Source organism: Phalangium opilio, unplaced genomic scaffold (assembly GCF_054372755.1).
Source record: "Phalangium opilio isolate 3A_F unplaced genomic scaffold, DU_Popi_V2 ptg000087l_1, whole genome shotgun sequence".
In the NCBI taxonomy this organism is placed as follows: Eukaryota; Metazoa; Arthropoda; class Arachnida; order Opiliones; family Phalangiidae; genus Phalangium; species Phalangium opilio.
In genome coordinates this window covers 3,789,535-4,077,892 of record NW_028324192.1, presented here as the reverse complement: position 1 = coordinate 4,077,892, position 288,358 = coordinate 3,789,535, and the positions used below count along the sequence as shown (strand labels likewise).

The window sequence follows — 288,358 nt, the reverse complement described above, 5'->3', positions numbered from 1 at the left end:
TCGATTTTTAATAACATTTTCAAAATCGACGTAACTCGGCCTAAGATATGGCCGTTGCCGAGAGTGCTAGTTAAAAATTCGAATTTAAATTAAGTGAGACAAATTAACCTTCATCTTTATAACCTTGACTTTTTACGTCACATCTGAGACCTCACAACACCGCTCCGGGATGGGGTCAAACCACCAACCTATTGGTTAACAGCCGAACGCGCTAACCATTGAGCCACGGAAGCTCAGAAATTAAATGGTTGTCAGGTATTGTGGAAAACCTTGACTTTTTACGTCACATCTGAGACCTCACAACACCGCTCCCGGATGGGCTCGAACCACCAACCTATTGGTTAACAGCCGAACGCGCTAACCATTGCGCCACGGAAGCCCAAAAGTTAAATGCTCGTCAGGTATTATGTAAAAACCTTGACTTTTTACGTCACATCTGAGACCTCACAACACCGCTCCCGGATGGGGTCGAACGACCAACCTATTGGTTAACAGCCGAACGCGCTAACCATTGCGCCACGGAAGCCCAAAAGTTAAATGCTCGTCAGGTATTGTGTAAAAACCTTGACTTTTTACGTCACATCTGAGACCTCACAACACCGCTCCCGGATGGGCTCGAACCACCAACCTATTGGTTAACAGCCGAACGCTCTAACCAATGCGCCACGGAAGCCCAAAAGTTAAATGCTCGTTAGGTATTGTGTAAAAACCTTGACATTTTACGTCACATCTGAGACCTCACAACACCGCTCCCGGATGGGGTCGAACCACCAACCTATTGGTTTACAGCCGAACGCGCTAACCATTGCGCCACGGAAGCCCAAAAATTAAATGGTCGTCATTTATTGTGCAAAAACTTTGGCTTTCTACGTTACATTTCAGATCCCACAACACCGCTCCCGGGTGGGCTCGAACCACCAACCTATTGGTTAACAGCCGAACGCGCTAACCATTGAGCCACGGAAGCTCCGAAATTAAATGGTTGTCAGGTATTGTAGAAAACCTTGACTTTTTACGTCACATCTGAGACCTCACAACACGGCTCCCGGATGGGCTCGAACCACCAACCTATTGGTTAACAGCCGAACGTGCTAACCATTGCGCCACGGAAGCCCAAAAATTAAATGGTCGTCAGGTATTGTGGAAAAACTTTGGCTTTCTACGTTACATTTGAGGCCCCACAACACCTTTCCCGGGTGGGCTCGAACCACCAACCTTTCGATTAACAGCTGAACGCGCTAACCATTGCGCCACGGGAGCCCAAAAATTAAATGCTCGTCAGGTATTGTGTAAAAGCCTTGACTTTTTACGTCACATCTGAGACCTCACAACACCGCTCCCGGATGGGCTCGAACCACCAACCTATTGGTTAACAGCCGAACGCGCTAAACATAGCGCCACGGAAGCCCAAAAGTTAAATGCTAGTCAGGTATTGTGTAAAAACCTTGACTTTTTACGTCACATCTGAGACCTCACAACACCGCTCCCGGATGGGCTCGAACCACCAACCTATTGGTTAACAGCCGAACGCGCTAACCATTGCGCCACGGAAGCCCAAAAGTTAAATGCTCGTCAGGTATTGTGTAAAAACCTTGACTTTTTACGTCAAATCTGAGACCTCAAAACACCGCTCCCGGATGGGGTCGAACCATAACCTATTGGTTAACAGCCGAACGCGCTAACCATTGCGCCACGGAAGCCCAAAAATTAAATGGTCGTCATTTATTGTGCAAAAACTTTGGCTTTCTACGTTACATTTGAGATCCCACAAAACCTCTCTCGTTTGGGCTCGAACCACCAACCTTTCGGTTAACAGCTGAACGCGCTGACCATTGCGCCACTGAAGCCCAAAAATTAAATGTTCGTCAGGTATTGTGGAAAAACTCTGACATTTTACGTTACATCTGAGACGTCACAACACTTCTCCCGGATGGGCACGAACCACCAACCTTTGGTTAATAGCCGAACGCGCTAACCATTGCGCCACTGAAGCCCAAAAATTAAATTTTCGTCAGGTATTGAGGTAAAACTTTGACTTTTTACTTCACATCTGAGGCCTCACAACACCGCTCCCAGATGGGCTCGAACCACCAACCTTTCGGTTAACAGCCGAACGTGCTAACCATTGCGCCACGGAAGCCCAAAAATTAAATGGTCGTCAGGTATTGTGGAAAAACTTTGGCTTTCTACGTTACATTTGAGATCACACAACACCGCTCCCGGGTGGGCTCGAACCACCAACCTGTTGGTTAACAGCTGAACGCGCTAACCATTGAGCCACGGAAGCTCAGAAATTAAACGGTTGTCAGGTATTGTGGAAAAACTTTGGCTTTCTACGTTACATTTGAGACCCCACAACACCTCTCCCGGGTGGGCTCGAACCACCAACCTTTCGATTAACAGCTGAACGCGCTAACCATTGTGCCACGGAAGCCCAAAAATTAGATGCTCGTCAGATATTGTGTAAAAACCTTGACTTTTTACGTCACATCTAAGACCTCACAACACCGCTCCTGGATGGGCTCGAACCACCAACCTATTGGTTAACAGCCGAACGCGCTAACCATTGCGCCACGGACGCCCAATAATTAATTGGTTGTCAAGTATTGTTGAAAAGTTACGACTTTTCACGCTACTTCTGAGGCCCCACAAATCCTCTCTCGTTTGGGCTCGAACCACCAACCTATTGCTTAACAGCTGAACGCGCTAACCATTGAGCCACGGAAGCTCAGAAATTAAACGGTTGTCAGGTATTGTGGAAAGACTTTGGCTTTCTACGTTACATTTGAGACCCCACAACACCTCTCCCGGGTGGACTCGAACCACCAACCTTTCGGTTAACAGCTGAACGCGCTAACCATTGCGCCACTGAGGCCCAAAAATTAAATGGTCGTCAGGTATTGTGGAAAAACTTTGGCTATTTACGTCACATCTGAGACCTCACAACACCGCTCCCGGATGGGCTCGAACCACCAACCTATTGGTTAACAGCCGAACGCGCTAACCATTGCGCCACGGAAGCCCAAAAGTTAAATGCTCGTCAGGTATTATGTAAAAACCTTGACTTTTTACGTCACATCTGAGACCTCACAACACCGCTCCCGGATGGGGTCGAACGACCAACCTATTGGTTAACAGCCGAACGCGCTAACCATTGCGCCACGGAAGCCCAAAAGTTAAATGCTCGTCAGGTATTGTGTAAAAACCTTGACTTTTTACGTCACATCTGAGACCTCACAACACCGCTCCCGGATGGGCTCGAACCACCAACCTATTGGTTAACAGCCGAACGCGCTAACCATTGAGCCACGGAAGCTCCGAAATTAAATGGTTGTCAGGTATTGTAGAAAACCTTGACTTTTTACGTCACATCTGAGACCTCACAACACGGCTCCCGGATGGGCTCGAACCACCAACCTATTGGTTAACAGCCGAACGTGCTAACCATTGCGCCACGGAAGCCCAAAAATTAAATGGTCGTCAGGTATTGTGGAAAAACTTTGGCTTTCTACGTTACATTTGAGGCCCCACAACACCTTTCCCGGGTGGGCTCGAACCACCAACCTTTCGATTAACAGCTGAACGCGCTAACCATTGCGCCACGGGAGCCCAAAAATTAAATGCTCGTCAGGTATTGTTTAAAAACCTTGACTTTTTACGTCACATCTGAGACCTCACAACACCGCTCCCGGATGGGCTCGAACCACCAACCTATTGGTTAACAGCCGAACGCGCTAAACATAGCGCCACGGAAGCCCAAAAGTTAAATGCTAGTCAGGTATTGTGTAAAAACCTTGACTTTTTACGTCACATCTGAGACCTCACAACACCGCTCCCGGATGGGCTCGAACCACCAACCTATTGGTTAACAGCCGAACGCGCTAACCATTGCGCCACGGAAGCCCAAAAGTTAAATGCTCGTCAGGTATTGTGTAAAAACCTTGACTTTTTACGTCAAATCTGAGACCTCAAAACACCGCTCCCGGATGGGGTCGAACCACCAACCTATTGGTTAACAGCCGAACGCGCTAACCATTGCGCCACGGAAGCCCAAAAATTAAATGGTCGTCATTTATTGTGCAAAAACTTTGGCTTTCTACGTTACATTTGAGATCCCACAAAACCTCTCTCGTTTGGGCTCGAACCACCAACCTTTCGGTTAACAGCTGAACGCGCTGACCATTGCGCCACTGAAGCCCAAAAATTAAATGTTCGTCAGGTATTGTGGAAAAACTCTGACATTTTACGTTACATCTGAGACGTCAGAACACTTCTCCCGGATGGGCACGAACCACCAACCTTTGGTTAATAGCCGAACGCGCTAACCATTGCGCCACTGAAGCCCAAAAATTAAATTTTCGTCAGGTATTGAGGTAAAACTTTGACTTTTTACTTCACATCTGAGGCCTCACAACACCGCTCCCAGATGGGCTCGAACCACCAACCTTTCGGTTAACAGCCGAACGTGCTAACCATTGCGCCACGGAAGCCCAAAAATTAAATGGTCGTCAGGTATTGTGGAAAAACTTTGGCTTTCTACGTTACATTTGAGATCACACAACACCGCTCCCGGGTGGGCTCGAACCACCAACCTGTTGGTTAACAGCTGAACGCGCTAACCATTGAGCCACGGAAGCTCAGAAATTAAACGGTTGTCAGGTATTGTGGAAAAACTTTGGCTTTCTACGTTACATTTGAGACCCCACAACACCTCTCCCGGGTGGGCTCGAACCACCAACCTTTCGATTAACAGCTGAACGCGCTAACCATTGTGCCACGGAAGCCCAAAAATTAGATGCTCGTCAGATATTGTGTAAAAACCTTGACTTTTTACGTCACATCTAAGACCTCACAACACCGCTCCTGGATGGGCTCGAACCACCAACCTATTGGTTAACAGCCGAACGCGCTAACCATTGCGCCACGGACGCCCAATAATTAATTGGTTGTCAAGTATTGTTGAAAAGTTACGACTTTTCACGCTACTTCTGAGGCCCCACAAATCCTCTCTCGTTTGGGCTCGAACCACCAACCTATTGCTTAACAGCTGAACGCGCTAACCATTGAGCCACGGAAGCTCAGAAATTAAACGGTTGTCAGGTATTGTGGAAAGACTTTGGCTTTCTACGTTACATTTGAGACCCCACAACACCTCTCCCGGGTGGACTCGAACCACCAACCTTTCGGTTAACAGCTGAACGCGCTAACCATTGCGCCACTGAGGCCCAAAAATTAAATGGTCGTCAGGTATTGTGGAAAAACTTTGGCTATTTACGTTACATTTGAGATCCCAAAACACCGCTCCCGGGTGGGCTCGAACCACCAACCTATTGGTTAACAGCCGAACGCGCTAACCATTGAGCCACGGAAGCTGAGAAATTAAATGGTTGTCACGTATTGTGGAAAAGTTTTGACTTTTTACGCTACATCTGAGACCACACAATACCTCTTCCGGGCGGGCTCGAACCAACAACCTTTCGATTAACAGCTGAACACGCTAACCATTGCGCCACGGAAGCCCAAAAGTTAAATGTTCGTCAGGTGTTTTGGAAAAACTCTGACATTTTACGTTACATCTGAGACGTCACAACACCGCTCCCGGGAGGGCTCGAACCACCAACCTTTCGGTTAACAGCTGAACGCGCTGACCATTGCGCCACTGTAGCCCAAAAATTAAATTTTCGTCAGGTATTGAGGTAAAACCTTGACTTTTTACTTCACATCTGAGACCTCACAACACCGCTCCCGGATGGGCTCGAACCACCAACCTATTGGTTAACAGCCGAACGCGCTAACCATTGCGCCACGGAAGCCCAAAAGTTAAATGCTCGTCAGGTATTATGTAAAAACCTTGACTTTTTACGTCACATCTGAGACCTCACAACAACGCTCCCGGATGGGGTCGAACGACCAACCTATTGGTTAACAGCCGAACGCGCTAACCATTGCGCCACGGAAGCCCCAAAATTAAATGGTCGTCATTTATTGTGCAAAAACTTTGGCTTTCTACGTTACATTTCAGATCCCACAACACCGCTCTCGGGTGGGCTCGAACCACCAACCTATTGGTTAACAGCCGAACGCGCTAACCATTGCGCCACGGAAGCCCAAAAGTTTAATGCTCGTCAGGTATTGTGTAAAAACCTTGACTTTTTACGTCACATCTGAGACCTCACAACACCGCTCCCGGATGGGCTCGAACCACCAACCTATTGGTTAACAGCCGAACGCTCTAACCATTGCGCCACGGAAGCCCAAAAGTTAAATGCTCGTTAGGTATTGTGTAAAAACCTTGACTTTTTACGTCACATCTGAGACCTCACAACACCGCTCCCGGATGGGGTCGAACCACCAACCTATTGGTTTACAGCCGAACGCGCTAACCATTGCGCCACGGAAGCCCAAAAATTAAATGGTCGTCATTTATTGTGCAAAAACTTTGGCTTTCTACGTTACATTTCAGATCCCACAACACCGCTCCCGGGTGGGCTCGAACCACCAACCTATTGGTTAACAGCCGAACGCGCTAACCATTGAGCCACGGAAGCTCCGAAATTAAATGGTTGTCAGGTATTGTGGAAAACCTTGACTTTTTACGTCACATCTGAGACCTCACAACACGGCTCCCGGATGGGCTCGAACCACCAACCTATTGGTTAACAGCCGAACGTGCTAACCATTGCGCCACGGAAGCCCAAAAATTAAATGATCGTCAGGTATTGTGGAAAAACTTTGGCTTTCTACGTTACATTTGAGACCCCACAACACCTTTCCCGGGTGGGCTCGAACCACCAACCTTTTGATTAACAGCTGAACGCGCTAACCATTGCGCCACGGGAGCCCAAAAATTAAATGCTCGTCAGGTATTGTGTAAAAACCTTGACTTTTTACGTCACATCTGAGACCTCACAACACCGCTCCCGGATGGGCTCGAACCACCAACCTATTGGTTAACAGCCGAACGCGCTAAACATAGCGCCACGGAAGCCCAAAAGTTAAATGCTCGTCAGGTATTGTGTAAAAACCTTGACTTTTTACGTCACATCTGAGACCTCACAACACCGCTCCCGGATGGGCGTGAACCACCAACCTATTGGTTAACAGCCGAACGCGCTAACCATTGCGCCACGGAAGCCCATAAGTTAAATGCTCGTCAGGTATTGTGGAAAAACTTTGTCTATCTACGTTACATTTGAGATCCCACAACACCGCTCCCGGGTGGGCTCGAACCACCACCCTATTGGTTAAAAGCTGAACGCGCTAACCATTCAGCCACGGAAGCTCAGAAATTAAATGGTTGTAGCTGAATTTAATGGTTATAGGGAATTAAGCTGAATTCGGTCAAACATTTCTCCAAAAAAAAATGCATTCAAAAGTGTACCGAAAAAATCGCATGTTTTTTTTCTTCAAGATACAATATCCGTGACAACGATTTCTTATTTAAAATTGAATTTTAACAGTTTGTTGAATGAATATCGTTACATTTGCTTGAATTAACGCAAAAATTACAAAAATAATGGTTTCAGTGGTTATATTAGAAAATAGTGAACAAATACTCAAAATGTTTTTCTTAGGCCGAGTTACGTCGATTTTGAAAATGTTATTAAAAATCGAGGTACATTTTTATATATTGTTCAATCGAGATGAAATCACTTTTAATGAGTGTTTTATAGGGAATTAAGCTGAATTCGGTCAAAAATTTCTCCAGAAAAAAATGCATTCAAAAGTGTACCGAAAAAATCGCATGTTTTTTTTCTTCAAGATACAAAATCCGTGACAACGATTTCTTATTTAAAATTGAATTTTAACAGTTTGTTGAATGAATATCGTTACATTTGCTTGAATTAAAGCAAAAAGTATAAAAATAATGGTTTCAGTGGTTATTTTTGAAAATAGTGAAGAAATACTCAAAATATGCTTCTTTGGCCGTGAAACGTCGATTTTGAAAATGTTATTAAAAATCGAGGTACATTTTTATTTATTGTTCAATCGAGATGAAATCACTTTTAATGAGTGTTTTATAGGGAATTAAGCTGAATTCGGTCAAAAATTTCTCCAGAAAAAAATGCATTCAAAAAAGTACCGAAAAAATCGCATGTTTTTCTTCTTCAAGATACAAAATCCGTGACAACGATTTCTTATTGAAAAATTTAATTTTAACAGTTTTTTGATTGAATATCGTTACATTTGCTTGAATTAAAGCAAAAATTATAAAAATAATGGTTTCAGTGAATATATTAGTAAATAGTGAAGAAATACTCAAAATATGCTTCGTTGGCGGTGAAACGTCGATTTTTAAAATGTTATTAAAAATCGAGGTACATTTTTAATTATTGTTCAATCGAGATGAAATCACTTTTAATGAGTGTTTTATAGAGAATAAAGCTGAATTCGGTCAAACATTTCTCCAGAAAAAAATGCATTTAAAAGTGTACCGAAAAAATCGCATGTTTTTTTTTTTCAGGATACAAAATCCGTGACAACGATTTCTTATTTAAAATTGAATTTTAACAGTTTGTTGAATGAATATCGTTACATTTGCTTGAATTAACGCAAAAATTACAAAAATAATGTTTTCAGTGGTTATATTAGAAAATGGTGAAGAAATACTCAAAAAATGCTTCTTTGGCCGTGAAACGTCGATTTTGAAAATGTTATTAAAAATCGAGGTACATTTTTATTTATTGTTCAATCGAGATGAAATCACTTTTAATGAGTGTTTTATGGGGAATTAAGCTGAATTCGGTCAAAAATTTCTCCAGAAAAAAATTCACTCAAAAAAGTACCGAAAAAAATCGCATGTTTTTCTTCTTCAAGATACAAAATCCGTGACAACGATTTCTTATTGAAAAATTGAATTTTAACAGTTTTTTGAATGAATATCGTTACATTTGCTTGAATTAAAGCAAAAAGTATAAAAATAATGGTTTCAGTGGTTATATTTGAAAATAGTGAAGAAATACTCAAAATATGCTTCTTTGGCCGTGAAACGTCGATTTTGAAAATGTTATTAAAAATCGAGGTACATTTTTATTTATTGTTCAATCGAGATGAAATCACTTTTAATGAGTGTTTTATAGGGAATTAAGCTGAATTCGGTCAAAAATTTCTCCTGAAAAAAATGCATTGAAAAAAGTACCGAAAAAATCGCATGTTTTTCTTCTTCAAGATACAAAATCCGTGACAACGATTTCTTATTGAAAAATTTAATTTTAACAGTTTTTTGATTGAATATCGTTACATTTGCTTGAATTAAAGCAAAAAGTATAAAAATAATGCTTTCAGTGAACATATTTGAAAATAGTGAAGAAATACTCAAAGTATGTTTCTTTGGCCGTGAAACGTCGATTTTGAAAATGTTATTAAAAATCGAGGTAAATTTTTAATTATTGTTCAATCGAGATGAAATCACTTTCAATGAGTGTTTTATAGGGAATTAAGCTGAATTCGGTCAAAAATTTCTCCCAAAAAAATGCATTTAAACGTGTACCGAAAAAATCGCATGTTTTTTTTTTCAAGATACAAAATCCGTGACAACGATTTCTTATTTAAAATTGAATTTTAACAGTTTGTTGAATGAATATCGTTACATTTGCTTGAATTAACGCAAAAATTACAAAAATAATGGTTTCAGTGGTTATATTTGAAAACAGTGAACAAATACTCAAAATGTTTTTCTTAGGCCGAGTTACGTCGATTTTGAAAATGTTATTAAAAATCGAGGTACATTTTCATTTATTGTTCAATCGAGATGAAATCACTTTTAATGAGTGTTTTATAGGGAATTAAGCTGAATTCAGTCAAAAATTTCTCCTGAAAAAAATGCATTCAAAAAAGTACCGAAAAAAATCGCATGTTTTTCTTCTTCAAGATAAAAAATCCGTGACAACGATTTCTTATTGAAAAATTGAATTTTAACAGTTTTTTGAATGAATATCGTTACATTTGCTTGAATTAAAGCAAAAAGTATAAAAATAATGGTTTCAGTGAACATATTTGAAAATAGTGAAGAAATACTCAAAGTAAGCTTCTTTGGCCGTGAAACGTCGATTTTGAAAATGTTATTAAAAATCGAGGTAAATTTTTAATTATTGTTCAATCAAGATGAAATCACTTTCAAAGAGTGTTTTATAGGGAACGTAGAAAGCCAAAGTTTTTCCACAATACGTGACAACCATTTAATTTCTGAGCCTCCGTGGCTCAATGGTTAGCGCGTTCGGCTGTTAATCAATAGGTTAGTGGTTCGAGCCCACCCGGGAGCGGCGTTGTGGGATCTCAAATGTAACGTAGAAAGCCAAAGTTTTTCCACAATACCTGACGATTTAATTTTTGGGCTTCCGTGGCGCAATGGTTAGGGCGTTCGGCTGTTAACCAATAGGTTGGTGGTTCGAGCCCTCCCGGGCGCGGTGTTGTGGGATCTCAAACGTAACGTAGAAAGCCAAAGTTTTTCCACAATACCTGACGACCATTTAATTTTTGGGCTTCCGTGGCGCAATGATTAGCGCGTTCAGCTGTTAATCGAAAGGTTGAAGGTTCGAGCCCACCCGGGAGAGGTGTTGTGAGGTCTCAGATGTGACGTAAAAAGTCAAGGTTTTTACACAATACCTGACGAGCATTTAAATTTTGGGCTTCCTTTGCGCAATGGTTAGCGCGTTCGGCTGTTAACCAATAGGTTGGTGGTTCGAGCCCACCCGGGAGCGGTGTTGTGTGATCTCAAATGTAACGTAGAAAGCCAAAATTTTTCCACAATACCTGACGACCATTTAATTTTTGGGCTTCCGTGGCGCAATGGTTAGCACGTTCGGCTGTTAACCAATAGGTTGGTGGTTCGAGCCCATCCGGGAGCGGTGTTGTGAGGTCTCAGATGTGACGTTAAAAGTCAAGGTTTTCCACAATACCTGACAACCATTTAATTTCTGAGCTTCCGTGGCTCAATGGTTAGCGCGTTCGGCTGTTAACCAATAGGTTGGTGGTTCGAGCCCACCCGGGAGCGGTGTTGTGGGATATGAAATGTAACGTAGAAAGCCAAAGTTTTTGCACAATAAATGACGACCATTTAATTTTTGGGCTTCCGTGGCGCAATGGTTAGCGCGTTCGGCTGTTAACCAATAGGTTGGTGGTTCGACCCCATCCGGGAGCGGTGTTGTGAGGTCTCAGATGTGACGTAAAAAGTCAAGGTTTTTACATAATACCTGACGAGCATTTAACTTTTGGGCTTCCGTTGCGCAATGGTTAGCGCGCTCGGCTGTTAACCAATAGGTTGGTGGTTCGAGCCCACCCGGGAGCGGTGTTGTGTGATCTCAAATGTAACGTAGAAAGCCAAAGTTTTTCCACAATACCTGACGACCATTTAATTTTTGGGCTTCCGTGGCGCAATGGTTAGCGCGTTCAGCTGCTATTCAAAAGACTGGTGGTTTGAGCTCTCCCGGGAGCGGTGTTGTGACGTCTCAAATGTAACATAAAATGTCAGAGTTTTTCCACAATACCTGTCGAACATTGAATTTTTGGGCTTCCGTTGCGCAATGGTTAGCGCGTTCAGCTGTTAATCGAAAGGTTGGTGGTACGAGCCCACCCGGGAGAGGTGTTGTGGGGTCTCAGATGTAGTGTAAAAAGTCAAAACTTTTCCACAATACGTGAAAACCATTTAATTTCTGGGCTTCCGTGGCTCAATGATTAGCGCGTTCGGCTGTTAACCAATAGGTTGGTGGTTCGAGCCCACCCGGGAGCGGTGTTGTGGGATCTCACATGTAACGTAGAAAGCCAAAGTTTTTCCACAATACCTGACGACCATTTAATTTTTGGGCTTCCGTGGCGCAATGGTTAGCGCGTTCGGCTGGTAACCGAAAGGTTGGTGGTTCAAGCCCACGCGGGAGCGGTGTTGTGGGATCACGAATGTAACGTAGAAAGCCAAAGTTTTTCCAGAATACCTGACGACCATTTAATTTTTGGGCTTCCGTGGCGCAATAGTTAGCGCGTTCAGCTGTTAATCGAAAGGTTGGTGGTTCGAGCCCACCCGAGAGAGGTGTTGTGGGGTCTCAGATGTAGCGTAAAAAGTCAAAACTTTTCCACAATACGTGACAAGCATTTTATTTCTGAGCTTTCGTGGCTCAATGGTTAGCGCGTTCGGCTGTTAGCCAATAGGTTGGTGGTTCGAGCCCACCTCGGAGCGGTGTTGTGGGATCTCAAATGTAACGTAGAAAGCCAAAGTTTTTGCACAATAAATGACGACCATTTAATTTTTGGGCTTCCGTGGCGCAATGGTTAGCGCGTTCGGCTGTTAACCAATAGGTTGGTGGTTCGACCCCATCCGGGAGCGGTGTTGTGAGGTCTCAGATGTGACGTAAAAAGTCAAGGTTTTTACATAATACCTGACGAGCATTTAACTTTTGGGCTTCCGTTGCGCAATGGTTAGCGCGCTCGGCTGTTAACCAATAGGTTGGTGGTTCGAGCCCACCCGGGAGCGGTGTTGTGTGATCTCAAATGTAACGTAGAAAGCCAAAGTTTTTCCACAATACCTGACGACCATTTAATTTTTGGGCTTCCGTGGCGCAATGGTTAGCGCGTTCAGCTGCTATTCAAAAGACTGGTGGTTTGAGCTCTCCCGGGAGCGGTGTTGTGACGTCTCAAATGTAACATAAAATGTCAGAGTTTTTCCACAATACCTGTCGAACATTGAATTTTTGGGCTTCCGTTGCGCAATGGTTAGCGCGTTCAGCTGTTAATCGAAAGGTTGGTGGTACGAGCCCACCCGGGAGAGGTGTTGTGGGGTCTCAGATGTAGTGTAAAAAGTCAAAACTTTTCCACAATACGTGAAAACCATTTAATTTCTGGGCTTCCGTGGCTCAATGATTAGCGCGTTCGGCTGTTAACCAATAGGTTGGTGGTTCGAGCCCACCCGGGAGCGGTGTTGTGGGATCTCACATGTAACGTAGAAAGCCAAAGTTTTTCCACAATACCTGACGACCATTTAATTTTTGGGCTTCCGTGGCGCAATGGTTAGCGCGTTCGGCTGGTAACCGAAAGGTTGGTGGTTCAAGCCCACGCGGGAGCGGTGTTGTGGGATCACGAATGTAACGTAGAAAGCCAAAGTTTTTCCAGAATACCTGACGACCATTTAATTTTTGGGCTTCCGTGGCGCAATAGTTAGCGCGTTCAGCTGTTAATCGAAAGGTTGGTGGTTCGAGCCCACCCGAGAGAGGTGTTGTGGGGTCTCAGATGTAGCGTAAAAAGTCAAAACTTTTCCACAATACGTGACAAGCATTTTATTTCTGAGCTTTCGTGGCTCAATGGTTAGCGCGTTCGGCTGTTAGCCAATAGGTTGGTGGTTCGAGCCCACCTGGGAGCGGTGTTGTGGGATCTCAAATGTAACGTAGAAAGCCAAAGTTTTTCCACAATACCTGACGACCATTTAATTTTTGGGCTTCCGGGGCGCAATGGTTAGCGCGTTCAGCTGTTATTCAAAAGACTGGTGGTTTGAGCCCTTTCGGGAGCGGTGTTGTGAGGTCTCAGATGTGACGTAAAAAGTCAAGGTTTTTCCACAATACCTGACGACCATTTAATTTTTGAGCTTCCGTGGCGCAATGGTTAGCGCGTTCTTCTGTTAATCGAAAGGTTGGTGGTTCGAGCCCACCCGGGACAGGTGTTGTGGGGTCTCAGATGTAGCGTAAAAAGTCAAAACTTTTCCACAATACGTGACAACGATTTAATTTCTGAGCTTCCGTGGCTCAATGTTTAGCGCGTTCGGCTGTTAGCCAATAGGTTGGTGGTTCGAGCCCACCCGGGACAGGTGTTGTGGGGTCTCCGATGTAGCGTAAAAAGTCAAAACTTTTCCACAATACGTGACAACGATTTAATTTCTGAGCTTCCGTGGCTCAATGTTTAGCGTGTTCGGCTGTTAACCAATAGGTTGGTGGTTCGGGCCCACCCGGGAGCGGTGTTGTGAGTTCTCAGATGTGACGTAAAATGTCAGAATTTTTCCACAATACCTGACGAATATTTAATATTTGGGCTTCCTTGGCGCAATGGTTAGCGCGTTTGGCTGTTAACAGAAAGTTTGGTGGTTCGAGCACACCCGGGAGCGGTGCTATGAGGTCTCAGATGTTACGTAAAAAGTTAAAGTTTTTCCACAATACCGGACGACCATTTAATTTCAGAGCTTCCGTGGCTCAATGGCTAGCGCTTTCGGCTTTTAACCGAAATTTTGGTTTTTCGAGCCCATCCGGGAGCGTTTTGTGAGGTCTCAGATGTAACGTAAAAAGTCAGAGTTTTTCCACAATACATGACGACCATTTAATATTTAGGCTTCCGTGGCGCAATGGTTAGCGCGTTCAGCTGCTATTCAAAAGACTGGTGGTTTGAGCCCTCCCGGGAGCGGTGTTGTGACGTCTCGAATGTAACGTAAAATGTCAGAGTTTTTCCACAATACCTGACGAACATTTAATTTTTGGGCTTCCGTGGCGCAATAATTAGCGCGTTCAGCTGTTAATCGAAAGGTTGGTGGTTCGAGCCCACCCGGGAGAGGTTTTGTGGGGTCTCAGATGTAGCGTAAAATGTCAAAACTTTTCCACAATACGTAACAACCTTTTAATTTCTGAGCTTCCGTGGCTCAATGCTTAGCGCGTTCGGCTGTTAGCCAATAGGTTGGTGGTTCGAGCCCACCCGGGAGCGGTGTTGTGGGATCTCAAATGTAACGTAGAAAGCCAAAGTTTTTCCACAATACCTGACGACCATTTATATTTTGGGCTTCCTTGGCGCAATGGTTAGCGCGTTCGGCTGTTAACCGAAAGGTTGGTGGTTCGAGCCCAACCGAGAGAGGTGTTGTAGGGTCTCAGATGTAACGTAATAAGTCATAACTTATCCACAATACGTGACAACCATTTAATTTCTGAGCTTCCGTGGCTCAATGGTTAGCGCGTTCGGCTGTTAACCAATAGGTTGGTGGTTCGAGCCCACCCTGGAGCGGTGGTGTGGGATCTCAAATGTAACGTAGAAAGCCAAAGTTTTGCCACAATACCTGACGACCATTAAATTTTTGGGCTTCCTTGGCGCAATGGTTAGCGCGTTCGGCTGTTAACCGAAAGGTTGGTGGTTCGAGCCCAACCGGAATAGGTGTTGTGACGTCTCAGGTGTGACGTAAAAAGCCAAGGTTTTTTCCACAACACCTGACGACCATTTAATTTTTGGGCTTCCGTGGCGCAATGGTTAGCGTGTTCGGCTTTTAACCAATAGGTTGGTGGTTCGAGCCCATCCGGGAGCGGTGTAGTGAGGTCTCAGATGTAACGTAAAATGTCAAGGTTTTTCCACAATACCGGACGACCATTTAAATTTTGGGCTTCCGTGGCGCAATCGTTAGCGCGTTCGGCTGTTAACAGAAAGGTTGGTGGTTCGAGCACACCCGGGAGCGGTGCTATGAGGTCTCAGATGTTACGTAAAAAGTCAAAGTTTTTCCACAATACCGGACGACCATTTAATTTTTGGGCTTCCGTGGCGCAATGGTTAGCGCGTTCAGCTGCTATTCAAAAGACTGGTGGTTTGAGCCCTCCCGGGAGCGGTGTTGTGACGTCTCAGATGTAACATAAAATGTCAGAGTTTTTCCACAATACCTGACGAACATTGAAATTTTGGGCTTCCGTGGCGCAATGGTTAGCGCGTTCAGCTGTTAATCGAAAGGTTGGTGGTTCGAGCCCACCCGGGAGAGGTGTTGTGGGGTCTCAGATGTGGCGTAAAAAGTCAAAACTTTTCCACAATACGTGACAACCATTTAATTTCTGAGCTTCCGTGGCTCAATGGTTAGCGCGTTCGGCTGTTAACTAATAGGTTAGTGGTTCGAGCCCACCCGGGAGCGGCGTTGTGGGATCTCAAATGTAACGTAGAAAGCCAAAGTTTTTCCACAATACCTGACGACCATTTAATTTTTGGGCTTCCGTGGCGCAATGATTAGCGCGTTCAGCTGTTAATCGAACGGTTGAAGGTTCGAGCCCACCCGGGAGAGGTGTTGTGGGGTCTCAGATGTAGCGTAAAAATTCGAAACTTTTCCACAATACGTGACAACCATTTAATTTCTGAGCTTCCGTGGCTCAATGGTTAGCGCTTTCGGCTGATAACCAATTGGTTGGTGGTTCGAGCCCATCCGGGAGCGGTGTTGTGAAGTCTCAGATGTGACGTAAAAAGTCAAGGTTTTTACACAATACCTGACGAGCATTTAATTTTTGGGCTTCCGTGGCGCAATGGTTAGCGCGTTCAGCAGTTAACAAATAGGTTAGTGGTTCGAGCCCACCCGGGAGCGGCGTTGTGGGATCTCAAACGTAACGTAGAAAGCCAAAGTTTTTCCACAATACCTGACGACCATTTAATTTTTGGGCTTCCGTGGCGCAATGGTTAGCGCGTTCGGCTGTTAACCAATAGGTTGGTGGTTCGAGCCCATCCGGGAGCGGTGTTGTGAGGTCTCAGAAGTGACGTAAAAAGTCAAGGTTTTTCCACAATACCTGACGAACATTTAATTCTTGGGCTTCCTTGGCGCAACGGTTAGCGCGTTCGGCTGTTAACCGAAAGGTTGGTGGTTCGAGCCCAACCGGGAGAGGTGTTGTAGGGTCTCAGATGTAACGTAAAAAGTCTTAACTTATCTACAATACCTGACAACCATTTAGTTTCTGAGCTTCCGTGGCTCAAAGGTTAGCGCTTTCGGCTGTTAACCAATAGGTGTGTGGTTCGAGCCCATCCGGGAGCGGTGTTGTGACGTCTCAGATGTTACGTAAAATGTCAGAGTTTTTCCACAATACCTGACGAACATTTATTTTTCGGGCTTCCTTGGCGCAATGGTTAGCGCGTTCGGCTGTTAACCGAAAGGTTGGTGGTTCGAGCCCAACCGGGAGAGGTGTTGTAGGGTCTCAGATGTAACGTAATAAGTCATAACTTATCCACAATACCTGACAACCATTCAATTTCTGAGCTTCCGTGGCTCAATGGTTAGCGCTTTCGGCTGTTAACCAATAGGTTGGTGGTTCGAGCCCACCCGGGAGCGGTGTTGTGAGGTCTCAGATGTGACGTAAAAAGTCAAGGTTTTTACACAATACCTGACGAGCATTTAATTTTTTAACTTCCGTGGCGCAATGGTTAGCGCGTTCAGCTTTTAACCAATAGGGTGGTGGTTCGAGCCCACCCGGGAGCGGTGTTGTGGGATCTCAAATGTAACGTAGAAAGACAAAGTTTTTCCACAATACCTGACGACCATTTATTTTTTGGGCTTCCTTGGCGCAATGGTTAGCGCGTTCGGCTGTTAACCGAAAGGTTGGTGGTTCGAGCCCAACCGAGAGAGGTGTTGTAGGGTCTCAGATGTAACGTAATAAGTCATAACTTATCCACAATACCTGACAACCATTTAATTTCTGAGCTTCCGTGGCTCAATGGTTAGCGCGTTCGGCTGTTAACCAATAGGTTGGTGGTTCGAACCCATCCGGGAGTGGTGTTGTGAGGTGTCAGATGTAACGTAAAATGTCAGAGTTTTTCCACAATACCTGACGAACATTTAATTTTTGGGCTTCCGTGGCGCAATGGTTAGCGCGTTCGGCTGTTAACCAATAGGTGGGTTGTTCGAGCCCATCCGGGAGCAGTGTTGTCAGGTCTCAGATGTGACGCAAAAAGTCAAGGTTTTTACACAATACCTGACGAGCATTTAATTTTTGGGCTTCCGTGGCTCAATGGTTAGCGCGTTCGGCTGTTAACCAATAGGTTGGTGGTTCGAGCCCACCCGGGAGCGGTGGTGTGGGATCTCATATGTAACGTAGAAAGCCAAAGTTTTGCCACAATACCTGACGACCATTAAATTTTTGGGCCTTCTTGGCGCAATTGTTAGTGCGTTCGGCTGTTAACCGAAAGGTTGGTGGTTCGAGCCCAATCGGAAGAGGTGTTGTAGGGTCTCAGATGTAACGTAAAAAGTCATAACTTATCTACAATACCTGACAACCATTTAATTTCTGAGCTTCCGTGGCTCAAAGGTTAGCGCGTTCGGCTGTTAACCAATAGGTGTGTGGTTCGAGCCCATCTGGGAGCGGTGTTGTGACGTCTCAGATGTGACGTAAAAAGTCAAGGTTTTTTCCACAACACCTGACGACCATTTAAATTTTGGGCTTCCGTGGCGCAATGGTTAGCGCGTTCGGCTGTTAACCAATAGGTTGGTGGTTCGAGCCCATCCGGTAGCGGTGTTGTGAGGTCTCAGATGTAACGTAAAATGTCAGAGTTTTTCCACAATACCTGACGAACATTTAATTTTTGGGCTTCCGTGGCGCAATGATTAGCGCGTTCAGCTGTTAATCGAAAGGTTGAAGGTTCGAGCCCACCCGGGAGAGGTGTTGTAGGGTCTCAGATGTAACGTAAAAAGTCTTAACTTATCTACAATACCTGACAACCATTTAGTTTCTGAGCTTCCGTGGCTCAAAGGTTAGCGCGTTCGGCTGTTAACCAATAGGTGTGTGGTTCGAGCCCATCCGGGAGCGGTGTTGTGACGTCTCAGATGTTACGTAAAATGTCAGAGTTTTTCCACAATACCTGACGAACATTTATTTTTCGGGCTTCCTTGGCGCAATGGTTAGCGCGTTCGGCTGTTAACCGAAAGGTTGGTGGTTCGAGCCCAACCGGGAGAGGTGTTGTAGGGTCTCAGATGTAACGTAATAAGTCATAACTTATCCACAATACCTGACAACCATTTAATTTCTGAGCTTCCGTGGCTCAATGGTTAGCGCTTTCGGCTGTTAACCAATAGGTTGGTGGTTCGAGCCCACCCGGGAGCGGTGTTGTGAGGTCTCAGATGTGACGTAAAAAGTCAAGGTTTTTACACAATACCTGACGAGCATTTAATTTTTTAACTTCCGTGGCGCAATGGTTAGCGCGTTCAGCTTTTAACCAATAGGGTGGTGGTTCGAGCCCACCCGGGAGCGGTGTGTTGGGATCTCAAATGTAACGTAGAAAGACAAAGTTTTTCCACAATACCTGACGACCATTTATTTTTTGGGCTTCCTTGGCGCAATGGTTAGCGCGTTCAGCTGTTAACCGAAAGGTTGGTGGTTCGAGCCCAACCGAGAGAGGTGTTGTAGGGTCTCAGATGTAACGTAATAAGTCATAACTTATCCACAATACCTGACAACCATTTAATTTCTGAGCTTCCGTGGCTCAATGGTTAGCGCGTTCGGCTCTTAACCAATAGGTTGGTGGTTCGAGCCCATCCGGGAGTGGTGTTGTGAGGTCTCAGATGTAACGTAAAATGTCAGAGTTTTTCCACAATACCTGACGAACATTTAATTTTTGGGTTTTCCGTGGCGCAATGGTTAGCGCGTTCGGCTGTTAACCAATAGGTTGGTGGTTCGAGCCCATCCGGTAGCGGTGTTGTGAGGTCTCAGATGTAATGTAAAATGTCAGAGTTTTTCCACAATACCTGACGAGCATTTAATTTTTGGGCTTCCGTGGCTCAATGGTTAGCGCGTTCGGCTGTTAACCAATAGGTTGGTGGTTCGAGCCCACCCGGGAGCGGTGGTGTGGGATCTCATATGTAACGTAGAAAGCCAAAGTTTTGCCACAATACCTGACGACCATTAAATTTTTGGGCCTTCTTGGCGCAATTGTTAGTGCGTCCGGCTGTTAACCGAAAGGTTGGTGGTTCGAGCCCAACCGGAAGAGGTGTTGTAGGGTCTCAGATGTAACGTGAAAAGTCATAACTTATCTACAATACCTGACAACCATTTAACTTCTGAGCTTCCGTGGCTCAAAGGTTAGCGCGTTCGGCTGTTAACCAATAGGTGTGTGGTTCGAGCCCATCCGGGAGCGGTGTTGTGACGTCTCAGATGTGACGTAAAAAGTCAAAGTTTTTTCCACAACACCTGACGACCATTTAAATTTTGGGCTTCCGTGGCGCAATGGTTAGCGCGTTCGGCTGTTAACCAATAGGTTGGTGGTTCGAGCCCATCCGGTAGCGGTGTTGTGAGGTCTCAGATGTAACGTAAAATGTCAGAGTTTTTCCACAATACCTGACGAACATTTAATTTTTGGGCTTCCGTGGCGCAATGATTAGCGCGTTCAGCTGTTAATCGAAAGGTTGAAGGTTCGAGCCCATCCGGGAGCGGTGTTGTGACGTCTCAGATGTGACGTAAAAGTCAAGGTTTTTTCCACAACACCTGACGACCATTTAAATTCTGAGCTTCCGTGGCTCAATGGTTAGCGAATTCGGCTGTTAACAAATAGGTTGGTGGTTCGAGCCCACCCGGGAGCGGTGTTTTGGGATCTCAAATGTAACGTTGAAAGCCAAAATTTTTCCACAATACCTGACGACCATTTAATTTTTGGGCTTCCGTGGCGCAATGGTCAGCGCGTTCGGCTGTTAACCAATAGGTGTGTGGTTCGAGCCCATCCGGGAGCGGTGTTGTGACGTCTCAGATGTGACGTAAAAAGTCAAGGTTTTTTCCACAACACCTGACGACCATTTAAATTTTGGGCTTCCGTGGCGCAATGGTTAGCGCGTTCGGCTGTTAACCAATAGGTTGGTGGTTCGAGCCCATCCGGTAGCGGTGTTGTGAGGTCTCAGATGTAACGTAAAATGTCAGAGTTTTTCCACAATACCTGACGAACATTTAATTTTTGGGCCTCCGTGGCGCAATGATTAGCGCGTTCAGCTGTTAATCGAAAGGTTGAAGGTTCGAGCCCACCCGGGAGAGGTGTTGTAGGGTCTCAGATGTAACGTAAAAAGTCTTAACTTATCTACAATACCTGACAACCATTTAATTTCTGAGCTTCCGTGGCTCAAAGGTTAGCGCGTTCGGCTTTTAACCAATAGGTGTGTGGTTCGAGCCCATCCGGGAGCGGTGTTGTGACGTCTCAGATGTGACGTAAAAGTCAAGGTTTTTTCCACAACACCTGACGACCATTTAAATTCTGAGCTTCCGTGGCTCAATGGTTAGCGAATTCGGCTGTTAACAAATAGGTTGGTGGTTCGAGCCCACCCGGGAGCGGTGTTTTGGGATCTCAAATGTAACGTTGAAAGCCAAAATTTTTCCACAATACCTGACGACCATTTAATTTTTGGGCTTCCGTGGCGCAATGGTCAGCGCGTTCAGCTGTTAACCGAAAGGTTGGTGGTTCGAGCCCATCCGGGAGCGGTGTTGTGATGTCTCAGATGTAACGTAAAATGTCAGAGTTTTTCCACAATACCTGACGAACATTTAATTTTTGGGCTTCCGTGGCGCAATTATTAGCGCGTTCAACTGTTAATCGAAAGGCTGGTGGTTCAAGCGCACCCGGAAGAGGTGTTGTGGGGTCTCAGATGTAGCGTAAAAAGTCAAAACTTATCCACAATACGTGACAACCATTTAATTTCTGAGCTTCCGTGGCTCAATGGTTAGCGCGTTCGGCTGTTAACCAATAGGTTGGTGGTTCGAGCCCACCCGGGAGCGGTGGTGTGGGATCTCAAATGTAACGTAGAAAGCCAAAGTTTTGCCACAATACCTGACGACCATTAAATTTTTGGGCTTCCTTGGCGCAATGGTTAGCGCGTTCGGCTGTTAACCGAAAGGTTGGTGGTTCGAGCCCACCCGGGAGAGGTGTTGTGGGGTCTCAGATGTAGCGTAAAAAGTCAAAACTTTTCCACAATACGTGACAACCATTTAATTTCTGAGCTTCCGTGGCTCAATGGTTAGCGCGTTCGGCTGTTAACCAATAGGTTGGTGGTTCGAGCCCATCCGGGAGCGGTGTTGTGAGGTCTCAGATGTGAAGTAAAAAGTCAAAGTTTTACCTCAATACCTGACGACCATTTAATATTTGGCCTCCGTTGCGCAATGGTTAGCGCGTTCGGCTGTTAACCGAAAGGTTGGTGGTTCGAGCCCACCCGGGAGCGGTGTTGTGGGATCTCTAATGTAACGTAAAAAGCCAAAGTTTTTCCACAATACCTGACGACCATTTTTTTTTTGGGCGTCCGTGGCGCAATGGTTAGCGCGTTCGGCTGTTAACCGAAAGGTTGGTGGTTCGAGCCCATCCGGGAGCGGTGTTGTGACGTCTCAGATGTGACGTAAAAAGTCAAGGTTTTTACATAATACCTGACGAGCATTTAACTTTTGGGCTTCCGTGGCGCAATGGTTAGCGCGCTCGGCTGTTAATCGAAAGGTTGGTGGTTCGAGCCCACCCGGGAGCGGTGTTGTGGGATCTCAAATGTAACGTAGAAAACCAAAGTTTTTCCACAATACCTGACTACCATTTAATTTTTGGGCTTCCTTGGCGCAATGGTTAGCGCGTTCGGCTGTTAACCGAAAGGATGGTGGTTCGAGCCCACCTGGGAGAAGTGTTGTAGGGTCTCAGATGTAACGTAAAAAGTCATAACTTATCCACAAAACCTAACAACCATTTAATTTTTGAGCTTCTGTGGCTCAATGGTTAGCGCGTTCGGCTGTTAACCAATTGGTTGGTGGTTCGAGCCTATCCGGGAGAAGTTTTGTGACGTCTCAGATGTAACGTAAAATGTCAGAGTTTTTCCACAATACCTGACGAACATTTAATTTTTGGGCTTGCGTGGCGCAATGGTTAGCGCGGTCAGCTGTTAATCGAAAGGTTGGTGGTTCGAGCCCACCCGGGAGAGGTGTTGTTGGGTCTCATATGTAGCGTAAAAAGACAAAACTTTTCCACAATACGTGACAACCATTTATTTTCTGAGCTTTCGTGGCTCAATGGTTAGCGCGTTCGGCTGTTAACCAATAGGTTGGTGGTTCGAGCCCACCCGGGAGCGGTGTTTTTGGATCTCAAATGTAACATAAATAGCCAAAGTTTTTCCACAATACCTGACGACCATTTAATTTTTGGGCGTCCGTGGCGAATGGTTAGCGGGTTCGGCTGTTAACCGAAAGGTTGGTGGTTCGAGCCCTCCCGGGAGCGGTGTTGTGACGTCTCAGATGTAACGTAAAATGTCAGAGTTTTTCCACAATACCTGACGAGCATTTAATATTTGGGCTTCCGTGGCGCAATGGTTAGCGCGTTCAGCTGTTAATCGAAAGGTTGGTGGTTCGACCCCACCCGGAAGAGGTGTTGTGGGGTCTCAGATGTAGCGTAAAAAGTCAAAACTTTTCCACAATACGTGACAACCATTTAATTTCTGAGCTTCCGTGGCTCAATGGTTAGCGCGTTCGGCGTTTAATCGAAAGGTTGGTGGTTCGAGCCCATCCGGGAGCGGTGTTGTGAGGTCTCGGATGTGAAGTAACAAGTTGGGAAAACCAAAATATTACCTCTCCGTGTCAAGAAGATTATATAAACTTAAGTATCCAATGAAAACGTTATTATGTTTCTGAGTTGGGGTTTCCCATTTTTGTTGTTGTTTTGAAAAATATATCGCAATGCACGGGCCTTGATAGATATAGGAGGCAATGAATGAAATATATCACAATGCACGGGCCTTGATAGATATAGGAGGCAATGAAGGAAATATATCGCATGCACGGGCCTTGGTAGATATAGGAGGCAATGATAATCTCTCTCTTTACACGAGAGGTTTATCTTTAATATTTAAATAAATATAATTATTTTTAATTATTTTAATCTTCAATAATTAACATTAATAATAGTTAAATCGTTTAAAATAAAGTTATACCTATTATCTTCTCAAACTTTGCTAATATTGACGTTTAAAGTGAAGGGTACCCCTCTTGCCCGCTTTTTTCAAATTTGGGGTATATATACGATTCGTTTCCATTATAATAGTAAGGAAAAAGCGCAATTGCGAAAACCTTTGGTGGCGATCCCACCTTAGGGAGGCTAGACGTTTCTCGTAACCCTAGCTGATCGCCGCGTATATCCTAAAACCAAACGATGATAATGGAGTAGAAGCCAATGATACAGATTGGTGTCTATGTGGAATAGACGGAAGACCAGTGGATGGTGGTGTTAGAAGCCAGTGTAAGTGCAGACTGGTGTCAATGTGGGATTGACAAAAAACAGAAGATGGTGGTGATTAGAAGCCAGTAAGAACAGACTGGTGTCCGTGTGGGATGGACAAAGACCAGAAGATGGTGGTGTGAGAACTCAAGTAGAGGAGCCATTTCCGTGACTGAGAAAGCAGTTCGGAAATGGCGATCACGTTTGCTCCGATACGCAAACTGCGAACGCGGTCACGTGGGTGTAACAACGGACAGACAGACAGACAGACAGACACACAGACAGACACACAGACACACACACAGACAGACACACACACAGACACGGCCGTTACAGAACCTCTCCGGACTACGTCACACGGAGAGGTAAAAAGTCAAAGTTTTACCTCAATACCTGACGAAAATTTAATTTTTGGGCTTCAGTGGCGCAATGGTCAGCGCATTCAGCTGTTAACCGAAAGGTTGGTGGTTCGAGCCCTCCCAGGAGCGGTGTTGTGTCGTCTCAGATATAACGTAAAATGTCAGAGTTTTTCCACAATACCTGACGATTATTTAATTTTTGGGCGTCCGTGGCGAATGGTTAGCGCGTTCGGCTGTTAACCGAAAGGTTGGTGGTTCGAGCCCTCCCGGGAGCGGTGTTGTGACGTCTCAGATGTAACGTAAAATGTCAGAGTTTTTCCACAATACCTGACGAGCATTTAATATTTGGGCTTCCGTGGCGCAATGGTTAGCGCGTTCAGCTGTTAATCGAAAGGTTGGTGGTTCGAGCCCACCCGGGAGAGGTGTTGTGAGGTCTCAGATGTAGCGTGAAAAGTCAAACTTTTTCCATAATACGTGATAACCATTTATTTTCTGATCTTTCGTGGCTCAATGGTTAGTGCGTTCGGCTGTTAACCAATAGCTTGGTGTTTCGAGCCCACCCGGGAGCGGTGTTTTTGGATCTCAAATGTAACGTAAATAGCCAAAGTTTTTCCGCAATACCTGACGACCATTTTTTTTGGGCGTCCGTGGCGCAATGGTTAGCGCGTTCGGCTGTTAACCGAAAGGTTGGTGGTTCGAGCCCATCCGGGAGCGGTGTTGTGAGGCCTCAGGTGTGAAGTAAAAAGTCAAAGTTTTACCTCAATACCTGACGAGCATTTAATTTTTGGGCTTCCGTGGCGCAATGGTTAGCGCGTTCAGCTTTTAATCGAAAGGTTGGTGGTTCGAGCCCACCCGGAAGAGGTGTTGTGGGGTCTCAGATGTAGCGTAAAAAGTCAAAACTTTTCCACCATACTAAAAACATTGAGCTACGACAAACAGTAGTCGAGTAATTAAGCTAATCGTAAACAAACAAACCCCTCCATAGGAAATGCATTAGACTATACTTTGCAGGCCCATAACTCTGTGTCTACTAGAGATACGGGGATGTCCTTAGGATATGTTATAGTCCAAACTGTCCCCCATCTAACCATACTAAAAACTTTGGGCTACGACAAACAGGGGCCGAGTACTTAAGCAAAACGTAACGAAACAAACCCCCTCCATAGGAAATGCATTAGACTATACTTTGGAGGCTCTTAACTCTGTTTCTACTGGATATACGGGGAAGTCCTTTGAGTATGTTATAGTCCAATTTGTCCCCCATCTAACCATACTAAAAATTTTGAGCTACGACAAACAGGGGCCGAGTAATTAAGCTAAACGTAAACAAACAACCCGTCCATAGGAAATGCATTAGACTATATTTTGCAGGCCCATAACTCTGTGTCTACTAAAGATACGGGGATGTCCTTAGGATATGCTATAGTCCAAATTGTCCCCCATCTAACCATACTAAAAACATTGAGCTACGACAAACAAGGGCCGAGATATTAAGCAAAATGTTCGTCAACTTTGGTATCGTCTCACTTATTTTTATTATGTTACTTATGATTTTTGCACTAAACTTTGGAGGCTCATAACTCTTGTTCTACAAGAGATACTGGGATCTCCTTTGGATATGTTATAGTACTCATTGCTCCCCATACAAGGATACTTTAAACTTGAGGCTACCTCAATATCGTCGTCAACTTATTTTTTGTCTCACTTATTGTTAGAAGGTTACTTTTGATTTTTGAAAATAAACTTCGCAGGCTCGTAACTCTGGTTCTACCAGAGATACGGGGATGTAAATAATGTGACCTTGACACAAATGTTCGGATACTTATAAAGGTCTTTGCATGTTCCAAGCAAAAAAAAACTTCGCGGTTTCGAACCTGTGGCCTTCCGGGAGTGAGGCGGATGCGATAACCGCTACACTAAAGATATGTTATTATTTTTAATCGAAAGAACAGGGTCAAGTAATTAAGCAATACGTGAACAAACAAACGCCTCCATAGGAAATGCATTAGACTATGCTTTGCAGGCCCATAACTCTGTGTCTACTAGAGATACCGGAATGTCCTTAGGATATGTTATAGTCCAATTTGTCCTTCATCTAACCATACTGAAAACATTGAGCTACGACAAACAGGGGCCGAGATATTAAGCAAAATGTTCGTCAACTTTGGTATCGTCTCACTTATTTTTATTATGTTACTTATGATTTTTGCACTAAACTTTGGAGGCTCATAACTCTTGTTCTACAAGAGATACTGGGATCTCCTTTGCATATGTTATAGTACTCTTTGCTCCCCATACAAGGATACTTTAAACTTGAGGCTACCTCAATATCGTCGTCTACGTTACATTTGAGACCCCACAACACCTCTCCCGGGTGGGCTCGAACCACCAACCTTTCGATTAACAGCCGAACGCGCTAACCATTGAGCCACGGAAGCTGAGAAATTAAATGGTTGTCACGTATTTTGGAAAAGTTTTGACTTTTTACGCTACATCTGAGACCACACAATACCTCTTCCGGGCGGGCTCGAACCACCAACCTTTCGATTAACAGCTGAACGCGCTAACCATTGCGCCACGGAAGCCCCAAAGTTAAATGTTCTTCAGGTGTTTTGGAAAAACTCTGACATTTTACGTTACATCTGAGACGTCACAACACCGCTCCCGGGAGGGCTCGAACCACCAACCTTTCGGTTAACAGCTGAACGCGCTGACCATTGCGCCACTGAAGCTCAGAAATTAAATGGTTGTCACGTATTGTGGAAAAGTTTTGACTTTTTACGCTACATCTGAGACCCCACAAAACCTCTCTCGTTTGGGCTCGAACCACCAACCTTTCGGTTAACAGCTGAACGCGCTGACCATTGCGCCACTGAAGCCCAAAAATTAAATGTTCGTCAGGTATTGTGGAAAAACTCTGACATTTTACGTTACATCTGAGACGTCACAACACTTCTCCCGGATGGGCTCGAACCACCAACCTATTGGTTAATAGCCGAACGCGCTAACCATTGCGCCACTGAAGCCCAAAAATTAAATTTTTGTCAGGTATTGAGGTAAAACTTTGACTTTTTACTTCACATCTGAGGCCTCACAACACCGCTCCCGGATGGGCTCGAACCACCAACCTTTCGGTTAACAGCCGAACGCGCTAACCATTGCGCCACGGAAGCCCAAAAATTAAACGGTCGTCAGGTATTGTGGAAAAACTTTGGCTTTCTACGTTACATTTGAGATCACACAACACCGCTCCCGGGTGGGCTCGAACCACCAACCTATTGGTTAACAGCTGAACGCGCTAGCCATTGAGCCACGGAAGCTCAGAAATTAAACGGTTGTCAGGTATTGTGGAAAAACTTTGGCTTTCTACGTTACATTTGAGACCCCACAACACCTCTCCCGGGTGGGCTCGAACCACCAACCTTTCGATTAACAGCTGAACGCGCTAACCATTGCGCCACGGAAGCCCAAAAATTAGATGCTCGTCAGATATTGTGTAAAAACCTTGACTTTTTACGTCACATCTAAGACCTCACAACACCGCTCCCGGATGGGCTCGAACCACCAACCTATTGGTTAACAGCCGAACGCGCTAACCATTGCGCCACGGACGCCCAATAATTAAATGGTTGTCAGGTATTGTTGAAAAGTTACGACTTTTCACGCTACTTCTGAGACCCCATAAATCCTCTCTCGTTTGGGCTCGAACCACCAACCTTTTGGTTAACAGCCGAACGCGCTAACCATTGCGCCACGGAAGCTCAGAAATTAAACGGTTGTCAGGTATTGTGGAAAAACCTTGACTTTTTACGTCACATCTAAGACCTCACAACACCGCTCCCGGATGGGCTCGAACCACCAACCTATTGGTTAACAGCCGAACGCGCTAACCATTGCGCCACGGACGCCCAATAATTAAATGGTTGTCAGGTATTGTTGAAAAGTTACTTTTCACGCTACTTCTGAGACCCCACAAATCCTCTCTCGTTTGTGCTCGAACCACCAACCTTTCGGTTAACAGCTAAACGCGCTAACCATTGCGCCACTGAGGCCCAAAAATTAAATGGTCGTCAGGTATTGTGGAAAAACTTTGGCTATTTACGTTACATTTGAGATCCCAAAACACCGCTCCCGGGTGGGCTCGAACCACCAACCTATTGGTTAACAGCCGAACGCGCTAACCATTGAGCCACGGAAGCTCAGAAAATAAATGGTTATCACGTATTATGGAAAAAGTTTGACTTTTCACGCTACATCTGAGACCTCACAATACCGCTCCCGGATGGGCTCGAACCATTCGATTGACAGCCGAACGCGCTAACCATTGAGCCACGGAAGCTCAGAAATTAAATGGTTGTCACGTATTGTGGAAAAGTTTTGACTTTTTACGATACATCTGAGACCACACAATACCTCTTCCGGGCGGGCTCGAACCACCAACCTTTCGATTAACAGCTGAACGCGCTAACCATTGCGCCACGGAAGCCCAAAAGTTAAATGTTCGTCAGGTGTTTTGGAAAAACTCTGACATTTTACGTTACATCTGAGACGTCACAACACCGCTCCCGGGAGGGCTCGAACCACCAACCTTTCGGTTAACAGCTGAACGCGCTGACCATTGCGCCACTGTAGCCCAAAAATTAAATTTTCGTCAGGTATTGAGGTAAAACCTTGACTTTTTACTTACCTTCTGAGACCTCACAACACCGCTCCCGGATGGGCTCGAACCACCAACCTTTCGGTTAACAGCCGAACGCGCTAACCATTCGCCACTGAGGCCCAAAAATTAAATGGTCGTCAGGTATTGTGGAAAAACTTTGGCTTTCTACGTTACATTTGAGATCACACAACACCGCTCCCGGATGGGCTCGAACCACCAACCTATTGGTTAACAGCCGAACGCGCTAACCATTGCGCCACGGAAGCTCAGAAATTAAACGGTTGTCAGGTATTGTGGAAAAACCTTGTCTTTTTACGTCACATCTAAGACCTCACAACACCGCTCCCGGATGGGCTCGAACCACCAACCTATTGGTTAACAGCCGAACGCGCTAACCATTGCGCCACGGACGCCCAATAATTAAATGGTTGTCAGGTATTGTTGAAAAGTTACTTTTCACGCTACTTCTGAGACCCCACAAATCCTCTCTCGTTTGTGCTCGAACCACCAACCTTTCGGTTAACAGCTAAACGCGCTAACCATTGCGCCACTGAGGCCCAAAAATTAAATGGTCGTCAGGTATTGTGGAAAAACTTTGGCTATTTACGTTACATTTGAGATCCCAAAACACCGCTCCCGGGTGGGCTCGAACCACCAACCTATTGGTTAACAGCCGAACGCGCTAACCATTGAGCCACGGAAGCTCAGAAAATAAATGGTTATCACGTATTATGGAAAAAGTTTGACTTTTCACGCTACATCTGAGACCTCACAATACCGCTCCCGGATGGGCTCGAACCACCAACCTTTCGATTAACAGCCGAACGCGCTAACCATTGAGCCACGGAAGCTCAGAAATTAAATGGTTGTCACGTATTGTGGAAAAGTTTTGACTTTTTACGCTACATCTGAGACCACACAATACCTCTTCCGGGCGGGCTCGAACCACCAACCTTTCGATTAACAGCTGAACGCGCTAACCATTGCGCCACGGAAGCCCAAAAGTTAAATGTTCGTCAGGTGTTTTGGAAAAACTCTGACATTTTACGTTACATCTGAGACGTCACAACACCGCTCCCGGGAGGGCTCGAACCACCAACCTTTCGGTTAACAGCTGAACGCGCTGACCATTGCGCCACTGTAGCCCAAAAATTAAATTTTCGTCAGGTATTGAGGTAAAACCTTGACTTTTTACTTACCATCTGAGACCTCACAACACCGCTCCCGGATGGGCTCGAACCACCAACCTTTCGGTTAACAGCTAAACGCGCTAACCATTGCGCCAAGGAAGCCCAAAAATGAAATGGTCGTCAGGTATTGTGGAAAAACTTTGGCTATTTACGTTACATTTGAGATCCCAAAACACCGCTCCCGGGTGGGCTCGAACCACCAACCTATTGCTTAACAGCCGAACGCGCTAACCATTGAGCCACGGAAGCTCAGAAAATAAATGGTTATCACGTATTATGGAAAAAGTTTGACTTTTCACGCTACATCTGAGACCTCACAACACCGCTCCCGGATGGGCTCGAACCACCAACCTTTCGATTAACAGCCGAACGCGCTAACATTGAGCCACGGAAGCCCAAATATTAAATGTTCGTCAGGACAATAAATAAAAATGTACCTCGATTTTTAATAACATTTTCAAAATCGACGTTTCACGGCCAAAGAAGCATATTTTGAGTATTTCTTCACTATTTTCAAATATAACCACTGAAACCATTATTTTTAAACTTTTTGCTTTAATTCAAGCAATGTAACGATATTCATTCAAAAAACTGTTAAAATTCAATTTTCAATAAGAAATCGTATTCACGGATTTTGTGTCTTGAAGAAGAAAAACCTGCGATTTTTTCGGTACTTTTTTGAATGCATTTTTTTCTGGAGAAATTTTTGACCGAATTCAGCTTAATTCCCTATAAAACACGAATTAAAAGTGAGTTCATCTCCAGAAAAAAAAAATTTCTCCAGAAAAAAAAGCATTCAAAAAAGTACCGAAAAAATCGCAGGTTTTTCTTCTTCAAGACACAAAATCCGTGAATACGATTTCTTATGAAAATTGAATTTTAACAGTTTTTTGAATGAATATCGTTACATTGCTTGAATTAAAGCAAAAAGTATAAAAATAATGGTTTCAGTGGTTATATTTGAAAATAGTGAAGAAATACTCAAAATATGCTTCTTTGGCCGTGAAACGTCGATTTTGAAAATGTTATTAAAAATCGAGGTACATTTTTATTTATTGTTCAATCGAGATGAAATCACTTTTATTGAGTGTTTTATAGGGAATTAAGCTGAATTCGGTCAAAACTTTTTTCTCCAGAAAAAAATGCATTCAAAAAAGTACCGAAAAAATCGCATGTTTTTCTTCTTCAAGACACAAAATCCGTGACAACGATTTCTTATTGAAAAATTTAATTTTAACAGTTTTTTGATTGAATATCGTTACATTTGCTTGAATTAAAGCAAAAAGTATAAAAATAATGGTTTCAGTGAACATATTTGAAAATAGTGAAGAAATACTCAAAGTATGCTTCTTTGGCCGTGAAACGTCGATTTTGAAAATGTTATTAAAAATCGAGGTAAATTTTTAATTATTGTTAAATCGAGATGAAATCACTTTCAATGAGTGTTTTATAGAGAATTAAGCTGAATTCGGTCAAAAATTTCTCCAGAAAAAAATGCATTCAAAAGTGTAAGCAAAAAATCGCATGTTTTTCTTCTTCAAGATACAAAATCCGTGACAACGATTTCTTATTGAAAAATTGAATTTTAACAGTTTTTTGAATGAATATCGTTACATTTGCTTGAATTAAAGCAAAAAGTATAAAAATAATGGTTTCAGTGGTTATATTTGAAAATAGTGAAGAAATACTCAAAATATGCTTCTTTGGCCGTGAAACGTCGATTTTGAAAATGTTATTAAAAATCGAGGTACATTTTTATTTATTGTTCAATCGAGATGAAATCACTTTTAATGAGTGTTTTATAGGGAATTAAGCTCAATTCGGTCAAAAATTTCTCCTGAAAAAAATGCATTCAAAAAAGTACCGAAAAAATCGCATGTTTTTTTTCTTCAAGATACAAAATCCGTGACAACGATTTCTTATTTAAAATTGAATTTTAACAGTTTGTTGAATGAATATCGTTACATTTGCTTGAATTAAAGCAAAAAGTATAAAAATAATGGTTTCAGTGGTTATTTTTGAAAATAGTGAAGAAATACTCAAAATATGCTTCTTTGGCCGTGAAACGTCGATTTTGAAAATGTTATTAAAAATCGAGGTACATTTTTATTTATTGTTCAATCGAGATGAAATCACTTTTAATGAGTGTTTTATAGGGAATTAAGCTGAATTCGGTCAAAAATTTCTCCAGAAAAAAATTCATTCAAAAAAGTACCGAAAAAATCGCAGGTTTTTCTTCTTCAAGACACAAAATCCTTGAATACGATTTCTTACTGAAAATTGAATTTTAACAGTTTTTTGAATGAATATCGTTACATTGCTTGAATTAAAGCAAAAAGTATAAAAATAATGGTTTCAGTGAACATATTTGAAAATTGTGAAAAAATACTCAAAGTATGCTTCTTTGGCCGTGAAACGTCGATTTTGAAAATGTTATTAAAAATCGAGGTAAATTTTTAATTATTGTTCAATCGAGATGAAATCACTTTCAAAGAGTGTTTTATAGGGAATTAAGCTGAATTCGGTCAAACATTTCTCCAAAAAAAAATGCATTCAAAAGTGTACCGAAAAAATCGCATGTTTTTTTTCTTCAAGATACAATATCCGTGACAACGATTTCTTATTTAAAATTGAATTTTAACAGTTTGTTGAATGAATATCGTTACATTTGCTTGAATTAACGCAAAAATTACAAAAATAATGGTTTCAGTGGTTATATTTGAAAACAGTGAACAAATACTCAAAATGTTTTTCTTAGGCCGAGTTACGTCGATTTTGAAAATGTTATTAAAAATCGAGGTACATTTTTATTTATTGTTCAATCGAGATGAAATCACTTTTAATGACTGTTTTATAGGGAATTAAGCTGAATTCGGTCAAAAATTTCTCCTGAAAAAAATGTTAATTATGAGCCTCCAAAGTTTAGTGCAAAAATCATAAGTAACATAATAAAAATAAGTGAGACGATACCAAAAATGACGAACATTTTGCTTAATATCTTGGCCCTTGTTTGTCGTAGCTCAATATTTTTAGTATGGTTAGATGGGGGACAATTTGGACTATAGCATATCCTAAGGACATCCCCTTATCTTTAGTAGACACAGAGTTATGGGCCTGCAAAGTATAGTCTAATGCATTTCCTATGTAGGGGTTTGTTTGTTTACGATTAGCTTAATTACTCGACTACTGTTTGTCGTAGCTCAATGTTTTTAGTATGGTTAGATGGGGGACAAATTGGACTATAACATACTCAAAGGACATCCCCGTATCTCCAGTCGAAACAGAGTTACGAGCCTGCAAAGTATAGTCTAATGCATTTTCTATGGAGGGGTTTGTTTGTTCACGTATTGCTTAATTACTTGACCCTGTTCTTTCGATTAAAAATAATAACATATCTTTAGTGTAGCGGTTATCGCATCCGCCTCACTCCCGGAAGGCCACAAGTTCGAAACCGCGAAGTTTTTTTTATTGGAACATGCAAATTTCTTTATAATTATCCGAACATTTGTGTCAAGGTCACATTATTTACATCCCCGTATCTCTAGTAGAACCAGAGTTACGAGCCTCCAAAATTTAGTCTAATGTATTTCCTATGAAGGGGTTTGTTTGTTTACGATTAGCTTAATTACTCGACTACTGTTTGTCGTAGCTCAATGTTTTTAGTATGGTTAGATGGGGGACAAATTGGACTATAACATACTCAAAGGACATCCCCGTATCTCCAGTCGAAACAGAGTTACGAGCCTGCAAAGTATAGTCTAATGCATTTTCTATGGAGGGGTTTGTTTGTTCACGTATTGCTTAATTACTTGACCCTGTTCTTTCGATTAAAAATAATAACATATCTTTAGTGTAGCGGTTATCGCATCCGCCTCACTCCCGGAAGGCCACAAGTTCGAAACCGCGAAGTTTTTTTTATTGGAACATGCAAATTTCTTTATAATTATCCGAACATTTGTGTCAAGGTCACATTATTTACATCCCCGTATCTCTAGTAGAACCAGAGTTACGAGCCTCCAAAATTTAGTCTAATGTATTTCCTATGAAGGGGTTTGTTTGTTTACGATTAGCTTAATTACTCGACTACTGTTTGTCGTAGCCCTAATTCTTAGTATGGCTAGATGGGGGACAAATTGGTCTATAACATATCCTAAGGACATCCCGGTATCTCTAGTAGACACAGAGTTATGGGCCTGCAAAGCATAGTCTAATGCATTTCCTATGGAGGGGTTTGTTTGTTCACGTATTGCTTAATTACTTGACCCTGTTCTTTCGATTAAAAATAATAACATATCTTTAGTGTAGCGGTTATCGCATCCGCGTCACTCCCGGAAGGCCACAGGTTCGAAACCGCGAAGTTTTTTTTTAAAATTATCCGAACATTTGTGTCAAGGTCACATTATTTACATCCCCGTATCTCTGGTAGAACCAGAGTTACCAGCCTCCAGAATTTAGTCTTATGTATTTCCTATTGAGGGGTTTGTTTGTTTACGATTAGCTTAATTACTCGACTACTGTTTGTCGAAGCCCTAATTCTTAGTATGGCTAGATGGGGGACAAATTGGTCTATAACATACTCAAAGGACATCCCCGTATCTCCAGTAGAAACAGAGTTACGAGCCTGCAAAGTTTATTTTCAAAAATCAAAAGTAACCTTCTAACAATAAGTGAGACAAAAAGTAAGTTGACGACGATATTGAGGTAGCTTCAAGTTTAAAGTATCCTTGTATGGGGAGCAAAGAGTACTATAACATATGCAAAGGAGATCCCAGTATCTCTTGTAGAACAAGAGTTATGAGCCTCCAAAGTTTAGTGCAAAAATCATAAGTAACATAATAAAAATAAGTGAGACGATACCAAAGTTGACGAACATTTTGCTTAATATCTCGGCCCCTGTTTGTCGTAGCTCAATGTTTTCAGTATGGTTAGATGAAGGACAAATTGGACTATAACATATCCTAAGGACATCCCGGTATCTCTAGTAGACACAGAGTTATGGGCCTGCAAAGCATAGTCTAATGCATTTCCTATGGAGGCGTTTGTTTGTTCACGTATTGCTTAATTACTTGACCCTGTTCTTTCGATTAAAAATAATAACATATCTTTAGTGTAGCGGTTATCGCATCCGCCTCACTCCCGGAAGGCCACAGGTTCGAAACCGCGAAGTTTTTTTTTTGCTTGGAACATGCAAAGACCTTTATAATTATCCGAACATTTGTGTCAAGGTCACATTATTTACATCCCCGTATCTCTGGTAGAACCATAGTTACGAGCCTCCAGAATTTAGTCTAATGTATTTCCTATGGAGGGGTTTGTTTGTATACGATTAGCTTAATTACTCGACTACTGTTTGTCGTAGCCCTAATTCTTAGTATGGCTAGATGGGGGACAAATTGGTCTATAACATACTCAAAGGACATCTCCTTATCTCCAGTAGAAACAGAGTTACGAGCCTGCAAAGTTTATTTTCAAAAATCAAAAGTAACCTTCTAACAATAAGTGAGACAAAAAGTAAGTTGACGACGATATTGAGGTAGCTTCAAGTTTAAAGTATCCTTGTATGGGGAGCAAAGAGTACTATAACATATGCAAAGGAGATCCCAGTATCTCTTGTAGAACAAGAGTTATGAGCCTCCAAAGTTTAGTGCAAAAATCATAAGTAACATAATAAAAATAAGTGAGACGATACCAAAGTTGACGAACATTTTGCTTAATATCTCGGCCCTTGTTTGTTGTAGCTCAATGTTTTTAGTATGGTTAGATGGGGGACAATTTGGACTATAGCATATCCTAAGGACATCCCCGTATCTTTAGTAGACACAGAATTATGGGCCTGCAAAATATAGTCTCATGCATTTCCTATGGACGGGTTGTTTGTTTACGTTTAGCTTAATTACTCGGCCCCTGTTTGTCGTAGCTCAAAATTTTTAGTATGGTTAGATGGGGGACAAATTAGACTATAACATACTCAAAGGACTTCCCCGTATCTCCAGTAGAAACAGAGTTAAGAGCCTCCAAAATATGGTCTAATGCATTTCCTATGGAGGGGGTTTGTTTCGTTACGTTTTGCTTAAGTACTCGGCCCCTGTTTGTCGTAGCCCAAAGTTTTTAGTATGGTTAGATGAAGGACAAATTGGACTATAACATATCCTAAGGACATCCCGGTATCTCTAGTAGACACAGAGTTATGGGCCTGCAAAGCATAGTCTAATGCATTTCCTATGGAGGCGTTTGTTTGTTCACGTATTGCTTAATTACTTGACCCTGTTCTTTCGATTAAAAATAATAACATATCTTTAGTGTAGCGGTTATCGCATCCGCCTCACTCCCGGAAGGCCACAGGTTCGAAACCGCGAAGTTTTTTTTTGCTTGGAACATGCAAAGACCTTTATAATTATCCGAACATTTGTGTCAAGGTCACATTATTTACAACCCCGTATCTCTGGTAGAACCAGAGTTACGAGCCTGCAAAGTTTATTTTCAAAAATCAAAAGTAACCTTCTAACAATAAGTGAGACAAAAAATAAGTTGACGACGATATTGAGGTAGCCTCAGGTTTAAAGTATCCTTGTATGGGGAGCAAAGAGTACTATAACATATCCAAAGGAGATCCCAGTATCTCTTGTAGAACAAGAGTTATGAGCCTCCAAAGTTTAGTGCAAAAATCATAAGTAACATAATAAAAATAAGTGAGACGATACCAAAGTTGACGAACATTTAGCTTAATATCTCGGCCCTTGTTTGTCGTAGCTCAATGTTTTTAGTATGGTTAGATGGGGGACAATTTGGACTATAGCATATCCTAAGGACATCCCGGTATCTCTAGTAGACACAGAGTTATGGGCCTGCAAAGCATAGTCTAATGCATTTCCTATGGAGGCGTTTGTTTGTTCACGTATTGCTTAATTACTTGACCCTGTTCTTTCGATTAAAAATAATAACATATCTTTAGTGTAGCGGTTATCGCATCCGCCTCACTCCCGGAAGGCCACAGGTTCGAAACCGCGAAGTTTTTTTTTGCTTGGAACATGCAAAGACCTTTATAAGTATCCGAACATTTGTGTCAAGGTCACATTATTTACATCCCCGTATCTCTGGTAGAACCAGAGTTACGAGCCTGCGAAGTTTATTTTCAAAAATCAAAAGTAACCTTCTAACAATAAGTGAGACAAAAAATAAGTTGACGACGATATTGAGGTAGCCTCAAGTTTAAAGTATCCTTGTATGGGGAGCAATGAGTACTATAACATATCCAAAGGAGATCCCAGTATCTCTTGTAGAACAAGAGTTATAAGCCTCCAAAGTTTAGTGCAAAAATCATAAGTAACATAATAAAAATAAGTGAGACGATACCAAAGTTGACGAACATTTTGCTTAATATCTCGGCCCTTGTTTGTCGTAGCTCAATGTTTTTAGTATGATTAGATGAGGGACAATTTGGACTATAGCATATCCTAAGGACATCCCCGTATCTTTAGTAGACACAGAGTTATGGGCCTGCAAAATATAGTCTAATGCATTTCCTATGGACGGGTTGTTTGTTTACGTTTAGCTTAATTACTCGGCCCCTGTTTGTCGTAGCTCAAAATTTTTAGTATGGTTAGATGGGGGACAAATTGGACTATAACATTCTCAAAGGACTTCCCCGTATATCCAGTAGAAACAGAGTTAAGAGCCTCCAAAGTATAGTCTAATGCATTTCCTATGGAGGGGGGTTTGTTTCGTTACGTTTTGCTTAAGTACTCGGCCCCTGTTTGTCGTAGCCCAAAGTTTTTAGTATGGTTAGATGGGGGACAATTTGGACTATAACAGCTGAACGCGCTAACCATTGCGCCCCGGAAGCCCAAAAATTAAATGGTCGTCAGGTATTGTGGAAAAACTTTCGCTTTCTAAGTTACATTTGAGATCCCACAACACCGCTCCCGGGTGGGCTCGAACCACCAACCTATTGGCAAACAGCCGAACGCGCTAACCATTGAGCCACGAAAGCTCAGAAATTAAATGGTTGTCACGTATTGTGGAAAAGTTTTGACTTTTTACGCTACATCTGAGACCCCACAACACCTCTCTCGGGTGGGCTCGAACCACCAACCTTTCGATTAACAGCTGAACGCGCTAATTATTGCGCCACGGAAGCCCAAAAATTAAATGGTCGTCGGGTATTCTGGAAAAACTTTGGCTTTCTACGTTACATTCGTGATCCCACAACACCGCTCCCGGGTGGGCTTGAACCACCAACCTTTCGGTTACCAGCCGAACGCGCTAACCATTGCGCCACGGAAGCCCAAAAATTAAATGGTCGTCAGGTATTGTGGAAAAACTTTGGCTTTCTACGTTACATGTGAGATCCCACAACACCGCTCCCGGGTGGCCTCGAACCACCAACCCATTGGTTAACAGCCGAACGCGCTAACTATTGAGCCGCGGAAGCCCAAAAATTAAATGGTCGTCAGGTATTGTGGAAAAACCTTGACTTTTTACGTAACATCTGAGACGTCACAACACCGCTCCCGGATGGGCTTGAACCACCAACCTTTCGGTTAACAGCCGAACGCGCTAACCATTGCGCCACGGAAGCCCAAAAGTTAAATGGTCGTCAGGTATTGTGGAAAAACTTTGGCTTTCTACGTTACATTCGAGATCCCACAACACCGCTCCCGGGTATGCTTGAAGCACCAACCTATTGGCCAACAGCCGAACGCGCTAACCATTGAGCCACGGAAGCTCAGAAATTAAATGGTTGTCAGGTATTGTGGAAAAACTTTGGCTTTCTACGTTACATTTGAGACCCCACAACCACCAACCTTTCGATTAACAGCTGAACGCGCTAACCATTGAGCCACGGAAGCTCAGAAATTAAATGGTCGTCAGGTATTGTGGAAAAACTTTGGCTTTCTACGTTACATTTGAGATCCCACAACACCGCTCCTGGGTGGGCTCGAACCACCAACCTATTGGTTAACAGCCGAACGCGCTAACCATTGAGCCACGGAAGCTCAGAAATTAAATGATTGTCACGTATTGTGGATAAGTTTTGACTTTTTACGCTACATATGAGACCCCACAACACCTCTCCCGGGTGGGCTCGAACCTTCAACCTTTCGATTAACAGCTGAACGCGCTAACCATTGCGCCACGGAAGCCCAAAAATTAAATGTTCGTCAGGTATTGTGAAAAACTCTGACATTTTACGTTACATCTGAGACTTCACAACACCGCATCCCGGATGGGCTCGAACCACAAACCTATTGGTTAACAGCCGAACGCGATAACCATTGAGCCAAGGAAGCTCGGAAATTAAATGGTTGTCAGGTATTGTGGATAAGTTATGACTTATTACGTTACATCTGATACCCTACAACACCTCTCCCGGTTGGGATCGAACCACCAACCTTTCGGTTAACAGCCGAACGCGCTAACCATTGCCCCAAGGAAGCCCAAAAATTAAATGTTCGTCAGGTATTGTGGAAAAACCTTGAAATTTTACGTTACATTTGAGATCCCACAACACCGCTCCCGGGTGGGCTCGAACCACCAACCTATTGGTTAACAGCCGAACGCGCTAATCATTGAGCCACGGAAGCCCAGAAATTAAATGGTTTTCACGTATTGTGGAAGAGTTTTGACTTTTTACGCTACATCTGAGACCCCACAACACCTCTCCCGGGTGGGCTCGTACCACCAACCTTTCGATTAACAGCTGAACGCGCTAACCATTGCGCCACGGAAGCCCAAAAATTCAATGTTCGACAGGTATTGTGGAAAAACTCTGACATTTTATGTTACATTTGAGACGTCACAACACCGCTCCCGGGAGAGCTCAAACCACCAGTCTTTTGAATAGCAGCTGAACGCGCTAACCATTGCGCCACGGAAGCCCAAAAATTAAATGGTCGTCAGGTATTTTGGAAAAACCTTGACTTTTAACGTCACATCTGAGACGTCACAATACCGCTCCCGGATGGGCTCGAACCACCAACCTATTGGTTAACAGCCGAACGCGCTAACCATTGAGCCACGGAAGCCCAAAGTTAAATGCTCGTCAGGTATTGTGTAAAAACCTTGACTTTTTACGTCACATCTGAGACCTCACAACACCGCTCCCGGATGGGCTCGAACCACCAACCTATTGGTTAACAGCCGAATGCGCTAACCATTGAGCCACGGAAGCCCAAAGTTAAATGCTCGTCAGGTGTTGTGGAAAAAACCTTGACTTTTTACATCACATCTGAGACGTCACAACACCGCTCCCGGATGGGCTCGAACCACACACCTATCAGTTAACAGCCGAACGCGCTAACCTTTGAGCCACGGAAGCTCACAAATTAAATGGTTGTCAGGTATTGTAGATAAGTTATGACTTTTTACGTTACATCTGAGACCCTACAACACCTCTTCCGGTTGGGCACGAACCACCAACCTTTCGGTTAACAGCCGAACGCACTAACAATTGCGCCAAGGAAGCCCAAAAATTTAATGGTCGTCAGGTATTGTGGCAAAACTTTGGCTTTCTACGTTACATTTGAGATCCCACACCACCGCTCCCGGGTGGGCTCGAACCACCAACCTATTGGTTAACAGCCGAACGCGCTAACCATTGAGCCACGGAATCTCAGAAATTAAATGGTTGTCACGTATTGTGGATAAGTTTTGACTTTTTACGCTACATCTGAGACCCCACAACACCTCTTCCGGGTGGGCTTGAACCACCAGCCTTTCGATTAACAGTTGAACGCGCTAATAATTGCGCCAAGGAAGCCCAAAAATTAAATGTTCGTCAGGTATTGTGGAAAAACTCTGACATTTTACGTTACATCTGAGACCTCACAACACCGCTCCCGGATGGGCTCGAACAACCAACCTATTGGTTAACAGCCGAACGCGCTAACCATTGCGCCACGGAAGCTAAAAATTAAATGCTCGTCAGGTATTGTGTAAAAACCTTGACTTTTTACGTCACATCTGAGACCTCACAACACCGCTCCCGGATGGGCTCGAACCACCAACCTATTGGTTAACAGCCGAACGCGCTAACCATTGCGCCACGGAAGCCCAAAAATTAAATGTTCGTCAGGTATTGTGGAAAAACTCTGACATTTTACGTTACATCTGAGACCTCACAACACCGCTCCCGGATGGGCTCGAACCACCAACCTATTGGTTAACAGCCGAACGCGCTAACCATTCAGCCACGGAAGCTCAGAGATTAAATGGTTGTCAGGTGTTGTGGATAAGTTATGACTTATTACGTTACATCTGAGACCCTACAACACCTCTCTCGGTTGGTCTCGAACCAGCAACCTTTCGGTTAACAGCCGAACGCGCTAACCATTGCGCCAAGGAAGCCCAAAAAATAAATGGTCGTCAGGTATTGTGGAAAAACTTAGTCTTTCTACGTTACATTTGAGATCCCACAACACCGCTCCCGGGTGGGCTCGAACCACCACCCTATTGGTTAAAAGCTGAACGCGCTAACCATTCAGCCACGGAAGCTCAGAAATTAAATGGTCGTCACGTATTGTGGAAAAGTTTTGACTTTTTACGCTACATCTGAGACCCACAACACCTCTCCCGGTTGGGCTCGAACCACCAACCTTTCGGTTAACAGCCGAACGCGCTAACCATTGCGCCATGGAAGCCCAAAAATTAAATGTTCGTCAGGTATTGTGGAAAAACCTTGACTTTTTACGTCACTTCTGAGACCTCACAACACCGCTCCCGGATGGGCTCGAACCACCAACCTATTGGTTAACAGCCGAACGCGCTAACCATTGAGCCACGGAAGCTCAGAAATTAAATGGTCGTCACGTATTGTTTAAAAACTTTGGCTTTCTACGTTACATTTGAGATCCCACAACACCGCTCCCGGGTGGGCTCGAACCACCAACCTATTGGTTAACAGCCGAACGCGTTAACCATTGCGCCACGGAAGCCCAAAAATTATATGGTCGTCAGGTATTGTGGAAAAACTTTGGCTTTCTACGTTACGTTTGAGATCCCACAACGCCGCTCCCGGGTGGGCTCGAACCACTAACCTATTTGTTAACTGCTGAACGCGCTAACCATTGCGCCACGGAAGCTAAAAATTAAATGCTCGTCAGGTATTGTGTAAAAACCTTGACTTTTTACGTCACATCTGAGACCTCACAACACCGCTCCCGGATGGGCTCGAACCACCAACCTATTGGTTAACAGCCGAACGCGCTAACCATTGCGCCACGGAAGCCCAAAAATTAAATGTTCGTCAGGTATTGTGGAAAAACTCTGACATTTTACGTTACATCTGAGACCTCACAACACCGCTCCCGGATGGGCTCGAACCACCAACCTATTGGTTAACAGCCGAACGCGCTAACCATTGAGCCACGGAAGCTCAGAGATTAAATGGTTGTCAGGTGTTGTGGATAAGTTATGACTTATTACGTTACATCTGAGACCCTACAACACCTCTCTCGGTTGGTCTCGAACCACCAACCTTTCGGTTAACAGCCGAACGCGCTAACCATTGCGCCAAGGAAGCCCAAAAAATAAATGGTCGTCAGGTATTGTGGAAAAACTTTGTCTTTCTACGTTACATTTGAGATCCCACAACACCGCTCCCGGGTGGGCTCGATCCACCACCCTATTGGTTAAAAGCTGAACGCGCTAACCATTCAGCCACGGAAGCTCAGAAATTAAATGGTCGTCACGTATTGTGGAAAAGTTTTGACTTTTTACGCTACATCTGAGACCCCACAACACCTCTCCCGGTTGGGCTCGAACCACCAACCTTTCGGTTAACAGCCGAACGCGCTAACCATTGCGCCATGGAAGCCCAAAAATTAAATGTTCGTCAGGTATTGTGGAAAAACCTTGACTTTTTACGTCACTTCTGAGACCTCACAACACCGCTCCCGGATGGGCTCGAACCACCAACCTATTGGTTAACAGCCGAACGCGCTAACCATTGAGCCACGGAAGCTCAGAAATTAAATGGTCGTCACGTATTGTGGAAAAACTTTGGCTTTCTACGTTACATCTGAGACCCTACAACACCTCTCTCGGTTGGTCTCGAACCACAAAAGTTCGGTTAACAGCCGAAGGCGCTAACCATTGCGCCAAGGAAGTAAAAAAATAAATGGTCGTCAGGTATTGTGGAAAAACTTTGTCTTTCTACGTTACATTTGAGATCCCACAACACCGCTCCCGGGTGGGCTCGAACCACCAACCTATTTGTTAACAGCCGAACGCGTTAACCATTGCGCCACGGAAGCCCAAAAATTAAATGGTCGTCAGGTATTGTGGAAAAACTTTGGCTTTCTACGTTACGTTTGAGATACCACAACGCCGCTCCCGGGTGGGCTCGAACCACTAACCTCTCGATTAACAGCTGAAAGCGCTAACCATTGCGCCACGGAAGCCCAAAAATTCAATGGTCGTCCGGTATTGTGGAAAAACCTGGACTTTTTGCGTAACATCTGAGACCTCATAGCACCGCTCCCGGGTGTGCTCGAACCACCAACCTATTGGTTAACAGCCGAACGCGCTAACCATTGAGCCACGGAAGCTCAGAAATTAAATGGTCGTCACGTATTGTGGAAAAACTTTGGCTTTCTACGTTACATTTGAGATCCCACAACACCGCTCCCGGGTGGGCTCGAACCACCAACCTATTGGTTAACAGCCGAACGCGTTAACCATTGCGCCACGGAAGCCCAAAAATTAAATGGTCGTCAGGTATTGTGGAAAAACTTTGGCTTTCTACGTTACGTTTGAGATCCCACAACGCCGCTCCCGGGTGGGCTCGAACCACTAACCTATTTGTTAACTGCTGAACGCGCTAACCATTGCGCCACGGAAGCTAAAAATTAAATGCTCGTCAGGTATTGTGTAAAAACCTTGACTTTTTACGTCACATCTGAGACCTCACAACACCGCTCCCGGATGGGCTCGAACCACCAACCTATTGGTTAACAGCCGAACGCGCTAACCATTGCGCCACGGAAGCCCAAAAATTAAATGTTCGTCAGGTATTGTGGAAAAACTCTGACATTTTACGTTACATCTGAGACCTCACAACACCGCTCCCGGATGGGCTCGAACCACCAACCTATTGGTTAACAGCCGAACGCGCTAACCATTGAGCCACGGAAGCTCAGAGATTAAATGGTTGTCAGGTGTTGTGGATAAGTTATGACTTATTACGTTACATCTGAGACCCTACAACACCTCTCTCGGTTGGTCTCGAACCACCAACCTTTCGGTTAACAGCCGAACGCGCTAACCATTGCGCCAAGGAAGCCCAAAAAATAAATGGTCGTCAGGTATTGTGGAAAAACTTTGTCTTTCTACGTTACATTTGAGATCCCACAACACCGCTCCCGGGTGGGCTCGAACCACCACCCTATTGGTTAAAAGCTGAACGCGCTAACCATTCAGCCACGGAAGCTCAGAAATTAAATGGTCGTCACGTATTGTGGAAAAGTTTTGACTTTTTACGCTACATCTGAGACCCCACAACACCTCTCCCGGTTGGGCTCGAACCACCAACCTTTCGGTTAACAGCCGAACGCGCTAACCATTGCGCCATGGAAGCCCAAAAATTAAATGTTCGTCAGGTATTGTGGAAAAACCTTGACTTTTTACGTCACTTCTGAGACCTCACAACACCGCTCCCGGATGGGCTCGAACCACCAACCTATTGGTTAACAGCCGAACGCGCTAACCATTGAGCCACGGAAGCTCAGAAATTAAATGGTCGTCACGTATTGTGGAAAAACTTTGGCTTTCTACGTTACATCTGAGACCCTACAACACCTCTCTCGGTTGGTCTCGAACCACAAAAGTTCGGTTAACAGCCGAAGGCGCTAACCATTGCGCCAAGGAAGTAAAAAAATAAATGGTCGTCAGGTATTGTGGAAAAACTTTGTCTTTCTACGTTACATTTGAGATCCCACAACACCGCTCCCGGGTGGGCTCGAACCACCAACCTATTTGTTAACAGCCGAACGCGTTAACCATTGCGCCACGGAAGCCCAAAAATTAAATGGTCGTCAGGTATTGTGGAAAAACTTTGGCTTTCTACGTTACGTTTGAGATACCACAACGCCGCTCCCGGGTGGGCTCGAACCACTAACCTCTCGATTAACAGCTGAAAGCGCTAACCATTGCGCCACGGAAGCCCAAAAATTCAATGGTCGTCCGGTATTGTGGAAAAACCTGGACTTTTTGCGTAACATCTGAGACCTCATAGCACCGCTCCCGGGTGTGCTCGAACCACCAACCTATTGGTTAACAGCCGAACGCGCTAACCATTGAGCCACGGAAGCTCAGAAATTAAATGGTCGTCACGTATTGTGGAAAAACTTTGGCTTTCTACGTTACATTTGAGATCCCACAACACCGCTCCCGGGTGGGCTCGAACCACCAACCTATTGGTTAACAGCCGAACGCGTTAACCATTGCGCCACGGAAGCCCAAAAATTAAATGGTCGTCAGGTATTGTGGAAAAACTTTGGCTTTCTACGTTACGTTTGAGATCCCACAACGCCGCTCCCGGGTGGGCTCGAACCACTAACCTATTTGTTAACTGCTGAACGCGCTAACCATTGCGCCACGGAAGCTAAAAATTAAATGCTCGTCAGGTATTGTGTAAAAACCTTGACTTTTTACGTCACATCTGAGACCTCACAACACCGCTCCCGGATGGGCTCGAACCACCAACCTATTGGTTAACAGCCGAACGCGCTAACCATTGCGCCACGGAAGCCCAAAAATTAAATGTTCGTCAGGTATTGTGGAAAAACTCTGACATTTTACGTTACATCTGAGACCTCACAACACCGCTCCCGGATGGGCTCGAACCACCAACCTATTGGTTAACAGCCGAACGCGCTAACCATTGAGCCACGGAAGCTCAGAGATTAAATGGTTGTCAGGTGTTGTGGATAAGTTATGACTTATTACGTTACATCTGAGACCCTACAACACCTCTCTCGGTTGGTCTCGAACCACCAACCTTTCGGTTAACAGCCGAACGCGCTAACCATTGCGCCAAGGAAGCCCAAAAAATAAATGGTCGTCAGGTATTGTGGAAAAACTTTGTCTTTCTACGTTACATTTGAGATCCCACAACACCGCTCCCGGGTGGGCTCGAACCACCACCCTATTGGTTAAAAGCTGAACGCGCTAACCATTCAGCCACGGAAGCTCAGAAATTAAATGGTCGTCACGTATTGTGGAAAAGTTTTGACTTTTTACGCTACATCTGAGACCCCACAACACCTCTCCCGGTTGGGCTCGAACCACCAACCTTTCGGTTAACAGCCGAACGCGCTAACCATTGCGCCATGGAAGCCCAAAAATTAAATGTTCGTCAGGTATTGTGGAAAAACCTTGACTTTTTACGTCACTTCTGAGACCTCACAACACCGCTCCCGGATGGGCTCGAACCACCAACCTATTGGTTAACAGCCGAACGCGCTAACCATTGAGCCACGGAAGCTCAGAAATTAAATGGTTGTCACGTATTGTGGAAAAACTTTGGCTTTCTACGTTACATTTGAGATCCCACAACACCGCTCCCGGGTGGGCTCGAACCACCAACCTATTTGTTAACAGCCGAACGCGTTAACCATTGCGCCACGGAAGCCCAAAAATTAAATGGTCGTCAGGTATTGTGGAAAAACTTTGGCTTTCTACGGTACGTTTGAGATACCACAACGCCGCTCCCGGGTGGGCTCGAACCACTAACCTCTCGATTAACAGCTGAAAGCGCTAACCATTGCGCCACGGAAGCCCAAAAATTCAATGGTCGTCCGGTATTGTGGAAAAACCTGGACTTTTTGCGTAACATCTGAGACCTCATAGCACCGCTCCCGGGTGTGCTCGAACCACCAACCTATTGGTTAACAGCCGAACGCGCTAACCATTGAGCCACGGAAGCTCAGAAATTAAATGGTCGTCACGTATTGTGGAAAAACTTTGGCTTTCTACGTTACATTTGAGATCCCACAACACCGCTCCCGGGTGGGCTCGAACCACCAACCTATTGGTTAACAGCCGAACGCGTTAACCATTGCGCCACGGAAGCCCAAAAATTAAATGGTCGTCAGGTACTGTGGAAAAACTTTGGCTTTCTACGTTACGTTTGAGATCCCACAACGCCGCTCCCGGGTGGGCTCGAACCACTAACCTATTTGTTAACTGCTGAACGCGCTAACCATTGCGCCACGGAAGCTAAAAATTAAATGCTCGTCAGGTATTGTGTAAAAACCTTGACTTTTTACGTCACATCTGAGACCTCACAACACCGCTCCCGGATGGGCTCGAACCACCAACCTATTGGTTAACAGCCGAACGCGCTAACCATTGCGCCACGGAAGCCCAAAAATTAAATGTTCGTCAGGTATTGTGGAAAAACTCTGACATTTTACGTTACATCTGAGACCTCACAACACCGCTCCCGGATGGGCTCGAACCACCATACTATTGGTTAACAGCCGAACGCGCTAACCATTGAGCCACGGAAGCTCAGAGATTAAATGGTTGTCAGGTGTTGTGGATAAGTTATGACTTATTACGTTACATCTGAGACCCTACAACACCTCTCTCGGTTGGTCTCGAACCACCAACCTTTCGGTTAACAGCCGAACGCGCTAACCATTGCGCCAAGGAAGCCCAAAAAATAAATGGTCGTCAGGTATTGTGGAAAAACTTTGTCTTTCTACGTTACATTTGAGATCCCACAACACCGCTCCCGGGTGGGCTCGAACCACCACCCTATTGGTTAAAAGCTGAACGCGCTAACCATTCAGCCACGGAAGCTCAGAAATTAAATGGTCGTCACGTATTGTGGAAAAGTTTTGACTTTTTACGCTACATCTGAGACCCCACAACACCTCTCCCGGTTGGGCTCGAACCACCAACCTTTCGGTTAACAGCCGAACGCGCTAACCATTGCGCCATGGAAGCCCAAAAATTAAATGTTCGTCAGGTATTGTGGAAAAACCTTGACTTTTTACGTCACTTCTGAGACCTCACAACACCGCTCCCGGATGGGCTCGAACCACCAACCTATTGGTTAACAGCCGAACGCGCTAACCATTGAGCCACGGAAGCTCAGAAATTAAATGGTCGTCACGTATTGTGGAAAAACTTTGGCTTTCTACGTTACATCTGAGACCCTACAACACCTCTCTCGGTTGGTCTCGAACCACAAAAGTTCGGTTAACAGCCGAAGGCGCTAACCATTGCGCCAAGGAAGTAAAAAAATAAATGGTCGTCAGGTATTGTGGAAAAACTTTGTCTTTCTACGTTACATTTGAGATCCCACAACACCGCTGCCGGGTGGGCTCGAACCACCACCCTATTGGTTAAAAGCTGAACGCGCTAACCATTCAGCCACGGAAGCTCAGAAATTAAATGGTTGTCACGTATTGTGGAAAAACTTTGGCTTTCTACGTTACATTTGAGATCCCACAACACCGCTCCCGGGTGGGCTCGAACCACCAACCTATTTGTTAACAGCCGAACGCGTTAACCATTGCGCCACGGAAGCCCAAAAATTAAATGGTCGTCAGGTATTGTGGAAAAACTTTGGCTTTCTACGTTACGTTTGAGATACCACAACGCCGCTCCCGGGTGGGCTCGAACCACTAACCTCTCGATTAACAGCTGAAAGCGCTAACCATTGCGCCACGGAAGCCCAAAAATTCAATGGTCGTCCGGTATTGTGGAAAAACCTGGACTTTTTGCGTAACATCTGAGACCTCATAGCACCGCTCCCGGGTGTGCTCGAACCACCAACCTTTCTGTTAAGAGCCGAACGCGCTAACGATTGCGCCACGGAAGCCCCAAAATTAAATGGTCGTCCGGTATTGTGGAAAAACCTGGACTTTTTACGTCACATCTGAGACGTCACAACACCGCTCCCGGATGGGCTCGAACCACCAACCTATTGGTTAACAGCCGAACGCGCTAATCATTGAGCCACGGAAGCTCAGAAATTAAATGGTTTTCACGTATTGCGGAAAATTTTTGACTTTTTACGCTACATCTGAGACCCCACAACAACTCTCTCGGGTGGGCACGAACCTTCAACCTTTCGATTAACAGCTGAACGCGCTAATCATTGCGCCACGGAAGCCCAAAAATTAAATGGTCGTCAGGTATTGTGGAAAAACATTGGCTTTCTACGTTACGTTTGAGAACCCACAACACCGCGCCCGGGTGGGCTCGAACCACCAACCTAATGGTTAACAGCCGAACGCCCTAACCATTGCGCCACGGAAGCCCAAAAATTAAACGATCGTCAGGTATTGTGGAAAAACTTTGGCTTTCTACGTTACATTTGAGATCCCACAACACCGCTCCCGGGTGGGCTCGAACCACCAACCTATTGGTCAACAGCCGAACGCGCTAATCATTGAGCCACGGAAGCCCAGAAATTAAATGGTTTTCACGTATTGTGGAAGAGTTTTGACTTTTTACGCTACATCTGAGACCCCACAACACCTCTCCCGGGTGGGCTCGTACCACCAACCTTTCGATTAACAGCTGAACGCGCTAACCATTGCGCCACGGAAGCCCAAAAATTCAATGTTCGACAGGTATTGTGGAAAAACTCTGACATTTTATGTTACATTTGAGACGTCACAACACCGCTCCCGGGAGAGCTCAAACCACCAGTCTTTTGAATAGCAGCTGAACGCGCTAACCATTGCGCCACGGAAGCCCAAAAATTAAATGGTCGTCAGTTATTTTGGAAAAACCTTGACTTTTAACGTCACATCTGAGACGTCACAATACCGCTCCCGGATGGGCTCGAACCACCAACCTATTGGTTAACAGCCGAACGCGCTAACCATTGAGCCACGGAAGCCCAAAGTTAAATGCTCGTCAGGTATTGTGTAAAAAACTTGACTTTTTACGTCACATCTGAGACCTCACAACACCGCTCCCGGATGGGCTCGAACCACCAACCTATTGGTTAACAACCGAACGCGCTAACCATTGAGACACGGAAGCCCAAAGTTAAATGCTCGTCAGGTATTGTGTAAAAACCTTGACATTTTACGTTACATCTGAGACCTCACAACACCGCTCCCGGATGGGCTCGAACCACCAACCTATTGGTTAACAGCCGAACGCGCTAACCATTGCGCCACGGAAGCCCAAAATTTAAATGGTCGTCAGGTGTTGTGGAAAAAACCTTGACTTTTTACATCACATCTGAGACGTCACAACACCGCTCCCGGATGGGCTCGAACCACACACCTATTAGTTAACAGCCGAACGCGCTAACCTTTGAGCCACGGAAGCTCACAAATTAAATGGTTGTCAGGTATTGTAGATAAGTTATGACTTTTTACGTTACATCTGAGACCCTACAACACCTCTTCCGGTTGGGCACGAACCACCAACCTTTCGGTTAACAGCCGAACGCACTAACAATTGCGCCAAGGAAGCCCAAAAATTTAATGGTCGTCAGGTATTGTGGCAAAACTTTGGCTTTCTACGTTACATTTGAGATCCCACACCACCGCTCCCGGGTGGGCTCGAACCACCAACCTATTGGTTAACAGCCGAACGCGCTAACCATTGAGCCACGGAATCTCAGAAATTAAATGGTTGTCACGTATTGTGGATAAGTTTTGACTTTTTACGCTACATCTGAGACCCCACAACACCTCTTCCGGGTGGGCTTGAACCACCAGCCTTTCGATTAACAGTTGAACGCGCTAATAATTGCGCCAAGGAAGCCCAAAAATTAAATGTTCGTCAGGTATTGTGGAAAAACTCTGACAATTTACGTTACATCTGAGACCTCACAACACCGCTCCCGGATGGGCTCGAACAACCAACCTATTGGTTAACAGCCGAACGCGCTAACCATTGCGCCACGGAAGCCCAAAAATTAAATGTTCGTCAGGTATTGTGGAAAAACTCTGACATTTTACGTTACATCTAAGACCTCACAACACCGCTCCCGGATGGGCTCGAACCACCAACCTATTGGTTAACAGCCGAACGCGCTAACCATTGAGCCACGGAAGCTCAGAGACTAAATGGTTGTCAGGTATTGTGGATAAGTTATGACTTATTACGTTACATCTGAGACCCTACAACACCTCTCACGGTTGGGCTCGAACCACCAACCTTTCGGTTGACAGCCGAACGCGGTAACCATTGCGCCAAGGAAGCCCAAAAAATAAATGGTCGTCAGGTATTGTGGAAAAACTTTGTCTTTCTACGTTACATTTGAGATCCCACAACACCGCTCCCGAGTGGGCTCGAACCACCACCCTATTGGTTAAAAGCTGAACGCGCTAACCATTCAGCCACGGAAGCTCAGAAATTAAATGGTCGTCACGTATTGTGGAAAAGTTTTGACTTTTTACGCTACATCTGAGACCCCACAACACCTCTCCCGGTTGGGCTCGAACCACCAACCTTTCGGTTAACAGCCGAACGCGCTAACCATTGCGCCATGGAAGCCCAAAAATTAAATGTTCGTCAGGTATTGTGGAAAAACCTTGACTTTTTACGTCACTTCTGAGACCTCACAACACCGCTCCCGGATGGGCTCGAACCACCAACCTATTGGTTAACAGCCGAACGCGCTAACCATTGAGCCACGGAAGCTCAGAAATTAAATGGTCGTCACGTATTGTGGAAAAACTTTGGCTTTCTACGTTACATTTGAGATCCCACAACACCGCTCCCGGGTGGGCTCGAACCACCAACCTATTGGTTAACAGCCGAACGCGTTATCCATTGCGCCACGGAAGCCCAAAAATTAAATGGTCGTCAGGTATTGTGGAAAAACTTTGGCTTTCTACGTTACGTTTGAGATCCCACAACGCCGCTCCCGGGTGGGCTCGAACCACTAACCTCTCGATTAACAGCTGAAAGCGCTAACCATTGCGCCACGGAAGCCCAAAAATTCAATGGTCGTCCGGTATTGTGGAAAAACCTGGACTTTTTGCGTAACATCTGAGACCTCATAGCACCGCTCCCGGGTGTGCTCGAACCACCAACCTTTCTGTTAACAGCCGAACGCGCTAACGATTGCGCCACGGAAGCCCCAAAATTAAATGGTCGTCCGGTATTGTGGAAAAACCTGGACTTTTTACGTCACATCTGAGACGTCACAACACCGCTCCCGGATGGGCTCGAACCACCAACCTATTGGTTAACAGCCGAACGCGCTAATCATTGAGTCACGGAAGCTCAGAAATTAAATGGTTTTCACGTATTGCGGAAAATTTTTGACTTTTTACGCTACATCTGAGACCCCACAACACCTCTCTCGGGTGGGCACGAACCTTCAACCTTTCGATTAACAGCTGAACGCGCTAATCATTGCGCCACGGAAGCCCAAAAATTAAATGGTCGTCAGGTATTGTGGAAAAACATTGGCTTTCTACGTTACGTTTGAGATCCCACAACACCGCGCCCGGGTGGGCTCGAACCACCAACCTAATGGTTAACAGCCGAACGCCCTAACCATTGCGCCACGGAAGCCCAAAAATTAAATGATCGTCAGGTATTGTGGAAAAACTTTGGCTTTCTACGTTACATTTGAGATCCCACAACGCCGCTCCCGGGTGGGCTCGAACCACTAACCTATTGGTTAACAGCCGAACGCGCCACGGAAGCCCAAAAATTAAATGCTCGTCAGGTATTGTGGAAAAACCTTGACTTTTTACGTCACATCTGAGACCTCACAACACCGCTCCCGGATGGGCTCGAACCACCAACCTATTGGTTAACAGCCGAAAGCGCTAACCATTGAGCCACGGAAGCTCAGAAATTAAATGGTTGTCACGTATTGTGGAAAAGTTTTGACTTTTTACGCTACATCTGAGACCCCACAACACCTCTCCCGGGTGGGCTCGAACCTTCAACCTTTCGATTAACAGCTGAACGCGCTAATCATTGCGCCACGGAAGCCCAAAAATTAAATGGTCGTCAGGTATTGTGGAAAAACTTTGGCTTTCTACGTTACATTTGAGATCACACAACACCGCTCCCGGATGGGCTCGAACCACCAACCTATTGGTTAACAGCCGAACGCGCTAACCATTGAGCCACGGAAGCCCAAAAATTAAATGGTCGTCAGGTATTGTGGAAAAACTTTGGCTTTCTACGTCACATCTGAGACCTCACAACACCGCTCCCGGATGAGCTCGAACCACCAACCTATTGGTTAACAGCCGAACGCGCTAACCATTGAGCCACGGAAGCTCAGAAATTAAATGATTGTCACGTATTGTGGATAAGTTTTGACTTTTGACGCTACATATGAGACCCCACAACACCTCTCCCGGGTGGGCTCGAACCTTCAACCTTTCGATTAACAGCTGAACGCGCTAATCATTGCGCCACGGAAGCCCAAAAATTAAATGTTCGTCAGGTATTGTGAAAAACTCTGACATTTTACGTTACATCTGAGACCTCACAACACCGCATCCCGGATGGGCTCGAACCACAAACCTATTGGTTAACAGCCGAACGCGCTAATCATTGAGCCACGGAAGCCCAGAAATTAAATGGTTGTCACGTATTGTGGAAAGGTTTTGACTTTTTACGCTACATCTGAGACCCCACAACACCTCTCCCGGGTGGGCTCGTACCACCAACCTCTCGATTAACAGCTGAACGCGCTAACCATTGCGCCACGGAAGCCCAAAAATTCAATGTTCGACAGGTATTGTGGAAAAACTCTGACATTTTATGTTACATTTGAGACGTCACAACACCGCTCCCGGGAGAGCTCAAACCACCAGTCTTTTGAATAGCAGCTGAACGCGCTAACCATTGCGCCACGGAAGCCCAAAAGTTAAATGCTCGTCAGGTATTATGTAAAAACCTTGACTTTTTACGTCACATCTGAGACCTCACAACACCGCTTCCGGATGGGGTCGAACCACCAACCTATTGGTTAACAGCCGAACGCGCTAACCATTGCGCCACGGAAGCCCAAAAATTAAATGGTCGTCATTTATTGTGCAAAAACTTTGGCTTTCTACGTTACATTTCAGATCCCACAACACCGCTCCCGGGAGGGCTCGAACCACCAACCTATTGGTTAACAGCCGAACGCGCTAACCATTGAGCCAGGGAAGATCAGAAATTAAATGGTTGTCACGTATTGTGGAAAAGTTTTGACTTTAACGCTACATCTGAGACCCCACAACACCTCTTCCGGGTGGGCTCGAACCACCAACCTTTCGATTAAGTGCTCGACGCGCTAATTATTGCGCCACGGAAGGCCAAAAATTAAATAGTCTTCAGGTATTGTGGAAAAACTTTGGCTATTTACGTTACATTTGAGATCCAAAAACACCGCTCCCGTGTGGGCTCGAACCACCAAGCTATTGGTTAACAGCCGAACGCGCTAACCATTGAGCCACGAAAGATCAGAAAATAAATGGTTATCACGTATTATGGAAAAAGTTTGACTTTTCACGCTACATCTGAGACCTCACAACACCTCTCCCGGGTGGGCTCGAACCACCAACCTTTCGATTAACAGCTGAACGCGCTAACCATTGCGCCACGGAAGCCCAAAAAATAAATGCTCGTCAGGTATTGAGGTTAAACTTTGACTTTTTAATTCACATCCGAGACCTCACAACACCGCTCCCGGATGGGCTCGAACCACCAACCTTTCGATTAACAGCCGAACGCGCTAACCATTGAGCCACGGAAGCTCAGAAATTAAATGGTTGTCACGTATTGTGGAAAAGTTTTGACTTTTTACGCTACATCAGAGACCCCACATCACCTCTTCCGGGTGGGCTCGAACCACCAACCTTTCGATTAACAGCTGAACGCGCTAACCATTGCGCCACGGAAGCCCAAAAAATAAATGTTCGTCAGGTATTGTGGAAAAACTCTGACATTTTACGTTACATCTGAGACATCACAACACCGCTCCCGGATGGGCTAGAACCACCAACCTATTGGTTAACAGCCGAACGCGCTAACCATTTAGCCACGGAAGCTCAGAAATTAAATGGTTGTCAGGTATTGTTGAAAAGTTACGACTTTTCACGCTACATCTGAGACCCCACAAAACCTCTCTCGTTTGGGCTCGAACCACCAACCTTTCGGTTAACAGCTAAACGCGCTAACCATTGCGCCACTGAGGCCCAAAAATTAAATGGTCGTCAGGTATTGTGGAAAAACTTTGGCTATTTACGTTACATTTGAGATCTTAAAACACCGCTCCCGGGTGGGCTCGAACCACCAACCTATTGGTTAACAGCCGAACGCGCTAACCATTGAGCCACGGAAGCTCAGAAAATAAATGGTTATCACGTATTATGGAAAAAGTTTGACTTTTCACGCTACATATGAGACCTCACAATACCTCTTCCGGGTGGGCTCGAACCACCAACCTTTCGATTAACAGCTGAACGCGCTAACCATTGCGCCACGGAAGCCCAAAAGTTAAATGTTCGTCAGGTGTTTTGGAAAAACTCTGACATTTTACGTTACATCTGAGACGTCACAACACCGCTCCCGGGAGGGCTCAACCACCAACCTTTCGGTTAACAGCTGAACGCGCTGACCATTGCGCCACTGTAGCCCAAAAATTAAATTTTCGTCAGGTATTGAGGTAAAACCTTGACTTTTTACTTACCATCTGAGACCTCACAACACCGCTCCCGGATGGGCTCGAACCACCAACCTTTCGGTTAAAAGCCGAACGCGCTAACCATTCGCCACTGAGGCCCAAAAATTAAATGGTCGTCAGGTATTGTGGAAAAACTTTGGCTATTTACGTTACATTTGAGATCCAAAAACACCGCTCCCGGGTGGGCTCGAACCACCAACCTATTGGCTAACAGCCGAACGCGCTAACCATTGAGCCACGGAAGATCAGAAATTAAATGGTTGTCACGTATTGTGGGAAAGTTTTGACTTTTAACGCTACATATGAGACCCAACAACACCTCTCCCGGGTGGGCTCGAACCACCAACCTTTCGATTAACAGCTGAACGCGCTAACCATTGCGCCACGCAAGCCCAAAAATTAAATGTTCGTCAGATATTGTGGAAAAACTCTGACATTTTACGTTACATCTGAGACATCACAACACTTCTCCCGGATAGGCTCGAACCACCATCCTTTCGGTTAACAGCCGAACGCGCTAACCATTGCGCCAAGGAAGCCCAAAAATGAAATGGTCGTCAGGTATTGTGGAAAAACTTTGGCTATTTACGTTACATTTGAGATCCCAAAACACCGCTCCCGGGTGGGCTCGAACCACCAACCTATTGCTTAACAGCCGAACGCGCTAACCATTGAGCCACGGAAGCTCAGAAAATAAATGGTTATCACGTATTATGGAAAAAGTTTGACTTTTCACGCTACATCTGAGCCCTCACAACACCGCTCCCGGATGGGCTCGAACCACCAACCTTTTGATTAACAGCCGAACGCGCTAACATTGAGCCACGGAAGCCCAAAAATTAAATGTTCGTCAAGACAATAAATAAAAATGTACCTCGATTTTTAATAACATTTTCAAAATCGACGTTTCACGGCCAAAGAAGCATATTTTGAGTATTTCTTCACTATTTTCAAATATAACCACTGACACCATTATTTTATACTTTTTGCTTTAATTCAAGCAATGTAACGATATTCATTCAAAAAACTTTTAAAATTCAATTTTCAATAAGAAATCGTTGTCACGGATTTTGTGTCTTGAAGAAGAAAAACATGCGATTTTTTCGGTACTTTTTTGAATGCATTTTTTTCAGGAGAAATTTTTGACCGAATTCAGCTTAATTCCCTATAAAACACTCATTAAAAGTGATTTCATCTCGATTGAACAATAAATGAAAATGTACCTCGATTTTTAATAACATTTTTAAAATCGACGTAACTCGGCCTAAGAAAAACATTTTGAGTATTTGTTCACTGTTTTCAAATATAACCACTGAAACCATTATTTTTGTAATTTTTGCGTTAATTCAAGCAAATGTAACGATATTCATTCAACAAACTGTTAAAATTCAATTTTAAATAAGAAATCGTATTCACGGATTTTGTGTCTTGAAGAAGAAAAACCTGCGATTTTTTCGGTACTTTTTTGAATGAATTTTTTTCTGGAGAAATTTTTGACCGAATTCAGCTTAATTCCCTATAAAACACTCATTTAAAGTGATTTCATCTCGATTGAACAATAAATAAAAATGTACCTCGATTTTTAATAACATTTTCAAAATCGACGTAACTCGGCCTAAGAAAAACATTTTGAGTATTTGTTCACTGTTTTCAAATATAACCACTGAAACCATTATTTTTGTAATTTTTGCGTTAATTCAAGCAAATGTAACGATATTCATTCAACAAACTGTTAAAATTCAATTTTCAATAAGAAATCGTTGTCACGGATTTTGTGTCTTGAAGAAGAAAAACATGCGATTTTTTCGGTACTTTTTTGAATGCATTTTTTTCAGGAGAAATTTTTGACCGAATTCAGCTTAATTCCCTATAAAACACTCATTAAAAGTGATTTCATCTCGATTGAACAATAAATGAAAATGTACCTCGATTTTTAATAACATTTTTAAAATCGACGTAACTCGGCCTAAGAAAAACATTTTGAGTATTTGTTCACTGTTTTCAAATATAACCACTGAAACCATTATTTTTGTAATTTTTGCGTTAATTCAAGCAAATGTAACGATATTCATTCAACAAACTGTTAAAATTCAATTTTAAATAAGAAATCGTATTCACGGATTTTGTGTCTTGAAGAAGAAAAACCTGCGATTTTTTCGGTACTTTTTTGAATGAATTTTTTTCTGGAGAAATGTTTGACCGAATTCAGCTTAATTCCCTATAAAACACTCATTAAAAGTGATTTCATCTCGATTGAACAATAAATAAAAATGTACCTCGATTTTTAATAACATTTTCAAAATCGACGTTTCACGGCCAAAGAAGCATATTTTGAGTATTTCTTCACTATTTTCAAATATAACCACTGAAACCATTATTTTTATACTTTTTGCTTTAATTCAAGCAAATGTAACGATATTCATTCAAAAAACTGTTAAAATTCAATTTTTCAATAAGAAATCGTTGTCACGGATTTTGTATCTTGAAGAAGAAAAACATGCGATTTTTTCGGTACACTTTTAAATGCATTTTTTTCTGGAGAAATTTTTGACCGAATTCAGCTTAATTCCCTATAAAACACTCATTGAAAGTGATTTCATCTCGATTTAACAATAATTAAAAATTTACCTCGATTTTTAATAACATTTTCAAAATCGACGTTTCACGGCCAAAGAAGCATACTTTGAGTATTTCTTCACTATTTTCAAATATGTTCACTGAAACCATTATTTTTATACTTTTTGCTTTAATTCAAGCAAATGTAACGATATTCAATCAAAAAACTGTTAAAATTAAATTTTTCAATAAGAAATCGTTGTCACGGATTTTGTATCTTGAAGAAGAAAAACATGCGATTTTTTCGGTACTTTTTTGAATGCATTTTTTTCAGGAGAAATTTTTGACCGAATTCAGCTTAATTCCCTATAAAACACTCATTAAAAGTGATTTCATCTCGATTGAACAATAAATAAAAATGTACCTCGATTTTTAATAACATTTTCAAAATCGACGTTTCACGGCCAAAGAAGCATACTTTGAGTATTTCTTCACTATTTTCAAATATGTTCACTGAAACCATTATTTTTATACTTTTTGCTTTAATTCAAGCAAATGTAACGATATTCAATCAAAAAACTGTTAAAATTAAATTTTTCAATAAGAAATCGTTGTCACGGATTTTGTATCTTGAAGAAGAAAAACATGCGATTTTTTCGGTACTTTTTTGAATGCATTTTTTTCAGGAGAAATTTTTGACCGAATTCAGCTTAATTCCCTATAAAACACTCATTAAAAGTGATTTCATCTCGATTGAACAATAAATAAAAATGTACCTCGATTTTTAATAACATTTTCAAAATCGACGTTTCACGGCCAAAGAAGCATACTTTGAGTATTTCTTCACTATTTTCAAATATGTTCACTGAAACCATTATTTTTATACTTTTTGCTTTAATTCAAGCAAATGTAACGATATTCAATCAAAAAACTGTTAAAATTAAATTTTTCAATAAGAAATCGTTGTCACGGATTTTGTATCTTGAAGAAGAAAAACATGCGATTTTTTCGGTACTTTTTTGAATGCATTTTTTTCAGGAGAAATTTTTGACCGAATTCAGCTTAATTCCCTATAAAACACTCATTAAAAGTGATTTCATCTCGATTGAACAATAAATAAAAATGTACCTCGATTTTTAATAACATTTTCAAAATCGACGTTTCACGGCCAAAGAAGCATATTTTGAGTATTTCTTCACTATTTTCAAATATAACCACTGAAACCATTATTTTTATACTTTTTGCTTTAATTCAAGCGAATGTAACGATATTCATTCAACAAACTGTTAAAATTCAATTTTAAATAAGAAATCGTTGTCACGGATTTTGTATCTTGAAGAAAAAAAACATGCGATTTTTTCGGTACACTTTTGAATGCATTTTTTTCTGGAGAAATTTTTGACCGAATTCAGCTTAATTCCCTATAAAACACTCATTAAAAGTGATTTCATCTCGATTGAACAATATATATAAAAATGTACCTCGATTTTTAATAACATTTTCAAAATCGACGTAACTCGGCCTAAGAAAAACATTTTGAGTATTTGTTCACTATTTTCAAATATAACCACTGAAACCATTATTTTTGTAATTTTTGCGTTAATTCAAGCAAATGTAACGATATTCATTCAACAAACTGTTAAAATTCAATTTTAAATAAGATATCGTTGTCACGGATTTTGTATCTTGAAAAAAAACATGCGATTTTTTCGGTACACTTTTAAATGCATTTTTTTCTGGAGAAATGTTTGACCGAATTCAGCTTAATTCCCTATAAAACACTCATTAAAAGTGATTTCATCTCGATTGAACAATAAATAAAAATGTACCTCGATTTTTAATAACATTTTCAAAATCGACGTTTCACGGCCAAAGAAGCATATTTTGAGTATTTCTTCACTATTTTCAAATATAACCACTGAAACCATTATTTTTATACTTTTTGCTTTAATTCAAGCAAATGTAACGATATTCATTCAAAAAACTGTTAAAATTCAATTTTTCAATAAGAAATCGTTGTCACGGATTTTGTATCTTGAAGAAGAAAAACATGCGATTTTTTCGGTACACTTTTAAATGCATTTTTTTCTGGAGAAATTTTTGACCGAATTCAGCTTAATTCCCTATAAAACACTCATTGAAAGTGATTTCATCTCGATTTAACAATAATTAAAAATTTACCTCGATTTTTAATAACATTTTCAAAATCGACGTTTCACGGCCAAAGAAGCATACTTTGAGTATTTCTTCACTATTTTCAAATATGTTCACTGAAACCATTATTTTTATACTTTTTGCTTTAATTCAAGCAAATGTAACGATATTCAATCAAAAAACTGTTAAAATTAAATTTTTCAATAAGAAATCGTTGTCACGGATTTTGTATCTTGAAGAAGAAAAACATGCGATTTTTTCGGTACTTTTTTGAATGCATTTTTTTCAGGAGAAATTTTTGACCGAATTCAGCTTAATTCCCTATAAAACACTCATTAAAAGTGATTTCATCTCGATTGAACAATAAATAAAAATGTACCTCGATTTTTAATAACATTTTCAAAATCGACGTTTCACGGCCAAAGAAGCATACTTTGAGTATTTCTTCACTATTTTCAAATATGTTCACTGAAACCATTATTTTTATACTTTTTGCTTTAATTCAAGCAAATGTAACGATATTCAATCAAAAAACTGTTAAAATTAAATTTTTCAATAAGAAATCGTTGTCACGGATTTTGTATCTTGAAGAAGAAAAACATGCGATTTTTTCGGTACTTTTTTGAATGCATTTTTTTCAGGAGAAATTTTTGACCGAATTCAGCTTAATTCCCTATAAAACACACAATAAAAGTGATTGTGTGAAAACCTTGACTTTTTACGTCACATCTGAGACCTCACAACACCGCTCCCGGATGGGCTCGAACCACCAACCTATTGGTTAACAGCCGAACGCGCTAACCATTGCGCCACGGAAGCCCAAAAGTTAAATGTTCGTCTCGTGTTGTGGAAAAACTCTGACATTTTACGTTACATCTGAGACGTCACAACACCGCTCCCGGGAGGGCTCGAACCACCAACCTTTCGGTTAACAGCTGAACGCGCTGACCATTGCGCCACGGAAGCCCAAAAATTAAATGGTCGTCAGGTATTGCGGAAAAACTTTGGCTATTTACGTTACATTTGAGATCCAAAAACACCGCTCCCGGGTGGGCTCGAACCACCAAGCTATTGGTTAACAGCCGAACGCGCTAACCATTGAGCCACGAAAGATCAGAATATAAATGGTTATCACGTATTATGGAAAAAGTTTGACTTTTCACGCTTCATCTGAGACCTCACAACACCTCTCCCGGGTGGGCTCGAATACCAACCTTTCGATTAACAGCTGAACGCGCTAACCATTGCGCCACGGAAGCCCAAAAATTAAATGGTCGTCAGGTATTGCGGAAAAACTTTGGCTATTTACGTTACATTTGAGATCCAAAAACACCGCTCCCGGGTGGGCTCGAACCACCAACCTATTGGTTAACAGCCGAACGCGCTAACCATTGAGCCACGGAAGATCAGAAATTAAATGGTTGTCACGTATTGTGGAAAAGTTTTGACTTTTAACGCTACATCTGAGACCCCACAACACCTCTTCCGGTGGGCTCGAACCACCAACCTTTCGATTAAGTGCTCGACGCGCTAATTATTGCGCCACGGAAGGCCAAAAATTAAATGTTCGTCAGGTATTGTGGAAAAACTCTGACATTTTACGTAACATCTGAGACGTCACAACACCGCTCCCGGATGGGCTCGAACCACCAACCTTTCGGTTAACAGCCGAACGCGCTAGCCATTGCGCCACGGAAGCCCAAAAATTAAATGGTCGTCAGGTATTGCGGAAAAACTTTGGCTATTTACGTTACATTTGAGATCCAAAAACACCGCTCCCGGGTGGGCTCGAACCACCAAGCGTTCGGCTGTTAACCAATAGCTTGGTGGTTCGAGCCCACCCGGGAGCGGTGTTTTTGGATCTCAAATGTAACGTAAATAGCCAAAGTTTTTCCGCAATACCTGACGACCATTTAATTTTTGGGCTTCCGTGGCGCAATGGTCAGCGCGTTCAGCTGTTAACCGAAAGGTTGGTGGTTCGAGCCCTCCCGGGAGCGGTGTTGTGACGTCTCAGATGTAACGTAAAATGTCAGAGTTTTTCCACAACACGAGACGAACATTTAACTTTTGGGCTTCCGTGGCGCAATGGTTAGCGCGTTCGGCTGTTAACCAATAGGTTGGTGGTTCGAGCCCATCCGGGAGCGGTGTTGTGAGGTCTCAGATGTGACGTAAAAAGTCAAGGTTTTCACACAATCACTTTTATTGTGTGTTTTATAGGGAATTAAGCTGAATTCGGTCAAAAATGTCTCCAGAAAAAAATGCATTCAAAAAAGTACCGAAAAAATCGCATGTTTTTCTTCTTCAAGATACAAAATCCGTGACAACGATTTCTTATTGAAAAATTTAATTTTAACAGTTTTTTGATTGAATATCGTTACATTTGCTTGAATTAAAGCAAAAAGTATAAAAATAATGGTTTCAGTGAACATATTTGAAAATAGTGAAGAAATACTCAAAGTATGCTTCTTTGGCCGTGAAACGTCGATTTTGAAAATGTTATTAAAAATCGAGGTACATTTTTATTTATTGTTCAATCGAGATGAAATCACTTTTAATGAGTGTTTTATAGGGAATTAAGCTGAATTCGGTCAAAAATTTCTCCTGAAAAAAATGCATTCAAAAAAGTACCGAAAAAATCGCATGTTTTTCTTCTTCAAGATACAAAATCCGTGACAACGATTTCTTATTGAAAAATTTAATTTTAACAGTTTTTTGATTGAATATCGTTACATTTGCTTGAATTAAAGCAAAAAGTATAAAAATAATGGTTTCAGTGAACATATTTGAAAATAGTGAAGAAATACTCAAAGTATGCTTCTTTGGCCGTGAAACGTCGATTTTGAAAATGTTATTAAAAATCGAGGTAAATTTTTAATTATTGTTAAATCGAGATGAAATCACTTTCAATGAGTGTTTTATAGGGAATTAAGCTGAATTCGGTCAAAAATTTCTCCAGAAAAAAATGCATTTAAAAGTGTACCGAAAAAATCGCATGTTTTTCTTCTTCAAGATACAAAATCCGTGACAACGATTTCTTATTGAAAAATTGAATTTTAACAGTTTTTTGAATGAATATCGTTACATTTGCTTGAATTAAAGCAAAAAGTATAAAAATAATGGTTTCAGTGGTTATATTTGAAAATAGTGAAGAAATACTCAAAATATGCTTCTTTGGCCGTGAAACGTCGATTTTGAAAATGTTATTAAAAATCGAGGTACATTTTTATTTATTGTTCAATCGAGATGAAATCACTTTTAATGAGTGTTTTATAGGGAATTAAGCTGAATTCGGTCAAAAATTTCTCCAGAAAAAAATGCATTCAAAAGTGTACCGAAAAAATCGCATGTTTTTTTTCTTCAAGATACAAAATCCGTGACAACGATTTCTTATTTAAAATTGAATTTTAACAGTTTGTTGAATGAATATCGTTACATTCGCTTGAATTAAAGCAAAAAGTATAAAAATAATGGTTTCAGTGGTTATATTTGAAAATAGTGAAGAAATACTCAAAATATGCTTCTTTGGCCGTGAAACGTCGATTTTGAAAATGTTATTAAAAATCGAGGTACATTTTTATTTATTGTTCAATCGAGATGAAATCACTTTTAATGAGTGTTTTATAGGGAATTAAGCTGAATTCGGTCAAACATTTCTCCAGAAAAAAATGCATTTAAAAGTGTACCGAAAAAATCGCATGTTTTTTTTCAAGATACAAAATCCGTGACAACGATATCTTATTTAAAATTGAATTTTAACAGTTTGTTGAATGAATATCGTTACATTTGCTTGAATTAACGCAAAAATTACAAAAATAATGGTTTCAGTGGTTATATTTGAAAATAGTGAACAAATACTCAAAATGTTTTTCTTAGGCCGAGTTACGTCGATTTTGAAAATGTTATTAAAAATCGAGGTACATTTTTATATATATTGTTCAATCGAGATGAAATCACTTTTAATGAGTGTTTTATAGGGAATTAAGCTGAATTCGGTCAAAAATTTCTCCAGAAAAAAATGCATTCAAAAGTGTACCGAAAAAATCGCATGTTTTTTTTCTTCAAGATACAAAATCCGTGACAACGATTTCTTATTTAAAATTGAATTTTAACAGTTTGTTGAATGAATATCGTTACATTCGCTTGAATTAAAGCAAAAAGTATAAAAATAATGGTTTCAGTGGTTATATTTGAAAATAGTGAAGAAATACTCAAAATATGCTTCTTTGGCCGTGAAACGTCGATTTTGAAAATGTTATTAAAAATCGAGGTACATTTTTATTTATTGTTCAATCGAGATGAAATCACTTTTAATGAGTGTTTTATAGGGAATTAAGCTGAATTCGGTCAAAAATTTCTCCTGAAAAAAATGCATTCAAAAAAGTACCGAAAAAATCGCATGTTTTTCTTCTTCAAGATACAAAATCCGTGACAACGATTTCTTATTGAAAAATTTAATTTTAACAGTTTTTTGATTGAATATCGTTACATTTGCTTGAATTAAAGCAAAAAGTATAAAAATAATGGTTTCAGTGAACATATTTGAAAATAGTGAAGAAATACTCAAAGTATGCTTCTTTGGCCGTGAAACGTCGATTTTGAAAATGTTATTAAAATTCGAGGTAAATTTTTAATTATTGTTCAATCGAGATGAAATCACTTTCAATGAGTGTTTTATAGGGAATTAAGCTGAATTCGCTCAAAAATTTCTCCAGAAAAAAATTCATTCAAAAAAGTACCGAAAAAATCGCAGGTTTTTCTTCTTCAAGACACAAAATCCGTGAATACGATTTCGTATTGAAAATTGAATTTTAACAGTTTTTTGAATGAATATCGTTACATTTGCTTGAATTAAAGCAAAAAGTATAAAAATAATGGTTTCAATGGTTATTTTTGAAAATAGTGAAGAAATACTCAAAATATGCTTCTTTGGCCGTGAAACGTCGATTTTGAAAATGTTATTAAAAATCGAGGTACATTTTTATTTATTGTTCAATCGAGATGAAATCACTTTTAATGAGTGTTTTATAGGGAATTAAGCTGAATTCGGTCAAAAATTTCTCCAGAAAAAAATTCATTCAAAAAAGTACCGAAAAAATCGCAGGTTTTTCTTCTTCAAGACACAAAATCCGTGAATACGATTTCTTATTTAAAATTGAATTTTAACAGTTTGTTGAATGAATATCGTTACATTTGCTTGAATTAACGCAAAAATTACAAAAATAATGGTTTCAGTGGTTATATTTGAAAACAGTGAACAAATACTCAAAATGTTTTTCTTAGGCCGAGTTACGTCGATTTTAAAAATGTTATTAAAAATCGAGGTACATTTTCATTTATTGTTCAATCGAGATGAAATCACTTTTAATGAGTGTTTTATAGGGAATTAAGCTGAATTCGGTCAAAAATTTCTCCTGAAAAAAATGCATTCAAAAAAGTACCGAAAAAATCTCATGTTTTTCTTCTTCAAGATACAAAATCCGTGACAACGATTTCTTATTGAAAAATTTAATTTTAACAGTTTTTTGATTGAATATCGTTACATTTGCTTGAATTAAAGCAAAAAGTATAAAAATAATGCTTTCAGTGAACATATTTGAAAAGAGTGAAGAAATACTCAAAGTATGCTTCTTTGGCCGTGAAACGTCGATTTTGAAAATGTTATTAAAAATCGAGGTACATTTTTATTTATTGTTCAATCGAGATGAAATCACTTTTAATGAGTGTTTTATAGGGAATTAAGCTGAATTCGGTCAAAAATTTCTCCTGAAAAAAATGCATTCAAAAAAGTACCGAAAAAATCGCATGTTTTTCTTCTTCAAGATACATAATCCGTGACAACGATTTCTTATTGAAAAATTTAATTTTAACAGTTTTTTGATTGAATATCGTTACATTTGCTTGAATTAACGCAAAAATTACAAAAATAATGGTTTCAGTGGTTATATTTGAAAACAGTGAACAAATACTCAAAATGTTTTTCTTAGGCCGAGTTACGTCGATTTTGAAAATGTTATTAAAAATCGAGGTACATTTTTATTTATTGTTCAATCGAGATGAAATCACTTTAAATGAGTGTTTTATAGGGAATTAAGCTGAATTCGGTCAAAAATTTCTCCAGAAAAAAATTCATTCAAAAAAGTACCGAAAAAATCGCAGGTTTTTCTTCTTCAAGACACAAAATCCGTGAATACGATTTCTTATTTAAAATTGAATTTTAACAGTTTGTTGAATGAATATCGTTACATAAGCTTGAATTAACGCAAAAATTACAAAAATAATGGTTTCAGTGGTTATATTTGAAAACAGTGAACAAATACTCAAAATGTTTTTCTTAGGCCGAGTTACGTCGATTTTAAAAATGTTATTAAAAATCGAGGTACATTTTCATTTATTGTTCAATCGAGATGAAATCACTTTTAATGAGTGTTTTATAGGGAATTAAGCTGAATTCGGTCAAAAATTTCTCCTGAAAAAAATGCATTCAAAAAAGTACCGAAAAAATCGCATGTTTTTCTTCTTCAAGATACAAAATCCGTGACAACGATTTCTTATTGAAAAATTTAATTTTAACAGTTTTTTGATTGAATATCGTTACATTTGCTTGAATTAAAGCAAAAAGTATAAAAATAATGGTTTCAGTGGTTATATTTGAAAACAGTGAAGAAATACTCAAAGTATGCTTCTTTGGCCGTGAAACGTCGATTTTGAAAATGTTATTAAAAATCGAGGTACATTTTTATTTATTGTTCAATCGAGATGAAATCACTTTTAATGAGTGTTTTATAGGGAATTAAGCTGAATTCGGTCAAAAATTTCTCCTGAAAAAAATGCATTCAAAAAAGTACCGAAAAAATCGCATGTTTTTCTTCTTCAAGATACAAAATCCGTGACAACGATTTCTTATTGAAAAATTTAATTTTAACAGTTTTTTGATTGAATATCGTTACATTTGCTTGAATTAAAGCAAAAAGTATAAAAATAATGGTTTCAGTGAACATATTTGAAAATAGTGAAGAAATACTCAAAGTATGCTTCTTTGGCCGTGAAACGTCGATTTTGAAAATGTTATTAAAAATCGAGGTAAATTTTTAATTATTGTTAAATCGAGATGAAATCACTTTCAATGAGTGTTTTATAGGGAATTAAGCTGAATTCGGTCAAAAATTTCTCCTGAAAAAAATGCATTCAAAAAAGTACCGAAAAAATCTCATGTTTTTCTTCTTCAAGATACAAAATCCGTGACAACGATTTCTTATTGAAAAATTTAATTTTAACAGTTTTTTGATTGAATATCGTTACATTTGCTTGAATTAAAGCAAAAAGTATAAAAATAATGCTTTCAGTGAACATATTTGAAAAGAGTGAAGAAATACTCAAAGTATGCTTCTTTGGCCGTGAAACGTCGATTTTGAAAATGTTATTAAAAATCGAGGTACATTTTTATTTATTGTTCAATCGAGATGAAATCACTTTTAATGAGTGTTTTATAGGGAATTAAGCTGAATTCGGTCAAAAATTTCTCCTGAAAAAAATGCATTCAAAAAAGTACCGAAAAAATCGCATGTTTTTCTTCTTCAAGATACATAATCCGTGACAACGATTTCTTATTGAAAAATTTAATTTTAACAGTTTTTTGATTGAATATCGTTACATTTGCTTGAATTAACGCAAAAATTACAAAAATAATGGTTTCAGTGGTTATATTTGAAAACAGTGAACAAATACTCAAAATGTTTTTCTTAGGCCGAGTTACGTCGATTTTGAAAATGTTATTAAAAATCGAGGTACATTTTTATTTATTGTTCAATCGAGATGAAATCACTTTAAATGAGTGTTTTATAGGGAATTAAGCTGAATTCGGTCAAAAATTTCTCCAGAAAAAAATTCATTCAAAAAAGTACCGAAAAAATCGCAGGTTTTTCTTCTTCAAGACACAAAATCCGTGAATACGATTTCTTATTTAAAATTGAATTTTAACAGTTTGTTGAATGAATATCGTTACATAAGCTTGAATTAACGCAAAAATTACAAAAATAATGGTTTCAGTGGTTATATTTGAAAACAGTGAACAAATACTCAAAATGTTTTTCTTAGGCCGAGTTACGTCGATTTTAAAAATGTTATTAAAAATCGAGGTACATTTTCATTTATTGTTCAATCGAGATGAAATCACTTTTAATGAGTGTTTTATAGGGAATTAAGCTGAATTCGGTCAAAAATTTCTCCTGAAAAAAATGCATTCAAAAAAGTACCGAAAAAATCGCATGTTTTTCTTCTTCAAGATACAAAATCCGTGACAACGATTTCTTATTGAAAAATTTAATTTTAACAGTTTTTTGATTGAATATCGTTACATTTGCTTGAATTAAAGCAAAAAGTATAAAAATAATGGTTTCAGTGGTTATATTTGAAAACAGTGAAGAAATACTCAAAGTATGCTTCTTTGGCCGTGAAACGTCGATTTTGAAAATGTTATTAAAAATCGAGGTACATTTTTATTTATTGTTCAATCGAGATGAAATCACTTTTAATGAGTGTTTTATAGGGAATTAAGCTGAATTCGGTCAAAAATTTCTCCTGAAAAAAATGCATTCAAAAAAGTACCGAAAAAATCGCATGTTTTTCTTCTTCAAGATACAAAATCCGTGACAACGATTTCTTATTGAAAAATTTAATTTTAACAGTTTTTTGATTGAATATCGTTACATTTGCTTGAATTAAAGCAAAAAGTATAAAAATAATGGTTTCAGTGAACATATTTGAAAATGGTGAAGAAATACTCAAAGTATGCTTCTTTGGCCGTGAAACGTCGATTTTGAAAATGTTATTAAAAATCGAGGTAAATTTTTAATTATTGTTAAATCGAGATGAAATCACTTTCAATGAGTGTTTTATAGGGAATTAAGCTGAATTCGGTCAAAAATTTCTCCAGAAAAAAATGCATTTAAAAGTGTACCGAAAAAATCGCATGTTTTTCTTCTTCAAGATACAAAATCCGTGACAACGATTTCTTATTGAAAAATTGAATTTTAACAGTTTTTTGAATGAATATCGTTACATTTGCTTGAATTAAAGCAAAAAGTATAAAAATAATGGTTTCAGTGGTTATATTTGAAAATAGTGAAGAAATACTCAAAATATGCTTCTTTGGCCGTGAAACGTCGATTTTGAAAATGTTATTAAAAATCGAGGTACATTTTTATTTATTGTTCAATCGAGATGAAATCACTTTTAATGAGTGTTTTATAGGGAATTAAGCTGAATTCGGTCAAAAATTTCTCCAGAAAAAAATGCATTCAAAAGTGTACCGAAAAAATCGCATGTTTTTTTTCTTCAAGATACAAAATCCGTGACAACGATTTCTTATTTAAAATTGAATTTTAACAGTTTGTTGAATGAATATCGTTACATTCGCTTGAATTAAAGCAAAAAGTATAAAAATAATGGTTTCAGTGGTTATATTTGAAAATAGTGAAGAAATACTCAAAATATGCTTCTTTGGCCGTGAAACGTCGATTTTGAAAATGTTATTAAAAATCGAGGTACATTTTTATTTATTGTTCAATCGAGATGAAATCACTTTTAATGAGTGTTTTATAGGGAATTAAGCTGAATTCGGTCAAAAATTTCTCCTGAAAAAAATGCATTCAAAAAAGTACCGAAAAAATCGCATGTTTTTCTTCTTCAAGATACAAAATCCGTGACAACGATTTCTTATTGAAAAATTTAATTTTAACAGTTTTTTGATTGAATATCGTTACATTTGCTTGAATTAAAGCAAAAAGTATAAAAATAATGGTTTCAGTGAACATATTTGAAAATAGTGAAGAAATACTCAAAGTATGCTTCTTTGGCCGTGAAACGTCGATTTTGAAAATGTTATTAAAAATCGAGGTACATTTTTATTTATTGTTCAATCGAGATGAAATCACTTTTAATGAGTGTTTTATAGGGAATTAAGCTGAATTCGGTCAAAAATTTCTCCTGAAAAAAATGCATTCAAAAAAGTACCGAAAAAATCGCATGTTTTTCTTCTTCAAGATACAAAATCCGTGACAACGATTTCTTATTGAAAAATTTAATTTTAACAGTTTTTTGATTGAATATCGTTACATTTGCTTGAATTAAAGCAAAAAGTATAAAAATAATGGTTTCAGTGAACATATTTGAAAATAGTGAAGAAATACTCAAAGTATGCTTCTTTGGCCGTGAAACGTCGATTTTGAAAATGTTATTAAAAATTGAGGTAAATTTTTAATTATTGTTAAATCGAGATGAAATCACTTTCAATGAGTGTTTTATAGGGAATTAAGCTGAATTCGGTCAAAAATTTCTCCAGAAAAAATGCATTTAAAAGTGTACCGAAAAAATCGCATGTTTTTCTTCTTCAAGATACAAAATCCGTGACAACGATTTCTTATTGAAAAATTGAATTTTAACAGTTTTTTGAATTTGAATTTGAATTTGCTTGAATTAAAGCAAAAAGTATAAAAATAATGGTTTCAGTGGTTATATTTGAAAATAGTGAAGAAATACTCAAAATATGCTTCTTTGGCCGTGAAACGTCGATTTTGAAAATGTTATTAAAAATCGAGGTACATTTTTATTTATTGTTCAATCGAGATGAAATCACTTTTAATGAGTGTTTTATAGGGAATTAAGCTGAATTCGGTCAAAAATTTCTCCAGAAAAAAATGCATTCAAAAGTGTACCGAAAAAATCGCATGTTTTTTTTCTTCAAGATACAAAATCCGTGACAACGATTTCTTATTTAAAATTGAATTTTAACAGTTTGTTGAATGAATATCGTTACATTCGCTTGAATTAAAGCAAAAAGTATAAAAATAATGGTTTCAGTGGTTATATTTGAAAATAGTGAAGAAATACTCAAAATATGCTTCTTTGGCCGTGAAACGTCGATTTTGAAAATGTTATTAAAAATCGAGGTACATTTTTATTTATTGTTCAATCGAGATGAAATCACTTTTAATGAGTGTTTTATAGGGAATTAAGCTGAATTCGGTCAAACATTTCTCCAGAAAAAAATGCATTTAAAAGTGTACCGAAAAAATCGCATGTTTTTTTTCAAGATACAAAATCCGTGACAACGATATCTTATTTAAAATTGAATTTTAACAGTTTGTTGAATGAATATCGTTACATTTGCTTGAATTAACGCAAAAATTACAAAAATAATGGTTTCAGTGGTTATATTTGAAAATAGTGAACAAATACTCAAAATGTTTTTCTTAGGCCGAGTTACGTCGATTTTGAAAATGTTATTAAAAATCGAGGTACATTTTTATATATATTGTTCAATCGAGATGAAATCACTTTTAATGAGTGTTTTATAGGGAATTAAGCTGAATTCGGTCAAAAATTTCTCCAGAAAAAAATGCATTCAAAAGTGTACCGAAAAAATCGCATGTTTTTTTTCTTCAAGATACAAAATCCGTGACAACGATTTCTTATTTAAAATTGAATTTTAACAGTTTGTTGAATGAATATCGTTACATTCGCTTGAATTAAAGCAAAAAGTATAAAAATAATGGTTTCAGTGGTTATATTTGAAAATAGTGAAGAAATACTCAAAATATGCTTCTTTGGCCGTGAAACGTCGATTTTGAAAATGTTATTAAAAATCGAGGTACATTTTTATTTATTGTTCAATCGAGATGAAATCACTTTTAATGAGTGTTTTATAGGGAATTAAGCTGAATTCGGTCAAAAATTTCTCCTGAAAAAAATGCATTCAAAAAAGTACCGAAAAAATCGCATGTTTTTCTTCTTCAAGATACAAAATCCGTGACAACGATTTCTTATTGAAAAATTTAATTTTAACAGTTTTTTGATTGAATATCGTTACATTTGCTTGAATTAAAGCAAAAAGCATAAAAATAATGGTTTCAGTGAACATATTTGAAAATAGTGAAGAAATACTCAAAGTATGCTTCTTTGGCCGTGAAACGTCGATTTTGAAAATGTTATTAAAATTCGAGGTAAATTTTTAATTATTGTTCAATCGAGATGAAATCACTTTCAATGAGTGTTTTATAGGGAATTAAGCTGAATTCGCTCAAAAATTTCTCCAGAAAAAAATTCATTCAAAAAAGTACCGAAAAAATCGCAGGTTTTTCTTCTTCAAGACACAAAATCCGTGAATACGATTTCGTATTGAAAATTGAATTTTAACAGTTTTTTGAATGAATATCGTTACATTTGCTTGAATTAAAGCAAAAAGTATAAAAATAATGGTTTCAATGGTTATTTTTGAAAATAGTGAAGAAATACTCAAAATATGCTTCTTTGGCCGTGAAACGTCGATTTTGAAAATGTTATTAAAAATCGAGGTACATTTTTATTTATTGTTCAATCGAGATGAAATCACTTTTAATGAGTGTTTTATAGGGAATTAAGCTGAATTCGGTCAAAAATTTCTCCAGAAAAAAATTCATTCAAAAAAGTACCGAAAAAATCGCAGGTTTTTCTTCTTCAAGACACAAAATCCGTGAATACGATTTCTTATTTAAAATTGAATTTTAACAGTTTGTTGAATGAATATCGTTACATTTGCTTGAATTAACGCAAAAATTACAAAAATAATGGTTTCAGTGGTTATATTTGAAAACAGTGAACAAATACTCAAAATGTTTTTCTTAGGCCGAGTTACGTCGATTTTAAAAATGTTATTAAAAATCGAGGTACATTTTCATTTATTGTTCAATCGAGATGAAATCACTTTTAATGAGTGTTTTATAGGGAATTAAGCTGAATTCGGTCAAAAATTTCTCCTGAAAAAAATGCATTCAAAAAAGTACCGAAAAAATCTCATGTTTTTCTTCTTCAAGATACAAAATCCGTGACAACGATTTCTTATTGAAAAATTTAATTTTAACAGTTTTTTGATTGAATATCGTTACATTTGCTTGAATTAAAGCAAAAAGTATAAAAATAATGCTTTCAGTGAACATATTTGAAAAGAGTGAAGAAATACTCAAAGTATGCTTCTTTGGCCGTGAAACGTCGATTTTGAAAATGTTATTAAAAATCGAGGTACATTTTTATTTATTGTTCAATCGAGATGAAATCACTTTTAATGAGTGTTTTATAGGGAATTAAGCTGAATTCGGTCAAAAATTTCTCCTGAAAAAAATGCATTCAAAAAAGTACCGAAAAAATCGCATGTTTTTCTTCTTCAAGATACATAATCCGTGACAACGATTTCTTATTGAAAAATTTAATTTTAACAGTTTTTTGATTGAATATCGTTACATTTGCTTGAATTAACGCAAAAATTACAAAAATAATGGTTTCAGTGGTTATATTTGAAAACAGTGAACAAATACTCAAAATGTTTTTCTTAGGCCGAGTTACGTCGATTTTGAAAATGTTATTAAAAATCGAGGTACATTTTTATTTATTGTTCAATCGAGATGAAATCACTTTAAATGAGTGTTTTATAGGGAATTAAGCTGAATTCGGTCAAAAATTTCTCCAGAAAAAAATTCATTCAAAAAAGTACCGAAAAAATCGCAGGTTTTTCTTCTTCAAGACACAAAATCCGTGAATACGATTTCTTATTTAAAATTGAATTTTAACAGTTTGTTGAATGAATATCGTTACATAAGCTTGAATTAACGCAAAAATTACAAAAATAATGGTTTCAGTGGTTATATTTGAAAACAGTGAACAAATACTCAAAATGTTTTTCTTAGGCCGAGTTACGTCGATTTTAAAAATGTTATTAAAAATCGAGGTACATTTTCATTTATTGTTCAATCGAGATGAAATCACTTTTAATGAGTGTTTTATAGGGAATTAAGCTGAATTCGGTCAAAAATTTCTCCTGAAAAAAATGCATTCAAAAAAGTACCGAAAAAATCGCATGTTTTTCTTCTTCAAGATACAAAATCCGTGACAACGATTTCTTATTGAAAAATTTAATTTTAACAGTTTTTTGATTGAATATCGTTACATTTGCTTGAATTAAAGCAAAAAGTATAAAAATAATGGTTTCAGTGGTTATATTTGAAAACAGTGAAGAAATACTCAAAGTATGCTTCTTTGGCCGTGAAACGTCGATTTTGAAAATGTTATTAAAAATCGAGGTACATTTTTATTTATTGTTCAATCGAGATGAAATCACTTTTAATGAGTGTTTTATAGGGAATTAAGCTGAATTCGGTCAAAAATTTCTCCTGAAAAAAATGCATTCAAAAAAGTACCGAAAAAATCGCATGTTTTTCTTCTTCAAGATACAAAATCCGTGACAACGATTTCTTATTGAAAAATTTAATTTTAACAGTTTTTTGATTGAATATCGTTACATTTGCTTGAATTAAAGCAAAAAGTATAAAAATAATGGTTTCAGTGAACATATTTGAAAATAGTGAAGAAATACTCAAAGTATGCTTCTTTGGCCGTGAAACGTCGATTTTGAAAATGTTATTAAAAATCGAGGTAAATTTTTAATTATTGTTAAATCGAGATGAAATCACTTTCAATGAGTGTTTTATAGGGAATTAAGCTGAATTCGGTCAAAAATTTCTCCAGAAAAAAATGCATTTAAAAGTGTACCGAAAAAATCGCATGTTTTTCTTCTTCAAGATACAAAATCCGTGACAACGATTTCTTATTGAAAAATTGAATTTTAACAGTTTTTTGAATGAATATCGTTACATTTGCTTGAATTAAAGCAAAAAGTATAAAAATAATGGTTTCAGTGGTTATATTTGAAAATAGTGAAGAAATACTCAAAATATGCTTCTTTGGCCGTGAAACGTCGATTTTGAAAATGTTATTAAAAATCGAGGTACATTTTTATTTATTGTTCAATCGAGATGAAATCACTTTTAATGAGTGTTTTATAGGGAATTAAGCTGAATTCGGTCAAAAATTTCTCCAGAAAAAAATGCATTCAAAAGTGTACCGAAAAAATCGCATGTTTTTTTTCTTCAAGATACAAAATCCGTGACAACGATTTCTTATTTAAAATTGAATTTTAACAGTTTGTTGAATGAATATCGTTACATTCGCTTGAATTAAAGCAAAAAGTATAAAAATAATGGTTTCAGTGGTTATATTTGAAAATAGTGAAGAAATACTCAAAATATGCTTCTTTGGCCGTGAAACGTCGATTTTGAAAATGTTATTAAAAATCGAGGTACATTTTTATTTATTGTTCAATCAAGATGAAATCACTTTTAATGAGTGTTTTATAGGGAATTAAGCTGAATTCGGTCAAAAATTTCTCCTGAAAAAAATGCATTCAAAAAAGTACCGAAAAAATCGCATGTTTTTCTTCTTCAAGATACAAAATCCGTGACAACGATTTCTTATTGAAAAATTTAATTTTAACAGTTTTTTGATTGAATATCGTTACATTTGCTTGAATTAAAGCAAAAAGTATAAAAATAATGGTTTCAGTGAACATATTTGAAAATAGTGAAGAAATACTCAAAGTATGCTTCTTTGGCCGTGAAACGTCGATTTTGAAAATGTTATTAAAAATCGAGGTACATTTTTATTTATTGTTCAATCGAGATGAAATCACTTTTAATGAGTGTTTTATAGGGAATTAAGCTGAATTCGGTCAAAAATTTCTCCTGAAAAAAATGCATTCAAAAAAGTACCGAAAAAATCGCATGTTTTTCTTCTTCAAGATACAAAATCCGTGACAACGATTTCTTATTGAAAAATTTAATTTTAACAGTTTTTTGATTGAATATCGTTACATTTGCTTGAATTAAAGCAAAAAGTATAAAAATAATGGTTTCAGTGAACATATTTGAAAATAGTGAAGAAATACTCAAAGTATGCTTCTTTGGCCGTGAAACGTCGATTTTGAAAATGTTATTAAAAATTGAGGTAAATTTTTAATTATTGTTAAATCGAGATGAAATCACTTTCAATGAGTGTTTTATAGGGAATTAAGCTGAATTCGGTCAAAAATTTCTCCAGAAAAAAATGCATTTAAAAGTGTACCGAAAAAATCGCATGTTTTTCTTCTTCAAGATACAAAATCCGTGACAACGATTTCTTATTGAAAAATTGAATTTTAACAGTTTTTTGAATTTGAATTTGAATTTGCTTGAATTAAAGCAAAAAGTATAAAAATAATGGTTTCAGTGGTTATATTTGAAAATAGTGAAGAAATACTCAAAATATGCTTCTTTGGCCGTGAAACGTCGATTTTGAAAATGTTATTAAAAATCGAGGTACATTTTTATTTATTGTTCAATCGAGATGAAATCACTTTTAATGAGTGTTTTATAGGGAATTAAGCTGAATTCGGTCAAACATTTCTCCAGAAAAAAATGCATTTAAAAGTGTACCGAAAAAATCGCATGTTTTTTTTCAAGATACAAAATCCGTGACAACGATATCTTATTTAAAATTGAATTTTAACAGTTTGTTGAATGAATATCGTTACATTTGCTTGAATTAACGCAAAAATTACAAAAATAATGATTTCAGTGGTTATATTTGAAAATAGTGAACAAATACTCAAAATGTTTTTCTTAGGCCGAGTTACGTCGATTTTGAAAATGTTATTAAAAATCGAGGTACATTTTTATATATATTGTTCAATCGAGATGAAATCACTTTTAATGAGTGTTTTATAGGGAATTAAGCTGAATTCGGTCAAAAATTTCTCCAGAAAAAAATGCATTCAAAAGTGTACCGAAAAAATCGCATGTTTTTTTTCTTCAAGATACAAAATCCGTGACAACGATTTCTTATTTAAAATTGAATTTTAACAGTTTGTTGAATGAATATCGTTACATTCGCTTGAATTAAAGCAAAAAGTATAAAAATAATGGTTTCAGTGGTTATATTTGAAAATAGTGAAGAAATACTCAAAATATGCTTCTTTGGCCGTGAAACGTCGATTTTGAAAATGTTATTAAAAATCGAGGTACATTTTTATTTATTGTTCAATCGAGATGAAATCACTTTTAATGAGTGTTTTATAGGGAATTAAGCTGAATTCGGTCAAAAATTTCTCCTGAAAAAAATGCATTCAAAAAAGTACCGAAAAAATCGCATGTTTTTCTTCTTCAAGATACAAAATCCGTGACAACGATTTCTTATTGAAAAATTTAATTTTAACAGTTTTTTGATTGAATATCGTTACATTTGCTTGAATTAAAGCAAAAAGTATAAAAATAATGGTTTCAGTGAACATATTTGAAAATAGTGAAGAAATACTCAAAGTATGCTTCTTTGGCCGTGAAACGTCGATTTTGAAAATGTTATTAAAATTCGAGGTAAATTTTTAATTATTGTTCAATCGAGATGAAATCACTTTCAATGAGTGTTTTATAGGGAATTAAGCTGAATTCGCTCAAAAATTTCTCCAGAAAAAAATTCATTCAAAAAAGTACCGAAAAAATCGCAGGTTTTTCTTCTTCAAGACACAAAATCCGTGAATACGATTTCGTATTGAAAATTGAATTTTAACAGTTTTTTGAATGAATATCGTTACATTTGCTTGAATTAAAGCAAAAAGTATAAAAATAATGGTTTCAATGGTTATTTTTGAAAATAGTGAAGAAATACTCAAAATATGCTTCTTTGGCCGTGAAACGTCGATTTTGAAAATGTTATTAAAAATCGAGGTACATTTTTATTTATTGTTCAATCGAGATGAAATCACTTTTAATGAGTGTTTTATAGGGAATTAAGCTGAATTCGGTCAAAAATTTCTCCAGAAAAAAATTCATTCAAAAAAGTACCGAAAAAATCGCAGGTTTTTCTTCTTCAAGACACAAAATCCGTGAATACGATTTCTTATTTAAAATTGAATTTTAACAGTTTGTTGAATGAATATCGTTACATTTGCTTGAATTAACGCAAAAATTACAAAAATAATGGTTTCAGTGGTTATATTTGAAAACAGTGAACAAATACTCAAAATGTTTTTCTTAGGCCGAGTTACGTCGATTTTAAAAATGTTATTAAAAATCGAGGTACATTTTCATTTATTGTTCAATCGAGATGAAATCACTTTTAATGAGTGTTCTATAGGGAATTAAGCTGAATTCGGTCAAAAATTTCTCCTGAAAAAAATGCATTCAAAAAAGTACCGAAAAAATCTCATGTTTTTCTTCTTCAAGATACAAAATCCGTGACAACGATTTCTTATTGAAAAATTTAATTTTAACAGTTTTTTGATTGAATATCGTTACATTTGCTTGAATTAAAGCAAAAAGTATAAAAATAATGCTTTCAGTGAACATATTTGAAAAGAGTGAAGAAATACTCAAAGTATGCTTCTTTGGCCGTGAAACGTCGATTTTGAAAATGTTATTAAAAATCGAGGTACATTTTTATTTATTGTTCAATCGAGATGAAATCACTTTTAATGAGTGTTTTATAGGGAATTAAGCTGAATTCGGTCAAAAATTTCTCCAGAAAAAAATGCATTCAAAAGTGTACCGAAAAAATCGCATGTTTTTTTTCTTCAAGATACAAAATCCGTGACAACGATTTCTTATTTAAAATTGAATTTTAACAGTTTGTTGAATGAATATCGTTACATTCGCTTGAATTAAAGCAAAAAGTATAAAAATAATGGTTTCAGTGGTTATATTTGAAAATAGTGAAGAAATACTCAAAATATGCTTCTTTGGCCGTGAAACGTCGATTTTGAAAATGTTATTAAAAATCGAGGTACATTTTTATTTATTGTTCAATCGAGATGAAATCACTTTTAATGAGTGTTTTATAGGGAATTAAGCTGAATTCGGTCAAAAATTTCTCCTGAAAAAAATGCATTCAAAAAAGTACCGAAAAAATCGCATGTTTTTCTTCTTCAAGATACAAAATCCGTGACAACGATTTCTTATTGAAAAATTTAATTTTAACAGTTTTTTGATTGAATATCGTTACATTTGCTTGAATTAAAGCAAAAAGTATAAAAATAATGGTTTCAGTGAACATATTTGAAAATAGTGAAGAAATACTCAAAGTATGCTTCTTTGGCCGTGAAACGTCGATTTTGAAAATGTTATTAAAAATCGAGGTACATTTTTATTTATTGTTCAATCGAGATGAAATCACTTTTAATGAGTGTTTTATAGGGAATTAAGCTGAATTCGGTCAAAAATTTCTCCTGAAAAAAATGCATTCAAAAAAGTACCGAAAAAATCGCATGTTTTTCTTCTTCAAGATACAAAATCCGTGACAACGATTTCTTATTGAAAAATTTAATTTTAACAGTTTTTTGATTGAATATCGTTACATTTGCTTGAATTAAAGCAAAAAGTATAAAAATAATGGTTTCAGTGAACATATTTGAAAATAGTGAAGAAATACTCAAAGTATGCTTCTTTGGCCGTGAAACGTCGATTTTGAAAATGTTATTAAAAATCGAGGTACATTTTTATTTATTGTTCAATCGAGATGAAATCACTTTTAATGAGTGTTTTATAGGGAATTAAGCTGAATTCGGTCAAAAATTTCTCCTGAAAAAAATGCATTCAAAAAAGTACCGAAAAAATCGCATGTTTTTCTTCTTCAAGATACAAAATCCGTGACAACGATTTCTTATTGAAAAATTTAATTTTAACAGTTTTTTGATTGAATATCGTTACATTTGCTTGAATTAAAGCAAAAAGTATAAAAATAATGGTTTCAGTGAACATATTTGAAAATAGTGAAGAAATACTCAAAGTATGCTTCTTTGGCCGTGAAACGTCGATTTTGAAAATGTTATTAAAAATCGAGGTACATTTTTATTTATTGTTCAATCGAGATGAAATCACTTTTAATGAGTGTTTTATAGGGAATTAAGCTGAATTCGGTCAAAAATTTCTCCTGAAAAAAATGCATTCAAAAAAGTACCGAAAAAATCGCATGTTTTTCTTCTTCAAGATACAAAATCCGTGACAACGATTTCTTATTGAAAAATTTAATTTTAACAGTTTTTTGATTGAATATCGTTACATTTGCTTGAATTAAAGCAAAAAGTATAAAAATAATGGTTTCAGTGAACATATTTGAAAATAGTGAAGAAATACTCAAAGTATGCTTCTTTGGCCGTGAAACGTCGATTTTGAAAATGTTATTAAAAATCGAGGTAAATTTTTAATTATTGTTAAATCGAGATGAAATCACTTTCAATGAGTGTTTTATAGGGAATTAAGCTGAATTCGGTCAAAAATTTCTCCAGAAAAAAATGCATTTAAAAGTGTACCGAAAAAATCGCATGTTTTTCTTCTTCAAGATACAAAATCCGTGACAACGATTTCTTATTGAAAAATTGAATTTTAACAGTTTTTTGAATGAATATCGTTACATTTGCTTGAATTAAAGCAAAAAGTATAAAAATAATGGTTTCAGTGGTTATATTTGAAAATAGTGAAGAAATACTCAAAATATGCTTCTTTGGCCGTGAAACGTCGATTTTGAAAATGTTATTAAAAATCGAGGTACATTTTTATTTATTGTTCAATCGAGATGAAATCACTTTTAATGAGTGTTTTATAGGGAATTAAGCTGAATTCGGTCAAACATTTCTCCAGAAAAAAATGCATTTAAAAGTGTACCGAAAAAATCGCATGTTTTTTTTCAAGATACAAAATCCGTGACAACGATATCTTATTTAAAATTGAATTTTAACAGTTTGTTGAATGAATATCGTTACATTTGCTTGAATTAACGCAAAAATTACAAAAATAATGGTTTCAGTGGTTATATTTGAAAATAGTGAACAAATACTCAAAATGTTTTTCTTAGGCCGAGTTACGTCGATTTTGAAAATGTTATTAAAAATCGAGGTACATTTTTATATATATTGTTCAATCGAGATGAAATCACTTTTAATGAGTGTTTTATAGGGAATTAAGCTGAATTCGGTCAAAAATTTCTCCAGAAAAAAATGCATTCAAAAGTGTACCGAAAAAATCGCATGTTTTTTTTCTTCAAGATACAAAATCCGTGACAACGATTTCTTATTTAAAATTGAATTTTAACAGTTTGTTGAATGAATATCGTTACATTCGCTTGAATTAAAGCAAAAAGTATAAAAATAATGGTTTCAGTGGTTATATTTGAAAATAGTGAAGAAATACTCAAAATATGCTTCTTTGGCCGTGAAACGTCGATTTTGAAAATGTTATTAAAAATCGAGGTACATTTTTATTTATTGTTCAATCGAGATGAAATCACTTTTAATGAGTGTTTTATAGGGAATTAAGCTGAATTCGGTCAAAAATTTCTCCTGAAAAAAATGCATTCAAAAAAGTACCGAAAAAATCGCATGTTTTTCTTCTTCAAGATACAAAATCCGTGACAACGATTTCTTATTGAAAAATTTAATTTTAACAGTTTTTTGATTGAATATCGTTACATTTGCTTGAATTAAAGCAAAAAGTATAAAAATAATGGTTTCAGTGAACATATTTGAAAATAGTGAAGAAATACTCAAAGTATGCTTCTTTGGCCGTGAAACGTCGATTTTGAAAATGTTATTAAAATTCGAGGTAAATTTTTAATTATTGTTCAATCGAGATGAAATCACTTTCAATGAGTGTTTTATAGGGAATTAAGCTGAATTCGCTCAAAAATTTCTCCAGAAAAAAATTCATTCAAAAAAGTACCGAAAAAATCGCAGGTTTTTCTTCTTCAAGACACAAAATCCGTGAATACGATTTCGTATTGAAAATTGAATTTTAACAGTTTTTTGAATGAATATCGTTACATTTGCTTGAATTAAAGCAAAAAGTATAAAAATAATGGTTTCAATGGTTATTTTTGAAAATAGTGAAGAAATACTCAAAATATGCTTCTTTGGCCGTGAAACGTCGATTTTGAAAATGTTATTAAAAATCGAGGTACATTTTTATTTATTGTTCAATCGAGATGAAATCACTTTTAATGAGTGTTTTATAGGGAATTAAGCTGAATTCGGTCAAAAATTTCTCCAGAAAAAAATTCATTCAAAAAAGTACCGAAAAAATCGCAGGTTTTTCTTCTTCAAGACACAAAATCCGTGAATACGATTTCTTATTTAAAATTGAATTTTAACAGTTTGTTGAATGAATATCGTTACATTTGCTTGAATTAACGCAAAAATTACAAAAATAATGGTTTCAGTGGTTATATTTGAAAACAGTGAACAAATACTCAAAATGTTTTTCTTAGGCCGAGTTACGTCGATTTTAAAAATGTTATTAAAAATCGAGGTACATTTTCATTTATTGTTCAATCGAGATGAAATCACTTTTAATGAGTGTTCTATAGGGAATTAAGCTGAATTCGGTCAAAAATTTCTCCTGAAAAAAATGCATTCAAAAAAGTACCGAAAAAATCTCATGTTTTTCTTCTTCAAGATACAAAATCCGTGACAACGATTTCTTATTGAAAAATTTAATTTTAACAGTTTTTTGATTGAATATCGTTACATTTGCTTGAATTAAAGCAAAAAGTATAAAAATAATGCTTTCAGTGAACATATTTGAAAAGAGTGAAGAAATACTCAAAGTATGCTTCTTTGGCCGTGAAACGTCGATTTTGAAAATGTTATTAAAAATCGAGGTACATTTTTATTTATTGTTCAATCGAGATGAAATCACTTTTAATGAGTGTTTTATAGGGAATTAAGCTGAATTCGGTCAAAAATTTCTCCTGAAAAAAATGCATTCAAAAAAGTACCGAAAAAATCGCATGTTTTTCTTGTTCAAGATACATAATCCGTGACAACGATTTCTTATTGAAAAATTTAATTTTAACAGTTTTTTGATTGAATATCGTTACATTTGCTTGAATTAACGCAAAAATTACAAAAATAATGGTTTCAGTGGTTATATTTGAAAACAGTGAACAAATACTCAAAATGTTTTTCTTAGGCCGAGTTACGTCGATTTTGAAAATGTTATTAAAAATCGAGGTACATTTTTATTTATTGTTCAATCGAGATGAAATCACTTTAAATGAGTGTTTTATAGGGAATTAAGCTGAATTCGGTCAAAAATTTCTCCAGAAAAAAATTCATTCAAAAAAGTACCGAAAAAATCGCAGGTTTTTCTTCTTCAAGACACAAAATCCGTGAATACGATTTCTTATTTAAAATTGAATTTTAACAGTTTGTTGAATGAATATCGTTACATTTGCTTGAATTAACGCAAAAATTACAAAAATAATGGTTTCAGTGGTTATATTTGAAAACAGTGAACAAATACTCAAAATGTTTTTCTTAGGCCGAGTTACGTCGATTTTAAAAATGTTATTAAAAATCGAGGTACATTTTCATTTATTGTTCAATCGAGATGAAATCACTTTTAATGAGTGTTTTATAGGGAATTAAGCTGAATTCGGTCAAAAATTTCTCCTGAAAAAAATGCATTCAAAAAAGTACCGAAAAAATCGCATGTTTTTCTTCTTCAAGATACAAAATCCGTGACAACGATTTCTTATTGAAAAATTTAATTTTAACAGTTTTTTGATTGAATATCGTTACATTTGCTTGAATTAACGCAAAAATTACAAAAATAATGGTTTCAGTGGTTATATTTGAAAACAGTGAACAAATACTCAAAATGTTTTTCTTAGGCCGAGTTACGTCGATTTTGAAAATGTTATTAAAAATCGAGGTACATTTTTATTTATTAATCAATCGAGATGAAATCACTTTAAATGAGTGTTTTATAGGGAATTAAGCTGAATTCGGTCAAAAATTTCTCCAGAAAAAATTCATTCAAAAAAGTACCGAAAAAATCGCAGGTTTTTCTTCTTCAAGACACAAAATCCGTGAATACGATTTCTTATTTAAAATTGAATTTTAACAGTTTGTTGAATGAATATCGTTACATTTGCTTGAATTAACGCAAAAATTACAAAAATAATGGTTTCAGTGGTTATATTTGAAAACAGTGAACAAATACTCAAAATGTTTTTCTTAGGCCGAGTTACGTCGATTTTGAAAATGTTATTAAAAATCGAGGTACATTTTTATTTATTGTTCAATCGAGATGAAATCACTTTAAATGAGTGTTTTATAGGGAATTAAGCTGAATTCGGTCAAAAATTTCTCCAGAAAAAAATTCATTCAAAAAAGTACCGAAAAAATCGCAGGTTTTTCTTCTTCAAGACACAAAATCCGTGAATACGATTTTTTTGAATTTTAACAGTTTTTTGAATGAATATCGTTACATTTGCTTGAATTAAAGCAAAAAGTATAAAAATAATGGTTTCAGTGGTTATTTTTGAAAATAGTGAACAAATACTCAAAATGTTTTTCTTAGGCCGAGTTACGTCGATTTTGAAAATGTTATTAAAAATCGAGGTACATTTTCATTTATTGTTCAATCGAGATGAAATCACTTCAAATGAGTGTTTTATAGGGAATTAAGCTGAATTCGGTCAAAAATTTCTCCTGAAAAAAATGCATTCAAAAAAGTACCGAAAAAATCGCATGTTTTTCTTCTTCAAGATACAAAATCCGTGAGAACGATTTCTTATTGAAAAATTTAATTTTAACAGTTTTTTGATTGAATATCGTTACATTTGCTTGAATTAAAGCAAAAAGTATAAAAATAATGCTTTCAGTGAACATATTTGAAAATAGTGAAGAAATACTCAAAGTATGCTTCTTTGGCCGTGAAACGTCGATTTTGAAAATGTTATTAAAAATCGAGGTAAATTTTTAATTATTGGTCAATCGAGATGAAATCACTTTCAATGAGTGTTTTATAGGGAATTAAGCTGAATTCGGTCAAAAATTTCGCCAGAAAAAAATGCATTCAAAAAAGTACCGAAACAAATCGCATGTTTTTCTTCTTCAAGATACAAAATCCGTGACTACGATTTCTTATTGAAAAATTGAATTTTAACAGTTTTTTGAATGAATATCGTTACATTGCTTGAATTAAAGCAAAAAGTATAAAAATAATGGTTTCAATGAATATATTTGAAAATAGTGAAGAAATACTCAAAGTATGCTTCTTTGGCCGTGAAACGTCGATTTTGAAAATGTTATTAAAAATCGAGGTAAATTTTTAATTATTGGTCAATCGAGATGAAATCACTTTCAATGAGTGTTTTATAGGGAATTAAGCTGAATTCGGTCAAAAATTTCGCCAGAAAAAAATGCATTCAAAAAAGTACCGAAAAAAATCGCATGTTTTTCTTCTTCAAGATACAAAATCCGTGACAACGATTTCTTATTGAAAAATTGAATTTTAACAGTTTTTTGAATGAATATCGTTACATTTGCTTGAATTAAAGCAAAAAGTATAAAAATAATGGTTTCAGTGGTTATTTTTGAAAATAATGAAGAAATACTCAAAATATGCTTCTTTGGCCGTGAAACGTCGATTTTGAAAATGTTATTAAAAATCGAGGTAAATTTTTAATTATTGTTCAATCGAGATGAAATCACTTTCAATGAGTGTTTTATAGGGAATTAAGCTGAATTCGGTCAAAAATATCTCCAGAAAAAAATTCATTCAAAAATTTACCGAAAAAATCGCAGGTTTTTCTTCTTCAAGACACAAAATCCGTGAATACGATTTCTTATTGAAAATTGAATTTTAACAGTTTTTTGAATAAATATCGTTACATTGCTTGAATTAAAGCAAAAAGTATAAAAATAATGGTTTCAGTGAATATATTTGTAAATAGTGAACAAATACTCAAAATGTTTTTCTTAGGCCGAGTTACGTCGATTTTGAAAATGTTATTAAAAATCGAGGTACATTTTTATTTATTGTTCAATCGAGATGAAATCACTTTTATTGAGTGTTTTATAGGGAATTAAGCTGAATTCGGTCAAAAATTTCTCCAGAAAAAAATGCGTTCAAAAAAGTACCGAAAAAAATCGCATGTTTTTTTTCTTCAAGATACAAAATCCGTGACAACGATTTCTTATTTAAAATTGAATTTTAACAGTTTGTTGAATGAATATCGTTACATTTGCTTGAATTAAAGCAAAAAGTATAAAAATAATGGTTTCAGTGGTTATTTTTGAAAATAGTGAAGAAATACTCAAAATATGCTTCTTTGGCCGTGAAACGTCGATTTTGAAAATGTTATTAAAAATCGAGGTACATTTTTATTTATTGTTCAATCGAGATGAAATCACTTTTAATGAGTGTTTTATAGGGAATGAAGCTGAGTTCGGTCAAACATTTCTCCAGAAAAAAATGCATTTAAAAGTGTACCGAAAAAATCGCATGTTTTTTTTCTTCAAGATACAAAATCCGTGACAACGATTTCTTATTTAAAATTGAATTTTAACAGTTTGTTGAATGAATATCGTTACATTTGCTTGAATTAACGCAAAAATTACAAAAATAATGGTTTCAGTGGTTATATTTGAAAACAGTGAACAAATACTCAAAATGTTTTTCTTAGGCCGAGTTACGTCGATTTTGAAAATGTTATTAAAAATCGAGGTACATTTTTATTTATTGTTCAATCGAGATGAAATCACTTCTATTGAGTGTTTTATAGGGAATTAAGCTGAATTCGGTCAAACATTTCTCCAGAAAAAAATGCATTCAAAAGTGTACCGAAAAAATCGCATGTTTTTTTTCTTCAAGATACAAAATCCGTGACAACGATTACTTATTGAAAATTGAATTTTAACAGTTTGTTGAATGAATATCGTTTTTTTTGCTTGAATTAAAGCAAAAAGTATAAAAATAATGGTTTCAGTGGTTATTTTTGAAAATAGTGAAGAAATACTCAAAATATGCTTCTTTGGCCGTGAAACGTCGATTTTGAAAATGTTATTAAAAATCGAGGTACATTTTTATTTATTGTTCAATCGAGATGAAATCACTTTTAATGAGTGTTTTATAGGGAATTAAGCTGAATTCGGTCAAAAATTTCTCCTGAAAAAAATGCATTCAAAAAAGTACCGAAAAAATCGCATGTTTTTCTTCTTCAAGATACAAAATCCGTGACAACGATTTCTTATTGAAAAATTTAATTTTAACAGTTTTTTGATTGAATATCGTTACATTTGCTTGAATTAAAGCAAAAAGTATAAAAATAATGCTTTCAGTGAACATATTTGAAAATAGTGAAGAAATACTCAAAGTATGCTTCTTTGGCCGTGAAACGTCGATTTTGAAAATGTTATTAAAAATCGAGGTAAATTTTTAATTATTGTTCAATCGAGATGAAATCACTTTCGATGAGTGTTTTATAGGGAATTAAGCTGAATTCGGTCAAACATTTCTACAAAAAAAAATTCATTCAAAAAAGTACCGAAAAAATCGCAGGTTTTTCTTCTTCAAGACACAAAATCCGTGAATACGATTTCTTATTGAAAATTGAATTTTAACAGTTTTTTGAATGAATATCGTTACATTGCTTGAATTAAAGCAAAAAGTATAAAAATAATGGTTTCAATGAAAATATTTGAAAATAGTGAAGAAATACTCAAAGTATGCTTCTTTGGCCGTGAAACGTCGATTTTGAAAATGTTATTAAAAATCGAGGTAAATTTTTAATTATTGTTCAATCGAGATGAAATCACTTTCAATAAGTGTTTTATAGGGAATTAAGCTGAATTCGGTCAAACATTTCTCCAGGAAAAAATGCATTCAAAAAAGTACCGAAAAAAATCGCATGTTTTTCTTCTTCAAGATACAAAATCCGTGACAACGATTTCTTATTGAAAAATTGAATTTTAACAGTTTTTTGAATGAATATCGTTACATTTGCTTGAATTAAAGCAAAAAGTATAAAAATAATGGTTTCAGTGGTTATTTTTGAAAATAGTGAAGAAATACTCAAAATATGCTTCTTTGGCCGTGAAACGTCGATTTTGAAAATGTTATTAAAAATCGAGGTACATTATTATTTATTGTTCAATCGAGATGAAATCACTTTTAATGAGTGTTTTTTAGGGAATTAAGCTGAATTCGGTCAAAAATTTCTCCTGAAAAAAATGCATTCAAAAAAAACCGAAAAAATCGCATGTTTTTCTTCTTCAAGATACAAAATCCGTGACAACGATTTCTTATTGAAAAATTTAATTTTAACAGTTTTTTGATTGAATATCGTTACATTTGCTTGAATTAAAGCAAAAAGTATAAAAATAATGGTTTCAGTGAACATATTTGAAAATAGTGAAGAAATACTCAAAGTAAGCTTCTTTGGCCGTGAAACGTCGATTTTGAAAATGTTATTAAAAATCGAGGTAAATTTTTAATTATTGTTCAATCGAGATGAAATCACTTTCAATGAGTGTTTTATAGGGAATTAAGCTGAATTCGGTCAAACATTTCTCCAGAAAAAAATGCATTCAAAAGTGTACCGAAAAAATCGCATGTTTTTTTTCTTCAAGATACAAAATCCGTGACAACGATTTCTTATTTAAAATTGAATTTTAACAGTTTTTTGAATGAATATCGTTACATTTGCTTGAATTAGGTATTGTGGAAAAACTTTGGCTTTCTACGTTACGTTTGAGATCCCACAACGCCGCTCCCGGGTGGGCTCGAACCACTAAATTATTTGTTAACTGCTGAACGCGCTAACCATTGCGCCACGGAAGCTCAGAAATTAAATGGTTGTCACGTATTGTGGAAAAGTTTTGACTTTTTACGCTACATCTGAGACCCCACAACAACTCTCCCGGGTGGGCTCGAACCTTCAACCTTTCGATTAACAGCTGAACGCGCTAATCATTGCGCCACGGAAGCCCAAAAATTAAATGGTCGTCAGGTATAGTGGAAAAACTTTGGCTTTCCACGTTACGTTTGAGATCCCACAACACCGCGCCCGGGTGGGCTCGAACCACCAACCTATTGGTTAACAGCCGAACGCCCTAACCATTGCGCCACGGAAGCCCAAAAATTAAATGATCGTCAGGTATTGTGGAAAAACTTTGGCTTTCTACGTTACATTTGAGATCCCACAACGCCGCTCCCGGGTGGGCTCGAACCACTAACCTATTAGTTAACAGCCGAACGCGGTAACCATTGAGCCACGGAAGCTCAGAAATTAAATGGTTGTCACGTATTGTGGAAAAGTTTTGACTTTTTACGCTACATCTGAGACCCCACAACACCTCTCCCGGGTGGGCTCGAACCTTCAACCTTTCGATTAACAGCTGAACGCGCTAGTCATTGCGGCACGGAAGCCCAAAAATTAAATGTTCGTCAGGTATTGTGGAAAAACTCTGACATTTTACGTTACATCTGAGACCTCACTACACCGCTCCCGGATGGGCTCGAACCAACAACCTATTGGTTAAAAGCCGAACGCGCTAACCATTGCGCCACGGAAGCCCAAAAATTAAATGGTCGTCAGGTGTTGTGGAAAAAACCTTGGCTTTTTACGTCACATCTGAGACGTCACAACACCTATTCCGGTTGGGCTCGAACCACCAACCTTTCGGTTAACAGCCGAAGGCGCTAACCATTGCGCCAAGGAAGCCCAAAAATTTAAAGGTCGTCTGGTATTGTGGCAAAACTTTGGCTTTCTACGTTACATTTGAGATCCCACACCACCGCTCCCGGGTGGGCTCGAACCACCAACTTATTGGTTAACAGCCGAACGCGCGAACCATTGAGCCACGGAAGCTCAGAAATTAAATGGTTGTCACGTATTGTGGATAAGTTATGACTTATTACGTTACATCTGAGAACCTACAACACCTCTCTCGGTTGGGCTCGAACCACCAACCTATTGGCTAACAGCCGAACGCGCTAAGCATTGAGCCACGGAAGCTCAGAAATTAAATGGTTGTTACGTATTGTGTAAAAGTTTTGACATTTTACGCTACATCTGAGACCCCACAAAACCTCTCCCGGGTGGGCTCGAAACACCAACCTTTCGATTAACAGCTGAACGCGCTAAGTATTGCGCCACGGAAGCCCAAAAATTAAATGTTCGTCAGGTATTGTGGAAAAACTCTGACAATTTACGTTACATTCGAGACGTCACAACACCGCTCCCGGGTGTGCTCGAACCACCAACCTTTCTGTTAACAGCCAAACGCGCTAACCATTGCGCCAAGGAAGCCCAAATATTAAATATTCGTCAGGTATTGTGGAAAAACTCTGACATTTTACGTCACATCTGAGAACTCACAACACCTCTCCCGGGTGGGCTCGAACCACCAACCTTTCGATTAACAGAAGAACGCGCTAACCATTGCGCCACGGAAGCTCAAAAATTAAATGGTCGTCAGGTATTGTGGAAAAACCTTGACATTTTACGTCACATCTGAGACCTCACAACACCGCTCCCGGATGGGCTCGAACTACCAAACTATTGGTTAACAGCCGAACGCGCTAACCATTGAGCCACGGAAGCTCAGAAATTAAATGGTCGTCAGGTATTGTGGAAAAACTTTGGCTTTCTACGTTACATTTGAGATCCCACAACACCGCTCCCGGGTGGGCTCGAACCACCAACCTATTGGCTAACAGCCGAACGCGCTAAACATTGAGCCACGGAAGCTCAGAAATTAAATCGTTGTCACGTATTGTGGAAAAGTTTTGACTTTTTACGCTACATCTGAGACCCCACAACACCTCTCCCGGGTGGGCTCGAACCACCAACCTTTCGATTAACAGCTGAACGCGCTAACCATTGCGCCCCGGAAGCCCAAAAATTAAATGGTCGTCAGGTATTGTGGAAAAACTTTGGCTTTCTACGTTACATTTGAGATCCCACAACACCGCTCCCGGGTGGGCTCGAACCACCAACCTATTGGCTAACAGCCGAACGCGCTAACCATTGAGCCACGAAAGCACAGAAATTAAATGGTTGTCACGTATTGTGGAAAAGTTTTGACTTTTTACGCTACATCTGAGACCCCACAACACCTCTCTCGGGTGGGCTCGAACCACCAACCTTTCGATTAAAAGCTGAACGCGCTAATTATTGCGCCACGGAAGCCCAAAAATTAAATGGTCGTCAGGTATTCTGGAAAAACTTTGGCTTTCTACGTTACATTCGTGATCCCACAACACCGCTCCCGGGTGGGCTTGAACCACCAACCTTTCGGTTACCAGCCGAACGCGCTAACCATTGCGCCACGGAAGCCCAAAAATTAAATGGTCGTCAGGTATTGTGGAAAAACTTTGGCTTTCTACGTTACATGTGAGATCCCACAACACCGCTCCCGGGTGGCCTCGAACCACCAACCTATTGGTTAACAGCCGAACGCGCTAACCATTGAGCCACGGAAGCCCAAAAATTAAATGGTCGTCAGGTATTGTGGAAAAACCTTGACTTTTTACGTAACATCTGAGACGTCACAACACCGCTCCCGGATGGGCTTGAACCAAAACCTTTCGGTTAACAGCCGAACGCGCTAACCATTGCGCCACGGAAGCCCAAAAATTAAATGGTCGTCAGGTATTGTGGAAAAACTTCGGCTTTCTACGTTACATTCGAGATCCCACAACACCGCTCCCGGGTATGCTTGAAGCGCCAACCTATTGGCTAACAGCCGAACGCGCTAACCATTGAGCCACGGAAGCTCAGAAATTAAATGGTTGTCAGGTATTGTGGAAAAACTTTGGCTTTCTACGTTTCATTTGAGACCCCACAACCACCAACCTTTCGATTAACAGCTGAACGCGCTAACCATTGAGCCACGGAAGCTCAGAAATTAAATGGTCGTCAGGTATTGTGGAAAAACTTTGGCTTTCTACGTTACATTTGAGATCCCACAACACCGCTCCCGGGTGGGCTCGAACCACCAACCTATGGGTCAACAGCAGAACGCGCTAACCATTGCGCCACGGAAGCCCAAAAATTAAATGCTCGTCAGGTTTTGCGTAAAAACCTAGACTTTTTACGTCACATCTGAGACCTCACAACACCGCTCCCGGATGAGCTCGAACCACCAACCTATTGGTTAACAGCCGAACGCGCTAACCATTGAGTCACGGAAGCTCAGAAATTAAATGATTGTCACGTATTGTGGATAAGTTTTGACTTTTTACGCTACATATGAGACCCCACAACACCTCTCCCGGGTGGGCTCGAACCTTCAACCTTTCGATTAACAGCTGAACGCGCTAATCATTGCGCCACGGAAGCCCAAAAATTAAATGGTCGTCAGGTATTGTGGAAAAACCTTGACTTTTTACGTCACATCTGAGACCTCACAACACCGCTCCCGGATGGGCTCGAACTACCAAACTATTGGTTAACAGCCGAACGCGCTAACCATTGAGCCACGGATGCTCAGAAATTAAATGGTCGTCAGGTATTGTGGAAAAACTTTGGCTTTCTACGTTACATTTGAGATCCCACAACACCGCTCCCGGGTGGGCTCGAAACACCAACCTTTCGATTAACAGCTGAACGCGCTAATTATTGCGCCACGGAAGCCCAAAAATTAAATGTTCGTCAGGTATTGTGGAAAAACTCTGACATTTTACGTTACATTCGAGACGTCACAACACCGCTCCCGGGTGTGCTCGAACCACCAACCTTTCTGTTAACAGCCAAACGCGCTAACCATTGCGCCAAGGAAGCCCAAATATTAAATATTCGTCAGGTATTGTGGAAAAACTCTGACATTTTACGTCACATCTGAGAACTCACAACACCGCTCCCGGGTGGGCCCGAACCACCAACCTATTGGTTAACAGCCGAACACGCTAAACATTGAGCCACGGAAGCTCAGAAATTAAATCGTTGTCACGTATTGTGGAAAAGTTTTGACTTTTTACGCTACATCTGAGACCCCACAACACCTCTCCCGGGTGGGCTCGAACCACCAACCTTTCGATTAACAGAAGAACGCGCTAACCATTGCGCCACGGAAGCCCAAAAATTCAATGGTCGTCCGGTATTGTGGAAAAACCTGGACTTTTTACGTAACATCTGAGACCTCATAGCACCGCTCCCGGATGGGCTCGAACTACCAAACTATTGGTTAACAGCCGAACGCGCTAACCATTGAGCCACGGAAGCTCAGAAATTAAATGGTCGTCAGGTATTGTGGAAAAACTTTGGCTTTCTACGTTACATTTGAGATCCCACAACACCGCTCCCGGGTGGGCTCGAACCACTAACCTCTCGATTAACAGCTGAACGCGCTAACCATTGCGCCACGGAAGCCCAAAAATTCAATGGTCGTCCGGTATTGTGGAAAAACCTGGACTTTTTACGTAACATCTGAGACCTCATAGCACCGCTCCCGGGTGTGCTCGAACCACCAACCTTTCTGTTAACAGCCGAACGCGCTAACGATTGCGCCACGGAAGCCCCAAAATTAAATGGTCGTCCGGTATTGTGGAAAAACCTGGACTTTTTACGTCACATCTGAGACGTCACAACACCGCTCCCGGATGGGCTCGAACCACCAACCTATTGGTTAACAGCCGAACGCGCTAATCATTGAGCCACGGAAGCTCAGAAATTAAATGGTTTTCACGTATTGCGGAAAATTTTTGACTTTTTACGCTACATCTGAGACCCCACAACACCTCTCTCGGGTGGGCACGAACCTTCAACCTTTCGATTAACAGCTGAACGCGATAATCATTGCGCCACGGAAGCCCAAAAATTAAATGGTCGTCAGGTATTGTGGAAAAACATTGGCTTTCTACGTTACGTTTGAGATCCCACAACACCGCGCCCGGGTGGGCTCGAACCACCAACCTAATGGTTAACAGCCGAACGCCCTAACCATTGCGCCACGGAAGCCCAAAAATTAAATGATCGTCAGGTATTGTGGAAAAACTTTGGCTTTCTACGTTACATTTGAGATCCCACAACGCCGCTCCCGGGTGGGCTCGAACCACCAACCTTTCGGTTAACAGCCGAACGCGCTAACCATTGCGCCATGGAAGCCCAAAAATTAAATGTTCGTCAGGTATTGTGGAAAAACCTTGACTTTTTACGTCACATCTGAGACCTCACAACACCGCTCCCGGATGGGCTCGAACCACCAACCTATTGGTTAACAGCCGAACGCGCTAACCATTGAGCCACGGAAGCTCAGAAATTAAATGGTCGTCACGTATTGTGGAAAAACCTTGACTTTTTACGTCACATCTGAGACCTCACAACACCGCTCCCGGATGGGCTCGAACCACCAACCTATTGGTTAACAGCCGAAAGCGCTAACCATTGAGCCACGGAAGCTCAGAAATTAAATGGTTGTCACGTATTGTGGAAAAGTTTTGACTTTTTACGCTACATCTGAGACCCCACAACACCTCTCCTGGGTGGGCTCGAACCTTCAACCTTTCGATTAACAGCTGAACGCGCTAATCATTGCGCCACGGAAACCCAAAAATTAAATGGTCGTCAGGTATTGTGGAAAAACTTTGGCTTTCTACGTTACATTTGAGATCACACAACACCGCTCCCGGATGGGCTCGAACCACCAACCTATTGGTTAACAGCCGAACGCGCTAACCATTGGGCCACGGAAGCCCAAAAATTAAATGGTCGTCAGGTATTGTGGAAAAACTTTGGCTTTCTACGTCACATCTGAGACCTCACAACACCGCTCCCGGATGAGCTCGAACCACCAACCTATTGGTTAGCAGCCGAACGCGCTAACCATTGAGCCACGGAAGCTCAGAAATTAAATGATTGTCACGTATTGTGGATAAGTTTTGACTTTTTACGCTACATCTGAGACCCCACAACACCTCTCCCGGGTGGGCTCGAACCTTCAACCTTTCGATTAACAGCTGAACGCGCTAATCATTGCGCCACGGAAGCCCAAAAATTAAATGTTCGTCAGGTATTGTGAAAAACGGTGTTGTGAGGTCTCAGATGTGACGTAAAATGTCAAGGTTTTTCCACAATACCTGACGACCATTTAATTTTTGAGCTTCCGAGGCGCAATGGTTAGCGCGTTCTTCTGTTAATCGAAAGGTTGGTGGTTCGAGCCCACCCGGGAGAGGTGTTGTGGGGTCTCAGATGTAGCGTAAAAAGTCAAAACTTTTCCACAATACGTGACAACGATTTAATTTCTGAGCTTCCGTGGCTCAATGTTTAGCGTGTTCGGCTGTTAACCAATAGGTTGGTGGTTCGGGCCCACCCGGGAGCGGTGTTGTGAGTTCTCAGATGTGACGTAAAATGTCAGAGTTTTTCCACAATACCTGACGAATATTTAATATTTGGGCTTCCTTGGCGCAATGGTTAGCGCGTTTGGCTGTTAACAGAAAGGTTGGTGGTTCGAGCACACCCGGGAGCGGTGTTGTGACGTCTCGAATGTAACGTAAAATGTCAGAGTTTTTCCACAATACCTGACGAACATTTAATTTTTGGGCTTCCGTGGCGCAATAATTAGCGCGTTCAGCTGTTAATCGAAAGGTTGGTGTTTCGAGCCCACCCGGGAGCGGTGTTGTGGGATCTCAAATGTAACGTAGAAAGCCAAAGTTTTTCCACAATACCTGACGACCATTTAATTTCTGAGCATCCGTGGCTCAATGGTTAGCGCGTTCGGCTGTTAACCAATAGTTTGGTAGTTCGAGCCCATCCGGGAGCGGTGTTGTGAGGTCTCAGATGTGACGTAAAAAGTCAAGGTTTTTCCACAATACCTGACGACCATTTAATTTTTGGGCTTCCGTGGCGCAATGATTAGCGCGTTCAGCTGTTAATCGAAAGGTTGAAGGTTCGAGCCCACCCGGGAGAGGTGTTGTGGGGTCTCATATGTAGCGTAAAAAGTCAAAACTTATCCACAATACGTGACAATCATTTAATTTCTGAGCTTCCGTGGCTCAATGGTTAGCGCGTTCGGCTGTTAACCAATAGGTTGGTGGTTCGAGCTCATCCGGGAGCGGTGTTGTGAGGTCTCAGATGTGACGTAAAAAGTCTAGGTTTTTACGCAAAACCTGACGAGCATTTAATTTTTGGGCTTCCGTGGCGCAATGGTTAGCGCGTTCTGCTGTTGACCCATAGGTTGGTGGTTCGAGCCCACCCGGGAGCGGTGTTGTGGGATCTCAAATGTAACGTAGAAAGCCAAAGTTTTTCCACAATACCTGACGACCATTTAATTTCTGAGCTTCCGTGGCTCAATGGTTAGCGCGTTCAGCTGTTAATCGAAAGGTTGGTGGTTGTGGGGTCTCAAATGAAACGTAGAAAGCCAAAGTTTTTCCACAATACCTGACAACCATTTAATTTCTGAGCTTCCGTGGCTCAATGGTTAGCGCGTTCGGCTGTTAGCCAATAGGTTGGCGCTTCAAGCATACCCGGGAGCGGTGTTGTGGGATCTCGAATGTAACGTAGAAAGCCAAAGTTTTTCCACAATACCTGACGACCATTTAATTTTTGGGCTTCCGTGGCGCAATGGTTAGCGCGTTCGGCTGTTAACCGAAAGGTTTTGGTTCAAGCCCATCCGGGAGCGGTGTTGTGACGTCTCAGATGTTACGTAAAAAGTCAAGGTTTTTCCACAATACCTGACGACCATTTAATTTTTGGGCTTCCGTGGCTCAATGGTTAGCGCGTTCGGCTGTTAACCAATAGGTTGGTGGTTCGAGGCCACCCGGGAGCGGTGTTGTGGGATCTCACATGTAACGTAGAAAGCCAAAGTTTTTCCACAATACCTGACGACCATTTAATTTTTGGGCTTCCGTGGCGCAATGGTTAGCGCGTTCGGCTGGTAACCGAAAGGTTGGTGGTTCAAGCCCACCCGGGAGCGGTGTTGTGGGATCACGAATGTAACGTAGAAAGCCAAAGTTTTTCCAGAATACCTGACGACCATTTAATTTTTGGGCTTCCGTGGCGCAATAATTAGCGCGTTCAGCTTTTAATCGAAAGGTTGGTGGTTCGAGCCCACCCGAGAGAGGTGTTGTGGGGTCTCTGATGTAGCGTAAAAAGTCAAAACTTTTCCACAATACGTGACAACCATTTAATTTCTGAGCTTTCGTGGCTCAATGGTTAGCGCGTTCGGCTGTTATCCAATAGGTTGGTGGTTCGAGCCCACCCGGGAGCGGTGTTGTGGGATCTCAACTGTAACGTAGAAAGCCAAAGTTTTTCCACAATACCTGACGACCATTTAATTTTTGGGCTTCCGGGGCGCAATGGTTAGCGCGTTCAGCTGTTAATCGAAAGGTTGGTGGTTCGAGCCCACCCGGGAGAGGTGTTGTGGGGTCTCAGATGTAGCGTAAAAAGTCAAAACTTTTCCACAATACGTGACAACGATTTAATTTCTGAGCTTCCGTGGCTCAATGTTTAGCGCGTTCGGCTGTTAGCCAATAGGTTGGTGGTTCGAGCCCACCCGGGAGCGGTGTTGTGGGATCTCAAATGTAACGTAGAAAGCCAAAGTTTTTCCACAATACCTGACGACCATTTAATTTCTGAGCTTCCGTGGCTCAATGGTTAGCGCGTTCGGCTGTTAACCAATAGTTTGGTAGTTCGAGCCCATCCGGGAGCGGTGTTGTGAGGTCTCAGATGTGACGTAAAATGTCAAGGTTTTTCCACAATACCTGACGACCATTTAATTTTTGAGCTACCGTGGCGCAATGGTTAGCGCGTTCTTCTGTTAATCGAAAGGTTGGTGGTTCGAGCCCACCCGGGAGAGGTGTTGTGAGTTCTCAGATGTGACGTAAAATGTCAGAGTTTTTCCACAATACCTGACGAATATTTAATATTTGGGCTTCCTTGGCGCAATGGTTAGCGCGTTTGGCTGTTAACAGAAAGGTTGGTGGTTCGAGCACACCCGGGAGCGGTGTTGTGACGTCTCGAATGTAACGTAAATTGTCAGAGTTTTTCCACAATACCTGACGAACATTTAATTTTTGGGCTTCCGTGGCGCAATACTTAGCGCGTTCAGCTGTTAATCGAAAGGTTGGTGTTTCGAGCCCACCCGGGAGAGGTTTTGTGGGGTCTCAGATGTAGCGTAAAATGTCAAAACTTTTCCACAATACGTAACAACCATTTAATTTCTGAGCTTCCGTGGCTCAATGCTTAGCGCGTTCGGCTGTTAGCCAATAGGTTGGTGGTTCGAGCCCAACCGAGAGAGGTGTTGTAGGTTCTCAGATGTAACGTAATAAGTCATAACTTATCCACAATACGTGACAACCATTTAATTTCTGAGCTTCCGTGGCTCAATGGTTCGCGCGTTCGGCTGTTAACCAATAGGTTGGTGGTTCGAGCCCACCCGGGAGCGGTGGTGTGGGATCTCAAATGTAACGTAGAAAGCCAAAGTTTTGCCACAATACCAGACGACCTTTAAATTTTTGGGCTTCCTTGGCGCAATGGTTAGCGCCTTCGGCTGTTAACCGAAAGGTTGGTGGTTCGAGCCCAACCGGAATAGGTGTTGTGACGTCTCAGATGTGACGTAAAAAGCCAAGGTTTTTTCCACAACACCTGACGACCATTTAATTTTTGGGCTTCCGTGGCGCAATGGTTAGCGCGTTCGGCTTTTAACCAATAGGTTGGTGGTTCGAGCCCATCCGGGAGCGGTGTAGTGAGGTCTCAGATGTAACGTAATATGTCAGAGTTTTTCCACAATACCTGACGAACATTTAATTTTTGGGCTTCCGTGCCGCAATGACTAGCGCGTTCAGCTGTTAATCGAAAGGTTGAAGGTTCGAGCCCACCCGGGAGAGGTGTTGTGGGGTCTCAGATGTAGCGTAAAAAGTCAAAACTTTTCCACAATACGTGACAACCATTTAATTTCTGAGCTTCCGTGGCTCAATGGTTACCGCGTTCGGCTGTTAACTAATAGGTTAGTGGTTCGAGCCCACCCGGGAGCGGCGTTGTGGGATCTCAAATGTAACGTAGAAAGCCAAAGTTTTTCCACAATACCTGACGATCATTTAATTTTTGGGCTTCCGTGGCGCAATGGTTAGGGCGTTCGGCTGTTAACCAATAGGTTGGTGGTTCGAGCCCACCCGGGCGCGGTGTTGTGGGATCTCAAACGTAACGTGGAAAGCCAAAGTTTTTCCACTATACCTGACGACCATTTAATTTTTGGGCTTCCGTGGCGCAATGATTAGCGCGTTCAGCTGTTAATCGAAAGGTTGAAGGTTCGAGCCCACCCGGGAGAGTTTGTTTTTTATTTGTTTTTTTTTTTTTTTTTTTTTTTTTATAAGGGCCTAAGTCAACTAGCGACTTTTTAGCCCTGCTTCGCATAGATTTTTATAACAATACAAATAATAAAATTCTAGTATTTAAAACTGGTAATAAATTAATAAATAAATTAATTTAAAAACAAAGTTAATAATAAAAACAAAGTTTAAATCAAAAAATCAAGAAAAGTTGAGCCTATTATATTATTTCGATTAATTGAATCTACAACAGCTAATCCAAATTGAAAAGGGTTATTATCATGAAGGGTTTATTATCTAGGAGGTCCCAATTTAAATTCTTATCAGTTTTAATAATATAAGTTCTTTTAGTTTGAATTTGAATAGTTTAATATTATCCAAATCTCGTATTTCTTGGGGAAGGGTGTTAAATAACATCGGACCCATGTAAAATACGGAATTTAATTTTTTCGAGGTGTTACACTTGCTTACACTAAGTGTATCTTTAGACCTAGTATAAACGATTTTGTTAGCTCTGATCGTAAAGAAGGAATTCGTTAATAAATCTCTATATAATATTGTTAATGTTACAAAGTTTACTACTTCGCTTATTTTTAGCAGACGAGACTTTTCGAAGAGAGGTTCCGTATGAGCAAGGAAAGGAACATTATAAATATTTCTTATGGTGCGTTTTTGGATAATTTGTATTCTCTTAATGTTATGATTAGTAGTCCAACCCCAGATGGATATCCCGTATGTAAGGGTTGAGTAGAATAAGGAGTAGTAAATTTCAAATAGTGTAGCTCTCGGGACTAAGTTTTTGCAGTGATGTATTAGTCCACAGGCTTTAGCTAGTCCCTTACATACCATGTCGACTTGAATATTCCATTTTAAGTTTTCATTTAGCCAAATCCCCAAATATTTATTGTGGGGTCTCAGATGTAGCGTAAAAAGTCAAAACTTTTCCACAATACGTGACAACCATTTAATTTCTGAGCTTCCGTGGCGCAATGGTTAGCGCGTTCAGCAGTTAACAAATAATTTAGTGGTTCGAGCCCACCCGGGAGCGGCGTTGTGGGATCTCAAACGTAACGTAGAAAGCCAAAGTTTTTCCACAATACCTAATTCAAGCAAATGTAACGATATTCATTCAAAAAACTGTTAAAATTCAATTTTAATAAGAAATCGTTGTCACGGATTTTGTATCTTGAAGAAAAAAAACATGCGATTTTTTCGGTACACTTTTGAATGCATTTTTTTCTGGAGAAATGTTTGACCGAATTCAGCTTAATTCCCTATAAAACACTCATTGAAAGTGATTTCATCTCGATTGAACAATAATTAAAAATTTACCTCGATTTTTATTAACATTTTCAAAATCGACGTTTCACGGCCAAAGAAGCTTACTTTGAGTATTTCTTCACTATTTTCAAATATGTTCACTGAAACCATTATTTTTATACTTTTTGCTTTAATTCAAGCAAATGTAACGATATTCAATCAAAAAACTGTTAAAATTAAATTTTTCAATAAGAAATCGTTGTCACGGATTTTGTATCTTGAAGAAGAAAAACACGCGATTTTTTCGGTTTTTTTTGAATGCATTTTTTTCAGGAGAAATTTTTGACCGAATTCAGCTTAATTCCCTAAAAAACACTCATTAAAAGTGATTTCATCTCGATTGAACAATAAATAATAATGTACCTCGATTTTTAATAACATTTTCAAAATCGACGTTTCACGGCCAAAGAAGCATATTTTGAGTATTTCTTCACTATTTTCAAAAATAACCACTGAAACCATTATTTTTATACTTTTTGCTTTAATTCAAGCAAATGTAACGATATTCATTCAAAAAACTGTTAAAATTCAATTTTTCAATAAGAAATCGTTGTCACGGATTTTGTATCTTGAAGAAGAAAAACATGCGATTTTTTTCGGTACTTTTTTGAATGCATTTTTTCCTGGAGAAATGTTTGACCGAATTCAGCTTAATTCCCTATAAAACACTTATTGAAAGTGATTTCATCTCGATTGAACAATAATTAAAAATTTACCTCGATTTTTAATAACATTTTCAAAATCGACGTTTCACGGCCAAAGAAGCATACTTTGAGTATTTCTTCACTATTTTCAAATATTTTCATTGAAACCATTATTTTTATACTTTTTGCTTTAATTCAAGCAATGTAACGATATTCATTCAAAAAACTGTTAAAATTCAATTTTCAATAAGAAATGGTATTCACGGATTTTGTGTCTTGAAGAAGAAAAACCTGCGATTTTTTCGGTACTTTTTTGAATGAATTTTTTTTTGTAGAAATGTTTGACCGAATTCAGCTTAATTCCCTATAAAACACTCATCGAAAGTGATTTCATCTCGATTGAACAATAATTAAAAATTTACCTCGATTTTTAATAACATTTTCAAAATCGACGTTTCACGGCCAAAGAAGCATACTTTGAGTATTTCTTCACTATTTTCAAATATGTTCACTGAAAGCATTATTTTTATACTTTTTGCTTTAATTCAAGCAAATGTAACGATATTCAATCAAAAAACTGTTAAAATTAAATTTTTCAATAAGAAATCGTTGTCACGGATTTTGTATCTTGAAGAAGAAAAACATGCGATTTTTTCGGTACTTTTTTGAATGCATTTTTTTCAGGAGAAATTTTTGACCGAATTCAGCTTAATTCCCTATAAAACACTCATTAAAAGTGATTTCATCTCGATTGAACAATAAATAAAAATGTACCTCGATTTTTAATAACATTTTCAAAATCGACGTTTCACGGCCAAAGAAGCATATTTTGAGTATTTCTTCACTATTTTCAAAAATAACCACTGAAACCATTATTTTTATACTTTTTGCTTTAATTCAAGCAAAAAAAACGATATTCATTCAACAAACTGTTAAAATTCAATTTTCAATAAGTAATCGTTGTCACGGATTTTGTATCTTGAAGAAAAAAAACATGCGATTTTTTCGGTACACTTTTGAATGCATTTTTTTCTGGAGAAATGTTTGACCGAATTCAGCTTAATTCCCTATAAAACACTCAATAGAAGTGATTTCATCTCGATTGAACAATAAATAAAAATGTACCTCGATTTTTAATAACATTTTCAAAATCGACGTAACTCGGCCTAAGAAAAACATTTTGAGTATTTGTTCACTGTTTTCAAATATAACCACTGAAACCATTATTTTTGTAATTTTTGCGTTAATTCAAGCAAATGTAACGATATTCATTCAACAAACTGTTAAAATTCAATTTTAAATAAGAAATCGTTGTCACGGATTTTGTATCTTGAAGAAAAAAAACATGCGATTTTTTCGGTACACTTTTAAATGCATTTTTTTCTGGAGAAATGTTTGACCGAATTCAGCTTAATTCCCTATAAAACACTCATTAAAAGAGATTTCATCTCGATTGAACAATAATTAAAAATGTACCTCGATTTTTAATAACATTTTAAAAATCGACGTTTCACCGCCAACGAAGCATATTTTGAGTATTTCTTCACTATTTACAAATATATTCACTGAAACCATTATTTTTATACTTTTTGCTTTAATTCAAGCAAATGTAACGATATTCATTCAAAAAACTGTTAAAATTCAATTTTTCAATAAGAAATCGTTGTCACGGATTTTGTATCTTGAAGAAGAAAAACATGCGATTTTTTCGGTACTTTTTTGAATGCATTTTTTTCTGGAGAAATTTTTGACCGAATTCAGCTTAATTCCCTATAAAACACTCATTAAAAGTGATTTCATCTCGATTGAACAATAAATAAAAATGTACCTCGATTTTTAATAACATTTTCAAAATCGACGTTTCACGGCCAAAGAAGCATATTTTGAGTATTTGTTCACTGTTTTCAAATATAACCACTGAAACCATTATTTTTATACTTTTTGCTTTAATTCAAGCAAATGTAACGATATTCATTCAACAAACTGTTAAAATTCAATTTTAAATAAGAAATCGTTGTCACGGATTTTGTATCTTGAAGAAAAAAAACATGCGATTTTTTCGGTACACTTTTGAATGCATTTTTTTCTGGAGAAATGTTTGACCGAATTCAGCTTAATTCCCTATAAAACACTCAATAAAAGTGATTTCATCTCGATTGAACAATAAATAAAAATGTACCTCGATTTTTAATAACATTTTCAAAATCGACGTAACTCGGCCTAAGAAAAACATTTTGAGTATTTGTTCACTGTTTTCAAATATAACCACTGAAACCATTATTTTTGTAATTTTTGCGTTAATTCAAGCAAATGTAACGATATTCATTCAACAAACTGTTAAAATTCAATTTCAAATAAGAAATCGTTGTCACCGATTTTGTATCTTGAAGAAAAAAAACATGCGATTTTTTCGGTACACTTTTAAATGCATTTTTTTCTGGAGAAATTTTTGACCGAATTCAGCTTAATTCCCTATAAAACACTCATTAAAAGTGATTTCATCTCGATTGAACAATAAATAAAAATGTACCTCGATTTTTAATAACATTTTCAAAATCGACGTTTCACGGCCAAAGAAGCATATTTTGAGTGTTTGTTCACTGTTTTCAAATATAACCACTGAAACCATTATTTTTATACTTTTTGCTTTAATTCAAGCAAATGTAACGATATTCATTCAACAAACTGTTAAAATTCAATTTTAAATAAGAAATCGTTGTCACGGATTTTGTATCTTGAAGAAAAAAACATGCGATTTTTTCGGTACACTTTTGAATGAATTTTTTCTGGAGAAATGTTTGACCGAATTCAGCTTAATTCCCTATAAAACACTCATTAAAAGTGATTTCATCTCGATTGAACAATAAATAAAAATGTACCTCGATTTTTTTTGGCTTTCTACGTCACATCTGAGACCTCACAACACCGCTCCCGGATGGGCTCGAACCACCAACCTATTGGTTAACAGCCGAACGCGCTAACCATTGAGCCACGGAAGCTCAGAGACTAAATGGTTGTCAGGTATTGTGGATAAGTTATGACTTATTACGTTACATCTGAGACCCTTCAACACCTCTCACGGTTGGGCTCGAACCACCAACCATTCGGTTAACAGCCGAACGCGCTAACCATTGCGCCATGGAAGCCCAAAAATTAAATGTTCGTCAGGTATTGTGGAAAAACCTTGACTTTTTACGTCACTTCTGAGACCTCACAACACCGCTCCCGGATGGGCTCGAACCACCAACCTATTGGTTAACAGCCGAACGCGCTAAACATTGAGCCACGGAAGCTCAGAAATTAAATGGTCGTCACGTATTGTGGAAAAACTTTGGCTTTCTACGTTACATTTGAGATCCCACAACACCGCTCCCGGGTGGGCTCGAACCACCAACCTATTGGTTAACAGCCGAACGCGTTAACCATTGCGCCACGGAAGCCCAAAAATTAAATGGTCGTCAGGTATTGTGGAAAAACTTTGGCTTTCTACGTTACGTTTGAGATCCCACAACGCCGCTCCCGGGTGGGCTCGAACCACTAACTTATTTGTTAACTGCTGAACGCGCTAACCATTGCGCCACGGAAGCTAAAAATTAAATGCTCGTCAGGTATTGTGTAAAAACCTTGACTTTTTACGCTACATCTGAGACCCCACAACACCTCTCCCGGGTGGGCTCGTACCACCAACCTCTCGATTAACAGCTGAACGCGCTAACCATTGCGCCACGGAAGCCCAAAAATTCAATGTTCGTCAGGTATTGTGGAAAAATTTTGGCTTTCTACGTTACATTTGAGATCACACAACACCGCTCCCGGGTGGGCTCGAACCACCAACCTCTCGATTAACAGCTGAACGCGCTAACCATTGCGCCACGGAAGCCCAAAAATTAAATGGTCGTCAGGTATTGTGGAAAAATTTTGGCTTTCTACGTTACATTTGAGGTCACACAACACCGCTCCCGGGTGGGCTCGAACCACCAACCTATTGGTTAACAGCCGAACGCGCTAACCATTGCGCCAAGGAAGCCCAAAATTTAAATGCCCGTCAGGTATTGTGTAAAAACCTTGACTTTTTACGCTACATCTGAGACCCCACAACACCTCTCTCGGGTGGGCACGAACCTTCAACCTTTCGATTAACAGCTGAACGCGCTAATCATTGCGCCACGGAAGCCCAAAAATTAAATGGTCGTCAGGTATTGTGGAAAAACATTGGCTTTCTACGTTACGTTTGAGATCCCACAACACCGCGCCCGGGTGGGCTCGAACCACCAACCTAATGGTTAACAGCCGAACGCCCTAACCATTGCGCCACGGAAGCCCAAAAATTAAATGATCGTCAGGTATTGTGGAAAAACTTTGGCTTTCTACGTTACATTTGAGATCCCACAACGCCGCTCCCGGGTGGGCTCGAACCACCAACCTTTCGGTTAACAGCCGAACGCGCTAACCATTGCGCCATGGAAGCCCAAAAATTAAATGTTCGTCAGGTATTGTGGAAAAACCTTGACTTTTTACGTCACATCTGAGACCTCACAACACCGCTCCCGGATGGGCTCGAACCACCAACCTATTGGTTAACAGCCGAACGCGCTAACCATTGAGCCACGGAAGCTCAGAAATTAAATGGTCGTCACGTATTGTGGAAAAACTTTGGCTTTCTACGTTACATTTGAGATCCCACAACACCGCTCCCGGGTGGGCTCGAACCACCAACCTATTGGTTAACAGCCGAACGCGCCACGGAAGCCCAAAAATTAAATGCTCGTCAGGTATTGTGGAAAAACCTTGACTTTTTACGTCACATCTGAGACCTCACAACACCGCTCCCGGATGGGCTCGAACCACCAACCTATTGGTTAACAGCCGAACGCGCTAACCATTGCGCCAAGGAAGCCCAAAATTTAAATGCCCGTCAGGTATTGTGTAAAAACCTTGACTTTTTACGTCACATCTGAGACCTCACAACACCGCTCCCGGATGGGCTCGAACCACCAACCTATTGGTTAACAGCCGAACGCGCTAAACATTGCGCCACGGAAGCCCAAAAGTTAAATGCTCGTCAGGTATTGTGTAAAAACCTTGACTTTTTAAGTCACATCTGAGACCTCACAACACCGCTCCCGGATGGGCTCGAACCACCAACCTATTGGTTAACAGCCGAACGCGCTAAACATTGCGCCACGGAAGCCCAAATGTTAAATGCTCGTCAGGTATTGTGTAAAAGCCTTGACTTTTTACGTCACATCTGAGACCTCACAACACCGCTCCCGGATGGGCTCGAACCACCAACCTATTGGTTAACAGCCGAACGCGCTAACCATTGCGCCACGGAAGCCCATAAGTTAAATGCTCGTCAGGTATTGTGTAAAAACCTTGATTTTTTACGTCAAATCTGAAACCTCACAACAGCGCTCCCGGATGGGGTCGAACCACCAACCTATTGGTTAGCAGCCGAACGCGCTAACCATTGCGCCACGGAAGCCCAAAAATTAAATGGTCGTCATTTATTGTGGAAAAACTTTGGCTTTCTACGTTACATTTGAGATCACACAACACCGCTCCCGGATGGGCTCGAACCACCAACCTATTGGTTAACAGCCAAACGCGCCAACCATTGAGCCACGGAAGCCCAAAAATTAAATGGTCGTCAGGTATTGTGGAAAAACTTTGGCTTTCTACGTCACATCTGAGACCTCACAACACCGCTCCCGGATGAGCTCGAACCACCAACCTATTGGTTAACAGCCGAACGCGCTAACCATTGAGCCACGGAAGCTCAGAAATTAAATGATTGTCACGTATTGTGGATAAGTTTTGACTTTTTACGCTACATATGAGACCCCACAACACCTCTCCCGGGTGGGCTCGAACCTTCAACCTTTCGATTAACAGCTGAACGCGCTAATCATTGCGCCACGGAAGCCCAAAAGTTAAATGTTCGTCAGGTATTGTGAAAAACTCAGACATTTTACGTTACATCTGAGACCTCACAACACCGCATCCCGGATGGGCTCGAACCACAAACCTATTGGTTAACAGCCGAACGCGCTAATCATTGAGCCACGGAAGCCCAGAAATTAAATGGTTGTCACGTATTGTGGAAAAGTTTTGACTTTTTACGCTACATCTGAGACCCCACAACACCTCTCCCGGGTGGGCTCGTACCACCAACCTCTCGATTAACAGCTGAACGCGCTAACCATTGCGCCACGGAAGCCCAAAAATTCAATGTTCGACAGGTATTGTGGAAAAACTCTGACATTTTATGTTACATTTGAGACGTCACAACACCGCTCCCAGGAGAGCTCAAACCACCAGTCTTTTGAATAGCAGCTGAACGCGCTAACCATTGCGCCACGGAAGCCCAAAAATTAAATGGTCGTCAGGTATTGTGGAAAAACTTTGGCTTTCTACGTTACATTTGAGATCACACAACACCGCTCCCGGGTGGGCTCGAACCACCAACCTATTGGTTAACAGCCGAGCGCGCTAACCATTGCGCCACGGAAGCCCAAAAGTTACATGCTCGTCAGGTATTATGTAAAAACCTTGACTTTTTACGTCACATCTGAGACCTCACAACACCGCTCCCGGATGGGGTCGAACCACCAACCTATTGGTTAACAGCCGAACGCGCTAACCATTGCGCCACGGAAGCCCAAAAATTAAATGGTCGTCATTTATTGTGCAAAAACTTTGGCTTTCTACGTTACATTTCATATCCCACAACACCGCTCCCGGGTGGGCTCGAACCACCAACCTATTGGTTAACAGCCGAACGCGCTAACCATTGAGCCACGGAAGCTCAGAAATTAAATGGTTGTCAGGTAATGTGGAAAACCTTGACTTTTAACGTCACATCTGAGACCTCACAACACCGCTCCCGGATGGGCTCGAACCACCAACCTATTGGTTAACAGCCGAACGTGCTAACCATTGCGCCACGGAAGCCCAAAAATTAAATGGTCGTCAGGTATTGTGGAAAAATTTTGGCTTTCTACGTTACATTTGAGATCACACAACACCGCTCCCGGGTGGGCTCGAACCACCAACCTATTGGTTAACAGCCGAACGCGCTAACCATTGCGCAAAGGAAGCCCAAAATTTAAATGCTCGTCAGGTATTGTGTAAAAACCTTGACTTTTTACGTCACATCTGAGACCTCACAACACCTCTCCCGGGTGGGCTCGAACCTTCAACCTTTCGATTAACAGCTGAACGCGCTAATCATTGCGCCACGGAAGCCCAAAAATTAAATCGTCAGGTATTGTGGAAAAACTTTGGCTTTCTACGTTACATTTGAGATCCCACAACGCCGCTCCCGGGTGGGCTCGAACCACTAACCTATTGGTTAACAGCCGAACGCGCTAACCATTGACCCACGGAGGCTCAGAAATTAAATGGTTGTCACGTATTGTGGAAAAACTTTGGCTTTCTACGTTCCCTATAAAACACTCTTTGAAAGTGATTTCATCTTGATTGAACAATAATTAAAAATTTACCTCGATTTTTAATAACATTTTCAAAATCGACGTTTCACGGCCAAAGAAGCTTACTTTGAGTATTTCTTCACTATTTTCAAATATGTTCACTGAAACCATTATTTTTATACTTTTTGCTTTAATTCAAGCAAATGTAACGATATTCATTCAAAAAACTGTTAAAATTCAATTTTTCAATAAGAAATCGTTGTCACGGATTTTTTATCTTGAAGAAGAAAAACATGCGATTTTTTTCGGTACTTTTTTGAATGCATTTTTTTCAGGAGAAATTTTTGACCGAATTCAGCTTAATTCCCTATAAAACACTCATTAAAAGTGATTTCATCTCGATTGAACAATAAATGAAAATGTACCTCGATTTTTAATAACATTTTCAAAATCGACGTAACTCGGCCTAAGAAAAACATTTTGAGTATTTGTTCACTGTTTTCAAATATAACCACTGAAACCATTATTTTTGTAATTTTTGCGTTAATTCAAGCAAATGTAACGATATTCATTCAACAAACTGTTAAAATTCAATTTTAAATAAGAAATCGTTGTCACGGATTTTGTATCTTGAAAAAAAACATGCGATTTTTTCGGTACACTTTTAAATGCATTTTTTTTTGGAGAAATTTTTGACCGAATTCAGCTTAATTCCCTATAAAACACTCATTGAAAGTGATTTCATCTCGATTGAACAATAATTAAAAATTTACCTCGATTTTTAATAACATTTTCAAAATCGACGTTTCACGGCCAAAGAAGCATACTTTGAGTATTTCTTCACTATTTTCAAATATATTCATTGAAACCATTATTTTTATACTTTTTGCTTTAATTCAAGCAATGTAACGATATTCATTCAAAAAACTGTTAAAATTCAATTTTCAATAAGAAATCGTATTCACGGATTTTGTGTCTTGAAGAAGAAAAACATGCGATTTTTTCGGTACTTTTTTGAATGCATTTTTTTCAGGAGAAATTTTTGACCGAATTCAGCTTAATTCCCTATAAAACACTCATTAAAAGTGATTTCATCTCGATTGAACAATAAATAAAAATGTACCTCGATTTTTAATAACATTTTCAAAATCGACGTTTCACGGCCAAAGAAGCATACTTTGAGTATTTCTTCACTCTTTTCAAATATGTTCACTGAAAGCATTATTTTTATACTTTTTGCTTTAATTCAAGCAAATGTAACGATATTCAATCAAAAAACTGTTAAAATTAAATTTTTCAATAAGAAATCGTTGTCACGGATTTTGTATCTTGAAGAAGAAAAATATGAGATTTTTTCGGTACTTTTTTGAATGCATTTTTTTCAGGAGAAATTTTTGACCGAATTCAGCTTAATTCCCTATAAAACACTCATTAAAAGTGATTTCATCTCGATTGAACAATAAATGAAAATGTACCTCGATTTTTAATAACATTTTCAAAATCGACGTAACTCGGCCTAAGAAAAAAATTTTGAGTATTTGTTCACTGTTTTCAAATATAACCACTGAAACCATTATTTTTGTAATTTTTGCGTTAATTCAAGCAAATGTAACGATATTCATTCAACAAACTGTTAAAATTCAATTTTAAATAAGAAATCGTTGTCACGGATATTGTATCTTGAAGAAAAAAAACATGCGATTTTTTCGGTACACTTTTGAATGCATTTTTTTTTGGAGAAATGTTTGACCGAATTCAGCTTAATTCCCTATAAAACACTCTTTGAAAGTGATTTCATCTCGATTGAACAATAATTAAAAATTTACCTCGATTTTTAATAACATTTTCAAAATCGACGTTTCACGGCCAAAGAAGCATACTTTGAGTATTTCTTCACTATTTTCAAATATATTCATTGAAACCATTATTTTTATACTTTTTGCTTTAATTCAAGCAATGTAACGATATTCATTCAAAAAACTGTTAAAATTCAATTTTCAGTAAGAAATCGCATTCACGGATTTTGTGTCTTGAAGAAGAAAAACCTGCGATTTTTTCGGTACTTTTTTGAATGAATTTTTTTCTGGAGAAATTTTTGAGCGAATTCAGCTTAATTCCCTATAAAACACTCATTTGAAGTGATTTCATCTCGATTGAACAATAATTAAAAATTTACCTCGAATTTTAATAACATTTTCAAAATCGACGATTCACGGCCAAAGAAGCATACTTTGAGTATTTCTTCACTATTTTCAAATATGTTCACTGAAACCATTATTTTTATACTTTTTGCTTTAATTCAAGCAAATGTAACGATATTCAATCAAAAAACTGTTAAAATTAAATTTTTCAATAAGAAATCGTTGTCACGGATTTTGTATCTTGAAGAAGAAAAACATGCGATTTTTTCGGTACTTTTTTGAATGCATTTTTTTCAGGAGAAATTTTTGACCGAATTCAGCTTAATTCCCTATAAAACACTCATTAAAAGTGATTTCATCTCGATTGAACAATAAATAAAAATGTACCTCGATTTTTAATAACATTTTCAAAATCGACGTTTCACGGCCAAAGAAGCATACTTTGAGTATTTCTTCACTCTTTTCAAATATGTTCACTGAAAGCATTATTTTTATACTTTTTGCTTTAATTCAAGCAAATGTAACGATATTCAATCAAAAAACTGTTAAAATTAAATTTTTCAATAAGAAATCGTTGTCACGGATTTTGTATCTTGAAGAAGAAAAATATGAGATTTTTTCGGTACTTTTTTGAATGCATTTTTTTCAGGAGAAATTTTTGACCGAATTCAGCTTAATTCCCTATAAAACACTCATTAAAAGTGATTTCATCTCGATTGAACAATAAATGAAAATGTACCTCGATTTTTAATAACATTTTCAAAATCGACGTAACTCGGCCTAAGAAAAAAATTTTGAGTATTTGTTCACTGTTTTCAAATATAACCACTGAAACCATTATTTTTGTAATTTTTGCGTTAATTCAAGCAAATGTAACGATATTCATTCAACAAACTGTTAAAATTCAATTTTAAATAAGAAATCGTTGTCACGGATATTGTATCTTGAAGAAAAAAAACATGCGATTTTTTCGGTACACTTTTGAATGCATTTTTTTTTGGAGAAATGTTTGACCGAATTCAGCTTAATTCCCTATAAAACACTCTTTGAAAGTGATTTCATCTCGATTGAACAATAATTAAAAATTTACCTCGATTTTTAATAACATTTTCAAAATCGACGTTTCACGGCCAAAGAAGCATACTTTGAGTATTTCTTCACTATTTTCAAATATATTCATTGAAACCATTATTTTTATACTTTTTGCTTTAATTCAAGCAATGTAACGATATTCATTCAAAAAACTGTTAAAATTCAATTTTCAGTAAGAAATCGCATTCACGGATTTTGTGTCTTGAAGAAGAAAAACCTGCGATTTTTTCGGTACTTTTTTGAATGAATTTTTTTCTGGAGAAATTTTTGAGCGAATTCAGCTTAATTCCCTATAAAACACTCATTTGAAGTGATTTCATCTCGATTGAACAATAATTAAAAATTTACCTCGAATTTTAATAACATTTTCAAAATCGACGATTCACGGCCAAAGAAGCATACTTTGAGTATTTCTTCACTATTTTCAAATATGTTCACTGAAACCATTATTTTTATACTTTTTGCTTTAATTCAAGCAAATGTAACGATATTCAATCAAAAAACTGTTAAAATTAAATTTTTCAATAAGAAATCGTTGTCACGGATTTTGTATCTTGAAGAAGAAAAACATGCGATTTTTTCGGTACTTTTTTGAATGCATTTTTTTCAGGAGAAATTTTTGACCGAATTCAGCTTAATTCCCTATAAAACACTCATTAAAAGTGATTTCATCTCGATTGAACAATAAATAAAAATGTACCTCGATTTTTAATAACATTTTCAAAATCGACGTTTCACGGCCAAAGAAGCATACTTTGAGTATTTCTTCACTCTTTTCAAATATGTTCACTGAAAGCATTATTTTTATACTTTTTGCTTTAATTCAAGCAAATGTAACGATATTCAATCAAAAAACTGTTAAAATTAAATTTTTCAATAAGAAATCGTTGTCACGGATTTTGTATCTTGAAGAAGAAAAATATGAGATTTTTTCGGTACTTTTTTGAATGCATTTTTTTCAGGAGAAATTTTTGACCGAATTCAGCTTAATTCCCTATAAAACACTCATTAAAAGTGATTTCATCTCGATTGAACAATAAATGAAAATGTACCTCGATTTTTAATAACATTTTCAAAATCGACGTAACTCGGCCTAAGAAAAAAATTTTGAGTATTTGTTCACTGTTTTCAAATATAACCACTGAAACCATTATTTTTGTAATTTTTGCGTTAATTCAAGCAAATGTAACGATATTCATTCAACAAACTGTTAAAATTCAATTTTAAATAAGAAATCGTTGTCACGGATATTGTATCTTGAAGAAAAAAAACATGCGATTTTTTCGGTACACTTTTGAATGCATTTTTTTTTGGAGAAATGTTTGACCGAATTCAGCTTAATTCCCTATAAAACACTCTTTGAAAGTGATTTCATCTCGATTGAACAATAATTAAAAATTTACCTCGATTTTTAATAACATTTTCAAAATCGACGTTTCACGGCCAAAGAAGCATACTTTGAGTATTTCTTCACTATTTTCAAATATATTCATTGAAACCATTATTTTTATACTTTTTGCTTTAATTCAAGCAATGTAACGATATTCATTCAAAAAACTGTTAAAATTCAATTTTCAGTAAGAAATCGCATTCACGGATTTTGTGTCTTGAAGAAGAAAAACCTGCGATTTTTTCGGTACTTTTTTGAATGAATTTTTTTCTGGAGAAATTTTTGAGCGAATTCAGCTTAATTCCCTATAAAACACTCATTTGAAGTGATTTCATCTCGATTGAACAATAATTAAAAATTTACCTCGAATTTTAATAACATTTTCAAAATCGACGATTCACGGCCAAAGAAGCATACTTTGAGTATTTCTTCACTATTTTCAAATATGTTCACTGAAACCATTATTTTTATACTTTTTGCTTTAATTCAAGCAAATGTAACGATATTCAATCAAAAAACTGTTAAAATTAAATTTTTCAATAAGAAATCGTTGTCACGGATTTTGTATCTTGAAGAAGAAAAACATGCGATTTTTTCGGTACTTTTTTGAATGCATTTTTTTCAGGAGAAATTTTTGACCGAATTCAGCTTAATTCCCTATAAAACACTCATTAAAAGTGATTTCATCTCGATTGAACAATAAATAAAAATGTACCTCGATTTTTAATAACATTTTCAAAATCGACGTTTCACGGCCAAAGAAGCATATTTTGAGTATTTCTTCACTATTTTCAAAAATAACCACTGAAACCATTATTTTTATACTTTTTGCTTTAATTCAAGCAAATGTAACGATATTCATTCAAAAAACTGTTAAAATTCAAAGAAATCGTATTCACGGATTTTGTGTCTTGAAGAAGAAAAACCTGCGATTTTTTCGGTACTTTTTTGAATGAATTTTTTTCTGGAGAAATTTTTGACCGAATTCAGCTTAATTCCCTATAAAACACTCATTTAAAGTGATTTCATCTCGATTGAACAATAAATAAAAATGTACCTCGATTTTTAATAACATTTTCAAAATCGACGTAACTCGGCCTAAGAAAAACATTTTGAGTATTTGTTCACTGTTTTCAAATATAACCACTGAAACCATTATTTTTGTAATTTTTGCGTTACTTCAAGCAAATGTAACGATATTCAATCAAAAAACTGTTAAAATTAAATTTTTCAATAAGAAATCGTTGTCACGGATTATGTATCTTGAAGAAGAAAAACCTGCGATTTTTTCGGTACTTTTTTGAATGCATTTTTTTCAGGAGAAATTTTTGACCGAATTCAGCTTAATTCCCTATAAAACACTCATTAAAAGTGATTTCATCTCGATTGAACAATAAATGAAAATGTACCTCGATTTTTAATAACATTTTTAAAATCGACGTAACTCGGCCTAAGAAAAACATTTTGAGTATTTGTTCACTGTTTTCAAATATAACCACTGAAACCATTATTTTTGTAATTTTTGCGTTAATTCAAGCAAATGTAACGATATTCATTCAACAAACTGTTAAAATTCAATTTTAAATAAGAAATCGTATTCACGGATTTTGTGTCTTGAAGAAGAAAAACCTGCGATTTTTTCGGTACTTTTTTGAATGAATTTTTTTCTGGAGAAATTTTTGACCGAATTCAGCTTAATTCCCTATAAAACACTCATTTAAAGTGATTTCATCTCGATTGAACAATAAATAAAAATGTACCTCGATTTTTAATAACATTTTCAAAATCGACGTAACTCGGCCTAAGAAAAACATTTTGAGTATTTGTTCACTGTTTTCAAATATAACCACTGAAACCATTATTTTTGTAATTTTTGCGTTAATTCAAGCAAATGTAACGATATTCAATCAAAAAACTGTTAAAATTAAATTTTTCAATAAGAAATCGTTGTCGCGGATTATGTATCTTGAAGAAGAAAAACATGAGATTTTTTCGGTACTTTTTTGAATGCATTTTTTTCAGGAGAAATTTTTGACCGAATTCAGCTTCATTCCCTATAAAACACTCATTAAAAGTGATTTCATCTCGATTGAACAATAAATAAAAATGTACCTCGATTTTTAATAACATTTTCAAAATCGACGTTTCACGGCCAAAGAAGCATATTTTGAGTATTTCTTCACTATTTTCAAAAATAACCATTGAAACCATTATTTTTATACTTTTTGCTTTAATTCAAGCAAATGTAACGATATTCATTCAAAAAACTGTTAAAATTCAATTTTCAATACGAAATCGTATTCACGGATTTTGTGTCTTGAAGAAGAAAAACCTGCGATTTTTTCGGTACTTTTTTGAATGAATTTTTTTCTGGAGAAATTTTTGAGCGAATTCAGCTTAATTCCCTATAAAACACTCATTAAAAGTGATTTCATCTCGATTGAACAATAAATAAAAATGTACCTCGATTTTTAATAACATTTTCAAAATCGACGTTTCACGGCCAAAGAAGCATACTTTGAGTATTTCTTCACTCTTTTCAAATATGTTCACTGAAAGCATTATTTTTATACTTTTTGCTTTAATTCAAGCAAATGTAACGATATTCAATCAAAAAACTGTTAAAATTAAATTTTTCAATAAGAAATCGTTGTCACGGATTTTGTATCTTGAAGAAGAAAAACATGAGATTTTTTCGGTACTTTTTTGAATGCATTTTTTTCAGGAGAAATTTTTGACCGAATTCAGCTTAATTCCCTATAAAACACTCATTAAAAGTGATTTCATCTCGATTGAACAATAAATAAAAATGTACCTCGATTTTTAATAACATTTTCAAAATCGACGTAACTCGGCCTAAGAAAAACATTTTGAGTATTTGTTCACTGTTTTCAAATATAACCACTGAAACCATTATTTTTGTAATTTTTGCGTTAATTCAAGCAAATGTAACGATATTCAATCAAAAAACTGTTAAAATTAAATTTTTCAATAAGAAATCGTTGTCACGGATTATGTATCTTGAAGAAGAAAAACATGAGATTTTTTCGGTACTTTTTTGAATGCATTTTTTTCAGGAGAAATTTTTGACCGAATTCAGCTTAATTCCCTATAAAACACTCATTAAAAGTGATTTCATCTCGATTGAACAATAAATAAAAATGTACCTCGATTTTTAATAACATTTTCAAAATCGACGTTTCACGGCCAAAGAAGCATATTTTGAGTATTTCTTCACTATTTTCAAAAATAACCATTGAAACCATTATTTTTATACTTTTTGCTTTAATTCAAGCAAATGTAACGATATTCATTCAAAAACTGTTAAAATTCAATTTTCAATACGAAATCGTATTCACGGATTTTGTGTCTTGAAGAAGAAAAACCTGCGATTTTTTCGGTACTTTTTTGAATGAATTTTTTTCTGGAGAAATTTTTGAGCGAATTCAGCTTAATTCCCTATAAAACACTCATTGAAAGTGATTTCATCTCGATTGAACAATAATTAAAAATTTACCTCGAATTTTAATAACATTTTCAAAATCGACGTTTCACGGCCAAAGAAGCATACTTTGAGTATTTCTTCACTATTTTCAAATATGTTCACTGAAACCATTATTTTTATACTTTTTGCTTTAATTCAAGCAAATGTAACGATATTCAATCAAAAAACTGTTAAAATTAAATTTTTCAATAAGAAATCGTTGTCACGGATTTTGTATCTTGAAGAAGAAAAACATGCGATTTTTTCGGTACTTTTTTGAATGCATTTTTTTCAGGAGAAATTTTTGACCGAATTCAGCTTAATTCCCTATAAAACACTCATTAAAAGTGATTTCATCTCGATTGAACAATAAATAAAAATGTACCTCGATTTTTAATAACATTTTCAAAATCGACGTTTCACGGCCAAAGAAGCATATTTTGAGTATTTCTTCACTATTTTCAAATATAACCACTGAAACCATTATTTTTATACTTTTTGCTTTAATTCAAGCGAATGTAACGATATTCATTCAACAAACTGTTAAAATTCAATTTTAAATAAGAAATCGTTGTCACGGATTTTGTATCTTGAAGAAAAAAAACATGCGATTTTTTCGGTACACTTTTGAATGCATTTTTTTCTGGAGAAATTTTTGACCGAATTCAGCTTAATTCCCTATAAAACACTCATTAAAAGTGATTTCATCTCGATTGATCAATATATATAAAAATGTACCTCGATTTTTAATAACATTTTCAAAATCGACGTAACTCGGCCTAAGAAAAACATTTTGAGTATTTGTTCACTATTTTCAAATATAACCACTGAAACCATTATTTTTGTAATTTTTGCGTTAATTCAAGCAAATGTAACGATATTCATTCAACAAACTGTTAAAATTCAATTTTAAATAAGATATCGTTGTGACGGATTTTGTATCTTGAAAAAAAACATGCGATTTTTTCGGTACACTTTTAAATGCATTTTTTTCTGGAGAAATATTTGACCGAATTCAGCTTAATTACCTATAAAACACTCATTAAAAGTGATTTCATCTCGATTGAACAATAAATAAAAATGTACCTCGATTTTTAATAACATTTTCAAAATCGACGTTTCACGGCCAAAGAAGCATATTTTGAGTATTTCTTCACTATTTTCAAATATAACCACTGAAACCATTATTTTTATACTTTTTGCTTTAATTCAAGCAAATGTAACGATATTCATTCAAAAAACTGTTAAAATTCAATTTTTCAATAAGAAATCGTTGTCACGGATTTTGTATCTTGAAGAAGAAAAACATGCGATTTTTTCGGTACACTTTTAAATGCATTTTTTTCTGGAGAAATTTTTGACCGAATTCAGCTTAATTCCCTATAAAACACTCATTGAAAGTGATTTCATCTCGATTTAACAATAATTAAAAATTTACCTCGATTTTTAATAACATTTTCAAAATCGACGTTTCACGGCCAAAGAAGCATACTTTGAGTATTTCTTCACTATTTTCAAATATGTTCACTGAAACCATTATTTTTATACTTTTTGCTTTAATTCAAGCAAATGTAACGATATTCAATCAAAAAACTGTTAAAATTAAATTTTTCAATAAGAAATCGTTGTCACGGATTTTGTATCTTGAAGAAGAAAAACATGCGATTTTTTCGGTACTTTTTTGAATGCATTTTTTTCAGGAGAAATTTTTGACCGAATTCAGCTTAATTCCCTATAAAACACTCATTAAAAGTGATTTCATCTCGATTGAACAATAAATAAAAATGTACCTCGATTTTTAATAACATTTTCAAAATCGACGTTTCACGGCCAAAGAAGCATACTTTGAGTATTTCTTCACTATTTTCAAATATGTTCACTGAAACCATTATTTTTATACTTTTTGCTTTAATTCAAGCAAATGTAACGATATTCAATCAAAAAACTGTTAAAATTAAATTTTTCAATAAGAAATCGTTGTCACGGATTTTGTATCTTGAAGAAGAAAAACATGCGATTTTTTCGGTACTTTTTTGAATGCATTTTTTTCAGGAGAAATTTTTGACCGAATTCAGCTTAATTCCCTATAAAACACTCATTAAAAGTGATTTCATCTCGATTGAACAATAAATAAAAATGTACCTCGATTTTTAATAACATTTTCAAAATCGACGTTTCACGGCCAAAGAAGCATATTTTGAGTATTTCTTCACTATTTTCAAATATAACCACTGAAACCATTATTTTTATACTTTTTGCTTTAATTCAAGCGAATGTAACGATATTCATTCAACAAACTGTTAAAATTCAATTTTAAATAAGAAATCGTTGTCACGGATTTTGTATCTTGAAGAAAAAAAACATGCGATTTTTTCGGTACACTTTTGAATGCATTTTTTTCTGGAGAAATTTTTGACCGAATTCAGCTTAATTCCCTATAAAACACTCATTAAAAGTGATTTCATCTCGATTGATCAATATATATAAAAATGTACCTCGATTTTTAATAACATTTTCAAAATCGACGTAACTCGGCCTAAGAAAAACATTTTGAGTATTTGTTCACTATTTTCAAATATAACCACTGAAACCATTATTTTTGTAATTTTTGCGTTAATTCAAGCAAATGTAACGATATTCATTCAACAAACTGTTAAAATTCAATTTTAAATAAGATATCGTTGTCACGGATTTTGTATCTTGAAAAAAAACATGCGATTTTTTCGGTACACTTTTAAATGCATTTTTTTCTGGAGAAATGTTTGACCGAATTCAGCTTAATTCCCTATAAAACACTCATTAAAAGTGATTTCATCTCGATTGAACAATAAATAAAAATGTACCTCGATTTTTAATAACATTTTCAAAATCGACGTTTCACGGCCAAAGAAGCATATTTTGAGTATTTCTTCACTATTTTCAAATATAACCACTGAAACCATTATTTTTATACTTTTTGCTTTAATTCAAGCAAATGTAACGATATTCATTCAAAAAACTGTTAAAATTCAATTTTTCAATAAGAAATCGTTGTCACGGATTTTGTATCTTGAAGAAGAAAAACAAGCGATTTTTTCGGTACACTTTTAAATGCATTTTTTTCTGGAGAAATTTTTGACCGAATTCAGCTTAATTCCCTATAAAACACTCATTGAAAGTGATTTCATCTCAATTTAACAATAATTAAAAATTTACCTCGATTTTTAATAACATTTTCAAAATCGACGTTTCACGGCCAAAGAAGCATACTTTGAGTATTTCTTCACTATTTTCAAATATGTTCACTGAAACCATTATTTTTATACTTTTTGCTTTAATTCAAGCAAATGTAACGATATTCAATCAAAAAACTGTTAAAATTAAATTTTTCAATAAGAAATCGTTGTCACGGATTTTGTATCTTGAAGAAGAAAAACATGCGATTTTTTCGGTACTTTTTTGAATGCATTTTTTTCAGGAGAAATTTTTGACCGAATTCAGCTTAATTCCCTATAAAACACTCATTAAAAGTGATTTCATCTCGATTGAACAATAAATAAAAATGTACCTCGATTTTTAATAACATTTTCAAAATCGACGTTTCACGGCCAAAGAAGCATACTTTGAGTATTTCTTCACTATTTTCAAATATGTTCACTGAAACCATTATTTTTATACTTTTTGCTTTAATTCAAGCAAATGTAACGATATTCAATCAAAAAACTGTTAAAATTAAATTTTTCAATAAGAAATCGTTGTCACGGATTTTGTATCTTGAAGAAGAAAAACATGCGATTTTTTCGGTACTTTTTTGAATGCATTTTTTTCTGGAGAAATTTTTGACCGAATTCAGCTTAATTCCCTATAAAACACACAATAAAAGTGATTGTGTGAAAACCTTGACTTTTTACGTCACATCTGAGACCTCACAACACCGCTCCCGGATGGGCTCGAACCACCAACCTATTGGTTAACAGCCGAACGCGCTAACCATTGCGCCACGGAAGCCCAAAAGTTAAATGTTCGTCTGGTGTTGTGGAAAAACTCTGACATTTTACGTTACATCTGAGACGTCACAACACCGCTCCCGGGAGGGCTCGAACCACCAACCTTTCGGTAAACAGCTGAACGCGCTGACCATTGCGCCACGGAAGCCCAAAAATTAAATGGTCGTCAGGTATTGCGGAAAAACTTTGGCTATTTACGTTACATTTGAGATCCAAAAACACCGCTCCCGGGTGGGCTCGAACCACCAAGCTATTGGTTAACAGCCGAACGCGCTAACCATTGAGCCACGAAAGATCAGAATATAAATGGTTATCACGTATTATGGAAAAAGTTTGACTTTTCACGCTTCATCTGAGACCTCACAACACCTCTCCCGGGTGGGCTCGAATACCAACCTTTCGATTAACAGCTGAACGCGCTAACCATTGCGCCACGGAAGCCCAAAAATTAAATGGTCGTCAGGTATTGCGGAAAAACTTTGGCTATTTACGTTACATTTGAGATCCAAAAACACCGCTCCCGGGTGGGCTCGAACCACCAACCTATTGGTTAACAGCCGAACGCGCTAACCATTGAGCCACGGAAGATCAGAAATTAAATGGTTGTCACGTATTGTGGAAAAGTTTTGACTTTTAACGCTACATCTGAGACCCCACAACACCTCTTCCGGTGGGCTCGAACCACCAACCTTTCGATTAAGTGCTCGACGCGCTAATTATTGCGCCACGGAAGGCCAAAAATTAAATGTTCGTCAGGTATTGTGGAAAAACTCTGACATTTTACGTAACATCTGAGACGTCACAACACCGCTCCCGGATGGGCTCGAACCACCAACCTTTCGGTTAACAGCCGAACGCGCTAGCCATTGCGCCACGGACGCCCAAAAATTAAATGGTTGCCAGGTTTTGTTGAAAAGTTACGACTTTTCACGCTACATCTGAGACCCCACAAAACCTCTCTTTTGGGCTCGAACCACCAACCTTTCGGTTAACAGCTGAACGCGCTAACCATTGCGCCACGGAAGCCTAAAAATTAAATGGTCGTCAGGTATTGCGGAAAAACTTTGGCTATTTACGTTACATTTGAGATCCAAAAACACCGCTCCCGGGTGGGCTCGAACCACCAACCTATTGGTTAACAGCCGAACGCGCTAACCATTGAGCCACGAAAGATCAGAAATTAAATGGTTGTCACGTATTGTGGAAAAGTTTTGACTTTTAACGCTACATCTGAGACCCCACAACACCTCTTCCGGTGGGCTCGAACCACCAACCTTTCGATTAAGTGCTCGACGCGCTAATTATTGCGCCACGGAAGGCCAAAAATTAAATGTTCGTCAGGTATTGTGGAAAAACTCTGACATTTTACGTAACATCTGAGACGTCACAACACCGCTCCCGGATGGGCTCGAACCACCAACCTTTCGGTTAACAGCCGAACGCGCTAGCCATTGCGCCACGGACGCCCAGAAATTAAATGGTTGCCAGGTTTTGTTGAAAAGTTACGACTTTTCACGCTACATCTGAGACCCCACAAAACCTCTCTTTTGGGCTCGAACCACCAACCTTTCGGTTAACAGCTGAACGCGCTAACCATTGCGCCACGGAAGCCCAAAAATTAAATGGTCGTCAGGTATTGCGGAAAAACTTTGGCTATTTACGTTACATTTGAGATCCAAAAACACCGCTCCCGGGTGGGCTCGAACCACCAAGCTATTGGTTAACAGCCGAACGCGCTAACCATTGAGCCACGAAAGATCAGAAAATAAATGGTTATCACGTATTATGGAAAAAAATTGACTTTTCACGCTTCATCTGAGACCTCACAACACCTCTCCCGGGTGGGCTCGAATACCAACCTTTCGATTAACAGCTGAACGCGCTAACCATTGCGCCACGGAAGCCCAAAAATTAAATGCTCGTCAGGTATTGTGGAAAAACTCTGACATTTTACGTTACATCTGAGACGTCACAACACCGCTCCCGGGAGGGCTCGAACCACCAACCTTTCGGTTAACAGCTGAACGCGCTGACCATTGCGCCACTGAAGCCCAAAAATTAAATTTTCGTCAGGTATTGAGGTAAAACCTTGTCTTTTTACTTCACATCTGAGACCTCACAACACCGCTCCCGGATGGGCTCGAACCACCAACCTTTCGGTTAACAGCCGAACGCGCTAACCATTCGCCACGGACGCCCAAAAATTAAATGGTCGTCAGGTATTGTGGAAAAACTTTGGCTATTTACGTTACATTTGAGATCCAAAAACACCGCTCCCGGGTGGGCTCGAACCACCAACCTATTGGTTAACAGCCGAACGCGCTAACCATTGAGCCACGGAAGATCAGAAATTAAATGGTTGTCACGTATTGTGGAAAAGTTTTGACTTTTAACGCTACATCTGAGACCCCACAACACCTCTTCCGGTGGGCTCGAACCACCAACCTTTTGATTAAGAGCTCGACGCGCTAATTATTGCGCCACGGAAGGCCAAAAATTAAATGTTCGTCAGGTATTGTGGAAAAACTCTGACATTTTACGTAACATCTGAGACGTCACAACACCGCTCCCGGATGGGCTCGAACCACCAACCTTTCGGTTAACAGCCGAACGCGCTAGCCATTGCGCCACGGACGCCCAAAAATTAAATGGTTGTCAGGTTTTGTTGAAAAGTTACGACTTTTCACGCTACATCTGAGACCCCACAAAACCTCTCTTTTGGGCTCGAACCACCAACTTTTCGGTTAACAGCTGAACGCGCTAACCATTGCGCCACGGAAGCCCAAAAATTAAATGGTCGTCAGGTATTGTGGAAAAACTTTGGCTATTTACGTTACATTTGAGATCCAAAAACACCGCTCCCGGGTGGGCTCGAACCACCAAGCTAATGGTTAACAGCCGAACGCGCTAACCATTGAGCCACGAAAGATCAGAAAATAAATGGTTATCACGTATTATGGAAAAAGTTTGACTTTTCACGCTACATCTGAGACCTCACAACACCTCTCACGGGTGGGCTCGAACCACCAACCTTTCGATTAACAGCGGAACGCGCTAACCATTGCGCCACGGAAGCCCAAAAAATAAATGCTCGTCAGGTATTGAGGTAAAACTTTGACTTTTTACTTCACATCCGAGACCTCACAACACCGCTCCCGGATGGGCTCGAACCACCAACCTTTCGATTAACAGCCGAACGCGCTAACCATTGAGCCACGGAAGCTCAAAATTGAATGGTTGTCACGTATTGTGGAAAAGTTTTGACTTTTTACGCTACATCTGAGACCCCACATCACCTCTTCCGGGTGGGCTCGAACCACCAACCTATCGATTAACAGCTGAACGCGCTAACCATTGCGCCACGGAAGCCCAAAAATTAAATGTTCGTCAGGTATTGTGGAAAAACTCTGACATTTTACGTTACATCTGAGACATCACAACACCGCTCCCGGATGGGCTAGAACCACCAACCTATTGGTTAACAGCCGAACGCGCTAACCATTGAGCCACGGAATCACAGAAATTAAATGGTTGTCAGGTATTGTTGAAAAGTTACGACTTTTCACGCTACATCTGAGACCCCACAAAACCTCTCTCGTTTGGGCTCGAACCACCAACCTTTCGGTTAACAGCTGAACGCGCTGACCATTGCGCCACTGAAGCCCAAAAACTAAATGTTCGTCAGGTATTGTGGAAAAACTCTGACATTTTACGTTACATCTGAGACGTCACAACACTTCTCCCGGATGGGCTCGAACCACCAACCTATTGGTTAATAGCCGAACGCGCTAACCATTGCGCCACTGAAGCCCAAAAATGATATTTTCGTCAGGTATTGAGGTAAAACTTTGACTTTTTCCTTCACATCTGAGGCCTCACAACACCGCTCCCGGATGGGCTCGAACCACCAACCTTTCGGTTAACAGCCGAATGCGCTAACCATTCGCCACGGACGCCCAAAAATTAAATGGTCGTCAGGTATTGTGGAAAAACTCTGACATTTTACGTTACATCTGAGACGTCACAACACTTCTCCCGGATAGGCTCGAACCACCAACCAATAGGTTAACAGCCGAACGCGCTAACCATTGAGCCACAGAAGCTCAGAAATTAAATGGTTGTTAGGTTTTGTGGATAAGTTATGACTTTTTACGTTACATCTGAGACCCTACAACACCTCTCCCAGGTGGGCTCGAACCACCATCCTTTCGGTTAACAGCCGAACGCGCTAACCATTTCGCCAAGGAAGCCCAAAAATTAAATGGTTGTCACGTATTGTGGAAAAGTTTTGACTTTTAACGCTACATCTGAGACCCCACAACACCTCTTCCGGGTGGGCTCGAACCACCAACCTTTCGATTAAGAGCTGGACGCGCTAATTACTGCGCCACGGAAGCCCAAAAATTAAATGTTCGTCAGGTATTGTGGAAAAACTCTGACATTTTACGTAACATCTGAGACGTCACAACACCGCTCCCGGATGGGCTCGAACCACCAACCTTTCGGTTAACAGCCGAACGCGCTAGCCATTGCGCCACGGACGCCCAAAAATTAAATGGTTGTCAGGTATTGTTGAAAAGTTACGACTTTTCACGCTACATCTGAGACCCCACAAATCCTCTCTCGTTTGGGCTCGAACCACCAACCTTTCGGTTAACAGCTGAACGCGCTGACCATTGCGCCACTGAAGCCCAAAAATTAAATGTTCGTCAGGTATTGTGGAAAAACTTTGACTTTTTACTTCACATCTGAGGCCTCACAACACTTCTCCCGGATGGGATCGAACCACCAACCTATTGGTTTATAGCCGAACGCGCTAACCATTGCGCCACTGAAGCCCAAAAATTAAATTTTCGTCAGGTATTGAGGTAAAACTTTGACTTTTTACTTCACATCTGAGGCCTCACAACACCGCTCCCGGATGGGCTCGAACCACCAACGTTTCGGTTAACAGCCGAACGCGCTAACCATTGCGCCACGGAAGCCCAAAAATTAAATGGTCGTCAGGTATTGTAGAAAAACTTTGGCTATTTACGTTACATTTGAGATCCAAAAACACCGCTCCCGGGTGGGCTCGAACCACCAACCTATTGGTTAACAGCCGAACGCGCTAACCATTGAGCCACGAAAGCTCAGAAAATAAATGGTTGTCACGTATTATGGAAAAGTTTTGACTTTTTACGCTACATATGAGACCCAACAACACCTCTCCCGGGTGGGCTCGAACCACCAACCTTTCGATTAACAGCTGAACGCGCTAACCATTGCACCACGCAAGCCCAAAAATTAAATGTTCGTCAGGTATTGTGGAAAAACTCTGACATTTTACGTTACATCTGAGACGTCACAACACTTCTCCCAGATAGGCTCGAACCACCAACCAATTGGTTAACAGCCGAACGCGCTAACCATTGAGCCACAGAAGCTAAGAAATTAAATGGTTGTTAGGTTTTGTGGATAAGTTATGACTTTTTACGTTACATCTGAGACCCTACAACACCTCTCCCAGGTGGGCTCGAACCAACATCCTTTCGGTTAACAGCCGAACGCGCTAACCATTGCGCCAAGGAAGCCCAAAAATTAAATGGTTGTCACGTATTGTGGAAAAGTTTTGACTTTTTACGCTACATCTGAGACCTCACAACACCTCTCCCGGGTGTGCTCGAACCACCAACCTTTCGATTAACAGCTGAACGCGCTAACCATTGCGCCACGGAAGCCCAAAAATTAAATGCTCGTCAGGTATTGTGGAAAAACTCTGACATTTTACGTTACATCTGAGACGTCACAACACCGCTCCCGGGAGGGCTCGAACCACCAACCTTTCGGTTAACAGCTGAACGCGCTGACCATTGCGCCACTGAAGCCCAAAAATTAAATTTTCGTCAGGTATTGAGGTAAAACTTTGACTTTTTACTTCACATCCGAGACCTCACAACACCGCTCCCGGATGGGCTCGAACCACCAACCTTTCGATTGACAGCCGAACGCGCTAACCATTGAGCCACGGAAGCTCAGAAATTAAATGGTTGTCACGTATTGTGGAAAAGTTTTGACTTTTTACGCTACATCTGAGACCCCACAACACCTCTTCCGGGCGGGCTCGAACCACCAACCCTTCGATTAACAGCTGAACGCGCTAACCATTGCGCCACGGAAGCCCAAAAGTTAAATGTTCGACAGGTGTTGTGGAAAAACTCTGACATTTTACGTAACATCTGAGACGTCACAACACCGCTCCCGGATGGGCTCGAACCACCAACCTTTCGGTTAACAGCCGAACGCGCTAGCCATTGCGCCACGGACGCCCAAAAATTAAATGGTTGTCAGGTTTTGTTGAAAAGTTACGACTTTTCACGCTACATCTGAGACCCCACAAAACCTCTCTTTTGGGCTCGAACCACCAACTTTTCGGTTAACAGCTGAACGCGCTAACCATTGCGCCACGGAAGCCCAAAAATTAAATGGTCGTCAGGTATTGTGGAAAAACTTTGGCTATTTACGTTACATTTTAGATCCAAAAACACCGCTCCCGGGTGGGCTCGAACCACCAAGCTAATGGTTAACAGCCGAACGCGCTAACCATTGAGCCACGAAAGATCAGAAAATAAATGGTTATCACGTATTATGGAAAAAGTTTGACTTTTCACGCTACATCTGAGACCTCACAACACCTCTCACGGGTGGGCTCGAACCACCAACCTTTCGATTAACAGCTGAACGCGCTAACCATTGCGCCACGGAAGCCCAAAAAATAAATGCTCGTCAGGTATTGAGGTAAAACTTTGACTTTTTACTTCACATCCGAGACCTCACAACACCGCTCCCGGATGGGCTCGAACCACCAACCTTTCGATTAACAGCCGAACGCGCTAACCATTGAGCCACGGAAGCTCAAAATTGAATGGTTGTCACGTATTGTGGAAAAGTTTTGACTTTTTACGCTACATCTGAGACCCCACATCACCTCTTCCGGGTGGGCTCGAACCACCAACCTATCGATTAACAGCTGAACGCGCTAACCATTGCGCCACGGAAGCCCAAAAATTAAATGTTCGTCAGGTATTGTGGAAAAACTCTGACATTTTACGTTACATCTGAGACATCACAACACCGCTCCCGGATGGGCTAGAACCACCAACCTATTGGTTAACAGCCGAACGCGCTAACCATTGAGCCACGGAATCACAGAAATTAAATGGTTGTCAGGTATTGTTGAAAAGTTACGACTTTTCACGCTACATCTGAGACCCCACAAAACCTCTCTCGTTTGGGCTCGAACCACCAACCATTCGGTTAACAGCTGAACGCGCTGACCATTGCGCCACTGAAGCCCAAAAATTAAATGTTCGTCAGGTATTGTGGAAAAACTCTGACATTTTACGTTACATCTGAGACGTCACAACACTTCTCCCGGATGGGCTCGAACCACCAACCTATTGGTTAATAGCCGAACGCGCTAACCATTGCGCCACTGAAGCCCAAAAATGATATTTTCGTCAGGTATTGAGGTAAAACTTTGACTTTTTCCTTCACATCTGAGGCCTCACAACACCGCTCCCGGATGGGCTCGAACCACCAACCTTTCGGTTAACAGCCGAATGCGCTAACCATTCGCCACGGACGCCCAAAAATTAAATGGTCGTCAGGTATTGTGGAAAAACTCTGACATTTTACGTTACATCTGAGACGTCACAACACTTCTCCCGGACAGGCTCGAACCACCAACCAATAGGTTAACAGCCGAACGCGCTAACCATTGAGCCACAGAAGCTCAGAAATTAAATGGTTGTTAGGTTTTGTGGATAAGTTATGACTTTTTACGTTACATCTGAGACCCTACAACACCTCTCCCAGGTGGGCTCGAACCACCATCCTTTCGGTTAACAGCCGAACGCGCTAACCATTTCGCCAAGGAAGCCCAAAAATTAAATGGTTGTCACGTATTGTGGAAAAGTTTTGACTTTTAACGCTACATCTGAGACCCCACAACACCTCTTCCGGGTGGGCTCGAACCACCAACCTTTCGATTAAGAGCTGGACGCGCTAATTACTGCGCCACGGAAGCCCAAAAATTAAATGTTCGTCAGGTATTGTGGAAAAACTCTGACATTTTACGTAACATCTGAGACGTCACAACACCGCTCCCGGATGGGCTCGAACCACCAACCTTTCGGTTAACAGCCGAACGCGCTAGCCATTGCGCCACGGACGCCCAAAAATTAAATGGTTGTCAGGTATTGTTGAAAAGTTACGACTTTTCACGCTACATCTGAGACCCCACAAATCCTCTCTCGTTTGGGCTCGAACCACCAACCTTTCGGTTAACAGCTGAACGCGCTGACCATTGCGCCACTGAAGCCCAAAAATTAAATGTTCGTCAGGTATTGTGGAAAAACTTTGACTTTTTACTTCACATCTGAGGCCTCACAACACTTCTCCCGGATGGGATCGAACCACCAACCTATTGGTTTATAGCCGAACGCGCTAACCATTGCGCCACTGAAGCCCAAAAATTAAATTTTCGTCAGGTAATGAGGTAAAACTTTGACTTTTTACTTCACATCTGAGGCCTCACAACACCGCTCCCGGATGGGCTCGAACCACCAACGTTTCGGTTAACAGCCGAACGCGCTAACCATTGCGCCACGGAAGCCCAAAAATTAAATGGTCGTCAGGTATTGTAGAAAAACTTTGGCTATTTACGTTACATTTGAGATCCAAAAACACCGCTCCCGGGTGGGCTCGAACCACCAACCTATTGGTTAACAGCCGAACGCGCTAACCATTGAGCCACGAAAGCTCAGAAAATAAATGGTTGTCACGTATTATGGAAAAGTTTTGACTTTTTACGCTACATATGAGACCCAACAACACCTCTCCCGGGTGGGCTCGAACCACCAACCTTTCGATTAACAGCTGAACGCGCTAACCATTGCACCACGCAAGCCCAAAAATTAAATGTTCGTCAGGTATTGTGGAAAAACTCTGACATTTTACGTTACATCTGAGACGTCACAACACTTCTCCCAGATAGGCTCGAACCACCAACCAATTGGTTAACAGCCGAACGCGCTAACCATTGAGCCACAGAAGCTAAGAAATTAAATGGTTGTTAGGTTTTGTGGATAAGTTATGACTTTTTACGTTACATCTGAGACCCTACAACACCTCTCCCAGGTGGGCTCGAACCAACATCCTTTCGGTTAACAGCCGAACGCGCTAACCATTGCGCCAAGGAAGCCCAAAAATTAAATGGTTGTCACGTATTGTGGAAAAGTTTTGACTTTTTACGCTACATCTGAGACCTCACAACACCTCTCCCGGGTGTGCTCGAACCACCAACCTTTCGATTAACAGCTGAACGCGCTAACCATTGCGCCACGGAAGCCCAAAAATTAAATGCTCGTCAGGTATTGTGGAAAAACTCTGACATTTTACGTTACATCTGAGACGTCACAACACCGCTCCCGGGAGGGCTCGAACCACCAACCTTTCGGTTAACAGCTGAACGCGCTGACCATTGCGCCACTGAAGCCCAAAAATTAAATTTTCGTCAGGTATTGAGGTAAAACTTTGACTTTTTACTTCACATCCGAGACCTCACAACACCGCTCCCGGATGGGCTCGAACCACCAACCTTTCGATTGACAGCCGAACGCGCTAACCATTGAGCCACGGAAGCTCAGAAATTAAATGGTTGTCACGTATTGTGGAAAAGTTTTGACTTTTTACGCTACATCTGAGACCCCACAACACCTCTTCCGGGCGGGCTCGAACCACCAACCCTTCGATTAACAGCTGAACGCGCTAACCATTGCGCCACGGAAGCCCAAAAGTTAAATGTTCGACAGGTGTTGTGGAAAAACTCTGACATTTTACGTTACATCTGAGACGTCACAACACCGCTCCCGGGAGGGCTCGAACCACCAACCTTTCGGTTAACAGCTGAACGCGCTGACCATTGCGCCACTGAAGACCAAAAATTAAATTTTCGTCAGGTATTGAGGTAAAACCTTGACTTTTTACTCCTCATCTGAGACCTCACAACACCGCTCCCGGATGGGCTCGAACCACCAACCTTTCGGTTAACAGCCGAACGCGCTAACCATTCGCCACCGACGCCCTAAAATTAAATGGTCGTCAGGTATTGTGGAAAAACTTTGGCTATTTACGTTACATTTGAGATCCAAAAACACCGCTCCCGGATGGGCTCGAACCACCAACCTATTGGTTAACAGCCGAACGCGCTTACCATTGAGCCACGGAAGATCAGAAATTAAATGGTTGTCACGTATTGTGGAAAAGTTTTGACTTTTAACGCTACATCTGAGACCCCACAACACCTCTTCTGGGTGGGCTCAAACCACCAACCTTTCGATTAAGAGCTGGACGCGCTAATTACTGCGCCACGGAAGCCCAAAAATTAAATGTTCGTCAGGTATTGTGGAAAAACTCTGACATTTTACGTAACATCTGAGACGTCACAACACCGCTCCCGGATGGGCTCGAACCACCAACCTTTCGGTTAACAGCTGAACGCGCTGACCATTGCGCCACTGAAGCCCAAAAATTAACTTTTCGTCAGGTATTGAGGTAAAACTATGACTTTTTACTTCACATCCGAGACCTCACAACACCGCTCCCGGATGGGATCGAACCACCAACCTTTCGATTGACAGCCGAACGCGCTAACCATTGAGCCACGGAAGCTCAGAAATTAAATGGTTGTCACGTATTGTGGAAAAGTTTTGACTTTTCAAGCTACATCTGAGACCCCACAAAACCTCTCTCGTTTGGGCTCGAACCACCAACCTTTCGGTTAACAGCTGAAGGCGCTGACCATTGCGCCACTGAAGCCCAAAAATTAAATTTTCGTCAGGTATTGAGGTAAAACTTTGACTTTTTACTTCACATCTGAGGCCTCACAACACCGCTCCCGGAAGGGCTCGAACCACCAACGTTTCGGTTAACAGCCGAACGCGCTAACCATTGCGCCACGGACGCCCAAAAAAAATGGTCGTCAGGTATTGCGGAAAAACTTTGGCTATTTACGTTACATTTGAGATCCAAAAACACCGCTCCCGGGTGGGCTCGAACCACCAAGCTATTGGTTAACAGCCGAACGCGCTAACCATTGAGCCACGAAAGATCAGAAAATAAATGGTTATCACGTATTATGAAAAAAGTTTGACTTTTCACGCTTCATCTGAGACCTCACAACACCTCTCCCGGGTGGGCTCGAATACCAACCTTTCGATTAACAGCTGAACGCGCTAACCATTGCGCCACGGAAGCCCAAAAATTAAATGCTCGTCAGGTATTGTGGAAAAACTCTGACATTTTACGTTACATCTGAGACGTCACAACACCGCTCCCGGGAGGGCTCGAACCACCAACCTTTCGGTTAACAGCTGAACGCGCTGACCATTGCGCCACTGAAGCCCAAAAATTAAATTTTCGTCAGGTATTGAGGTAAAACCTTGTCTTTTTACTTCACATCTGAGACCTCACAACACCGCTCCTGGATGGGCTCGAACCACCAACCTTTCGGTTAACAGCCGAACGCGCTAACCATTCGCCACGGACGCCCAAAAATTAAATGGTCTTCAGGTATTGTGGAAAAACTTTGGCTATTTACGTTACATTTGAGATCCAAAAACACCGCTCCCGGGTGGGCTCGAACCACCAACCTATTGGTTAACAGCCGAACGCGCTAACCATTGAGCCAGGGAAGATCAGAAATTAAATGGTTGTCACGTATTGTGGAAAAGTTTTGACTTTAACGCTACATCTGAGACCCCACAACACCTCTTCCGGGTGGGCTCGAACCACCAACCTTTCGATTAAGTGCTCGACGCGCTAATTATTGCGCCACGGAAGGCCAAAAATTAAATGGTCTTCAGGTATTGTGGAAAAACTTTGGCTATTTACGTTACATTTGAGATCCAAAAACACCGCTCCCGGGTGGGCTCGAACCACCAAGCTATTGGTTAACAGCCGAACGCGCTAACCATTGAGCCACGAAAGATCAGAAAATAAATGGTTATCACGTATTATGGAAAAAGTTTGACTTTTCACGCTACATCTGAGACCTCACAACACCTCTCCCGGGTGGGCTCGAACCACCAACCTTTCGATTAACAGCTGAACGCGCTAACCATTGCGCCACGGAAGCCCAAAAAATAAATGCTCGTCAGGTATTGAGGTTAAACTTTGACTTTTTAATTCACATCCGAGACCTCACAACACCGCTCCCGGATGGGCTCGAACCACCAACCTTTCGATTAACAGCCGAACGCGCTAACCATTGAGCCACGGAAGCTCAGAAATTAAATGGTTGTCACGTATTGTGGAAAAGTTTTGACTTTTTACGCTACATCAGAGACCCCACATCACCTCTTCCGGGTGGGCTCGAACCACCAACCTTTCGATTAACAGCTGAACGCGCTAACCATTGCGCCACGGAAGCCCAAAAAATAAATGTTCGTCAGGTATTGTGGAAAAACTCTGACATTTTACGTTACATCTGAGACATCACAACACCGCTCCCGGATGGGCTAGAACCACCAACCTATTGGTTAACAGCCGAACGCGCTAACCATTTAGCCACGGAAGCTCAGAAATTAAATGGTTGTCAGGTATTGTTGAAAAGTTACGACTTTTCACGCTACATCTGAGACCCCACAAAACCTCTCTCGTTTGGGCTCGAACCACCAACCTTTCGGTTAACAGCTGAACGCGCTGACCATTGCGCCACTGAAGCCCAAAAATTAAATGTTCGTCAGATATTGTGGAAAAACTCTGACATTTTACGTTACATCTGAGACGTCACAACACTTCTCCCGGATGGGCTCGAACCACCAACCTATTGGCTAATAGCGGAACGCGCTAACCATTGCGCCACTGAAGCCCAAAAATTAAATTTTCGTCAGGTATTGAGGTAAAACTTTGACTTTCTACTTCACATCTGAGGCCTCACAACACCGCTCCCGGATGGGCTCGAACCACCAACCTTTCGGTTAACAGCCGAATGCGCTAACCATTCGCCACGGACGCCCAAAAATTAAATGGTCGTCTGGTATTGTGGAAAAACTTTGGCTATTGACGTTACATTTGAGATCCAAAAACACCGCTCCCGGGTGGGCTCGAACCACCAACCTATTGGTTAACAGCCGAACGCGCTAACCATTGAGCCACGAAAGCTCAGAAAATAAATGGTTGTCACGTATTGTGGAAAAGGTTTGACTTTTTACGCTACATATGAGACCCAACAACACCTCTCCCGGGTGGGCTCGAACCACCAACCTTTCGATTAACAGCTGAACGCGCTAACCATTGCGCCACGCAAGCCCAAAAATTAAATGTTCGTCAGGTATTGTGGAAAAACTCTGACATTTTACGTTACATCTGAGACGTCACAACACTTCTCCCGGATAGGCTCGAACCACCAACCAATTGTTTAACAGCTGAACGCGCTAACCATTGAGCCACAGAAGCTCAGAAATTAAATGGTTGTTAGGTTTTGTGGATAAGTGTGACATTATGCTTTGTATTATTAGTAGGCCAGTTTATGAACAGCCCCATATTAGCTTAATGTCTATTATTTATCTAATCTTTCGTGTATAAAAAGGCCCCCTCTCTGTGTTAAAAATTCAGTCTATCTCGGACCTCGATCATGTATAAATCATTGTAAATAAAACCATAGTTTTAAAGTATCAACTCCTGTGTAGTCGTACAAACACACAACATGGTGTCAGAAGTTCGTTAATGTGGTATTTAGTCGCGCGATATCACGGTTAGCTTTAATTCGTTAATCAGTAATCGACTAGATTTGCGGTCTACCTCGACACGGAAAATGCAGAACGCCGCAGCCTTTCAAGTGCAACCGCCTTGCGAATTCAACTTTTCGAATTCCAATGAGTGGCCCCGATGGAGGAGGAGGTTCGAGAGATTCAGATCCGCGTCCGGTCTTAGTTCCAAGACAGGAGAGGAACAAGTCAACGCGTTAATATACATGATGGGCGACAAAGCTGATGACGTATTCTTGTCATTTACGTTTGCCACCGATGCAGAGAAGTCTGACTTCAATGTCGTTATGAATAAATTCGAAGGACATTTCATTCTCCGGAGGAACGTTATCTACGAGCGAGCAACCTTCAACTCACGAGTTCAGCAAGATGGCGACCCGGAAGAAGAGTTTATCACCGCGTGTCGAGCCCAGATTGAGAAATGTGCCTACGGAACTCTCCAAGACGAATTGCTGAGAGACCGAATAGTAGTCGGGGTGCGAGACAAAGCCCTGTCGGAAAAAATGCAACTAGACGGAAACCTTACACTGGAGAAAGCGATCTCAACCGCCCGCCATGCCGAAGAAGTTCGCCGACAACAACAAGAATTAAACGCAGGAAGTTATAAAAACGGAACTCCGGCTGTTGTCGAAAAGCTTGGCTCTCGAAACACCTCTCAGACGAAGGAGAACAGGCGACCAAGAGCAACTCATCCTTCAAGACCAATTCAACGCGATCAAAAGGTTACTTCAGATACCTGCAAGAAATGCGGAATGTTCGAGAAACACAATCGAGAGCGATGCCCAGCATATAGAGCAGTTTGCAGGAAGTGTAAGAAGATTGGCCGCTACGAGCGTGTGTGTCAAAGGTCAACCACCAACTACAATCGTGAGGTCACATCGCAAATGATCTCTGTGGATGATGATGACTCAACGCCAATGGATACGTTCTTGGGAAAAGTCAGCAGCGACGAGATACAAGATCGTTGGATGGTAAACATTAGGATTAATGCAAAGCAAGTTCAATTCAAGATAGATACCGGCGCGGACGTTTGCGTATTACCAGACTCGCTGTACAAGGCGAAATTTCAAGACTTAGCACTGAATAAATCTGACCGACGTCTGTTTGGACCAGGGAAGACCTTGATTAACTGCAAAGGTTTCATTGAAGCCTACCTGTCAAGTAGAGATACCACCATCCATGACAAGGTCTATGTCATCGACCAATTGCAAGTTCCACTTCTAAGCCTCAGAGCAAGTGAAGACCTGAAAATAGTTCAAAGAATCGATGAGCTGCAACTCACGGAGACGAGTATAAGACCAAAGGACCATTATCCTCAACTATTTACCGGCTTAGGACGAGTCAAACGAAGCTACAAACTGAAGCTGAAACCGAACGCAGTACCGTATGCAGTGACGACTCCACGTCGAGTTGCGATTCCTTTGATGTCACAAGTCGAAGCTGAATTGAAACGAATGGTGGACTTGGGAGTAATCCGGAGAGTCGAGGACCCCACAGACTGGTGCGCTCCCATGGTGGTCGTGAGAAAGGATTCTGGCGAATTAAGGATATGCGTGGATTATACGCAACTGAATAACTACGTACAACGTGAACGGTACCAGATACCGGCTGTAGACCATACGCTTGGACGACTGGCTGGAGCCAAGATCTTCTCAAAACTTGATTGTAATTCCGGTTATTGGCAGATACCGCTACATCCGGACTCCATATTACTAACGACTTTCATGACGCCATTTGGAAGATATTTCTGCAATTGCCTGCCCTTTGGTTTAACATCTGCATCCGAGCACTACCAAAGCCAAATGTCTTCGTATATTGAAGGCGTCAAGAACACAGTTTGTCATCAGGACGACATTCTAGTATGGGGCAAGGACATGGCCGAACTTGATGAAAACCTAAAGGAAGTTCTCGAAAGATTGAAAGACCAAGGAGTCACGCTCAATGAAAGGAAATGCCTCTTTGGAGTCAAAAGGATCAAGTTTTTGGGGCACGTAATAGACAGTGCCGGGATCAGTCCAGACGAGGAGAAGGTTCGAGCCATAGTCGAGATGAAATCACCATCTGATGTCGCAGAGCTACGTCGTCTATTAGGAATGGTAAATTATCTTGGAAAGTTCATTCCCCGAATGGCCGAGCAGCTTAAACCACTAAGTAGTCTATTGAGCACCAAGAACAGCTGGATTTGGGGCCCAAGTCAAGAAATGGCCTTCAAATACCTCAAGACGACGCTCACAAGCAAGCCTGTTTTGGGTATCTTCGATCCGAGGAAGCCAACAGTAGTATCCGCCGATGCGTCAAGCTATGGGATTGGAGCAATACTTCGACAAGAACAAGCCAATGGAACTTACAAAGTCATTGCCTATGCCTCGAAGACATTATCCTCGACAGAACAACGCTATGCGCAGATCGAGAAGGAGGCGTATGCATTAACGTGGGCATGCCAGCGATTTGAGGATTTCATAACGGGTATAACAATAAAGCTAGAAACTGATCATCAGCCCCTTGTTTCCATATTGCATTCGAAACAACTGGACGATTTATCTCCGAGACTGCAAAGGCTACGTCTACGCATGATGCGATACTCGTACAAGGTCTCCTACGTGCCTGGAAAATCCTTAGTTGCCGCTGATACATTGTCTAGAGCTCCGTTGATAGACGTTGACGACAACGAGCTACAACAAGAAATTTCTGCTCACGTACAGTTAGTAATGATGAACCTACCCACTACAGATCCAAAGCTTGCGGAAATTCTTCATAAACAACAGGAAGATGCTACATGCAGAACATTACAACGTTACCTCGAACATGGATGGCCGGAGAAAAAACGCGTACACAGTAGTTGTAATGACTACTTCAGCTACAGGCATGAAATCACCATCCAAGACGGAATCATCATGAAAGGCAGCAGACTGCTCATTCCAAGTTCCATGCGTCCAGAAATAAGGGATCGAATTCATCAAGATCACATGGGAATCGTCAAATGTCGAGAAAGAGCCAAACAATCCGTCTGGTGGCCTGGAATTTCACGGGAAATCGAAGATAAGGTGAAAAGATGCGAACGATGTCTCAAAGAATCAGTCAACTTTCATGAGCCCTTAAAGCCAACAAGCTTACCCGAACGACCATGGCAAGCAGTTGCCATAGATATGCTACATCATGGGGGAAAATGGTACCTGGTCATGATGGACTACTACTCAAAATATCTGGAATTGGCTCGAATGAAAGATCAAACTACAAAAACTGTCATCGAGATCATCGAAGATATATTTGCACGACACGGAATTCCAGAGGTGGTCCGCAGCGATAATGGCACTAATTTATCAGCGACAAGAACCTTGGAATTCATCGCATTCTCCAAGAAATATGGATTTCGATCTATCACGAGCAGCCCAAGATATCCTCAAAGTAATGGGTTCGCAGAAGCAGCAGTAAAGACAGCGAAATCCATTTTAAAGAAATCTGACAACATCCCTTTGGCACTCTTGGCGTACCGATCTACACCGACGTCCAATGGTATCAGTCCAGCACAAATGCCATCTCCGAACAACGCTCCCATTACCGTCAAACATGCTTGTCCCGACGATCTTATCAGCAGAACGTATCAAAGAAACATCACTAACGCAGAAAAAAACTCAGAAACGAAATTACGACCAACGCCATAGAGTCAGAGAGCTACACAAATTAGATCTTGGGAAAAGGGTATGGATAACCGATTTACGCAAAGAAGGAACCGTTGTCGAGAAAGCAGAGGAGCCCCGATCATATATAATCGAGACGTCTAAAGGAAGGATTCGAAGAAACCGGTTCCATCTAGTTCCCCTACCGGACAGTCATCAAAATCACGGAATCAAGTCTTTCACTCCGGAATCAAGTATTGGCCCAGAGGACGTCATAGATCCACCAAACATCATTGATCGAGAGGAACCTGTCTCTGAGCCAGCCCACGACAATCATCCATGCAATGCTGAAAACATTCAAGATACCGACAGAGAGAACTTGCGAGCTGATCCATCTGAGTCCAATACCACGAGGTCACCGGAAAGTACGAATAAGAGAAAGACAAGAAGCAAATTGCCAAAAGACGACAAAGGGACAGTAACACGATCCGGAAGAATCTCAAAGCCATCGACTAAGTTAAATTTATAAAACGCATTCTTATTTGTATAAAAAAAGGGGATGTGACATTATGCTTTGTATTATTAGTAGGCCAGTTTATGAACAGCCCCATATTAGCTTAATGTCTATTATTTATCTAATCTCTCGTGTATAAAAAGGCCCCCTCTCTGTGTTAAAAATTCAGTCTATCTCGGACCTCGATCATGTATAAATCATTGTAAATAAAACCATAGTTTTAAAGTATCAACTCCTGTGTAGTCGTACAAACACACAACAATAAGTTATGACTTTTTACGTTACATCTGAGACCCTACAAAACCTCTCCCAGGTGGGCTCGAACCACCATCCTTTCGGTTAACAGCCGAACGCGCTAACCATTGCGCCATGGAAGCCCAAAAATTAAATGGTAGTCAGGTATTGTGGAAAAACTTTGGCTTTCTACGTTACATTTGAGATCCCACAAAACCGCTCCCGGGTGGGCTCGAACAACAAACCTTTCGATTAACAGCTGGACGCGCTAATTATTGCGCCACGGAAGCCCAAAAATTAAATGTTCGTCAGGTATTGTGGAAAAACTCTGACATTTTACGTAACATCTGAGACGTCACAACACCGCTCCCGGATGGGCTCGAACCACCAACCTTTCGGTTAACAGCCGAACGCGCTAACCATTGCGCCACGGACGCCCAAAAAAAATATGGTCGTCAGGTATTGTGGAAAAACTTTGGCTTTTTACGTTACATTAGAGATCCCACAACACCGCTCCCGGGTGGGCTCGAACCACCAACCTTTCGGTTAACAGCCGAACGCGCTAACCATTGCGCAACGGAAGCCCAAATATTAAATGGTCGTCAGGTATTGAGGTAAAACTTTGTCTTTTTACTTCACATCTGAGACCTCACAACACCGCTCCCGGCTGGGCTCGAACCACCACCTTTCGGTTAACAGCCGAACGCGCTAACCATTGCGCCACGGACGCCCAAAAATTAAATGGTCGTCAGGTATTGTGGAAAAACTTTGGCTATTTACGTTACATTTGAGATCCCAAAACACAGCTCCCGGATGGGCTCGAACCACCAACCTTTCGATTAACAGCCGAACGCGCTAACATTGAGCCACGGAAGCCCAAAAATTAAATGTTCGTCAGGACAATAAATAAAAATGTACCTCGATTTTTAATAACATTTTCAAAATCGACGTTTCACGGCCAAAGAAGCATATTTTGATTATTTCTACACTATTTTCAAATATAACCACTGAAACCATTATTTTTATACTTTTTGCTTTAATTCAAGCAATGTAACGATATTCATTCAAAAAACGGTTAAAATTCAATTTTCAATAAGAAATCGTATTCACGGATTTTGTGTCTTGAAGAAGAAAAACCTGCGATTTTTTCGGTACTTTTTTGAATGCATTTTTTTATGGAGAAATTTTTGACCGAATTCAGCTTAATTCCAATAAAACACTCATTAAAAGTGATTTCATCTCGATTGAACAATAAATAAAAATGTACCTCGATTTTTAATAACATTTTCAAAATCGACGTAACTCGGCCTAAGATATGGCCGTTGCCGAGAGTGCTAGTTAAAAATTCGAATTTAAATTAAGTGAGACAAATTAACCTTCATCTTTATAACCTTGACTTTTTACGTCACATCTGAGACCTCACAACACCGCTCCGGGATGGGGTCGAACCACCAACCTATTGGTTAACAGCCGAACGCGCTAACCATTGAGCCACGGAAGCTCAGAAATTAAATGGTTGTCAGGTATTGTGGAAAACCTTGACTTTTTACGTCACATCTGAGACCTCACAACACCGCTCCCGGATGGGCTCGAACCACCAACCTATTGGTTAACAGCCGAACGCGCTAACTATTGCGCCACGGAAGCCCAAAAGTTAAATGCTCGTCAGGTATTATGTAAAAACCTTGACTTTTTACGTCACATCTGAGACCTCACAACACCGCTCCCGGATGGGGTCGAACGACCAACCTATTGGTTAACAGCCGAACGCGCTAACCATTGCGCCACGGAAGCCCAAAAGTTAAATGCTCGTCAGGTATTGTGTAAAAACCTTGACTTTTTACGTCACATCTGAGACCTCACAACACCGCTCCCGGATGGGCTCGAACCACCAACCTATTGGTTAACAGCCGAACGCTCTAACCATTGCGCCACGGAAGCCCAAAAGTTAAATGCTCGTTAGGTATTGTGTAAAAACCTTGACTTTTTACGTCACATCTGAGACCTCACAACACCGCTCCCGGATGGGGTCGAACCACCAACCTATTGGTTTACAGCCGAACGCGCTAACCATTGCGCCACGGAAGCCCAAAAATTAAATGGTCGTCATTTATTGTGCAAAAACTTTGGCTTTCTACGTTACATTTCAGATCCCACAACACCGCTCCCGGGTGGGCTCGAACCACCAACCTATTGGTTAACAGCCGAACGCGCTAACCATTGAGCCACGGAAGCTCCGAAATTAAATGGTTGTCAGGTATTGTAGAAAACCTTGACTTTTTACGTCACATCTGAGACCTCACAACACGGCTCCCGGATGGGCTCGAACCACCAACCTATTGGTTAACAGCCGAACGTGCTAACCATTGCGCCACGGAAGCCCAAAAATTAAATGGTCGTCAGGTATTGTGGAAAAACTTTGGCTTTCTACGTTACATTTGAGGCCCCACAACACCTTTCCCGGGTGGGCTCGAACCACCAACCTTTCGATTAACAGCTGAACGCGCTAACCATTGCGCCACGGGAGCCCAAAAATTAAATGCTCGTCAGGTATTGTGTAAAAACCTTGACTTTTTACGTCACATCTGAGACCTCACAACACCGCTCCCGGATGGGCTCGAACCACCAACCTATTGGTTAACAGCCGAACGCGCTAAACATAGCGCCACGGAAGCCCAAAAGTTAAATGCTCGTCAGGTATTGTGTAAAAACCTTGACTTTTTACGTCACATCTGAGACCTCACAACACCGCTCCCGGATGGGCTCGAACCACCAACCTATTGGTTAACAGCCGAACGCGCTAACCATTGCGCCACGGAAGCTCAGAAATTAAATGGTTGTCAGGTATTGTGGAAAACCTTGACTTTTTACGTCACATCTGAGACCTCACAACACCGCTCCCGGATGGGCTCGAACCACCAACCTATTGGTTAACAGCCGAACGCGCTAACTATTGCGCCACGGAAGCCCAAAAGTTAAATGCTCGTCAGGTATTATGTAAAAACCTTGACTTTTTACGTCACATCTGAGACCTCACAACACCGCTCCCGGATGGGGTCGAACGACCAACCTATTGGTTAACAGCCGAACGTGCTAACCATTGCGCCACGGAAGCCCAAAAGTTAAATGCTCGTCAGGTATTGTGTAAAAACCTTGACTTTTTACGTCACATCTGAGACCTCACAACACCGCTCCCGGATGGGCTCGAACCACCAACCTATTGGTTAACAGCCGAACGCTCTAACCATTGCGCCACGGAAGCCCAAAAGTTAAATGCTCGTTAGGTATTGTGTAAAAACCTTGACTTTTTACGTCACATCTGAGACCTCACAACACCGCTCCCGGATGGGGTCGAACCACCAACCTATTGGTTTACAGCCGAACGCGCTAACCATTGCGCCACGGAAGCCCAAAAATTAAATGGTCGTCATTTATTGTGCAAAAACTTTGGCTTTCTACGTTACATTTCAGATCCCACAACACCGCTCCCGGGTGGGCTCGAACCACCAACCTATTGGTTAACAGCCGAACGCGCTAACCATTGAGCCACGGAAGCTCCGAAATTAAATGGTTGTCAGGTATTGTAGAAAACCTTGACTTTTTACGTCACATCTGAGACCTCACAACACGGCTCCCGGATGGGCTCGAACCACCAACCTATTGGTTAACAGCCGAACGTGCTAACCATTGCGCCACGGAAGCCCAAAAATTAAATGGTCGTCAGGTATTGTGGAAAAACTTTGGCTTTCTACGTTACATTTGAGGCCCCACAACACCTTTCCCGGGTGGGCTCGAACCACCAACCTTTCGATTAACAGCTGAACGCGCTAACCATTGCGCCACGGGAGCCCAAAAATTAAATGCTCGTCAGGTATTGTGTAAAAACCTTGACTTTTTACGTCACATCTGAGACCTCACAACACCGCTCCCGGATGGGCTCGAACCACCAACCTATTGGTTAACAGCCGAACGCGCTAAACATAGCGCCACGGAAGCCCAAAAGTTAAATGCTCGTCAGGTATTGTGTAAAAACCTTGACTTTTTACGTCACATCTGAGACCTCACAACACCGCTCCCGGATGGGCTCGAACCACCAACCTATTGGTTAACAGCCGAACGCGCTAACCATTGCGCCACGGAAGCCCAAAAGTTAAATGCTCGTCAGGTATTGTGTAAAAACCTTGACTTTTTACGTCAAATCTGAGACCTCAAAACACCGCTCCCGGATGGGGTCGAACCACCAACCTATTGGTTAACAGCCGAACGCGCTAACCATTGCGCCACGGAAGCCCAAAAATTAAATGGTCGTCATTTATTGTGCAAAAACTTTGGCTTTCTACGTTACATTTGAGATCCCACAACACCGCTCCCGGGTGGGCTCGAACCACCAACCTATTGGTTAACAGCCGAACGCGCTAACCATTGAGCCACGGAAGCTCAGAAATTAAATGGTTGTCAGATTTTGTGGAAAAACTTTGGCTTTCTACGTTACATTTGAGATCACACAACACCGCTCCCGGGTGGGCTCGAACCACCAACCTATTGGTTAACAGCCGAACGCGCTAACCATTGCGCCACGGAAGCCCAAAAGCTAAATGCTCGTCAGGTATTGTGCAAAAAACTTGACTTTTTACGTCACATCTGAGACCTCACAACACCGCTCCCGGATGGGCTCGAACCACCAACCTATTGGAAAACAGCCGAACGCGCTAACCATTGCGCCACGGAAGCCCAAAAGTTAAATCCTCGTCAGGTATTGTGTAAAAACCTTGACTTTTTACGTCACATCTGAGACCTCACAACACCGCTCCCGGATGGGCTCGAACCACCAACCTATTGGTTAACAGCCGAACGCGCTAACCATTGCGCCACGGAAGCCCAAAAATTAAATGGTCGTCAGGTATTGTGGAAAAACTTTGGCTTTCTACGTTACATTTCAGACCCCACAACACCTCTCCCGGGTGGGCTCGAACCACCAACCTTTCGATTAACAGCTGAACGCGGTAACCATTGTGCCACGGAAGCCCAAAAATTAAATGCTCGTCAGGTATTGTGTAAAAACCTTGACTTTTTACGTCACATCTGAGACCTCACAACACCGCTCCCGGATGGGCTCGAACCACCAACCTATTGGTTAACAGCCGAACGCGCTAACCATTGCGCCACGGAAGCCCAAAAATTAAATGGTCGTCAGGTATTGTGGAAAAACTTTGGCTTTCTACGTTACACAACACCGCTCCCGGGTGGGATCAAACCACCAACCTATTGGTTAACAGCTGAACGCGCTAACCATTGAGCCACGGAAGCCCAAAAATTAAACGGTTGTCAGGTATTGTGGAAAAACTTTGGCTTTTTACTTCACATCTGAGACCTCACAACACCGCTCCCGGATGGGCTCGAACCACCAACCTTTCGGTTAACAGCCGAACGCGCTAACCATTGCGCCACGGACGCCCAAAAAAAATGGTCGTCAGGTATTGCGGAAAAACTTTGGCTATTTACGTTACATTTGAGATCCAAAAACACCGCTCCCGGGTGGGCTCGAACCACCAAGCTATTGGTTAACAGCCGAACGCGCTAACCATTGAGCCACGAAAGATCAGAAAATAAATGGTTGTCAGGTATTGTTGAAAAGTTACGACTTTTCACGCTACATCTGAGACCCCACATCACCTCTTCCGGGTGGTCTCGAACCACCAACCTTTCGATTAACAGCTGAACGCGCTAACCATTGCGCCAAGGAAGCCCAAAAATTAAATGTTCGTCAGGTATTGTGGAAAACTCTGACATTTTACGTTACATCTGAGACATCACAACACCGCTCCCGGATGGGCTAGAACCACCAACCTATTGGTTAACAGCCGAACGCGCTAACCATTGAGCCACGGAAGCTCAGAAATTAAATGGTTGTCAGGTATTGTTGAAAAGTTACGACTTTTCACGCTACATCTGAGACCCCACAAAACCTCTCTCGTTTGGGCTCGAACCACCAACCTTTCGGTTAACAGCTGAACGCGCTGACCATTGCGCCACTGAAGCCCAAAAATTAAATGTTCGTCAGGTATTGTGGAAAAACTCTGACATTTTACGTTACATCTGAGACGTCACAACACTTCTCCCGGATGGGCTCGAACCACCAACCTTTTGGTTAATAGCCGAACGCGCTAACCATTGCGCCACTGAAGCCCAAAAATTAAATTTTCGTCAGGTATTGAGGTAAAACTTTGACTTTTTACTTCACATCTGAGGCCTCACAACACCGCTCCCAGATGGGCTCGAACCACCAACCTTTCGGTTAACAGCCGAACGTGCTAACCATTGCGCCACGGAAGCCCAAAAATTAAATGGTCGTCAGGTATTGTGGAAAAACTTTGGCTTTCTACGTTACATTTGAGATCACACAACACCGCTCCCGGGTGGGCTCGAACCACCAACCTGTTGGTTAACAGCTGAACGCGCTAACCATTGAGCCACGGAAGCTTAGAAATTAAACGGTTGTCAGGTATTGTGGAAAAACTTTGGCTTTCTACGTTACATTTGAGACCCCACAACACCTCTCCCGGGTGGGCTCGAACCACCAACCTTTCGATTAACAGCTGAACGCGCTAACCATTGCGCCACGGAAGCCCAAAAATTAGATGCTCGTCAGATATTGTGTAAAAACCTTGACTTTTTACGTCACATCTAAGACCTCACAACACCGCTCCTGGATGGGCTCGAACCACCAACCTATTGGTTAACAGCCGAACGCGCTAACCATTGCGCCATGGACGCCCAATAATTAATTGGTTGTCAGGTATTGTTGAAAAGTTACGACTTTTCACGCTACTTCTGAGACCCCACAAATCCTCTCTCGTTTGGGCTCGAACCACCAACCTATTGCTTAACAGCTGAACGCGCTAACCATTGAGCCACGGAAGCTCAGAAATTAAACGGTTGTCAGGTATTGTGGAAAGACTTTGGCTTTCTACGTTACATTTGAGACCCCACAACACCTCTCCCGGGTGGACTCGAACCACCAACCTTTCGGTTAACAGCTGAACGCGCTAACCATTGCGCCACTGAGGCCCAAAAATTAAATGGTCGTCAGGTATTGTGGAAAAACTTTGGCTATTTACGTTACATTTGAGATCCCAAAACACCGCTCCCGGGTGGGCTCGAACCACCAACCTATTGGTTAACAGCCGAACGCGCTAACCATTGAGCCACGGAAGCTGAGAAATTAAATGGTTGTCACGTATTGTGGAAAAGTTTTGACTTTTTACGCTACATCTGAGACCACACAATACCTCTTCCGGGCGGGCTCGAACCAACAACCTTTCGATTAACAGCTGAACACGCTAACCATTGCGCCACGGAAGCCCAAAAGTTAAATGTTCGTCAGGTGTTTTGGAAAAACTCTGACATTTTACGTTACATCTGAGACGTCACAACACCGCTCCCGGGAGGGCTCGAACCACCAACCTTTCGGTTAACAGCTGAACGCGCTGACCATTGCGCCACTGTAGCCCAAAAATTAAATTTTCGTCAGGTATTGAGGTAAAACCTTGACTTTTTACTTCACATCTGAGACCTCACAACACCGCTCCCGGATGGGCTCGAACCACCAACCTATTGGTTAACAGCCGAACGCGCTAACCATTGCGCCACGGAAGCCCAAAAGTTAAATGCTCGTCAGGTATTATGTAAAAACCTTGACTTTTTACGTCACATCTGAGACCTCACAACAACGCTCCCGGATGGGGTCGAACGACCAACCTATTGGTTAACAGCCGAACGCGCTAACCATTGCGCCACGGAAGCCCAAAAATTAAATGGTCGTCATTTATTGTGCAAAAACTTTGGCTTTCTACGTTACATTTCAGATCCCACAACACCGCTCTCGGGTGGGCTCGAACCACCAACCTATTGGTTAACAGCCGAACGCGCTAACCATTGCGCCACGGAAGCCCAAAAGTTTAATGCTCGTCAGGTATTGTGTAAAAACCTTGACTTTTTACGTCACATCTGAGACCTCACAACACCGCTCCCGGATGGGCTCGAACCACCAACCTATTGGTTAACAGCCGAACGCTCTAACTATTGCGCCACGGAAGCCCAAAAGTTAAATGCTCGTTAGGTATTGTGTAAAAACCTTGACTTTTTACGTCACATCTGAGACGTCACAACACCGCTCCCGGGAGGGCTCGAACCACCAACCTTTCGGTTAACAGCTGAACGCGCTGACCATTGCGCCACTGTAGCCCAAAAATTAAATTTTCGTCAGGTATTGAGGTAAAACCTTGACTTTTTACTTCACATCTGAGACCTCACAACACCGCTCCCGGATGGGCTCGAACCACCAACCTATTGGTTAACAGCCGAACGCGCTAACCATTGCGCCACGGAAGCCCAAAAGTTAAATGCTCGTCAGGTATTATGTAAAAACCTTGACTTTTTACGTCACATCTGAGACCTCACAACAACGCTCCCGGATGGGGTCGAACGACCAACCTATTGGTTAACAGCCGAACGCGCTAACCATTGCGCCACGGAAGCCCAAAAATTAAATGGTCGTCATTTATTGTGCAAAAACTTTGGCTTTCTACGTTACATTTCAGATCCCACAACACCGCTCTCGGGTGGGCTCGAACCACCAACCTATTGGTTAACAGCCGAACGCGCTAACCATTGCGCCACGGAAGCCCAAAAGTTTAATGCTCGTCAGGTATTGTGTAAAAACCTTGACTTTTTACGTCACATCTGAGACCTCACAACACCGCTCCCGGATGGGCTCGAACCACCAACCTATTGGTTAACAGCCGAACGCTCTAACTATTGCGCCACGGAAGCCCAAAAGTTAAATGCTCGTTAGGTATTGTGTAAAAACCTTGACTTTTTACGTCACATCTGAGACCTCACAACACCGCTCCCGGATGGGGTCGAACCACCAACCTATTGGTGTACAGCCGAACGCGCTAACCATTGCGCCACGGAAGCCCAAAAATTAAATGGTCGTCATTTATTGTGCAAAAACTTTGGCTTTCTACGTTACATTTCAGATCCCACAACACCGCTCCCGGGTGGGCTCGAACCACCAACCTATTGGTTAACAGCCGAACGCGCTAACCATTGAGCCACGGAAGCTCCGAAATTAAATGGTTGTCAGGTATTGTGGAAAACCTTGACTTTTTACGTCACATCTGAGACCTCACAACACGGCTCCCGGATGGGCTCGAACCACCAACCTATTGGTTAACAGCCGAACGTGCTAACCATTGCGCCACGGAAGCCCAAAAATTAAATGGTCGTCAGGTATTGTGGAAAAACTTTGGCTTTCTACGTTACATTTGAGACCCCACAACACCTTTCCCGGGTGGGCTCGAACCACCAACCTTTCGATTAACAGCTGAACGCGCTAACCATTGCGCCACGGGAGCCCAAAAATTAAATGCTCGTCAGGTATTGTGTAAAAACCTTGACTTTTTACGTCACATCTGAGACCTCACAACACCGCTCCCGGATGGGCTCGAACCACCAACCTATTGGTTAACAGCCGAACGCGCTAAACATAGCGCCACGGAAGCCCAAAAGTTAAATGCTCGTCAGGTATTGTGTAAAAACCTTGACTTTCTACGTCACATCTGAGACCTCACAACACCGCTCCCGGATGGGCTCGAACCACCAACCTATTGGTTAACAGCCGAACGCTCTAACTATTGCGCCACGGAAGCCCAAAGTTAAATGCTCGTTAGGTATTGTGTAAAAACCTTGACTTTTTACGTCACATCTGAGACCTCACAACACCGCTCCCGGATGGGGTCGAACCACCAACCTATTGGTGTACAGCCGAACGCGCTAACCATTGCGCCACGGAAGCCCAAAAATTAAATGGTCGTCATTTATTGTGCAAAAACTTTGGCTTTCTACGTTACATTTCAGATCCCACAACACCGCTCCCGGGTGGGCTCGAACCACCAACCTATTGGTTAACAGCCGAACGCGCTAACCATTGAGCCACGGAAGCTCCGAAATTAAATGGTTGTCAGGTATTGTGGAAAACCTTGACTTTTTACGTCACATCTGAGACCTCACAACACGGCTCCCGGATGGGCTCGAACCACCAACCTATTGGTTAACAGCCGAACGTGCTAACCATTGCGCCACGGAAGCCCAAAAATTAAATGGTCGTCAGGTATTGTGGAAAAACTTTGGCTTTCTACGTTACATTTGAGACCCCACAACACCTTTCCCGGGTGGGCTCGAACCACCAACCTTTCGATTAACAGCTGAACGCGCTAACCATTGCGCCACGGGAGCCCAAAAATTAAATGCTCGTCAGGTATTGTGTAAAAACCTTGACTTTTTACGTCACATCTGAGACCTCACAACACCGCTCCCGGATGGGCTCGAACCACCAACCTATTGGTTAACAGCCGAACGCGCTAACCATTGCGCCACGGAAGCCCAAAAATTAAATGGTCGTCAGGTATTGTGGAAAAACTTTGGCTTTCTACGTTACACAACACCGCTCCCGGGTGGGATCAAACCACCAACCTATTGGTTAACAGCTGAACGCGCTAACCATTGAGCCACGGAAGCCCAAAAATTAAACGGTTGTCAGGTATTGTGGAAAAACTTTGGCTTTTTACTTCACATCTGAGACCTCACAACACCGCTCCCGGATGGGCTCGAACCACCAACCTTTCGGTTAACAGCCGAACGCGCTAACCATTGCGCCAAGGAAGCCCAAAAATTAAATGTTCGTCAGGTATTGTGGAAAAACTCTGACATTTTACGTTACATCTGAGACATCACAACACCGCTCCCGGATGGGCTAGAACCACCAACCTATTGGTTAACAGCCGAACGCGCTAACCATTGAGCCACGGAAGCTCAGAAATTAAATGGTTGTCAGGTATTGTTGAAAAGTTACGACTTTTCACGCTACATCTGAGACCCCACAAAACCTCTCTCGTTTGGGCTCGAACCACCAACCTTTCGGTTAACAGCTGAACGCGCTGACCATTGCGCCACTGAAGCCCAAAAATTAAATGTTCGTCAGGTATTGTGGAAAAACTCTGACATTTTACGTTACATCTGAGACGTCACAACACTTCTCCCGGATGGGCTCGAACCACCAACCTTTTGGTTAATAGCCGAACGCGCTAACCATTGCGCCACTGAAGCCCAAAAATTAAATTTTCGTCAGGTATTGAGGTAAAACTTTGACTTTTTACTTCACATCTGAGGCCTCACAACACCGCTCCCAGATGGGCTCGAACCACCAACCTTTCGGTTAACAGCCGAACGTGCTAACCATTGCGCCACGGAAGCCCAAAAATTAAATGGTCGTCAGGTATTGTGGAAAAACTTTGGCTTTCTACGTTACATTTGAGATCACACAACACCGCTCCCGGGTGGGCTCGAACCACCAACCTGTTGGTTAACAGCTGAACGCGCTAACCATTGAGCCACGGAAGCTCAGAAATTAAACGGTTGTCAGGTATTGTGGAAAAACTTTGGCTTTCTACGTTACATTTGAGACCCCACAACACCTCTCCCGGGTGGGCTCGAACCACCAACCTTTCGATTAACAGCTGAACGCGCTAACCATTGCGCCACGGAAGCCCAAAAATTAGATGCTCGTCAGATATTGTGTAAAAACCTTGACTTTTTACGTCACATCTAAGACCTCACAACACCGCTCCTGGATGGGCTCGAACCACCAACCTATTGGTTAACAGCCGAACGCGCTAACCATTGCGCCATGGACGCCCAATAATTAATTGGTTGTCAGGTATTGTTGAAAAGTTACGACTTTTCACGCTACTTCTGAGACCCCACAAATCCTCTCTCGTTTGGGCTCGAACCACCAACCTATTGCTTAACAGCTGAACGCGCTAACCATTGAGCCACGGAAGCTCAGAAATTAAACGGTTGTCAGGTATTGTGGAAAGACTTTGGCTTTCTACGTTACATTTGAGACCCCACAACACCTCTCCCGGGTGGACTCGAACCACCAACCTTTCGGTTAACAGCTGAACGCGCTAACCATTGCGCCACTGAGGCCCAAAAATTAAATGGTCGTCAGGTATTGTGGAAAAACTTTGGCTATTTACGTTACATTTGAGATCCCAAAACACCGCTCCCGGGTGGGCTCGAACCACCAACCTATTGGTTAACAGCCGAACGCGCTAACCATTGAGCCACGGAAGCTGAGAAATTAAATGGTTGTCACGTATTGTGGAAAAGTTTTGACTTTTTACGCTACATCTGAGACCACACAATACCTCTTCCGGGCGGGCTCGAACCAACAACCTTTCGATTAACAGCTGAACACGCTAACCATTGCGCCACGGAAGCCCAAAAGTTAAATGTTCGTCAGGTGTTTTGGAAAAACTCTGACATTTTACGTTACATCTGAGACGTCACAACACCGCTCCCGGGAGGGCTCGAACCACCAACCTTTCGGTTAACAGCTGAACGCGCTGACCATTGCGCCACTGTAGCCCAAAAATTAAATTTTCGTCAGGTATTGAGGTAAAACCTTGACTTTTTACTTCACATCTGAGACCTCACAACACCGCTCCCGGATGGGCTCGAACCACCAACCTATTGGTTAACAGCCGAACGCGCTAACCATTGCGCCACGGAAGCCCAAAAGTTAAATGCTCGTCAGGTATTATGTAAAAACCTTGACTTTTTACGTCACATCTGAGACCTCACAACAACGCTCCCGGATGGGGTCGAACGACCAACCTATTGGTTAACAGCCGAACGCGCTAACCATTGCGCCACGGAAGCCCAAAAATTAAATGGTCGTCATTTATTGTGCAAAAACTTTGGCTTTCTACGTTACATTTCAGATCCCACAACACCGCTCTCGGGTGGGCTCGAACCACCAACCTATTGGTTAACAGCCGAACGCGCTAACCATTGCGCCACGGAAGCCCAAAAGTTTAATGCTCGTCAGGTATTGTGTAAAAACCTTGACTTTTTACGTCACATCTGAGACCTCACAACACCGCTCCCGGATGGGCTCGAACCACCAACCTATTGGTTAACAGCCGAACGCTCTAACTATTGCGCCACGGAAGCCCAAAAGTTAAATGCTCGTTAGGTATTGTGTAAAAACCTTGACTTTTTACGTCACATCTGAGACGTCACAACACCGCTCCCGGGAGGGCTCGAACCACCAACCTTTCGGTTAACAGCTGAACGCGCTGACCATTGCGCCACTGTAGCCCAAAAATTAAATTTTCGTCAGGTATTGAGGTAAAACCTTGACTTTTTACTTCACATCTGAGACCTCACAACACCGCTCCCGGATGGGCTCGAACCACCAACCTATTGGTTAACAGCCGAACGCGCTAACCATTGCGCCACGGAAGCCCAAAAGTTAAATGCTCGTCAGGTATTATGTAAAAACCTTGACTTTTTACGTCACATCTGAGACCTCACAACAACGCTCCCGGATGGGGTCGAACGACCAACCTATTGGTTAACAGCCGAACGCGCTAACCATTGCGCCACGGAAGCCCAAAAATTAAATGGTCGTCATTTATTGTGCAAAAACTTTGGCTTTCTACGTTACATTTCAGATCCCACAACACCGCTCTCGGGTGGGCTCGAACCACCAACCTATTGGTTAACAGCCGAACGCGCTAACCATTGCGCCACGGAAGCCCAAAAGTTTAATGCTCGTCAGGTATTGTGTAAAAACCTTGACTTTTTACGTCACATCTGAGACCTCACAACACCGCTCCCGGATGGGCTCGAACCACCAACCTATTGGTTAACAGCCGAACGCTCTAACTATTGCGCCACGGAAGCCCAAAAGTTAAATGCTCGTTAGGTATTGTGTAAAAACCTTGACTTTTTACGTCACATCTGAGACCTCACAACACCGCTCCCGGATGGGGTCGAACCACCAACCTATTGGTGTACAGCCGAACGCGCTAACCATTGCGCCACGGAAGCCCAAAAATTAAATGGTCGTCATTTATTGTGCAAAAACTTTGGCTTTCTACGTTACATTTCAGATCCCACAACACCGCTCCCGGGTGGGCTCGAACCACCAACCTATTGGTTAACAGCCGAACGCGCTAACCATTGAGCCACGGAAGCTCCGAAATTAAATGGTTGTCAGGTATTGTGGAAAACCTTGACTTTTTACGTCACATCTGAGACCTCACAACACGGCTCCCGGATGGGCTCGAACCACCAACCTATTGGTTAACAGCCGAACGTGCTAACCATTGCGCCACGGAAGCCCAAAAATTAAATGGTCGTCAGGTATTGTGGAAAAACTTTGGCTTTCTACGTTACATTTGAGACCCCACAACACCTTTCCCGGGTGGGCTCGAACCACCAACCTTTCGATTAACAGCTGAACGCGCTAACCATTGCGCCACGGGAGCCCAAAAATTAAATGCTCGTCAGGTATTGTGTAAAAACCTTGACTTTTTACGTCACATCTGAGACCTCACAACACCGCTCCCGGATGGGCTCGAACCACCAACCTATTGTTTAACAGCCGAACGCGCTAAACATAGCGCCACGGAAGCCCAAAAGTTAAATGTTCGTCAGGTGTTTTGGAAAAACTCTGACATTTTACGTTACATCTGAGACGTCACAACACCGCTCCCGGGAGGGCTCGAACCACCAACCTTTCGGTTAACAGCTGAACGCGCTGACCATTGCGCCACTGTAGCCCAAAAATTAAATTTTCGTCAGGTATTGAGGTAAAACCTTGACTTTTTACTTCACATCTGAGACCTCACAACACCGCTCCCGGATGGGCTCGAACCACCAACCTATTGGTTAACAGCCGAACGCGCTAACCATTGCGCCACGGAAGCCCAAAAGTTAAATGCTCGTCAGGTATTATGTAAAAACCTTGACTTTTTACGTCACATCTGAGACCTCACAACAACGCTCCCGGATGGGGTCGAACGACCAACCTATTGGTTAACAGCCGAACGCGCTAACCATTGCGCCACGGAAGCCCAAAAATTAAATGGTCGTCATTTATTGTGCAAAAACTTTGGCTTTCTACGTTACATTTCAGATCCCACAACACCGCTCTCGGGTGGGCTCGAACCACCAACCTATTGGTTAACAGCCGAACGCGCTAACCATTGCGCCACGGAAGCCCAAAAGTTTAATGCTCGTCAGGTATTGTGTAAAAACCTTGACTTTTTACGTCACATCTGAGACCTCACAACACCGCTCCCGGATGGGCTCGAACCACCAACCTATTGGTTAACAGCCGAACGCTCTAACTATTGCGCCACGGAAGCCCAAAAGTTAAATGCTCGTTAGGTATTGTGTAAAAACCTTGACTTTTTACGTCACATCTGAGACGTCACAACACCGCTCCCGGGAGGGCTCGAACCACCAACCTTTCGGTTAACAGCTGAACGCGCTGACCATTGCGCCACTGTAGCCCAAAAATTAAATTTTCGTCAGGTATTGAGGTAAAACCTTGACTTTTTACTTCACATCTGAGACCTCACAACACCGCTCCCGGATGGGCTCGAACCACCAACCTATTGGTTAACAGCCGAACGCGCTAACCATTGCGCCACGGAAGCCCAAAAGTTAAATGCTCGTCAGGTATTATGTAAAAACCTTGACTTTTTACGTCACATCTGAGACCTCACAACAACGCTCCCGGATGGGGTCGAACGACCAACCTATTGGTTAACAGCCGAACGCGCTAACCATTGCGCCACGGAAGCCCAAAAATTAAATGGTCGTCATTTATTGTGCAAAAACTTTGGCTTTCTACGTTACATTTCAGATCCCACAACACCGCTCTCGGGTGGGCTCGAACCACCAACCTATTGGTTAACAGCCGAACGCGCTAACCATTGCGCCACGGAAGCCCAAAAGTTTAATGCTCGTCAGGTATTGTGTAAAAACCTTGACTTTTTACGTCACATCTGAGACCTCACAACACCGCTCCCGGATGGGCTCGAACCACCAACCTATTGGTTAACAGCCGAACGCTCTAACTATTGCGCCACGGAAGCCCAAAAGTTAAATGCTCGTTAGGTATTGTGTAAAAACCTTGACTTTTTACGTCACATCTGAGACCTCACAACACCGCTCCCGGATGGGGTCGAACCACCAACCTATTGGTGTACAGCCGAACGCGCTAACCATTGCGCCACGGAAGCCCAAAAATTAAATGGTCGTCATTTATTGTGCAAAAACTTTGGCTTTCTACGTTACATTTCAGATCCCACAACACCGCTCCCGGGTGGGCTCGAACCACCAACCTATTGGTTAACAGCCGAACGCGCTAACCATTGAGCCACGGAAGCTCCGAAATTAAATGGTTGTCAGGTATTGTGGAAAACCTTGACTTTTTACGTCACATCTGAGACCTCACAACACGGCCCCCGGATGGGCTCGAACCACCAACCTATTGGTTAACAGCCGAACGTGCTAACCATTGCGCCACGGAAGCCCAAAAATTAAATGGTCGTCAGGTATTGTGGAAAAACTTTGGCTTTCTACGTTACATTTGAGACCCCACAACACCTTTCCCGGGTGGGCTCGAACCACCAACCTTTCGATTAACAGCTGAACGCGCTAACCATTGCGCCACGGGAGCCCAAAAATTAAATGCTCGTCAGGTATTGTGTAAAAACCTTGACTTTTTACGTCACATCTGAGACCTCACAACACCGCTCCCGGATGGGCTCGAACCACCAACCTATTGTTTAACAGCCGAACGCGCTAAACATAGCGCCACGGAAGCCCAAAAGTTAAATGCTCGTCAGGTATTGTGTAAAAACCTTGACTTTCTACGTCACATCTGAGACCTCACAACACCGCTCCCGGATGGGCTCGAACCACCAACCTATTGGTTAACAGCCGAACGCGCTAACCATTGCGCCACGGAAGCCCAAAAGTTAAATGCTCGTCAGGTATTCTGTAAAAACCTTGACTTTTTACGTCAAATCTGAGACCTCAAAACACCGCTCCCGGATGGGGTCGAACCACCAACCTATTGGTTAACAGCCGAACGCGCTAACCATTGCGCCACGGAAGCCCAAAAATTTAATGGTCGTCATTTATTGTGCAAAAACTTTGGCTTTCTACGTTACATTTGAGATCCCACAACACCGCTCCCGGGTGGGCTCGAACCACCAACCTATTGGTTAACAGCCGAACGCGCTAACCATTGAGCCACGGAAGCTCAGAAATTAAATGGTTGTCAGATATTGTGGAAAAACTTTGGCTTTCTACGTTACATATGAGACCCAACAACACCTCTCCCGGGTGGGCTCGAACCACCAACCTTTCGATTAACAGCTGAACGCGCTAACCATTGCGCCACGCAAGCCCAAAAATTAGATGTTCGTCAGATATTGTGGAAAAACTCTGACATTTTACGTTACATCTGAGACGTCACAACACTTCTCCCGGATAGGCTCGAAAAACCAACCAATTGGTTAACAGCCGAACGCGCTAACCATTGAGCCACAGAAGCTCAGAAATTAAATGGTTGTTAGGTTTTGTGGATAAGTTATGACTTTTTACGTTACATCTGAGACCCTACAACACCTCTCCCAGGTGGGCTCGAACCACCATCCTTTCGGTTAACAGCCGAACGCGCTAACCATTGCGCCAAGGAAGCCCAAAAATGAAATGGTCGTCAGGTATTGTGGAAAAACTTTGGCTATTTACGTTACATTTGAGATCCCAAAACACCGCTCCCGGGTGGGCTCGAACCACCAACCTATTGCTTAACAGCCGAACGCGCTAACCATTGAGCCACGGAAGCTCAGAAAATAAATGGTTACCACGTATTATGGAAAAAGTTTGACTTTTCACGCTACATCTGAGACCTCACAACACCGCTCCCGGATGGTCTCGAACCACCAACCTTTTGATTAACAGCCGAACGCGCTAACATTGAGCCACGGAAGCCCAAAAATTAAATGTTCGTCAGGACAATAAATAAAAATGTACCTCGATTTTTAATAACATTTTCAAAATCGACGTTTCACGGCCAAAGAAGCATATTTTGAGTATTTCTTCACTATTTTCAAATATAACCACTGAAACCATTATTTTTATACTTTTTGCTTTAATTCAAGCAATGTAACGATATTCATTCAAAAAACTTTTAAAATTCAATTTTCAATAAGAAATCGTTGTCACGGATTTTGTGTCTTGAAGAAGAAAAACCTGCGATTTTTTCGGTACTTTTTTGAATGCATTTTTTTCTGGAGAAATTTTTGACCGAATTCAGCTTAATTCCCTATAAAACACGAATTAAAAGTGATTTCATCTCCAGAAAAAAAATTTCTCCAGAAAAAAAAGCATTCAAAAAAGTACCGAAAAAATCACAGGTTTTTCTTCTTCAAGACACAAAATCCGTGAATACGATTTCTTATTGAAAATTGAATTTTAACAGTTTTTTGAATGAATATCGTTACATTGCTTGAATTAAAGCAAAAAGTATAAAAATAATGGTTTCAGTGGTTATATTTGAAAATAGTGAAGAAATACTCAAAATATGCTTCTTTGGCCGTGAAACGTCGATTTTGAAAATGTTATTAAAAATCGAGGTACATTTTTATTTATTGTTCAATCGAGATGAAATCACTTTTATTGAGTGTTTTATAGGAAATTAAGCTGAATTCGGTCAAAAATTTCTCCTGAAAAAAATGCATTCAAAAAAGTACCGAAAAAATCGCATGTTTTTCATCTTCAAGATACAAAATCCGTGACAACGATTTCTTATTGAAAAATTTAATTTTAACAGTTTTTTGATTGAATATCGTTACATTTGCTTGAATTAAAGCAAAAAGTATAAAAATAATGGTTTCAGTGAACATATTTGAAAATAGTGAAGAAATACTCAAAGTATGCTTCTTTGGCCGTGAAACGTCGATTTTGAAAATGTTATTAAAAATCGAGGTAAATTTTTAATTATTGTTAAATCGAGATGAAATCACTTTCAATGAGTGTTTTATAGAGAATTAAGCTGAATTCGGTCAAAAATTTCTCCAGAAAAAAATGCATTCAAAAGTGTACCGAAAAAATCGCACGTTTTTCTTCTTCAAGATACAAAATCCGTGACAACGATTGTTAAATTTTTTATGTTATACCATGCCATTGTTTAATTTCAAGTGGATATAACATATATACATTAAGTTTTTTCATGAATCTTTAACATTATTTATTATAAGACACCATTGTTAAATCTATTTTTATTTGATTAAATTAAAATTGTTATATTAAATTAAACAGATAGGCACGGGGCTTACAAGTCACAATGTGACTTAGCCCCGTGGTATACTGTATCTGTAATGCAAATAAAATAAACATTTTGAATTGAATTGAATTGAATTGAATTATTGCAAAATTGAATTTTAACAGTTTTTTGAATGAATATCGTTACATTTGCTTGAATTAAAGCAAAAAGTATAAAAATAATGGTTTCAGTGGTTATATTTGAAAATAGTGAAGAAATACTCAAAATATGCTTCTTTGGCCGTGAAACGTCGATTTTGAAAATGTTATTAAAAATCGAGGTACATTTTTATTTATTGTTCAATCGAGATGAAATCACTTTTAATGAGTGTTTTATAGGGAATTAAGCTGAATTCGGTCAAAAATTTCTCCAGAAAAAAATGCATTCAAAAAAGTACCGAAAAAATCGCATGTTTTTCTTCTTCAAGATACAAAATCCGTGACAACGATTTCTTATTGAAAAATTTAATTTTAACAGTTTTTTGATTGAATATCGTTACATTTGCTTGAATTAAAGCAAAAAGTATAAAAATAATGGTTTCAGTGAATATATTTGTAAATAGTGAAGAAATACTCAAAATATGCTTCGTTGGCGGTGAAACGTCGATTTTTAAAATGTTATTAAAAATCGAGGTAAATTTTTAATTATTGTTCAATCGAGATGAAATCACTTTTAATGAGTGTTTTATAGGGAATTAAGCTGAATTCGGTCAAACATTTCTCCAGAAAAAAATGCATTTAAAAGTGTACCGAAAAAATCGCATGTTTTTTTTTTCAAGATACAAAATCCGTGACAACGATTTCTTATTTAAAATTGAATTTTAACAGTTTGTTGAATGAATATCGTTACATTTGCTTGAATTAACGCAAAAATTACAAAAATAATGGTTTCAGTGGTTATATTAGAAAATAGTGAACAAATACTCAAAATGTTTTTCTTAGGCCGAGTTACGTCGATTTTGAAAATGTTATTAAAAATCGAGGTACATTTTTATATATTGTTCAATCGAGATGAAATCACTTTTAATGAGTGTTTTATAGGGAATTAAGCTGAATTCGGTCAAAAATTTCTCCAGAAAAAAATGCATTCAAAAGTGTACCGAAAAAATCGCATGTTTTTTTTCTTCAAGATACAAAATCCGTGACAACGATTTCTTATTTAAAATTGAATTTTAACAGTTTGTTGAATGAATATCGTTACATTTGCTTGAATTAAAGCAAAAAGTTTAAAAATAATGGTTTCAGTGGTTATTTTTGAAAATAGTGAAGAAATACTCAAAATATGCTTCTTTGGCCGTGAAACGTCGATTTTGAAAATGTTATTAAAAATCGAGGTACATTTTTATTTATTGTTCAATCGAGATGAAATCACTTTTAATGAGTGTTTTATAGGGAATTAAGCTGAATTCGGTCAAAAATTTCTCCAGAAAAAAATGCATTCAAAAAAGTACCGAAAAAATCGCATGTTTTTCTTCTTCAAGATACAAAATCCGTGACAACGATTTCTTATTGAAAAATTTAATTTTAACAGTTTTTTGATTGAATATCGTTACATTTGCTTGAATTAAAGCAAAAATTATAAAAATAATGGTTTCTGTGAATATATTAGTAAATAGTGAAGAAATACTCAAAATATGCTTCGTTGGCGGTGAAACGTCGATTTTTAAAATGTTATTAAAAATCGAGGTACATTTTTAATTATTGTTCAATCGAGATGAAATCACTTTTAATGAGTGTTTTATAGAGAATAAAGCTGAATTCGGTCAAACATTTCTCCAGAAAAAAATGCATTTAAAAGTGTACCGAAAAAATCGCATGTTTTTTTTTTCAAGATACAAAATCCGTGACAACGATTTCTTATTTAAAATTGAATTTTAACAGTTTGTTGAATGAATATCGTTACATTTGCTTGAATTAACGCAAAAATTACAAAAATAATGGTTTCAGTGGTCATATTAGAAAATAGTGAAGAAATACTCAAAATATGCTTCTTTGGCCGTGAAACGTCGATTTTGAAAATGTTATTAAAAATCGAGGTACATTTTTATTTATTGTTCAATCGAGATGAAATCACTTTTAATGAGTGTTTTATGGGGAATTAAGCTGAATTCGGTCAAAAATTTCTCCAGAAAAAAATTCATTCAAAAAAGTACCGAAAAAATCGCAGGTTTTTCTTCTTCAAGACACAAAATCCGTGAATACGATTTCTTACTGAAAATTGAATTTTAACAGTTTTTTGAATGAATATCGTTACATTGCTTGAATTAAAGCAAAAAGTATAAAAATAATGGTTTCAGTGAACATATTTGAAAATAGTGAAGAAATACTCAAAGTATGCTTCTTTGGCCGTGAAACGTCGATTTTGAAAATGTTATTAAAAATCGAGGTAAATTTTTAATTATTGTTCAATCGAGATGAAATCACTTTCAAAGAGTGTTTTATAGGGAATTAAGCTGAATTCGGTCAAACATTTCTCCAAAAAAAATGCATTCAAAAGTGTACCGAAAAAATCGCATGTTTTTTTTCTTCAAGATACAATATCCGTGACAACGATTTCTTATTTAAAATTGAATTTTAACAGTTTGTTGAATGAAAACGCAAAGAACTAGCTCCGTCTACTCTATATTACATTATCGGCGTGTCTCGGGTTAAATATCGTTTTTTAAGCGCAAAGTTAACGCCTGCGTGTCAGTGAACTCTTAAAAAATAAACTTCTTATCACCGAACTATTATATTCTTCACCAAGGATCCACAAGCAACAGAGCGCCTCTTATCTTGGACAGAACCTAATCTCTCCGTATACTTGCAGATTAACATCGACTCTCTCAGACTGCTACTTACCATCGCACAATTACTCCGCCTGCAAGTACTTAAAACGACGCTCGCTATCCATCCTACACTTGATTCCTCGGGAGCATTTCACCACGACGTACAACTCGATAAACTGCGAATAGACTTAAAAAACCGGTAACGCAAAAATTAGCTTCGCCTACCGTGTATTATATTGTCGGCGTGTCTCGGGTTAAATATCGTTTTTTAAGCACAAAGTTAACGCCAGCGTGTCAGTGAACTCTTAAAAAACAAACTTCTTATCACCGAACTATTATTTTCCTCATCAAGGATCAATAACCAACAGTGCGCCTCTTATCTTGGACAGAACCTGATCTCTTCGTAAATTTGCAGTATTAACATCGATTCTCTCGGACTGCTACTCACCATCGCACAACTACCCCGCCTGCAAGTACTTAAACGACGCTCGCTATTCACCATACACCTGATTCCTCGGGATAATTCCGCCACGACGTACAACTCGATGAACTGTGAATAATCTTAAAAAACCGAAAACGCAAAGAACTAGCTCCGTCTACTCTATATTACATTATCGGCGTGTCTCGGGTTAAATATCGTTTTTTAAGCGCAAAGTTAACGCCTGCGTGTCAGTGAACTCTTAAAAAATAAACTTCTTATCACCGAACTATTATATTCTTCACCAAGGATCCACAAGCAACAGAGCGCCTCTTATCTTGGACAGAACCTAATCTCTCCGTATACTTGCAGGTAACAAACCTTTCTATTCCACTTTGGTGACCAACTTTGGCTCGTGCTCCCATTATAAACTGCTAATTACTATTGCTGCATTATCCAACTTGAATTTGTAATCTGACAATATATCAAAAAATTGTGTTAATTATGAGTGTTGAAATAGGCCTAAGTGACATTTTGCATGAGATAAAGAAGGTTAGCAGGGACCTAGATAGCTCTAGATTAGAAACGAAAGAAGCTTTAAAAAAAATCAATGTAGACGTTAAAAACGAAATAGCGCAGGTTTCCAAAAAAATTGAGGACATAAACTCGGCTCTTAAAACTAAGATCGATAAGGTGACTAGGAAAGTCAACGAACATGAAGAGAGAATCGAAAAAGTCGAAGAACAAACTCTTGAAATTGAAACACTTAGATTTGACCTTGATTCCCTCTCGCATAATATAAAAGAAAAGTTGGATAGTAAGGACAAAGAAATCGAAGTGTTAACAGCTAAATTAGATTTACTGGAAATAGACCGTAGACGCAATAACATTGTAATTTCTGGTATTAATGAAAAGCCGGGAGAGGATCGTAATACTTTGGCCAAACTAACAAATGACATTCTAAATGACCTATTGGGCTGGGAAGGTAAAATTAGGCCACACGAGATTATCAGACGGGGCGAAAACCGTAGAATTATAGTCACCCTCAACAACTCTACCTCCAAACAAGACATCCTAAAAATGGCGTACAAGCTCAAAGGCTCAAACATATATATATCCCATGATTTTACCCCTAAACAAGAAAAGGCAAGATTCCATCTAAGATCTTTCATAAAGGAAGCAGGCGATCAGAATGCCAAATTCATTTCGCATTTCCGGATTCAAATAAACAAGGACCAGTATTATTATGATAATGCAAAAAATAAAGTTATAAAGAAAGAATAGATTCCACCTCCACAATTGACTGATAGCCTAGCAATACATAATAAAATATTTTTTTGAAATTAATCTATGTCAATTGTATATTCAAATATTAGAAGCGGTCTTAGAAATCTACCTAGCTTGTGTGCCAATTTAAAAATAAAAAATATAACGTTTGAGATCTTAGCACTAACAGAAACATGGTTTCGTAACGGAAGGTCGTATTGTCTCCCAAACTACTCGTTCCTAGGAATTGGAGATAGAAACGGTGGAGGGGTGGGATTTTATGTTAACCACAATCTCAAAATATCAGTAATAGAAAATATCTCTTATTTCAACCAAGATATAGAAGCTTACGGTATAAAAAACAACGTAACTGAAGAATTATTTGTTGTGATCTATAAACCACATTCCTCTAATTTTGAGACCTTTTTAAAATTACTCGAGGCCCTATTAAAAAACCTCGCAAAAATCAAAGGCGAAAAATATATAATGGGTGATTTTAATGTAGACTTCTTGTCTCAAACCCCTTGCGCTACCTCCCTAAAGGACTTGTTTCTTAGTTATGAATTTATACAGTGTATTTCTGATCCCACAAGAGAAACCTTTACGTCTTCAACCTGTATCGACAATGTATTTATGAAGCACGACCCTCATGCTAAAGTACTGAAAGGGATTGACGCGTCCGACCACTACCCAATTTTAATACCTAGGAACCTCAGACAAAATACAACTCCCAAAATAGAAATTCGTAATTTCAGTTCAAAAAATTTGGTAACCTTTGCCGGAAAGATAGCTAAGATGGAATTCAAAGATGTATTTATAACCAACGACGTTAATTTGGCTTACGAGATCTTCGAAGAGAGCATTATCACATCCTATGAGTCCTCATTTAATTATCGAACAATTAAACCCACTGTAGAGACATGGCTCTCTCAAGATATCAGATCCGCGATTATTCTCAAAACTGAAAGATGCACACACGGTGAAAGAAAAATGGAAAACCCTAAATAGCTTATTAGGAAGAGATTCTCCTGTTGCTACAGTTAACCCAATCGCCCCGGATAAACTAAACGATCATTTTACGAACACCAGCCTATACAATAGTAGTTTGAAACCATCCGCTGCGGTTGAAATAAACCAGCGAACTATGGCACTATTCCCGTGCACCGAATCAGAAATAATCCACTTAGGTAGAACTATCAAAGGCAATTTGGCAGCAGGGATGGATAATCTGCACTCAAAACCAATGAAGTACTGCTTGCCTCTTTTGGCTAAACCCTTAACATATTTGATTAATCTATCCTTTGCAAGTGGAGTATATCCTGATAAACTAAAAAGGACTATCATAATCCCTATACATAAAAAAGGAAATCCACATGAAGTTAGTAATTATCGACCTATCTCTCTGCTCTCCTTCGTGGCTAAGATATTCGACAAAGCGTACTTTAATAGACTTAAAGATTTCTGTGATAATTTCAAACTACTGAGTGATAGACAATATGGCTTCCGTGCAAACAGAGGAACTATAGACGCAATCGCAAGCTCATACAATCAGATCCTCAACTCACTAGACGCGGGGAACAAATGCCTCGGATTATTTCTGGACTTAAGAAAAGCCTTCGATAGTGTCCCCCACATTAGTCTTATAGCCAAATTGCGTCGACTCGGAGTCCGCGGAAATGCCGGAGATTGGATAGAGAGCTATCTACTCAATAGACAATGTCATACAAGAGTGGGAAAGACTCTATCCTCCGACCGTACTTTGCTGGCCGGAGTACCACAAGGATCGGTCATCTCTCCACTCTTATTTAATCTGTATATTAACGACCTGACCTCCATTACTGAACCAAGTTCAATTTTTCTATATGCTGATGATGCCCTATTATTATATTCGGGTAAATGCGTCAATGACATTGTTGAATCAACCAATACAAGCTTAGCTAAAATTTACACCTGGTTGCTACTAAATGGACTAGAACTCAACACAGACAAAACGGAATATATCATATTCTCCAACAACAGCAACGACAAAAACACTTACGAAAAGGTTACTATTAATAGTCGTATTCTTAAACGAGTCACAAATTATAAATATTTGGGGATTTGGCTAAATGAAAACTTAAAATGGAATATTCAAGTCGACATGGTATGTAAGGGACTAGCTAAAGCCTGTGGACTAATACATCACTGCAAAAACTTAGTCCCGAGAGCTACACTATTTGAAATTTACTACTCCTTATTCTACTCAACCCTTACATACGGGATATCCATCTGGGGTTGGACTACTAATCATAACATTAAGAGAATACAAATTATCCAAAAACGCACCATAAGAAATATTTATAATGTTCCTTTCCTTGCTCATACGGAACCTCTCTTCGAAAAGTCTCGTCTGCTAAAAATAAGCGAAGTAGTAAACTTTGTAACATTAACAATATTATATAGAGATTTATTAACGAATTCCTTCTTTACGATCAGAGCTAACAAAATCGTTTATACTAGGTCTAAAGATACACTTAGTGTAAGCAAGTGTAACACCTCGAAAAAATTAAATTCCGTATTTTACATGGGTCCGATGTTATTTAACACCCTTCCCCAAGAAATACGAGATTTGGATAATATTAAACTATTCAAATTCAAACTAAAAGAACTTATATTATTAAAACTGATAAGAATTTAAATTGGGACCTCCTAGATAATAAACCCTTCATGATAATAACCCTTTTCAATTTGGATTAGCTGTTGTAGATTCAATTAATCGAAATAATATAATAGGCTCAACTTTTCTTGATTTTTTGATTTAAACTTTGTTTTTATTATTAACTTTGTTTTTAAATTAATTTATTTATTAATTTATTACCAGTTTTAAATACTAGAATTTTATTATTTGTATTGTTATAAAAATCTATGCGAAGCAGGGCTAAAAAGTCGCTAGTTGACTTAGGCCCTTATAAAACGAATCTAATGTAAACGTGAATTGGAAATAAACTTTGGAAACTTTGGAAACTTTGGAATATCGTTACATTTGCTTGAATTAACGCAAAAATTACAAAAATAATGGTTTCATTGGTTATATTTGAAAACAGTGAACAAATACTCAAAATGTTTTTCTTAGGCCGAGTTACGTCGATTTTGAAAATGTTATTAAAAATCGAGGTGCATTTTTATTTATTGTTCAATCGAGATGAAATCACTTTTAATGAGTGTTTTATAGGGAATTAAGCTGAATTCGGTCAAAAATTTCTCCAGAAAAAAATGCACTCAAAAAAGTACCGAAAAAAATCGCATGTTTTTCTTCTTCAAGATACAAAATCCGTGACAACGATTTCTTATTGAAAAATTGAATTTTAACAGTTTTTTGAATGAATATCGTTACATTTGCTTGAATTAAAGCAAAAAGTATAAAAATAATGGTTTCAGTGGTTATATTTGAAAATAGTGAAGAAATACTCAAAATATGCTTCCTTGGCCGTGAAACGTCGATTTTGAAAATGTTATTAAAAATCGAGGTACATTTTTATTTATTGTTCAATCGAGATGAAATCACTTTTAATGAGTGTTTTATAGGGAATTAAGCTGAATTCGGTCAAAAATTTCTCCTGAAAAAAATGCATTCAAAAAAGTACCGAAAAAATCGCATGTTTTTCTTCTTCAAGATACAAAATCCGTGACAACGATTTCTTATTGAAAAATTTAATTTTAACAGTTTTTTGATTGAATATCGTTACATTTGCTTGAATTAAAGCAAAAAGTATAAAAATAATGCTTTCAGTGAACATATTTGAAAATAGTGAAGAAATACTCAAAGTATGCTTCTTTGGCCGTGAAACGTCGATTTTGAAAATGTTATTAAAAATCGAGGTAAATTTTTAATTATTGTTCAATCGAGATGAAATCACTTTCAATGAGTGTTTTATAGGGAATTAAGCTGAATTCGGTCAAAAATTTCTCCAAAAAAAAATGCATTTAAAAGTGTACCGAAAAAATCGCATGTTTTTTTTCAAGATACAAAATCCGTGACAACGATTTCTTATTTAAAATTGAATTTTAACAGTTTGTTGAATGAATATCGTTACATTTGCTTGAATTAACGCAAAAATTACAAAAATAATGGTTTCAGTGGTTATATTTGAAAACAGTGAACAAATACTCAAAATGTTTTTCTTAGGCCGAGTTACGTCGATTTTGAAAATGTTATTAAAAATCGAGGTACATTTTCATTTATTGTTCAATCGAGATGAAATCACTTTTAATGAGTGTTTTATAGGGAATTAAGCTGAATTCGGTCAAAAATTTCTCCTGAAAAAAATGCATTCAAAAAAGTACCGAAAAAAATCGCATGTTTTTCTTCTTCAAGATACAAAATCCGTGACAACGATTTCTTATTGAAAAATTTAATTTTAACAGTTTTTTGATTGAATATCGTTACATTTGCTTGAATTAAAGCAAAAAGTATAAAAATAATGGTTTCAGTGAACATATTTGAAAATAGTGAAGAAATACTCAAAGTATGCTTCTTTGGCCGTGAAACGTCGATTTTGAAAATGTTATTAAAAATCGAGGTAAATTTTTAATTATTGTTAAATCGAGATGAAATCACTTTCAATGAGTGTTTTATAGGGAATTAAGCTGAATTCGGTCAAAAATTTCTCCAGAAAAAAATGCATTCAAAAGTGTACCGAAAAAATCGCATGTTTTTCTTCTTCAAGATACAAAATCCGTGACAACGATTGTTAAATTTTTTATGTTATACCATGCCATTGTTTAATTTCAAGTGGATATAACATATATACATTAAGTTTTTTCATGAATCTTTAACATTATTTATTATAAGACACCATTGTTAAATCTATTTTTATTTGATTAAATTAAAATTGTTATATTAAATTAAACAGATAGGCACGGGGCTTACAAGTCACAATGTGACTTAGCCCCGTGGTATACTGTATCTGTAATGCAAATAAAATAAACATTTTGAATTGAATTGAATTGAATTGAATTATTGAAAAATTGAATTTTAACAGTTTTTTGAATGAATATCGTTACATTTGCTTGAATTAAAGCAAAAAGTATAAAAATAATGGTTTCAGTGGTTATATTTGAAAATAGTGAAGAAATACTCAAAATATGCTTCTTTGGCCGTGAAACGTCGATTTTGAAAATGTTATTAAAAATCGAGGTACATTTTTATTTATTGTTCAATCGAGATGAAATCACTTTTAATGAGTGTTTTATAGGGAATTAAGCTGAATTCGGTCAAAAATTTCTCCAGAAAAAAATGCATTCAAAAAAGTACCGAAAAAATCGCATGTTTTTCTTCTTCAAGATACAAAATCCGTGACAACGATTTCTTATTGAAAAATTTAATTTTAACAGTTTTTTGATTGAATATCGTTACATTTGCTTGAATTAAAGCAAAAAGTATAAAAATAATGGTTTCAGTGAATATATTTGTAAATAGTGAAGAAATACTCAAAATATGCTTCGTTGGCGGTGAAACGTCGATTTTTAAAATGTTATTAAAAATCGAGGTAAATTTTTAATTATTGTTCAATCGAGATGAAATCACTTTTAATGAGTGTTTTATAGGGAATTAAGCTGAATTCGGTCAAACATTTCTCCAGAAAAAAATGCATTTAAAAGTGTACCGAAAAAATCGCATGTTTTTTTTTTCAAGATTGTTATTATTGTTGATGAGGCGGGGCTCACGCCCTAGCACCGATGCCAAAGGCATATTGTGCTTGAATTAAAGCAAAAATTATAAAAATAATGGTTTCTGTGAATATATTAGTAAATAGTGAAGAAATACTCAAAATATGCTTCGTTGGCGGTGAAACGTCGATTTTTAAAATGTTATTAAAAATCGAGGTACATTTTTAATTATTGTTCAATCGAGATGAAATCACTTTTAATGAGTGTTTTATAGAGAATAAAGCTGAATTCGGTCAAACATTTCTCCAGAAAAAAATGCATTTAAAAGTGTACCGAAAAAATCGCATGTTTTTTTTTTCAAGATACAAAATCCGTGACAACGATTTCTTATTTAAAATTGAATTTTAACAGTTTGTTGAATGAATATCGTTACATTTGCTTGAATTAACGCAAAAATTACAAAAATAATGGTTTCAGTGGTCATATTAGAAAATAGTGAAGAAATACTCAAAATATGCTTCTTTGGCCGTGAAACGTCGATTTTGAAAATGTTATTAAAAATCGAGGTACATTTTTATTTATTGTTCAATCGAGATGAAATCACTTTTAATGAGTGTTTTATGGGAAATTAAGCTGAATTCGGTCAAAAATTTCTCCAGAAAAAAATTCATTCAAAAAAGTACCGAAAAAATGGCAGGTTTTTCTTCTTCAAGACACAAAATCCGTGAATACGATTTCTTACTGAAAATTGAATTTTAACAGTTTTTTGAATGAATATCGTTACATTGCTTGAATTAAAGCAAAAAGTATAAAAATAATGGTTTCAGTGAACATATTTGAAAATAGTGAAGAAATACTCAAAGTATGCTTCTTTGGCCGTGAAACGTCGATTTTGAAAATGTTATTAAAAATCGAGGTAAATTTTTAATTATTGTTCAATCGAGATGAAATCACTTTCAAAGAGTGTTTTATAGGGAATTAAGCTGAATTCGGTCAAACATTTCTCCAAAAAAAATGCATTCAAAAGTGTACCGAAAAAATCGCATGTTTTTTTTCTTCAAGATACAATATCCGTGACAACGATTTCTTATTTAAAATTGAATTTTAACAGTTTGTTGAATGAATATCGTTACATTTGCTTGAATTAACGCAAAAATTACAAAAATAATGGTTTCATTGGTTATATTTGAAAACAGTGAACAAATACTCAAAATGTTTTTCTTAGGCCGAGTTACGTCGATTTTGAAAATGTTATTAAAAATCGAGGTGCATTTTTATTTATTGTTCAATCGAGATGAAATCACTTTTAATGAGTGTTTTATAGGGAATTAAGCTGAATTCGGTCAAAAATTTCTCCAGAAAAAAATGCACTCAAAAAAGTACCGAAAAAAATCGCATGTTTTTCTTCTTCAAGATACAAAATCCGTGACAACGATTTCTTATTGAAAAATTGAATTTTAACAGTTTTTTGAATGAATATCGTTACATTTGCTTGAATTAAAGCAAAAAGTATAAAAATAATGGTTTCAGTGGTTATATTTGAAAATAGTGAAGAAATACTCAAAATATGCTTCCTTGGCCGTGAAACGTCGATTTTGAAAATGTTATTAAAAATCGAGGTACATTTTTATTTATTGTTCAATCGAGATGAAATCACTTTTAATGAGTGTTTTATAGGGAATTAAGCTGAATTCGGTCAAAAATTTCTCCTGAAAAAAATGCATTCAAAAAAGTACCGAAAAAATCGCATGTTTTTCTTCTTCAAGATACAAAATCCGTGACAACGATTTCTTATTGAAAAATTTAATTTTAACAGTTTTTTGATTGAATATCGTTACATTTGCTTGAATTAAAGCAAAAAGTATAAAAATAGTGCTTTCAGTGAACATATTTGAAAATAGTGAAGAAATACTCAAAGTATGCTTCTTTGGCCGTGAAACGTCGATTTTGAAAATGTTATTAAAAATCGAGGTAAATTTTTAATTATTGTTCAATCGAGATGAAATCACTTTCAATGAGTGTTTTATAGGGAATTAAGCTGAATTCGGTCAAAAATTTCTCCAAAAAAAAATGCATTTAAAAGTGTACCGAAAAAATCGCATGTTTTTTTTCAAGATACAAAATCCGTGACAACGATTTCTTATTTAAAATTGAATTTTAACAGTTTGTTGAATGAATATCGTTACATTTGCTTGAATTAACGCAAAAATTACAAAAATAATGGTTTCAGTGGTTATATTTGAAAACAGTGAACAAATACTCAAAATGTTTTTCTTAGGCCGAGTTACGTCGATTTTGAAAATGTTATTAAAAATCGAGGTACATTTTCATTTATTGTTCAATCGAGATGAAATCACTTTTAATGAGTGTTTTATAGGGAATTAAGCTGAATTCGGTCAAAAATTTCTCCTGAAAAAAATGCATTCAAAAAAGTACCGAAAAAAATCGCATGTTTTTCTTCTTCAAGATACAAAATCCGTGACAACGATTTCTTATTGAAAAATTTAATTTTAACAGTTTTTTGATTGAATATCGTTACATTTGCTTGAATTAAAGCAAAAAGTATAAAAATAATGGTTTCAGTGAACATATTTGAAAATAGTGAAGAAATACTCAAAGTATGCTTCTTTGGCCGTGAAACGTCGATTTTGAAAATGTTATTAAAAATCGAGGTAAATTTTTAATTATTGTTAAATCGAGATGAAATCACTTTCAATGAGTGTTTTATAGGGAATTAAGCTGAATTCGGTCAAAAATTTCTCCAGAAAAAAATGCATTCAAAAGTGTACCGAAAAAATCGCATGTTTTTCTTCTTCAAGATACAAAATCCGTGACAACGATTGTTAAATTTTTTATGTTATACCATGCCATTGTTTAATTTCAAGTGGATATAACATATATACATTAAGTTTTTTCATGAATCTTTAACATTATTTATTATAAGACACCATTGTTAAATCTATTTTTATTTGATTAAATTAAAATTGTTATATTAAATTAAACAGATAGGCACGGGGCTTACAAGTCACAATGTGACTTAGCCCCGTGGTATACTGTATCTGTAATGCAAATAAAATAAACATTTTGAATTGAATTGAATTGAATTGAATTATTGAAAAATTGAATTTTAACAGTTTTTTGAATGAATATCGTTACATTTGCTTGAATTAAAGCAAAAAGTATAAAAATAATGGTTTCAGTGGTTATATTTGAAAATAGTGAAGAAATACTCAAAATATGCTTCTTTGGCCGTGAAACGTCGATTTTGAAAATGTTATTAAAAATCGAGGTACATTTTTATTTATTGTTCAATCGAGATGAAATCACTTTTAATGAGTGTTTTATAGGGAATTAAGCTGAATTCGGTCAAAAATTTCTCCAGAAAAAAATGCATTCAAAAAAGTACCGAAAAAATCGCATGTTTTTCTTCTTCAAGATACAAAATCCGTGACAACGATTTCTTATTGAAAAATTTAATTTTAACAGTTTTTTGATTGAATATCGTTACATTTGCTTGAATTAAAGCAAAAAGTATAAAAATAATGGTTTCAGTGAATATATTTGTAAATAGTGAAGAAATACTCAAAATATGCTTCGTTGGCGGTGAAACGTCGATTTTTAAAATGTTATTAAAAATCGAGGTAAATTTTTAATTATTGTTCAATCGAGATGAAATCACTTTTAATGAGTGTTTTATAGGGAATTAAGCTGAATTCGGTCAAACATTTCTCCAGAAAAAAATGCATTTAAAAGTGTACCGAAAAAATCGCATGTTTTTTTTTTCAAGATACAAAATCCGTGACAACGATTTCTTATTTAAAATTGAATTTTAACAGTTTGTTGAATGAATATCGTTACATTTGCTTGAATTAACGCAAAAATTACAAAAATAATGGTTTCAGTGGTTATATTAGAAAATAGTGAACAAATACTCAAAATGTTTTTCTTAGGCCGAGTTACGTCGATTTTGAAAATGTTATTAAAAATCGAGGTACATTTTTATATATTGTTCAATCGAGATGAAATCACTTTTAATGAGTGTTTTATAGGGAATTAAGCTGAATTCGGTCAAAAATTTCTCCAGAAAAAAATGCATTCAAAAGTGTACCGAAAAAATCGCATGTTTTTTTTCTTCAAGATACAAAATCCGTGACAACGATTTCTTATTTAAAATTGAATTTTAACAGTTTGTTGAATGAATATCGTTACATTTGCTTGAATTAAAGCAAAAAGTATAAAAATAATGGTTTCAGTGGTTATTTTTGAAAATAGTGAAGAAATACTCAAAATATGCTTCTTTGGCCGTGAAACGTCGATTTTGAAAATGTTATTAAAAATCGAGGTACATTTTTATTTATTGTTCAATCGAGATGAAATCACTTTTAATGAGTGTTTTATAGGGAATTAAGCTGAATTCGGTCAAAAATTTCTCCAGAAAAAAATGCATTCAAAAAAGTACCGAAAAAATCGCATGTTTTTCTTCTTCAAGATACAAAATCCGTGACAACGATTTCTTATTGAAAAATTTAATTTTAACAGTTTTTTGATTGAATATCGTTACATTTGCTTGAATTAAAGCAAAAATTATAAAAATAATGGTTTCTGTGAATATATTAGTAAATAGTGAAGAAATACTCAAAATATGCTTCGTTGGCGGTGAAACGTCGATTTTTAAAATGTTATTAAAAATCGAGGTACATTTCTAATTATTGTTCAATCGAGATGAAATCACTTTTAATGAGTGTTTTATAGAGAATAAAGCTGAATTCGGTCAAACATTTCTCCAGAAAAAAATGCATTTAAAAGTGTACCGAAAAAATCGCATGTTTTTTTTTCAAGATACAAAATCCGTGACAACGATTTCTTATTTAAAATTGAATTTTAACAGTTTGTTGAATGAATATCGTTACATTTGCTTGAATTAACGCAAAAATTACAAAAATAATGGTTTCAGTGGTCATATTAGAAAATAGTGAAGAAATACTCAAAATATGCTTCTTTGGCCGTGAAACGTCGATTTTGAAAATGTTATTAAAAATCGAGGTACATTTTTATTTATTGTTCAATCGAGATGAAATCACTTTTAATGAGTGTTTTATGGGGAATTAAGCTGAATTCGGTCAAAAATTTCTCCAGAAAAAAATTCATTCAAAAAAGTACCGAAAAAATCGCAGGTTTTTCTTCTTCAAGACACAAAATCCGTGAATACGATTTCTTACTGAAAATTGAATTTTAACAGTTTTTTGAATGAATATCGTTACATTGCTTGAATTAAAGCAAAAAGTATAAAAATAATGGTTTCAGTGAACATATTTGAAAATAGTGAAGAAATACTCAAAGTATGCTTCTTTGGCCGTGAAACGTCGATTTTGAAAATGTTATTAAAAATCGAGGTAAATTTTTAATTATTGTTCAATCGAGATGAAATCACTTTCAAAGAGTGTTTTATAGGGAATTAAGCTGAATTCGGTCAAACATTTCTCCAAAAAAAATGCATTCAAAAGTGTACCGAAAAAATCGCATGTTTTTTTTCTTCAAGATACAATATCCGTGACAACGATTTCTTATTTAAAATTGAATTTTAACAGTTTGTTGAATGAATATCGTTACATTTGCTTGAATTAACGCAAAAATTACAAAAATAATGGTTTCATTGGTTATATTTGAAAACAGTGAACAAATACTCAAAATGTTTTTCTTAGGCCGAGTTACGTCGATTTTGAAAATGTTATTAAAAATCGAGGTGCATTTTTATTTATTGTTCAATCGAGATGAAATCACTTTTAATGAGTGTTTTATAGGGAATTAAGCTGAATTCGGTCAAAAATTTCTCCAGAAAAAAATGCACTCAAAAAAGTACCGAAAAAAATCGCATGTTTTTCTTCTTCAAGATACAAAATCCGTGACAACGATTTCTTATTGAAAAATTGAATTTTAACAGTTTTTTGAATGAATATCGTTACATTTGCTTGAATTAAAGCAAAAAGTATAAAAATAATGGTTTCAGTGGTTATATTTGAAAATAGTGAAGAAATACTCAAAATATGCTTCCTTGGCCGTGAAACGTCGATTTTGAAAATGTTATTAAAAATCGAGGTACATTTTTATTTATTGTTCAATCGAGATGAAATCACTTTTAATGAGTGTTTTATAGGGAATTAAGCTGAATTCGGTCAAAAATTTCTCCTGAAAAAAATGCATTCAAAAAAGTACCGAAAAAATCGCATGTTTTTCTTCTTCAAGATACAAAATCCGTGACAACGATTTCTTATTGAAAAATTTAATTTTAACAGTTTTTTGATTGAATATCGTTACATTTGCTTGAATTAAAGCAAAAAGTATAAAAATAATGCTTTCAGTGAACATATTTGAAAATAGTGAAGAAATACTCAAAGTATGCTTCTTTGGCCGTGAAACGTCGATTTTGAAAATGTTATTAAAAATCGAGGTAAATTTTTAATTATTGTTCAATCGAGATGAAATCACTTTCAATGAGTGTTTTATAGGGAATTAAGCTGAATTCGGTCAAAAATTTCTCCAAAAAAAAATGCATTTAAAAGTGTACCGAAAAAATCGCATGTTTTTTTTCAAGATACAAAATCCGTGACAACGATTTCTTATTTAAAATTGAATTTTAACAGTTTGTTGAATGAATATCGTTACATTTGCTTGAATTAACGCAAAAATTACAAAAATAATGGTTTCAGTGGTTATATTTGAAAACAGTGAACAAATACTCAAAATGTTTTTCTTAGGCCGAGTTACGTCGATTTTGAAAATGTTATTAAAAATCGAGGTACATTTTCATTTATTGTTCAATCGAGATGAAATCACTTTTAATGAGTGTTTTATAGGGAATTAAGCTGAATTCGGTCAAAAATTTCTCCTGAAAAAAATGCATTCAAAAAAGTACCGAAAAAAATCGCATGTTTTTCTTCTTCAAGATAAAAAATCCGTGACAACGATTTCTTATTGAAAAATTGAATTTTAACAGTTTTTTGAATGAATATCGTTACATTTGCTTGAATTAAAGCAAAAAGTATAAAAATAATGGTTTCAGTGAACATATTTGAAAATAGTGAAGAAATACTCAAAGTAAGCTTCTTTGGCCGTGAAACGTCGATTTTGAAAATGTTATTAAAAATCGAGGTAAATTTTTAATTATTGTTCAATCAAGATGAAATCACTTTCAAAGAGTGTTTTATAGGGAACGTAGAAAGCCAAAGTTTTTCCACAATACGTGACAACCATTTAATTTCTGAGCCTCCGTGGCTCAATGGTTAGCGCGTTCAGCTGTTAATCGAAAGGTTGAAGGTTCGAGCCCACCCGGGAGAGGTGTTGTGAGGTCTCAAATGTAACGTAGAAAGCCAAAGTTTTTCCACAATACCTGACGATTTAATTTTTGGGCTTCCGTGGCGCAATGATTAGCGCGTTCAGCTGTTAATCGAAAGGTTGAAGGTTCGAGCCCACCCGGGAGAGGTGTTGTGAGGTCTCAGATGTGACGTAAAAAGTCAAGGTTTTTACACAATACCTGACGAGCATTTAAATTTTGGGCTTCCTTTGCGCAATGGTTAGCGCGTTCGGCTGTTAACCAATAGGTTGGTGGTTCGAGCCCACCCGGGAGCGGTGTTGTGTGATCTCAAATGTAACGTAGAAAGCCAAAATTTTTCCACAATACCTGACGACCATTTAATTTTTGGGCTTCCGTGGCGCAATGGTTAGCACGTTCGGCTGTTAACCAATAGGTTGGTGGTTCGAGCCCATCCGGGAGCGGTGTTGTGAGGTCTCAGATGTGACGTTAAAAGTCAAGGTTTTCCACATTACCTGACAACCATTTAATTTCTGAGCTTCCGTGGCTCAATGGTTAGCGCGTTCGGCTGTTAACCAATAGGTTGGTGGTTCGAGCCCACCCGGGAGCGGTGTTGTGGGATATGAAATGTAACGTAGAAAGCCAAAGTTTTTGCACAATAAATGACGACCATTTAATTTTTGGGCTTCCGTGGCGCAATGGTTAGCGCGTTCGGCTGTTAACCAATAGGTTGGTGGTTCGACCCCATCCGGGAGCGGTGTTGTGAGGTCTCAGATGTGACGTAAAAAGTCAAGGTTTTTACATAATACCTGACGAGCATGTAACTTTTGGGCTTCCGTGGCGCAATGGTTAGCGCGCTCGGCTGTTAACCAATAGGTTGGTGGTTCGAGCCCACCCGGGAGCGGTGTTGTGTGATCTCAAATGTAACGTAGAAAGCCAAAGTTTTTCCACAATACCTGACGACCATTTAATTTTTGGGCTTCCGTGGCGCAATGGTTAGCGCGTTCAGCTGCTATTCAAAAGACTGGTGGTTTGAGCTCTCCCGGGAGCGGTGTTGTGACGTCTCAAATGTAACATAAAATGTCAGAGTTTTTCCACAATACCTGTCGAACATTGAATTTTTGGGCTTCCGTGGCGCAATGGTTAGCGCGTTCAGCTGTTAATCGAGAGGTTGGTGGTACGAGCCCACCCGGGAGAGGTGTTGTGGGGTCTCAGATGTAGCGTAAAAAGTCAAAACTTTTCCACAATACGTGACAACCATTTAATTTCTGGGCTTCCGTGGCTCAATGATTAGCGCGTTCGGCTGTTAACCAATAGGTTTGTGGTTCGAGCCCATCCGGGATGCGGTGTTGTGAGGTCTCAGATGTAACGTAAAATGTCTGAGTTTTTCACAATACCTGACGAACATTTAACTTTTGGGCTTCCGTGGCGCAATGATTAGCGCGTTCAGCTGTTAATCGAAAGGTTCAAGGTTCGAGCCCACCCGGGAGAGGTGTTGTGGGGTCTCATATGTAGCGTAAAAAGTCAAAACTTATCCACAATACGTGACAATCATTTAATTTCTGAGCTTCCGTGGCTCAATGGTTAGCGCGTTCGGCTGTTAACCAATAGGTTGGTGGTTCGAGCTCATCCGGGAGCGGTGTTGTGAGGTCTCAGATGTGACGTAGAAAGCCAAAGTTTTTCCACAATACCTGACGACCATTTAATTTTTGGGCTTCCGTGGCTCAATGGTTGGCGCGTTTGGCTGTTAACCAATAGGTTGGTGGTTCGAGCCCATCCGGGAGCGGTGTTGTGTGATCTCAAATGTAACGTAGAAAGCCAAAGTTTTTCCACAATAAATGACGACCATTTAATTTTTGGGCTTCCGTGGCGCAATGGTTAGCGCGTTCGGCTGCTAACCAATAGGTTGGTGGTTCGACCCCATCCGGGAGCGCTGTTGTGAGGTTTCAGATTTGACGTAAAAAATCAAGGTTTTTACACAATACCTGACGAGCATTTAACTTATGGGCTTCCGTGGCGCAATGGTTAGCGCGTTCGGCTGTTAACCAATAGGTTGGTGGTTCGAGCCCATCCGGGAGCGGTGTTGTGAGGTCTCAGATGTGACGTAAAAAGTCAAGGCTTTTACACAATACCTGACGAGCATTTAACATTTGGGCTTCCGTGGCGCAATGTTTAGCGCGTTCGGCTGTTAACCAATAGGTTGGTGGTTCGAGCCCATCCGGGAGCGGTGTTGTGAGGTCTCAGATGTGACGTAAAAAGTCAAGGTTTTTACACAATACCTGACGAGCATTTAACTTTTGGGCTTCCGTGGCGCAATGTTTAGCGCGTTCGGCTGTTAACCAATAGGTTGGTGGTTCGAGCCCATCCGGGAGCGGTGTTGTGAGGTCTCAGATGTGACGTAAAAAGTCAAGGTTTTTACACAATACCTGACGGGCATTTAAATTTTGGGCTTCCTTGGCGCAATGGTTAGCGCGTTCGGCTGTTAACCAATAGGTTGGTGGTTCGAGCCCATCCGGGAGCGGTGTTGTGAGGTCTCAGATGTGACGTAAAAAGTCAAGGTTTTTCCACAATACCTGACGAGCATTTAATTTTTGGGCTTCCGTGGCGCGTTCGGCTGTTAACCAATAGGTTGGTGGTTCGAGCCCACCCGGGAGCGGTGTTGTGGGATCTCAAATGTAACGTAGAAAGCCAAAGTTTTTCCACAATACGTGACGACCATTTAATTTCTGAGCTTCCGTGGCTCAATGGTTAGCGCGTTCGGCTGTTAACCAATAGGTTGGTGGTTCGAGCCCATCCGGGAGCGGTGTTGTGAGGTCTCAGATGTGACGTAAAAAGTCAAGGTTTTTCCACAATACCTGACGAACATTTAATTTTTGGGCTTTCATGGCGCAATGGTTAGCGCGTTCGGCTGTTAACCGAAAGGTTGGTGGTTCGAGCCCACCCGGGAGCGGCGTTGTGGGATCTCAAATGTAACGTAGAAAGCCAAAGTTTTTCCACAATACCTGACGATCATTTAATTTTTGGGCTTCCGTGGCGCAATGGTTAGGGCGTTCGGCTGTTAACCATTAGGTTGGTGGTTCGAGCCCACCCGGGCGCGGTGTTGTGGGATCTCAAACGTAACGTAGAAAGCCAATGTTTTTCCACAATACCTGACGACCATTTAATTTTTGGGCCTCCGTGGCGCAATGATTAGCGCGTTCAGCTGTTAATCGAAAGGTTGAAGGTTCGTGCCCACCCGAGAGAGGTGTTGTGGGGTCTCAGATGTAGCGTAAAAAGTCAAGGTTTTTACACAATACCTGACGGGCATTTAAATTTTGGGCTTCCTTGGCGCAATGGTTAGCGCGTTCGGCTGTTAACCAATAGGTTGGTGGTTCGAGCCCACCCGGGAGCGGTGTTGTGTGATCTCAAATGTAACGTAGAAAGCCAAAATTTTTCCACAATACCTGACGACCATTTAATTTTTGGGCTTCCGTGGCGCAATGGTTAGCGCGTTCAGCTGTTAATCGAGAGGTTGGTGGTTCGAGCCCACCCGGGAGCGGTGTTGTGTGATCTCAAATGTAACGTAGAAAGCCAAAATTTTTCCACAATACCTGACGAACATTGAATTTTTGGGCTTCCGTGGCGCAATGGTTAGCGCGTTCAGCTGTTAATCGAGAGGTTGGTGGTACGAGCCCACCCGGGAGAGGTGTTGTGGGGTCTCAGATGTAGCGTAAAAAGTCAAGGTTTTTACACAATACCTGACGAGCATTTAATTTTTAGCTTCCGTGGCGCAATGGTTAGCGCGTTCAGCAGTTAACAAATAAGTTAGTGGTTCGAGCCCACCCGGGAGCGGCGTTGTGGGATCTCAAACGTAACGTAGAAAGCCAAAGTTTTTCCACAATACCTGACGACCATTTAATTTTTGGGCTTCCGTGGCGCAATGGTTAACGCGTTCGGCTGTTAACCAATAGGTTGGTGGTTCGAGCCCACCCGGGAGCGGTGTTGTGGGATCTCAAATGTAACGTAGAAAGCCAAAGTTTTTCCACAATACGTGACGACCATTTAATTTCTGAGCTTCCGTGGCTCAATGGTTAGAGCGTTCGGCTGTTAACCAATAGGTTGGTGGTTCGAGCCCATCCGGGAGCGGTGTTGTGAGGTCTCAGAAGTGACGTAAAAAGTCAAGGTTTTTCCACAATACCTGACGAACATTTAATTTTTGGGCTTCCATGGCGCAATGGTTAGCGCGTTCGGCTGTTAACCGAATGGTTGGTGGTTCGAGCCCAACCGTGAGAGGTGTTGAAGGGTCTCAGATGTAACGTAATAAGTCATAACTTATCCACAATACCTGACAACCATTTAGTCTCTGAGCTTCCGTGGCTCAATGGTTAGCGCGTTCGGCTGTTAACCAATAGGTTGGTGGTTCGAGCCCATCCGGGAGCGGTGTTGTGAGGTCTCAGATGTGACGTAGAAAGCCAAAGTTTTTCCACAATACCTGACGACCATTTAATTTTTGGGCTTCCGTGGCTCAATGGTTGGCGCGTTTGGCTGTTAACCAATAGGTTGGTGGTTCGAGCCCATCCGGGAGCGGTGTTGTGTGATCTCAAATGTAACGTAGAAAGCCAAAGTTTTTCCACAATAAATGACGACCATTTAATTTTTGGGCTTCCGTGGCGCAATGGTTAGCGCGTTCGGCTGCTAACCAATAGGTTGGTGGTTCGACCCCATCCGGGAGCGCTGTTGTGAGGTTTCAGATTTGACGTAAAAAATCAAGGTTTTTACACAATACCTGACGATCATTTAACTTATGGGCTTCCGTGGCGCAATGGTTAGCGCGTTCGGCTGTTAACCAATAGGTTGGTGGTTCGAGCCCATCCGGGAGCGGTGTTGTGAGGTCTCAGATGTGACGTAAAAAGTCAAGGCTTTTACACAATACCTGACGAGCATTTAACATTTGGGCTTCCGTGGCGCAATGTTTAGCGCGTTCGGCTGTTAACCAATAGGTTGGTGGTTCGAGCCCATCCGGGAGCGGTGTTGTGAGGTCTCAGATGTGACGTAAAAAGTCAAGGTTTTTACACAATACCTGACGAGCATTTAACTTTTGGGCTTCCGTGGCGCAATGTTTAGCGCGTTCGGCTGTTAACCAATAGGTTGGTGGTTCGAGCCCATCCGGGAGCGGTGTTGTGAGGTCTCAGATGTGACGTAAAAAGTCAAGGTTTTTACACAATACCTGACGGGCATTTAAATTTTGGGCTTCCTTGGCGCAATGGTTAGCGCGTTCGGCTGTTAACCAATAGGTTGGTGGTTCGAGCCCATCCGGGAGCGGTGTTGTGAGGTCTCAGATGTGACGTAAAAAGTCAAGGTTTTTCCACAATACCTGACGAGCATTTAATTTTTGGGCTTCCGTGGCGCGTTCGGCTGTTAACCAATAGGTTGGTGGTTCGAGCCCACCCGGGAGCGGTGTTGTGGGATCTCAAATGTAACGTAGAAAGCCAAAGTTTTTCCACAATACGTGACGACCATTTAATTTCTGAGCTTCCGTGGCTCAATGGTTAGCGCGTTCGGCTGTTAACCAATAGGTTGGTGGTTCGAGCCCATCCGGGAGCGGTGTTGTGAGGTCTCAGATGTGACGTAAAAAGTCAAGGTTTTTCCACAATACCTGACGAACATTTAATTTTTGGGCTTCCATGGCGCAATGGTTAGCGCGTTCGGCTGTTAACCGAAAGGTTGGTGGTTCGAGCCCACCCGGGAGCGGCGTTGTGGGATCTCAAATGTAACGTAGAAAGCCAAAGTTTTTCCACAATACCTGACGATCATTTAATTTTTGGGCTTCCGTGGCGCAATGGTTAGGGCGTTCGGCTGTTAACCATTAGGTTGGTGGTTCGAGCCCACCCGGGCGCGGTGTTGTGGGATCTCAAACGTAACGTAGAAAGCCAATGTTTTTCCACAATACCTGACGACCATTTAATTTTTGGGCTTCCGTGGCGCAATGATTAGCGCGTTCAGCTGTTAATCGAAAGGTTGAAGGTTCGTGCCCACCCGAGAGAGGTGTTGTGGGGTCTCAGATGTAGCGTAAAAAGTCAAGGTTTTTACACAATACCTGACGGGCATTTAAATTTTGGGCTTCCTTGGCGCAATGGTTAGCGCGTTCGGCTGTTAACCAATAGGTTGGTGGTTCGAGCCCACCCGGGAGCGGTGTTGTGTGATCTCAAATGTAACGTAGAAAGCCAAAATTTTTCCACAATACCTGACGACCATTTAATTTTTGGGCTTCCGTGGCGCAATGGTTAGCGCGTTCAGCTGTTAATCGAGAGGTTGGTGGTTCGAGCCCACCCGGGAGCGGTGTTGTGTGATCTCAAATGTAACGTAGAAAGCCAAAATTTTTCCACAATACCTGACGAACATTGAATTTTTGGGCTTCCGTGGCGCAATGGTTAGCGCGTTCAGCTGTTAATCGAGAGGTTGGTGGTACGAGCCCACCCGGGAGAGGTGTTGTGGGGTCTCAGATGTAGCGTAAAAAGTCAAGGTTTTTACACAATACCTGACGAGCATTTAATTTTTAGCTTCCGTGGCGCAATGGTTAGCGCGTTCAGCAGTTAACAAATAAGTTAGTGGTTCGAGCCCACCCGGGAGCGGCGTTGTGGGATCTCAAACGTAACGTAGAAAGCCAAAGTTTTTCCACAATACCTGACGACCATTTAATTTTTGGGCTTCCGTGGCGCAATGGTTAACGCGTTCGGCTGTTAACCAATAGGTTGGTGGTTCGAGCCCACCCGGGAGCGGTGTTGTGGGATCTCAAATGTAACGTAGAAAGCCAAAGTTTTTCCACAATACGTGACGACCATTTAATTTCTGAGCTTCCGTGGCTCAATGGTTAGCGCGTTCGGCTGTTAACCAATAGGTTGGTGGTTCGAGCCCATCCGGGAGCGGTGTTGTGAGGTCTCAGAAGTGACGTAAAAAGTCAAGGTTTTTCCACAATACCTGACGAACATTTAATTTTTGGGCTTCCATGGCGCAATGGTTAGCGCGTTCGGCTGTTAACCGAATGGTTGGTGGTTCGAGCCCAACCGTGAGAGGTGTTGAAGGGTCTCAGATGTAACGTAATAAGTCATAACTTATCCACAATACCTGACAACCATTTAGTCTCTGAGCTTCCGTGGCTCAATGGTTAGCGCGTTCGGCTGTTAACCAATAGGTTGGTGGTTCGAGCCCATCCGGGAGCGGTGTTGTGAGGTCTTAGATGTAACGTAAAATGTCAGAGTTTTTCCACAATACCTGACGAACATTTAATTTTTGGGCTTCCGTGGCGCAATGGTTAGCGCGTTCGGCTGTTAACCAATAGGTTGGTTGTTCGAGCCCATCCGGGAGCGGTGTTGTGAGGTCTCAGATTTAACGTAAAATGTCAGAGTTTTTCCACAATACCTGACGAACATTTAATTTTTGGGCTTCCTTGGCGCAATTATTAGCGCGTTCAACTGTTAATCGAAAGGCTGGTGGTTCAAGCCCACCCGGAAGAGGTGTTGTGGGGTCTCAGATGTAGCGTAAAAAGTCAAAACTTATCCACAATACGTGACAACCATTTAATTTCTGAGATTCCGTGGCCCAATGGTTAGCGCGTTCGGCTGTTAACCAATAGGTTGGTGGTTCGAGCCCACCCGGGAACGGTGGTGTGGGATCTCAAATGTAACGTAGAAAGCCAAAGTTTTGCCACAATACCTGACGACCATTTATTTTTTGGGCTTCCTTGGCGCAATGGTTAGCGCGTTCGGCTGTTAACCGAAAGGTTGGTGGTTCGAGACCAACCGAGAGAGGTGTTGTAGGGTCTCAGACGTAACGTAATAAGTCATAACTTATCCACAACACCTGACAACCATTTAATCTCTGAGCTTCCGTGGCTCAATGGTTAGCGCGTTCGGCTGTTAACCAATAGGTTGGTGGTTCGAGCCCATCCGGGAGCGGTGTTGTGAGGTCTCAGATGTGACGTAAAAAGTCAAGGTTTTTCCACAATACCTGACAAGCATTTAATTTTTGGGCTTCCGTGGCGCGTTCGGCTGTTAACCAATGGGTTGGTGGTTCGAGCCCACCCGGGAGCGGTGTTGTGGGATCTCAAATGTAACGTAAAATGTCAGAGTTTTTCCACAATACCTGACGAACATTTAATTTTTGGGCTTCCGTGGCGCAATGGTTAGCGCGTTCGGCTGTTAACCAATAGGTTGGTGGTTCGAGCCCATCCGGGAGCGGTGTTGTGAGGTCTCAGATGTGACGTAAAAAGTCAAGGTTTTTACACAATACCTGACGAGCATTTAATTTTTAGCTTCCGTGGCGCAATGGTTAGCGCGTTCAGCAGTTAACAAATAAGTTAGTGGTTCGAGCCCACCCGGGAGCGGCGTTGTGGGATCTCAAACGTAACGTAGAAAGCCAAAGTTTTTCCACAATACCTGACGACCATTTAATTTTTGGGCTTCCGTGGCGCAATGGTTAACGCGTTCGGCTGTTAACCAATAGGTTGGTGGTTCGAGCCCACCCGGGAGCGGTGTTGTGGGATCTCAAATGTAACGTAGAAAGCCAAAGTTTTTCCACAATACGTGACGACCATTTAATTTCTGAGCTTCCGTGGCTCAAAGGTTAGCGCGTTCGGCTGTTAACTAATAGGTGTGTGGTTCGAGCCCATCCGGGAGCGGTGTTGTGACGTCTCAGATGTGATGTAAAAAGTCAAGGTTTTTTCCACAACACCTGACGACCATTTAAATTCTGGGCTTCCGTGGCGCAATGGTTAGCGCGTTCGGCTGTTAACCAATAGGTTGGTGGTTCGAGCCCATCCGGGAGCGGTGTTGTGAGGTCTCAGATGTGACGTAAAAAGTCAAGGTTTTTACACAATACCTGACGAGCATTTAACTTTGGGCTTCCGTGGCTCAATGGTTAGCGCGTTCGGCTGTTAACCAATAGGTTGGTGGTTCAAGCCCATCCGGGAGCGGTATTGTGACGTCTCAGATGTGACGTTAAAAGTCAAGGTTTTTCCAAAATATACTTGTATGTTTAGAATTTTTGTCCTAGTAAAGTACTCTTGGGTATGGTCTCTAAATGATAAGTTATATATTGATCTAATTGCCCTTTTTTGTAGGATATGTATCCTGTTTTGATTAGCTTTTGTTGTGTTGCCCCAGAATTGTATTCCATAAGATAGCACCGAATTAAATAATGCGTGGTATATTTCAATTAGAATATTTTATTTAGGTGTTTACACAATACCTGACGAGCATTTAACTTTGGGCTTCCGTGGCTCAATGGTTAGCGCGTTCGGCTGTTAACCAATAGGTTGGTGGTTCGAGCCCATCCGGGAGCGGTGATGTGACGTTAAAAGTCAAGGTTTTTCCAAAATACCTGACGACCATTTAATTTTTGGGCTTCCGTGGCGCAATGGTTAGCAGGTTCAGCTGCTATTCAAAAGACTGGTGGTTTGAGCTCTCCCGGGAGCGGTGTTGTGACGTCTCAAATGTAACATAAAATGTCAGAGTTTTTCCACGATACCTGTCGAACATTGAATTTTTGGGCTTCCGTGGCGCAATGGTTAGCGCGTTCGGCTGTTAACCAATAGGTTGGTTGTTCGAGCTCATCCGGGAGCGGTGTTGTGAGGTCTCAGATGTGACGTAAAAAGTCAAGGCTTTTACGCAAAACCTGACGAGCATTTAATTTCTGAGCATCCGTGGCTCAATGGTTAGCGCGTTCGGTTGTTAACCAATAGTTTGGTAGTTCGAGCCCATCCGGGAGCGGTGTTGTGAGGTCTCAGATGTGACGTAAAAAGTCAAGGTTTTTACGCAAAACCTGACGAGCATTTAATTTTTGGGCTTCCGTGGCGCAATGGTTAGCGCGTTCTGCTGTTGACCCATAGGTTGGTGGTTCGAGCCCACCCGGGAGCGGTGTTGTGGGATCTCAAATGTAACGTAGAAAGCCAAAGTTTTTCCACAACACCTGACGACCATTTAATTTCTGAGCTTCCGTGGCTCAATGGTTAGCGCGTTCAGCTGTTAATCGAAAGGTTGGTGGTTGTGGGGTCTCAAATGTAACGTAGAAAGCCAAAGTTTTTCCACAATACCTGACAACCATTTAATTTCTGAGCTTCCGTGGCTCAATGGTTAGCGCGTTCGGCTGTTAGCCAATAGGTTGGTGCTTCAAGCATACCCGGGAGCGGTGTTGTGGGATCTCGAATGTAACGTAGAAAGCCAAAGTTTTTCCACAATACCTGACGACCATTTTATTTTCGGGCTTCCGTGGCGCAATGGTTAGCGCGTTCGGCTGTTAACCGAAAGGTTGGTGGTTCAAGCCCATCCGGGAGCGGTGTTGTGACGTCTCAGATGTTACGTAAAAAGTCAAGGTTTTTCCACAATACCTGACGACCATTTAATTTTTGGGCTTCCGTGGCTCAATGGTTAGCGCGTTCGGCTGTTAACCAATAGGTTGGTGGTTCGAGGCCACCCGGGAGCGGTGTTGTGGGATCTCACATGTAACGTAGAAAGCCAAAGTTTTTCCACAATACCTGACGTTCATTTAATTTTTGGGCTTCCGTGGCGCAATGGTTAGCGCGTTCGGCTGTTAACCGAAAGGTTGGTGGTTCAAGCCCACCCGGGAGCGGTGTTGTGGGATCACGAATGTAACGTAGAAAGCCAAAGTGCTTCCAGAATACCTGACGACCATTTAATTTTTGGGCTTCCGTGGCGCAATAATTAGCGCGTTCAGCTGTTAATCGAAAGGTTGGTGGTTCGAGCCCACCCGAGAGAGGTGTTGTGGGGTCTCAGATGTCGCGTAAAAAGTCAAAACTTTTCCACAATACGTGACAACCATTTAATTTCTGAGCTTTCGTGGCTCAATGGTTAGCGCGTTCGGCTGTTAGCCAATAGGTTGGTGGTTCGAGCCCACCCGGGAGCGGTGTTGTGGGATCTCAAATGTAACGTAGAAAGCCAAAGTTTTTCCACAATACCTGACGACCATTTAATTTTTGGGCTTCCGGGGCGCAATGGTTAGAGCGTTCTTCTGTTAATCGAAAGGTTGGTGGTTCGAGCCCACCCGGGAGAGGTGTTGTGGGGTCTCAGATGTAGCGTAAAAAGTCAAAACTTTTCCACAATACGTGACAACGATTTAATTTCTGAGCTTCCGTGGCTCAATGTTTAGCGCGTTCGGCTGTTAGCCAATAGGTTGGTGGTTCGAGCCCACCCGGGAGCGGTGTTGTGGGATCTCAAATGTAACGTAGAAAGCCAAAGTTTTTCCACAATACCTGACGACCATTTAATTTCTGAGCATCCGTGGCTCAATGGTTAGCGCGTTCGGCTGTTAACCAATAGTTTGGTAGTTCGAGCCCATCCGGGAGCGGTGTTGTGAGGTCTCAGATGTGACGTAAAAAGTCAAGGTTTTTCCACAATACCTGACGACCATTTAATTTTTGGGCTTCCGTGGCGCAATGATTAGCGCGTTCAGCTGTTAATCGAAAGGTTGAAGGTTCGAGCCCACCCGGGAGAGGTGTTGTGGGGTCTCATATGTAGCGTAAAAAGTCAAAACTTATCCACAATACGTGACAATCATTTAATTTCTGAGCTTCCGTGGCTCAATGGTTAGCGCGTTCGGCTGTTAACCAATAGGTTGGTGGTTCGAGCTCATCCGGGAGCGGTGTTGTGAGGTCTCAGATGTGACGTAAAAAGTCTAGGTTTTTACGCAAAACCTGACGAGCATTTGATTTTTGGGCTTCCGTGGCGCAATGGTTAGCGCGTTCTGCTGTTGACCCATAGGTTGGTGGTTCGAGCCCACCCGGGAGCGGTGTTGTGGGATCTCAAATGTAACGTAGAAAGCCAAAGTTTTTCCACAATACCTGACGACCATTTAATTTCTGAGCTTCCGTGGCTCAATGGTTAGCGCGTTCGGCTGTTAGCCAATAGGTTGGCGCTTCAAGCATACCCGGGAGCGGTGTTGTGGGATCTCGAATGTAACGTAGAAAGCCAAAGTTTTTCCACAATACCTGACGACCATTTAGTTTTTGGGCTTCCGTGGCGCAATGGTTAGCGCGTTCGGCTGTTAACCGAAAGGTTGATGGTTCAAGCCCATCCGGGAGCGGTGTTGTGACGTCTCAGATGTTACGTAAAAAGTCAAGGTTTTTCCACAATACCTGACGACCATTTAATTTTTGGGCTTCCATGGCTCAATGGTTAGCGCGTTCGGCTGTTAACCAATAGGTTGGTGGTTCGAGGCCACCCGGGAGCGGTGTTGTGGGATCTCACATGTAACGTAGAAAGGCAAAGTTTTTCCACAATACCTGACGACCATTTAATTTTTGGGCTTCCGTGGCGCAATGGTTAGCGCGTTCGGCTGGTAACCGAAAGGTTGGTGGTTCAAGCCCACCCGGGAGCGGTGTTGTGGGATCACGAATGTAACGTAGAAAGCCAAAGTTTTTCCAGAATACCTGACGACCATTTAATTTTTGGGCTTCCGTGGCGCAATAATTAGCGCGTTCAGCTGTTAATCGAAAGGTTGGTGGTTCGAGCCCACCCGAGAGAGGTGTTGTGGGGTCTCAGATGTGCCGTAAAAAGTCAAAACTTTTCCACAATACGTGACAACCATTTAATTTCTGAGCTTTCGTGGCTCAATGGTTAGCGCGTTCGGCTGTTAGCCAATAGGTTGGTGGTTCGAGCCCACCCGGGAGCGGTGTTGTGGGATCTCAAATGTAACGTAGAAAGCCAAAGTTTTTCCACAATACCTGACGACCATTTAATTTCTGAGCATCCGTGGCTCAATGGTTAGCGCAATCGGCTGTTAACCAATAGTTTGGTAGTTCGAGCCCATCCGGGAGCGGTGTTGTGAGGTCTCAGATGTGACGTAAAAAGTCAAGGTTTTTCCACAATACCTGACGACCATTTAATTTTTGGGCTTCCGTGGCGCAATGATTAGCGCGTTCAGCTGTTAATCGAAAGGTTGAAGGTTCGAGCCCACCCGGGAGAGGTGTTGTGGGGTCTCATATGTAGCGTAAAAAGTCAAAACTTGTCCACAATACGTGACAATCATTTAATTTCTGAGCTTCCGTGGCTCAATGGTTAGCGCGTTCGGCTGTTAACCAATAGGTTGGTGGTTCGAGCTCATCCGGGAGCGGTGTTGTGAGGTCTCAGATGTGACGTAAAAAGTCTAGGTTTTTACGCAAAACCTGACGAGCATTTAATTTTTGGGCTTCCGTGGCGCAATGGTTAGCGCGTTCTGCTGTTGACCCATAGGTTGGTGGTTCGAGCCCACCCGGGAGCGGTGTTGTGGGATCTCAAATGTAACGTAGAAAGCCAAAGTTTTTCCACAATACCTGACGACCATTTAATTTCTGAGCTTCCGTGGCTCAATGGTTAGCGCGTTCAGCTGTTAATCGAAAGGCTGGTGGTTGTGGGGTCTCAAATGTAACGTAGAAAGCCAAAGTTTTTCCACAATACCTGACAACCATTTAATTTCTGAGCTTCCGTGGCTCAATGGTTAGCGCGTTCGGCTGTTAGCCAATAGGTTGGCGCTTCAAGCATACCCGGGAGCGGTGTTGTGGGATCTCGAATGTAACGTAGAAAGCCAAAGTTTTTCCACAATACCTGACGACCATTTAGTTTTTGGGCTTCCGTGGCGCAATGGTTAGCGCGTTCGGCTGTTAACCGAAAGGTTGATGGTTCAAGCCCATCCGGGAGCGGTGTTGTGACGTCTCAGATGTTACGTAAAAAGTCAAGGTTTTTCCACAATACCTGACGACCATTTAATTTTTGGGCTTCCATGGCTCAATGGTTAGCGCGTTCGGCTGTTAACCAATAGGTTGGTGGTTCGAGGCCACCCGGGAGCGGTGTTGTGGGATCTCACATGTAACGTAGAAAGCCAAAGTTTTTCCACAATACCTGACGACCATTTAATTTTTGGGCTTCCGTGGCGCAATGGTTAGCGCGTTCGGCTGGTAACCGAAAGGTTGGTGGTTCAAGCCCACCCGGGAGCGGTGTTGTGGGATCACGAATGTAACGTAGAAAGCCAAAGTTTTTCCAGAATACCTGACGACCATTTAATTTTTGGGCTTCCGTGGCGCAATAATTAGCGCGTTCAGCTGTTAATCGAAAGGTTGGTGGTTCGAGCCCACCCGAGAGAGGTGTTGTGGGGTCTCAGATGTGCCGTAAAAAGTCAAAACTTTTCCACAATACGTGACAACCATTTAATTTCTGAGCTTTCGTGGCTCAATGGTTAGCGCGTTCGGCTGTTAGCCAATAGGTTGGTGGTTCGAGCCCACCCGGGAGCGGTGTTGTGGGATCTCAAATGTAACGTAGAAAGCCAAAGTTTTTCCACAATACCTGACGACCATTTAATTTCTGAGCATCCGTGGCTCAATGGTTAGCGCAATCGGCTGTTAACCAATAGTTTGGTAGTTCGAGCCCATCCGGGAGCGGTGTTGTGAGGTCTCAGATGTGACGTAAAAAGTCAAGGTTTTTCCACAATACCTGACGACCATTTAATTTTTGGGCTTCCGTGGCGCAATGATTAGCGCGTTCAGCTGTTAATCGAAAGGTTGAAGGTTCGAGCCCACCCGGGACAGGTGTTGTGGGGTCTCATATGTAGCGTAAAAAGTCAAAACTTGTCCACAATACGTGACAATCATTTAATTTCTGAGCTTCCGTGGCTCAATGGTTAGCGCGTTCGGCTGTTAACCAATAGGTTGGTGGTTCGAGCTCATCCGGGAGCGGTGTTGTGAGGTCTCAGAAGTGACGTAAAAAGTCTAGGTTTTTACGCAAAACCTGACGAGCATTTAATTTTTGGGCTTCCGTGGCGCAATGGTTAGCGCGTTCTGCTGTTGACCCATAGGTTGGTGGTTCGAGCCCACCCGGGAGCGGTGTTGTGGGATCTCAAATGTAACGTAGAAAGCCAAAGTTTTTCCACAATACCTGACGACCATTTAATTTCTGAGCTTCCGTGGCTCAATGGTTAGCGCGTTCAGCTGTTAATCGAAAGGTTGGTGGTTGTGGGGTCTCAAATGTAACGTAGAAAGCCAAAGTTTTTCCACAATACCTGACAACCATTTAATTTCTGAGCTTCCGTGGCTCAATGGTTAGCGCGTTCGGCTGTTAACCCAAAGGTTGGTGGTTCAAGCCCATCCGGGAGCGGTGTTGTGACGTCTCAGATGTTACGTAAAAAGTCAAGGTTTTTCCACAATACCTGACGACCATTTAATTTTTGGGCTTCCGTGGCTCAATGGTTAGCGCGTTCGGCTGTTAACCAATAGGTTGGTGGTTCGAGGCCACCCGGGAGCGGTGTTGTGGGATCTCACATGTAACGTAGAAAGCCAAAGTTTTTCCACAATACCTGACGACCATTTAATTTTTGGGCTTCCGTGGCGCAATGGTTAGCGCGTTCGGCTGGTAACCGAAAGGTTGGTGGTTCAAGCCCACCCGGGAGCGGTGTTGTGGGATCACGAATGTAACGTAGAAAGCCAAAGTTTTTCCAGAATACCTGACGACCATTTAATTTTTGGGCTTCCGTGGCGCAATAATTAGCGCGTTCAGCTGTTAATCGAAAGGTTGGTGGTTCGAGCCCACCCGAGAGAGGTGTTGTGGGGTCTCAGATGTAGCGTAAAAAGTCAAAACTTTTCCACAATACGTGACAACCATTTAATTTCTGAGCTTTCGTGGCTCAATGGTTAGCGCGTTCGGCTGTTAGCCAATAGGTTGGTGGTTCGAGCCCACCCGGGAGCGGTGTTGTGGGATCTCGAATGTAACGTAGAAAGCCAAAGTTTTTCCACAATACCTGACGACCATTTAGTTTTTGGGCTTCCGTGGCGCAATGGTTAGCGCGTTCGGCTGTTAACCGAAAGGTTGATGGTTCAAGCCCATCCGGGAGCGGTGTTGTGACGTCTCAGATGTTACGTAAAAAGTCAAGGTTTTTCCACAATACCTGACGACCATTTAATTTTTGGGCTTCCATGGCTCAATGGTTAGCGCGTTCGGCTGTTAACCAATAGGTTGGTGGTTCGAGGCCACCCGGGAGCGGTGTTGTGGGATCTCACATGTAACGTAGAAAGCCAAAGTTTTTCCACAATACCTGACGACCATTTAATTTTTGGGCTTCCGTGGCGCAATGGTTAGCGCGTTCGGCTGTTAACCAATAGGTTGGTGGTTCGAGCCCATCCGGGAGCGGTGATGTGACGTTAAAAGTCAAGGTTTTTCCAAAATACCTGACGACCATTTAATTTTTGGGCTTCCGTGGCGCAATGGTTTGCAGGTTCAGCTGCTATTCAAAAGACTGGTGGTTTGAGCTCTCCCGGGAGCGGTGTTGTGACGTCTCAAATGTAACATAAAATGTCAGAGTTTTTCCACGATACCTGTCGAACATTGAATTTTTGGGCTTCCGTGGCGCAATGGTTAGCGCGTTCGGCTGTTAACCAATAGGTTGGTTGTTCGAGCTCATCCGGGAGCGGTGTTGTGAGGTCTCAGATGTGACGTAAAAAGTCAAGGCTTTTACGCAAAACCTGACGAGCATTTAATTTCTGAGCATCCGTGGCTCAATGGTTAGCGCGTTCGGTTGTTAACCAATAGTTTGGTAGTTCGAGCCCATCCGGGAGCGGTGTTGTGAGGTCTCAGATGTGACGTAAAAAGTCAAGGTTTTTACGCAAAACCTGACGAGCATTTAATTTTTGGGCTTCCGTGGCGCAATGGTTAGCGCGTTCTGCTGTTGACCCATAGGTTGGTGGTTCGAGCCCACCCGGGAGCGGTGTTGTGGGATCTCAAATGTAACGTAGAAAGCCAAAGTTTTTCCACAACACCTGACGACCATTTAATTTCTGAGCTTCCGTGGCTCAATGGTTAGCGCGTTCAGCTGTTAATCGAAAGGTTGGTGGTTGTGGGGTCTCAAATGTAACGTAGAAAGCCAAAGTTTTTCCACAATACCTGACAACCATTTAATTTCTGAGCTTCCGTGGCTCAATGGTTAGCGCGTTCGGCTGTTAGCCAATAGGTTGGTGCTTCAAGCATACCCGGGAGCGGTGTTGTGGGATCTCGAATGTAACGTAGAAAGCCAAAGTTTTTCCACAATACCTGACGACCATTTTATTTTCGGGCTTCCGTGGCGCAATGGTTAGCGCGTTCGGCTGTTAACCGAAAGGTTGGTGGTTCAAGCCCATCCGGGAGCGGTGTTGTGACGTCTCAGATGTTACGTAAAAAGTCAAGGTTTTTCCACAATACCTGACGACCATTTAATTTTTGGGCTTCCGTGGCTCAATGGTTAGCGCGTTCGGCTGTTAACCAATAGGTTGGTGGTTCGAGGCCACCCGGGAGCGGTGTTGTGGGATCTCACATGTAACGTAGAAAGCCAAAGTTTTTCCACAATACCTGACGTTCATTTAATTTTTGGGCTTCCGTGGCGCAATGGTTAGCGCGTTCGGCTGTTAACCGAAAGGTTGGTGGTTCAAGCCCACCCGGGAGCGGTGTTGTGGGATCACGAATGTAACGTAGAAAGCCAAAGTGCTTCCAGAATACCTGACGACCATTTAATTTTTGGGCTTCCGTGGCGCAATAATTAGCGCGTTCAGCTGTTAATCGAAAGGTTGGTGGTTCGAGCCCACCCGAGAGAGGTGTTGTGGGGTCTCAGATGTCGCGTAAAAAGTCAAAACTTTTCCACAATACGTGACAACCATTTAATTTCTGAGCTTTCGTGGCTCAATGGTTAGCGCGTTCGGCTGTTAGCCAATAGGTTGGTGGTTCGAGCCCACCCGGGAGCGGTGTTGTGGGATCTCAAATGTAACGTAGAAAGCCAAAGTTTTTCCACAATACCTGACGACCATTTAATTTTTGGGCTTCCGGGGCGCAATGGTTAGAGCGTTCTTCTGTTAATCGAAAGGTTGGTGGTTCGAGCCCACCCGGGAGAGGTGTTGTGGGGTCTCAGATGTAGCGTAAAAAGTCAAAACTTTTCCACAATACGTGACAACGATTTAATTTCTGAGCTTCCGTGGCTCAATGTTTAGCGCGTTCGGCTGTTAGCCAATAGGTTGGTGGTTCGAGCCCACCCGGGAGCGGTGTTGTGGGATCTCAAATGTAACGTAGAAAGCCAAAGTTTTTCCACAATACCTGACGACCATTTAATTTCTGAGCATCCGTGGCTCAATGGTTAGCGCGTTCGGCTGTTAACCAATAGTTTGGTAGTTCGAGCCCATCCGGGAGCGGTGTTGTGAGGTCTCAGATGTGACGTAAAAAGTCAAGGTTTTTCCACAATACCTGACGACCATTTAATTTCTGGGCTTCCGTGGCGCAATGATTAGCGCGTTCAGCTGTTAATCGAAAGGTTGAAGGTTCGAGCCCACCCGGGAGAGGTGTTGTGGGGTCTCATATGTAGCGTAAAAAGTCAAAACTTATCCACAATACGTGACAATCATTTAATTTCTGAGCTTCCGTGGCTCAATGGTTAGCGCGTTCGGCTGTTAACCAATAGGTTGGTGGTTCGAGCTCATCCGGGAGCGGTGTTGTGAGGTCTCAGATGTGACGTAAAAAGTCTAGGTTTTTACGCAAAACCTGACGAGCATTTGATTTTTGGGCTTCCGTGGCGCAATGGTTAGCGCGTTCTGCTGTTGACCCATAGGTTGGTGGTTCGAGCCCACCCGGGAGCGGTGTTGTGGGATCTCAAATGTAACGTAGAAAGCCAAAGTTTTTCCACAATACCTGACGACCATTTAATTTCTGAGCTTCCGTGGCTCAATGGTTAGCGCGTTCGGCTGTTAGCCAATAGGTTGGCGCTTCAAGCATACCCGGGAGCGGTGTTGTGGGATCTCGAATGTAACGTAGAAAGCCAAAGTTTTTCCACAATACCTGACGACCATTTAGTTTTTGGGCTTCCGTGGCGCAATGGTTAGCGCGTTCGGCTGTTAACCGAAAGGTTGATGGTTCAAGCCCATCCGGGAGCGGTGTTGTGACGTCTCAGATGTTACGTAAAAAGTCAAGGTTTTTCCACAATACCTGACGACCATTTAATTTTTGGGCTTCCATGGCTCAATGGTTAGCGCGTTCGGCTGTTAACCAATAGGTTGGTGGTTCGAGGCCACCCGGGAGCGGTGTTGTGGGATCTCACATGTAACGTAGAAAGGCAAAGTTTTTCCACAATACCTGACGACCATTTAATTTTTGGGCTTCCGTGGCGCAATGGTTAGCGCGTTCGGCTGGTAACCGAAAGGTTGGTGGTTCAAGCCCACCCGGGAGCGGTGTTGTGGGATCACGAATGTAACGTAGAAAGCCAAAGTTTTTCCAGAATACCTGACGACCATTTAATTTTTGGGCTTCCGTGGCGCAATAATTAGCGCGTTCAGCTGTTAATCGAAAGGTTGGTGGTTCGAGCCCACCCGAGAGAGGTGTTGTGGGGTCTCAGATGTGCCGTAAAAAGTCAAAACTTTTCCACAATACGTGACAACCATTTAATTTCTGAGCTTTCGTGGCTCAATGGTTAGCGCGTTCGGCTGTTAGCCAATAGGTTGGTGGTTCGAGCCCACCCGGGAGCGGTGTTGTGGGATCTCAAATGTAACGTAGAAAGCCAAAGTTTTTCCACAATACCTGACGACCATTTAATTTCTGAGCATCCGTGGCTCAATGGTTAGCGCAATCGGCTGTTAACCAATAGTTTGGTAGTTCGAGCCCATCCGGGAGCGGTGTTGTGAGGTCTCAGATGTGACGTAAAAAGTCAAGGTTTTTCCACAATACCTGACGACCATTTAATTTTTGGGCTTCCGTGGCGCAATGATTAGCGCGTTCAGCTGTTAATCGAAAGGTTGAAGGTTCGAGCCCACCCGGGAGAGGTGTTGTGGGGTCTCATATGTAGCGTAAAAAGTCAAAACTTGTCCACAATACGTGACAATCATTTAATTTCTGAGCTTCCGTGGCTCAATGGTTAGCGCGTTCGGCTGTTAACCAATAGGTTGGTGGTTCGAGCTCATCCGGGAGCGGTGTTGTGAGGTCTCAGATGTGACGTAAAAAGTCTAGGTTTTTACGCAAAACCTGACGAGCATTTAATTTTTGGGCTTCCGTGGCGCAATGGTTAGCGCGTTCTGCTGTTGACCCATAGGTTGGTGGTTCGAGCCCACCCGGGAGCGGTGTTGTGGGATCTCAAATGTAACGTAGAAAGCCAAAGTTTTTCCACAATACCTGACGACCATTTAATTTCTGAGCTTCCGTGGCTCAATGGTTAGCGCGTTCAGCTGTTAATCGAAAGGCTGGTGGTTGTGGGGTCTCAAATGTAACGTAGAAAGCCAAAGTTTTTCCACAATACCTGACAACCATTTAATTTCTGAGCTTCCGTGGCTCAATGGTTAGCGCGTTCGGCTGTTAGCCAATAGGTTGGCGCTTCAAGCATACCCGGGAGCGGTGTTGTGGGATCTCGAATGTAACGTAGAAAGCCAAAGTTTTTCCACAATACCTGACGACCATTTAGTTTTTGGGCTTCCGTGGCGCAATGGTTAGCGCGTTCGGCTGTTAACCGAAAGGTTGATGGTTCAAGCCCATCCGGGAGCGGTGTTGTGACGTCTCAGATGTTACGTAAAAAGTCAAGGTTTTTCCACAATACCTGACGACCATTTAATTTTTGGGCTTCCATGGCTCAATGGTTAGCGCGTTCGGCTGTTAACCAATAGGTTGGTGGTTCGAGGCCACCCGGGAGCGGTGTTGTGGGATCTCACATGTAACGTAGAAAGCCAAAGTTTTTCCACAATACCTGACGACCATTTAATTTTTGGGCTTCCGTGGCGCAATGGTTAGCGCGTTCGGCTGGTAACCGAAAGGTTGGTGGTTCAAGCCCACCCGGGAGCGGTGTTGTGGGATCACGAATGTAACGTAGAAAGCCAAAGTTTTTCCAGAATACCTGACGACCATTTAATTTTTGGGCTTCCGTGGCGCAATAATTAGCGCGTTCAGCTGTTAATCGAAAGGTTGGTGGTTCGAGCCCACCCGAGAGAGGTGTTGTGGGGTCTCAGATGTGCCGTAAAAAGTCAAAACTTTTCCACAATACGTGACAACCATTTAATTTCTGAGCTTTCGTGGCTCAATGGTTAGCGCGTTCGGCTGTTAGCCAATAGGTTGGTGGTTCGAGCCCACCCGGGAGCGGTGTTGTGGGATCTCAAATGTAACGTAGAAAGCCAAAGTTTTTCCACAATACCTGACGACCATTTAATATCTGAGCATCCGTGGCTCAATGGTTAGCGCAATCGGCTGTTAACCAATAGTTTGGTAGTTCGAGCCCATCCGGGAGCGGTGTTGTGAGGTCTCAGATGTGACGTAAAAAGTCAAGGTTTTTCCACAATACCTGACGACCATTTAATTTTTGGGCTTCCGTGGCGCAATTATTAGCGCGTTCAGCTGTTAATCGAAAGGTTGAAGGTTCGAGCCCACCCGGGACAGGTGTTGTGGGGTCTCATATGTAGCGTAAAAAGTCAAAACTTGTCCACAATACGTGACAATCATTTAATTTCTGAGCTTCCGTGGCTCAATGGTTAGCGCGTTCGGCTGTTAACCAATAGGTTGGTGGTTCGAGCTCATCCGGGAGCGGTGTTGTGAGGTCTCAGAAGTGACGTAAAAAGTCTAGGTTTTTACGCAAAACCTGACGAGCATTTAATTTTTGGGCTTCCGTGGCGCAATGGTTAGCGCGTTCTGCTGTTGACCCATAGGTTGGTGGTTCGAGCCCACCCGGGAGCGGTGTTGTGGGATCTCAAATGTAACGTAGAAAGCCAAAGTTTTTCCACAATACCTGACGACCATTTAATTTCTGAGCTTCCGTGGCTCAATGGTTAGCGCGTTCAGCTGTTAATCGAAAGGTTGGTGGTTGTGGGGTCTCAAATGTAACGTAGAAAGCCAAAGTTTTTCCACAATACCTGACAACCATTTAATTTCTGAGCTTCCGTGGCTCAATGGTTAGCGCGTTCGGCTGTTAACCCAAAGGTTGGTGGTTCAAGCCCATCCGGGAGCGGTGTTGTGACGTCTCAGATGTTACGTAAAAAGTCAAGGTTTTTCCACAATACCTGACGACCATTTAATTTTTGGGCTTCCGTGGCTCAATGGTTAGCGCGTTCGGCTGTTAACCAATAGGTTGGTGGTTCGAGGCCACCCGGGAGCGGTGTTGTGGGATCTCACATGTAACGTAGAAAGCCAAAGTTTTTCCACAATACCTGACGACCATTTAATTTTTGGGCTTCCGTGGCGCAATGGTTAGCGCGTTCGGCTGGTAACCGAAAGGTTGGTGGTTCAAGCCCACCCGGGAGCGGTGTTGTGGGATCACGAATGTAACGTAGAAAGCCAAAGTTTTTCCAGAATACCTGACGACCATTTAATTTTTGGGCTTCCGTGGCGCAATAATTAGCGCGTTCAGCTGTTAATCGAAAGGTTGGTGGTTCGAGCCCACCCGAGAGAGGTGTTGTGGGGTCTCAGATGTAGCGTAAAAAGTCAAAACTTTTCCACAATACGTGACAACCATTTAATTTCTGAGCTTTCGTGGCTCAATGGTTAGCGCGTTCGGCTGTTAGCCAATAGGTTGGTGGTTCGAGCCCACCCGGGAGCGGTGTTGTGGGATCTCGAATGTAACGTAGAAAGCCAAAGTTTTTCCACAATACCTGACGACCATTTAGTTTTTGGGCTTCCGTGGCGCAATGGTTAGCGCGTTCGGCTGTTAACCGAAAGGTTGATGGTTCAAGCCCATCCGGGAGCGGTGTTGTGACGTCTCAGATGTTACGTAAAAAGTCAAGGTTTTTCCACAATACCTGACGACCATTTAATTTTTGGGCTTCCATGGCTCAATGGTTAGCGCGTTCGGCTGTTAACCAATAGGTTGGTGGTTCGAGGCCACCCGGGAGCGGTGTTGTGGGATCTCACATGTAACGTAGAAAGCCAAAGTTTTTCCACAATACCTGACGACCATTTAATTTTTGGGCTTCCGTGGCGCAATGGTTAGCGCGTTCGGCTGGTAACCGAAAGGTTGGTGGTTCAAGCCCACCCGGGAGCGGTGTTGTGGGATCACGAATGTAACGTAGAAAGCCAAAGTTTTTCCAGAATACCTGACGACCATTTAATTTTTGGGCTTCCGTGGCGCAATAATTAGCGCGTTCAGCTGTTAATCGAAAGGTTGGTGGTTCGAGCCCACCCGAGAGAGGTGTTGTGGGGTCTCAGATGTGCCGTAAAAAGTCAAAACTTTTCCACAATACGTGACAACCATTTAATTTCTGAGCTTTCGTGGCTCAATGGTTAGCGCGTTCGGCTGTTAGCCAATAGGTTGGTGGTTCGAGCCCACCCGGGAGCGGTGTTGTGGGATCTCAAATGTAACGTAGAAAGCCAAAGTTTTTCCACAATACCTGACGACCATTTAATTTCTGAGCATCCGTGGCTCAATGGTTAGCGCAATCGGCTGTTAACCAATAGTTTGGTAGTTCGAGCCCATCCGGGAGCGGTGTTGTGAGGTCTCAGATGTGACGTAAAAAGTCAAGGTTTTTCCACAATACCTGACGACCATTTAATTTTTGGGCTTCCGTGGCGCAATGATTAGCGCGTTCAGCTGTTAATCGAAAGGTTGAAGGTTCGAGCCCACCCGGGACAGGTGTTGTGGGGTCTCATATGTAGCGTAAAAAGTCAAAACTTGTCCACAATACGTGACAATCATTTAATTTCTGAGCTTCCGTGGCTCAATGGTTAGCGCGTTCGGCTGTTAACCAATAGGTTGGTGGTTCGAGCTCATCCGGGAGCGGTGTTGTGAGGTCTCAGAAGTGACGTAAAAAGTCTAGGTTTTTACGCAAAACCTGACGAGCATTTAATTTTTGGGCTTCCGTGGCGCAATGGTTAGCGCGTTCTGCTGTTGACCCATAGGTTGGTGGTTCGAGCCCACCCGGGAGCGGTGTTGTGGGATCTCAAATGTAACGTAGAAAGCCAAAGTTTTTCCACAATACCTGACGACCATTTATTTTTTGGGCTTCCTTGGCGCAATGGTTAGCGCGTTCGGCTGTTAACCGGAAGGTTGGTGGTTCGAGCCCAACCGAGAGAGGTGTTGTAGGGTCTCAGATGTAACGTAATAAGTCATAACTTATCCACAATACCTGACAACCATTTAATTTCTGAGCTTCCGTGGCTCAATGGTTAGCGCGTTCGGCTGTTAACCAATAGGTTGGTGGTTCGAGCCCATCCGGGAGTGGTGTTGTGAGGTGTCAGATGTAACGTAAAATGTCAGAGTTTTTCCACAATACCTGACGAACATAAAATTTTTGGGCTTCCGTGGCGCAATGGTTAGCGCGTTCGGCTGTTAACCAATAGGTGGGTTGTTCGAGCCCATCCGGGAGCGGTGTTGTCAGGTCTCAGATGTGACGCAAAAAGTCAAGGTTTTTACACAATACCTGACGAGCATTTAATTTTTGGGCTTCCGTGGCTCAATGGTTAGCGCGTTCGGCTGTTAACCGAAAGGTTGGTGGTTCGAGCCCAACCGAGAGAGGTGTTGTAGGGTCTCAGATGTAACGTAATAAGTCATAACTTATCCACAATACCTGACAACCATTTAATTTCTGAGCTTCCGTGGCTCAATGGTTAGCGCGTTCGGCTGTTAACCAATAGGTTGGTGGTTCGAGCCCATCCGGGAGTGGTGTTGTGAGGTGTCAGATGTAACGTAAAATGTCAGAGTTTTTCCACAATACCTGACGAACATTTAATTTTTGGGCTTCCGTGGCGCAATGGTTAGCGCGTTCGGCTGTTAACCAATAGGTGGGTTGTTCGAGCCCATCCGGGAGCGGTGTTGTCAGGTCTCAGATGTGACGCAAAAAGTCAAGGTTTTTACACAATACCTGACGAGCATTTAATTTTTGGGCTTCCGTGGCTCAATGGTTAGCGCGTTCGGCTGTTAACCAATAGGTTGGTGGTTCGAGCCCACCCGGGAGCGGTGGTGTGGGATCTCATATGTAACGTAGAAAGCCAAAGTTTTGCCACAATACCTGACGACCATTAAATTTTTGGGCCTTCTTGGCGCAATTGTTAGTGCGTTCGGCTGTTAACCGAAAGGTTGGTGGTTCGAGCCCAATCGGAAGAGGTGTTGTAGGGTCTCAGATGTAACGTAAAAAGTCATAACTTATCTACAATACCTGACAACCATTTAATTTCTGAGCTTCCGTGGCTCAAAGGTTAGCGCGTTCGGCTGTTAACCAATAGGTGTGTGGTTCGAGCCCATCTGGGAGCGGTGTTGTGACGTCTCAGATGTGACGTAAAAAGTCAAGGTTTTTTCCACAACACCTGACGACCATTTAAATTTTGGGCTTCCGTGGCGCAATGGTTAGCGCGTTCGGCTGTTAACCAATAGGTTGGTGGTTCGAGCCCATCCGGTAGCGGTGTTGTGAGGTCTCAGATGAAACGTAAAATGTCAGAGTTTTTCCACAATACCTGACGAACATTTAATTTTTGGGCTTCCGTGGCGCAATTATTAGCGCGTTCAACTGTTAATCGAAAGGCTGGTGGTTCAAGCGCACCCCGAAGAGGTGTTGTGGGGTCTCAGATGTAGCGTAAAAAGTCAAAACTTATCCACAATACGTGACAACCATTTAATTTCTGAGCTTCCGTGGCTCAATGGTTAGCGCGTTCGGCTGTTAACCAATAGGTTGGTGGTTCGAGCCCACCCAGGAGCGGTGGTGTGGGATCTCAAATGTAACGTAGAAAGCCAAAGTTTTGCCACAATACCTGACGAACATTTAATTTTTGGGCTTCCGTGGCGCAATGATTAGCGCGTTCAGCTGTTAATCGAAATTTTGAAGGTTCGAGCCCACCCGGGAGAGGTGTTGTGGGGTCTCAGATGTAGCGTAAAAAGTCAAAACTTTTCCACAATACGTGACAACCATTTAATTTCTGAGCTTCCGTGGCTCAATGGTTAGCGCGTTCGGCTGTTAACCAATAGGTTGGTGGTTCGAGCCCATCCGGGAGCGGTGTTGTGAGGTCTCAGATGTGAAGTAAAAAGTCAAAGTTTTACCTCAATACCTGACGACCATTTAATATTTGGCCTCCGTTGCGCAATGGTTAGCGCGTTCGGCTGTTAACCGAAAGGTTGGTGGTTCGAGCCCACCCGGGAGCGGTGTTGTGGGATCTCTAATGTAACGTAAAAAGCCAAAGTTTTTCCACAATACCTGACGACCATTTTTTTTTGGGCGTCCGTGGCGCAATGGTTAGCGCGTTCGGCTGTTAACCGAAAGGTTGGTGGTTCGAGCCCATCCGGGAGCGGTGTTGTGACGTCTCAGATGTTACGTAAAATGTCAGAGTTTTTCCACAATACCTGACGAACATTTATTTTTCGGGCTTCCTTGGCGCAATGGTTAGCGCGTTCGGCTGTTAACCGAAAGGTTGGTGGTTCGAGCCCAACCGGGAGAGGTGTTGTAGGGTCTCAGATGTAACGTAATAAGTCATAACTTATCCACAATACCTGACAACCATTTAATTTCTGAGCTTCCGTGGCTCAATGGTTAGCGCTTTCGGCTGTTAACCAATAGGTTGGTGGTTCGAGCCCACCCGGGAGCGGTGTTGTGAGGTCTCAGATGTGACGTAAAAAGTCAAGGTTTTTACACAATACCTGACGAGCATTTAATTTTTTAACTTCCGTGGCGCAATGGTTAGCGCGTTCAGCTTTTAACCAATAGGGTGGTGGTTCGAGCCCACCCGGGAGCGGTGTTGTGGGATCTCAAATGTAACGTAGAAAGACAAAGTTTTTCCACAATACCTGACGACCATTTATTTTTTGGGCTTCCTTGGCGCAATGGTTAGCGCGTTCAGCTGTTAACCGAAAGGTTGGTGGTTCGAGCCCAACCGAGAGAGGTGTTGTAGGGTCTCAGATGTAACGTAATAAGTCATAACTTATCCACAATACCTGACAACCATTTAATTTCTGAGCTTCCGTGGCTCAATGGTTAGCGCGTTCGGCTGTTAACCAATAGGTTGGTGGTTCGAGCCCATCCGGGAATGGTGTTGTGAGGTCTCAGATGTAACGTAAAATGTCAGAGTTTTTACACAATACCTGACGAACATTTAATTTTTGGGTTTTCCGTGGCGCAATGGTTAGCGCGTTCGGCTGTTAACCAATAGGTGGGTTGTTCGAGCCCATCCGGGAGCGGTGTTGTCAGGTCTCAGATGTGACGCAAAAAGTCAAGGTTTTTACACAATACCTGACGAGCGTTTAATTTTTGGGCTTCCGTGGCTCAATGGTTAGCGCGTTCGGCTGTTAACCGAAAGGATGGTGGTTCGAGCCCAACCGGAAGAGGTGTTGTAGGGTCTCAGATGTAACGTAAAATGTCAGAGTTTTTCCACAATACCTGACGAACATTTAATTTTTGGGCTTCCGTGGCGCAATGATTAGCGCGTTCAGCTGTTAATCGAAATTTTGAAGGTTCGAGCCCACCCGGGAGAGGTGTTGTGGGGTCTCAGATGTAGCGTAAAAAGTCAAAACTTTTCCACAATACGTCACAACCATTTAATTTCTGAGCTTCCGTGGCTCAATGGTTAGCGCGTTCGGCTGTTAACCAATAGGTTGGTGGTTCGAGCCCATCCGGGAGCGGTGTTGTGAGGTCTCAGATGTGAAGTAAAAAGTCAAAGTTTTACCTCAATACCTGACGACCATTTAATATTTGGCCTCCGTTGCGCAATGGTTAGCGCGTTCGGCTGTTAACCGAAAGGTTGGTGGTTCGAGCCCACCCGGGAGCGGTGTTGTGGGATCTCTAATGTAACGTAAAAAGCCAAAGTTTTTCCACAATACCTGACGACCATTTTTTTTTGGGCGTCCGTGGCGCAATGGTTAGCGCGTTCGGCTGTTAACCGAAAGGTTGGTGGTTCGAGCCCATCCGGGAGCGGTGTTGTGACGTCTCAGATGTTACGTAAAATGTCAGAGTTTTTCCACAATACCTGACGAACATTTATTTTTCGGGCTTGCCTGGCGCAATAATTAGCGCGTCCAGCTGTTAATCGAAAGGTTGGTGGTTCGAGCCCACCCGGGAGCGGTGTTGTGGGATCTCAAATGTAACGTAGAAAACCAAAGTTTTTCCACAATACCTGACTACCATTTAATTTTTGGGCTTCCTTGGCGCAATGGTTAGCGCGTTCGGCTGTTAACCGAAAGGATGGTGGTTCGAGCCCACCTGGGAGAAGTGTTGTAGGGTCTCAGATGTAACGTAAAAAGTCATAACTTATCCACAAAACCTAACAACCATTTAATTTCTGAGCTTCTGTGGCTCAATGGTTAGCGCGTTCGGCTGTTAACCAATTGGTTGGTGGTTCGAGCCTATCCGGGAGAAGTGTTGTGACGTCTCAGATGCAACGTAAAATGTCAGAGTTTTTCCACAATACCTGACGAACATTTAATTTTTGGGCTTGCGTGGCGCAATGGTTAGCGCGGTCAGCTGTTAATCGAAAGGTTGGAAGTTCGAGCCCACCCGGGAGAGGTGTTGTTGGGTCTCATATGTAGCGTAAAAAGACAAAACTTTTCCACAATACGTGACAACCATTTATTTTCTGAGCTTTCGTGGCTCAATGGTTAGCGCGTTCGGCTGTTAACCAATAGGTTGGTGGTTCGAGCCCACCCGGGAGCGGTGTTTTTGGATCTCAAATGTAACATAAATAGCCAAAGTTTTTCCACAATACCTGACGACCATTTAATTTTTGGGCGTCCGTGGCGAATGGTTAGCGGGTTCGGCTGTTAACCGAAAGGTTGGTGGTTCGAGCCCTCCCGGTAGCGGTGTTGTGAGGTCTCAGATGTAACGTAAAATGTCAGAGTTTTTCCACAATACCTGACGAACATTTAATTTTTGGGCTTCCGTGGCGCAATGATTAGCGCGTTCAGCTGTTAATCGAAAGGTTGAAGGTTCGAGCCCACCCGGGAGAGGTGTTGTAGGGTCTCAGATGTAACGTAAAAAGTCTTAACTTATCTACAATACCTGACAACCATTTAATTTCTGAGCTTCCGTGGCTCAAAGGTTAGCGCGTTCGGCTTTTAACCAATAGGTGTGTGGTTCGAGCCCATCCGGGAGCGGTGTTGTGACGTCTCAGATGTGACGTAAAAGTCAAGGTTTTTTCCACAACACCTGACGACCATTTAAATTCTGAGCTTCCGTGGCTCAATGGTTAGCGAATTCGGCTGTTAACAAATAGGTTGGTGGTTCGAGCCCACCCGGGAGCGGTGTTTTGGGATCTCAAATGTAACGTTGAAAGCCAAAATTTTTCCACAATACCTGACGACCATTTAATTTTTGGGCTTCCGTGGCGCAATGGTCAGCGCGTTCAGCTGTTAACCGAAAGGTTGGTGGTTCGAGCCCATCCGGGAGCGGTGTTGTGATGTCTCAGATGTAACGTAAAATGTCAGAGTTTTTCCACAATACCTGACGAACATTTAATTTTTGGGCTTCCGTGGCGCAATTATTAGCGCGTTCAACTGTTAATCGAAAGGCTGGTGGTTCAAGCGCACCCGGAAGAGGTGTTGTGGGGTCTCAGATGTAGAGTAAAAAGTCAAAACTTATCCACAATACGTGACAACCATTTAATTTCTGAGCTTCCGTGGCTCAATGGTTAGCGCGTTCGGCTGTTAACCAATAGGTTGGTGGTTCGAGCCCACCCGGGAGCGGTGGTGTGGGATCTCAAATGTAACGTAGAAAGCCAAAGTTTTGCCACAATACCTGACGACCATTAAATTTTTGGGCTTCCTTGGCGCAATGGTTAGCGCGTTCGGCTGTTAACCGAAAGGTTGGTGGTTCGAGCCCAACCGGAAGAGGTGTTGTAGGGTCTCAGATGTAACGTAAAATGTCAGAGTTTTTCCACAATACCTGACGAACATTTATTTTTTGGGCTTCCGTGGCGCAATGATTAGCGCGTTCAGCTGTTAATCGAAATTTTGAAGGTTCGAGCCCACCCGGGAGAGGTGTTGTGGGGTCTCAGATGTAGCGTAAAAAGTCAAAACTTTTCCACAATACGTGACAACCATTTAATTTCTTAGCTTTCGTGGCTCAATGGTTAGCGCGTTCGGCTGTTAACCAATAGGTTGGTGGTTCGAGCCCATCCGGGAGCGGTGTTGTGAGGTCTCAGATGTGAAGTAAAAAGTCAAAGTTTTACCTCAATACCTGACGACCATTTAATATTTGGCCTCCGTTGCGCAATGGTTAGCGCATTCGGCTGTTAACCGAAAGGTTGGTGGTTCGAGCCCACCCGGGAGCGGTGTTGTGGGATCTCTAATGTAACGTAAAAAGCCAAAGTTTTTCCACAATACCTGACGACCATTTTTTTTTTGGGCGTCCGTGGCGCAATGGTTAGCGCGTTCGGCTGTTAACCGAAAGGTTGGTGGTTCGAGCCCATCCGGGAGCGGTGTTGTGACGTCTCAGATGTTACGTAAAATGTCAGAGTTTTTCCACAATACCTGACGAACATTTATTTTTCGGGCTTGCCTGGCGCAATAATTAGCGCGTCCAGCTGTTAATCGAAAGGTTGGTGGTTCGAGCCCACCCGGGAGCGGTGTTGTGGGATCTCAAATGTAACGTAGAAAACCAAAGTTTTTCCACAATACCTGACTACCATTTAATTTTTGGGCTTCCTTGGTGCAATGGTTAGCGCGTTCGGCTGTTAACCGAAAGGATGGTGGTTCGAGCCCACCTGGGAGAAGTGTTGTAGGGTCTCAGATGTAACGTAAAAAGTCATAACTTATCCACAAAACCTAACAACCATTTAATTTCTGAGCTTCTGTGGCTCAATGGTTAGCGCGTTCGGCTGTTAACCAATTGGTTGGTGGTTCGAGCCTATCCGGGAGAAGTGTTGTGACGTCTCAGATGCAACGTAAAATGTCAGAGTTTTTCCACAATACCTGACGAACATTTAATTTTTGGGCTTGCGTGGCGCAATGGTTAGCGCGGTCAGCTGTTAATCGAAAGGTTGGTGGTTCGAGCCCACCCGGGAGAGGTGTTGTTGGGTCTCATATGTAGCGTAAAAAGACAAAACTTTTCCACAATACGTGACAACCATTTATTTTCTGAGCTTTCGTGGCTCAATGGTTAGCGCGTTCGGCTGTTAACCAATAGGTTTGTGGTTCGAGCCCACCCGGGAGCGGTGTTTTTGGATCTCAAATGTAACATAAATAGCCAAAGTTTTTCCACAATACCTGACGACCATTTAATTTTTGGGCGTCCGTGGCGAATGGTTAGCGGGTTCGGCTGTTAACCGAAAGGTTGGTGGTTCGAGCCCTCCCGGGAGCGGTGTTGTGACGTCTCAGATGTAACGTAAAATGTCAGAGTTTTTCCACAATACCTGACGAGCATTTAATATTTGGGCTTCCGTGGCGCAATGGTTAGCGCGTTCAGCTGTTAATCGAAAGGTTGGTGGTTCGACCCCACCCGGAAGAGGTGTTGTGGGGTCTCAGATGTAGCGTAAAAAGTCAAAACTTTTCCACAATACGTGACAACCATTTAATTTCTGAGCTTCCGTGGCTCAATGGTTAGCGCGTTCGGCTGTTAATCGAAAGGTTGGTGGTTCGAGCCCATCCGGGAGCGGTGTTGTGAGGTCTCGGATGTGAAGTAAAAAGTCAAAGTTTTACCTCAATACCTGACGAAAATTTAATTTTTGGGCTTCAGTGGCGCAATGGTCAGCGCATTCAGCTGTTAACCGAAAGGTTGGTGGTTCGAGCCCTCCCAGGAGCGGTGTTGTGTCGTCTCAGATATAACGTAAAATGTCAGAGTTTTTCCACAATACCTGACGAACATTTAATTTTTGGGCGTCCGTGGCGAATGGTTAGCGCGTTCGGCTGTTAACCGAAAGGTTGGTGGTTCGAGCCCTCCCGGGAGCGGTGTTGTGACGTCTCAGATGTAACGTAAAATGTCAGAGTTTTTCCACAATACCTGACGAGCATTTAATATTTGGGCTTCCGTGGCGCAATGGTTAGCGCGTTCAGCTGTTAATCGAAAGGTTGGTGGTTCGAGGCCACCCGGGAGAGGTGTTGTGAGGTCTCAGATGTAGCGTGAAAAGTCAAACTTTTTCCATAATACGTGATAACCATTTATTTTCTGATCTTTCGTGGCTCAATGGTTAGCGCGTTCGGCTGTTAACCAATAGCTTGGTGTTTCGAGCCCACCCGGGAGCGGTGTTTTTGGATCTCAAATGTAACGTAAATAGCCAAAGTTTTTCCGCAATACCTGACGACCATTTTTTTTGGGCGTCCGTGGCGCAATGGTTAGCGCGTTCGGCTGTTAACCGAAAGGTTGGTGGTTCGAGCCCATCCGGGAGCGGTGTTGTGAGGCCTCAGATGTGAAGTAAAAAGTCAAAGTTTTACCTCAATACCTGACGAGCATTTAATTTTTGGGCTTCCGTGGCGCAATGGTTAGCGCGTTCAGCTTTTAATCGAAAGGTTGGTGGTTCGAGCCCACCCGGAAGAGGTGTTGTGGGGTCTCAGATGTAGCGTAAAAAGTCAAAACTTTTCCACCATACTAAAACCATTGAGCTACGACAAACAGTAGTCGAGTAATTAAGCTAATCGTAAACAAACAAACCCCTCCATAGGAAATGCATTAGACTATACTTTGCAGGCCCATAACTCTGTGTCTACTAGAGATACGGGGATGTCCTTAGGATATGTTATAGTCCAAATTGTCCCCCATCTAACCATACTAAAAACTTTGGGCTACGACAAACAGGGGCCGAGTACTTAAGCAAAACGTAACGAAACAAACCCCCTCCATAGGAAATGCATTAGACCATAATTTGGAGGCTCTTAACTCTGTTTCTACTGGAGATACGGGGAAGTCCTTTGAGTATGTTATAGTCTAATTTGTCCCCCATCTAACCATACTAAAAATTTTGAGCTACGACAAACAGGGGCCGAGTAATTAAGCTAAACGTAAACAAACAACCCGTCCATAGGAAATGCATTAGACTATATTTTGCAGGCCCATAATTCTGTGTCTACTAAAGATACGGGGATGTCCTTAGGATATGCTATAGTCCAAATTGTCCCCCATCTAACCATACTAAAAACATTGAGCTACGACAAACAAGGGCCGAGATATTAAGCAAAATGTTCGTCAACTTTGGTATCGTCTCACTTATTTTTATTATGTTACTTATGATTTTTGCACTAAACTTTGGAGGCTCATAACTCTTGTTCTACAAGAGATACTGGGATCTCCTTTGGATATGTTATAGTACTCTTTGCTCCACATACAAGGATACTTTAAACCTGAGGCTACCTCAATATCGTCGTCAACTTATTTTTTGTCTCACTTATTGTTAGAAGGTTACTTTTGATTTTTGAAAATAAACTTTGCAGGCTCGTAACTCTGGTTCTACCAGAGATACGGGGATGTAAATAATGTGACCTTGACACAAATGTTCGGATAATTATAAAGGTCTTTGCACGTTCCAAGCAAAAAAAAAACTTCGCGGTTTCGAACCTGTGGCCTTCCGGGAGTGAGGCGGATGCGATAACCGCTACACTAAAGATATGTTATTATTTTTAATCGAAAGAACAGGGTCAAGTAATTAAGCAATACGTGAACAAACAAACGCCTCCATAGGAAATGCATTAGACTATGCTTTGCAGGCCCATAACTCTGTGTCTACTAGAGATACCGGGATGTCCTTAGGATATGTTATAGTCCAATTTGTCCTTCATCTAATCATACTGAAAACATTGAGCTACGACAAACAGGGGCCGAGATATTAAGCAAAATGTTCGTCAACTTTGGTATCGTCTCACTTATTTTTATTATGTTACTTATGATTTTTGCACTAAACTTTGGAGGCTCATAACTCTTGTTCTACAAGAGATACTGGGATCTCCTTTGCATATGTTATAGTACTCTTTGCTCCCCATACAAGGATACTTTAAACTTGAGGCTACCTCAATATCGTCGTCAACTTACTTTTTGTCTCACTTATTGTTAGAAGGTTACTTTTGATTTTTGAAAATAAACTTTGCAGGCTCGTAACTCTGTTTCTACTGGAGATAAGGGGATGTCCTTTGAGTATGTTATAGACCAATTTGTCCCCCATCTAGCCATACTAAGAATTAGGGCTACGACAAACAGTAGTCGAGTAATTAAGCTAATCGTATACAAACAAACCCCTCCATTGGAAATACATTAGACTAAATTCTGGAGGCTCGTAACTCTGGTTCTACCAGAGATACGGGGATGTAAATAATGTGACCTTGACACAAATGTTCGGATAATTATAAAGGTCTTTGCATGTTCCAAGCAAAAAAAAAAAAACTTCGTGGTTTCGAATCTGTGGCCTTCCGAGAGTGAGGCGGATGCGATAACCGCTACACTAAAGATATGTTATTATTTTTAATCGAAAGAACAGGGTCAAGTAATTAAGCAATACGTGAACAAACAAACCCCTCCATAGAAAATGCATTAGACTATACTTTGCAGGCTCGTAACTCTGTTTCTACTGGAGATACGGGGATGTCCTTTGAGTATGTTATAGTCCAATTTGTCCCCCATCTAGCCATACTAAAAACATTGAGCTACGACAAACAGTAGTCGAGTAATTAAGCTAATCGTAAACAAACAAACCCCTCCATAGGAAATGCATTAGACTATACTTTGCAGGCCCATAACTCTGTGTCTACTAGAGATACGGGGATGTCCTTAGGATATGTTATAGTCCAAATTGTCCCCCATCTAACCATACTAAAAACTTTGGGCTACGACAAACAGGGGCCGAGTACTTAAGCAAAACGTAACGAAACAAACCCCCTCCATAGGAAATGCATTAGACTATACTTTGGAGGCTCTTAACTCTGTTTCTACTGGATATACGGGGAAGTCCTTTGAGTATGTTATAGTCCAATTTGTCCCCCATCTAACCATACTAAAAATTTTGAGCTACGACAAACAGGGGCCGAGTAATTAAGCTAAACGTAAACAAACAACCCGTCCATAGGAAATGCATTAGACTATATTTTGCAGGCCCATAACTCTGTGTCTACTAAAGATACGGGGATGTCCTTAGGATATGCTATAGTCCAAATTGTCCCCCATCTAACCATACTAAAAACATTGAGCTACGACAAACAAGGGCCGAGATATTAAGCAAAATGTTCGTCAACTTTGGTATCGTCTCACTTATTTTTATTATGTTACTTATGATTTTTGCACTAAACTTTGGAGGCTCATAACTCTTGTTCTACAAGAGATACTGGGATCTCCTTTGGATATGTTATAGTACTCATTGCTCCCCATACAAGGATACTTTAAACTTGAGGCTACCTCAATATCGTCGTCAACTTATTTTTTGTCTCACTTATTGTTAGAAGGTTACTTTTGATTTTTGAAAATAAACTTCGCAGGCTCGTAACTCTGGTTCTACCAGAGATACGGGGATGTAAATAATGTGACCTTGACACAAATGTTCGGATACTTATAAAGGTCTTTGCATGTTCCAAGCAAAAAAAAACTTCGCGGTTTCGAACCTGTGGCCTTCCGGGAGTGAGGCGGATGCGATAACCGCTACACTAAAGATATGTTATTAGTTTTAATTTAAAGAACAGGGTCAAGTAATTAAGCAATACGTGAACAAACAAACGCCTCCATAGGAAATGCATTAGACTATGCTTTGCAGGCCCATAACTCTGTGTCTACTAGAGATACCGGGATGTCCTTAGGATATGTTATAGTCCAATTTGTCCTTCATCTAACCATACTGAAAACATTGAGCTACGACAAACAGGGGCCGAGATATTAAGCAAAATGTTCGTCAACTTTGGTATCGTCTCACTTATTTTTATTATGTTACTTATGATTTTTGCACTAAACTTTGGAGGCTCATAACTCTTGTTCTACAAGAGATACTGGGATCTCCTTTGCATATGTTATAGTACTCTTTGCTCCCCATACAAGGATACTTTAAACTTGAGGCTACCTCAATATCGTCGTCAACTTACTTTTTGTCTCACTTATTGTTAGAAGGTTACTTTTGATTTTTGAAAATAAACTTTGCAGGCTCGTAACTCTGTTTCTACTGGAGATAAGGGGATGTCCTTTGAGTATGTTATAGACCAATTTGTCCCCCATCTAGCCATACTAAGAATTAGGGCTACGACAAACAGTAGTCGAGTAATTAAGCTAATCGTATACAAACAAACCCCTCCATAGGAAATACATTAGACTAAATTCTGGAGGCTCGTAACTCTGGTTCTACCAGAGATACGGGGATGTAAATAATGTGACCTTGACACAAATGTTCGGATAATTATAAAGGTCTTTGCATGTTCCAAGCAAAAAAAAAAAAACTTTGTGGTTTCGAATCTGTGGCCTTCCGAGAGTGAGGCGGATGCGATAACCGCTACACTAAAGATATGTTATTATTTTTAATCGAAAGAACAGGGTCAAGTAATTAAGCAATACGTGAACAAACAAACCCCTCCATAGAAAATGCATTAGACTATACTTTGCAGGCTCGTAACTCTGTTTCTACTGGAGATACGGGGATTTCCTTCACAGAAAAAAATGTGTTAGGAAATTGAACACAATCTCTGAACATCTTCATGCAACACTCTCCTATACATGTTCAAAAATGAGAACATGTTCAAATAGAAATCTGTTCTTTTTTCTAATGTATTCAAGCCATTTTGTGTTTGATTTTGAACGTCTTTTTATTTAAGTGTTCTGCCTCTGAACATGTCAATTATGCAGAAAATGTGTTCAGGAGCTGAACACAATCCCTGAACACCTTCATGCGACTCTCTCTACTATACATGTTCAAAAATGAGCACATGTTTAAGTGAAAATATGTTCACTTTCTAAAGTGTTCAAGACGATTTTTGTTTCGGTTTTGAACGTCTTTTACGTGTTAAGCATACACTCTAAGAAAATGGGGCGCGCTTTAACACCTTTAAAAGTAGTTTGGGTCCAAATTTGACATCATTACAGGTGTTCATTTACACCCCTGAAAGGGTTTAATAACACTTATTGAGCAATTGGTGCTATAAATTGGCGCAACAGAGGTGCAGTTTAACACCTTTTTAACTCTTATATCGAACTAAAACTTAATTTTTACTCTCACATGAGTGTTGTGCAATTCCTTAAAGGGTGAGGCATAGCGCCTTTCAGAGTGTCGCATAACACCATTCAGAGTGTCTCATAACACCTTTCAGAGTGTCTCATTAACACCTTTCAGAGTGTCTCATTACACCTTTCAGAGTGTCTCATTACACCTTTCAGAGTATCGCATAACACCTTTCAGAGTGTCCCATCACCTTTCAGAGTGTCTCATAACACCTTTCAGAGTGTCTCATTACACCTTTCAGAGTGTATCATAACACCTTTCAGAGTGTCTCATAACACCTTTCAGAGTGTCTCATAACACCTTTCAGAGTGTCGCATAACACCTTTCAGAGTGTCGCATATCACCTTTCAGAGTGTCTCATAACACCTTAAAGAGTGGGTGATTTATTAGCAATCAGTGCTATATTCACAGCAAGGTTCCACTTTGAGTTAAATTAAGAGGAAAGTTCTTACATGCAGAACTATACCGCTTTAAGCAATGCTTGCAGGGCCGGATTAAGAGGGGGGCGAGGGGGCACTGGCCCCCGGGCGCAAGTCTTGTTGGGGGCGGATAGAGTTAAACTATTCCCCCTTAGGGACATTTGCTGTTCTGTTTCTTCCGACTTAAGGGGGCGGCCCCCGGTGCAAAATTGCTTAATCCGGCCCTGAATGCTAGTTCTCGCATGCAGTGTGAAACTGCATAAAATAGGCCACTTGTTCGACTTTAAATCGAGCTTAAAACTGCATGAAAAGTTGGTAATTTTTAGCGACTTAATAGCCTCTGAAAAAGGCAGGAAGTTTTTAATTAGTATAATTTCATCGGGTATTAAGTTGGTTTTGGAGGCCATAATATCCAAGCAGTAGACATAGACGTACTCCTTAAATTTACTAATCTCTTTTCACTAAGAATTTTTCGAGCACCAGAAACGCGTTTGACCTAACCTACTCTACAATATTTAAAAAAATTTAATTTTCTACTCTAATGCTTCTCAAAATAAAGATAAGACATGTCACAAAAGTTGGCGTCTATAGTCGCCCTACTAACATAGTCTCGTTTTTTTAGTGTCGCACAATACTTTTAAGAGTATCGCTTAACACTTTCAAGAGTGCAGTAGCGTTGCTAGGGTTTGAAATTTGGGGGGGGGTTTAAGTTTATTATTCGTATATTAAAGATTTACAAACTGTTATTGATAAAGAGAACGGAACCGATCAGTTAGTGACTATGAGACAAATGTGGATGAAAGAATTTCACTCGTCTTTTATAAGTTCAGTTTCTGTTTGCTTTTAGTCCCCACTACTGTTTGATATTGAAATTCATCTCTACAAAGATGAAACTGAACGAACTTATCATAATAATTTTTTACACTATATTGCTACAAAATTTTAGGGGATACGAGCAATTTTTTGGTAGAGTTTACGGATTATTTTAAGGGGGCTAACTTTGAAATTTTAGGTGCGCTAAAGCCCCCAAAAAGACTTAGCGACGCCACTGCAAGAGTGTCGCATAACGCTTTTAAGAGTGTCACCTAACACGTTTCAGAGTGTCGCCTAACACGTTTAGCAGTGTTTTACAAAAGTACAATACCCTCTGATTACGAATTTCTTTGTTAATTTTATTTAAAGGATAAAAATATATTCTTTCATGAATATCATCTTTAAAAAATGCTTAACAATCAAGTTTTTTCAATAATTTTTACTGTTTGGATTGACTTTAATATTAAAACATTAATGAAAATGAAAGAACTTATTTTAAAAAACCCGCAGTACTATAATTTTCCATTTTTAATTTCAAAACGGTTTTTAAAAGTTTTATTTTACATCGAATTTACACCTTAAATTGGCCCCACAAAAACTAAAGGTAATAAAACTCTCTTTGGGTGTTTTTACGGTGTAAAAAATGTGTTTTCTTAAATTACACTTCCCTTTCTTAGAGTGTACGAACATGTTAAGTACAGTCGCCGCAATTAAAAACTTTCTCTCTCGCGACGTCTTGTTTCAACAATAAGCCGCAAATTATTGATCTGATACAATTGTTAAAAAAAAACTTATCGTATATTGTTGTTTTAATAAAGATTTGCGGCTTATTGTTGAAACAAGACGTCGCGAGAAAGAAAGTTTTTAATTGCGGCGACTGTACCTCTCTCATTCTACAGTCCAAGAGAGATATGTACGAGTATTTCTTACTTGTAATTAATAATTAATAGGTATTACTGTACTGAGGTTTAAGTTATTTTGCTAGTAAAAGGACTATTAAGTATTGAAATTTATTTTTGTCACGTAATAGTTACTTAAAACTTACCCACGAAAAGGATTACACCTTTAATATTCTGAAGGGCCAAGGCTCAAAAATCCTGCCCAAAAAATATGTGCTGTTACTTTCGGGATCGGTTTTCTTATTAGCACTTTAGCAGCAGTAAAGGTTGCAGACGAATTTTAGGGAATATTAAAATTTCCCAAACATAAGTAAATGGTCTCTCCTCCCTGATGCAATTGCAAAAATGCTTTGTCAGAGAGTTCGTCTCATCGTCTGCGCTTTGCCAAGAAACGTTTTCAAGGCGTAGTTTAATTAAATTCACATTCCAAATATTTATTATTTAAAAATATGCTTACAAGTCTGGGGATTATTTTAGAGGGTTCTAAGTTTGAAATTTGGGGGGGGGGCTAAATAGGGGGCTATACCCCCCCCCCCCGAAAAAAGGCCTAGCGACGCCACTGATTCATTGAATTGTATAATTACTTCAAGTTTAAATTCATTCTTGGGCGACAAAGAAAAACCATGGATATAAAGAATGCGCGTGAGGAAATAGGTTTTCACGCTATATGATAAGCAACTTCCTATCTCCGACGGGACCTTATTCGATGTATACTCTGTTCCAGCTTTAGTCGTCATCACGCACAAAGCTACGTTACATAGAGATCTAGCTTAGAGTGTGCTGAGAACCAAAGCTGGAACAGAGTATATATCGAATAAGCTTCGTCGAAGTACGCCTTCAACTACAAGGTTACAGAACATCAAAACAAATGATCGCGTTCGCTGTTCCTAAATTTTTAACGCGTTCATTGTGAAAGTGTTAAGATTTTGTGTTCAACTGTTACAATTTTTTCAAATAGAAACAAAAATTAGAAGTTGAGCGCCAAAATTAAGCGAAGTGTTCAATAAATTACACTTTTTCATCACTTAAACATATCAAGAAACCAAAATCTGATTTTTGAACACTAAAATGTGTTCAAATCTTTAACACACTTTTTTCTGTGTTTGAGTATGTTATAGTCCAATTTGTCCCCCATCTAACCATACTAAAAACATTGAGCTACGACAAACAGTAGTCGAGTAATTAAGCTAATCGTAAACAAACAAACCCCTCCATAGGAAATGCATTAGACTATACTTTGCAGGCCCATAACTCTGTGTCTACTAGAGATACGGGGATGTCCTTAGGATATGTTATAGTCCAAATTGTCCCCAATCTAACCATACTAAAAACTTTGGGCTACGACAAACAGGGGCCGAGTACTTAAGCAAAACGTAACGAAACAAACCCCCTCCATAGGAAATGCATTAGACCATAATTTGGAGGCTCTTAACTCTGTTTCTACTGGAGATACGGGGAAGTCCTTTGAGTATGTTATAGTCTAATTTGTCCCCCATCTAACCATACTAAAAATTTTGAGCTACGACAAACAGGGGCCGAGTAATTAAGCTAAACGTAAACAAACAACCCGTCCATAGGAAATGCATTAGACTATATTTTGCAGGCCCATAATTCTGTGTCTACTAAAGATACGGGGATGTCCTTAGGATATGCTATAGTCCAAATTGTCCCCCATCTAACCATACTAAAAACATTGAGCTACGACAAACAAGGGCCGAGATATTAAGCAAAATGTTCGTCAACTTTGGTATCGTCTCACTTATTTTTATTATGTTACTTATGATTTTTGCACTAAACTTTGGAGGCTCATAACTCTTGTTCTACAAGAGATACTGGGATCTCCTTTGGATATGTTATAGTACTCTTTGCTCCCCATACAAGGATACTTTAAACCTGAGGCTACCTCAATATCGTCGTCAACTTATTTTTTGTCTCACTTATTGTTAGAAGGTTACTTTTGATTTTTGAAAATAAACTTTGCAGGCTCGTAACTCTGGTTCTACCAGAGATACGGGGATGTAAATAATGTGACCTTGACACAAATGTTCGGATAATTATAAAGGTCTTTGCATGTTCCAAGCAAAAAAAAAAACTTCGCGGTTTCGAACCTGTGGCCTTCCGGGAGTGAGGCGGATGCGATAACCGCTACACTAAAGATATGTTATTATTTTTAATCGAAAGAACAGGGTCAAGTAATTAAGCAATACGTGAACAAACAAACGCCTCCATAGGAAATGCATTAGACTATGCTTTGCAGGCCCATAACTCTGTGTCTACTAGAGATACCGGGATGTCCTTAGGATATGTTATAGTCCAATTTGTCCTTCATCTAATCATACTGAAAACATTGAGCTACGACAAACAGGGGCCGAGATATTAAGCAAAATGTTCGTCATCTTTGGTATCGTCTCACTTATTTTTATTATGTTACTTATGATTTTTGCACTAAACTTTGGAGGCTCATAACTCTTGTTCTACAAGAGATACTGGGATCTCCTATTCATATGTTATAGTACTCTTTGCTCCCCATACAAGGATACTTTAAACTTGAGGCTACCTCAATATCGTCGTCAACTTACTTTTTGTCTCACTTATTGTTAGAAGGTTACTTTTGATTTTTGAAAATAAACTTTGCAGGCTCGTAACTCTGTTTCTACTGGAGATAAGGGGATGTCCTTTGAGTATGTTATAGACCAATTTGTCCCCCATCTAGCCATACTAAGAATTAGGGCTACGACAAACAGTAGTCGAGTAATTAAGCTAATCGTATACAAACAAACCCCTCCATAGGAAATACATTAGACTAAATTCTGGAGGCTCGTAACTCTGGTTCTACCAGAGATACGGGGATGTAAATAATGTGACCTTGACACAAATGTTCGGATAATTATAAAGGTCTTTGCATGTTCCAAGCAAAAAAAAAAAAACTTCGTGGTTTCGAATCTGTGGCCTTCCGAGAGTGAGGCGGATGCGATAACCGCTACACTAAAGATATGTTATTATTTTTAATCGAAAGAGCAGGGTCAAGTAATTAAGCAATACGTGAACAAACAAACCCCTCCATAGAAAATGCATTAGACTATACTTTGCAGGCTCGTAACTCTGTTTCTACTGGAGATACGGGGATGTCCTTTGAGTATGTTATAGTCCAATTTGTCCCCCATCTAACCATACTAAAAACATTGAGCTACGACAAACAGTAGTCGAGTAATTAAGCTAATCGTAAACAAACAAACCCCTCCATAGGAAATGCATTAGACTATACTTTGCAGGCCCATAACTCTGTGTCTACTAGAGATACGGGGATGTCCTTAGGATATGTTATAGTCCAAATTGTCCCCCATCTAACCATACTAAAAACTTTGGGCTACGACAAACAGGGGCCGAGTACTTAAGCAAAACGTAACGAAACAAACCCCCTCCATAGGAAATGCATTAGACCATACTTTGGAGGCTCTTAACTCTGTTTCTACTGGAGATACGGGGAAGTCCTTTGAGTATGTTATAGCCCAATTTGTCCCCCATCTAACCATACTAAAAACATTGAGCTACGAAAAACAGGGGCCGAGTAATTAAGCTAAACGTAAACAAACAACCCGTCCAAAGGAAATGCATTAGACTATGCTTTGCAGGCCCATAACTCTGTGTTTACTAGAGATACGGGGATGTCCTTAGGATATGTTATAGTCCAAATTGTCCCCCATCTAACCATACTAAAAACTTTGGGCTACGACAAACAGGGGCCGAGTACTTAAGCAAAACGTAACGAAACAAACCCCCTCCATAGGAAATGCATTAGACCATAATTTGGAGGCTCTTAACTCTGTTTCTACTGGAGATACGGGGAAGTCCTTTGAGTATGTTATAGTCTAATTTGTCCCCCATCTAACCATACTAAAAATTTTGAGCTACGACAAACAGGGGCCGAGTAATTAAGCTAAACGTAAACAAACAACCCGTCCATAGGAAATGCATTAGACTATATTTTGCAGGCCCATAATTCTGTGTCTACTAAAGATACGGGGATGTCCTTAGGATATGCTATAGTCCAAATTGTCCCCCATCTAACCATACTAAAAACATTGAGCTACGACAAACAAGGGCCGAGATATTAAGCAAAATGTTCGTCAACTTTGGTATCGTCTCACTTATTTTTATTATGTTACTTATGATTTTTGCACTAAACTTTGGAGGCTCATAACTCTTGTTCTACAAGAGATACTGGGATCTCCTTTGGATATGTTATAGTACTCTTTGCTCCCCATACAAGGATACTTTAAACCTGAGGCTACCTCAATATCGTCGTCAACTTATTTTTTGTCTCACTTATTGTTAGAAGGTTACTTTTGATTTTTGAAAATAAACTTTGCAGGCTCGTAACTCTGGTTCTACCAGAGATACGGGGATGTAAATAATGTGACCTTGACACAAATGTTCGGATAATTATAAAGGTCTTTGCATGTTCCAAGCAAAAAAAAAAACTTCGCGGTTTCGAACCTGTGGCCTTCCGGGAGTGAGGCGGATGCGATAACCGCTACACTAAAGATATGTTATTATTTTTAATCGAAAGAACAGGGTCAAGTAATTAAGCAATACGTGAACAAACAAACGCCTCCATAGGAAATGCATTAGACTATGCTTTGCAGGCCCATAACTCTGTGTCTACTAGAGATACCGGGATGTCCTTAGGATATGTTATAGTCCAATTTGTCCTTCATCTAATCATACTGAAAACATTGAGCTACGACAAACAGGGGCCGAGATATTAAGCAAAATGTTCGTCATCTTTGGTATCGTCTCACTTATTTTTATTATGTTACTTATGATTTTTGCACTAAACTTTGGAGGCTCATAACTCTTGTTCTACAAGAGATACTGGGATCTCCTATTCATATGTTATAGTACTCTTTGCTCCCCATACAAGGATACTTTAAACTTGAGGCTACCTCAATATCGTCGTCAACTTACTTTTTGTCTCACTTATTGTTAGAAGGTTACTTTTGATTTTTGAAAATAAACTTTGCAGGCTCGTAACTCTGTTTCTACTGGAGATAAGGGGATGTCCTTTGAGTATGTTATAGACCAATTTGTCCCCCATCTAGCCATACTAAGAATTAGGGCTACGACAAACAGTAGTCGAGTAATTAAGCTAATCGTATACAAACAAACCCCTCCATAGGAAATACATTAGACTAAATTCTGGAGGCTCGTAACTCTGGTTCTACCAGAGATACGGGGATGTAAATAATGTGACCTTGACACAAATGTTCGGATAATTATAAAGGTCTTTGCATGTTCCAAGCAAAAAAAAAAAAACTTCGTGGTTTCGAATCTGTGGCCTTCCGAGAGTGAGGCGGATGCGATAACCGCTACACTAAAGATATGTTATTATTTTTAATCGAAAGAGCAGGGTCAAGTAATTAAGCAATACGTGAACAAACAAACCCCTCCATAGAAAATGCATTAGACTATACTTTGCAGGCTCGTAACTCTGTTTCTACTGGAGATACGGGGATGTCCTTTGAGTATGTTATAGTCCAATTTGTCCCCCATCTAACCATACTAAAAACATTGAGCTACGACAAACAGTAGTCGAGTAATTAAGCTAATCGTAAACAAACAAACCCCTCCATAGGAAATGCATTAGACTATACTTTGCAGGCCCATAACTCTGTGTCTACTAGAGATACGGGGATGTCCTTAGGATATGTTATAGTCCAAATTGTCCCCCATCTAACCATACTAAAAACTTTGGGCTACGACAAACAGGGGCCGAGTACTTAAGCAAAACGTAACGAAACAAACCCCCTCCATAGGAAATGCATTAGACCATACTTTGGAGGCTCTTAACTCTGTTTCTACTGGAGATACGGGGAAGTCCTTTGAGTATGTTATAGCCCAATTTGTCCCCCATCTAACCATACTAAAAACATTGAGCTACGAAAAACAGGGGCCGAGTAATTAAGCTAAACGTAAACAAACAACCCGTCCAAAGGAAATGCATTAGACTATGCTTTGCAGGCCCATAACTCTGTGTTTACTAGAGATACGGGGATGTCCTTAGGATATGTTATAGTCCAAATTGTCCCCCATCTAATCATACTAAAAACATTGAGCTACGACAAACAGGGGCCGAGATATTAAGCAAAATGTTCGTCAACTTTGGTATCGTCTCACTTATTTTTATTATGTTACTTATGATTTTTGCACTAAACTTTGGAGGCTCATAACTCTTGTTCTACAAGAGATACTGGGATCTCCTTTGGATATGTTATAGTACTCTTTGCTCCCCATGCAAGGATACTTTAAACCTGAGGCTACCTCAATATCGTCGTCAACTTACTTTTTGTCTCACTTATTGTTAGAAGGTTACTTTTGATTTTTGAAAATAAACTTTGCAGGCTCGTAACTCTGTTTCTACTGGAGATACGGGGATGTCCTTTGAGTATGTTATAGACCAATTTGTCCCCCATCTAGCCATACTAAGAATTAGGGCTTCGACAAACAGTAGTCGAGTAATTAAGCTAATCGTAAACAAACAAACCCCTCAATAGGAAATACATAAGACTAAATTCTGGAGGCTGGTAACTCTGGTTCTACCAGAGATACGGGGATGTAAATAATGTGACCTTGACACAAATGTTCGGATAATTTTAAAAAAAAACTTCGCGGTTTCGAACCTGTGGCCTTCCGGGAGTGAGGCGGATGCGATAACCGCTACACTAAAGATATGTTATTATTTTTAATCGAAAGAACAGGGTCAAGTAATTAAGCAATACGTGAACAAACAAACCCCTCCATAGGAAATGCATTAGACTATGCTTTGCAGGCCCATAACTCTGTGTCTACTAGAGATACCGGGATGTCCTTAGGATATGTTATAGACCAATTTGTCCCCCATCTAGCCATACTAAGAATTAGGGCTACGACAAACAGTAGTCGAGTAATTAAGCTAATCGTAAACAAACAAACCCCTTCATAGGAAATACATTAGACTAAATTTTGGAGGCTCGTAACTCTGGTTCTACTAGAGATACGGGGATGTAAATAATGTGACCTTGACACAAATGTTCGGATAATTATAAAGAAATTTGCATGTTCCAATAAAAAAAAAACTTCGCGGTTTCGAACTTGTGGCCTTCCGGGAGTGAGGCGGATGCGATAACCGCTACACTAAAGATATGTTATTATTTTTAATCGAAAGAACAGGGTCAAGTAATTAAGCAATACGTGAACAAACAAACCCCTCCATAGAAAACGCATTAGACTATACTTTGCAGGCTCGTAACTCTGTTTCGACTGGAGATACGGGGATGTCCTTTGAGTATGTTATAGTCCAATTTGTCCCCCATCTAACCATACTAAAAACATTGAGCTACGACAAACAGTAGTCGAGTAATTAAGCTAATCGTAAACAAACAAACCCCTCCATAGGAAATGCATTAGACTATACTTTGCAGGCCCATAACTCTGTGTCTACTAAAGATAAGGGGATGTCCTTAGGATATGCTATAGTCCAAATTGTCCCCCATCTAACCATACTAAAAATATTGAGCTACGACAAACAAGGGCCGAGATATTAAGCAAAATGTTCGTCAAATGAGTCAAAATGTTGTATCTTGAAGAAGAAAAACATGTGATTTTTTCGGTACACTTTTGAATGCATTTTTTTCTGGAGAAATTTTTGACCGAATTCAGCTTAATTCCCTATAAAACACTCTTTGAAAGTGATTTCATCTCGATTTAACAATAATTAAAAATTTACCTCGATTTTTAATAACATTTTCAAAATCGACGTTTCACGGCCAAAGAAGCATACTTTGAGTATTTCTTCACTATTTTCAAATATGTTCACTGAAGCCATTATTTTTATACTTTTTGCTTTAATTCAAGCAAATGTAACGATATTCAATCAAAAAACTGTTAAAATTAAATTTTTCAATAAGAAATCGTTGTCACGGATTTTGTATCTTGAAGAAGAAAAACATGCGATTTTTTCGGTACTTTTTTGAATGCATTTTTTTCTGGAGAAAAAAGTTTTGACCGAATTCAGCTTAATTCCCTATAAAACACTCAATAAAAGTGATTTCATCTCGATTGAACAATAAATAAAAATGTACCTCGATTTTTAATAACATTTTCAAAATCGACGTTTCACGGCCAAAGAAGCATATTTTGAGTATTTCTTCACTATTTTCAAATATAACCACTGAAACCATTATTTTTATACTTTTTGCTTTAATTCAAGCAATGCAACGATATTCATTCAAAAAACTGTTAAAATTCAATTTTCAATAAGAAATCGTATTCACGGATTTTGTGTCTTGAAGAAGAAAAACCTGCGATTTTTTCGGTACTTTTTTGAATGCTTTTTTTTCTGGAGAAATTTTTTTTCTGGAGATGAAATCACTTTTAATTCGTGTTTTATAGGGAATTAAGCTGAATTCGGTCAAAAAGTTCTCCAGAAAAAAATGCATTCAAAAAAGTACCGAAAAAATCGCAGGTTTTTCTTCTTCAAGACACAAAATCCGTGAATACGATTTCTTATTGAAAATTGAATTTTAACAGTTTTTTGAATGAATATCGTTACATTGCTTGAATTAAAGCAAAAAGTTTAAAAATAATGGTTTCAGTGGTTATATTTGAAAATAGTGAAGAAATACTCAAAATATGCTTCTTTGGCCGTGAAACGTCGATTTTGAAAATGTTATTAAAAATCGAGGTACATTTTTATTTATTGTCCTGACGAACATTTAATTTTTGGGCTTCCGTGGCTCAATGTTAGCGCGTTCGGCTGTTAATCGAAAGGTTGGTGGTTCGAGCCCATCCGGGAGCGGTGTTGTGAGGTCTCAGATGTAGCGTGAAAAGTCAAACTTTTTCCATAATACGTGATAACCATTTATTTTCTGAGCTTCCGTGGCTCAATGGTTAGCGCGTTCGGCTGTTAACCAATTGGTTGGTTTTTCGAGCCTATCCGGGAGAAGTGTTGTGACGTCTCAGATGTAACGTAAAATGTCAGAGTTTTTCCACAATATCTGACGAACATTTAATTTTTGGGCTTGCGTGGCGCAATGGTTAGCGCGTTCAGCTGTTAATCGAAAGGTTGGTGGTTCGAGCCCACCCGGGAGAGGTATTGTTGGGTCTCATATGTAGCGTTAAAAGTCAAAACTTTTCCACAATACGTGACAACCATTTAATTTCTGATCTTCCGTGGCTCAATGGTTAGCGCGTTCGGCTGTTAACCAATAGGTTGGTGGTTCGAGCCCACCCGGGAGCGGTGTTTTTGGATCTCAAATGTAACGTAAATAGCCAAAGTTTTTCCACAATACCTGACGACCATTTAATTTTTGGGCCTCAGTGGCGAATGGTTAGCGCGTTCGGCTGTTAACCGAAAGGTTGGTGGTTCGAGCACATCCGGGAGCGGTGTTGTGAGGTCTCAGAAGGTAAGTAAAAAGTCAAGGTTTTACCTCAATACCTGACGAAAATTTAATTTTTGGGCTACAGTGGCGCAATGGTCAGCGCGTTCAGCTGTTAACCGAAAGGTTGGTGGTTCGAGCCCTCCCGGGAGCGGTGTTGTGACGTCTCAGATGTAACGTAAAATGTCAGAGTTTTTCCAAAACACCTGACGAACATTTAACTTTTGGGCTTCCGTGGCGCAATGGTTAGCGCGTTCAGCTGTTAATCGAAAGGTTGGTGGTTCGAGCCCGCCCGGAAGAGGTATTGTGTGGTCTCAGATGTAGCGTAAAAAGTCAAAACTTTTCCACAATACGTGACAACCATTTAATTTCTGAGCTTCCGTGGCTCAATGGTTAGCGCGTTCGGCTGTTAATCGAAAGGTTGGTGGTTCGAGCCCATCCGGGAGCGGTATTGTGAGGTCTCAGATGTAGCGTGAAAAGTCAAACTTTTTCCAGAATACCTGACGACCATTTAATTTTTGGGCTTCCGTGGCGCAATAATTAGCGCGTTCAGCTGTTAATCGAAAGGTTGGTGGTTCGAGCCCACCCGGGAGCGGTGTTGTGGGATCTCAAATGTAACGTAGAAAGCCAAAGTTTTTCCACAATACCTGACGACCATTTAATTTTTGGGCTTCCGGGGCGCAATGGTTAGCGCGTTCAGCTGTTATTCAAAAGACTGGTGGTTTGAGCCCTTTCGGGAGCGGTGTTGTGAGGTCTCAGATGTGACGTAAAAAGTCAAGGTTTTTCCACAATACCTGACGACCATTTAATTTTTGAGCTTCCGTGGCGCAATGTTTAGCGCGTTCTTCTGTTAATCGAAAGGTTGGTGGTTCGAGCCCACCCGGGAGAGGTGTTGTGGGGTCTCAGATGTAGCGTAAAAAGTCAAAACTTTTCCACAATACGTGACAACGATTTAATTTCTGAGCTTCCGTGGCTCAATGTTTAGCGCGTTTGGCTGTTAGCCAATAGGTTGGTGGTTCGAGCCCACCCGGGAGCGGTGTTGTGGGGTCTCAAATGTAACGTAGAAAGCCAAAGTTTTTCCACAATACCTGACGACCATTTAATTTCTGAGCTTCCGTGGCTCAATGGTTAGCGCGTTCGGCTGTTAACCAATAGTTTGGTAGTTCGAGCCCATCCGGGAGCGGTGTTGTGAGGTCTCAGATGTGACGTAAAAAGTCAAGGTTTTTCCACAATACCTGACGACCATTTAATTTTTGAGCTTCCGTGGCGCAATGGTTAGCGCGTTCTTCTGTTAATCGAAAGGTTGGTGGTTCGAGCCCACCCGGGAGAGGTGTTGTGGGGTCTCAGATGTAGCGTAAAAAGTCAAAACTTTTCCACAATACGTGACAACGATTTAATTTCTGAGCTTCCGTGGCTCAATGGTTAGCGCGTTCGGCTGTTAACCAATAGGTTGGTGGTTCGAGCCCACCCGGGAGCGGTGTTTTTGGATCTCAAATGTAACGTAAATAGCCAAAGTTTTTCCACAATACCTGACGACCATTTAATTTTTGGGCCTCAGTGGCGAATGGTTAGCGCGTTTGGCTGTTAACAGAAAGTTTGGTGGTTCGAGCACACCCGGGAGCGGTGCTATGAGGTCTCAGATGTTACGTAAAAAGTCAAAGTTTTTCCACAATACCGGACGACCATTTAATTTCAGAGCTTCCGTGGCTCAATGGCTAGCGCTTTCGGCTTTTAACCGAAATTTTGGTTTTTCGAGCCCATCCGGGAGCGTTTTGTGAGGTCTCAGATGTAACGTAAAAAGTCAGAGTTTTTCCACAATACATGACGACCATTTAATATTTAGGCTTCCGTGGCGCAATGGTTAGCGCGTTCAGCTGCTATTCAAAAGACTGGTGGTTTGAGCCCTCCCGGGAGCGGTGTTGTGACGTCTTGAATGTAACGTAAAATGTCAGAGTTTTTCCACAATACCTGACGAACATTTAATTTTTGGGCTTCCTTGGCGTAATAATTAGCGCGTTCAGCTGTTAATCGAAAGGTTGGTGGTTCGAGCCCACCCGGAAGAGGTTTTGTGGGGTCTCAGATGTAGCGTAAAATGTCAAAACTTTTCCACAATACGTAACAACCTTTTAATTTCTGAGCTTCCGTGGCTCAATGCTTAGCGCGTTCGGCTGTTAGCCAATAGGTTGGTGGTTCGAGCCCACCCGGGAGCGGTGTTGTGGGATCTCAAATGTAACGTAGAAAGCCAAAGTTTTTCCACAATACCTGACGACCATTTATTTTTTGGGCTTCCTTGGCGCAATGGTTAGCGCGTTCGGCTGTTAACCGAAAGGTTGGTGGTTCGAGCCCAACCGAGAGAGGTGTTGTAGGGTCTCAGATGTAACGTAATAAGTCATAACTTATCCACAATACGTGACAACCATTTAATTTCTGAGCTTCCGTGGCTCAATGGTTAGCGCGTTCGGCTGTTAACCAATAGGTTGGTGGTTCGAGCCCACCCAGGAGCGGTGGTGTGGGATCTCAAATGTAACGTAGAAAGCCAAAGTTTTGCCACAATACCTGACGACCATTAAATTTTTGGGCTTCCTTGGCGCAATGGTTAGCGCGTTCGGCTGTTAACCGAAAGGTTGGTGGTTCGAGCCCAACCGGAATAGGTGTTGTGATGTCTCAGGTGTGACGTAAAAAGCCAAGGTTTTTTCCACAACACCTGACGACCATTTAATTTTTGGGCTTCCGTGGCGCAATGGTTAGCGCGTTCGGCTTTTAACCAATAGGTTGGTGGTTCGAGCCCATCCGGGAGCGGTGTAGTGAGGTCTCAGATGTAACGTAAAATGTCAGAGTTTTTCCACAATACCTGACGAACATTTAATTTTTGGGCTTCCGTGCCGCAATGACTAGCGCGTTCAGCTGTTAATCGAAAGGTTGAAGGTTCGAGCCCACCCGGGAGAGGTGTTGTGGGGTCTCAGATGTAGCGTAAAAAGTTAAAACTTTTCCACAATACGTGAAAACCATTTAATTTCTGAGCTTCCGTGGCTCAATGGTTAGCGCGTTCGGCTGTTAACCAATAGGTTGGTGGATCGAGCCCATCCGGGAGCGGTGTTGTGACGTCTCAGATGTGACGTAAAAAGTCAAGGTTTTTCCACAATACCGGACGACCATTTAAATTTTGGGCTTCCGTGGCGCAATCGTTAGCGCGTTCGGCTGTTAACAGAAAGGTTGGTGGTTCGAGCACACCCGGGAGCGGTGCTATGAGGTCTCAGATGTTACGTAAAAAGTCAAAGTTTTTCCACAATACCGGACGACCATTTAATTTTTGGGCTTCCGTGGTGCAATGGTTAGCGCGTTCAGCTGCTATTCAAAAGACTGGAGGTTTGAGCCCTCCCGGGAGCGGTGTTGTGACGTCTCAGATGTAACATAAAATGTCAGAGTTTTTCCACAATACCTGACGAACATTGAAATTTTGGGCTTCCGTGGCGCAATGGTTAGCGCGTTCAGCTGTTAATCGAAAGGTTGGTGGTTCGAGCCCACCCGAGAGAGGTGTTGTGGGGTCTCAGATGTGCCGTAAAAAGTCAAAACTTTTCCACAATACGTGACAACCATTTAATTTCTGAGCTTTCGTGGCTCAATGGTTAGCGCGTTCGGCTGTTAGCCAATAGGTTGGTGGTTCGAGCCCACCCGGGAGCGGTGTTGTGTGATCTCAAATGTAACGTAGAAAGCCAAAATTTTTCCACAATACCTGACGACCATTTAATTTTTGGGCTTCCGTGGCGCAATGGTTAGCACGTTCGGCTGTTAACCAATAGGTTGGTGGTTCGAGCCCATCCGGGAGCGGTGTTGTGAGGTCTCAGATGTGACGTTAAAAGTCAAGGTTTTCCACATTACCTGACAACCATTTAATTTCTGAGCTTCCGTGGCTCAATGGTTAGCGCGTTCGGCTGTTAACCAATAGGTTGGTGGTTCGAGCCCACCCGGGAGCGGTGTTGTGGGATATGAAATGTAACGTAGAAAGCCAAAGTTTTTGCACAATAAATGACGACCATTTAATTTTTGGGCTTCCGTGGCGCAATGGTTAGCGCGTTCGGCTGTTAACCAATAGGTTGGTGGTTCGACCCCATCCGGGAGCGGTGTTGTGAGGTCTCAGATGTGACGTAAAAAGTCAAGGTTTTTACATAATACCTGACGAGCATGTAACTTTTGGGCTTCCGTGGCGCAATGGTTAGCGCGCTCGGCTGTTAACCAATAGGTTGGTGGTTCGAGCCCACCCGGGAGCGGTGTTGTGTGATCTCAAATGTAACGTAGAAAGCCAAAGTTTTTCCACAATACCTGACGACCATTTAATTTTTGGGCTTCCGTGGCGCAATGGTTAGCGCGTTCAGCTGCTATTCAAAAGACTGGTGGTTTGAGCTCTCCCGGGAGCGGTGTTGTGACGTCTCAAATGTAACATAAAATGTCAGAGTTTTTCCACAATACCTGTCGAACATTGAATTTTTGGGCTTCCGTGGCGCAATGGTTAGCGCGTTCAGCTGTTAATCGAGAGGTTGGTGGTACGAGCCCACCCGGGAGAGGTGTTGTGTAGCGTAAAAAGTCAAAACTTTTCCACAATACGTGACAACCATTTAATTTCTGGGCTTCCGTGGCTCAATGATTAGCGCGTTCGGCTGTTAACCAATAGGTTTGTGGTTCGAGCCCATCCGGGATGCGGTGTTGTGAGGTCTCAGATGTAACGTAAAATGTCTGAGTTTTTCACAATACCTGACGAACATTTAACTTTTGGGCTTCCGTGGCGCAATGATTAGCGCGTTCAGCTGTTAATCGAAAGGTTCAAGGTTCGAGCCCACCCGGGAGAGGTGTTGTGGGGTCTCATATGTAGCGTAAAAAGTCAAAACTTATCCACAATACGTGACAATCATTTAATTTCTGAGCTTCCGTGGCTCAATGGTTAGCGCGTTCGGCTGTTAACCAATAGGTTGGTGGTTCGAGCTCATCCGGGAGCGGTGTTGTGAGGTCTCAGATGTGACGTAGAAAGCCAAAGTTTTTCCACAATACCTGACGACCATTTAATTTTTGGGCTTCCGTGGCTCAATGGTTGGCGCGTTTGGCTGTTAACCAATAGGTTGGTGGTTCGAGCCCATCCGGGAGCGGTGTTGTGTGATCTCAAATGTAACGTAGAAAGCCAAAGTTTTTCCACAATAAATGACGACCATTTAATTTTTGGGCTTCCGTGGCGCAATGGTTAGCGCGTTCGGCTGCTAACCAATAGGTTGGTGGTTCGACCCCATCCGGGAGCGCTGTTGTGAGGTTTCAGATTTGACGTAAAAAATCAAGGTTTTTACACAATACCTGACGAGCATTTAACTTATGGGCTTCCGTGGCGCAATGGTTAGCGCGTTCGGCTGTTAACCAATAGGTTGGTGGTTCGAGCCCATCCGGGAGCGGTGTTGTGAGGTCTCAGATGTGACGTAAAAAGTCAAGGCTTTTACACAGTACCTGACGAGCATTTAACATTTGGGCTTCCGTGGCGCAATGTTTAGCGCGTTCGGCTGTTAACCAATAGGTTGGTGGTTCGAGCCCATCCGGGAGCGGTGTTGTGAGGTCTCAGATGTGACGTAAAAAGTCAAGGTTTTTACACAATACCTGACGAGCATTTAACTTTTGGGCTTCCGTGGCGCAATGTTTAGCGCGTTCGGCTGTTAACCAATAGGTTGGTGGTTCGAGCCCATCCGGGAGCGGTGTTGTGAGGTCTCAGATGTGACGTAAAAAGTCAAGGTTTTTACACAATACCTGACGGGCATTTAAATTTTGGGCTTCCTTGGCGCAATGGTTAGCGCGTTCGGCTGTTAACCAATAGGTTGGTGGTTCGAGCCCATCCGGGAGCGGTGTTGTGAGGTCTCAGATGTGACGTAAAAAGTCAAGGTTTTTCCACAATACCTGACGAGCATTTAATTTTTGGGCTTCCGTGGCGCGTTCGGCTGTTAACCAATAGGTTGGTGGTTCGAGCCCACCCGGGAGCGGTGTTGTGGGATCTCAAATGTAACGTAGAAAGCCAAAGTTTTTCCACAATACGTGACGACCATTTAATTTCTGAGCTTCCGTGGCTCAATGGTTAGCGCGTTCGGCTGTTAACCAATAGGTTGGTGGTTCGAGCCCATCCGGGAGCGGTGTTGTGAGGTCTCAGATGTGACGTAAAAAGTCAAGGTTTTTCCACAATACCTGACGAACATTTAATTTTTGGGCTTTCATGGCGCAATGGTTAGCGCGTTCGGCTGTTAACCGAAAGGTTGGTGGTTCGAGCCCACCCGGGAGCGGCGTTGTGGGATCTCAAATGTAACGTAGAAAGCCAAAGTTTTTCCACAATACCTGACGATCATTTAATTTTTGGGCTTCCGTGGCGCAATGGTTAGGGCGTTCGGCTGTTAACCATTAGGTTGGTGGTTCGAGCCCACCCGGGCGCGGTGTTGTGGGATCTCAAACGTAACGTAGAAAGCCAATGTTTTTCCACAATACCTGACGACCATTTAATTTTTGGGCCTCCGTGGCGCAATGATTAGCGCGTTCAGCTGTTAATCGAAAGGTTGAAGGTTCGTGCCCACCCGAGAGAGGTGTTGTGGGGTCTCAGATGTAGCGTAAAAAGTCAAGGTTTTTACACAATACCTGACGGGCATTTAAATTTTGGGCTTCCTTGGCGCAATGGTTAGCGCGTTCGGCTGTTAACCAATAGGTTGGTGGTTCGAGCCCACCCGGGAGCGGTGTTGTGTGATCTCAAATGTAACGTAGAAAGCCAAAATTTTTCCACAATACCTGACGACCATTTAATTTTTGGGCTTCCGTGGCGCAATGGTTAGCGCGTTCAGCTGTTAATCGAGAGGTTGGTGGCTCGAGCCCACCCGGGAGCGGTGTTGTGTGATCTCAAATGTAACGTAGAAAGCCAAAATTTTTCCACAATACCTGACGAACATTGAATTTTTGGGCTTCCGTGGCGCAATGGTTAGCGCGTTCAGCTGTTAATCGAGAGGTTGGTGGTACGAGCCCACCCGGGAGAGGTGTTGTGGGGTCTCAGATGTAGCGTAAAAAGTCAAGGTTTTTACACAATACCTGACGAGCATTTAATTTTTAGCTTCCGTGGCGCAATGGTTAGCGCGTTCAGCAGTTAACAAATAAGTTAGTGGTTCGAGCCCACCCGGGAGCGGCGTTGTGGGATCTCAAACGTAACGTAGAAAGCCAAAGTTTTTCCACAATACCTGACGACCATTTAATTTTTGGGCTTCCGTGGCGCAATGGTTAACGCGTTCGGCTGTTAACCAATAGGTTGGTGGTTCGAGCCCATCCGGGAGCGGTGTTGTGAGGTCTCAGAAGTGACGTAAAAAGTCAAGGTTTTTCCACAATACCTGACGAACATTTAATTTTTGGGCTTCCATGGCGCAATGGTTAGCGCGTTCGGCTGTTAACCGAATGGTTGGTGGTTCGAGCCCAACCGTGAGAGGTGTTGAAGGGTCTCAGATGTAACGTAATAAGTCATAACTTATCCACAATACCTGACAACCATTTAGTCTCTGAGCTTCCGTGGCTCAATGGTTAGCGCGTTCGGCTGTTAACCAATAGGTTGGTGGTTCGAGCCCATCCGGGAGCGGTGTTGTGAGGTCTCAGATGTGACGTAGAAAGCCAAAGTTTTTCCACAATACCTGACGACCATTTAATTTTTGGGCTTCCGTGGCTCAATGGTTGGCGCGTTTGGCTGTTAACCAATAGGTTGGTGGTTCGAGCCCATCCGGGAGCGGTGTTGTGTGATCTCAAATGTAACGTAGAAAGCCAAAGTTTTTCCACAATAAATGACGACCATTTAATTTTTGGGCTTCCGTGGCGCAATGGTTAGCGCGTTCGGCTGCTAACCAATAGGTTGGTGGTTCGACCCCATCCGGGAGCGCTGTTGTGAGGTTTCAGATTTGACGTAAAAAATCAAGGTTTTTACACAATACCTGACGATCATTTAACTTATGGGCTTCCGTGGCGCAATGGTTAGCGCGTTCGGCTGTTAACCAATAGGTTGGTGGTTCGAGCCCATCCGGGAGCGGTGTTGTGAGGTCTCAGATGTGACGTAAAAAGTCAAGGCTTTTACACAATACCTGACGAGCATTTAACATTTGGGCTTCCGTGGCGCAATGTTTAGCGCGTTCGGCTGTTAACCAATAGGTTGGTGGTTCGAGCCCATCCGGGAGCGGTGTTGTGAGGTCTCAGATGTGACGTAAAAAGTCAAGGTTTTTACACAATACCTGACGAGCATTTAACTTTTGGGCTTCCGTGGCGCAATGTTTAGCGCGTTCGGCTGTTAACCAATAGGTTGGTGGTTCGAGCCCATCCGGGAGCGGTGTTGTGAGGTCTCAGATGTGACGTAAAAAGTCAAGGTTTTTACACAATACCTGACGGGCATTTAAATTTTGGGCTTCCTTGGCGCAATGGTTAGCGCGTTCGGCTGTTAACCAATAGGTTGGTGGTTCGAGCCCATCCGGGAGCGGTGTTGTGAGGTCTCAGATGTGACGTAAAAAGTCAAGGTTTTTCCACAATACCTGACGAGCATTTAATTTTTGGGCTTCCGTGGCGCGTTCGGCTGTTAACCAATAGGTTGGTGGTTCGAGCCCACCCGGGAGCGGTGTTGTGGGATCTCAAATGTAACGTAGAAAGCCAAAGTTTTTCCACAATACGTGACGACCATTTAATTTCTGAGCTTCCGTGGCTCAATGGTTAGCGCGTTCGGCTGTTAACCAATAGGTTGGTGGTTCGAGCCCATCCGGGAGCGGTGTTGTGAGGTCTCAGATGTGACGTAAAAAGTCAAGGTTTTTCCACAATACCTGACGAACATTTAATTTTTGGGCTTCCATGGCGCAATGGTTAGCGCGTTCGGCTGTTAACCGAAAGGTTGGTGGTTCGAGCCCACCCGGGAGCGGCGTTGTGGGATCTCAAATGTAACGTAGAAAGCCAAAGTTTTTCCACAATACCTGACGATCATTTAATTTTTGGGCTTCCGTGGCGCAATGGTTAGGGCGTTCGGCTGTTAACCATTAGGTTGGTGGTTCGAGCCCACCCGGGCGCGGTGTTGTGGGATCTCAAACGTAACGTAGAAAGCCAATGTTTTTCCACAATACCTGACGACCATTTAATTTTTGGGCTTCCGTGGCGCAATGATTAGCGCGTTCAGCTGTTAATCGAAAGGTTGAAGGTTCGTGCCCACCCGAGAGAGGTGTTGTGGGGTCTCAGATGTAGCGTAAAAAGTCAAGGTTTTTACACAATACCTGACGGGCATTTAAATTTTGGGCTTCCTTGGCGCAATGGTTAGCGCGTTCGGCTGTTAACCAATAGGTTGGTGGTTCGAGCCCACCCGGGAGCGGTGTTGTGTGATCTCAAATGTAACGTAGAAAGCCAAAATTTTTCCACAATACCTGACGACCATTTAATTTTTGGGCTTCCGTGGCGCAATGGTTAGCGCGTTCAGCTGTTAATCGAGAGGTTGGTGGTTCGAGCCCACCCGGGAGCGGTGTTGTGTGATCTCAAATGTAACGTAGAAAGCCAAAATTTTTCCACAATACCTGACGAACATTGAATTTTTGGGCTTCCGTGGCGCAATGGTTAGCGCGTTCAGCTGTTAATCGAGATGTTGGTGGTACGAGCCCACCCGGGAGAGGTGTTGTGGGGTCTCAGATGTAGCGTAAAAAGTCAAGGTTTTTACACAATACCTGACGAGCATTTAATTTTTAGCTTCCGTGGCGCAATGGTTAGCGCGTTCAGCAGTTAACAAATAAGTTAGTGGTTCGAGCCCACCCGGGAGCGGCGTTGTGGGATCTCAAACGTAACGTAGAAAGCCAAAGTTTTTCCACAATACCTGACGACCATTTAATTTTTGGGCTTCCGTGGCGCAATGGTTAACGCGTTCGGCTGTTAACCAATAGGTTGGTGGTTCGAGCCCACCCGGGAGCGGTGTTGTGGGATCTCAAATGTAACGTAGAAAGCCAAAGTTTTTCCACAATACGTGACGACCATTTAATTTCTGAGCTTCCGTGGCTCAATGGTTAGCGCGTTCGGCTGTTAACCAATAGGTTGGTGGTTCGAGCCCATCCGGGAGCGGTGTTGTGAGGTCTCAGAAGTGACGTAAAAAGTCAAGGTTTTTCCACAATACCTGACGAACATTTAATTTTTGGGCTTCCATGGCGCAATGGTTAGCGCGTTCGGCTGTTAACCGAATGGTTGGTGGTTCGAGCCCAACCGTGAGAGGTGTTGAAGGGTCTCAGATGTAACGTAATAAGTCATAACTTATCCACAATACCTGACAACCATTTAGTCTCTGAGCTTCCGTGGCTCAATGGTTAGCGCGTTCGGCTGTTAACCAATAGGTTGGTGGTTCGAGCCCATCCGGGAGCGGTGTTGTGAGGTCTTAGATGTAACGTAAAATGTCAGAGTTTTTCCACAATACCTGACGAACATTTAATTTTTGGGCTTCCGTGGCGCAATGGTTAGCGCGTTCGGCTGTTAACCAATAGGTTGGTTGTTCGAGCCCATCCGGGAGCGGTGTTGTGAGGTCTCAGATTTAACGTAAAATGTCAGAGTTTTTCCACAATACCTGACGAACATTTAATTTTTGGGCTTCCTTGGCGCAATTATTAGCGCGTTCAACTGTTAATCGAAAGGCTGGTGGTTCAAGCCCACCCGGAAGAGGTGTTGTGGGGTCTCAGATGTAGCGTAAAAAGTCAAAACTTATCCACAATACGTGACAACCATTTAATTTCTGAGATTCCGTGGCCCAATGGTTAGCGCGTTCGGCTGTTAACCAATAGGTTGGTGGTTCGAGCCCACCCGGGAACGGTGGTGTGGGATCTCAAATGTAACGTAGAAAGCCAAAGTTTTGCCACAATACCTGACGACCATTTATTTTTTGGGCTTCCTTGGCGCAATGGTTAGCGCGTTCGGCTGTTAACCGAAAGGTTGGTGGTTCGAGACCAACCGAGAGAGGTGTTGTAGGGTCTCAGATGTAACGTAATAAGTCATAACTTATCCACAACACCTGACAACCATTTAATCTCTGAGCTTCCGTGGCTCAATGGTTAGCGCGTTCGGCTGTTAACCAATAGGTTGGTGGTTCGAGCCCATCCGGGAGCGGTGTTGTGAGGTCTCAGATGTGACGTAAAAAGTCAAGGTTTTTCCACAATACCTGACAAGCATTTAATTTTTGGGCTTCCGTGGCGCGTTCGGCTGTTAACCAATGGGTTGGTGGTTCGAGCCCACCCGGGAGCGGTGTTGTGGGATCTCAAATGTAACGTAAAATGTCAGAGTTTTTCCACAATACCTGACGAACATTTAATTTTTGGGCTTCCGTGGCGCAATGGTTAGCGCGTTCGGCTGTTAACCAATAGGTTGGTGGTTCGAGCCCATCCGGGAGCGGTGTTGTGAGGTCTCAGATGTGACGTAAAAAGTCAAGGTTTTTACACAATACCTGACGAGCATTTAATTTTTAGCTTCCGTGGCGCAATGGTTAGCGCGTTCAGCAGTTAACAAATAAGTTAGTGGTTCGAGCCCACCCGGGAGCGGCGTTGTGGGATCTCAAACGTAACGTAGAAAGCCAAAGTTTTTCCACAATACCTGACGACCATTTAATTTTTGGGCTTCCGTGGCGCAATGGTTAACGCGTTCGGCTGTTAACCAATAGGTTGGTGGTTCGAGCCCACCCGGGAGCGGTGTTGTGGGATCTCAAATGTAACGTAGAAAGCCAAAGTTTTTCCACAATACGTGACGACCATTTAATTTCTGAGCTTCCGTGGCTCAAAGGTTAGCGCGTTCGGCTGTTAACTAATAGGTGTGTGGTTCGAGCCCATCCGGGAGCGGTGTTGTGACGTCTCAGATGTGATGTAAAAAGTCAAGGTTTTTTCCACAACACCTGACGACCATTTAAATTTTGGGCTTCCGTGGCGCAATGGTTAGCGCGTTCGGCTGTTAACCAATAGGTTGGTGGTTCGAGCCCATCCGGGAGCGGTGTTGTGAGGTCTCAGATGTGACGTAAAAAGTCAAGGTTTTTACACAATACCTGACGAGCATTTAACTTTGGGCTTCCGTGGCTCAATGGTTAGCGCGTTCGGCTGTTAACCAATAGGTTGGTGGTTCAAGCCCATCCGGGAGCGGTATTGTGACGTCTCAGATGTGACGTTAAAAGTCAAGGTTTTTCCAAAATATACTTGTATGTTTAGAATTTTTGTCCTAGTAAAGTACTCTTGGGTATGGTCTCTAAATGATAAGTTATATATTGATCTAATTGCCCTTTTTTGTAGGATATGTATCCTGTTTTGATTAGCTTTTGTTGTGTTGCCCCAGAATTGTATTCCATAAGATAGCACCGAATTAAATAATGCGTGGTATATTTCAATTAGAATATTTTATTTAGGTGTTTACACAATACCTGACGAGCATTTAACTTTGGGCTTCCGTGGCTCAATGGTTAGCGCGTTCGGCTGTTAACCAATAGGTTGGTGGTTCGAGCCCATCCGGGAGCGGTGATGTGACGTTAAAAGTCAAGGTTTTTCCAAAATACCTGACGACCATTTAATTTTTGGGCTTCCGTGGCGCAATGGTTAGCAGGTTCAGCTGCTATTCAAAAGACTGGTGGTTTGAGCTCTCCCGGGAGCGGTGTTGTGACGTCTCAAATGTAACATAAAATGTCAGAGTTTTTCCACGATACCTGTCGAACATTGAATTTTTGGGCTTCCGTGGCGCAATGGTTAGCGCGTTCGGCTGTTAACCAATAGGTTGGTTGTTCGAGCTCATCCGGGAGCGGTGTTGTGAGGTCTCAGATGTGACGTAAAAAGTCAAGGCTTTTACGCAAAACCTGACGAGCATTTAATTTCTGAGCATCCGTGGCTCAATGGTTAGCGCGTTCGGTTGTTAACCAATAGTTTGGTAGTTCGAGCCCATCCGGGAGCGGTGTTGTGAGGTCTCAGATGTGACGTAAAAAGTCAAGGTTTTTACGCAAAACCTGACGAGCATTTAATTTTTGGGCTTCCGTGGCGCAATGGTTAGCGCGTTCTGCTGTTGACCCATAGGTTGGTGGTTCGAGCCCACCCGGGAGCGGTGTTGTGGGATCTCAAATGTAACGTAGAAAGCCAAAGTTTTTCCACAACACCTGACGACCATTTAATTTCTGAGCTTCCGTGGCTCAATGGTTAGCGCGTTCAGCTGTTAATCGAAAGGTTGGTGGTTGTGGGGTCTCAAATGTAACGTAGAAAGCCAAAGTTTTTCCACAATACCTGACAACCATTTAATTTCTGAGCTTCCGTGGCTCAATGGTTAGCGCGTTCGGCTGTTAGCCAATAGGTTGGTGCTTCAAGCATACCCGGGAGCGGTGTTGTGGGATCTCGAATGTAACGTAGAAAGCCAAAGTTTTTCCACAATACCTGACGACCATTTTATTTTCGGGCTTCCGTGGCGCAATGGTTAGCGCGTTCGGCTGTTAACCGAAAGGTTGGTGGTTCAAGCCCATCCGGGAGCGGTGTTGTGACGTCTCAGATGTTACGTAAAAAGTCAAGGTTTTTCCACAATACCTGACGACCATTTAATTTTTGGGCTTCCGTGGCTCAATGGTTAGCGCGTTCGGCTGTTAACCAATAGGTTGGTGGTTCGAGGCCACCCGGGAGCGGTGTTGTGGGATCTCACATGTAACGTAGAAAGCCAAAGTTTTTCCACAATACCTGACGTTCATTTAATTTTTGGGCTTCCGTGGCGCAATGGTTAGCGCGTTCGGCTGTTAACCGAAAGGTTGGTGGTTCAAGCCCACCCGGGAGCGGTGTTGTGGGATCACGAATGTAACGTAGAAAGCCAAAGTGCTTCCAGAATACCTGACGACCATTTAATTTTTGGGCTTCCGTGGCGCAATAATTAGCGCGTTCAGCTGTTAATCGAAAGGTTGGTGGTTCGAGCCCACCCGAGAGAGGTGTTGTGGGGTCTCAGATGTCGCGTAAAAAGTCAAAACTTTTCCACAATACGTGACAACCATTTAATTTCTGAGCTTTCGTGGCTCAATGGTTAGCGCGTTCGGCTGTTAGCCAATAGGTTGGTGGTTCGAGCCCACCCGGGAGCGGTGTTGTGGGATCTCAAATGTAACGTAGAAAGCCAAAGTTTTTCCACAATACCTGACGACCATTTAATTTTTGGGCTTCCGGGGCGCAATGGTTAGAGCGTTCTTCTGTTAATCGAAAGGTTGGTGGTTCGAGCCCACCCGGGAGAGGTGTTGTGGGGTCTCAGATGTAGCGTAAAAAGTCAAAACTTTTCCACAATACGTGACAACGATTTAATTTCTGAGCTTCCGTGGCTCAATGTTTAGCGCGTTCGGCTGTTAGCCAATAGGTTGGTGGTTCGAGCCCACCCGGGAGCGGTGTTGTGGGATCTCAAATGTAACGTAGAAAGCCAAAGTTTTTCCACAATACCTGACGACCATTTAATTTCTGAGCATCCGTGGCTCAATGGTTAGCGCGTTCGGCTGTTAACCAATAGTTTGGTAGTTCGAGCCCATCCGGGAGCGGTGTTGTGAGGTCTCAGATGTGACGTAAAAAGTCAAGGTTTTTCCACAATACCTGACGACCATTTAATTTTTGGGCTTCCGTGGCGCAATGATTAGCGCGTTCAGCTGTTAATCGAAAGGTTGAAGGTTCGAGCCCACCCGGGAGAGGTGTTGTGGGGTCTCATATGTAGCGTAAAAAGTCAAAACTTATCCACAATACGTGACAATCATTTAATTTCTGAGCTTCCGTGGCTCAATGGTTAGCGCGTTCGGCTGTTAACCAATAGGTTGGTGGTTCGAGCTCATCCGGGAGCGGTGTTGTGAGGTCTCAGATGTGACGTAAAAAGTCTAGGTTTTTACGCAAAACCTGACGAGCATTTGATTTTTGGGCTTCCGTGGCGCAATGGTTAGCGCGTTCTGCTGTTGACCCATAGGTTGGTGGTTCGAGCCCACCCGGGAGCGGTGTTGTGGGATCTCAAATGTAACGTAGAAAGCCAAAGTTTTTCCACAATACCTGACGACCATTTAATTTCTGAGCTTCCGTGGCTCAATGGTTAGCGCGTTCAGCTGTTAATCGAAAGGCTGGTGGTTGTGGGGTCTCAAATGTAACGTAGAAAGCCAAAGTTTTTCCACAATACCTGACAACCATTTAATTTCTGAGCTTCCGTGGCTCAATGGTTAGCGCGTTCGGCTGTTAGCCAATAGGTTGGCGCTTCAAGCATACCCGGGAGCGGTGTTGTGGGATCTCGAATGTAACGTAGAAAGCCAAAGTTTTTCCACAATACCTGACGACCATTTAGTTTTTGGGCTTCCGTGGCGCAATGGTTAGCGCGTTCGGCTGTTAACCGAAAGGTTGATGGTTCAAGCCCATCCGGGAGCGGTGTTGTGACGTCTCAGATGTTACGTAAAAAGTCAAGGTTTTTCCACAATACCTGACGACCATTTAATTTTTGGGCTTCCATGGCTCAATGGTTAGCGCGTTCGGCTGTTAACCAATAGGTTGGTGGTTCGAGGCCACCCGGGAGCGGTGTTGTGGGATCTCACATGTAACGTAGAAAGGCAAAGTTTTTCCACAATACCTGACGACCATTTAATTTTTGGGCTTCCGTGGCGCAATGGTTAGCGCGTTCGGCTGGTAACCGAAAGGTTGGTGGTTCAAGCCCACCCGGGAGCGGTGTTGTGGGATCACGAATGTAACGTAGAAAGCCAAAGTTTTTCCAGAATACCTGACGACCATTTAATTTTTGGGCTTCCGTGGCGCAATAATTAGCGCGTTCAGCTGTTAATCGAAAGGTTGGTGGTTCGAGCCCACCCGAGAGAGGTGTTGTGGGGTCTCAGATGTGCCGTAAAAAGTCAAAACTTTTCCACAATACGTGACAACCATTTAATTTCTGAGCTTTCGTGGCTCAATGGTTAGCGCGTTCGGCTGTTAGCCAATAGGTTGGTGGTTCGAGCCCACCCGGGAGCGGTGTTGTGGGATCTCAAATGTAACGTAGAAAGCCAAAGTTTTTCCACAATACCTGACGACCATTTAATTTCTGAGCATCCGTGGCTCAATGGTTAGCGCAATCGGCTGTTAACCAATAGTTTGGTAGTTCGAGCCCATCCGGGAGCGGTGTTGTGAGGTCTCAGATGTGACGTAAAAAGTCAAGGTTTTTCCACAATACCTGACGACCATTTAATTTTTGGGCTTCCGTGGCGCAATGATTAGCGCGTTCAGCTGTTAATCGAAAGGTTGAAGGTTCGAGCCCACCCGGGAGAGGTGTTGTGGGGTCTCATATGTAGCGTAAAAAGTCAAAACTTGTCCACAATACGTGACAATCATTTAATTTCTGAGCTTCCGTGGCTCAATGGTTAGCGCGTTCGGCTGTTAACCAATAGGTTGGTGGTTCGAGCTCATCCGGGAGCGGTGTTGTGAGGTCTCAGATGTGACGTAAAAAGTCTAGGTTTTTACGCAAAACCTGACGAGCATTTAATTTTTGGGCTTCCGTGGCGCAATGGTTAGCGCGTTCTGCTGTTGACCCATAGGTTGGTGGTTCGAGCCCACCCGGGAGCGGTGTTGTGGGATCTCAAATGTAACGTAGAAAGCCAAAGTTTTTCCACAATACCTGACGACCATTTAATTTCTGAGCTTCCGTGGCTCAATGGTTAGCGCGTTCAGCTGTTAATCGAAAGGCTGGTGGTTGTGGGGTCTCAAATGTAACGTAGAAAGCCAAAGTTTTTCCACAATACCTGACAACCATTTAATTTCTGAGCTTCCGTGGCTCAATGGTTAGCGCGTTCGGCTGTTAGCCAATAGGTTGGCGCTTCAAGCATACCCGGGAGCGGTGTTGTGGGATCTCGAATGTAACGTAGAAAGCCAAAGTTTTTCCACAATACCTGACGACCATTTAGTTTTTGGGCTTCCGTGGCGCAATGGTTAGCGCGTTCGGCTGTTAACCGAAAGGTTGATGGTTCAAGCCCATCCGGGAGCGGTGTTGTGACGTCTCAGATGTTACGTAAAAAGTCAAGGTTTTTCCACAATACCTGACGACCATTTAATTTTTGGGCTTCCATGGCTCAATGGTTAGCGCGTTCGGCTGTTAACCAATAGGTTGGTGGTTCGAGGCCACCCGGGAGCGGTGTTGTGGGATCTCACATGTAACGTAGAAAGCCAAAGTTTTTCCACAATACCTGACGACCATTTAATTTTTGGGCTTCCGTGGCGCAATGGTTAGCGCGTTCGGCTGGTAACCGAAAGGTTGGTGGTTCAAGCCCACCCGGGAGCGGTGTTGTGGGATCACGAATGTAACGTAGAAAGCCAAAGTTTTTCCAGAATACCTGACGACCATTTAATTTTTGGGCTTCCGTGGCGCAATAATTAGCGCGTTCAGCTGTTAATCGAAAGGTTGGTGGTTCGAGCCCACCCGAGAGAGGTGTTGTGGGGTCTCAGATGTGCCGTAAAAAGTCAAAACTTTTCCACAATACGTGACAACCATTTAATTTTTGGGCTTCCGTGGCGCAATGGTTAGCGCGTTCGGCTGCTAACCAATAGGTTGGTGGTTCGACCCCATCCGGGAGCGCTGTTGTGAGGTTTCAGATTTGACGTAAAAAATCAAGGTTTTTACACAATACCTGACGATCATTTAACTTATGGGCTTCCGTGGCGCAATGGTTAGCGCGTTCGGCTGTTAACCAATAGGTTGGTGGTTCGAGCCCATCCGGGAGCGGTGTTGTGAGGTCTCAGATGTGACGTAAAAAGTCAAGGCTTTTACACAATACCTGACGAGCATTTAACATTTGGGCTTCCGTGGCGCAATGTTTAGCGCGTTCGGCTGTTAACCAATAGGTTGGTGGTTCGAGCCCATCCGGGAGCGGTGTTGTGAGGTCTCAGATGTGACGTAAAAAGTCAAGGTTTTTACACAATACCTGACGAGCATTTAACTTTTGGGCTTCCGTGGCGCAATGTTTAGCGCGTTCGGCTGTTAACCAATAGGTTGGTGGTTCGAGCCCATCCCGGAGCGGTGTTGTGAGGTCTCAGATGTGACGTAAAAAGTCAAGGTTTTTACACAATACCTGACGGGCATTTAAATTTTGGGCTTCCTTGGCGCAATGGTTAGCGCGTTCGGCTGTTAACCAATAGGTTGGTGGTTCGAGCCCATCCGGGAGCGGTGTTGTGAGGTCTCAGATGTGACGTAAAAAGTCAAGGTTTTTCCACAATACCTGACGAGCATTTAATTTTTGGGCTTCCGTGGCGCGTTCGGCTGTTAACCAATAGGTTGGTGGTTCGAGCCCACCCGGGAGCGGTGTTGTGGGATCTCAAATGTAACGTAGAAAGCCAAAGTTTTTCCACAATACGTGACGACCATTTAATTTCTGAGCTTCCGTGGCTCAATGGTTAGCGCGTTCGGCTGTTAACCAATAGGTTGGTGGTTCGAGCCCATCCGGGAGCGGTGTTGTGAGGTCTCAGATGTGACGTAAAAAGTCAAGGTTTTTCCACAATACCTGACGAACATTTAATTTTTGGGCTTCCATGGCGCAATGGTTAGCGCGTTCGGCTGTTAACCGAAAGGTTGGTGGTTCGAGCCCACCCGGGAGCGGCGTTGTGGGATCTCAAATGTAACGTAGAAAGCCAAAGTTTTTCCACAATACCTGACGATCATTTAATTTTTGGGCTTCCGTGGCGCAATGATTAGGGCGTTCGGCTGTTAACCATTAGGTTGGTGGTTCGAGCCCACCCGGGCGCGGTGTTGTGGGATCTCAAACGTAACGTAGAAAGCCAATGTTTTTCCACAATACCTGACGACCATTTAATTTTTGGGCTTCCGTGGCGCAATGATTAGCGCGTTCAGCTGTTAATCGAAAGGTTGAAGGTTCGTGCCCACCCGAGAGAGGTGTTGTGGGGTCTCAGATGTAGCGTAAAAAGTCAAGGTTTTTACACAATACCTGACGGGCATTTAAATTTTGGGCTTCCTTGGCGCAATGGTTAGCGCGTTCGGCTGTTAACCAATAGGTTGGTGGTTCGAGCCCACCCGGGAGCGGTGTTGTGTGATCTCAAATGTAACGTAGAAAGCCAAAATTTTTCCACAATACCTGACGACCATTTAATTTTTGGGCTTCCGTGGCGCAATGGTTAGCGCGTTCAGCTGTTAATCGAGAGGTTGGTGGTTCGAGCCCACCCGGGAGCGGTGTTGTGTGATCTCAAACGTAACGTAGAAAGCCAAAGTTTTTCCACAATACCTGACGACCATTTAATTTTTGGGCTTCCGTGGCGCAATGGTTAACGCGTTCGGCTGTTAACCAATAGGTTGGTGGTTCGAGCCCACCCGGGAGCGGTGTTGTGGGATCTCAAATGTAACGTAGAAAGCCAAAGTTTTTCCACAATACGTGACGACCATTTTATTTCTGAGCTTCCGTGGCTCAATGGTTAGCGCGTTCGGCTGTTAACCAATAGGTTGGTGGTTCGAGCCCATCCGGGAGCGGTGTTGTGAGGTCTCAGAAGTGACGTAAAAAGTCAAGGTTTTTCCACAATACCTGACGAACATTTAATTTTTGGGCTTCCATGGCGCAATGGTTAGCGCGTTCGGCTGTTAACCGAATGGTTGGTGGTTCGAGCCCAACCGTGAGAGGTGTTGAAGGGTCTCAGATGTAACGTAATAAGTCATAACTTATCCACAATACCTGACAACCATTTAGTCTCTGAGCTTCCGTGGCTCAATGGTTAGCGCGTTCGGCTGTTAACCAATAGGTTGGTGGTTCGAGCCCATCCGGGAGCGGTGTTGTGAGGTCTTAGATGTAACGTAAAATGTCAGAGTTTTTCCACAATACCTGACGAACATTTAATTTTTGGGCTTCCGTGGCGCAATGGTTAGCGCGTTCGGCTGTTAACCAATAGGTTGGTTGTTCGAGCCCATCCGGGAGCGGTGTTGTGAGGTCTCAGATTTAACGTAAAATGTCAGAGTTTTTCCACAATACCTGACGAACATTTAATTTTTGGGCTTCCTTGGCGCAATTATTAGCGCGTTCAACTGTTAATCGAAAGGCTGTTGGTTCAAGCCCACCCGGAAGAGGTGTTGTGGGGTCTCAGATGTAGCGTAAAAAGTCAAAACTTATCCACAATACGTGACAACCATTTAATTTCTGAGATTCCGTGGCCCAATGGTTAGCGCGTTCGGCTGTTAACCAATAGGTTGGTGGTTCGAGCCCACCCGGGAACGGTGGTGTGGGATCTCAAATGTAACGTAGAAAGCCAAAGTTTTGCCACAATACCTGACGACCATTTATTTTTTGGGCTTCCTTGGCGCAATGGTTAGCGCGTTCGGCTGTTAACCGAAAGGTTGGTGGTTCGAGACCAACCGAGAGAGGTGTTGTAGGGTCTCAGATGTAACGTAATAAGTCATAACTTATCCACAACACCTGACAACCATTTAATCTCTGAGCTTCCGTGGCTCAATGGTTAGCGCGTTCGGCTGTTAACCAATAGGTTGGTGGTTCGAGCCCATCCGGGAGCGGTGTTGTGAGGTCTCAGATGTGACGTAAAAAGTCAAGGTTTTTCCACAATACCTGACAAGCATTTAATTTTTGGGCTTCCGTGGCGCGTTCGGCTGTTAACCAATGGGTTGGTGGTTCGAGCCCACCCGGGAGCGGTGTTGTGGGATCTCAAATGTAACGTAAAATGTCAGAGTTTTTCCACAATACCTGACGAACATTTAATTTTTGGGCTTCCGTGGCGCAATGGTTAGCGCGTTCGGCTGTTAACCAATAGGTTGGTGGTTCGAGCCCATCCGGGAGCGGTGTTGTGAGGTCTCAGATGTGACGTAAAAAGTCAAGGTTTTTACACAATACCTGACGAGCATTTAATTTTTAGCTTCCGTGGCGCAATGGTTAGCGCGTTCAGCAGTTAACAAATAAGTTAGTGGTTCGAGCCCACCCGGGAGCGGCGTTGTGGGATCTCAAACGTAACGTAGAAAGCCAAAGTTTTTCCACAATACCTGACGACCATTTAATTTTTGGGCTTCCGTGGCGCAATGGTTAACGCGTTCGGCTGTTAACCAATAGGTTGGTGGTTCGAGCCCACCCGGGAGCGGTGTTGTGGGATCTCAAATGTAACGTAGAAAGCCAAAGTTTTTCCACAATACGTGACGACCATTTAATTTCTGAGCTTCCGTGGCTCAAAGGTTAGCGCGTTCGGCTGTTAACTAATAGGTGTGTGGTTCGAGCCCATCCGGGAGCGGTGTTGTGACGTCTCAGATGTGATGTAAAAAGTCAAGGTTTTTTCCACAACACCTGACGACCATTTAAATTTTGGGCTTCCGTGGCGCAATGGTTAGCGCGTTCGGCTGTTAACCAATAGGTTGGTGGTTCGAGCCCATCCGGGAGCGGTGTTGTGAGGTCTCAGATGTGACGTAAAAAGTCAAGGTTTTTACACAATACCTGACGAGCATTTAACTTTGGGCTTCCGTGGCTCAATGGTTAGCGCGTTCGGCTGTTAACCAATAGGTTGGTGGTTCAAGCCCATCCGGGAGCGGTATTGTGACGTCTCAGATGTGACGTTAAAAGTCAAGGTTTTTCCAAAATATACTTGTATGTTTAGAATTTTTGTCCTAGTAAAGTACTCTTGGGTATGGTCTCTAAATGATAAGTTATATATTGATCTAATTGCCCTTTTTTGTAGGATATGTATCCTGTTTTGATTAGCTTTTGTTGTGTTGCCCCAGAATTGTATTCCATAAGATAGCACCGAATTAAATAATGCGTGGTATATTTCAATTAGAATATTTTATTTAGGTGTTTACACAATACCTGACGAGCATTTAACTTTGGGCTTCCGTGGCTCAATGGTTAGCGCGTTCGGCTGTTAACCAATAGGTTGGTGGTTCGAGCCCATCCGGGAGCGGTGATGTGACGTTAAAAGTCAAGGTTTTTCCAAAATACCTGACGACCATTTAATTTTTGGGCTTCCGTGGCGCAATGGTTTGCAGGTTCAGCTGCTATTCAAAAGACTGGTGGTTTGAGCTCTCCCGGGAGCGGTGTTGTGACGTCTCAAATGTAACATAAAATGTCAGAGTTTTTCCACGATACCTGTCGAACATTGAATTTTTGGGCTTCCGTGGCGCAATGGTTAGCGCGTTCGGCTGTTAACCAATAGGTTGGTTGTTCGAGCTCATCCGGGAGCGGTGTTGTGAGGTCTCAGATGTGACGTAAAAAGTCAAGGCTTTTACGCAAAACCTGACGAGCATTTAATTTCTGAGCATCCGTGGCTCAATGGTTAGCGCGTTCGGTTGTTAACCAATAGTTTGGTAGTTCGAGCCCATCCGGGAGCGGTGTTGTGAGGTCTCAGATGTGACGTAAAAAGTCAAGGTTTTTACGCAAAACCTGACGAGCATTTAATTTTTGGGCTTCCGTGGCGCAATGGTTAGCGCGTTCTGCTGTTGACCCATAGGTTGGTGGTTCGAGCCCACCCGGGAGCGGTGTTGTGGGATCTCAAATGTAACGTAGAAAGCCAAAGTTTTTCCACAACACCTGACGACCATTTAATTTCTGAGCTTCCGTGGCTCAATGGTTAGCGCGTTCAGCTGTTAATCGAAAGGTTGGTGGTTGTGGGGTCTCAAATGTAACGTAGAAAGCCAAAGTTTTTCCACAATACCTGACAACCATTTAATTTCTGAGCTTCCGTGGCTCAATGGTTAGCGCGTTCGGCTGTTAGCCAATAGGTTGGTGCTTCAAGCATACCCGGGAGCGGTGTTGTGGGATCTCGAATGTAACGTAGAAAGCCAAAGTTTTTCCACAATACCTGACGACCATTTTATTTTCGGGCTTCCGTGGCGCAATGGTTAGCGCGTTCGGCTGTTAACCGAAAGGTTGGTGGTTCAAGCCCATCCGGGAGCGGTGTTGTGACGTCTCAGATGTTACGTAAAAAGTCAAGGTTTTTCCACAATACCTGACGACCATTTAATTTTTGGGCTTCCGTGGCTCAATGGTTAGCGCGTTCGGCTGTTAACCAATAGGTTGGTGGTTCGAGGCCACCCGGGAGCGGTGTTGTGGGATCTCACATGTAACGTAGAAAGCCAAAGTTTTTCCACAATACCTGACGTTCATTTAATTTTTGGGCTTCCGTGGCGCAATGGTTAGCGCGTTCGGCTGTTAACCGAAAGGTTGGTGGTTCAAGCCCACCCGGGAGCGGTGTTGTGGGATCACGAATGTAACGTAGAAAGCCAAAGTGCTTCCAGAATACCTGACGACCATTTAATTTTTGGGCTTCCGTGGCGCAATAATTAGCGCGTTCAGCTGTTAATCGAAAGGTTGGTGGTTCGAGCCCACCCGAGAGAGGTGTTGTGGGGTCTCAGATGTCGCGTAAAAAGTCAAAACTTTTCCACAATACGTGACAACCATTTAATTTCTGAGCTTTCGTGGCTCAATGGTTAGCGCGTTCGGCTGTTAGCCAATAGGTTGGTGGTTCGAGCCCACCCGGGAGCGGTGTTGTGGGATCTCAAATGTAACGTAGAAAGCCAAAGTTTTTCCACAATACCTGACGACCATTTAATTTTTGGGCTTCCGGGGCGCAATGGTTAGAGCGTTCTTCTGTTAATCGAAAGGTTGGTGGTTCGAGCCCACCCGGGAGAGGTGTTGTGGGGTCTCAGATGTAGCGTAAAAAGTCAAAACTTTTCCACAATACGTGACAACGATTTAATTTCTGAGCTTCCGTGGCTCAATGTTTAGCGCGTTCGGCTGTTAGCCAATAGGTTGGTGGTTCGAGCCCACCCGGGAGCGGTGTTGTGGGATCTCAAATGTAACGTAGAAAGCCAAAGTTTTTCCACAATACCTGACGACCATTTAATTTCTGAGCTTCCGTGGCTCAATGGTTAGCGCGTTCAGCTGTTAATCGAAAGGCTGGTGGTTGTGGGGTCTCAAATGTAACGTAGAAAGCCAAAGTTTTTCCACAATACCTGACAACCATTTAATTTCTGAGCTTCCGTGGCTCAATGGTTAGCGCGTTCGGCTGTTAGCCAATAGGTTGGCGCTTCAAGCATACCCGGGAGCGGTGTTGTGGGATCTCGAATGTAACGTAGAAAGCCAAAGTTTTTCCACAATACCTGACGACCATTTAGTTTTTGGGCTTCCGTGGCGCAATGGTTAGCGCGTTCGGCTGTTAACCGAAAGGTTGATGGTTCAAGCCCATCCGGGAGCGGTGTTGTGACGTCTCAGATGTTACGTAAAAAGTCAAGGTTTTTCCACAATACCTGACGACCATTTAATTTTTGGGCTTCCATGGCTCAATGGTTAGCGCGTTCGGCTGTTAACCAATAGGTTGGTGGTTCGAGGCCACCCGGGAGCGGTGTTGTGGGATCTCACATGTAACGTAGAAAGGCAAAGTTTTTCCACAATACCTGACGACCATTTAATTTTTGGGCTTCCGTGGCGCAATGGTTAGCGCGTTCGGCTGGTAACCGAAAGGTTGGTGGTTCAAGCCCACCCGGGAGCGGTGTTGTGGGATCACGAATGTAACGTAGAAAGCCACAGTTTTTCCAGAATACCTGACGACCATTTAATTTTTGGGCTTCCGTGGCGCAATAATTAGCGCGTTCAGCTGTTAATCGAAAGGTTGGTGGTTCGAGCCCACCCGAGAGAGGTGTTGTGGGGTCTCAGATGTGCCGTAAAAAGTCAAAACTTTTCCACAATACGTGACAACCATTTAATTTCTGAGCTTTCGTGGCTCAATGGTTAGCGCGTTCGGCTGTTAGCCAATAGGTTGGTGGTTCGAGCCCACCCGGGAGCGGTGTTGTGGGATCTCAAATGTAACGTAGAAAGCCAAAGTTTTTCCACAATACCTGACGACCATTTAATTTCTGAGCATCCGTGGCTCAATGGTTAGCGCAATCGGCTGTTAACCAATAGTTTGGTAGTTCGAGCCCATCCGGGAGCGGTGTTGTGAGGTCTCAGATGTGACGTAAAAAGTCAAGGTTTTTCCACAATACCTGACGACCATTTAATTTTTGGGCTTCCGTGGCGCAATGATTAGCGCGTTCAGCTGTTAATCGAAAGGTTGAAGGTTCGAGCCCACCCGGGAGAGGTGTTGTGGGGTCTCATATGTAGCGTAAAAAGTCAAAACTTGTCCACAATACGTGACAATCATTTAATTTCTGAGCTTCCGTGGCTCAATGGTTAGCGCGTTCGGCTGTTAACCAATAGGTTGGTGGTTCGAGCTCATCCGGGAGCGGTGTTGTGAGGTCTCAGATGTGACGTAAAAAGTCTAGGTTTTTACGCAAAACCTGACGAGCATTTAATTTTTGGGCTTCCGTGGCGCAATGGTTAGCGCGTTCTGCTGTTGACCCATAGGTTGGTGGTTCGAGCCCACCCGGGAGCGGTGTTGTGGGATCTCAAATGTAACGTAGAAAGCCAAAGTTTTTCCACAATACCTGACGACCATTTAATTTCTGAGCTTCCGTGGCTCAATGGTTAGCGCGTTCAGCTGTTAATCGAAAGGCTGGTGGTTGTGGGGTCTCAAATGTAACGTAGAAAGCCAAAGTTTTTCCACAATACCTGACAACCATTTAATTTCTGAGCTTCCGTGGCTCAATGGTTAGCGCGTTCGGCTGTTAGCCAATAGGTTGGCGCTTCAAGCATACCCGGGAGCGGTGTTGTGGGATCTCGAATGTAACGTAGAAAGCCAAAGTTTTTCCACAATACCTGACGACCATTTAGTTTTTGGGCTTCCGTGGCGCAATGGTTAGCGCGTTCGGCTGTTAACCGAAAGGTTGATGGTTCAAGCCCATCCGGGAGCGGTGTTGTGACGTCTCAGATGTTACGTAAAAAGTCAAGGTTTTTCCACAATACCTGACGACCATTTAATTTTTGGGCTTCCATGGCTCAATGGTTAGCGCGTTCGGCTGTTAACCAATAGGTTGGTGGTTCGAGGCCACCCGGGAGCGGTGTTGTGGGATCTCACATGTAACGTAGAAAGCCAAAGTTTTTCCACAATACCTGACGACCATTTAATTTTTGGGCTTCCGTGGCGCAATGGTTAGCGCGTTCGGCTGGTAACCGAAAGGTTGGTGGTTCAAGCCCACCCGGGAGCGGTGTTGTGGGATCACGAATGTAACGTAGAAAGCCAAAGTTTTTCCAGAATACCTGACGACCATTTAATTTTTGGGCTTCCGTGGCGCAATAATTAGCGCGTTCAGCTGTTAATCGAAAGGTTGGTGGTTCGAGCCCACCCGAGAGAGGTGTTGTGGGGTCTCAGATGTGCCGTAAAAAGTCAAAACTTTTCCACAATACGTGACAACCATTTAATTTCTGAGCTTTCGTGGCTCAATGGTTAGCGCGTTCGGCTGTTAGCCAATAGGTTGGTGGTTCGAGCCCACCCGGGAGCGGTGTTGTGGGATCTCAAATGTAACGTAGAAAGCCAAAGTTTTTCCACAATACCTGACGACCATTTAATTTCTGAGCATCCGTGGCTCAATGGTTAGCGCAATCGGCTGTTAACCAATAGTTTGGTAGTTCGAGCCCATCCGGGAGCGGTGTTGTGAGGTCTCAGATGTGACGTAAAAAGTCAAGGTTTTTCCACAATACCTGACGACCATTTAATTTTTGGGCTTCCGTGGCGCAATGATTAGCGCGTTCAGCTGTTAATCGAAAGGTTGAAGGTTCGAGCCCACCCGGGACAGGTGTTGTGGGGTCTCATATGTAGCGTAAAAAGTCAAAACTTGTCCACAATACGTGACAATCATTTAATTTCTGAGCTTCCGTGGCTCAATGGTTAGCGCGTTCGGCTGTTAACCAATAGGTTGGTGGTTCGAGCTCATCCGGGAGCGGTGTTGTGAGGTCTCAGAAGTGACGTAAAAAGTCTAGGTTTTTACGCAAAACCTGACGAGCATTTAATTTTTGGGCTTCCGTGGCGCAATGGTTAGCGCGTTCTGCTGTTGACCCATAGGTTGGTGGTTCGAGCCCACCCGGGAGCGGTGTTGTGGGATCTCAAATGTAACGTAGAAAGCCAAAGTTTTTCCACAATACCTGACGACCATTTAATTTCTGAGCTTCCGTGGCTCAATGGTTAGCGCGTTCAGCTGTTAATCGAAAGGTTGGTGGTTGTGGGGTCTCAAATGTAACGTAGAAAGCCAAAGTTTTTCCACAATACCTGACAACCATTTAATTTCTGAGCTTCCGTGGCTCAATGGTTAGCGCGTTCGGCTGTTAACCCAAAGGTTGGTGGTTCAAGCCCATCCGGGAGCGGTGTTGTGACGTCTCAGATGTTACGTAAAAAGTCAAGGTTTTTCCACAATACCTGACGACCATTTAATTTTTGGGCTTCCGTGGCTCAATGGTTAGCGCGTTCGGCTGTTAACCAATAGGTTGGTGGTTCGAGGCCACCCGGGAGCGGTGTTGTGGGATCTCACATGTAACGTAGAAAACCAAAGTTTTTCCACAATACCTGACGACCATTTAATTTTTGGGCTTCCGTGGCGCAATGGTTAGCGCGTTCGGCTGGTAACCGAAAGGTTGGTGGTTCAAGCCCACCCGGGAGCGGTGTTGTGGGATCACGAATGTAACGTAGAAAGCCAAAGTTTTTCCAGAATACCTGACGACCATTTAATTTTTGGGCTTCCGTGGCGCAATAATTAGCGCGTTCAGCTGTTAATCGAAAGGTTGGTGGTTCGAGCCCACCCGAGAGAGGTGTTGTGGGGTCTCAGATGTAGCGTAAAAAGTCAAAACTTTTCCACAATACGTGACAACCATTTAATTTCTGAGCTTTCGTGGCTCAATGGTTAGCGCGTTCGGCTGTTAGCCAATAGGTTGGTGGTTCGAGCCCACCCGGGAGCGGTGTTGTGGGATCTCGAATGTAACGTAGAAAGCCAAAGTTTTTCCACAATACCTGACGACCATTTAGTTTTTGGGCTTCCGTGGCGCAATGGTTAGCGCGTTCGGCTGTTAACCGAAAGGTTGGTGGTTCAAGCCCACCCGGGAGCGGTGTTGTGACGTCTCAGATGTTACGTAAAAAGTCAAGGTTTTTCCACAATACCTGACGACCATTTAATTTTTGGGCTTCCATGGCTCAATGGTTAGCGCGTTCGGCTGTTAACCAATAGGTTGGTGGTTCGAGGCCACCCGGGAGCGGTGTTGTGGGATCTCACATGTAACGTAGAAAGCCAAAGTTTTTCCACAATACCTGACGACCATTTAATTTTTGGGCTTCCGTGGCGCAATGGTTAGCGCGTTCGGCTGGTAACCGAAAGGTTGGTGGTTCAAGCCCACCCGGGAGCGGTGTTGTGGGATCACGAATGTAACGTAGAAAGCCAAAGTTTTTCCAGAATACCTGACGACCATTTAATTTTTGGGCTTCCGTGGCGCAATAATTAGCGCGTTCAGCTGTTAATCGAAAGGTTGGTGGTTCGAGCCCACCCGAGAGAGGTGTTGTGGGGTCTCAGATGTGCCGTAAAAAGTCAAAACTTTTCCACAATACGTGACAACCATTTAATTTCTGAGCTTTCGTGGCTCAATGGTTAGCGCGTTCGGCTGTTAGCCAATAGGTTGGTGGTTCGAGCCCACCCGGGAGCGGTGTTGTGGGATCTCAAATGTAACGTAGAAAGCCAAAGTTTTTCCACAATACCTGACGACCATTTAATTTCTGAGCATCCGTGGCTCAATGGTTAGCGCAATCGGCTGTTAACCAATAGTTTGGTAGTTCGAGCCCATCCGGGAGCGGTGTTGTGAGGTCTCAGATGTGACGTAAAAAGTCAAGGTTTTTCCACAATACCTGACGACCATTTAATTTTTGGGCTTCCGTGGCGCAATGATTAGCGCGTTCAGCTGTTAATCGAAAGGTTGAAGGTTCGAGCCCACCCGGGACAGGTGTTGTGGGGTCTCATATGTAGCGTAAAAAGTCAAAACTTGTCCACAATACGTGACAATCATTTAATTTCTGAGCTTCCGTGGCTCAATGGTTAGCGCGTTCGGCTGTTAACCTAGAGGTTGGTGGTTCGAGCTCATCCGGGAGCGGTGTTGTGAGGTCTCAGAAGTGACGTAAAAAGTCTAGGTTTTTACGCAAAACCTGACGAGCATTTAATTTTTGGGCTTCCGTGGCGCAATGGTTAGCGCGTTCTGCTGTTGACCCATAGGTTGGTGGTTCGAGCCCACCCGGGAGCGGTGTTGTGGGATCTCAAATGTAACGTAGAAAGCCAAAGTTTTTCCACAATACCTGACGACCATTTAATTTCTGAGCTTCCGTGGCTCAATGGTTAGCGCGTTCAGCTGTTAATCGAAAGGTTGGTGGTTGTGGGGTCTCAAATGTAACGTAGAAAGCCAAAGTTTTTCCACAATACCTGACAACCATTTAATTTCTGAGCTTCCGTGGCTCAATGGTTAGCGCGTTCGGCTGTTAACCCAAAGGTTGGTGGTTCAAGCCCATCCGGGAGCGGTGTTGTGACGTCTCAGATGTTACGTAAAAAGTCAAGGTTTTTCCACAATACCTGACGACCATTTAATTTTTGGGCTTCCGTGGCTCAATGGTTAGCGCGTTCGGCTGTTAACCAATAGGTTGGTGGTTCGAGGCCACCCGGGAGCGGTGTTGTGGGATCTCACATGTAACGTAGAAAGCCAAAGTTTTTCCACAATACCTGACGACCATTTAATTTTTGGGCTTCCGTGGCGCAATGGTTAGCGCGTTCGGCTGGTAACCGAAAGGTTGGTGGTTCAAGCCCACCCGGGAGCGGTGTTGTGGGATCACGAATGTAACGTAGAAAGCCAAAGTTTTTCCAGAATACCTGACGACCATTTAATTTTTGGGCTTCCGTGGCGCAATAATTAGCGCGTTCAGCTGTTAATCGAAAGGTTGGTGGTTCGAGCCCACCCGAGAGAGGTGTTGTGGGGTCTCAGATGTGCCGTAAAAAGTCAAAACTTTTCCACAATACGTGACAACCATTTAATTTCTGAGCTTTCGTGGCTCAATGGTTAGCGCGTTCGGCTGTTAGCCAATAGGTTGGTGGTTCGAGCCCACCCGGGAGCGGTGTTGTGGGATCTCAAATGTAACGTAGAAAGCCAAAGTTTTTCCACAATACCTGACGACCATTTAATTTCTGAGCATCCGTGGCTCAATGGTTAGCGCAATCGGCTGTTAACCAATAGTTTGGTAGTTCGAGCCCATCCGGGAGCGGTGTTGTGAGGTCTCAGATGTGACGTAAAAAGTCAAGGTTTTTCCACAATACCTGACGACCATTTAATTTTTGGGCTTCCGTGGCGCAATGATTAGCGCGTTCAGCTGTTAATCGAAAGGTTGAAGGTTCGAGCCCACCCGGGACAGGTGTTGTGGGGTCTCATATGTAGCGTAAAAAGTCAAAACTTGTCCACAATACGTGACAATCATTTAATTTCTGAGCTTCCGTGGCTCAATGGTTAGCGCGTTCGGCTTTTAACCAATAGGTTGGTGGTTCGAGCTCATCCGGGAGCGGTGTTGTGAGGTCTCAGAAGTGACGTAAAAAGTCTAGGTTTTTACGCAAAACCTGACGAGCATTTAATTTTTGGGCTTCCGTGGCGCAATGGTTAGCGCGTTCTGCTGTTGACCCATAGGTTGGTGGTTCGAGCCCACCCGGGAGCGGTGTTGTGGGATCTCAAATGTAACGTAGAAAGCCAAAGTTTTTCCACAATACCTGACGACCATTTAATTTCTGAGCTTCCGTGGCTCAATGGTTAGCGCGTTCAGCTGTTAATCGAAAGGTTGGTGGTTGTGGGGTCTCAAATGTAACGTAGAAAGCCAAAGTTTTTCCACAATACCTGACAACCATTTAATTTCTGAGCTTCCGTGGCTCAATGGTTAGCGCGTTCGGCTGTTAGCCAATAGGTTGGCGCTTCAAGCATACCCGGGAGCGGTGTTGTGGGATCTCGAATGTAACGTAGAAAGCCAAAGTTTTTCCACAATACCAGACGACCATTTAATTTTTGGGCTTCCGTGGCGCAATGGTTAGCGCGTTCGGCTGTTAACCCAAAGGTTGGTGGTTCAAGCCCATCCGGGAGCGGTGTTGTGACGTCTCAGATGTTACGTAAAAAGTCAAGGTTTTTCCACAATACCTGACGACCATTTAATTTTTGGGCTTCCGTGGCTCAATGGTTAGCGCGTTCGGCTGTTAACCAATAGGTTGGTGGTTCGAGGCCACCCGGGAGCGGTGTTGTGGGATCTCACATGTAACGTAGAAAGCCAAAGTTTTTCCACAATACCTGACGACCATTTAATTTTTGGGCTTCCGTGGCGCAATGGTTAGCGCGTTCGGCTGGTAACCGAAAGGTTGGTGGTTCAAGCCCACCCGGGAGCGGTGTTGTGGGATCACGAATGTAACGTAGAAAGCCAAAGTTTTTCCAGAATACCTGACGACCATTTAATTTTTGGGCTTCCGTGGCGCAATAATTAGCGCGTTCAGCTGTTAATCGAAAGGTTGGTGGTTCGAGCCCACCCGAGAGAGGTGTTGTGGGGTCTCAGATGTAGCGTAAAAAGTCAAAACTTTTCCACAATACGTGACAACCATTTAATTTCTGAGCTTTCGTGGCTCAATGGTTAGCGCGTTCGGCTGTTAGCCAATAGGTTGGTGGTTCGAGCCCACCCGGGAGCGGTGTTGTGGGATCTCAAATGTAACGTAGAAAGCCAAAGTTTTTCCACAATACCTGACGACCATTTAATTTTTGGGCTTCCGTGGCGCAATGGTTAGCGCGTTCGGCTGGTAACCGAAAGGTTGGTGGTTCAAGCCCACCCGGGAGCGGTGTTGTGGGATCACGAATGTAACGTAGAAAGCCAAAGTTTTTCCAGAATACCTGACGACCATTTAATTTTTGGGCTTCCGTGGCGCAATAATTAGCGCGTTCAGCTGTTAATCGAAAGGTTGGTGGTTCGAGCCCACCCGAGAGAGGTGTTGTGGGGTCTCAGATGTGCCGTAAAAAGTCAAAACTTTTCCACAATACGTGACAACCATTTAATTTCTGAGCTTTCGTGGCTCAATGGTTAGCGCGTTCGGCTGTTAGCCAATAGGTTGGTGGTTCGAGCCCACCCGGGAGCGGTGTTGTGGGATCTCAAATGTAACGTAGAAAGCCAAAGTTTTTCCACAATACCTGACGACCATTTAATTTCTGAGCATCCGTGGCTCAATGGTTAGCGCAATCGGCTGTTAACCAATAGTTTGGTAGTTCGAGCCCATCCGGGAGCGGTGTTGTGAGGTCTCAGATGTGACGTAAAAAGTCAAGGTTTTTCCACAATACCTGACGACCATTTAATTTTTGGGCTTCCGTGGCGCAATGATTAGCGCGTTCAGCTGTTAATCGAAAGGTTGAAGGTTCGAGCCCACCCGGAACAGGTGTTGTGGGGTCTCATATGTAGCGTAAAAAGTCAAAACATGTCCACAATACGTGACAATCATTTAATTTCTGAGCTTCCGTGGCTCAATGGTTAGCGCGTTCGGCTGTTAACCAATAGGTTGGTGGTTCGAGCTCATCCGGGAGCGGTGTTGTGAGGTCTCAGAAGTGACGTAAAAAGTCTAGGTTTTTACGCAAAACCTGACGAGCATTTAATTTTTGGGCTTCCGTGGCGCAATGGTTAGCGCGTTCTGCTGTTGACCCATAGGTTGGTGGTTCGAGCCCACCCGGGAGCGGTGTTGTGGGATCTCAAATGTAACGTAGAAAGCCAAAGTTTTTCCACAATACCTGACGACCATTTAATTTCTGAGCTTCCGTGGCTCAATGGTTAGCGCGTTCAGCTGTTAATCGAAAGGTTGGTGGTTGTGGGGTCTCAAATGTAACGTAGAAAGCCAAAGTTTTTCCACAATACCTGACAACCATTTAATTTCTGAGCTTCCGTGGCTCAATGGTTAGCGCGTTCGGCTGTTAACCCAAAGGTTGGTGGTTCAAGCCCATCCGGGAGCGGTGTTGTGACGTCTCAGATGTTACGTAAAAAGTCAAGGTTTTTCCACAATACCTGACGACCATTTAATTTTTGGGCTTCCGTGGCTCAATGGTTAGCGCGTTCGGCTGTTAACCAATAGGTTGGTGGTTCGAGGCCACCCGGGAGCGGTGTTGTGGGATCTCACATGTAACGTAGAAAGCCAAAGTTTTTCCACAATACCTGACGACCATTTAATTTTTGGGCTTCCGTGGCGCAATGGTTAGCGCGTTCTGCTGTTGACCCATAGGTTGGTGGTTCGAGCCCACCCGGGAGCGGTGTTGTGGGATCTCAAATGTAACGTAGAAAGCCAAAGTTTTTCCACAATACCTGACGACCATTTAATTTCTGAGCTTCCGTGGCTCAATGGTTAGCGCGTTCAGCTGTTAATCGAAAGGCTGGTGGTTGTGGGGTCTCAAATGTAACGTAGAAAGCCAAAGTTTTTCCACAATACCTGACAACCATTTAATTTCTGAGCTTCCGTGGCTCAATGGTTAGCGCGTTCGGCTGTTAGCCAATAGGTTGGCGCTTCAAGCATACCCGGGAGCGGTGTTGTGGGATCTCGAATGTAACGTAGAAAGCCAAAGTTTTTCCACAATACCTGACGACCATTTAGTTTTTGGGCTTCCGTGGCGCAATGGTTAGCGCGTTCGGCTGTTAACCGAAAGGTTGATGGTTCAAGCCCATCCGGGAGCGGTGTTGTGACGTCTCAGATGTTACGTAAAAAGTCAAGGTTTTTCCACAATACCTGACGACCATTTAATTTTTGGGCTTCCATGGCTCAATGGTTAGCGCGTTCGGCTGTTAACCAATAGGTTGGTGGTTCGAGGCCACCCGGGAGCGGTGTTGTGGGATCTCACATGTAACGTAGAAAGCCAAAGTTTTTCCACAATACCTGACGACCATTTAATTTTTGGGCTTCCGTGGCGCAATGGTTAGCGCGTTCGGCTGGTAACCGAAAGGTTGGTGGTTCAAGCCCACCCGGGAGCGGTGTTGTGGGATCACGAATGTAACGTAGAAAGCCAAAGTTTTTCCAGAATACCTGACGACCATTTAATTTTTGGGCTTCCGTGGCGCAATAATTAGCGCGTTCAGCTGTTAATCGAAAGGTTGGTGGTTCGAGCCCACCCGAGAGAGGTGTTGTGGGGTCTCAGATGTAGCGTAAAAAGTCAAAACTTTTCCACAATACGTGACAACCATTTAATTTCTGAGCTTTCGTGGCTCAATGGTTAGCGCGTTCGGCTGTTAGCCAATAGGTTGGTGGTTCGAGCCCACCCGGGAGCGGTGTTGTGGGATCTCAAATGTAACGTAGAAAGCCAAAGTTTTTCCACAATACCTGACGACCATTTAATTTCTGAGCATCCGTGGCTCAATGGTTAGCGCAATCGGCTGTTAACCAATAGTTTGGTAGTTCGAGCCCATCCGGGAGCGGTGTTGTGAGGTCTCAGATGTGACGTAAAAAGTCAAGGTTTTTCCACAATACCTGACGACCATTTAATTTTTGGGCTTCCGTGGCGCAATGATTAGCGCGTTCAGCTGTTAATCGAAAGGTTGAAGGTTCGAGCCCACCCGGGACAGGTGTTGTGGGGTCTCATATGTAGCGTAAAAAGTCAAAACTTGTCCACAATACGTGACAATCATTTAATTTCTGAGCTTCCGTGGCTCAATGGTTAGCGCGTTCGGCTGTTAACCAATAGGTTGGTGGTTCGAGCTCATCCGGGAGCGGTGTTGTGAGGTCTCAGAAGTGACGTAAAAAGTCTAGGTTTTTACGCAAAACCTGACGAGCATTTAATTTTTGGGCTTCCGTGGCGCAATGGTTAGCGCGTTCTGCTGTTGACCCATAGGTTGGTGGTTCGAGCCCACCCGGGAGCGGTGTTGTGGGATCTCAAATGTAACGTAGAAAGCCAAAGTTTTTCCACAATACCTGACGACCATTTAATTTCTGAGCTTCCGTGGCTCAATGGTTAGCGCGTTCAGCTGTTAATCGAAAGGTTGGTGGTTGTGGGGTCTCAAATGTAACGTAGAAAGCCAAAGTTTTTCCACAATACCTGACAACCATTTAATTTCTGAGCTTCCGTGGCTCAATGGTTAGCGCGTTCGGCTGTTAACCCAAAGGTTGGTGGTTCAAGCCCATCCGGGAGCGGTGTTGTGACGTCTCAGATGTTACGTAAAAAGTCAAGGTTTTTCCACAATACCTGACGACCATTTAATTTTTGGGCTTCCGTGGCTCAATGGTTAGCGCGTTCGGCTGTTAACCAATAGGTTGGTGGTTCGAGGCCACCCGGGAGCGGTGTTGTGGGATCTCACATGTAACGTAGAAAGCCAAAGTTTTTCCACAATACCTGACGACCATTTAATTTTTGGGCTTCCGTGGCGCAATGGTTAGCGCGTTCGGCTGGTAACCGAAAGGTTGGTGGTTCAAGCCCACCCGGGAGCGGTGTTGTGGGATCACGAATGTAACGTAGAAAGCCAAAGTTTTTCCAGAATACCTGACGACCATTTAATTTTTGGGCTTCCGTGGCGCAATAATTAGCGCGTTCAGCTGTTAATCGAAAGGTTGGTGGTTCGAGCCCACCCGAGAGAGGTGTTGTGGGGTCTCAGATGTAGCGTAAAAAGTCAAAACTTTTCCACAATACGTGACAACCATTTAATTTCTGAGCTTTCGTGGCTCAATGGTTAGCGCGTTCGGCTGTTAGCCAATAGGTTGGTGGTTCGAGCCCACCCGGGAGCGGTGTTGTGGGATCTCGAATGTAACGTAGAAAGCCAAAGTTTTTCCACAATACCTGACGACCATTTAGTTTTTGGGCTTCCGTGGCGCAATGGTTAGCGCGTTCGGCTGTTAACCGAAAGGTTGGTGGTTCAAGCCCACCCGGGAGCGGTGTTGTGACGTCTCAGATGTTACGTAAAAAGTCAAGGTTTTTCCACAATACCTGACGACCATTTAATTTTTGGGCTTCCATGGCTCAATGGTTAGCGCGTTCGGCTGTTAACCAATAGGTTGGTGGTTCGAGGCCACCCGGGAGCGGTGTTGTGGGATCTCACATGTAACGTAGAAAGCCAAAGTTTTTCCACAATACCTGACGACCATTTAATTTTTGGGCTTCCGTGGCGCAATGGTTAGCGCGTTCGGCTGGTAACCGAAAGGTTGGTGGTTCAAGCCCACCCGGGAGCGGTGTTGTGGGATCACGAATGTAACGTAGAAAGCCAAAGTTTTTCCAGAATACCTGACGACCATTTAATTTTTGGGCTTCCGTGGCGCAATAATTAGCGCGTTCAGCTGTTAATCGAAAGGTTGGTGGTTCGAGCCCACCCGAGAGAGGTGTTGTGGGGTCTCAGATGTGCCGTAAAAAGTCAAAACTTTTCCACAATACGTGACAACCATTTAATTTCTGAGCTTTCGTGGCTCAATGGTTAGCGCGTTCGGCTGTTAGCCAATAGGTTGGTGGTTCGAGCCCACCCGGGAGCGGTGTTGTGGGATCTCAAATGTAACGTAGAAAGCCAAAGTTTTTCCACAATACCTGACGACCATTTAATTTCTGAGCATCCGTGGCTCAATGGTTAGCGCAATCGGCTGTTAACCAATAGTTTGGTAGTTCGAGCCCATCCGGGAGCGGTGTTGTGAGGTCTCAGATGTGACGTAAAAAGTCAAGGTTTTTCCACAATACCTGACGACCATTTAATTTTTGGGCTTCCGTGGCGCAATGATTAGCGCGTTCAGCTGTTAATCGAAAGGTTGAAGGTTCGAGCCCACCCGGGACAGGTGTTGTGGGGTCTCATATGTAGCGTAAAAAGTCAAAACTTGTCCACAATACGTGACAATCATTTAATTTCTGAGCTTCCGTGGCTCAATGGTTAGCGCGTTCGGCTGTTAACCAATAGGTTGGTGGTTCGAGCTCATCCGGGAGCGGTGTTGTGAGGTCTCAGAAGTGACGTAAAAAGTCTAGGTTTTTACGCAAAACCTGACGAGCATTTAATTTTTGGGCTTCCGTGGCGCAATGGTTAGCGCGTTCTGCTGTTGACCCATAGGTTGGTGGTTCGAGCCCACCCGGGAGCGGTGTTGTGGGATCTCAAATGTAACGTAGAAAGCCAAAGTTTTTCCACAATACCTGACGACCATTTAATTTCTGAGCTTCCGTGGCTCAATGGTTAGCGCGTTCAGCTGTTAATCGAAAGGTTGGTGGTTGTGGGGTCTCAAATGTAACGTAGAAAGCCAAAGTTTTTCCACAATACCTGACAACCATTTAATTTCTGAGCTTCCGTGGCTCAATGGTTAGCGCGTTCGGCTGTTAGCCAATAGGTTGGCGCTTCAAGCATACCCGGGAGCGGTGTTGTGGGATCTCGAATGTAACGTAGAAAGCCAAAGTTTTTCCACAATACCAGACGACCATTTAATTTTTGGGCTTCCGTGGCGCAATGGTTAGCGCGTTCGGCTGTTAACCCAAAGGTTGGTGGTTCAAGCCCATCCGGGAGCGGTGTTGTGACGTCTCAGATGTTACGTAAAAAGTCAAGGTTTTTCCACAATACCTGACGACCATTTAATTTTTGGGCTTCCGTGGCTCAATGGTTAGCGCGTTCGGCTGTTAACCAATAGGTTGGTGGTTCGAGGCCACCCGGGAGCGGTGTTGTGGGATCTCACATGTAACGTAGAAAGCCAAAGTTTTTCCACAATACCTGACGACCATTTAATTTTTGGGCTTCCGTGGCGCAATGGTTAGCGCGTTCGGCTGGTAACCGAAAGGTTGGTGGTTCAAGCCCACCCGGGAGCGGTGTTGTGGGATCACGAATGTAACGTAGAAAGCCAAAGTTTTTCCAGAATACCTGACGACCATTTAATTTTTGGGCTTCCGTGGCGCAATAATTAGCGCGTTCAGCTGTTAATCGAAAGGTTGGTGGTTCGAGCCCACCCGAGAGAGGTGTTGTGGGGTCTCAGATGTAGCGTAAAAAGTCAAAACTTTTCCACAATACGTGACAACCATTTAATTTCTGAGCTTTCGTGGCTCAATGGTTAGCGCGTTCGGCTGTTAGCCAATAGGTTGGTGGTTCGAGCCCACCCGGGAGCGGTGTTGTGGGATCTCAAATGTAACGTAGAAAGCCAAAGTTTTTCCACAATACCTGACGACCATTTAATTTTTGGGCTTCCGGGGCGCAATGGTTAGCGCGTTCAACTGTTAATCGAAAGGTTGGTGTTTCGAGCCCACCCGGGAGAGGTTTTGTGGGGTCTCAGATGTAGCGTAAAATGTCAAAACTTTTCCACAATACGTAACAACCATTTAATTTCTGAGCTTCCGTGGCTCAATGCTTAGCGCGTTCGGCTGTTAACCAATAGGTTGGTGGTTTGAGCCCACCCGGGACCGGTGGTGTGGGATCTCAAATGTAACGTAGAAAGCCAAAGTTTTGCCACAATACCTGACGACCATTAAATTTTTGGGCTTCCTTGGCTCAAAGGTTAGCGCGTTCGGCTGTTAACGAATAGGTGTGTGGTTCGAGCCCATCCGGGAGCGGTGTTGTGACGTCTCAGATGTGACGTAAAAAGTCAAGGTTTTTTCCACAGCACCTGACGACCATTTAATTTTTGGGCTTCCGTGGCGCAATGATTAGCGCGTTCAGCTGTTAATCGAAAGGTTGAAGGTTCGAGCCCACCCGAGAGAGGTGTTGTGGGGTCTCAGATGTAGCGTAAAAAGTCAAAACTTTTCCGCAATACGTGACAACCATTTAAATTCTGAGCTTCCGTGGCTCAATGGTTAGCGCGTTCGCCTGTTAACCAATAGGTTGGTGGTTCGAGCCCATCCGGGAGCGGTGTTGTGACGTCTTAGATGTGACGTAAAAAGTCAAGGTTTTTCCACAATACCGGACGACCATTTAATTTTTGGGCTTCCGTGGCGCAATCGTTAGCGCGTTCGGCTGTTAACAGAAAGGTTGGTGGTTCGAGCACACCCGGGAGCGGTGCTATGAGGTCTCAGATGTTACGTAAAAAGTCAAAGTTTTTCCACAATACCGGACGACCATTTAATTTTTGGGCTTCCGTTGCGCAATGGTTAGCGCGTTCAGCTGCTGTTCAAAAGACTGGTGGTTTGAGCCCTCCCGGGAGCGGTGTTGTGACGTCTCAGATGTAACATAAAATGTCAGAGTTTTTCCACAATACCTGACGAACATTGAATTTTTGGGCTTCCGTGGCGCAATGGTTAGCGCGTTCAGCTGTTAATCGAAAGGTTGGTGGTTCGAGCCCACACGGGAGAGGTGTTGTGGGGTCTCAGATGTAGCGTAAAAAGTCAAAACGTTTCCACAATACGTGACAACCATTTAATTTCTGAGCCTCCGTGGCTCAATGGTTAGCGCGTTCGGCTGTTAACCAATAGGTTAGTGGTTCGAGCCCACCCGGGAGCGGCGTTGTGGGATCTCAAATGTAACGTAGAAAGCCAAAGTTTTTCCACAATACCTGACGATTTAATTTTTGGGCTTCCGTGGCGCAATGGTTAGGGCGTTCGGCTGTTAACCAATAGGTTGGTGGTTCGAGCCCTCCCGGGCGCGGTGTTGTGGGATCTCAAACGTAACGTAGAAAGCCAAAGTTTTTCCAAAATACCTGACGACCATTTAATTTTTGGGCTTCCGTGGCGCAATGATTAGCGCGTTCAGCTGTTAATCGAAAGGTTGAAGGTTCGAGCCCACCCGGGAGAGGTGTTGTGGGGTCTCAGATGTAGCGTAAAAATTCAAAACTTTTCCACAATACGTGACAACCATTTAATTTCTGAGCTTCCGTGGCTCAATGGTTAGCGCTTTCGGCTGATAACCAATAGGTTGGTGGTTCGAGCCCATCCGGGAGCGGTGTTGTGAAGTTTCAGATGTGACGTAAAAAGTCAAGGTTTTTACACAATACCTGACGAGCATTTAATTTTTGGGCTTCCGTGGCGCAATGGTTAGCGCGTTCAGCAGTTAACAAATAGGTTAGTGGTTCGAGCCCACCCGGAAGCGGCGTTGTGGGATCTCAAACGTAACGTAGAAAGCCAAAGTTTTTCCACAATACCTGACGACCATTTAATTTTTGGGCTTCCGTGGCGCAATGGTTAGCGCGTTCGGCTGTTAACCAATAGGTTGGTGGTTCGAGCCCATCCGGGAGCGGTGTTGTGAGGTCTCAGAAGTGACGTAAAAAGTCAAGGTTTTTCCACAATACCTGACGAACATTTAATTCTTGGGCTTCCTTGGCGCAACGGTTAGCGCGTTCGGCTGTTAACCGAAAGGTTGGTGGTTCGAGCCCAACCGGGAGAGGTGTTGTAGGGTCTCAGATGTAACGTAATAAGTCATAACTTATCCACAATACCTGACAACCATTTAATTTCTGAGCTTTCGTGGCTCAATGGTTAGCGCTTTCGGCTGTTAACCAATAGGTTGGTGGTTCGAGCCCACCCGGGAGCGGTGTTGTGAGGTCTCAGATGTGACGTAAAAATCCAAGGTTTTTACACAATACCTGACGAGCATTTAATTTTTTAACTTCCGTGGCGCAATGGTTAGCGCGTTCAGCTTTTAACCAATAGGGTGGTGGTTCGAGCCCACCCGGGAGCGGTGTTGTGGGATCTCAAATGTAACGTAGAAAGACAAAGTTTTTCCACAATACCTGACGACCATTTATTTTTTGGGCTTCCTTGGCGCAATGGTTAGCGCGTTCGGCTGTTAACCGAAAGGTTGGTGGTTCGAGCCCAACCGAGAGAGGTGTTGTAGGGTCTCAGATGTAACGTAATAAGTCATAACTTATCCACAATACCTGACAACCATTTAATTTCTGAGCTTCCGTGGCTCAATGGTTAGCGCGTTCGGCTGTTAACCAATAGGTTAGTGGTTCGAGCCCATCCGGGAGTGGTGTTGTGAGGTGTCAGATGTAACGTAAAATGTCAGAGTTTTTCCACAATACCTGACGAACATTTAATTTTTGGGCTTCCGTGGCGCAATGGTTAGCGCGTTCGGCTGTTAACCAATAGGTGGGTTGTTCGAGCCCATCCGGGAGCGGTGTTGTCAGGTCTCAGATGTGACGCAAAAAGTCCAGGTTTTTACACAATACCTGACGAGCATTTAATTTTTGGGCTTCCGTGGCTCTATGGTTAGCGCGTTCGGCTGTTAACCAATAGGTTGGTGGTTCGAGCCCACCCGGGAGCGGTGGTGTGGGATCTCATATGTAACGTAGAAAGCCAAAGTTTTTCCACAATACCTGACGACCATTTATTTTTTGGGCTTCCTTGGCGCAATGGTTAGCGCGTTCGGCTGTTAACCGAAAGGTTGGTGGTTCGAGCCCAACCGAGAGAGGTGTTGTAGGGTCTCAGATGTAACGTAATAAGTCATAACTTATCCACAATACCTGACAACCATTTAATTTCTGAGCTTCCGTGGCTCAATGGTTAGCGCGTTCGGCTGTTAACCAATAGGTTGGTGGTTCGAGCCCATCCGGGAGTGGTGTTGTGAGGTGTCAGATGTAACGTAAAATGTCAGAGTTTTTCCACAATACCTGACGAACATTTAATTTTTGGGCTTCCGTGGCGCAATGGTTAGCGCGTTCGGCTGTTAACCAATAGGTGGGTTGTTCGAGCCCATCCGGGAGCGGTGTTGTCAGGTCTCAGATGTGACGCAAAAAGTCAAGGTTTTTACACAATACCTGACGAGCATTTAATTTTTGGGCTTCCGTGGCTCAATGGTTAGCGCGTTCGGCTGTTAACCGAAAGGTTGGTGGTTCGAGCCCAACCGAGAGAGGTGTTGTAGGGTCTCAGATGTAACGTAATAAGTCATAACTTATCCACAATACCTGACAACCATTTAATTTCTGAGCTTCCGTGGCTCAATGGTTAGCGCGTTCGGCTGTTAACCAATAGGTTGGTGGTTCGAGCCCATCCGGGAGTGGTGTTGTGAGGTGTCAGATGTAACGTAAAATGTCAGAGTTTTTCCACAATACCTGACGAACATTTAATTTTTGGGCTTCCGTGGCGCAATGGTTAGCGCGTTCGGCTGTTAACCAATAGGTGGGTTGTTCGAGCCCATCCGGGAGCGGTGTTGTCAGGTCTCAGATGTGACGCAAAAAGTCAAGGTTTTTACACAATACCTGACGAGCATTTAATTTTTGGGCTTCCGTGGCTCAATGGTTAGCGCGTTCGGCTGTTAACCAATAGGTTGGTGGTTCGAGCCCACCCGGGAGCGGTGGTGTGGGATCTCATATGTAACGTAGAAAGCCAAAGTTTTGCCACAATACCTGACGACCATTAAATTTTTGGGCCTTCTTGGCGCAATTGTTAGTGCGTTCGGCTGTTAACCGAAAGGTTGGTGGTTCGAGCCCAATCGGAAGAGGTGTTGTAGGGTCTCAGATGTAACGTAAAAAGTCATAACTTATCTACAATACCTGACAACCATTTAATTTCTGAGCTTCCGTGGCTCAAAGGTTAGCGCGTTCGGCTGTTAACCAATAGGTGTGTGGTTCGAGCCCATCTGGGAGCGGTGTTGTGACGTCTCAGATGTGACGTAAAAAGTCAAGGTTTTTTCCACAACACCTGACGACCATTTAAATTTTGGGCTTCCGTGGCGCAATGGTTAGCGCGTTCGGCTGTTAACCAATAGGTTGGTGGTTCGAGCCCACCCGGGAGCGGTGTTGTGGGATCTCAAATGTAACGTAGAAAGACAAAGTTTTTCCACAATACCTGACGACCATTTATTTTTTGGGCTTCCTTGGCGCAATGGTTAGCGCGTTCGGCTGTTAACCGAAAGGTTGGTGGTTCGAGCCCAACCGAGAGAGGTGTTGTAGGGTCTCAGATGTAACGTAATAAGTCATAACTTATCCACAATACCTGACAACCATTTAATTTCTGAGCTTCCGTGGCTCAATGGTTAGCGCGTTCGGCTGTTAACCAATAGGTTAGTGGTTCGAGCCCATCCGGGAGTGGTGTTGTGAGGTGTCAGATGTAACGTAAAATGTCAGAGTTTTTCCACAATACCTGACGAACATTTAATTTTTGGGCTTCCGTGGCGCAATGGTTAGCGCGTTCGGCTGTTAACCAATAGGTGGGTTGTTCGAGCCCATCCGGGAGCGGTGTTGTCAGGTCTCAGATGTGACGCAAAAAGTCCAGGTTTTTACACAATACCTGACGAGCATTTCATTTTTGGGCTTCCGTGGCTCAATGGTTAGCGCGTTCGGCTGTTAACCAATAGGTTGGTGGTTCGAGCCCACCCGGGAGCGGTGGTGTGGGATCTCATATGTAACGTAGAAAGCCAAAGTTTTTCCACAATACCTGACGACCATTTATTTTTTGGGCTTCCTTGGCGCAATGGTTAGCGCGTTCGGCTGTTAACCGGAAGGTTGGTGGTTCGAGCCCAACCGAGAGAGGTGTTGTAGGGTCTCAGATGTAACGTAATAAGTCATAACTTATCCACAATACCTGACAACCATTTAATTTCTGAGCTTCCGTGGCTCAATGGTTAGCGCGTTCGGCTGTTAACCAATAGGTTGGTGGTTCGAGCCCATCCGGGAGTGGTGTTGTGAGGTGTCAGATGTAACGTAAAATGTCAGAGTTTTTCCACAATACCTGACGAACATTTAATTTTTGGGCTTCCGTGGCGCAATGGTTAGCGCGTTCGGCTGTTAACCAATAGGTGGGTTGTTCGAGCCCATCCGGGAGCGGTGTTGTCAGGTCTCAGATGTGACGCAAAAAGTCAAGGTTTTTACACAATACCTGACGAGCATTTAATTTTTGGGCTTCCGTGGCTCAATGGTTAGCGCGTTCGGCTGTTAACCGAAAGGTTGGTGGTTCGAGCCCAACCGAGAGAGGTGTTGTAGGGTCTCAGATGTAACGTAATAAGTCATAACTTATCCACAATACCTGACAACCATTTAATTTCTGAGCTTCCGTGGCTCAATGGTTAGCGCGTTCGGCTGTTAACCAATAGGTTGGTGGTTCGAGCCCATCCGGGAGTGGTGTTGTGAGGTGTCAGATGTAACGTAAAATGTCAGAGTTTTTCCACAATACCTGACGAACATTTAATTTTTGGGCTTCCGTGGCGCAATGGTTAGCGCGTTCGGCTGTTAACCAATAGGTGGGTTGTTCGAGCCCATCCGGGAGCGGTGTTGTCAGGTCTCAGATGTGACGCAAAAAGTCAAGGTTTTTACACAATACCTGACGAGCATTTAATTTTTGGGCTTCCGTGGCTCAATGGTTAGCGCGTTCGGCTGTTAACCAATAGGTTGGTGGTTCGAGCCCACCCGGGAGCGGTGGTGTGGGATCTCATATGTAACGTAGAAAGCCAAAGTTTTGCCACAATACCTGACGACCATTAAATTTTTGGGCCTTCTTGGCGCAATTGTTAGTGCGTTCGGCTGTTAACCGAAAGGTTGGTGGTTCGAGCCCAATCGGAAGAGGTGTTGTAGGGTCTCAGATGTAACGTAAAAAGTCATAACTTATCTACAATACCTGACAACCATTTAATTTCTGAGCTTCCGTGGCTCAAAGGTTAGCGCGTTCGGCTGTTAACCAATAGGTGTGTGGTTCGAGCCCATCTGGGAGCGGTGTTGTGACGTCTCAGATGTGACGTAAAAAGTCAAGGTTTTTTCCACAACACCTGACGACCATTTAAATTTTGGGCTTCCGTGGCGCAATGGTTAGCGCGTTCGGCTGTTAACCAATAGGTTGGTGGTTCGAGCCCATCCGGTAGCGGTGTTGTGAGGTCTCAGATGAAACGTAAAATGTCAGAGTTTTTCCACAATACCTGACGAACATTTAATTTTTGGGCTTCCGTGGCGCAATTATTAGCGCGTTCAACTGTTAATCGAAAGGCTGGTGGTTCAAGCGCACCCCGAAGAGGTGTTGTGGGGTCTCAGATGTAGCGTAAAAAGTCAAAACTTATCCACAATACGTGACAACCATTTAATTTCTGAGCTTCCGTGGCTCAATGGTTAGCGCGTTCGGCTGTTAACCAATAGGTTGGTGGTTCGAGCCCACCCAGGAGCGGTGGTGTGGGATCTCAAATGTAACGTAGAAAGCCAAAGTTTTGCCACAATACCTGACGAACATTTAATTTTTGGGCTTCCGTGGCGCAATGATTAGCGCGTTCAGCTGTTAATCGAAATTTTGAAGGTTCGAGCCCACCCGGGAGAGGTGTTGTGGGGTCTCAGATGTAGCGTAAAAAGTCAAAACTTTTCCACAATACGTGACAACCATTTAATTTCTGAGCTTCCGTGGCTCAATGGTTAGCGCGTTCGGCTGTTAACCAATAGGTTGGTGGTTCGAGCCCATCCGGGAGCGGTGTTGTGAGGTCTCAGATGTGAAGTAAAAAGTCAAAGTTTTACCTCAATACCTGACGACCATTTAATATTTGGCCTCCGTTGCGCAATGGTTAGCGCGTTCGGCTGTTAACCGAAAGGTTGGTGGTTCGAGCCCACCCGGGAGCGGTGTTGTGGGATCTCTAATGTAACGTAAAAAGCCAAAGTTTTTCCACAATACCTGACGACCATTTTTTTTTTGGGCGTCCGTGGCGCAATGGTTAGCGCGTTCGGCTGTTAACCGAAAGGTTGGTGGTTCGAGCCCATCCGGGAGCGGTGTTGTGACGTCTCAGATGTTACGTAAAATGTCAGAGTTTTTCCACAATACCTGACGAACATTTATTTTTCGGGCTTCCTTGGCGCAATGGTTAGCGCGTTCGGCTGTTAACCGAAAGGTTGGTGGTTCGAGCCCAACCGGGAGAGGTGTTGTAGGGTCTCAGATGTAACGTAATAAGTCATAACTTATCCACAATACCTGACAACCATTTAATTTCTGAGCTTCCGTGGCTCAATGGTTAGCGCTTTCGGCTGTTAACCAATAGGTTGGTGGTTCGAGCCCACCCGGGAGCGGTGTTGTGAGGTCTCAGATGTGACGTAAAAAGTCAAGGTTTTTACACAATACCTGACGAGCATTTAATTTTTTAACTTCCGTGGCGCAATGGTTAGCGCGTTCAGCTTTTAACCAATAGGGTGGTGGTTCGAGCCCACCCGGGAGCGGTGTTGTGGGATCTCAAATGTAACGTAGAAAGACAAAGTTTTTCCACAATACCTGACGACCATTTATTTTTTGGGCTTCCTTGGCGCAATGGTTAGCGCGTTCAGCTGTTAACCGAAAGGTTGGTGGTTCGAGCCCAACCGAGAGAGGTGTTGTAGGGTCTCAGATGTAACGTAATAAGTCATAACTTATCCACAATACCTGACAACCATTTAATTTCTGAGCTTCCGTGGCTCAATGGTTAGCGCGTTCGGCTGTTAACCAATAGGTTGGTGGTTCGAGCCCATCCGGGAATGGTGTTGTGAGGTCTCAGATGTAACGTAAAATGTCAGAGTTTTTACACAATACCTGACGAACATTTAATTTTTGGGTTTTCCGTGGCGCAATGGTTAGCGCGTTCGGCTGTTAACCAATAGGTGGGTTGTTCGAGCCCATCCGGGAGCGGTGTTGTCAGGTCTCAGATGTGACGCAAAAAGTCAAGGTTTTTACACAATACCTGACGAGCGTTTAATTTTTGGGCTTCCGTGGCTCAATGGTTAGCGCGTTCGGCTGTTAACCGAAAGGATGGTGGTTCGAGCCCAACCGGAAGAGGTGTTGTAGGGTCTCAGATGTAACGTAAAATGTCAGAGTTTTTCCACAATACCTGACGAACATTTAATTTTTGGGCTTCCGTGGCGCAATGATTAGCGCGTTCAGCTGTTAATCGAAATTTTGAAGGTTCGAGCCCACCCGGGAGAGGTGTTGTGGGGTCTCAGATGTAGCGTAAAAAGTCAAAACTTTTCCACAATACGTCACAACCATTTAATTTCTGAGCTTCCGTGGCTCAATGGTTAGCGCGTTCGGCTGTTAACCAATAGGTTGGTGGTTCGAGCCCATCCGGGAGCGGTGTTGTGAGGTCTCAGATGTGAAGTAAAAAGTCAAAGTTTTACCTCAATACCTGACGACCATTTAATATTTGGCCTCCGTTGCGCAATGGTTAGCGCGTTCGGCTGTTAACCGAAAAGTTGGTGGTTCGAGCCCACCCGGGAGCGGTGTTGTGGGATCTCTAATGTAACGTAAAAAGCCAAAGTTTTTCCACAATACCTGACGACCATTTTTTTTTGGGCGTCCGTGGCGCAATGGTTAGCGCGTTCGGCTGTTAACCGAAAGGTTGGTGGTTCGAGCCCATCCGGGAGCGGTGTTGTGACGTCTCAGATGTTACGTAAAATGTCAGAGTTTTTCCACAATACCTGACGAACATTTATTTTTCGGGCTTGCCTGGCGCAATAATTAGCGCGTCCAGCTGTTAATCGAAAGGTTGGTGGTTCGAGCCCACCCGGGAGCGGTGTTGTGGGATCTCAAATGTAACGTAGAAAACCAAAGTTTTTCCACAATACCTGACTACCATTTAATTTTTGGGCTTCCTTGGCGCAATGGTTAGCGCGTTCGGCTGTTAACCGAAAGGATGGTGGTTCGAGCCCACCTGGGAGAAGTGTTGTAGGGTCTCAGATGTAACGTAAAAAGTCATAACTTATCCACAAAACCTAACAACCATTTAATTTCTGAGCTTCTGTGGCTCAATGGTTAGCGCGTTCGGCTGTTAACCAATTGGTTGGTGGTTCGAGCCCACCCGGGAGCGGTGTTTTTGGATCTCAAATGTAACATAAATAGCCAAAGTTTTTCCACAATACCTGACGACCATTTAATTTTTGGGCGTCCGTGGCGAATGGTTAGCGGGTTCGGCTGTTAACCGAAAGGTTGGTGGTTCGAGCCCTCCCGGGAGCGGTGTTGTGACGTCTCAGATGTAACGTAAAATGTCAGAGTTTTTCCACAATACCTGACGAGCATTTAATATTTGGGCTTCCGTGGCGCAATGGTTAGCGCGTTCAGCTGTTAATCGAAAGGTTGGTGGTTCGAGCCCAACCGGAAGAGGTGTTGTAGGGTCTCAGATGTAACGTGAAAAGTCATAACTTATCTACAATACCTGACAACCATTTAATTTCTGAGCTTCCGTGGCTCAAAGGATAGCGCGTTCGGCTGTTAACCAATAGGTGTGTGGTTCGAGCCCATCCGGGAGCGGTGTTGTGACGTCTCAGATGTGACGTAAAAAGTCAAGGTTTTTTCCACAACACCTGACGACCATTTAAATTTTGGGCTTCCGTGGCGCAATGGTTAGCGCGTTCGGCTGTTAACCAATAGGTTGGTGGTTCGAGCCCATCCGGTAGCGGTGTTGTGAGGTCTCAGATGTAACGTAAAATGTCAGAGTTTTTCCACAATACCTGACGAACATTTAATTTTTGGGCTTCCGTGGCGCAATGATTAGCGCGTTCAGCTGTTAATCGAAAGGTTGAAGGTTCGAGCCCACCCGGGAGAGGTGTTGTAGGGTCTCAGATGTAACGTAAAAAGTCTTAACTTATCTACAATACCTGACAACCATTTAATTTCTGAGCTTCCGTGGCTCAAAGGTTAGCGCGTTCGGCTTTTAACCAATAGGTGTGTGGTTCGAGCCCATCCGGGAGCGGTGTTGTGACGTCTCAGATGTGACGTAAAAGTCAAGGTTTTTTCCACAACACCTGACGACCATTTAAATTCTGAGCTTCCGTGGCTCAATGGTTAGCGAATTCGGCTGTTAACAAATAGGTTGGTGGTTCGAGCCCACCCGGGAGCGGTGTTTTGGGATCTCAAATGTAACGTTGAAAGCCAAAATTTTTCCACAATACCTGACGACCATTTAATTTTTGGGCTTCCGTGGCGCAATGGTCAGCGCGTTCAGCTGTTAACCGAAAGGTTGGTGGTTCGAGCCCATCCGGGAGCGGTGTTGTGATGTCTCAGATGTAACGTAAAATGTCAGAGTTTTTCCACAATACCTGACGAACATTTAATTTTTGGGCTTCCGTGGCGCAATTATTAGCGCGTTCAACTGTTAATCGAAAGGCTGGTGGTTCAAGCGCACCCGGAAGAGGTGTTGTGGGGTCTCAGATGTAGAGTAAAAAGTCAAAACTTATCCACAATACGTGACAACCATTTAATTTCTGAGCTTCCGTGGCTCAATGGTTAGCGCGTTCGGCTGTTAACCAATAGGTTGGTGGTTCGAGCCCACCCGGGAGCGGTGGTGTGGGATCTCAAATGTAACGTAGAAAGCCAAAGTTTTGCCACAATACCTGACGACCATTAAATTTTTGGGCTTCCTTGGCGCAATGGTTAGCGCGTTCGGCTGTTAACCGAAAGGTTGGTGGTTCGAGCCCAACCGGAAGAGGTGTTGTAGGGTCTCAGATGTAACGTAAAATGTCAGAGTTTTTCCACAATACCTGACGAACATTTAATTTTTGGGCTTCCGTGGCGCAATGATTAGCGCGTTCAGCTGTTAATCGAAATTTTGAAGGTTCGAGCCCACCCGGGAGAGGTGTTGTGGGGTCTCAGATGTAGCGTAAAAAGTCAAAACTTTTCCACAATACGTGACAACCATTTAATTTCTTAGCTTTCGTGGCTCAATGGTTAGCGCGTTCGGCTGTTAACCAATAGGTTGGTGGTTCGAGCCCATCCGGGAGCGGTGTTGTGAGGTCTCAGATGTGAAGTAAAAAGTCAAAGTTTTACCTCAATACCTGACGACCATTTAATATTTGGCCTCCGTTGCGCAATGGTTAGCGCGTTCGGCTGTTAACCGAAAGGTTGGTGGTTCGAGCCCACCCGGGAGCGGTGTTGTGGGATCTCTAATGTAACGTAAAAAGCCAAAGTTTTTCCACAATACCTGACGACCATTTTTTTTTTGTTCGTCCGTGGCGCAATGGTTAGCGCGTTCGGCTGTTAACCGAAAGGTTGGTGGTTCGAGCCCATCCGGGAGCGGTGTTGTGACGTCTCAGATGTTACGTAAAATGTCAGAGTTTTTCCACAATACCTGACGAACATTTATTTTTCGGGCTTGCCTGGCGCAATAATTAGCGCGTCCAGCTGTTAATCGAAAGGTTGGTGGTTCGAGCCCACCCGGGAGCGGTGTTGTGGGATCTCAAATGTAACGTAGAAAACCAAAGTTTTTCCACAATACCTGACTACCATTTAATTTTTGGGCTTCCTTGGCGCAATGGTTAGCGCGTTCGGCTGTTAACCGAAAGGATGGTGGTTCGAGCCCACCTGGGAGAAGTGTTGTAGGGTCTCAGATGTAACGTAAAAAGTCATAACTTATCCACAAAACCTAACAACCATTTAATTTCTGAGCTTCTGTGGCTCAATGGTTAGCGCGTTCGGCTGTTAACCAATTGGTTGGTGGTTCGAGCCTATCCGGGAGAAGTGTTGTGACGTCTCAGATGCAACGTAAAATGTCAGAGTTTTTCCACAATACCTGACGAACATTTAATTTTTGGGCTTGCGTGGCGCAATGGTTAGCGCGGTCAGCTGTTAATCGAAAGGTTGGTGGTTCGAGCCCACCCGGGAGAGGTGTTGTTGGGTCTCATATGTAGCGTAAAAAGACAAAACTTTTCCACAATACGTGACAACCATTTATTTTCTGAGCTTTCGTGGCTCAATGGTTAGCGCGTTCGGCTGTTAACCAATAGGTTTGTGGTTCGAGCCCACCCGGGAGCGGTGTTTTTGGATCTCAAATGTAACATAAATAGCCAAAGTTTTTCCACAATACCTGACGACCATTTAATTTTTGGGCGTCCGTGGCGAATGGTTAGCGGGTTCGGCTGTTAACGGAAAGGTTGGTGGTTCGAGCCCTCCCGGGAGCGGTGTTGTGACGTCTCAGATGTAACGTAAAATGTCAGAGTTTTTCCACAATACCTGACGAGCATTTAATATTTGGGCTTCCGTGGCGCAATGGTTAGCGCGTTCAGCTGTTAATCGAAAGGTTGGTGGTTCGACCCCACCCGGAAGAGGTGTTGTGGGGTCTCAGATGTAGCGTAAAAAGTCAAAACTTTTCCACAATACGTGACAACCATTTAATTTCTGAGCTTCCGTGGCTCAATGGTTAGCGCGTTCGGCTGTTAATCGAAAGGTTGGTGGTTCGAGCCCATCCGGGAGCGGTGTTGTGAGGTCTCGGATGTGAAGTAAAAAGTCAAAGTTTTACCTCAATACCTGACGAAAATTTAATTTTTGGGCTTCAGTGGCGCAATGGTCAGCGCATTCAGCTGTTAACCGAAAGGTTGGTGGTTCGAGCCCTCCCAGGAGCGGTGTTGTGTCGTCTCAGATATAACGTAAAATGTCAGAGTTTTTCCACAATACCTGACGAACATTTAATTTTTGGGCGTCCGTGGCGAATGGTTAGCGCGTTCGGCTGTTAACCGAAAGGTTGGTGGTTCGAGCCCTCCCGGGAGCGGTGTTGTGACGTCTCAGATGTAACGTAAAATGTCAGAGTTTTTCCACAATACCTGACGAGCATTTAATATTTGGGCTTCCGTGGCGCAATGGTTAGCGCGTTCAGCTGTTAATCGAAAGGTTGGTGGTTCGAGGCCACCCGGGAGAGGTGTTGTGAGGTCTCAGATGTAGCGTGAAAAGTCAAACTTTTTCCATAATACGTAATAACCATTTATTTTCTGATCTTTCGTGGCTCAATGGTTAGCGCGTTCGGCTGTTAACCAATAGCTTGGTGTTTCGAGCCCACCCGGGAGCGGTGTTTTTGGATCTCAAATGTAACGTAAATAGCCAAAGTTTTTCCGCAATACCTGACGACCATTTTTTTTGGGCGTCCGTGGCGCAATGGTTAGCGCGTTCGGCTGTTAACCGAAAGGTTGGTGGTTCGAGCCCATCCGGGAGCGGTGTTGTGAGGCCTCAGATGTGAAGTAAAAAGTCAAAGTTTTACCTCAATACCTGACGAGCATTTAATTTTTGGGCTTCCGTGGCGCAATGGTTAGCGCGTTCAGCTTTTAATCGAAAGGTTGGTGGTTCGAGCCCACCCGGAAGAGGTGTTGTGGGGTCTCAGATGTAGCGTAAAAAGTCAAAACTTTTCCACCATACTAAAACCATTGAGCTACGACAAACAGTAGTCGAGTAATTAAGCTAATCGTAAACAAACAAACCCCTCCATAGGAAATGCATTAGACTATACTTTGCAGGCCCATAACTCTGTGTCTACTAGAGATACGGGGATGTCCTTAGGATATGTTATAGTCCAAATTGTCCCCCATCTAACCATACTAAAAACTTTGGGCTACGACAAACAGGGGCCGAGTACTTAAGCAAAACGTAACGAAACAAACCCCCTCCATAGGAAATGCATTAGACCATAATTTGGAGGCTCTTAACTCTGTTTCTACTGGAGATACGGGGAAGTCCTTTGAGTATGTTATAGTCTAATTTGTCCCCCATCTAACCATACTAAAAATTTTGAGCTACGACAAACAGGGGCCGAGTAATTAAGCTAAACGTAAACAAACAACCCGTCCATAGGAAATGCATTAGACTATATTTTGCAGGCCCATAATTCTGTGTCTACTAAAGATACGGGGATGTCCTTAGGATATGCTATAGTCCAAATTGTCCCCCATCTAACCATACTAAAAACATTGAGCTACGACAAACAAGGGCCGAGATATTAAGCAAAATGTTCGTCAACTTTGGTATCGTCTCACTTATTTTTATTATGTTACTTATGATTTTTGCACTAAACTTTGGAGGCTCATAACTCTTGTTCTACAAGAGATACTGGGATCTCCTTTGGATATGTTATAGTACTCTTTGCTCCACATACAAGGATACTTTAAACCTGAGGCTACCTCAATATCGTCGTCAACTTATTTTTTGTCTCACTTATTGTTAGAAGGTTACTTTTGATTTTTGAAAATAAACTTTGCAGGCTCGTAACTCTGGTTCTACCAGAGATACGGGGATGTAAATAATGTGACCTTGACACAAATGTTCGGATAATTATAAAGGTCTTTGCACGTTCCAAGCAAAAAAAAAACTTCGCGGTTTCGAACCTGTGGCCTTCCGGGAGTGAGGCGGATGCGATAACCGCTACACTAAAGATATGTTATTATTTTTAATCGAAAGAACAGGGTCAAGTAATTAAGCAATACGTGAACAAACAAACGCCTCCATAGGAAATGCATTAGACTATGCTTTGCAGGCCCATAACTCTGTGTCTACTAGAGATACCGGGATGTCCTTAGGATATGTTATAGTCCAATTTGTCCTTCATCTAATCATACTGAAAACATTGAGCTACGACAAACAGGGGCCGAGATATTAAGCAAAATGTTCGTCAACTTTGGTATCGTCTCACTTATTTTTATTATGTTACTTATGATTTTTGCACTAAACTTTGGAGGCTCATAACTCTTGTTCTACAAGAGATACTGGGATCTCCTTTGCATATGTTATAGTACTCTTTGCTCCCCATACAAGGATACTTTAAACTTGAGGCTACCTCAATATCGTCGTCAACTTACTTTTTGTCTCACTTATTGTTAGAAGGTTACTTTTGATTTTTGAAAATAAACTTTGCAGGCTCGTAACTCTGTTTCTACTGGAGATAAGGGGATGTCCTTTGAGTATGTTATAGACCAATTTGTCCCCCATCTAGCCATACTAAGAATTAGGGCTACGACAAACAGTAGTCGAGTAATTAAGCTAATCGTATACAAACAAACCCCTCCATTGGAAATACATTAGACTAAATTCTGGAGGCTCGTAACTCTGGTTCTACCAGAGATACGGGGATGTAAATAATGTGACCTTGACACAAATGTTCGGATAATTATAAAGGTCTTTGCATGTTCCAAGCAAAAAAAAAAAAACTTCGTGGTTTCGAATCTGTGGCCTTCCGAGAGTGAGGCGGATGCGATAACCGCTACACTAAAGATATGTTATTATTTTTAATCGAAAGAACAGGGTCAAGTAATTAAGCAATACGTGAACAAACAAACCCCTCCATAGAAAATGCATTAGACTATACTTTGCAGGCTCGTAACTCTGTTTCTACTGGAGATACGGGGATGTCCTTTGAGTATGTTATAGTCCAATTTGTCCCCCATCTAGCCATACTAAAAACATTAAGCTACGACAAACAGTAGTCGAGTAATTAAGCTAATCGTAAACAAACAAACCCCTCCATAGGAAATGCATTAGACTATACTTTGCAGGCCCATAACTCTGTGTCTACTAGAGATACGGGGATGTCCTTAGGATATGTTATAGTCCAAATTGTCCCCCATCTAACCATACTAAAAACTTTGGGCTACGACAAACAGGGGCCGAGTACTTAAGCAAAACGTAACGAAACAAACCCCCTCCATAGGAAATGCATTAGACTATACTTTGGAGGCTCTTAACTCTGTTTCTACTGGATATACGGGGAAGTCCTTTGAGTATGTTATAGTCCAATTTGTCCCCCATCTAACCATACTAAAAATTTTGAGCTACGACAAACAGGGGCCGAGTAATTAAGCTAAACGTAAACAAACAACCCGTCCATAGGAAATGCATTAGACTATATTTTGCAGGCCCATAACTCTGTGTCTACTAAAGATACGGGGATGTCCTTAGGATATGCTATAGTCCAAATTGTCCCCCATCTAACCATACTAAAAACATTGAGCTACGACAAACAAGGGCCGAGATATTAAGCAAAATGTTCGTCAACTTTGGTATCGTCTCACTTATTTTTATTATGTTACTTATGATTTTTGCACTAAACTTTGGAGGCTCATAACTCTTGTTCTACAAGAGATACTGGGATCTCCTTTGGATATGTTATAGTACTCATTGCTCCCCATACAAGGATACTTTAAACTTGAGGCTACCTCAATATCGTCGTCAACTTATTTTTTGTCTCACTTATTGTTAGAAGGTTACTTTTGATTTTTGAAAATAAACTTCGCAGGCTCGTAACTCTGGTTCTACCAGAGATACGGGGATGTAAATAATGTGACCTTGACACAAATGTTCGGATACTTATAAAGGTCTTTGCATGTTCCAAGCAAAAAAAAACTTCGCGGTTTCGAACCTGTGGCCTTCCGGGAGTGAGGCGGATGCGATAACCGCTACACTAAAGATATGTTATTAGTTTTAATTTAAAGAACAGGGTCAAGTAATTAAGCAATACGTGAACAAACAAACGCCTCCATAGGAAATGCATTAGACTATGCTTTGCAGGCCCATAACTCTGTGTCTACTAGAGATACCGGGATGTCCTTAGGATATGTTATAGTCCAATTTGTCCTTCATCTAACCATACTGAAAACATTGAGCTACGACAAACAGGGGCCGAGATATTAAGCAAAATGTTCGTCAACTTTGGTATCGTCTCACTTATTTTTATTATGTTACTTATGATTTTTGCACTAAACTTTGGAGGCTCATAACTCTTGTTCTACAAGAGATACTGGGATCTCCTTTGCATATGTTATAGTACTCTTTGCTCCCCATACAAGGATACTTTAAACTTGAGGCTACCTCAATATCGTCGTCAACTTACTTTTTGTCTCACTTATTGTTAGAAGGTTACTTTTGATTTTTGAAAATAAACTTTGCAGGCTCGTAACTCTGTTTCTACTGGAGATAAGGGGATGTCCTTTGAGTATGTTATAGACCAATTTGTCCCCCATCTAGCCATACTAAGAATTAGGGCTACGACAAACAGTAGTCGAGTAATTAAGCTAATCGTATACAAACAAACCCCTCCATAGGAAATACATTAGACTAAATTCTGGAGGCTCGTAACTCTGGTTCTACCAGAGATACGGGGATGTAAATAATGTGACCTTGACACAAATGTTCGGATAATTATAAAGGTCTTTGCATGTTCCAAGCAAAAAAAAAAAACTTTGTGGTTTCGAATCTGTGGCCTTCCGAGAGTGAGGCGGATGCGATAACCGCTACACTAAAGATATGTTATTATTTTTAATCGAAAGAACAGGGTCAAGTAATTAAGCAATACGTGAACAAACAAACCCCTCCATAGAAAATGCATTAGACTATACTTTGCAGGCTCGTAACTCTGTTTCTACTGGAGATACGGGGATTTCCTTCACAGAAAAAAATGTGTTAGGAAATTGAACACAATCTCTGAACATCTTCATGCAACACTCTCCTATACATGTTCAAAAATGAGAACATGTTCAAATAGAAATCTGTTCTTTTTTCTAATGTATTCAAGCCATTTTGTGTTTGATTTTGAACGTCTTTTTATTTAAGTGTTCTGCCTCTGAACATGTCAATTATGCAGAAAATGTGTTCAGGAGCTGAACACAATCCCTGAACACCTTCATGCGACTCTCTCTACTATACATGTTCAAAAATGAGCACATGTTTAAGTGAAAATATGTTCACTTTCTAAAGTGTTCAAGACGATTTTTGTTTCGGTTTTGAACGTCTTTTACGTGTTAAGCATACACTCTAAGAAAATGGGGCGCGCTTTAACACCTTTAAAAGTAGTTTGGGTCCAAATTTGACATCATTACAGGTGTTCATTTACACCCCTGAAAGGGTTTAATAACACTTATTGAGCAATTGGTGCTATAAATTGGCGCAACAGAGGTGCAGTTTAACACCTTTTTAACTCTTATATCGAACTAAAACTTAATTTTTACTCTCACATGAGTGTTGTGCAATTCCTTAAAGGGTGAGGCATAGCGCCTTTCAGAGTGTCGCATAACACCATTCAGAGTGTCTCATAACACCTTTCAGAGTGTCTCATTAACACCTTTCAGAGTGTCTCATTACACCTTTCAGAGTGTCTCATTACACCTTTCAGAGTATCGCATAACACCTTTCAGAGTGTCCCATCACCTTTCAGAGTGTCTCATAACACCTTTCAGAGTGTCTCATTACACCTTTCAGAGTGTATCATAACACCTTTCAGAGTGTCTCATAACACCTTTCAGAGTGTCTCATAACACCTTTCAGAGTGTCGCATAACACCTTTCAGAGTGTCGCATATCACCTTTCAGAGTGTCTCATAACACCTTAAAGAGTGGGTGATTTATTAGCAATCAGTGCTATATTCACAGCAAGGTTCCACTTTGAGTTAAATTAAGAGGAAAGTTCTTACATGCAGAACTATACCGCTTTAAGCAATGCTTGCAGGGCCGGATTAAGAGGGGGGCGAGGGGGCACTGGCCCCCGGGCGCAAGTCTTGTTGGGGGCGGATAGAGTTAAACTATTCCCCCTTAGGGACATTTGCTGTTCTGTTTCTTCCGACTTAAGGGGGCGGCCCCCGGTGCAAAATTGCTTAATCCGGCCCTGAATGCTAGTTCTCGCATGCAGTGTGAAACTGCATAAAATAGGCCACTTGTTCGACTTTAAATCGAGCTTAAAACTGCATGAAAAGTTGGTAATTTTTAGCGACTTAATAGCCTCTGAAAAAGGCAGGAAGTTTTTAATTAGTATAATTTCATCGGGTATTAAGTTGGTTTTGGAGGCCATAATATCCAAGCAGTAGACATAGACGTACTCCTTAAATTTACTAATCTCTTTTCACTAAGAATTTTTCGAGCACCAGAAACGCGTTTGACCTAACCTACTCTACAATATTTAAAAAAATTTAATTTTCTACTCTAATGCTTCTCAAAATAAAGATAAGACATGTCACAAAAGTTGGCGTCTATAGTCGCCCTACTAACATAGTCTCGTTTTTTTAGTGTCGCACAATACTTTTAAGAGTATCGCTTAACACTTTCAAGAGTGCAGTAGCGTTGCTAGGGTTTGAAATTTGGGGGGGGGTTTAAGTTTATTATTCGTATATTAAAGATTTACAAACTGTTATTGATAAAGAGAACGGAACCGATCAGTTAGTGACTATGAGACAAATGTGGATGAAAGAATTTCACTCGTCTTTTATAAGTTCAGTTTCTGTTTGCTTTTAGTCCCCACTACTGTTTGATATTGAAATTCATCTCTACAAAGATGAAACTGAACGAACTTATCATAATAATTTTTTACACTATATTGCTACAAAATTTTAGGGGATACGAGCAATTTTTTGGTAGAGTTTACGGATTATTTTAAGGGGGCTAACTTTGAAATTTTAGGTGCGCTAAAGCCCCCAAAAAGACTTAGCGACGCCACTGCAAGAGTGTCGCATAACGCTTTTAAGAGTGTCACCTAACACGTTTCAGAGTGTCGCCTAACACGTTTAGCAGTGTTTTACAAAAGTACAATACCCTCTGATTACGAATTTCTTTGTTAATTTTATTTAAAGGATAAAAATATATTCTTTCATGAATATCATCTTTAAAAAATGCTTAACAATCAAGTTTTTTCAATAATTTTTACTGTTTGGATTGACTTTAATATTAAAACATTAATGAAAATGAAAGAACTTATTTTAAAAAACCCGCAGTACTATAATTTTCCATTTTTAATTTCAAAACGGTTTTTAAAAGTTTTATTTTACATCGAATTTACACCTTAAATTGGCCCCACAAAAACTAAAGGTAATAAAACTCTCTTTGGGTGTTTTTACGGTGTAAAAAATGTGTTTTCTTAAATTACACTTCCCTTTCTTAGAGTGTACGAACATGTTAAGTACAGTCGCCGCAATTAAAAACTTTCTCTCTCGCGACGTCTTGTTTCAACAATAAGCCGCAAATTATTGATCTGATACAATTGTTAAAAAAAAACTTATCGTATATTGTTGTTTTAATAAAGATTTGCGGCTTATTGTTGAAACAAGACGTCGCGAGAAAGAAAGTTTTTAATTGCGGCGACTGTACCTCTCTCATTCTACAGTCCAAGAGAGATATGTACGAGTATTTCTTACTTGTAATTAATAATTTTTAGGTATTACTGTACTGAGGTTTAAGTTATTTTGCTAGTAAAAGGACTATTAAGTATTGAAATTTATTTTTGTCACGTAATAGTTACTTAAAACTTACCCACGAAAAGGATTACACCTTTAATATTCTGAAGGGCCAAGGCTCAAAAATCCTGCCCAAAAAATATGTGCTGTTACTTTCGGGATCGGTTTTCTTATTAGCACTTTAGCAGCAGTAAAGGTTGCAGACGAATTTTAGGGAATATTAAAATTTCCCAAACATAAGTAAATGGTCTCTCCTCCCTGATGCAATTGCAAAAATGCTTTGTCAGAGAGTTCGTCTCATCGTCTGCGCTTTGCCAAGAAACGTTTTCAAGGCGTAGTTTAATTAAATTCACATTCCAAATATTTATTATTTAAAAATATGCTTACAAGTCTGGGGATTATTTTAGAGGGTTCTAAGTTTGAAATTTGGGGGGGGGGGGGCTAAATAGGGGGCTATACCCCCCCCCCCCCGAAAAAAGGCCTAGCGACGCCACTGATTCATTGAATTGTATAATTACTTCAAGTTTAAATTCATTCTTGGGCGACAAAGAAAAACCATGGATATAAAGAATGCGCGTGAGGAAATAGGTTTTCACGCTATATGATAAGCAACTTCCTATCTCCGACGGGACCTTATTCGATGTATACTCTGTTCCAGCTTTAGTCGTCATCACGCACAAAGCTACGTTACATAGAGATCTAGCTTAGAGTGTGCTGAGAACCAAAGCTGGAACAGAGTATATATCGAATAAGCTTCGTCGAAGTACGCCTTCAACTACAAGGTTACAGAACATCAAAACAAATGATCGCGTTCGCTGTTCCTAAATTTTTAACGCGTTCATTGTGAAAGTGTTAAGATTTTGTGTTCAACTGTTACAATTTTTTCAAATAGAAACAAAAATTAGAAGTTGAGCGCCAAAATTAAGCGAAGTGTTCAATAAATTACACTTTTTCATCACTTAAACATATCAAGAAACCAAAATCTGATTTTTGAACACTAAAATGTGTTCAAATCTTTAACACACTTTTTTCTGTGTTTGAGTATGTTATAGTCCAATTTGTCCCCCATCTAACCATACTAAAAACATTGAGCTACGACAAACAGTAGTCGAGTAATTAAGCTAATCGAAAACAAACAAACCCCTCCATAGGAAATGCATTAGACTATACTTTGCAGGCCCATAACTCTGTGTCTACTAGAGATACGGGGATGTCCTTAGGATATGTTATAGTCCAAATTGTCCCCCATCTAACCATACTAAAAACTTTGGGCTACGACAAACAGGGGCCGAGTACTTAAGCAAAACGTAACGAAACAAACCCCCTCCATAGGAAATGCATTAGACCATAATTTGGAGGCTCTTAACTCTGTTTCTACTGGAGATACGGGGAAGTCCTTTGAGTATGTTATAGTCTAATTTGTCCCCCATCTAACCATACTAAAAATTTTGAGCTACGACAAACAGGGGCCGAGTAATTAAGCTAAACGTAAACAAACAACCCGTCCATAGGAAATGCATTAGACTATATTTTGCAGGCCCATAATTCTGTGTCTACTAAAGATACGGGGATGTCCTTAGGATATGCTATAGTCCAAATTGTCCCCCATCTAACCATACTAAAAACATTGAGCTACGACAAACAAGGGCCGAGATATTAAGCAAAATGTTCGTCAACTTTGGTATCGTCTCACTTATTTTTATTATGTTACTTATGATTTTTGCACTAAACTTTGGAGGCTCATAACTCTTGTTCTACAAGAGATACTGGGATCTCCTTTGGATATGTTATAGTACTCTTTGCTCCCCATACAAGGATACTTTAAACCTGAGGCTACCTCAATATCGTCGTCAACTTATTTTTTGTCTCACTTATTGTTAGAAGGTTACTTTTGATTTTTGAAAATAAACTTTGCAGGCTCGTAACTCTGGTTCTACCAGAGATACGGGGATGTAAATAATGTGACCTTGACACAAATGTTCGGATAATTATAAAGGTCTTTGCATGTTCCAAGCAAAAAAAAAAACTTCGCGGTTTCGAACCTGTGGCCTTCCGGGAGTGAGGCGGATGCGATAACCGCTACACTAAAGATATGTTATTATTTTTAATCGAAAGAACAGGGTCAAGTAATTAAGCAATACGTGAACAAACAAACGCCTCCATAGGAAATGCATTAGACTATGCTTTGCAGGCCCATAACTCTGTGTCTACTAGAGATACCGGGATGTCCTTAGGATATGTTATAGTCCAATTTGTCCTTCATCTAATCATACTGAAAACATTGAGCTACGACAAACAGGGGCCGAGATATTAAGCAAAATGTTCGTCATCTTTGGTATCGTCTCACTTATTTTTATTATGTTACTTATGATTTTTGCACTAAACTTTGGAGGCTCATAACTCTTGTTCTACAAGAGATACTGGGATCTCCTATTCATATGTTATAGTACTCTTTGCTCCCCATACAAGGATACTTTAAACTTGAGGCTACCTCAATATCGTCGTCAACTTACTTTTTGTCTCACTTATTGTTAGAAGGTTACTTTTGATTTTTGAAAATAAACTTTGCAGGCTCGTAACTCTGTTTCTACTGGAGATAAGGGGATGTCCTTTGAGTATGTTATAGACCAATTTGTCCCCCATCTAGCCATACTAAGAATTAGGGCTACGACAAACAGTAGTCGAGTAATTAAGCTAATCGTATACAAACAAACCCCTCCATAGGAAATACATTAGACTAAATTCTGGAGGCTCGTAACTCTGGTTCTACCAGAGATACGGGGATGTAAATAATGTGACCTTGACACAAATGTTCGGATAATTATAAAGGTCTTTGCATGTTCCAAGCAAAAAAAAAAAAACTTCGTGGTTTCGAATCTGTGGCCTTCCGAGAGTGAGGCGGATGCGATAACCGCTACACTAAAGATATGTTATTATTTTTAATCGAAAGAGCAGGGTCAAGTAATTAAGCAATACGTGAACAAACAAACCCCTCCATAGAAAATGCATTAGACTATACTTTGCAGGCTCGTAACTCTGTTTCTACTGGAGATACGGGGATGTCCTTTGAGTATGTTATAGTCCAATTTGTCCCCCATCTAACCATACTAAAAACATTGAGCTACGACAAACAGTAGTCGAGTAATTAAGCTAATCGTAAACAAACAAACCCCTCCATAGGAAATGCATTAGACTATACTTTGCAGGCCCATAACTCTGTGTCTACTAGAGATACGGGGATGTCCTTAGGATATGTTATAGTCCAAATTGTCCCCCATCTAACCATACTAAAAACTTTGGGCTACGACAAACAGGGGCCGAGTACTTAAGCAAAACGTAACGAAACAAACCCCCTCCATAGGAAATGCATTAGACCATACTTTGGAGGCTCTTAACTCTGTTTCTACTGGAGATACGGGGAAGTCCTTTGAGTATGTTATAGCCCAATTTGTCCCCCATCTAACCATACTAAAAACATTGAGCTACGAAAAACAGGGGCCGAGTAATTAAGCTAAACGTAAACAAACAACCCGTCCAAAGGAAATGCATTAGACTATGCTTTGCAGGCCCATAACTCTGTGTTTACTAGAGATACGGGGATGTCCTTAGGATATGTTATAGTCCAAATTGTCCCCCATCTAATCATACTAAAAACATTGAGCTACGACAAACAGGGGCCGAGATATTAAGCAAAATGTTCGTCAACTTTGGTATCGTCTCACTTATTTTTATTATGTTACTTATGATTTTTGCACTAAACTTTGGAGGCTCATAACTCTTGTTCTACAAGAGATACTGGGATCTCCTTTGGATATGTTATAGTACTCTTTGCTCCCCATGCAAGGATACTTTAAACCTGAGGCTACCTCAATATCGTCGTCAACTTACTTTTTGTCTCACTTATTGTTAGAAGGTTACTTTTGATTTTTGAAAATAAACTTTGCAGGCTCGTAACTCTGTTTCTACTGGAGATACGGGGATGTCCTTTGAGTATGTTATAGACCAATTTGTCCCCCATCTAGCCATACTAAGAATTAGGGCTTCGACAAACAGTAGTCGAGTAATTAAGCTAATCGTAAACAAACAAACCCCTCAATAGGAAATACATAAGACTAAATTCTGGAGGCTGGTAACTCTGGTTCTACCAGAGATACGGGGATGTAAATAATGTGACCTTGACACAAATGTTCGGATAATTTTAAAAAAAAACTTCGCGGTTTCGAACCTGTGGCCTTCCGGGAGTGAGGCGGATGCGATAACCGCTACACTAAAGATATGTTATTATTTTTAATCGAAAGAACAGGGTCAAGTAATTAAGCAATACGTGAACAAACAAACCCCTCCATAGGAAATGCATTAGACTATGCTTTGCAGGCCCATAACTCTGTGTCTACTAGAGATACCGGGATGTCCTTAGGATATGTTATAGACCAATTTGTCCCCCATCTAGCCATACTAAGAATTAGGGCTACGACAAACAGTAGTCGAGTAATTAAGCTAATCGTAAACAAACAAACCCCTTCATAGGAAATACATTAGACTAAATTTTGGAGGCTCGTAACTCTGGTTCTACTAGAGATACGGGGATGTAAATAATGTGACCTTGACACAAATGTTCGGATAATTATAAAGAAATTTGCATGTTCCAATAAAAAAAAAACTTCGCGGTTTCGAACTTGTGGCCTTCCGGGAGTGAGGCGGATGCGATAACCGCTACACTAAAGATATGTTATTATTTTTAATCGAAAGAACAGGGTCAAGTAATTAAGCAATACGTGAACAAACAAACCCCTCCATAGAAAACGCATTAGACTATACTTTGCAGGCTCGTAACTCTGTTTCGACTGGAGATACGGGGATGTCCTTTGAGTATGTTATAGTCCAATTTGTCCCCCATCTAACCATACTAAAAACATTGAGCTACGACAAACAGTAGTCGAGTAATTAAGCTAATCGTAAACAAACAAACCCCTCCATAGGAAATGCATTAGACTATACTTTGCAGGCCCATAACTCTGTGTCTACTAAAGATAAGGGGATGTCCTTAGGATATGCTATAGTCCAAATTGTCCCCCATCTAACCATACTAAAAATATTGAGCTACGACAAACAAGGGCCGAGATATTAAGCAAAATGTTCGTCAAATGAGTCAAAATGTTGTATCTTGAAGAAGAAAAACATGTGATTTTTTCGGTACACTTTTGAATGCATTTTTTTCTGGAGAAATTTTTGACCGAATTCAGCTTAATTCCCTATAAAACACTCTTTGAAAGTGATTTCATCTCGATTTAACAATAATTAAAAATTTACCTCGATTTTTAATAACATTTTCAAAATCGACGTTTCACGGCCAAAGAAGCATACTTTGAGTATTTCTTCACTATTTTCAAATATGTTCACTGAAGCCATTATTTTTATACTTTTTGCTTTAATTCAAGCAAATGTAACGATATTCAATCAAAAAAC

At 41.6% G+C, this 288,358-nt stretch overlaps 1 protein-coding gene and 44 non-coding genes across 45 annotated transcripts; 29 read left to right on the top strand and 16 right to left on the bottom strand.

The window, feature by feature from the left end:
* Positions 1–747: 747 nt before the first annotated feature.
* TRNAY-GUA (transfer RNA tyrosine (anticodon GUA)) lies at positions 748–820 on the bottom strand. Its single transcript has one exon. It is a non-coding gene; the product is annotated as a tRNA-Tyr (tRNA).
* Positions 821–6,328: 5,508 nt separating this feature from the next.
* Positions 6,329–6,401, bottom strand: TRNAY-GUA (transfer RNA tyrosine (anticodon GUA)). Its single transcript has one exon. It is a non-coding gene; the product is annotated as a tRNA-Tyr (tRNA).
* Positions 6,402–11,802: 5,401 nt separating this feature from the next.
* Positions 11,803–11,875, top strand: TRNAT-GGU (transfer RNA threonine (anticodon GGU)). The gene has a single exon. It is a non-coding gene; the product is annotated as a tRNA-Thr (tRNA).
* Positions 11,876–12,978: 1,103 nt separating this feature from the next.
* Positions 12,979–13,051, top strand: TRNAT-GGU (transfer RNA threonine (anticodon GGU)). The gene has a single exon. It is a non-coding gene; the product is annotated as a tRNA-Thr (tRNA).
* Positions 13,052–38,315: 25,264 nt separating this feature from the next.
* TRNAT-GGU (transfer RNA threonine (anticodon GGU)) lies at positions 38,316–38,388 on the bottom strand. The gene has a single exon. It is a non-coding gene; the product is annotated as a tRNA-Thr (tRNA).
* Positions 38,389–91,382: 52,994 nt separating this feature from the next.
* TRNAT-GGU (transfer RNA threonine (anticodon GGU)) lies at positions 91,383–91,455 on the bottom strand. Its single transcript has one exon. It is a non-coding gene; the product is annotated as a tRNA-Thr (tRNA).
* Positions 91,456–96,957: 5,502 nt separating this feature from the next.
* Positions 96,958–97,030, top strand: TRNAT-GGU (transfer RNA threonine (anticodon GGU)). Its single transcript has one exon. It is a non-coding gene; the product is annotated as a tRNA-Thr (tRNA).
* Positions 97,031–106,759: 9,729 nt separating this feature from the next.
* On the bottom strand, positions 106,760–106,832 carry TRNAS-GCU (transfer RNA serine (anticodon GCU)). Its single transcript has one exon. It is a non-coding gene; the product is annotated as a tRNA-Ser (tRNA).
* A 19,982-nt stretch (positions 106,833–126,814) lies between these two features.
* TRNAD-GUC (transfer RNA aspartic acid (anticodon GUC)) lies at positions 126,815–126,887 on the bottom strand. The gene has a single exon. It is a non-coding gene; the product is annotated as a tRNA-Asp (tRNA).
* A 3,598-nt stretch (positions 126,888–130,485) lies between these two features.
* TRNAD-GUC (transfer RNA aspartic acid (anticodon GUC)) lies at positions 130,486–130,558 on the bottom strand. Its single transcript has one exon. It is a non-coding gene; the product is annotated as a tRNA-Asp (tRNA).
* A 955-nt stretch (positions 130,559–131,513) lies between these two features.
* TRNAD-GUC (transfer RNA aspartic acid (anticodon GUC)) lies at positions 131,514–131,586 on the bottom strand. Its single transcript has one exon. It is a non-coding gene; the product is annotated as a tRNA-Asp (tRNA).
* Positions 131,587–134,731: 3,145 nt separating this feature from the next.
* LOC149650259 (uncharacterized) lies at positions 134,732–161,637 on the top strand. Its single transcript, XM_089849204.1, has 4 exons — positions 134,732–138,282; positions 138,347–138,779; positions 161,119–161,276; positions 161,493–161,637. Exons 1-4 carry the CDS (start codon positions 134,732–134,734, stop codon positions 161,635–161,637), a joined length of 4,287 nt encoding a protein of 1,428 aa, XP_089705330.1.
* Positions 141,065–141,137, bottom strand: TRNAY-GUA (transfer RNA tyrosine (anticodon GUA)). Its single transcript has one exon. It is a non-coding gene; the product is annotated as a tRNA-Tyr (tRNA).
* On the bottom strand, positions 142,386–142,458 carry TRNAY-GUA (transfer RNA tyrosine (anticodon GUA)). The gene has a single exon. It is a non-coding gene; the product is annotated as a tRNA-Tyr (tRNA).
* On the bottom strand, positions 145,163–145,235 carry TRNAN-AUU (transfer RNA asparagine (anticodon AUU)). Its single transcript has one exon. It is a non-coding gene; the product is annotated as a tRNA-Asn (tRNA).
* Positions 147,956–148,028, bottom strand: TRNAY-GUA (transfer RNA tyrosine (anticodon GUA)). Its single transcript has one exon. It is a non-coding gene; the product is annotated as a tRNA-Tyr (tRNA).
* Positions 148,836–148,908, bottom strand: TRNAY-GUA (transfer RNA tyrosine (anticodon GUA)). Its single transcript has one exon. It is a non-coding gene; the product is annotated as a tRNA-Tyr (tRNA).
* Positions 150,146–150,218, bottom strand: TRNAN-AUU (transfer RNA asparagine (anticodon AUU)). The gene has a single exon. It is a non-coding gene; the product is annotated as a tRNA-Asn (tRNA).
* Positions 152,939–153,011, bottom strand: TRNAY-GUA (transfer RNA tyrosine (anticodon GUA)). Its single transcript has one exon. It is a non-coding gene; the product is annotated as a tRNA-Tyr (tRNA).
* TRNAY-GUA (transfer RNA tyrosine (anticodon GUA)) lies at positions 155,143–155,215 on the bottom strand. Its single transcript has one exon. It is a non-coding gene; the product is annotated as a tRNA-Tyr (tRNA).
* Positions 161,638–177,579: 15,942 nt separating the features above from the next.
* TRNAS-GCU (transfer RNA serine (anticodon GCU)) lies at positions 177,580–177,652 on the top strand. The gene has a single exon. It is a non-coding gene; the product is annotated as a tRNA-Ser (tRNA).
* Positions 177,653–180,359: 2,707 nt separating this feature from the next.
* On the top strand, positions 180,360–180,432 carry TRNAS-GCU (transfer RNA serine (anticodon GCU)). The gene has a single exon. It is a non-coding gene; the product is annotated as a tRNA-Ser (tRNA).
* A 7,583-nt stretch (positions 180,433–188,015) lies between these two features.
* TRNAT-GGU (transfer RNA threonine (anticodon GGU)) lies at positions 188,016–188,088 on the top strand. The gene has a single exon. It is a non-coding gene; the product is annotated as a tRNA-Thr (tRNA).
* A 1,521-nt stretch (positions 188,089–189,609) lies between these two features.
* TRNAT-GGU (transfer RNA threonine (anticodon GGU)) lies at positions 189,610–189,682 on the top strand. Its single transcript has one exon. It is a non-coding gene; the product is annotated as a tRNA-Thr (tRNA).
* A 1,374-nt stretch (positions 189,683–191,056) lies between these two features.
* TRNAT-GGU (transfer RNA threonine (anticodon GGU)) lies at positions 191,057–191,129 on the top strand. The gene has a single exon. It is a non-coding gene; the product is annotated as a tRNA-Thr (tRNA).
* A 3,712-nt stretch (positions 191,130–194,841) lies between these two features.
* Positions 194,842–194,914, top strand: TRNAT-GGU (transfer RNA threonine (anticodon GGU)). Its single transcript has one exon. It is a non-coding gene; the product is annotated as a tRNA-Thr (tRNA).
* A 1,521-nt stretch (positions 194,915–196,435) lies between these two features.
* On the top strand, positions 196,436–196,508 carry TRNAT-GGU (transfer RNA threonine (anticodon GGU)). The gene has a single exon. It is a non-coding gene; the product is annotated as a tRNA-Thr (tRNA).
* A 1,374-nt stretch (positions 196,509–197,882) lies between these two features.
* TRNAT-GGU (transfer RNA threonine (anticodon GGU)) lies at positions 197,883–197,955 on the top strand. Its single transcript has one exon. It is a non-coding gene; the product is annotated as a tRNA-Thr (tRNA).
* A 662-nt stretch (positions 197,956–198,617) lies between these two features.
* Positions 198,618–198,690, top strand: TRNAT-GGU (transfer RNA threonine (anticodon GGU)). The gene has a single exon. It is a non-coding gene; the product is annotated as a tRNA-Thr (tRNA).
* Positions 198,691–229,485: 30,795 nt separating this feature from the next.
* On the top strand, positions 229,486–229,558 carry TRNAS-GCU (transfer RNA serine (anticodon GCU)). The gene has a single exon. It is a non-coding gene; the product is annotated as a tRNA-Ser (tRNA).
* A 2,560-nt stretch (positions 229,559–232,118) lies between these two features.
* Positions 232,119–232,191, top strand: TRNAS-GCU (transfer RNA serine (anticodon GCU)). The gene has a single exon. It is a non-coding gene; the product is annotated as a tRNA-Ser (tRNA).
* Positions 232,192–239,898: 7,707 nt separating this feature from the next.
* Positions 239,899–239,971, top strand: TRNAT-GGU (transfer RNA threonine (anticodon GGU)). Its single transcript has one exon. It is a non-coding gene; the product is annotated as a tRNA-Thr (tRNA).
* Positions 239,972–241,492: 1,521 nt separating this feature from the next.
* Positions 241,493–241,565, top strand: TRNAT-GGU (transfer RNA threonine (anticodon GGU)). Its single transcript has one exon. It is a non-coding gene; the product is annotated as a tRNA-Thr (tRNA).
* A 221-nt stretch (positions 241,566–241,786) lies between these two features.
* TRNAS-GCU (transfer RNA serine (anticodon GCU)) lies at positions 241,787–241,859 on the top strand. Its single transcript has one exon. It is a non-coding gene; the product is annotated as a tRNA-Ser (tRNA).
* A 6,826-nt stretch (positions 241,860–248,685) lies between these two features.
* TRNAT-GGU (transfer RNA threonine (anticodon GGU)) lies at positions 248,686–248,758 on the top strand. The gene has a single exon. It is a non-coding gene; the product is annotated as a tRNA-Thr (tRNA).
* A 1,521-nt stretch (positions 248,759–250,279) lies between these two features.
* TRNAT-GGU (transfer RNA threonine (anticodon GGU)) lies at positions 250,280–250,352 on the top strand. Its single transcript has one exon. It is a non-coding gene; the product is annotated as a tRNA-Thr (tRNA).
* A 1,374-nt stretch (positions 250,353–251,726) lies between these two features.
* Positions 251,727–251,799, top strand: TRNAT-GGU (transfer RNA threonine (anticodon GGU)). Its single transcript has one exon. It is a non-coding gene; the product is annotated as a tRNA-Thr (tRNA).
* A 662-nt stretch (positions 251,800–252,461) lies between these two features.
* TRNAT-GGU (transfer RNA threonine (anticodon GGU)) lies at positions 252,462–252,534 on the top strand. The gene has a single exon. It is a non-coding gene; the product is annotated as a tRNA-Thr (tRNA).
* A 1,374-nt stretch (positions 252,535–253,908) lies between these two features.
* On the top strand, positions 253,909–253,981 carry TRNAT-GGU (transfer RNA threonine (anticodon GGU)). The gene has a single exon. It is a non-coding gene; the product is annotated as a tRNA-Thr (tRNA).
* A 1,521-nt stretch (positions 253,982–255,502) lies between these two features.
* TRNAT-GGU (transfer RNA threonine (anticodon GGU)) lies at positions 255,503–255,575 on the top strand. Its single transcript has one exon. It is a non-coding gene; the product is annotated as a tRNA-Thr (tRNA).
* Positions 255,576–255,943: 368 nt separating this feature from the next.
* TRNAT-GGU (transfer RNA threonine (anticodon GGU)) lies at positions 255,944–256,016 on the top strand. Its single transcript has one exon. It is a non-coding gene; the product is annotated as a tRNA-Thr (tRNA).
* A 2,086-nt stretch (positions 256,017–258,102) lies between these two features.
* Positions 258,103–258,175, top strand: TRNAT-GGU (transfer RNA threonine (anticodon GGU)). The gene has a single exon. It is a non-coding gene; the product is annotated as a tRNA-Thr (tRNA).
* A 1,374-nt stretch (positions 258,176–259,549) lies between these two features.
* Positions 259,550–259,622, top strand: TRNAT-GGU (transfer RNA threonine (anticodon GGU)). Its single transcript has one exon. It is a non-coding gene; the product is annotated as a tRNA-Thr (tRNA).
* A 662-nt stretch (positions 259,623–260,284) lies between these two features.
* On the top strand, positions 260,285–260,357 carry TRNAT-GGU (transfer RNA threonine (anticodon GGU)). Its single transcript has one exon. It is a non-coding gene; the product is annotated as a tRNA-Thr (tRNA).
* Positions 260,358–261,878: 1,521 nt separating this feature from the next.
* Positions 261,879–261,951, top strand: TRNAT-GGU (transfer RNA threonine (anticodon GGU)). The gene has a single exon. It is a non-coding gene; the product is annotated as a tRNA-Thr (tRNA).
* The last annotated feature ends 26,407 nt before the right edge of the window (positions 261,952–288,358 follow it).

Bases quoted from the DNA above. Each gene is read 5' to 3' on its own strand.
- LOC149650259 (XM_089849204.1), top strand. From the start codon at position 134,732: ATGCAGAACGCCGCAGCCTTTCAAGTGCAACCGCCTTGCGAATTCAAC. The intron at 138,780-161,118 runs GTAACACGATCC...GTATACTTGCAG, and splicing joins CAAAAGACGACAAAGGGACA to ATTAACATCGACTCTCTCAG. The intron at 161,277-161,492 runs GTAACGCAAAAA...GTAAATTTGCAG, and splicing joins CGAATAGACTTAAAAAACCG to TATTAACATCGATTCTCTCG.